This window comes from Sminthopsis crassicaudata, chromosome 1 (assembly GCF_048593235.1).
Source record: "Sminthopsis crassicaudata isolate SCR6 chromosome 1, ASM4859323v1, whole genome shotgun sequence".
In the NCBI taxonomy this organism is placed as follows: Eukaryota; Metazoa; Chordata; class Mammalia; order Dasyuromorphia; family Dasyuridae; genus Sminthopsis; species Sminthopsis crassicaudata.
Window position 1 is genome coordinate 410,270,023 of NC_133617.1, and position 288,358 is coordinate 410,558,380.

Sequence of the window (288,358 nt, forward strand, 5' to 3'; positions counted from 1 at the left end):
ATTATAAAAATCACTACTGATCAGATTCACTGAGCCCCAGTTTCTTCATCTATATAATGGGGATAATAATACTTGCATTATCTAGCCCCACAGAGTTGTTATAAGGAAAAAAATCATATAAACATGAAGCATAATTATTTAAATTTAATCTATAACTTTAACTCTGTGCCAAGGACATTTCCAAGGACAGAAAAGACTTGCTCCTCTGGAGCAATCCAAATCCCCTCTGGGGATTTATCATATTCCCAAATGGTTAGAGAGGTTATGTCATGCAAATGTTATATGTTGTATATAAAGCTTATTGCTTAATTCATCCATATATATGGAAGGGCTTTTTTTTTTTTTTTTGATTTGTTTGAAACAATTCTTTTCAGTGAACCTCCTTCTACTCATTTGAACCTCTTTTTGTAATTAATTATTTCTTTAAGTGTATATTTTCAGGAGTAAATTTCATTATCAAATTATACATTTACAAAAACATATAAAATAATAACACTGAATATTCCCCTAAGAGGCAATGTTATTATGTTCTATCTCTCCTGAAAGTTATAGACAAATGTCGATGCCAGGGAAACTCTAAAATATATAGATAAACCTAAGACATTATGTCAAGAAGAAAACTAGCCTGATTCTTTTGGGGAAATCATCCTTCAGAAATAAGTAACTAAATATAACATAAAGGAGCAAAGGGTCCCAAGCTTTAGAGCTAAAATAGATGCTAGAGATCATCTAGTTTCTCTAATCTAATACCAACCCAGATAAAAGATTTCAATAAAAGATACGAAAGGTTTTGAAAGCTAAGTTCAAAATAAAATAAATAAAATTTTAAAAAAATTTTACATGTTCTTAGAGGGAAAACAAAATGAGGTTTACTCAAAATGAAGTTTAACATCAATATTTTTGACATTTTGGATCAGAGGCTTTGTATAAGAATATTTCAATCTGTAAAAATTATACATACCTTTCAAACATAAACAACAAAATGACACAAAGATAGTTTAGAAGGTATTTTAATATTGATAGTGCATTAATATATAACATAACATTATTCAATGATGATACCTTAACATATAAAATAGTTTGAATATAAAATATGGTACGTTCCATTTAAAATCTATCCAATTTAATTTACTGTCTCTTGAAATGGAATGTGTTTAAAAATAGACTGACTTCTGTGCATGTGTTTATAAACAATATTTTTGTGTATATGCTACTGTATATCTTTTCCATTGCATTTTCATAATACATATGTACAATATAACATAAACTGTTTTTTCTTTTTTTTAAGAGCAAGGCTTCAGTAGTTTTTCTTGAATTTTATTCTGTCATTTGACTACATTATTTTTCTGATGTTCAATTTTCACAGAACACATTACGGACTTCTCTAGGGAGCAGAAAATATGTGCTTTTTTAAAGTAAATATAAAATGCTTTGATAAATCAAAACATTTGAATGAGTTTTCCATTTTAAAAATGTTCCATTCTGTTTTGAGTCTTGAAGTAAAGCTCAGTCTTTAACATGACAATAATAAAAACTGGTTTCCCAAAAGGAAAAAGATAAATGCTCATTTGTTGAAGTAGTTGGTGCATATGTTTTGTTAAAAAATGTAAGTCATTAAAGAAAATGTTAATAATGCTTTTCCATAAGCTAAAGAAAAAAAAACTTGAAAAGCTAGTAGGGCAAATTATTGCTTCCCCCCACCTTTGACATATCAATATGCCTATTAAGAAGTGTGGGCTGCTTGGATCTCTAAAAATAAGTTCCTGAACCAAAGATAAAATAATAATGTATCCTCCACAGAAAACTCTTTTGAATCTGTAATAGTCCAAGATTATCCTGATTAAAGACAACCCAATATAAAATAATCCAAATGTACAAAAATAAAAAAAAATAGGGAATAATTAATTTGCAATGAAAAACAAACAAACAAACAAAAAAACCCATTAATCTATCTAGTTTTCCTGAGGACATTTATATTACTTTACTGACCTAAGAATCTTGGCTGCAGAAGCCAGAAATCAGTTGTAAAGCTAAAATAATACTATACATGACAGAAGTTATGGAACTTAGATGTAGGAGGGAATTTAGAAATTATTTATTTATAATTGAAATGGAACACACATGGGAATAGGCCTGTAGGGGACATATTAAAGAGGAGGCAACAAGAAACCTCCTGGAAAATTCTAGGACCATACATTTCAATACTGAAGGCCTCATGCTTTGAGATGGATTTATTTTGTCAAAAGTATGGTCTTCAGCACTGAGCCTGGTGGCAATCTCCAAGGGCTTGGGAGGGTACTTATTACTGGAAATACTTGATGACATAGAGTGGAAGGCCCTGCCAGCTACTTCAGAGCATGCACAGGTAGTCTGTGACTATTTTCCAGTTGACTAAGTATATGATGGCATTTTAATTGGCTATTGAGGTGAAATGAAGTATACATACTAGAGTAATCAACAAGCCAACTCTCTTTATTTCCTACCTGTTGACTACAAGGTATAAGGATAATTCTCAGAGGGGTAGTGGAGGGTACCCTTTCTTCTCCTTCTCCTACCAAGTTAATTCCTGAGCAAATGGCCTCCATGGCCCCTAGGAGAGAGCTGCCTTTTATTTCTCTCTTCTTTCTTTTGATATAGAAGCTTGGGAGATATCAAAAGATCAAAGGAACCACAACATGCTGAATCCCATCATTACATCTTTTTTAGTTTTATAGTTACTATTAATAATAGTGTTATTATTAATAGCTGGCATTTAATAGTGATTTAAGATATATAAAACAATTTCCATACATTATCTCATTTGAGTCTTACAACAATCCTTTGAAGTATAATATAGGCATTATTATTCCTGTTTTGCAGAGGAGCAAATTAAGTCTTAGATTGTTTCCCATGTTTGTTGATTTGTTATCCACGGCCATATGTTAAGTAAGTATCATATTTGAATTTCGGTCTTCCTGACTCTAAGTCCAATAATTTGTTACTATTTCTGGAATTTGTCCTTGGATCTAACCATTCTAAAGCAAAGAATGTTTTAGTCTCCATTAAGAATAATATGTTTTAGTTATATTTCAGTTATAGAATTTTTTTAAATTTGTATTATGGTTTGGGGGGGAAAAAGTAAGCTTTTAGATTTTGCATATCAAAGTGTTCAAGATCTTTTTTCCCTTCTAGAAATATATAAAAAGGTGGTATAGGATTTTTAAATGTATTTTTTTCTTTTGTGATATTTAAAAGCCACAATCTTTGAAGAATCAAATCAGTTACCCAAGGACAATAGGTAAAAATTGGTTATAGCATATTTCCAATGATGACTTATTTGCAAGAAGTGCCAGATGACTCCATCATTGAACAAGATCAAGTAAGATGATCAGATAAGATCTGAAAACAGGTAGACCAATCATATGATAAAAGCCAGGAAGATGAACAGTTTGAATACTGTACTATTACACATTGCAAAAAAATTTAATAAACATCTTTAGGACCTTGGGCAGTCTTCTGGAGTAGATATACAACAGAACATGGATAAAGAGGGAAAAGTATGTATGTTCTCTGATTTGCAACCCTGAAAAGAACACATCAATGAAATCATAGCTCCACTAGTTCTAGGATGTATTCTTGGATTAATTAGGTAGAAGATTCTGTGGGATGGTCCAATTTCTCTGGACTCTCTATACGTCACCTATAACATTCTTCTGTTTCTTCATGACAGAAGAATACTTCCCAGACATAATATAGAATCTATATTGATAAACTTTTGATAAGTGACACTTTTCTTCTGAGCTACTTGTAAAATCTCCTTTATCAAAGAAAATTCTAAAGTTTGACAATAATATGTCTGAGTGAGCTGAATCTCACATTTCTCTCTCAAGATGCCTGATGAATTCAATCAATATATAGTCTTTGATGTTACTTGTTATAAAAAAATTCTTTTGATCAGTTTCAAGAGAAACTAACTCCAATAATTATTTTAGAGTTTATCTTTAACATCTGACTTTAAGCATATTTCACCACATCTTCTGCTACTTCTACCAACTTGTTTTCCAGCCTGAGAATTTTATTGCTTATTGATTCTATATTTTTCTTTTTCTATTACTTCTTTCCTCTTACTGACTCTTGCCAATTTGTCTTATTTCATTTTTCCTGATGATAGATTTCTCATTGTTGTGGCCAGATATTTATTGATTAAAACCAGATTTTTTTTTTTAAACCAATTCCAGATTCTCTGTTTCTTTGGAACTGAATTTGTATCTTATGCTGAATTCAACTTCATACCTTGGACCATTATGAAAGTTTATGTTATTTTTTTCCCTTATGGTGAATTTTCTTTTGCATATTTTTAATTCATAATATTTTCTTACCATATTGGAATACTTTTTAATGTTTGCTACTTCATTCTTTCAATTTCCCTACCAGAGAGATTGTTCTATTTTCAAACTCTTCAACTAGAGCTATTCTGTTCTCTCCTTTTTCTTGTTTATTTCTTTATATTTTTATTTATCTGTTAATTTGGGTTTGAGAATTGGGGAGATGTGGGGGTTTTTTTGTTTTTGTTTTTTTTTGGTGATCTCTCCTCTATCTTGCATTAATAGTCTCCTGAATTCATTTTGCTGAATTTCATTTCTACATCTTCAGAAAGTATATCAGATATTATGGCAGGTGTACTGTCATTGACTGTAATATTTTCTGTAAAATGTAAAGTTCTCTTGTTGGGGTTTTCTTGGAGTCTCTGGAGTCAGCCTTCCTTTCAGTTCAGTAATCACCACACAAATAGCCAAGAGTTAAAGTGCAAATTCTTTATTGTCTCTTTCCAAGTCTTGACTCCTTTCCTGGGCCCAGTTAGTTTTCTTATAGTCAATATCCTTTATTATCTTCTTCCTGGGGCTGGGCAGCTTTCTGGAGAGCCTTTCAGTCTGACCTTGGTTCCAAGAGCTTGAGCTCCCACCTGCCTTCTCTGGTTTCTGAATCTCCCCGACTGAATCCTGGCTGAGGCTCCTAGCTTATTTATGCTCTCTTATCAAAGGTATAAATTTTGTATAACAAGAGTAAATACTAAGTACATGTACTGAACTAGAGAACTGTTAAGCACCATGCTAAATAACCAGTGTCTGTATCAATTCCACTGACTTACCACCTTGTTTCAAGTTCTGGCCCATAACATCACCTGCTTTCTTTTGTTTTTTAGAACATAGATGGTCATGATCTCCCTGACTTCTCAAGGAAGTGAGAACCCCAAAAAAGAAGGTGATCATGCCTTCCCTGACTGTTCAAAAAAAAAAGGGTGAAAGCACCATAAAAAGGAGGTGGTTACTCCCTCCCTGACATCTCAGTTAGGGAAATGAAAACAGCAAAGGAAATGGGAAATCAAATCAGATTAGCGGGTTTCTGAAGGGTCTCACTCTTAAAACAGGTATACATAAATCTATCAATATGGGAGGTATAACACATAATTACCTAAATTGCATAAGCATATAGTAGCATAACACAGATTAGTAGTGATGTAACAAATAACATGAATCAACATGAGCAATTATACATGAACATAAGTCTTAGAAATAGTCCAAAAGGAATCTATTGTCCATTACTTCATGTGCCAGGATTCCAATAATTCCTGCAAGTTTTCAAGTCCTGCAACAGTCTTTATCAACAATTTTTCATCTCAGGGAATCCAATGATGCCTGCAAGTTTTGAAGTTCTTCAACAGTCTAATTATTAGCCATGCTCTTTCAGTGTCAGATGTTTTTTAGGTCTTCTCCTTTGTGTTGAGGTTTTTCTCTTTTTTTCTGTCTTTCTCTGATGGACAAGGTGAATATGGCTCATTGGCACCCATTTGATTCCTTCTCCATCTGTAGAAATACAAGCAAACCTTCTCCCCCAAGCAGTTAACCTATCTGGTCCCTTCCATTCACCACTTCCTGGATCTCTCCACATCACCTGGCAATTATCTAAAGATCATGGAACTGCTCACACTGGACACTGCCCTTCTGTTGGGTTATAAAACCTATCTGCTGGAGCCAGTACATCTTTATCAAAAATTTTAAAATGTAATATCCACTGTAAAATGTAATGTTCTCTTGTTGGAGTTTTCTTGGGGTCTCTGGAGGTCTTTCAGTTCAGTAATCACCACACGAGTAGCCAGGGGTTAAAGTCCAAATCCTTTATTGTCTCTTTCCAAGTCTTGTCTCCTTTCCTGCAGTCTGGTTAGCTTTCTTATAGTCCAGATCCTTTATTATCTCCTTCCTGGGGCTGGGCAGCTTTCTGAAGGGTTTTCAGTCTGGCCTTGGTTCCAAGAGCTTGAGCTCTGGCCTGCCTTCTCTGGTTTCTCTCCCAACTGAATCCTGGCCAAGGCTCCTAGCTTATATGGTCTCTTATCAAAGGTGTGAATCTTGTAGAACTATAGTAAGTACTAAGTATATGGACTGAACTAGAGAACTGTTAAGCACCATGCTAAATAACCATTATCTCTATCAATTCCACTGACTTACCACCTTGTTTCAAGTTCTGGCCCATAACATCTCCTGCTTTCTTTTGTTTTTAGAACATAGGTGGTCATGACCTCCCTGACTTCTCAAGAAAGTGAGAATACCAAAAAAGGTGATCATGCCTTCCCTGACTGCTCAAAATAAAGAGTGAAAATACCATAAAGAGGAGGTGGTCATGCCCTCCCTGATATCTCAGGAAGGGAGATAAAAACATCAAAGGAAATGGGAAATCAAATCAGATTAGCGGGTTTCTGAAGGGTCTCACTCTTAAAACAGGTATACATAAATCCATCAATATGGGAAGTATAACACATAATTAGCTAAATTGCATAAGCATATAGTAACATAACACAGACTAGTAGTGATGTAACAAATACCATGAATCAACATGAGCAATTATACATGAACATAAGTCCTAGAAATAATCCAAAAGGAATCTATTGTCCATTACTTCATGTGCTAGGAATCCAGTAATTCCTGCAAGTTTTCAAGTCCTGCAACAATCTTTATCAACCTGGTGATTATCTAAAGATAGTGGAGTTGCTTGCACTGGATACTGCCCTTCTGTTGGGTTGTAAACCTGCCTGCTGGAGGCAGTGCATCTTTATCAAAAATTTTAAAATGTAATATTCTCTGTAAAATGTAATGTTCTCTTGTTGGGGTTTTCTTGGGGTCTCTGGAGATCTTTCAGTTCAGTAATCACCACACAAGTAGCCAGGGGTTAAAGTCCAAATCCTTTATTGCCTCTTTCCAAGTTTTGTCCCCTTTCCTGCAGTCTGGTTAGGTTTCTTATAGTCCAGATCCAGATTCCTGGGGCTGGGCAGCTTTCTGGAGAGGTTTTCAGACTGGCCTTGGTTTCAAGAGCTTGAGCTCTCACCTGCCTTCTCTGGTTTCTCTCCCAAATGTAAGCTCCTAGCTTATATGTGGTCTCTTATCAAAGGTGTGAATCTTGTAAAACTATAGTAAGGACTAAGTACATGTACTGAACTACAGAACTGTTAAGCACCATGCTAAATAACCATTGTCTCTATCAATTCCACTGATTTAGCAACTTGTTTCAAGTTCTGGCCCATAACAATTGACAATCAAATAGATCACTATTTTTAAAATGGCAAATATTTTACATTTCACATCTATTTTTTGCCCTTTAATTTTAATCTAAAAGTTTAACAGTCATCTGGATGAGTTAGCTCCATGACGACCTTTCTGTGGCCTTTCTTCTCCTCCATTACTTTTTTCTCTTTTATAAGACAATACAACTCTACTTTTCCATCATTTTCTTTCACAGCCATATATCTGTGTGGCAAGAATATCAGTTGTTTATTAAATAAGGCAGTTGCTGGACTCTCTTGTTTCATGGTGCCAACTGTTTTACTGATGTAAAACTTTTCTAAGTAAAACCCTTCTGATGTAAAACCCTTCTAAGAAAGGGAACTAAGCAGCTCAATGTGTTTACTTTTGTCCATTTTCCATTTTTCAGCATCAAAATATTTAAATATTTTAGGTAAAAGCTCTCATAATTATTTTCTTCATCTTCTAATTTTCATTCTTTCTTGCAGTTTAATGTTAATTTTTGTCATTGCTCTTACGAGTCAATAATCTAGCTGCACATAGACAGCTGATTGTGAAAATGATTTCCAGATTAATAATCAATTGTTTCCTCTCTGACAATATATAATAGGAGGTAGAGCTAAGATGGTGGAGTAATGGAAGGAACTCACCAAGTTCTCCCACAAATCCTTCCAAATTCCTTTAAATAATGATTCTAAACAAATTTTAAAGAACACAAAAAGATTAAGTGAACTATTTTCCAGCCAAAGACAACTTAGAAGGTCAGCAGGAAGGTGGCACCAGGGTGGGAGTAAGTGTGCAGTCCTTGGCCCTGGCTCCCAGCTGATGTAGGCCCCAGAAAAGCAGGAATTGGCCCTGGGACATTTTTTAGACCTCTCAGCCCAGAGACACCAAAGACAACTTGTAAGGTCAGCAGGAAATATTTGTCAGTAGGGAGAGAGGGCCTTTGGAAACCAGAAAAACAGGAGGGGATGTGGGTGGTGGTGGCTGTGGCTGTGGCAGCTTCCAGAGTCCTCACTCCACAGATCTCTTTATTAAAGCTGAGGAAAGATTCTTTTGCTTTAATATAGTAGAACATATAGCTATAGTGGAGCCAGGACACTCCTCACAGTTCCAAGGTAGGAAAGAAGGCTTGTGGTTAAGTCCCTAGAAAAATTTCTGAAAACTGTTGTACCATCCAAATCATTATTGATCAGAGAAATGCAAATTAAGACAATTCTGAAATACCACTACACTCCTGTCAGATTGGCAAGAATACAGGAAAAGATAATGATGAATGTTGGAGGGAATGTGGGAAAACTGGGACACTGATGCATTGTTGGTGGAGTTGTGAAAGGATCCAGCCATTCTGGAGAGCAATCTGGAATTATGTCCAAAAAGTTATCAAACTGTGCATACCCTTTGATCCAGCAGTGTTTCTACTGGGCTTATATCCCAAAGAGATCTTAAAGGAGGGAAAGGGACCTGTATGTGCCAAAATGTTTGTGGCAGCCCTTTTTGTAGTGGCCAGAAATTGGAAACTGAATTGGATGCCCATCAATTGGAGAATGGCTGAATAAATTGTGGTATATGAATGTTATGGAATATTATTGTTCTGTAAGAAATGACCAGCAGGAAGATTTCAGAAAGGCCTGGAGAGACTTACATCAATTGATGCTGAGTGAAATGAGCAGGACCAGGAGATCGTTTGTATATTTCAACAACAATACTATATGATGATCAACTCTGATGGACGTGACTTTCTTCAACAATGAGATGACTCAAACCAGTTCCAATTGTATAGTAATGAAGAGAGTCAGCTACACCCAGAGGGAGAACATGGGAAATGAGTGTGGACCACAACATAGCATTCTCACACTCTCTGTTATTGTTTGCTTGCATTGTTTTCCTTCTCAGGTTTTTTTCTTTCTTTCTAGATCCTAATTTTTTTTTTTTTGCAGCAATTTAACTGTATAAATATGTATATGTATATATATTTATATATATTGGATTTAACATATACTTTAATATATTTAACGTGTATTGGACTACTTCTGCCATGGGGGGGGGAAGGGGGGAGGAATGAGGGGAAAAATTGGAAAAGGTTTTACAAGGATCAGTGTTGAAAAAGTACCCACACATATGTTTTGTAAATAAAAGGCTATAATAATAAATAAATAAATAAACAAATGAAGGAACAAAGGAACGAATAAATAAATAAATAAATAATGAAAAAAAAACCAGTTGCATCAAATCCTAGAAGCTTGGAATAAGGTACCCTTCACCCTGGGAATGGAACCCTACTTTTACAAAGAATTAACAGTCAAGTAATAGGTTGGAAAATAATAAGTTAAGAGATCAAGAAACAATAAAACAGATCCAAAAGAATGAAAAAATAGAAAATAATGTGAAATATCTCATTGGAAAAACAACTGACCTGAATCCAAAAAAGGTCATTCAAAAATAATTGGTCTACCTCAAAACAATAATCAAAATAAGAGCCTAGATATCATCTTTCAAGAAACTATCACAAAAACTGTCCTGATATTCTTTTACCAGAGGGTAAAATAGAAATTGAAAGAACTCACTAATCACCTCCTTCAAGAGCCTAAAATAAAAACCCCCAGGAATATTATAGCCAAATTCTGGCACTCCCAGAAAAAGGAGTCAAGGAGAAAATATATCAAGCATTCTGAAAGAAACAATTCAAGTATAGTGGAGCTCTAGATAGGATAACACAAGATTTAGCAACTTCTACATTAAAGGAACAGAATATTCTGGAGAGTAATAGAACTAGAATTATAATCAAGAATCCATGTAAAATATTCTGTATTTAGGGGAGGGAGTGGGGAGAAGAGGAAAATCAGAAACACAAGGCTATACTAGGGTCATATGTTTTGAAAATAAAAAAACTTAAAAAAAACCACTAGTCTATGTTCACCTTGAGGCACAAATTTATTCTGTTTGTGAGGGAAATCTGGAGAGCTTGACATTTATTGACCTACTTCACCATCTTCCCAGAATCCTCTCTAATTATTTCCCAATTATTATTGCTAACTCCCTCAAATATTTTGCTACTGACCACCTCCTCTCCCAATGCACCCTGTCTTCTATCACCCTTTCCCCTTCTTATTGCTTTCCTTCTTACTTTTTTGCAGGGTAAGATAGATTTCTATATCTATAATGAGTGTGTGTTATTTTCCTCTTTAAGCCAAAGCAAAAATTAATATAATCCTTCAGGGAAAAAGGTGGATATTTAATGAAACAGAGGACTTTCAAGCATTCGTGATTAAAAGCCCAGAATTGAATAGAAAAAATTGATTTTCAAATACAGGACTCAGGAGAAGCAATAAGGAGTAATCAGGAAAGGGATATCATAAGGGATTTAATAAGGTTTATCTGTTTATATTCCTACATGGGAAAATGATATTTGTAATTTATAAGAACTTTCTCATTATTATGGCAATTAGAAAGAGTATATATAGACAGAGGGCACAAGTGTGAATTGAATATGAAGGGATATTATTTTAAAAAATAAAATTAAAAGGTGAGAGAAATGTACTGGGATAATGGGAAAGGGAGAGGTGAAATGGCATAAATTAGCTGCCATTTTAAAAGAGGCAATTAGGAAGGCATGGAAGAGGGAAAAGTAGGAGAGTGAATGAACTTTCTCCTCATCAGAATTGTCTCAAAGAGAAAATAACATGCACACTCAATATAAATATATAAATCTATCTCATCCTGCAGAAAGTAGGAAGGGAAGGGAATATGAGAAAGGAAGAGGATGATAGAAGAGAAGACACACTGGGAAAGAAGGTGGCCAGTAGCAAAACACTTTTGAGGATTGAGTGAAAAAGAAAGAGAATAGAATAAAAGGGGTGAGGAGTATGTGGGGGGGGGGGAGGATACAGTTAGTAATAGTAATTGGGTAAAGAATTAGGGAGGATTCTGGTGAAGTAGATCAATAAATTTCAAACTCTCCAGTTTTCCTTCATAAGCAGAACAAATTTGTGCCTCAGGGTGAACATAAGAGTAGTGAAAAATCTGGAAGACATGGAGCAGATCAGGGGTCCTCCCGGCACAATCCAAGAAGATCTGAAGAAAGCCTCCAAGCTGGAAATTAACTCAAATGAGGTGCAAACATCTTTAGGTTAGCTCTGCAGAAACAAAAAGTAGGGACCCCTGGGGCTAGCTGGATGAGGCTGGAGCCTCTGTCCAAACCACAGAAACTTTCACCTCCCAGACTTCTTGAGGAATCAGGGGTCTGAGTCTAGGAAGACTGGGGGAACCTCAGCTATTAGGAATGCCAGGCCCAGCTGTGCTGCTGAGACACAGCCCTGGATGAGAAGGAACCAGTACACCCAATGAGTGTAGAAGCAGTGGCTTAGGGACACTGCTGGCTTTGGGCACTTGCAGAAGGTGGGGAGCTTTTGGTTTGGGGTTGCAGGTCAGAGAATTCCAGTACCACATGGGTTATCTGTAATTTTGATTTTTTTTTGTGGGGGTGATAATCATGGCTTTCTATGATTTTCAATTATGTAGAATCACTAGGAAAATATTGATTTCTGCAGAAGGAAGCAGTTTGTGATCACTGAAAACACTAAAATTTTTTAAATGCAATCCAACTTGTTCATCATCAATTCAATTTTTAAGGGCCTATCCAAGATATAAATACTGATGGATTAACTTAATGGGTTGTGCATCAAATGACATGTCATAATCTGAAAATATGAATGCATTCTCCATCCTTTTAGTTTTTCCTGTGTAGATTTTAAGACAACTTCCTTTGAGAGGGTATCATTGAATAGGCCTTGTAGAATTCTAAGACGATACAATCAGCTTGACACCTGGGGATTGGATCATCTGGTAAACTTTATCATTTATATGAAATCTTTCATTTTGACTGTGCCTAGAAAATTCTCATCACACTGCTGAACACCAGTGGTGAGCACATATCACTGTTTTATGTCTTGCTTGATAATGATAATCAGAGGAGCACCAAGCAAAATTATCTTTGGTTGCATGCATCCAGGAATTTTATATGATCTTAACATATGCATAGAGGCTGCTTTGTTGGAGGATTGCCTTTAAGGATGCATTTTGTTCTACTGAGGCAAATGGATTTTTTATAGTCAATGAAAAATAAACACAGCAGGGATCTTTTTTTGAAAAATATATCTCAATCAGTTACGAGACAGTGATGTGTTCTACCTGTGAACTTTTACCTGTGAAATTACCTATCAAAGCCTGCCTGTTCTCTTCTCATATTTGTATCAAAAATATCTTCAATACATGCATAGACCATCTCCATAAATATTTTATAGAGATGAGATAGTAGACATGTGGTTTGGTACTTGCTAATGTCCTATATGGCATCTTGTTTATATAATACCATCTGTGATCTTTCCCACTCTCTTGGAATCTTCACTACTTTGAAAAATCTTGAAAATATATAAATTGCTGTTCTTAAAATTGCATCACCTGCAACACGGATTTCTTCAATGTTTATTCATTCAGATCCAGAAGTTCTTCCTGACTTCATCTTCTTAAATGCCATTTCCAAGTTCAAAGAGCATCAAAAAAAAAAAATTTGGATTAAAGTCATAGAAATGCAGGGAACATCGGAGGTATCTAACTACTTACTTCCCTCACTTTATAGATAAGGAAATTGGGACCCAGAAAGATTAAATAATTTGTCCCAGATAACACAGGTAATAAATTGCAAAACATGTCAAGTGTTATGATCAAAAGTTTGCTTCTTTAACATAATGGGTAAAAGAACAATGAAGTACAAATAACCCAATTAAATGGTCATAATGGATGAGAATGGATCACTGAAGGAATGCATGCAAATCAACTCTATTTCCATATCTATTTGTTGCTCTAATTTTAACCAAGTGCTCTCCAAATGTCCTATTAGCTGCATTTTATGCTAAGCTTTCTTCAGGTTTGTTCTATCCTCTTATGCTTTCTGTTGTCTGGGAGGCAAAATGCATCTCATAATCTTTTACCAGCTATATGCTTGCAAGTGAGCTTATATTAGGAAACCACTGTTGACCTTGGCTGCCATTATCTCTCTAGTTGGAATATAGATCAAACGTTTGCTGCCTCCAGTGGTTTCTAGACATTTGGAGCTTCCTTCTTGTGGTGACCATTTGACATAGATTAAATTTCCTAAGAAACTATATAGAGTCAATGTCTTTCATTAAGTCTCATTTTTAAAAGTCTCTTTCAAAGGCACTTAGCACAATGTCTGACAAATAGTAGGCACTTAATATATGCTTACTGATTTTTTCAAAAAGGTTGAGATACAATTTAATTTCACACAATCTTTTTTTTCTAAATTTTTTTTCTTCTAATTTGATTAACTTTGGCCTTGCTTTGAACCAATCTGTAATATGATTCTACACTGAGAATTTATTATAAAATAGCTATACTGTCAGTAATCAGATTCCTTTCTGATCAGCTATAGTCAGGGGATATAGTATAGTATAGTGAATAGAGAAATGGCAGAAAAGACAGGAAGACCTGAGTTCAAGTCTTGCCTCAGTCATATCTTAATTATAATCTGAGCAAGTCACTTGATTTTTAGGTATACCAGGCAAATCATTCGCAAAAAGGTGATAACCTGGGCTGATATAGGGGGTTTCCTAAACCAATGAAATCAGTTATATACTTATGTCTACACATATGTATATAACACATGAGAACAGCTAGATGGCTCATTGGATAGAATGTTAAAATCTGAGTTCAAATTTGAGCTCAAACATTAACTAGCTGTGACCTCGAGCAGTTTACATCGGTTTCCTTATCTGTAAAATAAGTTGGAGAAGGAAACGGCAAACTACTCGTATATTTTTTTCAAGAAAACCCCATGGATAATATGGTCCAGGGGTAACAAAAAGTCAAACATCACTGAATAACAAATATGACACATATATACATACATATGCATATACATCACATATATACATATATAAACTATATATATATATACATATATATATATATATTTTTTTAATGCTATGTCTAGCACATTCTGACTCTCTTCTTATAGAAACCAATGAGATACAGGGACTCTCAAAAATCAGTTCAAGTTTAAGCTTTTAAGGGACTTTTGGATGCTGTACAATGACTCAGGCTTCTGAGTAATTCACAAGTTTTGGATGATTTTAGTTCTTCATTCATATTTTTCAACATATCTTCTGCATTTTATCAACCTAAATAACATTTGCACTGAAATCATTGAGTACCAAGATATATGGTGACTTGGTTTGGGTATCTTTTTCAAGTCCTAGGCAGAATTTCTCTTCTTTCTCCTCCTGTGTAATTGATATTGAAACATGAGCTGCCAATGCTCGATCTTCATAATTGTCTTTTTTGCATATCCTTATCACAAATGCTGCAAGATAAAATGATAATGTGTACCATAGGGTGGTGATTCTTTTAACCTTTGAATGAATAATGAAATGAATTCTGTCAACTTCCTCATTTGCCTATCTGAGGAGATCCAATGAGCCATCCTCCATATTTAGCTGCAACTTACTTATTACTTTTGATCTTCTTTGTTGTGTAAATTTTAATATTATTCTAATAGTATATCAACCCTTTGGCTATTTGGAATAAAATTTCACATTTAGAGTAACAAAATTAACTGATGGTCTAAAAATACAATTCTCAGTGCTTTCTGCCCCCTTTACAATCATTTTGCACCATGCAAGCATATAGTAGCCACAAAGAACTGAATTTAATTTGCAATTTTAAAAAGCTACATTGCCATGGTCAAATAATTCATGACCAGTTGATCAATCTTTTGGTAAGCCTCTCTATATTTGACCGAGTAGTCTCAGAGAGAAGAAACAATTTATTGTCAGGACACTATATATGTATATATATAAAATCTTTCTACCTTTGTAGAACTTGTTTGAGTTTATATTCCACTAGTATATACTTCTAAAACTCATGATTTAACAAAGCATTATAGTATGACTTTTGAAGAAGATACCTTGATGTCCTCATATCCATCTCTTTATTTTCTTAGACTACATGTATCATGTTCATAGACCATGTCCAGGAATTTTCAGAAAACTAAATAAAATTTGCCTTGGTTGATATTTTTGCTTTTAAGCATTATGGTCTGTATAAGAATTGTTATCAATAAAGTATTGTTGTATATCTCAAAAACTGTTTCTTACTTTATGATACTAAACATTTCATTTCAGAAAAGCAAATTTTATTTCAACTTTCATTGACAAATCCAGATATGAAAACATACTAACTGGAACAACTAAAAAGGAAAAATGAACAAAATGAAATTTGAGGGAAGCTAAAGGGAGTGTGGGGGAGAGAGAGAGAGAGAGAGAGAGAGAGAGAGAGAGAGAGAGAGAGAGAGAGAGAGAGAGAGAGAGAGAGAGAGAGAGAAGGAAGGGAGAGAAAGAGGAGAGAAGAGAGATTATATCTATAAATTGGTAAAATTCCTGATTTTTTTTTTAATGTGCATATTGATTTTAACATGGTAATGACCAAATCATTCTACTTGTTTCTGTTAGTCAGGGTATGACCCTGAGTTTTAGGAGTTTCTACTAGCCTTTACATATTTCATATGAATTCATTGTGGCCTGCTATGGTCTTTTATTACAGGATTGCAATCAATATTAGTATTTTTCTTTTGATTCTGCTTTCTTTATTCTGTATCAATTTAATATGTATAACCCTATTTCTTTAATTCTCTATATTTCTCATTTCCTTTTTGTTGCTCTTGTTGCTGTTGTTTGTTATTGTCTGTCATACAGGCTTTGTGATATCATCAGCATAGGAAACAGTGAGGAAATTATCTTATTAATATAGATTTGTACCCTCTGGGCTATTTAAAGCATAAGAGACTAGAAGTCTTCCTTATTCCTAATGCAGCTCTCTATCCATTATGTCACACTGTTTCTTCATCTTTTCTTTAAATGTTCCAACAACATTCTATGACACTGTGATTTATTTAGGCTTTCCTTCATAGTTTGTTAGTTAATGCTGTATGTAAATGATCATATGCCAATGACCCCTAATGAAGATAGTTAGTCATTGGTTAAATAAATATATCAAATTCTCCAGTAATTTGAGATGTTTCAATACAAATATAATCTGTTTATAAGTCTCTCAAATATAATCAACTTATAGGTAATTAATGGCCAATAGCTGCTTGATGAACTTAAGACTACTTATTACTTGAGTATTATTACTTAAGATACTTATATATAGTGCTTATAGTTTGTACATACAATATGTTCCTACTCTACTTTTAAGGGAAGTAACTCTGTCTTACGCTACTTAAAAAGATTTCCTCTACCTCTAGTCCAACATCATACCTTAAAGATAGAATTCATTTCAATGGCAACTTACATCTCTGCCATTACGATATTGATGCTATCTCTCCTGCTAAAAATAATCTTGGAACAAGCACCTATCTCTTTATTTCACTTTTAATATCTCATGGGAAAAGTAGAGGCTGTCCAAGAGCAGACAGGCTTTATAATCTCATTTATCTTTGATTCTTTCTTCTCACTCATCTCCATATGCAATCAGAATCCAAATCTTATTGATCCAGACTCATCAATATCTCTTAAATCTTTCCCATCCCTTTTATTTTCACTGCAACCATTCTAGTTTAGATTCTCATCTCTTCTTGCCTGGACAATTGTGGCAGCCTTTTAATTGATATTTCTGTTTTTGGTCTATCTTTATTTCAATCCATTCCTTATATCATGATTGAGTAATCTTATTGATTACTACTTCAATCATGGCACTGCTCTCATAAAAAATTTTTAGTGATTTCTTCAATCTCTACCAGAAAAAAAAAAAAAAAAAGTTTAAGTTGCTGATATTGGCACTAAAGTTCCTCCCCTCAACAATTTATTGACTACCTCCCTTTTTACCTTTATTTTATATTATCTCCCTATGCTCTAGGTTCTCATTTCCTCTTATCTAGACTATTGCAAGAGTCTCCTATTTGAACTTCTACTATAGTTTCTGCTTTTTCTATATAACTTCTTGCATAGCTGCCAAAATAATTTCCTTTAAGTATGAATCTGACTAAATTACTCTCATGCGCAAGAATCTTCAGGGGTTCTCTATTACCTGTTAAGATAAGAGTATAAATTCTTCAGTTTGACAGTCTTCCATCTGGTTCTAACTTGCTTTTCTAGGCTTACTGTACTTTGCTCATCCTTACATGCTCTATTTTAGTAAATTTGGCCAATTCATTGTTCATCAAATTTAGCATATCATACACCACCCCATGTAAATTTACACATGCATATCCTTGTCATCTCTATTTTTTAGTTCATGTGTTACCTCCTGTAGAAAGTTTTTCCTGACTTATTTAGTTATTCTAGCATGCTTCCTCTTCCCCTCAAATTATGATATTCTTCTCCATTCATATGTTGTATAAAGAAGAGGGAAAAGGACATTTTTTGTTTTTTTTGTTGTCTTCATAAAGTCTAATAAAGTATAGAAGATAATATATTTTTAAAATCCAATAGTATTTTATTTTTCCAATTACATGTAAAGATGGTGTTCAACATTCATTTTTATAAGATTTTTAGTTCCAAGTATTTTTCTCTCTCCTCCCTCCCCAAGCTGGCAAGAAATCTATGATTTATACATGTACAATCATTTTAAACATATTTTCCTACTAATCATTTTGTGAAAGAAAAATCAGAACAAAAGGGAAAAACTGTGAGAAAAGAAAAATCAAACAAGAAAAAAGATGAAAATTGTATACTTTGATCAATATCGAATCTTCATAGTTCTCTTTCTGTATGCAGATGGCATTTTCCATCTGAAGTCTATTGGAATTGTCTTGGATCTATTGTTGAGAAGAGCGGTCTATCATAGTTGATTAGCACATAATCTTGCTGTTTGTGTAGAATGTTCTCTTAGTTTTGCTCACTTTACTCAGCATCAGTTCATGTATGTCTTTCCAGGCTTTTCTGAAATGATCCTGCTTATTATTATTTTTTTTGGTATAACAATAATATTCCATAACATTCATAGACAAAAATTTATTCAGCCATTCTCCAATTAATGGTCATCTACTCAGTTTCAAGTTCCTTGCCAAAAAGGGCTGCTACATTTTTGCACATGTGGGTCTTTCCCTTCTTTTATGATTTTTTTTGGGGATGTAGCACCAGTAGTGTTACACTGCTAGATCAAAATTAAGACAATTCTGAGATTCCACTACACACCTCTCAGATTGGCTAGAATGACAGGAAAAGATAATGATGAATGTTGGAGAGGATGTGGGAAAACTGGAACACTGATACATTGTTAGTGGAATTGTGAAAACATCCAACCATTCTGGAGAGCAATTTGGAACTATGCTCAAAAAGTTATCAAGCTGTGCATACCCTTTGATCCAGCACTGTTTCTACTGGGCTTATATGCCAGAGAGATTTTAAAGGAGGGAAAAGGACCCACATGTGCAAAAAATGTTTGTGGCAGCCCTTTCTGTAGTGGCAAGAAACTGGAAACTGAGTGAATGCCCATCAAATGGAAAATGGCTGAATAAGTTATGGGATAGGAGTGTAATGTAGTATTATGATTTTATAAGAAATGACCAGCAGGAAGAATACAGAGAGGCCTGGAGAGACTTACATGAACTGATGCTGAGTGAAATGAGCAGAACCAGGAAAAAATTATTCATAGAAACAACAAGATTATTTGATGATCAGTTCTGACGGATGTGGCTCTTTTAAACAGCAAGGTGATTCAGGTTCTAATGGTGTTGTGATGAAGAGAGCCATCTGCACCCAGAGAGAGGACTGTGGGAACTAAATGTTGATCATAACATATTATTTTTACTTTTTTATTGTTGTTGCATTTTGATTTCTCTCTCATTTTCTTTCCTTTTTGATTTGATTTTTCTTATGTAGCATGATAATTGTGGAAGTACATATAGAAGAATTAATTGTACATATTTAATATATATTGGATTACTTGCCATATAGGGGAGGGGAGGGGAAAAAACTTGTAATAGAAGGTAATGTTGAAAATTATCTATGCATATGTTTTGAAAAATAAAAAGCTTTAATTAAAAAAAAGGTGGGGGGGAAACAGTATGTTTAGTTTTATGGCTCTTTGGGCATAGCTCCAAATTGTTTTCCAAAATGGCTAGATCAGTTCAGAACTCCACCAACAATGCTTAGTAAGGCAATTTAAAAAAAAATTGAACTTGTGGTTTCAGAGTTATAGGGAACAGTCAGTGAGCTTTAACAGTGCTTAGCTGATACCTCTGCAATTTATAATTTGAGAAAGTAGCCTGGGGTTTTTGGGAAGTTAAATGATCTCTCCAAGATCACCCAGCCAGTATATGAGAGGCAACATTTGAACCCAGGTCTTCATGTGTTGGAGGCCAGGATTCTATCCATGTCTTTCCTGACATATAAATGCAAGCAAAAAGAAAATCCCTGTCCTCTAAGAGATTACATTCTAATGGGAAGATAACACACTAAAAAGTCATTAAACATCTGGATAGCACAAGGGGTAGGGGAGCAACAAAGATATCCTATAAGGGGGAATGGTGGATAAAGTTTGAAAATTGGTTGTTCAACCTAGAGAAAAATGAGATCTAGATGGCTTGAGTATCTTCCTTAAATTGAAGTTCATCTAGTCAGGGGGAGAAGCCATGGGACAGAGGGTATGGTAGTGTAGTCACTTACATTCTCTTCCAGCTTCCACTTGAAGATCGCTCCATCACTACCAAGAGTTAGGATGTCTCATTCTGGGACACCACTAATTGCTAGAATTTTTTTTCATTTCCTTGCAGCAATATGAAAATAGAGTTGCTATATTTTAATATGTAATTTTTATCATGTCCTAGGGACAAATCATTTCCCTTCCATGATTCTTGTTCAACTGTGTCTGACTCTTTGTGACCCTATTTGGGGTTTTCTTGGCAAAGATGCTGGAGTGGTTTCCCATTTCCTTCCCCAGCTAATTTTACAGATGAGGAAACCAGGGTTAAGTGACTTGCCCAGAGTCACACAACACAGCTAGTAAATGACAGAGGCTAGACTTGAACTCAGGAAGATGATTTTTCCAGATTACAGGATCCAAACTCTATCTATTGTATCACCTAGCTGGCAACAATATCTTATTTGCTACATGCAATACTCTTCTCTTGTTTCTTTCTTTTCATCCTCTTGGCAGTGGTCTGCCTATCCCTTACTTCTAGATACTCTCTTTGCTCAGTAAACTTTTCCCATTTTCCCACTAGTCTGACCACCCCTTCTCAGTCCTAGTTCCTGCATTATTATTCATAAACCCTAAGCATGGGTGTAATTCCAGGCAAGTCTAGGAGTTTCTTCTCCAAGCTCTCCCACAAAGATCTTATCAGTTCCACAGTTTAATCATCATTAAATCATCAAAGCAGAAGACACCCAAATCTATATATGTGGCTGTTCTCTCAAGAGCTTTAGGCTCTCTTCGCCAAATTTTCTTGGCATTTGCCATTTCTTTCTCCAGTTCATTTTATAAATGAGGAAACTGAGTTAAATAGGACTAAATAACTTGCCCAATGTTACATACCTAGTAAGTGTCTGAAACAGGATTCGAATGCAGGATGAATCTTTCTGACTTCATACCCAGAACTGTGCACTGCTCTACCTGGATATCTATATATTTGGATTTCCCATTCCCATTTCAAACTCAACCTGTCCAAAACAGAATTAATTACCCACCTCTGCTTTGAGGGCACTCAGTCTTGGGAGTCATCTTCAATTCTTCATCTTCTCTCTCTCCTCAAGTCAATAGCTTTTCAAGTCTTTTTGATTCTGCCTCTATTATATCACTTGCACCAGTCCCCCTTTCTCTGAAATGGTTCAAATGCTCTCACCTCTTAACTAGACTACAGCTATAGCTTCATTATTATCTCCTTTTCTTTAGTCTCCCCAACTTCAGTCTATCCTTCGCACAGCTAACAATGCAAAATTACTCAAGTACAAAATGGACCAAGTTGCTTCTTTGCTCAATAAACTCGCTAGTGAATTCCCATTACTTCTAGGATCAAATACATATTATTCTTTTAGGTATATAAATCCCTTTATATGCCCAACTTTAGCTTTAAAGTATCTTTCCAGCCTTATTATACATTATATCCCTCCATGCCTTTTATTGTCCAGTTAAACTGGCCTTCTTATTACTCCTCCCACATTTTCTCATTTCCATGCCTTTGCACAGGTAGTGTCTCACACCTGGAATGTATTTTCTCTTCATCCTATTGCTGGTTGTTCTCTCTCTCTCTCTTTTTTTTTTTTTTTTTAATTTTATTAAAGGTTTTTATTTGGGGCAGCTAGGTGGTGCAATGGATAGATCACCCACCCTGAAGTCAGGAGGACCTGAGTTCAAATCTGCTCTCATACACTTAAGAATTCCTGACTGTGTGACCCTGGGCAAGTCACTTAACCCCAATTGTCTCAGCAAAAAAAAAAAAAAAAAAAAAAAGCCCGCAAATAAAACTTTTTTACAAATCATATGCAAGGGTAATTTTTCAACACTGATTTTCTGTTTCAAATTTTTCCCTCCTTCCCCCACCCCCTCCCCTACATGGCAGGTAGTCCAATACATGTTACATATGTTAAATTTAATATATGTATACACATTTTTACAGTTATTTTGCTGCACAAAGAAAATCAGATCAAGAAGGAAAAAAATCTGAGAAAATTATATTCATATTTGAAGAGAACCAAAAACATCAGGAAGGTGATGTCTTGACTTGCAAATGAAATAGATTTAAGTGAAGCAGGACTGTGCAGTTACCAGCTTCACTCTGTCCTTCGGAGCCATCCAGGTCCAGTGGCAAGACATAGATCAAGATGACTGGAAATGGTTATGGATATAGTGGGAGACCTTGGCCATTTTAACCTAAAATCTTCCCCAAGTCTCAGTTTGTCTGGGGCAACAACCATACAATGGTTAAGGCTGGGCAAGAAAAGAAGCAAAAAAATGGCCTCTTTTACCAGTTCAGGAACAAACTAACAAAAACCCCCAAACATATGCTTCTTAGAATCCTGAGTTTGTTTCAAAGTTCTGCTCAACTGTCATCTTCTACCTGAGGCTTTTCCTTTTCCCCCTTAACTTCTAGAGCTCTCCTTCCTCTAAATCTTGCATCCATTTTGTATATATTTTGTTTCCTATTAAATGTACATATGGTCTCCGCTGACAAAATATAACCATAAGAATTTTATATATTATTTTCAGGTCTGCAAAATGCTTCATAAGTATTATTTTACTTTATCTTTACAACCATTCTGATAAAGTGGCATCATCATTATTATCCCCTTTTTGCAGATGAGGAAACTGAGGCAGATGGAGGCAAGGTGACTTTTCCAGTGTCTCTAAACTAGTAAACATCTGAGGTTAGATTTGAACTCAAATCATCTTGACTCCAGGTCTAACACACCATCCATTGCTCTATTCAGCTGTATACAAAGCAAATTCCTTGAGGTCAGAAATAATTTATTTTTGTCTTTATATCCCTAGTATCTAGCCTAGGGCTTGGGACATGGTAGGAGAGTCTTTTCAAAATTCAACTCATGGGTGATCTACTAAACAAGGTTTTCATAATCTATTCCCACTGCCCCCAGGCCAAAGTTATATTTGATTTATTTTGTACATATTTTCTATTTATTTATCTAGCATATGATGTTTGTTCATCAATGGAATGGAACCTCTTTGAGGGTAGAAATATTTCAAAGTTTTGTTTTTTAGTCCCAGTTTCTGGCACATCTAGCAGGTACTTAATAGATACTTACTGAGTTGAATAGAATTCTCCTGAAGAATATTATCTTATTCTTTTTTTCTTTTGCACACTTTATAAAATGTATTAATATTCATTTTAAAAATTGAGTTCCAAATTTTCTTCTTCCTGTCCCTCCTGCATGCACTGAAAATGCAAGCAATATGAAAATAATTATACCTGTGAAGTCATATTACCTTATTCTTAATGAAAATAAAGGAGAGGTAAATAGGATTCAATACAAGGAAATTCATTTAAACAACATACATTTTCAGAAACTCATCTCTCAGTATTGAAGGGAGGTTATGCTCCTATTACCAGTATTATCAGAGTAAATTATATTCTGCTGTTTAAAATCCAGAATTTAATGAGAAGTTGTGATATTGAAGAGATCTTTTTGGTAATGGTTAGTGCTAATGTCCTGAGATTTTTTTCTGGCTTAATTTAGAATAACTTATGTGCCTCCATTACCTAAAGAGACTTTCTCACAGTTCAGTTTAATCAGATGCAGCATCCAAAAAAGGGCCAGTGAATCTGTTTGTTACACTCTACTTAGAGGAGCTGTGGCTACAATACTTCAATGCTGAAGTCAGTGAAAAGGCACCATCCAAATACAATCCAAGGAAAATGCAAGCTGATACAGCACAAAGATGCTTTGTTTAAGAAGGGCAGAAATTTCCAGCAACTATCTGGAAAAAAAAATGCAGGATGGGAGGGAATGTAATCAAATAACAAAACAAACCTCCATCTAAAAGAGAATCATTATAAACCAGTACAAGGACACTTTGTTTTTAAGTACACACAATGAATTTTAAAGATCTTTGTTCAGAAGGGAAATAAAGCATTATGAAGGACTGACACTTTTGATGGATGGGTGGTTTCTGAAAAACCACATTATCAATTACTTTTTCCTTGTTTGGCTCCAGTCCAGTAATTTTTATTTGAACAAGCCGCATGCAGGCATGGTTTTGATTGCAGGAAGTGACTGGTTGTTAAAGGATACTATTTCACTGATGGGCTTATCTCTTCCTCTACCCCTCCTCTTTCTGATGGGAGGCTGATAGGAAAAGACCCAGTTTCAAGTTGTTACAAATAGAATAAGAGGTTGTTTGGTAAACTGCCCCGTGTTTTGCTTTGGCACAATCCATACCCTATGTTCCCAGTTGTTTCAGACAACAAACCCTTATATTTGGCTTTTTCTAGCCTTACTCTGTTAATTACATTTTAATCAGTTTCCTCTTCTATAAAGTGACGGGACCCAACTTGATTCCCCCCCAATTTTTTTTATCACATGCAAGTGTACAAAAATATCTGTAGATAGGCCATTACAAACAGCATACATGATGTCTTTCCCTTAAAATAGTAACTCAAAAAGAGTTGTGGAGAAAAGTAACTGAATAGGAATTATCATGAAATACCCAAACTGAAATGTGGCAAGAAAAATTGCAGTTTCTTTTTCTGGCTTCACTTACATGTCTCTCAGGAAAGGTAAAGTTGGAACAAAGTTTAAAAAATATAGCAAATTAATTGCTAGCTAAGAGATGTTTTGTCTGTAATTGGGGATAGCTGTCACCACGGATGTTATGTGATCAAAAGCCTGATACTCAGAAGAGATCTGTAACAGCCATGTTGTTTTTCTCACTACAGCTGAATTCAGATATTCATTCTTGTTTAGGTTTTTGAATGTAGAAATATAACAGCTCTGAAATGTTACATGTTCCTAGGGTAGTAGGTTAACATTCTGCTTTTAGATATCAAACTAGAAAAGCTTTTTCATTTCTACCTTTTTAAAAGAAAAAGTCAAAATTCCAATTTTGGTGATTTTATTCTATTAAAGATAAAAAAAAGTGCTTTGAGGGAATAGGCCATTTATTGTTCATTTAAAAAAATGAAAATTTGCGTGAATTAGAATTACATCTTGTTCAATGAAGGAAAAATAAATTCAGTCTCCTGCCATGTAGGGGAGGGGGTGGGGGAAGGAGGGAAAATTTTGAAACAGAAAATCAGTGTTGAAAAATTACCCTTGCATATGATTGAATCATTTTTTTCATATTTAAAGTCTTTTAAAGAAAATCTTGCTAATATGTTAAATCTATGTTAAATATGTTATCTCTGCAATTTATTCCTTGAACATGAGATTTTTTAAAAAGGTACTCCTTTTTAAAAATTATATACAATGATATGTCTAGATTTGCTCTTCCTTTCCAACCGACAGGCTTGTTATCTTGTAACAGATTAAATGTAATGTAAACTATCCTCTTAATGACTGTGAGATATGATTTCTATTTGATTGGAAATCCTAAATCTTTATTGTTAAAACAACAAATGTTGAAATTTTCATTATATAAGTGGCTAACTTAATGGAATATTGTATTTTATGGTAAATGCTTTACTAATTTGTAATGTTTGTACATACTTAGCTTTAATAATTAGTAAAATTCTATTTATTCATAGTCTCACAGATACTCAAAGTTTAACTAAAAATAGGATATGTTGTTTGATTATGCATTCTCTTAGGCATAATATAAATAATTGTTTAAAATGTGATTAAAATAACTCATTCACTAAAATTTAAAATCCAATGCCACAAACAACTAAGAACAGACAAAATGATTCTGCCTTCAAGGAGTTTACAGATATAAACAATATATTTGTCTGGTCTAGAAAACGGCTGTAAGAATAACAGGAACAGTGCAATTGGCAGAAATCCTGTCTTAACCACTGGTGAGATTATTTTATTTGTGTGTACCATCATTCCCCCTGGGAACCTAAGGCAGCTTTTGAATTTGACTAATTTTTACAACATCTTTGTTAAAGAGGAAAATTCATTCATTCTCCATTCTCTTTCTCCTATGTTCCCAAAGTGGGACATCTTTTGTAATGCATCTAGACAGAATTTAAAGAGAAATTATAGTCTGGAGGAGGGAAATTGTGTTAAAAATAATATTATAATCATGAATACTGACATCTATCAAATATATAAACAAAGCAGACTTTTTTCCCTTTTGCAGGCACTAGAGAATTATTTGTTTGTATGCTTTTTTTTTTTTTTTTTTTTTAAAGGGAAATGTTTTATCTTTAAACTGCTGGTGGACTTTAATCATTCCTTAGAACTGTCAGAGAACATAATAATTTAGAAGGTAAGAACAAGGCCATTTGTAAATGGTGGGAAATGGTCTTTTACTGAAGAAATACTTAACTTGAAAAGTTAAAATAAAGAACTTCTGAATATTTGTGCCATATTTTGAAACAGATTAATAACATCTAAATTACAATTTAGGGGTATTTGTTCACATGTTCACAACAGTATCAAAATTAATTTTTCCACCTTAGCACTAAATGCCAAACTTTTTCATGATTATAGTAACTTGATTTATAAATTACTACTTCAATTTTTTTTTTTTTTTGGTGCTGTTTCCCCCCCCCCCTTTTTTTTTTAATAGAAAGTCTAACTTCAGGAATAGGAGACATCTCATAAAAGCCACCAAAAGATGAATCAAGGTATAAGTCCAACAGTGTCAGATTGCCAAATTCTTTCACTAAGAAAATCACTAAGTTTCAATACTGATACAGTAAACTCTCAATTATGTTTGTTAAACTGAATAGCTATCAATTCAGGAAGTTTAGCCTACCTAAGTTTATTATAGGTTGGTTTTAAATCTGGAAGAATGGTGTGAAATTTAAGGCCTTCTTCACTGATGAAAAATTGCTACTTTTATGTTTTATGTCACTAGACTAAGAAATAGGCGGCTTTCTTTAAAAAAAAAATGCTTTAATTCCCATATAATATTATAGTGAAGGACCTAATTAAAAATTCTTATTCACCTGGCTAAGTTACACCTTTCACATAAAATACATTTAATGATGAATAAGTCCTGATTTTAAAAGTCTATTAAAATAAAAGCGATCAAAATAACTTTTGTCTACTTTAAGCTAATCTTGAAAAAAATTATTCCTAATAAGTGAAAATCTTTCAGAATTTTCTATTTATTTTGGTGGAAATTTGGCAAATACTATAATTGTTGAATAATAAGTTTGAATCCCTTTTAGTTTTTCTAAAATTAGTGTACTAGATAAGATGTTACATGATGGCTCATTCACAATGTCTTAAAAGAAATTGTAAGAAGAAAATTATGTTATAGAACCAGTTTTTTCTATAAGAAACTATATAATATTGTAGACAAGTACTGATATGAAATATAGTTATGAAAACTGTACATATGTATTAAGATTATAGGTCTTTGAAATAGAGTCATACTTAATGACACTAGAAGAAACAGACATGCCAACTGAAACAAAAATTTGCTTGGTTCTTTGAGATATTCTTAAACTTAACATATTTTTATAAATGGTATAAGATTTTGCTCCCTCTCACCCCAATGTATAGTATTAAGTACTTAAGTATTTAAATGACAGTGAAAAAGGAAAAGAACCTATATGTGCGGAAATATTTGTAGCAGCTCTCTTTGTAGTGACAAATAGGAAACTAAGGGGATTTCCATCAATGGGGGGAATGGAGGAATAAGCTATGGTATACAGTTGTGATGGAATACTACTAAACTATAAAACGTAATGAGGTTGATTTTAAAAAAAAACAAAACAAAACTAGGACTTGAATATCTATATTCAAGGTAGGTAGGGAGACTACCCAGAATTCAAAATATAACAAAAATACTTAGGTATTTAACCCATTAAAATCACTGGAACATATTTCAGAATTGGAAGGGATCTTAGGGAGCATCTAATTCAGCTTCTTCATTGTTATAGAAGAACACAGAACTGGAACTGGTCTCCTGATTGAAAATCCAGTCCTTCCTCTCTACACCTCACAGCTCTCACTCTTTAATTTTCAAAAATAAATACAAATTTCTTCTGCTTAATTTCTGTCTGGGTAAGGTTGTTAAATAAGGAGAACCTATTTGTGGGCTTGGCAAGGGCAGCTGAAGAAACAACTCTTTTAGTAAAAGATATAGTTGTTTAAGCACTATGTATACTTCTTCAGCTGCCCTTATCAAGTCTTAAGAGTCTCCATAGAGTTAAATACAAGAGAGTGGAGAAGATGGGGAAAGTACAAGGGATTCTAGAAATCACTCTTTTTTGCATTTAGCCACAATATACTACTATAATTCCCTCTATCTTTCCAGTCCTCAAGAATAATTGCTAAATAAGGAATGAATTTTTAAGTAAATATGCTTGGAAACATTTTGATTGGCTGATACCAATTTTAGGAGAATAGAAAACATGACCTCTGTAGAAGGGGCCAGGAAACACAGATTTTCCTTTCTACTTTTCCTACCTCACTACTTAAAGAGTTGTGAGATTGGACAAATCACTTAATCATTTTGAGTGCTGGTGGCTTTTCTGCCATCCCATAATGAGAATAGCAGCAAGTGAGATTTGTAAAGCACTTTATATGCTCATTAGAGCTTCCTAATTAACTTGTGACATACTATCTTAGGTATTATTATCCCCATTTTACTGAAGAGGAAACTAAATCTCAGAAAGGTTAAAAGGGATGTTGTCCAAGGTCAAAGGATTAACAAGTGAAATAGTCTTTGAACCCAGATTTCTTCTCATGGCAGATTTTCATTCTGTTTATTGCACCCCAGGTGCAGGGACCAGAAACAAATTCGAGGCTCCTTCTGATTCTAGCCTCTATAATTCTTTGAAAATCAAATAATCGGGGATAACTAAGGAAAATGATTTGGGGATAGATGTTGCCATTTTGGAAATAAATAATAACTTATTATCCATTGTAATCATTATAATTCTGTTAGTTATAAGCCAAATATATATATATATATATATGTATATATATATTGCAATGAGGATCAGTTACAACAATTACAGGAATAAATAACAATAGCTAGCATTTATAGGCTTTGCAAAGCATTTTATAAATATCTCATTTTATTCTTACATCAAACTTGTTCATAGATTATCTGGGGAACACTAAAGTCTTCCCTGACTGAAGAGTTCTGTTGATTTTATACAGTAGTTTATTAAATTTTAATAATGATCAATGTAGTGTATATATCCCTTTTACTGAAATTTGACAAATTGTAATGATTATATAACTGTAGATCAATGACTGTGCCATAATTACACCCTCAAATCAACTTGATTCTTTAATGATAATTTTTCTAGACTAAAAACCTTTTCTCTCATTTGAAGCACTTATATGGTTACCATCAAGATGTGACATACATTCTTGCTGGAGGACAGTATTCAGGTCAGGTGATGGTTCACAGTACCTTGATTATATTTGAATACTCTTTCTTTCTCTTACAGTTTCTTGCTGTAATGCTGTTTCATAACTTGAGAGATGAAACATTCCTAAGTACCTGGGCTTTCCACATTTTGATCCCTCCCCTAATCTCCTGTTGACACACAACTGTCAGGAGATATGAAAAAGTTTCCTATTACAAGCTATTTGATATTTCCTAATAGAGCAAAGGACACTCTTTGCTCATTGACCCTTCTCAATATCTCTTCAGGTTCTGATATTGTAAGTCTCATCAAGTTTCCTGTGCTGGGGAAAGTGAGACTGCTGCACAGAATTTCAATAAATATGGCCCATCCCATTTAGAGGTTTTCCATGATAATGTAGGAAACATTGACAGATTGAATGAATATGAGCAAATAATTATATTTCACTAAACTTTTATACTTCTTGGTAAAACGGGGATAATAATACATGACATGCCTGGAACTGGCTTGTGCCAAACACAAGAGATAATGTGTATAAAGTGCTTTTAGAATCATGAATGATTCTGAAAACATAGCATACATATACACATCAGTCTTTCTCACTGGTGAGAAGACATTAATAGTGAAAAGTCACTTGACTTTTAGTTCTGGGAGAGGTTGAAGATATGGCTAGGAAAGCAGACCTCTCATCTTTTTGGGGTGACTGTGGTAGTATACAGAACAGTATAAGAGCTAGGCGGTCTCCGAGGCATCTACCACCACTTGCTTTTGCTCTCCATCATCATCATCATAGTGAGCTATTTCAGAACAGGGAAGTGATGGTTCTACACACTTGCATCTCTGCCCTCCCTCTTCATAGCAGGCGCTCCATGTACAATGTAAAACTGGGAAGCTGGCTGCATCAAACCCAGGCAGATTTTTCAAGACTCCTCAATCAATATCACCACCAACAAATATTGTTATCTTCAAGTAATATTTATTAAATACTAACACGCTCAAATTAAGCTCAGCAGTGTCCTAGGACGCTTCAGCTCTAAAATCTGGGCAGGCCCGAGGTCAGAATTTGCAAGCCCATCTTTGCATTAAGGAGCTCCGCACCTCCCTCCGTTTGGATCGGGGCCACGGCTTAGCAGGGTAGCCCTTTGGAGCCCCGGGCTCTCCAAGAAGCCCAGGGCCACGCTGTATCCGCCAGCTAGCTTTCACATATCCTTTTTTCCTCTTCCAGAGGCTGGCGCTAACGGGGGTCGGACTGAAGAGAGAGCAGGCTCCCTGATGCTCGGCACACTTCATCGCAGACACGGCGAGCCCTACTGCTACGCGGTGACACGAACGACATTAGAACCGGGCGTCTGGGATGCCCTCTCACCCCGGTGGGCACGCAGCTGCTCACAGGTTTCCCTTCGGGAAGCCCCGAGGGCCCACCGTCTCCTGAGCTAAAATGGGGCGAGACATACCTCCCCCTGGAGAACTTTCTCCACTTCTCAAACCCCACTTTTTGGCCCATATTTCTTGCTCAACAAAGGGATGCGAGAAGGAAAAGAGGGTGCTTTTTTTTAAGTGAGAGAGCGTGGGCATGGAAGCTAGAAGAAAAGTTTCTTTGGGATCCTGAGCCCTTTTCCTAGCCCTGGAAGCACACGGGCAGCTCACTGTTCTTGTTTCCCGGGCTCAGGCCTGGAAAGACGTAGGCTAAATGGTTGTGGGGGAGGAAGGAGGGAGCCTTCCTCCGGTACTCTCCATTCACACCTCACCCCACGCCCCCCATTCCCCAGGAGAAGGGTTAAACAGCAATCAAGGATCATACCCTTTAAGAGCAGGCGCCTTCCCTCAATTTCCCTCCCTCTTCCCCTAACTCTCCTCTCGGCATTCAGTTCCTACGCTTTACAACACCTCCTTCCACCCCCCAAGTAAGTGGGCGGCGCTTTGTGTCTCCAAACAAGGGCAGGGGGACTCAGTCCCCGTTCACACGGAAAATTATGCCGGCTCCAGCGGCGCGTAAAATTGATGTGAACTGAAAGAAGTGGGATCAGCGTGATCCTCCCTCTCTTGTCTCAACAGGGGTTTCGGCACGTTACACAAGGCCGAGCTTGTCTCTTTAAGGAGACATCGGACCCTAATTAGTCCGCATTCCTGGCGCGCTAATTCAGCCGTGTTGAGGGCAGTGTCGTGTGCACGTTGGGTTTGGAGTAGGGTTTTATAGGGGAGAGAACGAGGAAGAGAAGTTGAAACCATTTGACCACCAGCAACCCTCCCTCCTTTAAATCCCCTCTTACCTAGCCTCCCTATTCCCCCACCCCTTTCCACCCTTCATAGTTTGCCACTATCACCCAATTCTGAAGGTGCAGCCCCGGAGGCGGCGGCAGCGGTAGCGAAGGCGGTGGCAGCAGCGGTGGCAGCAGCGGCGGCGGCGGCGGCAGCGGCAGCGGCAGCGGCAGCAGCAGCAGCAACAGCAACAACAGCAACAGAGGCAGCAGCTCCAGCAAGCCCCACGTTACTTTGATTGACAGCTGAACAAATGTTTCCCCTGTTCGAACGCTCGCGCTAAGGAACGTCAGCAACCGCGAAGCTCCACCTCGGGCGGGCCGCCTCTGCCCCGCCCCCGCTCACCTCATCCCATACTGTTCATTGGCTCAAGCCTCGGGCGACGCCCGGCCCCCACGTGGGAACTAGACTGTCCGGCTCCTCCCCACTGGCTTCCCATTTGTCAAAAATGAAATGATGGGCAGTAACACAGAACGGCGATTAATGTTCAGTAGTTTCTGATTGGTTGCCTGTGTCGCCCGCTGCGCCGGGAGTGGGCGGGGCGTTGAAGGGGGACCTAGGAGTCGCCGTTTGGCTTGGCGGTGATTGTAGTTTGTCTGGTTCAATTCTGCAACTTGGACTAGGAAAGCGTCACCAGCTCGAACTACATCTCCCGGGATGCTCCGCTTCGCCTTCTTCTCTGATTGTGAATATGTATCAGAATGTTAATGATTTGCTGCTGCTAAATTTGGTCAAAGAAGTCACCTAGACAGAGCGTGTTGTTAGAGCTGCTCCGAGCGGTTGTTTAGGCTGCTTGCTGCTTTCTTTCCCCTCTCTTACACACTTGTATGTTGTTTTGTGGCGGTGTTCGAGGAGTTTGAAAAGAGAGAGAAATAAAGCCGCAAAGCATTTTTTTTTAAACACCCCTACTCTTAAAAAAAAAAATTTTTTTTGAGAGGTGAAATTCAAGAAAAAGCAGGAAGGAAGAAAAATAAGGAAATGAGATGAGCTAAAAAGAAGCTAAAAGGTGTATGTTAAAAGATCGTTGCCGTGAACCGAATAATCTCCAGAGAATCACAGAAAGCACCGGGCAAGAACCACTTCCGAATCCAAGGAGTTTGCTTTTTTTTTTTTTTTTTTTTTTAATGCAAGAGGAGAGGCATTGCATACGGAGAATAATAACCAATTAAAAGACAAATAAAAGTTTGGAGCGGGGTGGCGAGAAAGAGAGAGAGATAAGAGACTGTGTACGGGGGTACACGGGGTGTTTCGTGGTCACCACCACCACCATCACCACATTTGGAAGGCAGTGACTGGTGCGATCCGAGGAATATTACCCGCCAAAGGAACGTTCCAGGGGCTCCCGGGCAGCCGCTCCCTCGAAAGGAACGGACTCTCCTGAACGTGGGGACAGCAGCTTTCGAACGTTGCTCGGGAAGACGTTCCATCCTCCACAATGACCGCCTGCCAGTGACAAGCCCCCCGTGGAATGTTGGAGCGGTTCCGTTCTGCCGGGGACAGAGACGCCGCCGCCGCCGAGGGTTCCTCCTCTTGTGTCACGCGAGACCCGGGGGCGGGAGGGGGGCGCTGGGACCGCCGCCGCCGCCGCCGCTGCCTCTGCCGCCGCCGGAGAGACGCTCCTCGGAGAGCCAGCCTACCCCGCCGCCCGCCCGCCCGCCGGGTGCCTTCTCTTCCTCCTTGTTGCCATTAAAACAAATGATCCGAGCTGCTCTGCCCAGCGCCGCCAACTAAATCTGTTTGGATGATTCGTGATCTGAGCAAGATGTACCCACAAACCAGACACCCGGTGAGTGCAAGCAAAGCCCGGCCCGCCGGGAGGGGGCACGGGGATACTACTGTGCCGGGATTCCCCGCCCCCCCCCCGGCTACGCTCCCCACCTTTTCAGTTTTATGAGGGCTTCTCGAAAAAAGCCCAAACAAATAAATACGCACCCCTACTCCCAGTCAGCCCCTTTGCTACTGCTAGATATTGGCAAGGAGGGAAGGGATTGGGGGGGGGGGGGGTCGCTTCGGGAAGGCAATTGAGTTGTAGCCATTTTCTTATTGTTGTCTTCGGGAAACCTTGAAAACCCGAAGATAACGATGTGCGATCTCGGCTCCTTCAGTTTTTCTAAAGATGGAAAGGTTGGGGGGGGGGGGGGGACGGACGACTCGAAGAGAGACCGGGAGACTTGGGAATAGGAGGGCTTTCTCTGAGCTCCTTCCATCCCTGCATTGATGGGGTTCAAAGTGAGCGAGTGAGTGAGAGATAGAAAGAGGTGTGCGCGCTGGGAGGGGGCGATGACCCCCCTTCTTCTCCCACTCGTCCCCGGAGAATGAAACGTGTCGTTTCCAGCTCCTTCTCCTCCCCCTCATCCCCTCATCCCGGTTTCACAATATGGCCAAAGTGTCCCTGACACAGACCGTGGCAGTTTGGCGGTTTCGATTCCGGGCTGGGGGAGTGCGTGTGTTCGAGACGCTGCCCCTTCTCAGCCTTAATGAGAAAAGAGCTTCGAACCTTGATGTTCGAGAGAAAGGCTTGGATGGGGAAAAAAAACTGGTGTATATATGCGTGTCTGCGTCTGGGGGGTGGAGGGGAGGGAGGCAGGGTACCGGGAAAGCAGGCAATGCTTATCTAGAGGGGATAGACTTTTCTCTGTATTTGACTATAAAAGTGGGGAGCGGAGGGTGCGAAGGGAGGAAGAAGGGAGAGAGTTTTAGTAGCTCTGTGCCTTAATGTGCTGTGCCCCTCCACCCCCCGTTTAGCCCTGCGTGGTATGTTTTCTCAATCTCTTCTCTCGCCTGTGATGTAGGATAATTAAATATTTTATTGTTGTTCTTTAGGCACCGCATCAGCCTGCTCAACCCTTTAAATTTACAATTTCCGAGTCCTGCGATAGGATTAAGGAAGAGTTTCAGTTTTTACAGGCTCAGTACCACAGGTAATGATGTTTACTTTCCTTGATCCTCCTGTTTGCTTAGCTCTTGTCAGTTTCCCCCCCCCCCCCATTACCCAGCCCCCCCCTTTTCATTTTTGACAAGGTGAATGTAAAGGTTTGGGGTGGCTTTTTTTTTCCGTTTCATAGACGCAAAGGCTAATAGCACCATTCTGGGCAGGTGCAAAGAAAGTGTAGCCTTTCTCCCCCCAAAATAAAAGAAGGCGGAATATTTTGAGACTGTAGGAAATTTGAGAGATGGTTGCAAACTCTCAATAATTATTTATTGGGAGAGAAGGAAAGAGAGATAAGAAGATTTAGGGGACTTAGTTTTCTTGCTTATTTGTTGCTTCGGATTTTCTTCCCCTTTCTTCTATTTGACCATTTCACATTTCTGCTCAGCATTTCAAGGGGAGAATCTTGGCTTGTAAGTGAGCATTTTTGCTTAAAGATGTTTTATTCTCAGGGTGATAATTGACTCAATGTTGACATTTTAAAATAGTCTTACCATAATTCTCATTAATGTGACTTTCTTTGTATATGACTTTTTTTTTTTTTTTTTTTAAACAAACCCCAATTTAAATAAAAAAAACAATTTGCCTCCTGGGTAGTGGTATTACACTCATCTCTGCTTTTGGGGGGAAAGAGAGATGCCATTCATTAAAATATGTTTGATTCATATTTTCATTCATATCTTAGTGGAACATTAAGAAAAACTCAAATGTAATATTTTGTGGGATTGGGCTTTATCTTTTGTGACCATATATTTATCTCATTGATTTTTTTTTTTTTTTTTTTTTTTTTTTGGTGAATACTTATTTCTGTGAAATTCAAGGAGAGATTCTCCATCTTCCCATCTTAAACTTTAAATATCACATTCTGTTAAAAAAGAAGAAATGAGACAATCTCCTTCATTTTGTGTATATAGGTATTTTAATTGTTAATTTGAAATTTAGGATATTGGATCTTGAGAGAGGCAATGAGTATACTTAAATTAGAAGAGAATGTAAATCAAACGTTATGGAATACTTATGCTTCATTATGTCTTGAACAGTTTGAAACTGGAATGTGAAAAACTGGCCAGTGAGAAGACAGAGATGCAGCGGCATTATGTCATGGTAAGAAAACAGAATAACACATTCAAAATGTCTATTAGTTTGATCTGCCAAAAAAAGCAGGAATTCATTCAGGTAGCTTTAGGCTACAAAAGAGATCACTACTGTGTTGCCATTGTAATTGAGATTGTGGCATAATTTCTAGGATGTTAGAACTTGCCTCTGAAAACCAGTTTTGATTTGAAATTTTCCTCAAAGTTTAACTGCTAGGTCATTTTCTCTGTTTTGTTTTTTAAGAATTTTGAAAATCAACAGCCACAAAAAAAACAAAACAAATTTCTGCTTTGTTTGCTTATAGTCATGATCAAAATAATAGTGGGGTTTTTTCTTGTTTGCTTTGTTGTATTTTACTATATTTCCAAATGATATTAACAAACGATTTTTATGATTTAGTTTTTAATGCTTTAATTCTTTTTTTTTAAAGAGCAAGAAATTAAGATAAAGATCATCTCTCTTAAAAAAAAATCCATCTCATTTAAAGGTCTATTCCATCAAGATTCACAAAGTACCAGTTATCAAGATATATAATCATACATGTTTGTATGATGGCTTCAAAAGTGTCTGAAGAATTATATCCTAGGCTTGCATTTGCATCTAAGGCAATTTTCCTTTGAACTTGTGTTTATAAACACACTGTGCTTAAAAAATGAGAAAGTTAATGCCAGAGATTATTTCTAAATAACATTGCCTTTATGACCAATTCTGTCAAAGCACAAAAGATTAATTTGAGATGTGTTTTTCTTTTTTATATGTTGGTCTTCCTTTGGAATTGATGTACTTTATTACTGAGTTCACTCACCAGGATTTTTCTTTCCTTATGATAAATACAGAGAGAATAGAACATGTTAAGATGCTATATTGCTGAACTTTGAATTTTCTTACTTTTGTAGTGAGCATCTTTCTCTTCCTTTTTGACCCTTCCTCCCACCCTTGTAATTCAAAATGATTTTTTTTTTTTTTTTTTGCATTTTATTAAGTTAAATTAGTGGATAGATACCCGAGTTTAACATAGAATTTATGGGAATAGGTATTATGGAGTTGTGGGTATTTTGAAATTCTTGTTGAGACCATTTGGAATTTTAAACAGAAAATAGAAATATTGTCTGATAGTAGACATGAATTTAATTGATTTTCCTTCTTTGACAGTACTATGAAATGTCCTACGGGTTGAATATAGAAATGCATAAGCAGGTAAGGCCTGAATTGATTTCCTTTAATTATAAAATCATTCACTAATATATAATGCTTTTTAAAAACATAATTCTGTAGTTTCTTAATTTATTCTTTTGTAAATTGTGTGGCTGGATTTTAGAAATGATTTATGATGGATAAAGTGCTGTGGCTTTTCTTTATGTTTTCTCTCTCTCTCTTTTTTTTTTTTTTTTTGTTGTGTATTGTTTTAAATTGTAGTTACAAAAACGATTTAAAAACTTGCATAAACCTACCAGATATATACATATATATGTGTATATATATATATATATATAGATAGATAGATAGATATAGATATAGATAGATAGCTTTGAATAACATAGTTAAAAATCAAGCTCTTAAGTTCAACATACTACTGTCTTGTTTTTTGGAAAGATGTATATATTTTGGAAAAATGGATATAAGCAGGAATTTACACAATGAGAAATAACAGATTTTCAAAGGAAATATTAAAAAGTAAAACTTTAAATTGCTTGGGTTCTTGGCTATATGGAGAGGTAAGGGTTAGCTACAAAGGATCAAAATGGACTCTGTAGCCCTACCAAATAAATTGCTATAAAATCCTCAAACTGGTCCCTTGAGGCTATTTAGTTGGACCTTACCAGGAAACTGTCAGTTGCTTTCAAAATTTGTGAAAAGTAAATGAGCCTGATAGCAGGATGTGATGGGATTCATCACTGTCTAGCAATTAGTAAAGCCAAAGAAAAGTAGTGATTAGTAGGAAAGGTGAGTGGTGTGACTCACTGAGCAATGTGTGGTTTTTTTTAACCTTTTTTGCTGGAGGATAAATTAAGTGGTTGGATTTGGGTTTCCTAGAGAGAAAAACAGCACTTTAAAAAAAAATTGAATTGTTTGCCAATTCATTTTATTGGAATAGTTTTGGGGTTTTTTAAAATGCCCTTCTAGTAGTGTTGCTTGATATCTCACCAAGCAATAATGGAATGGGTGTCTTCTTGTCCCTCTGTGCAGAGTTTAGGGAGTGGCTTAATATGCTCTTTCTTTCTTATTCATATTAAAAGTCTGTATCATTACTTTCTGGGTTTGGAGAAGATAATTTGCCCACAAATTGTTAATTTTTTGCCATCTCAGAACCTCTTATTTGGTATAGTTTTTATCCCCACTAGGTACATTTGATTACATTACACTTGTGAATTAGACAGTAAAAGACAGCAAATACATGGTATCTGAAAGCATGAAAATTGGGCAAAAACTTGCAAAGCTCTAAAGTCATCATTTATTTTGAGGGCTGAGAAAAGTGGAATTTGTAATTCCAAATACTTTATTTCATTAGTTCCATAGTTTGTTGAATGTAGCATTGAGAGTATATTGTGGATACTGTGCATTTAGATTAGTTAGAATATCATTTTGGCATTACTGCCATTTCTGTTTAAATTAGGAACATAAATACTGCCTGCTTACAGAGCACTCATTCAAGCTTATGGTCTTCCATTCATTCCGCTTTACTTGAACAAATTACAGTAGAGATGTTGTTTGGTAATTATCATCGCTGTTAAATTTCATCTTAGGTCTGTGTCTTGTAAATGTCTTTTTGCTTTATGAAGATTAATTGGTATCTTTTAAACATTGAACTTAGTGACTAATGTCCTGTGTTTTTCTCTCTCTTTCCCTCCCTATGTCTCCATAACCTTCTAGGCTTAGATTTCTTTATATTGTGTAAGTGCTGGATAGATAGACACTCCATGTTCTGCCAGAAGTATAGTATTTTATGGTGTTTCTTAATTATATTTTATACTTACACCTTTAATTGTACAGTCTTCTTGTTCATAAGCCCTCAAAAACTGCCCATTTTAAATTGAGAGCAGAGTGTATTTTTTCCCCTTTTTTTTCTCCCTTGCTTTCTAAATTCAATCACATCAAGAATCCTGAGGGCAGTTTATCACATTATGAAATACAGACAGCCCTGCAAACCACCTACTTATTATATTTTCTTTCTTTTTCCCCTTAAGCACAGAGGCATATCTGTCTTTATTTGTTTTCCTAGGCAGACAGCCTTGGTTCCTCTTAGCTTCTTTTCCAGATGTACTCGCTGGATGCCCTTGTAATGGAAAGCAGGCAATAATGCAGTGAAGTTGCCCTGCGGCATAATTGGGCCTAGTTCTCGAGATCAGGTTAGGCTTATTCACTTATTAGATTTGCTTCTCTGAGGGTTCAAGAGTAGGAGTCCCCGGAGTCCTTGGAAGTACCCTAGTAATTGGTGGCCCTGATATTTGAAACCTTTGTGTATTTTTCGGTTAAAGCTCCTGTTCTTCTTGGCTGCTTCCAACTACACAGTATTTATTTTTAGAGAAATTTTTCATTGGAACAGAAAATGATGGCTGTGATGGAGGCATGACTCTGTGACTTAGCAAATTGATAAAAGGATAAAAGCATAGAGCAGAAACAATGTGGGGGTCGATATAGTCTTCTCCCACCCTCCTCCCCCCTCACTTGGTGCTCATCATCAGTCATCCTGTGTTGATTTTGATAGAAGACTATTAAAGTAAAACCTATGGGGAATTTGTCATTCTGAAATGAAAGCTAATGTAATTAGTACCAATTAAAGTACATTTAGTAAATTGGATTTAATCTTAATTAAGCCTGCATAATGTTGCCAATTTTTAACAATTATGTTTGAGAACATAATTAATTTAAATTTTGGTAACTGAGTAAATAGCATTAGATTGGTAGAATGAGTTTTTTTGTTTTTTGTTTTTTGTTTTGTTTTGTTTTAAGGGGAACTGAGGGTAACAGTAACATGACATAGAATTAAAACAAAATATGAACCTAGTTTTGGGGGATCTCTACTCAGATCAATGAAACTGAGCATGGAAAGCTAGAAGAAACAAAAGTTAGAGAGTATTATTATGGGCTAATAAGAGTCTGCAGTTCCTTATATCTCATTTTAGTATGAAAGTGAGGATGACAAAAGGAATATATTTAAAAAATGTTTTATTGAGATGTGTCCACATCATGAATTTTGGAAAATTGAAAGACTATCAGAGAATAATTCTCTCACTCTATCAAGTTGTTCTGTAAAGGAAGTTGGCATAATGTTTAGTAGATGTTACTTGTGTTGCTAATTAATATCTTAATAAATGCAGTGCCATTTTTTATCTTAAAATGGGTCAGTCATTGTTGCAGAATTGGACTGTGTTTGGGTTTGAGATCATCTTAAATGCCCTGCTTTTTAATGTGTAATGCCCTTTGGACTTAAATGTACATCTTTACTTAATATTGAAGTTTGAATATGGGAATTTGACTAGTCAGTTGGCATTTTTTTGAATAAGAGCTATAGGAATTGAAATATGGTGGAGATGGAAATAATTACATTTTGATTGAAAGAGAATAAGAAAATAGTTTTTTTGCTAGTTAATGTTCCGTACTCAAAAGTGCCCTTTGTTTCCAAAAAGTAGTCTTTTTACTTGATTGAGAGATATCTTGATTTTGTAAAAGCAACAGTGTGTGAATCAAAATGAACATACACATGTAAATATTTTTTAAAAATCAAAGCAAGAAATATTTTCACTCCAAGCCATGTAAATTTTATTACAAGACTTGGGCAACAATCATTTGAGTGCTGTTAAAATATTAATTGAATAGAAATGAAAGGGCTCTGCCAGCTGATAGGATCTCATAATCATAGCTGCAGCAGTCGATGGTAAATGATGATAAATGGCATTAGGAACCTTTTAGCAAACTGTAATAACTACAAGGAGGGAAGCAGTATGGATTTGCATTATATCTGATACCCTCTAGTACCAAGTGGATTGCCAATACTGCTTGTTTAGCATTTTCTAAGGGCAATAGGATATTGATTTCTGACTTACAAGGAACAGCTCTATTTTCACCATTGAAAAGTATTGCAGGTTGTTAAGAAGAAATTGACTTGAAGAGGCCTGACTGCTGCCCATCATGGAGCAAATAAAGCAGAACTGCCGAAGCATGGTGGAGCAGCAAGATGGGCCCTCAGCAATTTGTTGCTATTAATTTACCGTGCTCGACAGCAAATCAATCGGCATCTACTGCATCTGCTGGAGAAAATGCTGTCCGGGGCAGATAAAAGGCCCTGTACAGCCCAGAGAATGGAGTGGATTGGCCAAAAGAAGGCTACAGCTAATGTGTAAATAAGTGAAATCAAGGCCACTGTTGCAGAGGAAGCTGTTTTTAATTAGGTTGGGGCTTTTTAGTGAGCTATTTTAGAAGCAGCTCAGGATTTTGAGAGTAAGAAGAGATTTATTGAGGCTGAAGAAATACACAACTGGCGTGACATGTCATTCAGCCTTGAGTGTGCTTGATTCTTGTGTCATCAGCTTATTTGTGGGAAAATGGTGAAGGTAGAAATCAGTTCGTTCAGTTTAAGGCTCAGTTTTGACCCTTTTACCTTTTAAAAAACAATTTCTCAACAGTACCTGACTTCTTGAATGTTAATTATCCATTACATTGAATGCCTTATAGTTAGGAGACATACTAGGGACATACAGAGAGAAAATAAATATAAATGAATGTTTGCTTTTGCATATGTTTAACATGATTAAGTTTTTTTTTAGTAGAAGTAAGCATAATTGAACTTATATATAATGATGAAAATATGTTGTATTTGAAGGCATTATATTCTGCTTGCACATAACTACGATTCTAATCCAAGTGATACTGACAGAATTTGCTATCCTTTATTTAATCAACAGGAAATTTTAATGGAAAGATGAATGGAGGGTAGTCATTGAACTGGAAAACCTCAGAATGAGGGATTGCAAGGGAAGTTTTGAAGGCTATGGACTCTGAATAGAATCGGAAAGTGTAAGAGTTTTCTTGCACATGCATGCATTTTGTGTTTTCCATCAGTTTCAAAGTAAAAAAAAAAAAAAAAAAAAAAAAAGATAAACTGCCTACTTTTTAACTAGACAAAAGAACCCAAAAAACCAAATACCTGCTTAGTATAACAGCCATTTGTTTATATATAATACTTATCAATAATTTATGACATTCCACAACTTAGTATCCCTAGTAGTAGTAAAACTCCCTCCACATTTCCTTGCCTTTTTCACAATTTGCATACTTTGGGAGAGGAGATCCATTTTATTTATTCTTGTTTAAAAGTCCATACTAAGTTATATCTTGATTTCAAAACACATTCTTTCAGCAACTGCAAGGAAGAAGGATTGGTAGGCCTAATAAGGAAGTGGAAATGGAATTTTTCACCAGGACAAGAGTCCACCAACCTTTTCTTCCCTCATATGATACAGGAGACTTGCAGGAGAAGAAACGCCAAAACATTTTTCCTTTCTTAGGATGGCTGTAACTACCAGGCAGCTTTGAAGTGAGAAAGAGATTTGTCTTTAGAGGACTCCTTAAGGTGTGTCTAGTTGAGTGATTCCCATTCTGTCCTATTCCTCATTCTTCCTGTGGCTGAGCAGATAAAGAACTAAAGATTGTGTCCACCTACCTTAGTGACATTGCACATTCAGTACCTTTCATCTGAGAGAATTACTCTGTGAATGATTCTAAATAGATGTTTCCCCTTGCCTCTTGCAAGAGATTGGTCTTCTTTGGGACTGAGATCTTGGTTCCAGATCATTTCTTGATCAGAGAATGAATTTTTGGGAGGCTTGAGGCAATTCTTTGTCTTGGTCCACAAATAGCTAGACTGCCCTTTTTAGTATCTGTGGTTATCCTAAACTACTGAAGTTTAATTCATGTCCAAGTACCTTTGGAGTTGTAGATTGGAATCAGAGTAGCTTTGAATCAGAGTGAGAAGGGTAACTTTGCCCAGTTTTTTAGGGTTGAATGTGACTCACTGTCAGGATGCCATTCTCACTATTCCTGCCGAGCATTTGCCTGCTTATCGTGATATAGTTTGCTTCGTCTGAGGTAACCTATTTCTCATTTTTTGTATGAGCTTGCTATCTTTATTAGCTTTTATCTTTTCCTTGTGGCTTCTAAAAGTATGTATAAAGAGATAATCTTGTTTGTTAATCACCATCATGTGGGTTTTTGAAGTGGGGGGCAGATAGGAGGGGGGAAATGTGATCTTTGATTATGTCTTTGTAGTTCAGAAAGATCCTTGAGATGCAGGAAATCATACAAAACTTAAACTTCTAAATGGAGGTGGATGTTTTTCTTTTATTGTTAAGACTATCTGTAGCATTTAATCAGAGAAATAGTTCTCATTGCCTCAAACCTTACTATGAAGCTGGCACAGTTAATCTCTGTCCAAAGTCTTTTGGGCTGGGTTGAAAGAGAAAGCAGAGAAAGTTTTCTTTTAAAATACGCTGTTGAAACTTAATAGAGAGAGATTTGCAGACATTAGTTTGTTCATTTGTAGAAAATAAATCTTTGTACTGTTATTAATTAGAATTGTTATAAGGAGTCAATTCATTAATAAGTTGGTAAAAAAATATACCAGATGAGGAATTGTATTGGTTGCAAATACAATTTGGCAGTTAATTTGGCTTAAAAAAAAAAAAAGAAAAAAGAAAAAGAAAGATTTCCTTGACCTCCTTTGAACTGATCAGACATTATTTATTTTACACAATGTGTCGAATGTCAGATAGAAACATTATGAAAGGGCCAGAATTATTAGAAAGCTCTTCTCTTATCTCTCAGTCTGTCTCCCTTTTCAGAATCACTCAGTAGTCAAACTTAAGTTGATTTAATTATTGCTATCTTTTGAATCTAGGCTTTACAAGAAGCTGTGTATGTACTGGATGTTGAATATTTTAGCTGTCAAAAATAGTGAGGTTTTTTGCCTTTTAAGCAAAAGTTGTTTTAGACACATTCAGATATTTTTCATTAGGTTATACTTTTGAACATGTTCTAATTCAGAGTTAAATGTTCATTTGATAATAGAATATTTTTAATTTTAAAAAGTATACATTGATATTCTTTTGATTTTGTTATAAAGGCAGTTGTTTCCTGATATACCCTCTGTAAAAGGACTTGGCCATGTACCAACTTAATATAAAAACTAAACTCTGTCATAATAATTGTTTATACTTATGCAACTTTAAGATATGGGTAGGCAGCATGAATATTGCTACTTTACAAATGATTAAACTCAGGATCATAAAATTATTGACTTGACCTGGTACTTTAATAGAGCTATCTATTCACATCCTAGTTCTTCATCTCTGAGATCAGGTTTCTTTCCACTTACGTTATCTTGTCACACACACACACACACACACACACACACACATATCAGGGTTCTTTCCACTTACACTATTTTGTCACACACACACACACATACAGAGATCAGGGTTCTTTCCACTTAACATTCTCTTGTCACACACACACACACACACACACACACATCTGGGCATATTTGGGTATAATATCTTTTTTCACTGGAACTAGACCAGTGTTTGTGTTAAGGAAGACTTGGGTCTCTTTTCTGTTGGGACAACACATTACCTTTTGAAGTGTCAAGCAAAGAGACTGCTGCTAAGTCGTGTACAATAAGATATCAAAGCTTTGTATGTGAGCTTGCTTAACTGGAGTCACTGAGGTCACAGAATGCTGTTTATACTTTCAAGCTCATTGGTCACTAATGTAGACACTCATTTATAAGTTACTTACCCTCTTGATCCATAGTGGTCCAGTGGAAAAGAGCTTTGTCTCTAGAGACAGAAGCTTATGTGCCTTACTATTAAGGTTAACTCTCAAGTCTGTGATCTTTTTAGGATGTCTTTTTTTTTTTTTCTTTGAAACTCTACAATTTGTTTTGATTCAGGGGAGCATAGATTTAGAGTGTCAAAGGTCCTACATAGTCGTGTTTATAGTCTAACTTCCTCATTTTACAGATGAGAAAACTGAGAAATAGAGTGTGAGTGACTTAAGGTCATAGGCAGTAAGTGGTAAAATTAGGATTCACACCAGGTCTTGACTCCAAATTAACCTTTTTTCTCACATGGTTCTCTTGCATTGATCTTTTTGACTCTGCCCCCCCTTCTGTATTTGGAGCTCTTTGCTTTGGACCTGGAAGAATGTTTTTTACTTAATGATAACAAAGGAATTTATCAAATTTTTTCAGACTCTGTTTTTCTCTCTAAATGGCCATACAAAATTGGGTATGTGAGAGAAAAGGGAAAGGATAATTTTTTTCTAATTTAAAGAACTTTTAAAACATAAAGTAATGTGAATATTATTGTCATAATTATGAAAACGAGTGGCGGTACCATGGGAGAACTTATGTTTACCAAGAGTTTAAGATATTTTTTTATGTGTCATTCATTATTTCAGTGTTCTTACAAAGCAAGTAGCAAGACTTTCATTCATGTATTAAAAGAGCTTCTGTCAGTAGAGGACCCAGACAGTTTGCCAAATATGCCATTGTATCCACTATTCTTTCTTAACAGATGACACTGAGACAAAAGGGGCTTTAAATGTCTTGTTTGGTGTCACAATAAGAAGATAAGAATGTAGACAGGGATGACAAGATGGTGAGGTTAACTAATATGCTGAAGGTCATCTAGACAGTCATGGCAGAGTATGGGATGGGCATTTTCTAGAATTTATTGCTTCCAAATAACAAATAATGATTTCGTTTCTGTGATGGTCCTTATATAAAAATATATGAAGAGCAGCACATTTGACATTGTAGGTGCTTAAATTCCACCTCAAGCTAAAGGTAATCAACTGTTTTTTATAGCACCTTTTAATCAAAGAAATTCCCCTTCCCCTTTTTTTCAACTATCTACTTACTACCCTTCTACCCCACCTCTACCTTCCCTCCATCCTATGGACTCCCGAATCAACAAATCAGATCTGCTTTTAACAAAGGAATTAATAAAACACTTTGAGTTGCATTCAGTTTAGTGTCAACCAAGAATGTGGGTAATTTAATATTGAGGAGGAGACAAAATCTGAGTCTGAAAGGCAATTATGGGCTAGTACTGCTAGGTAGATAGAGATAGTTTATGGAAAAATAATGTGGGAGAGTTCTGGAGTGCTAGGAACAGAACTTAAGATCATGAAGTATTCACTCTCTTGCACCCTTTTGGAAATATGTTGACATTAGAGAATAGTGTAAATTATAATATTTTAATTTGACTATTCTGAATATTTGAGTCTGCCTTTGTATCTTCATTGTTACAAGCACTATTCCCTCCATTACTTTTCTTGATAAAATATTCTTTTAAATGAATCTTTAATCAGTATGTATCTGAGGAATTACTTGTCTAGGAATACTGTCTATATGCTATTTTGGTAGAATATGGGAAATGATGAATTTTAATCATTTTGGGGCAATTGTGAAGTTATATTTCTATTTCTCCTAAATCAGTCCACATATCAACTAGTTTCTCAATTGAATTTGAAAGTCTTCCCATTTGATTAATTCCTGCCAATTGGCTGATGTTCATGGTTAATGGTGATTCAGTGGCTAAGAATTCAGACTTAGTGTTGCTTTTTTAGAAGTCTTCAGAAATTTTCTTTGATTCTTTGAATTGTAAGGGACAGAGAATTACTCAATAATAATGATAAATCATAATCCTAGCAGAACCACAGCAGTCATTATTTGGTGCTTTCTAAGTCTTCTAGGCCATATAAATTTTGTTAATGTTAGAGTAAATTGCTACATTTTAATTAGATTATTTTTAAAAGATAAGAAATTGTCTAGTTCGTGAAGAGCATATCTTATAATCCAACCATCTTCCCTAGAGATGTAGTTTTGGGCAGGTTGTTTAATAAATAATCTACAATTCTTCTCTTTTAAAGAGAAGATTTATAACATGTTATTTTCTTTATCAAAAGTTATGACCTCAGGGGTGAAGTGAATCAATAAGATATCACCATAAATTTCATATTAAAAGTATTAAATAGTTCCTTATATCTGTTGATCAGTTTTTATTTAGGAAAGGACCTAGTTTCAATAGGTTATTGGCTGAATATGAATGAAATGGGAAAAGGGCAGGAAGAAAGACCTTAATCTTGATTTACTGATCTGAAGAAAGGAAAAGAACAAGGAACAATTGGAGGAAATGACTTAGTTTTCATTGCATGTTTCATTATCTCCTTCAGTATTGCTCATTTCATATGACAACTTCCTGACCTAAAAAAAACATACTCAGAAATGGCTCTTTATTAGAGCGTTCAGGTTAAAGGCAACCTTCAATTAAAAAACAAAAACAAAAACAAACCCAACAACAAAAACCTCCCAAAATCTCAGCTCTCTTCCAGTCATACACTCATTTATTCCTTTGCTCTTTTGTTATGAGGGCTAAAACAATGCAAGTGACTATTGCCTAGGTATCTTTAGTATATGGGCCTACATTGTTATGGCAAGGGATTATGTATATTGCTTCTTTTTCTGTATTTTCCATTATCAAAATGTTTTAAGTATGTGGATGGAATGAAGCTATATTATAGTAATATGTTAAATATTACCCACAAGACAATATTAAATGTTGAGCAGATTCTTCTCCTTGAAGGCCTTACCTTGATTGGTGTATTGCTGGGGTTAGAGCTTCTTAACCTAGTGTTTGTGAATTTATTTATTTAAAAAAATTATTTCAGTAGTGGCTTTCTTTTAAATTCCATATTTTGTAATATCTATTTAAAAGAAATCCCTGAGAAGAGACCAGACTTGCAAAAGGATCTATCACATAAAAAGGGTTAAGAACAGCTGGTCTAGGTTTTCAATCTGTTAGGTATCTCTTTGTATTGGAATGTGTGGTATCTCCTTACCAGGAGCTTAGCACATTGCATTATTGGTTTTATAAGTGGAACTGTTAGCATTCCTCTTTATAATCAATTTAATTTCTTATTTGGTTTTTAGCAGGGTTTTGTCCCATTGCTTTTCATGGAAACAACTACTGATATAGAGTATGCATTAATAGACTTAAGAGATTGAGACCTGGATTCTGTTCTTAGCTTTTTATCACTGATTCTGAAATTTTGGCCTCTATAATAATGTGGTTCATTAACTACTTAAACTGCCATGAGAGAATCTATTGTTGATCCGGTAATCAAGATTCTGTAGATACAAAAACAAAAATGAAAAATAGTCCCTGCTGTTAAGGGGCCTATAGTCTTTTGGGAAGATAACATATATATGTTATCAGGGGGGAGACACATGCAGCTGGAAAAAACTGTCAGTAAAATGCTTCATCTAGTGTTGGTGATTAGAAGCAGTTCAGGCATGAGGAATTCTGTTCCTTTTTACAGAAATGGGAGATATAGATGTAATGTCATGTATAGAGGAAAAAAGGCTAACTTGCCTAGGTCAGAGAGTATATTAGGGTGGATAATATCTACTAAGATTGGAAAGGTATATTGGAGCCAAGTTGTAAAGGTCCTTAAATGACAAACAGATCAGATATTGATCTTAAATGTTTTAAAAGTTTATTGAACAAGCAGAATGAGATAGATTTGTACTTTAGTAATTAAGCTCTATTTTACTTATTCTATGGGATCATTGAAATGGGAAGATATGCTGGGCATAAAAAGACATTCTTATCCTATCAACCAGGATATAGAAGACAATATTGTGGGTATATGATTGGGAAAGGATCTGGGCTCATATATCTTGGACAGCCTAAGTGTTAAAATAATTGGTGATAACATTGAGTAGATTTTTTTATAGATGATTTGTATAAGTCAGTTCAATCCTGTCCTTTTTTCATTCATGTCTAACTCTTCATGATCCCATTTGGTGTTTTCTTGACAAAGATACTGGAGTCATTTGCCATTTCCTTCTCTAGCTCATTTTATAGATGAAGAAACTGAGGCATTCAGGGTTAAGTGAGACTTAGAGTTACACAGCTAATAAGTATTTAAAGCCAGATTTGAACTCAGGAAGATGACCACTTTGCCGTCTAGTTAATCTTACTTGTGGAAAATGATGAACAGAAATTGAATTCAATAATATATGGAGGAAGAACACATGCCTTAGAACTGGTCCAGTTGGATGACACCACTAAACTTGTCTGGGGAGATATGCTTCCCAGAAGGGCCTAAGACTTGAACCTTCCTTTTTTACAGATCAAAGGGTACAGTGAAATTTTGGTGTTAATTTTACAGATTAAAGGGAACACATTCTCTTCCCTGCCCCTCCACCCCCCCCCCCTCAATTGTATCAGCCAATCAATCTGAAAGGCTTAGATCAGGGGTCTTAAAAATATTTTGATGACTATTTTAATATCCTTGATTTCCTTCATAATTGTATGCATTTTATTTTGTACATTTAAAAACATCGTTCATAGACTTCATCAAATTGCCAAAGAGGTCTGTGAGTCAATCAGTCAGCATATAGAATTGACCCTTGAATTGACTTTGGAAGGAAGCTTATGATGATTATAGGAAGAGGAGATGAGTGGTGAGAGTGCACTTCAGGCTTGAGAATATAGTTCTTACCAGCCCCAGGCTCAGTGGCAAGTGCTGGGAATATAAAAAGAGAAAAAAGGACAGTCCCTGGAGGACCCCCAGTTGGAAAAATTTAAGAACTCTTGGTTTTTGGTTTGGGGCCTGGTTTAGGTTAGGAGCCGTATTTCTCTTGAGACCTTGATTCTCCAGCAAGTCCAAAATGCAAATTTGTTCTTGAACTTCAGATTGTGTAGGTGTCAGAGAACTCAACCTTCTTGGTGTTTGGCTCCTTCTGTTCCAGTTCCAAACTGCCCCTCTGTAAAAAAGGGACTTGTTTGAGCAGCGGGTTTTTTTTTTTTTTTCTCTGAGAGGAATTGACCTCAAGAAGGTAGATGTTGTGGACTGTGGTTTATTGTGCCTACTACGGGCCTTGCTTTACCTCAGAATAAATATAAATGTTAACTTTGGGCCAGTAACATGTGGTAGAAACCCCACAAGAGTCTGGGTGTTTGGAGTGAATTGAGGAGGGAGCAGTGAAGAGCTCCTTGAACAGTGTGCTGGGGTTAGCTATAGCTCACCTGACCTACTGAACAGTGTGCTGGGGTTAGCTATAGCTCACCTGACCTACCGATGGGTCAGCCACCTTCCCCTCTGGTTGAGGACTTGTTGAAGAGAAGCATCTAGAGACAAAGGGCACTTAGTTACCAAAAGATAGAAGTTCAGCTCTCCCATGGCTGCTCATGTCTCTCAACTTGACAAGGCTGTCCTTGCAAGGCAGTTTAACTAGGCATAAACAGAGTGGAAAGAAAAGCCTTTAAAGTGATGTAAGGAAAGTTAGCTTGAATCCTTCAAGAAGGGCTAAAAAAATCTAGAAGAAACCATTGTTGGAGTAGCAGGGCACTATAGGAAATGATTTATGTAGATTCATATCAAAGCATTGTAGACTTAATGCTAGAAGGGCCCTCAGAGGCCCAGTTGAAGAATCTGACTGTTGGGGAGGTTAGATGACTTGCCTAGGGTCACACAACTGATAAGTATGTAAAGCAAATATGAAGCTAGGCTTTCCTGACCCTCAAGTTTAGGGCTTTATTTATCCTTGTTCCATGATTCCTTTCAAAGCTAGTTAGAGAGGTCTTGAAGTTTGTGTTTTATTTTGACTAGAATTCATGGTTTTCCTTTCATTTTGGGGCAGAGGGGTAAAAGCCCACCATGTGTGATTTGAATGCTATGTTCTAATCAGATTTTTCCTTTTATATTCCAGAGAACTTGGTAGGAGGGAAGGAGACTGGTAAAGATGGAGTTGAGGAAAGATTTTAAATGATTTTTCCAAAAGAAATTTAAATCTTATTTCCTATCTTTTAAAGGTTAACTTGTTTAAGTGACAAAAGGCACAAGACTTGACTTCTGGAAGCAAAAAGGCAGCCAAGTCTTCATTCATCAGATATTTATTTAGTGTTTATTAAGTGCAGGGCAATGGACTAGTTCCTGAGGCAGAAAAGGAAGTGTAAGGTATGGTTCCTGAGCCTTCTCTGGTGGTTCAAAGTCAAAAAAGATTTTTAGAGATCATCTTACTATGTCATTCTACATCAGAAATAAAGTAATTATATGCTAAAATACAAGCCACTTTCTGTTGAAAGATGTCTAAGTGGTATGGATTGTGTAGTTGAGCTTTCTTAGGAAGGAAGGAAAATACCACTACTTATTAGGATAATCAGGGAAGAGATGTCATTTAAGCTCTACATTCAAGGAAAGGTAGTCTTTAAACAGATTTTCATAGCAATAAGAGAGTGTGGAGGACATTCTAAGTAGATGGAGACAAGATATGAAAGAAATAGTGTATTTAAAGAATGACATTCAGATTGACAAGATTGTAGAATTTGTGTAGAGGAAGATTGGAGGGAGGTGAAGCTAGAAAGGTAGATTAGAAACAAAGTATGGAGGACTTTAAATGGGGGCTGAGCAATTAATTTGGTTCTTTTGTGTGTTTAATAGGGATTCATTGCATATGTTTAAATAAGAGAATTGATGTACTCAAAGTAGCATTTTTTTAAAAGGAAGATTAAACGTGTGGTGGTATGCAAAATTAATTTGAAGATAGTCTGTATCCTGAGATGGTAGTTAAGAGGCTATTGGAATAATCTAGCCATTATATGATGAAGACCTAAACTACTTAAATAGTAGTAATAATGGAAGGAAAAAGATAAATTCTAGAAATGTGAGGAAAGAATTAATAGAACTTTGCTATCAAAGGATTGTGAGGAACAAAGGTGAGGAGAAGAGTCCGAGATCTTTTCAGCCTGGATGACTGGGTTGTACTATTTATTAATTGAAAAAGGGAATATAGAAGGAAGAGTTTTTTTGGGGGGATGATGATAACAAATGTGATTCTACATTGTTTTCTGAAGTTCCAAAAAAGCATTTATTCTCCATTCATTCAAAAATATTTGTAATTCACCATGCATTTATTAATAGCCTTCTAACTGGTCTTCATATATTTAGTCCAACCCAGGTCTAATCTGTCTTTCATTTAGCTGTCTGAATTATCTTCTGATCATGTCACTGGCCTGTTCAAAAACCTTAATTTGACTCAAGACCAAAGATGAACTCCTTTAAGGCCATTTACAAACTAGTTCCAAACTTCCTTTTTTAACTTTTACTGGGCTTTACTCCCATTCACATGTGGTACCTTCTAGCCAAATTGGAGCACTCCTAGCTGACTGCCATCATTCCATCTCATCTCTTCTGTGTCTGTCTCTTTACAGGTTTTGCTTTGGTGTCATCTGCTCATTGAGACATTTCTGGTTTTCTTTTCCCCCCAATCCACTTCCACTCCCTGAATGTTCTTATGTTCCATATATGTGTGTATGTATGTGTGTGTGTGTGTGTGTATACACATACATGTTATATCTCTCCAGAAGAATATAAGATTTTTGAGGACAAGATCCATTCTGTCATTTTCTACTTTGTGGTGCCTAGACTGAATTACACTGCTTATGCAACACTTAAGAACTAAGTTTCTAAATAAAGTTTTTTTATTCAGTTGCCTATTGTGCACAAAGTAGGAAGCTGGAAATACAGGACTAGAACATGACCTAGAGATCGTGCTCTGTACACCATTTTGCATTTTAGGAACTGATCTTATTTTCAAAAACATTTTTGTTTTGGTGCAACCAAGTTAGTATAGTTAGTGTAACCAAGTATAGAGCTCTTTGGTTTGTTTGGCTGTGATAGGTCTGTTCAGGAGTACTCAAGCACAGAGAACTCCTACGGTCTTATGAGACCAGTCATTCTATTCCTACTTGGAAATGGACTCACATTTTCTTCATTAAGAAGGAAATACATTTTAGTCTTTTCTGGCTGCAAACAGGCTTGAATTAATGAGGCAGCTCCTTTTAAATGAGTTTATCAGTTTTAAGTCCAGTGCAATGAAACCTGTCTGTTAGTAGTGGCTATTGGCCATGAATAATTTGACTTTTCATATCTGTCTTTGTTCCCAAACCCATGGTTAGTGCATATGATTATATTTTGGGAAACAGCCAAGCTAGTTTGAGTGGGCAGTTTGGATCTAATCTTATCAACTAGATTATGTCTGGGTGGTGTGAATTTTTGTCTTGAAATTTAATTTTATGTTGACCTAGATGATATTCTTATCTACTGGCTCCCTCCACAATGCTTTCTGAAATCAGGGACAGAGAAAACTCTTCTTCCTTTTATTTTACTTTTGTTCTAAAGAAAGCTATTGTATAATCAGTCAGTCATATATCCTATGCAACATTTATGAATGTTATCACCTGAGATTTTTGGCAGGTGGCAGCTGGGAGGGGGAGGGGGGCTCAAAAGGAAGACAGAAGTCAATCTTTGATTGGTCAGCCTCTTTGGCTACTTGTACTAGATATTTTTTTTAAGAATTTGTGATTGTGCTGATAATGTGGATGAGTTATGTTTTTCTTCACAAAATGAGAGCAAAATAGTTTTTGAAAAAGCAGTAATAAATAACAAAACCCTTACAAAGTTATAATTAGTTACCAACTTGCTTTTATAAAAAAAAATTTTAAAATTGTTGCAGAAATCCAACATGTGACTTAAAAAAAATTCAAAATCAAAACTTGTCTGAAGGATTTATTTGTTTGTAAATACTACCTACTCTTCCACATACTTGTTTTAAATCTTTGCCACAATCTTTGAAACTTCCTAGTAAGAGCAGTAGTGATAGGTTTTTTTTTTTTTTTTTTTTTTTTTTTTTTTTTTGTTTTAAAGAAGTTAAATAAACATGAAATTAAAAAGGCCATAGAGTATATTTTGGTAAACCAAAATATTACTTGGTGGCATAAAGCCACAGATCCATTAAAAAAAAAAAAAGCATGCGGAAATGTGGTTTTGCTGTCTGTCATGCAGTCTGCTCAACTGTCAGAAACATACGTTGTTTTATGGTGTATTTTCGCAAGTCTGACCATGGCTTTCTCTCCCTTGAATTTTTTTTCCCCTTGTATGCCTAGATTAATTTATGGAAGACTGTCATCAACAACCAGAAAGAGTAGAGCTCTTGGGTAGAGCAGTTTGCATGGTAAAATTATGTTTTAGGTACAGTAATCTTCAGTTGTACACACATGAGTGCTCTGAGTTATATCAAGAATATGCTAAATGCTCATATTGTGGAACTGACCAATATAAGTGAAATAAATACTTTGGTTCTAGCTTGAACAGGGAGAAACTAGAGATCCAGACATTCTGATTCTTGATTGCATTATTTTGAGTATTCAACATAGTTGTCCTGTTTTGAAATAATTTTATATTTTCAGAATGAGAAGAAGCCATATAATTTGCCTTTGTGATTTTCCCCTTTCTCTTCTTTTTAAGCCCTGGAAAGTAAAAATAAAAATAGAATATTTATTCTTCTATTCTTTCAGACATTTGGATATGATGAGCCTAAATATTTCAAGTTATAGTTTTAGCTGTGCACCATTATCTGTGACTTCATACAAGCCATCTAGCTTTTTCTGGCCCTAGTTTGCTTATTTCTAAAATGATGAGTGAGTTGAAAGAGTTCAAAGAAATAGGCAAGAATTTTATATACAAATGTAGGCTCATTCATACTCATATTTATTTACATTAGGTCTTTTTGCAGGGGCAAAAACCAGGAAACTAAGGATACCTTCTGGTTGCCTGAGAAAATTATGAAATACTATTGTGCTATCCTAAGAAGTCATGAAGGAGAAGGTGTCAAGAGAAACCTGGGAAAGCTTACATGAACTAAGGCAGAGAAGTAAGCAGAATTAGGAGGACAAATCAATAACTGAGCAAATGGTGGTATATAAATGTAGTAGAAGACTGCCTGCTAAAGTCAGAAATCATAAAGGAGAGTTTTAGAAAAATCTGGTCAACTTTATGTGAGCTGATGTAGAACAAAGTGGAGGAGGACAGGAAAACAATTTATATACTAACAACAGCATTATAAAGACAATTTAAACTTAATAACACTGATCAAATATAGTGACCATCTATGATTTCAGGGGACCAGTGATGATATGTGTTACCCGTTTTCTGATAGCAGATGAAATAAGACATCTTTTTGCACATTGTCAGGGAGAGAATTTATTTTGCTTGACCATGAATATTTCTCTTGAGGGTTTTGTTTTTATCTTTTTCTTTTCCAGTGGGGGAATGGGAGAGTAAGGGATGGGTGTATTAAGGGGGGGAGAAAACAATAAATGCTTGTTAATTAAAAAAAAAATTTAAAATAGGAATTGAATTAGATGAACTTTTAATGATCTTTTCATTTCTTCTATGTTTAATGAGATTTGTATTTCTTCTATGTTTCTTCCCATATTCATGTTTCTTGGATTTTCTTTGTGATTACAAGGTTAACATATAAAAATGCTTCACAAAACCTTAAAGTGCCAAATAAATCTAACTCTTAATATTGCTAATTATGTCTTCTCTTTATATCTCTCACTTCTCCTTTCTCCAGAACAGTAGAGTTCTTATTATTTTTAGAAAGGCAATTGGGGTTAAGTGACTTGCCTAGGCTTGCACAGCTAGGAAATGTTAAGTGTCTGAAGCCACATTTGAACCTGGGTCCTCCTGATTCTAGGGCCGGTGCTCTATCTACTTCACCACCTAGCTGCTCCAAAAGTTCTTAATAAAAGTTTATATATCTTCCATGATTGTGTTCTGAATACCCCTTCCGCATTTTCTTTCTTTAAAATGCTTCATCTGTATAAAGTAATTTTTATCAGCTGGCCTGACTGGCTACTAGCTTCTGGTTCTTGGGAGGCATATTGTTTGAAAGAAGGAAGAGGATATTTATTCTTCCCAATTTCCAACCCTCATTATTCAGAAGTCAGCCCACTTTTTTCACTTATACTTTTATATCTGTTCTTTTTACTTCTTCAGTATACCTCCAGAAAACTTTTAAATCTCATGAGTAGTGTGCCATGTTGGGAAGAAAAATAATCACAAGTTCATATTCACAGAAAGTTAGAGCTGGAAAGAGCCCTTTCTAGCCCAATCAGTCCACAAGCATTTTTAAAGGCTTACAATGAGCTAGGCTGTGTTCAGTACTGGGTTTATTAAAGCAAAAATCAATTAGTCCCTGTACTCAAGAGTCTTAGATTTTTTCAGGGGAGGTAGCATGTAAATGCATAAATACAAAATAAGTTAGAGACAGGGAAGGTAGAACACAAGCAGTGGGAGGAATTTGGTGGGTCAGAAAAGTCTTAATGTAGAATGTGGTGCTTGGAGTGAAGTTCCAAGCTTAGGATGGATGCCAGGGCAAAAGGAGAGAGATAAGCAGTGGAAGGCAGGGTAGAGAAAAGGCCAGTTTGACATTAATTCCAGTGGGATCTGGATGAGGCTAAGGCTGAGAGGGCTAACAAAACTTCCCTCTTGCCTCCACAGCCAATAAGTGTTGCAGTTGCAGTTTAAAACTGGGTTTTCCCAGTCTGAAGTCTGTTGTTTTTTTCTTATAACATCATGCCTCCTCCTTAGGGGGAAAAATGACATAACTGTGTCTAATGTGAATACTCTGCACAAACCTTTATATGGAAGACATAAAAATGCAAGCAAAAAAATTTCAGTATAGAAAATGTTTGATTTTTGCAGAAGTTCCTAACGTTCTTTGTTATATTTTTGCAAAGTTTTTTTTTTATTGTACCACCATTTTAAAGAAGTTTTTCCTTGAGAAAATCTTGTCTGAAATGGATTTTTGTTTTTCGTTTCATATCCTTCACAATTAGTTTAGAAAGCAGTGCTTTCTACAGGAAACAGCATTATACTGACTTAGAAAATGTGGGTTCTGGATCTGTCCCTTTCACTTCATATAGTTGTAGGATTTTGAATAAAGTATTTCATTTTATTGCTTCACAGTTGCTTCTTTTATAAAAATGAAGATAATCTATTTAAAAATTGGGATAAATGTAAAATAAAGTTTAAATATGTTAACTTCTAATTTATAATAAACTCAGCAAGGAGTTCAGGTGTACCTTCTATGCTCCATTAAGTTTGCAGATGTCAAGAAGTTCATCATGGTTTCTAAATACCTCAACTCAGGAATAGAATTCAAAGTGACCTTGCAAGTCATGTTGGATGAAGTGCAAAGTAAAACATTTAGGAAAAATAGTAGTAAATGTTAGAGAAACTTCAAATTTAGTGCTTTATTTAATATAAAATTGGTTTTAGTTTTTTTTCCCCTTCCTCTGAGAAATATAAAAGCTTTTTCTTTAAAAAACTCAAAACTTCCTACACCTCACTTCCCCCCTCTCTCAATAGAAAAAAAGTAGGGTGATAGGGACATGTAGATAATTTATACACTGTGATCAGTATTTTGGCTAATTTTGCTTTGTTACAAAGATTGGAGGAAATGGCACATTTTTATTTTTATTTAAAAATGTTTTTTAAATTTTAATTTTATGATTATAACTTTTTTTAAACAGTATATATGCATGGGTAATTTTTTACAACATTATCCCTTGCACTCACTTCTGTTCTGATTTTTCCCTTCCTTCCCTCTACCCCCTCCCCTAGATGGCAGGCAGTCTTATACATGTTAAATATGTTATAGTATATCCTAGATACAATATATGTGTGCAGAACACTTCTCTTGTTGCGCAGGAAGAATTGGATTCAGAAGGTAAAAATAACCTGGGAAGAAAAACAAAAATGCTCACAGTTTACACTCATTTCCCAGTGTTCCTTATCTGGGTGTAGCTGATTCTGTCCATCATTGATCAATTGGAACTGAATTAGATCTTCTCTTTGTTGAAGATATCCACTTCCATTAGAATACATCCTCATACAGTATCATTGTTGAAGTGTATAGTGATCTCCTGGTTCTGCTCATTTCACTCAGCATCAGTTCATGTAAGTCTCTCCAGACCTCTCTGAAGTCATCCCGGCTGGTCATTTCTTATTCCATAACATTCATATACCACAATTTACCCAACCATTCTCCAATTGATGCGCATCCATTCATTTTCCAGTTTCTAGCTACTACAAAAAGGGCTGCCACAAACATTTTGGCACATACAGGTCCCTTTCCCTTTAATATCTCTTTGGGATATAAGCCCAGTAGTAGCACTGCTGCATCAAAGGGTATGCACAGTTTGATAACTTTTGGGGCATAATTCCAGATTGCTCTCCAGAATGGCTGGATTCTTTCGCAACTCCACCAACAATGTATCAGTGTCCCAGTTTTTCCACATCCCCTCCAACATTCATCTTTATTTTTTCCTGTCATCTTAGCCAATCTGACAGGTGTGTAGTGGTATCTCAGAGTTGTCTTAATTTGCATTTCTCTGATCAATAGTGATTTAGAACATTCTTTTATATGAGTAGAAATAGTTTCCAAAAATTGTCCACTCATATCCTTTGACCATTTATCAATTGGAGAATTGTTTGATTTCTTATAAATTAGAGTCAGTTCTCTATATTTTGGAAATGAGACCTTTATCAGAACCTTTAACTGTAAAAATATTTTCCCAGTTTGTTGCTTCTCTTCTAATCTTGTTTGCATTAGTTTTGTTTGTACAAAGACTTTTTAATTTGATGTAATCAAAATTTTCTATTTTGTGATCAATAATGATGTCTAGAATGGTAAATTTTTTAAAAAAAGATTTTATATAAAACTTTTTAAAGACACATCTGATAGAACTTATCATAACTAAAGGATTTTGGACAGTTATTTTATTGCACTGTCCTCTTGCCCCTGCAGTTAGTGGGAATGTGGTTTTGAGAGATTAAGTACGATTATGGAAATTATACTACTTAAAGTCCGTATTCTATGCTTGTTTCTTTGCATACACACACATAGTTTTGCAACCTCTCCTTCTTTCCCTTCTGTCCCCCAATTGCTACCATGTCCTCTTGCTGGGGAACCACCGGAAGTAAAGAGAAAGTATTTTTTATTTTTCATCTGATGTAAAATAGATGTTTCCTATTGGCCAAAAAAAAAAATCCCCAAAACAAAAACTACTGAATGTCTTTTCTGGGTTATAGTACATGAAAGTGGAGAAATAGCACATTTTTGGGGGTAGAACCTATGACCTTATACTTTCTTTCAATCAATCAAGAAGGTCTGGACTCCTTTACTGTGCCATCCAGGCTGGCAAGCACCACCATCTGTCTTGGCTGTCTTCCCATTCTGAATAACTGGTCTTATGTCCTGTGGTCCCTGTGTAGTATAAATTAGTGAGGTATGCCTTCCTAATTGAGATAGATCCCTAAACTTGAATCAATACCTAACTGTAAATCTACTCAATTTATAGCATTATCTAATTTTTTTCATGTCTTAAAGAAAGCAATGATACTGACCTTAGGAAATTATCTCATAAATCCTGGATCATCAGTCCTTGGAATCAAGTAGGGAACAGGTAATGTTATTCCCACTTTATAGATGTAAAAGTGGAGTCTGTTCTAGAAGAGTAAGCTGGCTTTCCTGACATCTAAGGTCAATTTGATAGGTGTGGAGTTATGGTTGAGACTTTGCCTCCTGTACCCTTTGGAATGTTTGATCATCATAGAGCTGTAACTAGGATGGGCCTTCTGGGGTTTGGCTTTTGGTATTGGCATCAGCAATCTGATAGCCACCTTGGAAATCCACTACAAGAGGGTTGGGAGTGGGGGGAGCAAGCACTGTGCAAGAGCATGAGGGAGTACAATTGGAATCTGGGGGGTCCAGATCTGCCTTTGGACTATCATCTTGGGCCCTGCTTCTGATTTTCTTAGTTAAGACTGTAAGAAAAATGAGATACTGATTTTGCAATCTCTGCTTTCCCACCCCTTTCTTTAAACCAAATCTTACCCTGATTTGTTTTGTTAATGGTATTACTGTTTTTCTAGACCTGACACTTGTGTCATATTAGCTTTCTTTTTTTCTTTTTTCTTTTGATTTTCATAATCAGTTTCATAGATATTTTTATAACTATCTTTTTTTTCCCCTTTTATGTTGTTTATCATTATATTGGTGGCAATTCAGATGGCCATCACTTGTGTTTAGGCCATTCATACCTGTCAATATTCCTCATCCCTGGACTTTATTTTTATTATAATTTTCATGTTTGACTTGTGTTTTATAGAGCCTCTCCCCAACTCCCATTGATCTTAGAACTTCACTGGATAAATTATTTTAAAGCACCACTTGAAAAATATGATTCTCCTGCTCCAAGAACTTTGGTTCCTGGTAAAGTCTCACACTTCTTACACAAGGGCCTTTGTAATCTGCCTATAACCTGTTTGTCTTGCTGTATATTTTACTATATGAATCCTGTGTTTTAATAGAACCACACCAGGGATTTTTCACCTTTTTGTGTGTTCTGGATCCCTTGGGCAGTTTGTTGAAGCTCTTGGACTATGGATCTCAGGCTAAGAAGTGACCAGAGATGCTTAACAGACACTCTGGATCTTTACTTCTCTTTGTTCTCTTTGCCTAGAAAACCATCTATTCCAGCTCGACTTTTCAGAATACTAGTGACTATAAGACCTACTTTATATGACTTAATTTTAAATGTGTTTTCTCTCTGCGGCCTTTTCTGATTACTCTACAGAAACAATCTCTTTGGCCTCTGAACTTTTCCAGCTCTTTGGACCTCACTCCCTTGGCACTTATCACATACTTATGTGATTTGTGGACATATCTTATCTCCTTTAGTCATGTGTAAACTCTTTGAGATAAAGAGTTATATCTCTTCCTCTCTCTTACCTACCTCCTGGAGTAATAATAATGATATTTATATAGTACCTATTCTGTGCCAAGCACTTTATAAATATCTCATTTTATAATCACAACAACTCAGTGTTGTAGGTTTTGTAATTATCCTCAATTTACAGTTGAGGAAATTGAAGCATACAGAGTGTAATACAGCTACCAAGTGTTCTGAAGCTGGGTTTGAACCCAGGTCTTTATTCACTCTGCCTCAGCTGCTTCCATTATAATAGATAAATAAGTAAGAATTAGTTATGGAAAGAATTCCTGAAATCCTCCAACTTATCCTGATGAATACTCTGAAGTTGTTTTTTGCCCCTGGGATGATTTCATTACCTTACTTATTCTTTATTGCCTGGCTGTTCTTCTTTCCCCCTTTCCCCAAATTCTGTTGTCAAAGGAGGGGAAGTCCTCCTGAGGTACCTGAGGTACATTATCTCAGGTTTCCCAGATTACTGATTGTGTTATTACATGTTCTAAGACTTGTACCAAAATTCTCATTCTGCTCCACATTTTTATTTTCTTGATGACAAACAGTATTGGATTGTAGAATCATGAAGATAGTAATGGCATGCAGTGGTAAGAAAGAGCACTTTATTTGGAATCAAAGGACCTGGGTTCAAATCCAGTTTTTGCTCTTTACTGCTAAGGTTAACTTCTGTATGTAAGTTGCTTCTGATATCATTCTTCCCATTCTCCCCAGAGAATAACAACCTCAGCCACACTGAACTTCCCATTTTGTATCGAAAATATTGTTTGTAGTTTTCTCCTCCCTTTTTACTCCACAACTTTTTGCAGCCTGGTGTCTGGTACTTACCTAAGCTGCTTTCTCCAGAGCATCAAAGACTGCTTTTGTGCCACATCTGAACTGTGATGCTTTTTTTTCTTTTTTTTCTTCAGCACCTGTTTCTCTATCTCTGCCTCATTTGATGTTTTCAGCCATCATCTCTCCTGGAGATGCATTGCTCTTTTTTCATTTTCCTCCCAAGTCTCCTTTTCTAGTTCATCAATCAGATTCTGCTCCCCAAGTTTTGTGGATGTTTGCCAAGACTCTTGTCTCAGGCCCCCATTAACCTTCTCTATAGTCTCTTTCTTGGTCACCTTGTTATTATCTCCCATAAGTCCAACTATTTTTTGTGCCATTTTTTCATAGGCCTGTATCCAGCCCTAGTCTTTTGCTTGACATTGCATCTGATTTCTACTTTGTCTTAAACTATTGCCAAACCTTCTCTTTGATCCCCCTTCCTCCAGGCCATCCACCACCCTGTTGCCCAAGGGATTTTCCTCAGATGCCAACCCTCAAGGTCTTCCCCTCCCAGATTCATTCATTCCTTATTTAGTTTTTTTTGAACTTTGGCTAAAGAAGATTCTTTGCCTGTTGAAGATCTAGAAAGGACCATAGTGGTCATCCGTTTCAACTCTTCAATTTATAAATAGGGAAACTGAACCCCAGAGAGGCAACTGACTTTCCCAAAGTCACCCAGATACAAAGTGGCAGTCAGGATTTACATACAAGCCCTTAATATTCAAATCCAGCACTCCTTCCACAGTACCATGCTGTCTCCATCTTCTAATATTTTTATGTAAACTGTTTCTTCATAGTTTTCCATTCATTGTGTTCCTTATGTTATTATTATTTTTATGTATCTTCTTTATAGCCTATAACTATTATTAAGATTTTTAAAGCTTTTTTTTTTTTAAAGCTACTGAACATGTGAAAAAGTGAATTTCTATAGTAAAATGATAATTTCCCATCTCATTCCATTCTTCAAATTCATCTTTGGTGTCTGGAAAACTGGTTATTTAAATCCATTCCTTCAGTCCACATTTTTGCTTGATTTAGAAAGTGATAGACATTTTATCAAAATTAATTCAAAAGTTTGGACTACAATTAAAGACAGAAAAGCCTTTCCTCTCCTAGGTGTTAAGCTTTTCTTGACTATTAGAGAAGTAGCTGACTGTTGAAAATGTATACCAGTCCCATCCCTGTCTTGTGCTATGGAGTGATAAAATAATTCTTTAAGGTAAGAGCTATTAACTTCTTTCTAACTAGCACTCTCCTTTGATGATAGGGTTTTTCTCATATCCTCTGTCTGGTGTGGTTCTTCACTGTGACTTTGTCCAATTTCAGGTTTTTCCTGAATTCAATCAAAGAAACAATAATAGTTGTGGTGCTTTAATGTTTGCAAATGGTCGCGGTCTCTGTCTCCGTCTCTCATAAAGGTATAAATGGCTCAAAAATTAGACTTTATAGATAGTAACAGAAGAAAGAGACATGTTCAGAGAGGGATTATAAACTCCTAGTCCTGGGTAATGTCTTTCTCTCAAAGCAGCCTAAGATGACAATAGTTTGTTGTTGATTCCCATTGAGCTTGCAGTCCACTTATCCTCACTTCATTATTTATAAGTGACCTGTTTTCTAACTTCTTTCTCCCTCCCCTCCCCCCATATTCTAATTTGGAAACTGACAATTTGAACACAAGGATATCCTTATTAAATTTAATCCTACTAAATTTGACCCAATGACCTAATCTATTGAGATTTTTATATATATATATATATATATATATATATATATATATATATATATATATATATATATATATATATGTTATATTCCAATATGTTCTCCAACTAATCCATCCAACTTTGTATTAGCTGTAAATTTGAAAACCATCTCCTCCATGTCTTTGTCCACATCATTGATAAAAATATTAAACACAGTAAAGCACAGATACTTGGGAAACTCTACTAGCATTTTGCTTCTAAATAAACTCTTATGGGCATTTCTATAAGTCTGATCACTTGAATGCTACTTCTTTTTGAGGCATTAAAAACTGTTAGTAATTGAAGTGATAATGGAGGAAATTCTGCTAGATGTATGTAGGATTATGTAGGATATGGCATATTATCAGTCAGTAGATTCAAGATAGAAAACTATCTTTGAAGTCATCTACTCCAGCTTAATTTTATCGATAATGAAATTGAAGTGATTTGCCTGAGGTTGCACTGGCCCTACATTAAGTGATTGAGCTGAGATTTGAACACAAGTCCTCTGATCCTAAAAGTCAGTGCTTTTTTAACATTATACTTTGTTGCTTTGAAAGGGGGAAGATGGTTTTTACTAGAAATCAGATAACTATGAAAAAGAAGCATTAATAGTTGTTAGGCAAAGCACAGAGCTGGAAGGATTATGGTATAAAGATGAGAATTTGCTTAAATGTAGAATGAACTTTGGAGAGAAAAAATGAATAAACCTTAGAACGGGTATCTTGTTGAGAATTTGAAATAATAGGTAAATGGAATTTTAAGTGATGAGGAATATAGGAAATGGGAGATTTTAGAAGAAAGGAAATTCAGAGGGTAGTTATTAGAACACATTTTTTGGAAGTCCTTATTATATCAAGTCTCCCTTGATAATTTATAGACTTTCAGATGTTTTAAAAATATTATACTTCCTGCAAAAAATCTTTAGCATATAGAATAAATCATTTCTGTGCTTTGTACCCCTCAAATTACACCACTTATCATTCCTTCCCTCTGGCCTTGTCATAAGGGCAGTTTGTTTAGTTTGCCAAATGGGGTGGAGGGAAGTGGAAAAAATATTTGCTAAGTGCTTGCTCAGACATTATGCTAATCAATTTACAGATATTCTCTCCTTTAATTTCAACTCAGCCTTCTTCAAATGTTAAACAGATAATAGCACCCATATAATAGACTGAAGATCAAATAAGTGAGTTGCTCGGGATCATATGACTATTAAGAACTTGAGGCCAAATTTGAATTCAGTTTTCTTTTCACATGTGCAGTAGTGTACTGCTTGGTGCTTCTCAGGTAATCTCAGATTAGCATTGCAGAATTTTGAAGCAAGCAGTTAGGAAAAAATCTCATTCATTTTCTCCACTTCTTCAAGAGAAGCTAGACACAAGTATTTATTTATTAAATATCTACTAAATGAGAAGCATTTTGGAAGTATATGTACCTGACAGATAATCATTGAATTCTAAACTAATTTAACAACAGTTTAATAAACATCCACTATATATGAAGCCCTATTTTAAAAATTGGGAATATGAAGAAAAAAAACAAATCCAGCCCCTAATCATTAGAAGCTTACATTGTTTTGAGAGAATGTGCCATGTAAATTATAGAATGAAAGAGTTTGGTGGAATCTAATAGATCCCTTCATCCCATCCCTTCATTTTATCTGTTCAGGAATCTAAGATTTACTCAAGATCCCTTGGGAGTCATCTATTGAAGAGGACATAGAATTTGGACATCTTATTCCCAGTTCTTCTTCAACTAATATCATTTCTTGTGCTCTTTTCACACAGTTAACTGTTTTAAAAACAGTATAGGCCCCAAAGCTGTGAATATCTATGGTCTGAATGCATTAACATTGTATGGATAATTTGAATAAAAACAAGTCTTAGACTCTGGCCTTTGTTTATTTTGTTTTATCTGTTGGCCAGAAGTTAGATCCCAATAAGAGAACCTGCCAAAATATAATCTTATATAAGTACAGAAATTTTGTGTGTATGTGTGTGTGTGTTTTATGATTAGTCTTGCATGGTTTTTACACAGTGTTTCATGTGGTGTGAATAGTAGTGTATTTGTGCCCTATCAATATTGAATCTACTTCTACCAAGATTGGGGAAGTTTTTATTTATCTTTTTATTATGATATTATTATCATTACTGTAAAAACTGACAGTTTTATCACAGGCTAAACTTTATGAACAGTATTTAAAATCTAACTTAGGCAGGCAACTTGTTCTTCTGTGGGACTTTGATGATTATTAAGATCTAACATTTAATTTCATTTTGACTATTGGTTACAGAATTTTGAAGAATGATTTTACTTCACATAAAAAAGCCAGATGGCTTAAAAAAAATCAAGAATTCAACTTTATATAACAAAAATAGCCACATTCTAAGTGATGTTTCAATAGAGGAAAAATGACTTAAGTTTAGGGTACAAGACTTGGAAGACATGGATTCAAATGTACCTTCTACTTAGCTTTACTAGCTGAATGACTTGAAGCAAGTCATGTAATCTCTCTGAACTAAAGTTTCCTCATCCATAAAAGGAAGATAATAACATCTGTGGTATGTCCTTTATAAAGCTATTATAACTTTCAAAGGAGATAATGGATGTAAAGTCTTTGCATAATTTAAAATGCTCTACAAGTGCTACCCAGTACTATTACTTTGCTGCTGCAGCTGTTGCTACTACTCTATTTATTACTGTGATTAAGTTAAAAAGTAAAAGATAGTTTTACTTGTATGGAAGATCTTAATTGTTTCATTTTATGGAAAGGAAAAGTTGAGTTGAGATGGTGTTTTTAAGGAAAGAAGACCCTTTGCTTGTTCTTGCTCCTAATTATTTTCTACCCATCCCATAACTGTGATCACTTTGAAGAATCAAAACAAGTTATAGAGTTAGACTTCTAGTCAAATCAGGTTGTATTGTAAGGAGATTTTTTTTGGGTCTTGAAAACTCAGCTTTTAACGCTTAATTTTAAAATGACACTAAAAGATAAAACCTGAATGCCAGCATTCAGTAGTAAAACCTGACTCTTTTTAAGAGCTTAATCATTATTTGAATTGAAAAAATTAGCCAACATGAAGTTGATGGTATTGCTTTTGAAAAGTTAGCTGATTAAAAAAAAAGTTAGCTGATGAACTACGAAGAAAAAGAATATATTTGTAAGATTTCTTCCAGGCTTTTAGCAAATAAGGTTCACAGTCCAACCACACCTCGATGGAGGAAGTCAGGAGTTAAGCCTACCAAAATAATTTTCTTTCTTTCCACTCACTGATGTCCCTTTTTCATTCCTCCACCTTCTTTCCCAACTTCTACAACTCTATCCTGCAAATGAAACAGAGAACAGTTTGATAACATGGATTACAATGTTTATCAGACTTGAGGACTGAAATGATTTGACCTTGCGCAAGTAATTGGAAATCTGTCACAAGGCTCATCAATCTCAGTCATTCTTAACATTTGGAGCAGTATTTAAACACAAGAACCATAGTACAGAAGATTTATTTAAGATACCAAGTATTTATCTAAGCAAAAATTTCTTTCAAAGAGGTTTTTTAAAAAAGCTTCAGAGATGGGAGGGAGATACTCTTTATTTAAATTAAAAAAAAACCAAAACCTATTGCAGAGAATTTTAGTAAAACAAAACACCATCTTTGAAAAATCTGAACTAGTTTTATAAAGTATAGTGGTGTCATAGATATCTTCAGGTGAGAGAAATCATTCTGATTTTTATCACTTTATGTGATGTTCCCCTTAGCAAACCCCTTACCAACTAGTCTTCACCAAAAGTAGAATATATATAAAGTGTTAGGATCAAAGAATGGAGTTCTTTAATGTATCCAATTAACTGAGCACTGTGTACTTTATGGCACACTTACTGTGCAGTAAAAATACCATAAATACATATTTTAAAAAGAAAGTTGAGTGACATTGCTTAAGAAGTTCCCATTAGAGGTGAGTGCCATAGTCACAGTTAAATTCTTGTCTTGAGAGGAGGCAATCATCATGGAGACTGACCCTTTCAGACTTGGTAAATTTTTCTAGGTTTAGATATTTATCTAAAGATTAAAATAGGGTACATGACAATATATGCTGTATTTTAATCAGAAAGTTTAATAATCAAGTTAAATGGCAGTAGAAATTAGCTAAATATACATGTGACCTGTCTAAATGCTATATGTAGCTCCTTTTCCATATTCACTATTTCTAATTAAAGAGAGGAGCATTATTTTGGAGCATACTAAAATGAACAAGTATTCTCTTTTTGTTGCCTTATTTTTAAACAATTGTATATGTAAATACATTATTTTAATTTGAATTGACCAACCTGGAGGTGTTATTTTCTTAAGGAGAATTTTTTTATTAAAGGCTCAATAGTTGACTCTTGCAGTCTAGAAAGCTAATGACTACATGAATAAATTGATTTTGAAAATGTTATTACTTCATATTATTTTATATTAAGTTCTGTACAGCATATTGTGCAAAATGAGCATTTAAATGAAATAAATTGGCAAATTGGAAGCATCAGAATTACTATTACCAATTCACTAGAGACACTTGTATTGTCTATTCAAAAATTGAGCCATCCTCACTCTTTTACTGTATGGAATAATCATGCTTAACGAAAACATTCAAAACGTTTGTGACTCTTCTTCTTCTTCTTTTTTTTTTTTTTTTTTTTTTTTTTTTTTTTTTTTTGTTTTGTACCTAAGTACTTTATTTATTTTTAAAAATCTGGGTCATTTTAAAAATTAATTTTATAATTATGATTTTTTTTGACAGTACATATGCATGGGTAATTTTTTTTTTTTTTTTTTACATTATCCCTTGTACTAGTTTCTATTCCGAATTTTCCCCTCCTCTCCACCCCCTCCCCTAGATTGCAGGCAGTGTTTATGACTCTTCTGAAAGTTGAGTTTACTGAACATAAAGATAGAACTAACTCATTAGCCCATTGAGAGAATAATTCTTAATCTTTAGACTGTCTTATGAATAAACCACTCAAAAGTTTAATTATTTCCCCAAAATGCTTTAAATATTCATGTATGCAATTAATATATTAAGTTATTGTATTTTTAAAATTCCATAATGAGCTGCTTCAGATAATTATTTTGTGATTTAAAATAAGACATATATTGCAATTTTTATATTAATTAGTTCACTGTGAAGTAATATGATCCATCTATTTCACATTATGTTCTCACATAAACTTTTCCCATATCTTCAAATATTTGAAATGCTTGTTTTGATATTGTGCATGTTTATATATATAATAAATACCTAATAAATCAGATTCACCTTTTTCTTTTTGCAAAGATTTTACTGTATCAGAAAAATTAATCCTAAAATAAATGTTCTTTTAGAACATTTTTTTCCCTGAAACTATATAGACGTGTATACAAACACATACATACACACACATGTAAATAAGATTTCCTTTTGGCTGGTGAAAATGGATTTCCCAAAAATGTTTTGCTTTATATCTAGTATACATGTGTAATAGTGTTATTTCCATTTATGTGACAGATCAAAGCCCCCAGTAGCAACAACAAATTCATTAACAACAAATGTTTTATAATCCGAATAACTGTTATTTATAAAGAAATGAGAATGTTGTAAGCAAACTGAGTTACAACTTTTATACATTTTAGAATCATTTGTTGTGGGAGGGACATTTTAAAAATGAAGCTTTTGCTCAGCAATATTTCTATTTAAATAGCTACTTTTGTTCATTTTGGTGATGAGAAAAGAATTAATTTAGATGGTACTAAATTCTACATAGGTATTATTTTTTTGACATTTGATTGTTGTTCAGATGTGTAATAGCCATCTCCCCAGGACTGTAAATGCAATAGATAGACCCTTCCTTCCTTCCTTGGCAAAAAAATAAAAAGAAACTAAATTGTATTCTTTGTCATTCCCTTTTAAAATTTATGACAGGTTATACTGTTCCATTTATTCTTCTATCACTTCTTTGAGATAGCACATAGCACCTTTGGTGTTCCTATGTACACAGTGTTTAGTGTACAGTTAAAACATTGTTTCTCTGAAATTCTTTTCTATTTTAAAAATTTCTTATCTAAATTTTGTTTTTGGTTTTTCTTTTTAAATGGAAATTATACAAGGAAGAGAGGAATGGAAAGGAAGAGAGGCAAAAAGTATGCTAAGTGGAAGGTGAAGAAACATTTTGAGTGTATTTTATTCTTACACAAGTGTCTTTGGTGTATTGGGAGAGAAATAATAGAAGTGTCAGAATTTGTTAACATATTTGACAAACTATGGCAGCAAAAACTCCTTTTTCTATTTTGGCATGAGCAATCACCCTTTTATTGGACCATTAATGCTATTTTGGAACATCATGCTGTATCCAAAGGCAATAATTTAGCAGCTGTTTATCAGGAGCTTTCATAAAACATTGAATACTATTATAACATCCAGTAACCCTAACAACAGCATTTCAGAATCTGGGCCTGTTTAAATGGGATATCCGTGAATGTACTTGTTCAGGGATGCATGACCCACATCACCTATAAATTTGATTGGAAGTTACAGTGCTGGCATAAGCTGATGGATAGCAGATTAGAACCCTGATTAACCATGTGATTTGAAGGCTGGGAATATATTGTCTAAGCAAGATTCATCAGACGCAATCAGAATTTCAAGTGGTCAGATGAAATTCAAATGTATATTGTGGATCTCCCCCTAACCCCCTTCTGCGCTTTTCCTCTTAGGTTGCCTTTTTATTTTTATTTCCAAAGCTGAAAAATACTTCTTTGATGAATCTGCTCCTCACCCTAAAGCTGTCTGTCTGTTATTCATCAGAAAGCAGGTCGCAGTTCAGTGAGCAGAAGAAAAGATTTTAATAGAAGCTGTGCCAAGGGCTGTAATGCATCATTTTAGGGCCCTAATTACATTACAATGACAAATATCAATGGTGACAACAGCAATAACCTACATCCTTTAATGGCTATGCTGGAAAAGGAGTTTGGGCCCTGCGCCATTAGATTAGACTCAGTTTCAAAACATAAGCCATTAGAAGTGTGTGTCCACAGTATTATTGGCCGATAACTGAAGCCCAGTGGAAAGGCCTGTAAATAAATGATGCCTCCCTAAAGCTTGGTCCTGTGGGACAAAAGAGTCAAAATTAGATGACTATGGAAGCTGTGCTGTTTCCGAGGCAACTTTAGCTTTCAAAGTGAAGAATTGCCTGCTTAATTTTATGAAATCACACTTCCCCCCTCCTGCTGCCAATTAGACTCACCATAAAAATCCATTGGTGTGGCAACTAAAATAAATTATGAAATTCTTTAAACAAAGGAAGACATTTTAAAAGGTGGAAAGGTTTTCCTTATTTTCTATTATGTCTAGTGTATATGAACTTGCATATAATAATAAAAAACTCTTTTTCCTTTTGGAGAATGTGGGTGGAAGTCCTTGGGGCTAACATTTGGATAGATTTGAAATAGAATTTATTTCCCTAAATGGGAATTTACCTTTCTCATCAATTTATATTCCAGCAGTAGCTATCTCTATAATGTTATCCTCCTTAGAATAGAGCTCATTCTCTGGATTGTGTAGGCAAATGAAAGAACTCAGTTTTCTTATGTGCCCACATATTTTTCAGCTCTCCTAGCAAGGGACTATTTTATTTATGTAAACAACATAATGAGGAAAATATGCCTGGCAGATGGTTCTGAGTATCAGAATCATCAGTTTGGTCTGCCCCAAAGTGTCTCATTATTTTTCCTCTTTCCCCTTCCACCTCTCCCTACAAAAACTTAACAACTGAATGCCTTTGAGATGTATTTTCCTTAGCTTGGTAAATGTCCCTCCATTTTCTTAGCCTGCTGCTGGAATTTCACCCCATAGTCATCATGGCGTGTTTCATCTATGTGGGGAGTGGTTTGGTGATTCCCTTGTAACTTTGGGTGATGTTTTTAAAATCCTGGTTGATTGAGATGTGTTCTATAAGAGCCAATGCACTAAATTACCCCTAGTGATACTATTAAGTCTGTACTCATCGGTGCCTTTCCTATATCTTTTCATGAAAACAAGGTTAGAATGATATTAGAGCTTCATGGTGAGTTTGTGTTCTTGTTTGGCAGACTTAAGTTTTTAAGGTTCTGGCATTTAAAAGATTGCATAGCTACAAGGTCAAAAAGGTTTGTGATGAAACAAGGAAAAAGTAAATTGCACAAATATGAGTATCTCTGTCATTTGGATAATGACTTTGCTAGAAAAAGCACTGTGTTCTCCCATGTAATGAAGAACTGACCCTGGGCAAAATTTATTTTGAAGAATGCCTTAGGAGTTATAACTTCTATAAAAGTTATAACTTTTTCTACCTCTCAACACCTTCCTTCAGCCTGGCTCTTTCTAATTGTATAAGACCACATGCTATTCCATATCTGTGCATATATTGTGTACTGAAGCATGTTGTAGCATACTGTGTTAAAATACAAATTAAGTCCTATATGGCTTTTCAGAAATAAAATATGTTGTTTGTTTATTTTGTTGTTGTTTGTTTTTTAGTCTCATTGTAATACTGGGTTGGTTTAAGGTATCCTAAACTCTAGTTTATTACATTAAACTCTTGAGTTGTCTCATAATCAGTCCACTGTTAACCAGAATTCATAAACAGTACCTTAATGATTGATTTTTATAACAATAATTTCAGTGCATTCAAAGTTCTTTAAATACTTGCTGAATGCTCAAGGATAGATGAATCTGAATTAAGATAGTATGGAAAAACAATGGCAGGATGGTTAATCTGTCCTGATGGAAGTGTTCTGTGTGCTGATAGAATCAGGAATCCATTTAAGTATTAATATAGACTTTTAGTATTACATAGATATAAAATTTTTGCTGAAAATTGGTTCTTTCTTTATGTTATTGGTGATGGTTTTTAGTTCAACTGTAAATAAATCGATCTTATTTTCTTCCAGCGCCCAATAACAGTGTTTATTATTAAGAGTTACTGATTCAAGATGGCATAGTACTGCCTTTCTTGTAGCTTGCAGGATGGATAGCTCACCTAGAAAGTCTTTATTTTAGCTTTATGATATTCAAAGGCTTTTGAAAGCAATGGCCATAAATAGAAACATAATAACAAATCCAGAGGAAGTTCTATATCTTTACTTTCTAAAAACTCCAATGTCCTCTTAAAAATCCAAATTAGGATGGACTTGGGCTGAGTTTCCTTTGGAAACTTTGAATTCCAGGAATGAAAATTAATCCTCTGTTGCACTGTATGGATCCTTGAAGGATGGCTTTTCAAGATTAATACTTGCTAATAAATTGCTATATTCTTATTGTGGCACTATTGCTACTGCATGCTGTTAATAGGGTTCCTCTGTTTGAGATTTTCTTTTCCCTGCCTTACAAAGCACCCCAGTTACAGTCCCATCCTACAGTAAATTGTACCTTAATATTATCATGTTAATATTTAAGAAATATGCAACTAACTGCTTTGTTTTTCTCTTCCCTCTTCTCTTCTGCAGGCAGAAATTGTCAAGAGGCTGAATGCTATCTGTGCCCAAGTCATTCCCTTCCTGTCCCAAGAGGTAAGGCAGTTCATTGCAGTCCCTGGCTCTAAAGTTGCCATTTCTGTAGTATTGTATTATAGAAAGGGGGCTGGGAGCTGATTTTTCGGGCTTCATGAATCTCTTGGTGCCTATATTTCATTTTTCTAAGGTTCTGTTCTCATTCCAACTCTATCACCTTATTAAAATTCAGGGGAATATAATTTAAATGCATTTATATAATGGAAAATGTTCTAATGCGCTAAGCGAAATTCAATTGTTAAAATGTTTTGCTGTCATGTACAATGTAGTGTTGCTAAGAATCATGGTTGTTTGTCAAAATGGCACCTAATAGGGTGGATTGAAAAATTACCAAAAAGACAGTTTTTTCTACACTTCTGATAATGGACATTAATAGTTAGAAAAAGGAATATCAAATGGAGATGTTTTACCTAGAATAGAAAGCAAAGTAATGCCACTTTTGGCTCACTGCTTTTAAAAAATTAGTATTTTATTAAATTTAAAAAAAGTTTCTGTTTATTTGGGAAAATCCATAAAAGATTGCTTCATTATGGACTTATTTTTCCATGTTTCAATTTCCTAAAATTTTTGCATTTTTGGCAGGTACTTTAGTGCATTGCAGAAGCCCTAAGGTCAGAGGGCCCTGAGGATATTTTTTTTACTGGAATTTACTTTTAGGCCACACTAATGAAAGAGTCTGGTGTGTTAAATAAAACTCTCTTTCTAGTATATGCCATCTTTCCTGCTTTCCCTCTCAGTAGGTTTGAGACTAAGAGTTAAAGTGAAGATAGCAGTTAGCATTATTTGTGCTTCCTCATTTTGTAGTTCTTAATTTGATAAAATTAGGCTTTCTTGGTACTAACAATGCTTTCTGTCATGGGTTGAGAATGTTCCAAGATGTTGATTCCCTCCTTTCTCCTTCCCTTTGGTTGTTCTGTAGAGTACCATTTCTTTTCAAGCAAGTTGTCCATCCCACTGACTGTTACAAGTCATGTGCTTTGCTATGAGCACCCCAGCCAATGCATGAATGCTAACATTTGCATATCTCTTCTGAGTATGTGGGAGAGGGCATGCATGCACAGGTAGCTCGCTAAGTAATGTGTAGGACTGAAAACTATGGCAAGATTGTCTATAAAGAGTTACCCATTGATAAGGACTATAAAATTGAACTTTGGACAAGTAAAATGCCTTATCATAAAGAAGCATAACAAAGAATGACTCTGTATCCAAACTTTTAAACCTATTTGTGATCCTAAGTTCAGATACTAGCCTGAATCACACATGGAAAAAGGTATCCAGGCTCCCTTCTTTTTTTACATATGGTTACAAAACTGCCAGAAAACTATCCTAATTAGCCTTTTCTGTTCAATATTTGCTTGTGACTATCTTAGCTACTGCACTACTATATGGAAGTGTGGAGGGGTGCCTTTGCATATCTGTGAGGAAGCCTGTGCTGCTTGCACCTTGCCTGACCTAGGCCACACCACTGTTGTCTCTCATTTAAAAGGCTCTACTATCTTAAGGCAGGGTTAGAGGAGGGCCCTGAACCAGCAGATATGTGGCCCAGATAGAGCCTTGCCCAGGGCCAGAGGGAAAACCAGACTCATCCCTAGTGAATCAGGTTGGTGCTTTTGCAGGTAGAAGTCATGCAGCTTGAAGGTGGGCAGGATTCCCTTGTGTGGACGAATGGTTAGCTTCAGGCCCAGAGATCATTTTTAGTTTCTTTTCTTGTTGACTTTATGGCCTCACATGCACTGATCATTTGTACAATTTACTCCCCCATCCCCACTCCCAATCGTGGTACTTTACAGTCTAAGATCATTTTGTCACTATAAGAGAATGGCGGTGATGAAGCTATCAGTTGTTTAAAGCCTGTCCTCAAACTTTTTAACTAGGGGCCAGTTCACTGTCCCTCAGACTGTGGGAGGGCTGGACTGTAGTAAAAACAAAAACTCATACTCTGTCTCTGCCCCTCAACCCATTTGCCATAACCCGGTGGGCTGCATAAACGTCCTCAGCTGCTGCATCCGGTCTGCGGGCTGTAGTTTCAGAACCCCTGATCTAGACTGTGTAAGGAGTCCTTGAACGTCAGACATAGATCTGGTGACACTAAAGAGCAGGCTTGATGCTAATTGGCTGATGAAGTTGCCCTCAGGATGAAATGAGGCTTTGCAGGTGTTGAGACCTCCTTTTTCACTGCTGCTGTGGATAAAGAGAAATGATACATTTTTAAAATAGTTGTCTCTCATTGTGTGCTTGAAAACCTTATAGACAAAGTTCCTATTTTGATTCATGTCTGTCTTATCAGTTTAATAACTTGGTTTTTTCTTCTTCTTCTTTTTTAAACCTATGTTATTATGTATACTTTTGTTCCTCTCAAATCAGGGTGTTTCTTTGGTTGGTGAACATTTTCTACCTTATGTTTCTCTTTTTCTGCTTTGTGTGTGCATCTTACTCCCACTTCTTCCCTGAGGCCAGATGGACCATAATCTGGAAGGAGGGGAGGAGGCAGGTTATTAGAGAAAGATGAATTCTATTTCCTGTCTCTTCAGAGGCATGGAAAATCACTCTTGCATGGCTGCTATCCTCACTCAATGCCAGGACTGAAGTCCTTAATCTGATATTTTAACACAGTCTCTGTGTGATATTCTTAACTGCCAAATGGCAGGAGCACCATTATAAATTATTTAAAATGTTTTCATTGAGAAATTAAACCAATAACAACAATATTGAAAAAAAAAAGACAGATTTTGTCATCCTGTAAATATGTGCATTAGTCTTCTGAGGTTTCATAATGTTTTAATACATGGATTCTTTATTGTTAGGGCTATTCTTTAAGTCATTATATGCTATTCAGAGTTCAATGACAGGGAAGAAGGAACTAAGTGACCAAAGATGCATTTTGGGGGGCAATGTCTATTTTTTAAAACTTTATACATTCTCATGTACATATATGACATGTGTATATGAAGAAATAACATAGTCCCGTTTGGGACTAATTAGCTGGATTTTCTCTTTCAACTTTAAAAAAAAAAAAAAAAAAAACTTTGGATAATCTATAATTGTCTTTTCAACCGCTTAACTATATGTTAAAAAAAAATAGATTTTTAACTGGAATAAAAGCCTTTCATTTTATACGTGTACATGTGCCTATGAATATATATTAGTGACAAGAGTAATTCTTTATATGTTACATTTTACTAAACAATCACAAACATAGTTGATGTTTATATTACATTTTAAGGTTTGTGGTATGTGTTTCTTACAGTAATTATGGCAGAGTTCATGTTTTCTAAAAGCAATAACTATACAAATGGGGTGTGTGTGTGTGTGGGGGGGTGTTTATATTTTAAAGTAAGTGACTTAGAATACCAAAAAGCCATTGTTTTCTCATGAGTTCATGAGAGTTTTGATTCTCAGGATTCATAAAGCTCTACTCCCTTTAACTTCCCTAGCATATATATGGACTTTTTAGTTTAAAACAGTCTTATTAAGATATTATTAAGGAAAGTTTTGACCATCCTAACCCAGGAAATTTCTGCTATTTTCCAAACGAAGATATGAAAGAGAATTATCTAAAAGTAACCCCAGCCCACCCCACCCCTTCTATATTCTCTTTTTTGCTGGTTTGCTTCAGAGGGAAAGAGTGAGTCTATGATGTCACAAGAAGCCCAGCTTGCTAACTTATTTCTGCCTGGGTTTCTGCTCAGTCTCCTCAGGGACTCCTTTAAGTGCTACTCTCCACTGGTCCAGTCTAGAATTTCAGAGGACAGAGAAAGATACAGTCCCATACTGTTTGTCTATTATAATTTTTTGATAGTAAACAGACTAGCTTGTGGTAAATACAAAAAGATACAAGGAGACATATGTCCATTCATATCACTACCACTTGGGGGTCTCAGCTTTATTCTGAATCTGAAAGATGGAACTATATGCATTTCTTTCCCCGTAGTAGAGGCCATCCCTACCCAGAACTGCAGGCTTAGTCCAAATAACCTGAAAAGGTCAGAGTTAACATTTTTAATACTGAGAGGTGGACAAAGAAAAGTTGGCAGACATCCAAAAGTATCCTAAATCTGAGGCCAAAGGATTTGTTATGCATGTATTAATATTTCAATTACATGGAAGGAAGAAATATCTTTGGGTTGATAGAAGATATTGAGTGCTATGTGACTGCATTATGTGAATTTAATAGCTGTCTTCTGTTATTGCTTCTGAATCCTGTCTCTGGTATGTTGCTGCTGTCCTGCCCTGCCCTCCAAGGAGGAGAGGATTGAACTCAACCAGCCTATATTAAAGCTCCTCCTACTTAATGCATACCGGGATTCCTGAACCAGTATCTTTTGCCAAGAGAAGAAAGTTTTACCTAATCCCTTACTCTCTTAACTGATAGTAACACATTCAAATCTTAGTATTAAAATAGGATTTTTGCTGCAAAGCCCTGTGTCACAGAGGAAACACATTTTGATCCATTGCCACCCAGAAAACATTGACCCCTTCTCTAAGTTCCTTCTTCCAAAAATTTTTCTGGATTTGTTCTGAGATGTTGTTTGAGGACTAGTTTCATGGCTATGTAATTGCTTGTCCAGAGAAACCCTATTATCATAGAGATTCTGCTTCCCTGGACTTTAATGTCACTTCTAGTGTTTTGGGCCCAGACAGGGAATTCATATTTCCAGTTACTCCCAGCTCACTTATTTCATTTCAGTTTCTTTTTTTTTCTTTTTTCTTTTCTTTTTTTTTTTTTTTTTTTTTTTTTTTTTGTTCACAAACAAAAATAACCCTCCCAGTGATTGTTCTTTATTTTTTCTGGACCTTGATGCAAACCTCTTTTTTTTTTTTTTTTTTTCAGGCCTTTAAAGGTCTGTGTTCTATTGACATCATTGGAAATTACTCAGCTTCTGGCCTAATCCATATTATTGCCCTTCTTCCTTTTCTGTTGTTTGGCTTATAGATGATGGGTATGATATTACTTTGTGGATGCTTTCTCTAGACCAGGGATTCTTAACCTTTTTTTTTTTGTATCATGAAACCCTTTGGCAGGTTAGTGAAACCTATTAATGCCTTCTCAGAATAATGTTTTAAGTATGTAAGATAAAGTACAGAGCATCACAAAAGAAACACATTAATTTACACTTGTCAAAATATTAGCTCCCCTCCAAAAAAAACCCCAAAACAAAACACAAAAACCAAGGTCATGGATTTCATATTGAGAGGCCCTGCTCTAGACTAATTTGCCGTTTAATACTTTGGTGAATCTATCATTGTGCGATGATCCCAGGTAACTAACATGATACTCAAAGTCTGATAGAATGTGGGCACCTTTATCATATCCATAGCTAGAGATTGATTTGATTACTTCACTTGTGGAGTACAAATATTTGATTACTTGTGCTTCTTGTCCTTGGGAGTGATTTACTAGAACTATAGCTTTTCACTATAATCGCTAATAAGAATTCACAAGGTTATTAAAATCTTAACATAAAGACCATTTCACAGTATAATTTAAAACCATAGGAAGTAAGTTGGTAGACCTCAGTAAGAGAAGCCTCAGTACTAATAAAAAACTCTTTGCCAATAGATTCCTTTTGGGTCATGGACACCTTTGGTATTCTTGAGAAGCTAATGGATAACTTTTTAGAATAAAGTTTTTAAGTACAGAAAATATAAGATTGTATTGATTATTAAAAAAAAAAAAAACAATTATATCAAAGTCTACATATCTTCAGCTTAAGCAATTTCCCAATTCTGTGCTCTCCTTTGGGAAACCTAAAACTGATCCTTCTTTTATCTCTCTTTGGGAGAACATTTCTTATTTGTGTTGTATATTCTCTTCCCAATGCTATTAAACTCAAATAGAAAACTATACAGAATTCCTGTGGGCCATATAATTGACTCAATTTTAAAATATATTAGCTTTGCTTTATTACATTTTTATTTATTTTGTTAAGTATTTCCCAATTACATATTAATTTGGCTTGGACTGCACCCTTAAGTATTGTGGGCCGTGTGTTTGACACCTGTTCTTCTTCACTATTCCAAATAGAAGCAAAAACATATATCTTGAAAGTCGACCTATTTATGGCCTAGGAAAAAATTGTCAGATTGCTTCCTGCTCTCAACCACTGCTAATTCACTCTTGTAATAACCAGGAATCCAGTCTTACGAGACATGGAGGAATTCAAGATTTTTGATTGATAAAACCTGCTTCACAAAGAACAGTAAACTTGAGAACAATTTCTTTTATTATTTTTTTTAAATTCATAAACTGCGTTACAAAAATAATTGATTTGCAACGAGTAGCCTATTATTAGTTTGTTCTTATCTAAGTTAAGTGGTTGCTTAATGGAATTTAGCTATATTATTTATAGTATTTATACATGCAGGTATAGGTTTTTTTGTTTGTTAATGAAATCAGGATACTTGTCTAGAAACCTTCTGATACAGGCTGTTTGGCAATACTTGCTGGAATGACCTTTAAACACTTCCAATTTGTATTTTCTTAGCACAAGCCAACTATGCTGTCAATGAAAGATCATGCCTTTGTTCACACTATGATTCTCTTGAGAACATTAGCCAACCTTCTAGATATTTAGAAAACACTGTAACAGATCTAATATGGCTTTGAAAACTAACAGATATTTGAACATGCAGGGGGTTCAAAAACTCTTGGGTCGCGCAGTAGATAGAAGACATTTTTCTAAGTATAAATATGGCCTCAAACACTTAACTAGCTGTGTGACCATGAGCACATGAGGACCCTGTTTGCCTCAGTTTCCTCATTTGTAAAATGAGGTGAAAAAGGAAATCGCAAACGTGATCACATATCTTTGTCCAAATAGAGTCGTGAAGAGTCAGGCACAACTGATTTGAGTGAACAAAAGCTTTAAAGTGTAAAACTGTACTAAGACTTATAGGTACTCTTACATAATACCATTGTTCCTTCTAGGAAATAGATTTTCCTCTGAGTAATTTCTAGCTCATAGAAATCTGGAAAGCTAAAACTAATAGGCAAACAGTCATCAAGTATTTATTTGACATTTAAAATTTTTTCAAGCATTTTATTTAAACTCATTAAAACTTCTTAACAATTGTGTAATGTTTACTTATGAGGAAACTGAGTTTCATGGAGGTGAATGTGATTTGTCTGTAGTTGCATTGTGAATGATTGTTGGCAGATACAACATGAATCCAGGTCTTCCTGACCAAGTATACTGCTCATTCTGTCTCTATAGAATTGAATAATATAGGTCAGAATTGACAAAGGACAGAAAGTGGTTTTGAAATTCTGTAATGTCTCTGCATTTCAGGCCAATGCTGTACAAATTTATTCTAGATCTACGTTAGCCATGATATAGAGGCTTAGGAAGTAATCATATAATGTTGCATATTATAATTTTTTTGCATTGGTGTCTGAGATTTTTTATTTTGTTTTGTTTTTTAATGAGCAAAGATCAATTTTTTTTCTTCCTTTCACTTCCTCTCACCACTGAGAAACAAAACACACACACACACACACACACACACGCGCGCACACAAAAATATGATCAAGCAAAGTAATTTCACATGTTGGCTATGTTTAAGAAAGCAGTGCTTTATTATTCATCCTTCAGAATAGTGGCTAGACATTTTGTTGATCAGAGTTTCTAAGTCATTTAGAATTATCTTTGTTGTGTTGTTCTTGTATACATTGTTCTCCTGGTTCTGCTTACTTCATTCTGCATTAGATTGTCTTATGGCATGATAGTATTCCATCAGAATGAGGTGAGTATGGAAAGTATTCCAGGTATCGGGGTCAGTCAATGAAAAGGCATGGAGTTAGGGAGATGTAGTGTTTAGTGAGAGGAACATCTATAGCTACATGGAAGGGGAGGGAGGGACTAAGATAGAGCCCTGGAAAGAGAACTAGGAGCCTATTTGTTAAGGGATTTCAAAGCCAAACAAAGGATTTTATATTTGATTCTGAGGTAATAGGGAGCTACAGGAGTTAATTGAGTGTAAGTGGAATTTGAGTTGGAATGCAAAGTGACTTTTGAACCAAGGGACTGACCAGAAGGCTATTTCACTAGTCTACATGTAAGGTAATGGGAGCCTGCCTCAGAGTGGCAGTTTTGAGTATAGAGAAGAGAACCTATATAAGAGATGTTTTGGAGGTAGAAATGACAAAAGTGAGAAAGGGGGAAAAAGTTCCTAAGCCAGCCATATCAAATAGGCAGATTTAGTCTTGGCTAGAGATAGGGCTTTTAGTGTGCCATCATTTTTTTCCTTTTTTTCCCTAATAACTAATCATGTCTTTCTTTAAAATTCTTTCAGTTGGCAATGTGGACATTCCTGTGTTGAAATTGGGCGGGGTGGGGGGAGAGAAATAGTTTGCTGTGTATTAGCTAACTGATTGTATGTATTTAATTGCATGGTAGTATGTTGAAAGAAAGTATTAGTGGATGGAATCTTGGACTTGAATCATCTTTATCTAGGTTCATTCTCTGCTTCTAGCTGTGTGATCATGAGCAAATTATTTAACTTTAATAAACCTCAGTTTTTTCACTTGTAAAATGGGGTTAATATCTACTTCAAAAGATTGTTTTGAGACAAGCTTTATGTAATTCTCAGCTATTTTTCTTAGTGTAAATGCTTGGAAGTATTTCCATTTATGAGGCCTTTTGGATATCACAAATTTGTTTCCTCCTTAATATAACAGATTTTTTTTTTTTTGTGTGTGTGTGTGTGTGTGGGTTGGTGAAATACTATTGCCTCCTAAGACTATTAATTTGAGTATCTAGGTTAATATGATATCAAATTGTTCTGTACTATATTTTGCTTGTATAGTATAATTTTAAGATGGAAGCTAAAAAATGTGATCAGTTAACTTTCACATTGTGCCTTAGGGGAAAAATGTACAAAACACAACAGTTCCACACACTGGTAGCAACACAGTGGCCTTTAAATAACACTATGCTAACTCTTACTGCTTGTTAATTTTGTAAGGAATCAGTGGCTTGGAACACATTTTGATAAAGGAGATCTTGGTTGAAATCATAGATTCCTGTTGGTGGGTGCATTGTGTGACCCACACCAGTGATCTTCATGTAACATGAGGACTAGTGTCCTTTATTGAACATCACATGGCACACAGATGTTTAACATTTTATAGGCAGCACAGTGTGTCTCATGTTATGACCATGTACTTAAGAGCAGTCTTAAAATGTATAATGCAGAAATACACATACATTTTCTGTGGGTTTTCTTTCCATCTCCAACATTTTTTGAAGAAACTTTTGAAATCTAATTTGTACTGACAACTTTTGAATGAACAGCTAAGTCTTAAAAAGTGTCTTCCCCTCTTTTACTCCCCTCTCCTCTCCCCCATCATTGGTGATATCTTTTTACTATCATTGAATTGATACATTAGTGGAACATTTTAGTTTAACTAGGATGTTTGGTCCTGAGCTATGTGGTAACATATCCTTGAGTGTAGCAGTTGAAGGATTTCTGAGTGGTCAAATAAACCAATCAAGAAACATTTATTAAGTTCTTACTATGTGTGGATTCCAGTCTTCTGGTTGTCTCAGAATAGAGGTAATAATGCTTTTTGGGGTGTTGTGCTGACTTTTCTTGTGAAAGGCAGATAGCCTTGTGTCTTTGTCTTAACAGGTGTATGACACCGGTTGATAAGAGATACTCCTTATTAGGAAATTGGTTGATCTCATCTCCTATTTGATTTGGAAAATGGCAATTAGATTATTATTGATAAAGATAAGTATTTACAATTCTTTCACTTTTGAAGAAATCATGAGGAAAGAACGCAGAGATTTGTGGCCTCCTTTGGCAAATTAATTCTGAGTAGGTAGAAATTAGTCAACAAAGCTCCTTTTGAACAGCTTGTGTGCTTGTACACTTAATGTGCATGCTTGGCCATGTGCATAGGAGGCTTATAAAGAAAATGAAGGCACAAATGAATTGAACCACATTTACATTTATGGAGTTTCCTCATTGTTTGAATAAACCAAATCTTCAAAAAGTACCCTACCTTTCAGTATACATAATTTATGAAAATTAATTTCTCATGGGATAACTTCGAGAAGTCTTCTTTTCATTCTGGATTATTTTTCTTAAAAAATTCAGTGGAATGACCTATTGCCTTAACTGCTGGATTACTTATTATCTTAAAAACAGTAGAAAGCTTTAAATACAGCATTTCAGATATTCTCTGCACATGAAATTTGTTTATTAGTATTAAATCCAATACCACAGCTAAATTTCCTTTTCTTGATACCTTGAAACAAGGCAAGGTTTCTTGTTTGTTGGTCCCTAGAGAAAACCTATTCTGACTTGCCTTATCTTGGTAGAAACTGTATAGGCCAAATTTATCTGTGAGCGAGCAATTTGCACCTCTCATATTGGCCTCTGTGACATTTTCTTCAGCGGAATTCTTTGTTATCTTTTCTTTGCCTATAATACTTTACTAGTTTTCGTTTTCCTTTTTGTAGTAAGCTGAGTATCACAGTTTATTTCTATCTATTGGTATATATATATATATTTATATATATAACCTATAAAAATATATATGATTTTAGAGAATGTGTATATATTAGATTTTTGAGGAAAAATAAGTTCAAAGTTTTTCCTTGCAAGGTTAAGATATCTTACATTATAAATTAACATAATAGACTTAATTTATTTGCTTTTGAATTGAATAAATGGAACTACCATTTTGCAAAGTAATTGATGAGCCCTTCTAATTAGAAACTTTTTATGTTTTCTTGGCCAGTGGGTATCGGCTTTTTAGGAATGGAAGTATTTTATTCATTTTACTTTTGGGTTGTTGTTGTTTTTTTTTTTTTTGGAAGTTTTCATATTGCAATTTCAACTAATAACAGGTTTGTCCTATTTTTATTTGCTCAAACAGCAACAGTTCAATCAACAATTAATCAGCAGGTGTTTGTTAAGTGCCTACTATGTGCCAAGCACTAAATGGAGTATAGATGTGTTTATGGAGGGAACCAATATTGGAAAATAAATCTTCTTTGCCAGAAAGGTAATTATTGGATCAGGATCACTAATAAATATTTATTGAGTGCCTGCTCTGCAGAATATTTCTGACTGGGTAAGGTTTGCAACTTTTAAGAGGAATAGCCTGTCTGTAGTGGGCTTGCTTCCATTCAGAGAGAAAATCAGTTGAATAACTTTTCTGGATTACTATACACATTTTATAATGAAGGTCCCCTTCTCTCATATTTACTACATCTATTCAGTTGTAAGAGTCTGTTGATTCTATTCTAGTAATATTTCCTCCTCCCCTAGATGTACAATCATCTCCTTATTTTAAATCATTACTCCTCACCTAGATGATTATATATAACTGATGAGTGTTTCTGCCTCAAAAATCTTACCTCTGGCATAAAGTCTCTTCTTTACACCACAATTTGACCATATCACTCTCCTGCTCAAAAATCTTCAACAGCTATCTTTGTTATAGAATAGACCATGCAACTTCAGGCCCTATGGTCTGACTCCAACCTACCTTTTCTATATTTTTTATTCAGCTCTTTCATGAATTTCACATTGTAACTAAGCTATATGACTAGCTGTTCACCAACTTCTTTGTTCTTTTTCTATATTTGCATGACTATATACCAAACTTGGGTTGTAATCTGTCTACATTGTTTATTGAATTATCCTCCAAGTCTAGCTCCAACACTACTTCCTCCCCTGAATCTTCTCTCAGTTTCTTAGCTCAAAGCTTCTCTTCTCCTCTCATCTGTTTCTTAGAATACTGTATTTAGATTCTTTTCTGTATTATACTTATTCTTATACATGTCTTATGCCCCTTTTATATTGTAAATTCCTTGAAGACAAGGACGTGAAGCATCTAGGTCATTAGTGCTTACCACTTTTGCACCTAATAGATGCTTAAGAATTCCTGAATTTTACAGTTGTGTTTCATGCATGATTCTCTTGCATGAAGAGTCCAGCACTCTTTCTGCCATGCTAAATGTAAACCTCATTTGTCTTGTAGTAATAATGGATAAATAAATGGATAAATAAACTTTGTTTCTCTCTTTGCTATTTGCTTTGTTATTACATTGTTGAGAAGAGCCAAGTCCATCTAAGTTGATCAAGTTAATGGCTGTTGTAAATAGTCAATGAGAAAGCAAATTTTCCACTAGAGGAACAGTTTAGGTTATATTACATTATTAACTTATAGGTCATTGCCTTCAGCAGGAAGTTGAACTTAAGAATTCCATTTTTAATTTAAATCTCTTGCAAACCTATGTTAGCAACATCTGACTGCCATGTTTGTTTGACCCTTTATTCTTCCTATGTCACCATACAGTTGCCATCCCAGAATAAAGCCCAAGGAGGCTGGGGCATTGTTCTTTGCTTTGGTTTTGGGCAGTAGTACGAGTTCTCTCTGTATGCTTATTAATGGAGCACATGTTGATGTGCTTTCATGCCATCTAGTTTCAAAGTACCTTTCATGAATATTTGATGTAAAATGGAAGTGGTGTGGTAAAATGTTACTTTTTTTTTTAATAAGTAGGTTGGACTTTTTTTAGTTTTTAGTTCCCCGTGTTTTCAGTGGGCCATTGTTTCAAGGCAGACAGTTGAGTCTTCAGCACTACTGACCTCTATGTTTATGATTTTCTATTTCTTAGCTGTTTTAATTATGTGGTGTTTTTGTGGTTGTTGTTGGCACAGGTTTCGTTAAGAAATGTGGGAATTGTGGAAAGTATTTGCTTTAGCCTTCAGAATTGCTTTCTTAAATCCTTAATTCCTACATTAAGATACACATGTGTCAAAAAAAGATTCAAGATTAAGATTTTAGAGTTTACTCTGATGCCTGGTCATTGACTTGAACAACTTGATAGTGATGGCTTGGCCTCTGACTATGGAGCTAGTTAGTAATGGCTTAGGGTTAACGAACAAAATTTGGAAAGCTTTTATCGCCAGATACTTAGCTACCAGGTGATAACAGTTTTTGACCATAACAATTCTTGAAGCTGTCTAATTATGTGTGGGGTGTGTAACTTTCATAAATTGAGAGAATGCTGGTGAAAACAGATAATTAAAGCTGAAGAATGAGAATTGGAACCTCATGTTAACATCCAGTAGTTGTGGATGTGCATTTACCATTCTTTTGTAAAGGAGGAGTGGGGATGGTAGTTTCTGTGCTTGAGTAGTCAAATTATGGGTAGGAATCTAGAAGGGAGAATTTTATACACTAGGGTAATTGGTGAACTATGTGTGTCGTCCAATTTAAGTTTATATGCTACTTATTCAACTTGAAATTAATAATTGAAGTTAGCTACTCATGTAATTGAGTTCTATGAAGAGTTCAGCCCAGAATTCTTTATAATTTGGCTATTAGCAAGAAAATGCCCACTTTCTCATGATGATGTTAGTATAGTAAACTATAATTGGGGCCTCAGAAAATAAACCAGAACTTTGTTAATTCTGTTCTGAGGATAAAAATGAGATTACCATATAGGTAAAACTAAATGTAACAAAATGTAATTGTTAAACTTCCTTGAATGGGCTCCATATATCTTATTTCAAGTAACACTCTATATATACTTAAAGAGCAATATTTCATTGTACATATTAATTTGAAAATGTTTTATAATTTAGAGCAATTGTTGGCTCAGATATAGCTATATATACATATGTAACCATCTCCCTCACTATTATAGACTTTCATACCACTAGATTTGACCACCTCTATCCCACCATCTACAAAATTTTTGTATTGAGTTATTTTTTTATTTTTGTTGTTGTTGTTACTGGACAAAGGAATTTTCCTATGCTACCTAGAACTAATTTGCTCTTTGGGCAAATTAAAAAAAGTTGTTTTTTTTTTTTTTTTTTTAATAAAATTACTCTAGTATTTGTAGATTTTAAAACTTTTAAAATCATAGTTAAATAAAATACAACACTACTCTAAAATATATAAGCCACACTGCCACAAATCATATATATGTCTTAAATATGAAAGACTATATAATAATAAAATGGACATTTTTCAAAAGCAATGTGACTTTTCATTTCTGTGCATCTTTGCAATATTTGCTCATACAGACATTGAGAAGGATATCTCTGAGTTTTGGGTGAGAGTATGTAACAGATCAATTTGTTTGGGGGAAGGAAGAATATATAACAGTTCTTGTAAGAAAAATATTCAAAATATTTTCTTAATTTTGTGGACATCTCGACACTTGCATTAAACATAAACATACTTCTTCATGTGTGCATATTTTAGAAACCAGGGGTCTTCTGATTTTGAGCCCTGTATGTAATTGAAGTTAGAAAACATGATAGGAAGAAAAGCTGTACTTGATTGACTAGAAAACAAATAATTTTATTCTGTTTCTGATCTTCATTTATAGCACCAGCAACAAGTGGTGCAGGCTGTGGAACGTGCCAAGCAAGTGACCATGGCAGAACTGAACGCAATCATTGGGGTATGTGGTCTTTCTGTTTTAGCTCTAATAGTGTTTGTAATTAGCTCTTATTTTCAATTTGATTCCTTTAGATGGGCAAAAGTGGTGAAAAGTAAAATGAAATTAAGTAGTTTGACTTAAACTTTATAAATTTGATTGCTATATCAGAAAATTTTTGATCACATTCTCACCAATGAAGTGAAGAAATGTATATTTTTATACTTTTCCTCCCCAAGAATAGACCCTTACTCTTAGGAACTTTAACTTCATGTGTAAAATAAGCTTCTGTAACCAACATATAGGAAGAGTATGCAGTATTATCTTGTTAAATTAACATGCAGATATGTATGTGTATATATTCATATGTACATGTATTTATACATTTTAAAGACATTGTTTCACTTAGAGAATTTTTCAAATAAATATTTAGTCTTTAACACTCTTTTCCTCCTCCCAAGACACCAAAAAAATGTCTCCACCTGTTTGATAAATTATTCACTGAATTATTCAAATGCTTACTTTCAACATTGGATTTAGTGTTGCATAAAAGTCCTGTAAGATGCTATGGACTTGGATAGTGCCTGCAGGAAAAGTGAAAATAATCATTCAATCTGTAAAAATTTATTAAGAGTCTCCTCAGTACCAGGCACTGTGCTAAGCACTGGGGATGCAAAAAGAGGCAAAAGACAACTCAAAGTGTTCAGACTCCCTAAGAAATGAGTTATAGCTTAATAACACTTTATTCACATTTGTAATTATGCAGCTGATGTTAGCAGTTTTTTTAGTTATTCTAATGAAGACACAACAAGTGTACTTTCCTTATTATGCCCCCTCCCTATTACTTTTTCTTTTGTGTATAGATTATACACAAAAGTCTTTTCCTTTTTTTATTCAGTGTATCAAACACACTTTGAAATGCTAATTATTCCATTTACTTTCATTAAAATTCAAATTGCTGAGTGAAGATGTGGATAAGGGTTGCAGAATAATCAATCTGAAGTGAAGATACTGCTTCAATTATGCCTCTGTCTTTTAACAAGGAAATCAGAACTCTCTGATCATTGCTGACAGCAGTGGAGCAGTAGGATGATTGTAGCTCGTTTTTAATAGGCTATTTCTAACTCTATTTTCTTTCCCTCTGACCACAAGGAAATACTAGTAGTCAATTAGAAGATATAAATGGAAAAGAATAACCTTTATTTCCTCTGAAGTGCCCCTTAGAAAACGAAGGGGATGAATTCGAGCGAATCATGTAGAGCCATGAATCACATTTGTTGTATGTCTTTTCTGCTCTAGTGAGGAAAAGTGGGGGATGAATACATTTCTCAATTAGTTTTCATTACCTAACTCCAAACTACAGTCTTCTATTAGCATTATTTCAATAAAATAAGTTGTTACAAGTTGAATTTAAAAAATATATGTGTGTGTGTGTGTGTGTGTGTGTATAAAATCTATAGATAAGTAGTATGTTTGACCCTTTGTTGGCCTTGTTTAGATATTCCTTACCAAAAGTCACATGGATCAGAAAGGATATATAGTGATCCTATTATAATGCTAGCAATTGATTTGTGATTGCACATGTGGGAGATTACTGGATTACTTTGAACTTTGGGTTCACTCTTTGTTGAAATGATAACATGCAGAACCTATATAGGTTAGGCGCAATAGTGGTTGCCTTTTATGGGGGGGGCTGATTTTGTCTCTTTTTCTCTTCTTTTTTTTGGGGGAGGGGGAAAGGGAAGGGTAGAGGTATAATTTATGCAGTATTTTTCTGGATAATTGATTGCTTGTTTACTAAAATGTATGTGGTTTATTTTCCTGTTGTCTCTTGCTTTAAAAAAATAAAAGTAGGAATAAAAAATGAGATATAATTCCCTTTATCACTTAATACACATTCTCTCTTTTTTTCTCTCTCCATATACGTGTGTGTGTTTTGCATAAAGTAGTAGTTAATCTTGTTTAGGTAAGGAATTCTTGGATGTGTGTCATTTATAACTGCATTTCTGGAGAACATATTGTCTATGGATTATCTTTTAAAATGGAGCTAATTTAATTCCCCCCTTCCCCAATTTTATATGTAAAATGACCCAGTTGAGTAACAGGTTATCAGAGCAGCATGTGTTGTAGTTATGGACCTGGTGGGAAATTTGAGGTGCTTGTACACAAACAGAAAATGGAATGCAAATCATGGAGTCAGACCATTTTGGAGGAAAAAGAATGAAAACAAATAAATCTAGATTAGTGTACAACAAATGGAGGCTTAATTAAAATGAACTTGTAAGTTTATTGAGGTGGTTATTAATTGTGCCGTTTGTGTCTTAAAGCTTGATTATTTCTAGTGAGCCTATACTTTCTTTTCTAACACTGAAATTTTAAATGTACCTCCTACTCTAGTTGTGGGTTTACTTGTCTTTTTGATTATTAAATTTCTTTGGGGAGTGGTAGTATTTGATCTGCTAGAAAGTATGTAGGAATAACTTGGCATGATTTTCACTTCCCTAACAAGAATATAATATGTATCATTTAGTAAATAAAAGATATGGCAAAGGGTTAATCTAAGATGGGAGGACATATGTACTTGGAGGTAAAGCACATATCTTTTCAGCTATGTCTGCACACCATCCCATATAAGTATAAATGTACTCAGATTTAATGAAATCTGATGAAGCACTGTTTTTTTGCTCTGCAATATTATTCTACCTTCATTGGTAAATGAACCCAGTCAGTGATCCATGCAGTTTAAATGCCGAATACTGGAGTGAGCCTGGAACCTGGAGAGACTGCTTGTCCTCTTGACAATACGCTAGTTGTGTTTAATGGAACGAGACACTAGTTATAATGATTTCTTTCACAGGTCATGTTCAGTTTAAAACTGTTGATAGATTGAAACAAGCCAAATATCTTCCAGCTTTTATTTATAAAGGGAAAAAACCCACAGGAAATATCTATTTAGATTGTTTCCAATGACAAATATTTTTGCTTTATTTTGATTTGGCCTTATTCCACTTTTATGGTGATGTTTCCTCTACCCCTGCCTCTTAAATTTTTCGTATTAGGGCAGAAGATATATATGTGTATGGATTGGTCTGTCCTGTGTCCTACTAGCTACTGTGTTTTAAAATTAGAATCTCTGCAAGATCACTCTGTTGGAACACACAAATTGTAGTTTTAAATCAGTAATATGATCTAATTAGGAATGATGTTTTCATTTCCTGTATTATTAAATTGAGTCATCTAACTATCTTAAAATTTTTTTTAATCCATTACACTATATAATCAGCACGTGCTACTGTGAATACAATTTTGCTTAATATGAGAGACAGCTTAAAACCTCATAAGAATTTCACCAGAGGACCTACCATTTTAAAAACCATGTTACTTTAGCTGAACATTGACAAAGAAGATGTTTGACTTATGGCAGAGAAAAATATGTGTTCCTTTTTTTTTTTTTTTTTTTTTCTCATTTATCTCTGAGTTGAGGGAGAAATATGCCCTTCCCCCCCAAAAAGAGAAAGAAACCCAACTCTTAAAAACAGGTATGTGATGGTGTTCAGGGGAAATGCAGTTTAGCACAAGAAATGCTGAACCTCAATTTTTAGCAGTGACATTTTAATGATAGGAAGTCTGCAAAATTATTTGCCATCAATTGTGAAGGCAATAACAAGCCTTGGTGGTTTTTCACACTCTCTGTGTTAAGTGCTTTCAGAATGACAGCGTAAACTGTGTTAGAGAACTCCAAGGAAGTAAAACTGATTAAAATGTTCATGCTTGAATGGTGCTGATGGAATAGTTCATTTGGACTTTCTCTACCTCCTGCAGCTCAAGCTGAAATATTAAAATTCAGTGGATTTAAATCTCTCTCCCCTCAGCTCAGGAAAAAAACATTACATTTTAATAGGTTTTAAACTCATAATTCATTGGTTTGGAGCAGCACTATTAAATCTATTTAAATATTACTTGTATTACTAAGGAAATGATTTAAATGACTTTGCCTTTACTATCCTAGAGGTTTGAGTTAGAAAGGAAAAAAGAAACAATATCCTCAGTTATTTTTTAACATTTTATTTTATTGTGTTTGTTGTCTTCTTAGTCTTTTAAAAAGAAATAAATAAAAATAATCTGCTCTGTTAAAAGGCAGCGACATTCAGAACAAGCGGTTCTTTTCGCATTGTGCCAAGGAATTTGTAAGTTAAAGTCCTCTACTTTATGCTACCTTTTAAAATTATCATTTGGAGTTTCTTGTTTATTTATTCATTTTTTATGCTGAACAGTCATCCAGAAGACTAATTTTCATGATAAGGGTAGGGGAAAAAAATAGTATGATATACCTCCTCTTTTCCCCCTCCAAATTTACCTGAGATACTTCACCATCCTGTCCCCTCCCCCCCCCATCATCTCGCACATATTCCAGGGTGTAGTCATATTTATGCTTTCGTAAATTCCCAGAAAAACATTATGGATAGATTTATAGAAGTTCTAACTGAATCTTTGCTTTGTTATAGACTTTAATTTTATCCCTATGGTACTACTGGTCCCAAGTTCCTGCCCATGAGTACTAGGGTAAATTTTCACTGCTTGCGTGACATCTTGGAACTCAAGGTCATCTAGGAGGGACCATTAACATAGATTTATTCAGTTGGGCAATTTGTCTTGGGAAAAAAAATGCTTTTTTTTTTTTTTAATGATTTTTTTTTCTTCAGAATCTTCATCACTTAAATACACCACAAGTGATTATCCTTAACTCTGCTTGATTAAAAAAAAAATACAACCACAACAAAAATTAAACTGTTTTTACCAAAGAGTGTGTGGGGAGCTTAAAGGCTATAAAACAGATTGACCACCTGCTGTATATTGTACACAGATTGCTTTGGTGGGAGGGAGAGAGGTTGGTTTAAAGGTATATGCTAATTGTTTCATGTAGCATTGATTTGCATATACTACCAACTTTAAAAGTATTATAAAGCTCTGATTGTGTTAAGTACAAGCCAATTTTACAGCCAGTTTTGTGCAGATCTCTAGGTCTTTTCTTCTCTGGGATGTTATATTGATATTTGTCTGTTATCATCTGTTAGGTTCTTACTAAGTGCTAATGAGATAATGAGATATTAGGTTCTTACTAAGTGCTAAGTCGGTACTTGACAGTTTTCTAGTTCCGGCCTTTCCTGGGAGAGCTTGCGTGCTTGGGAGGAGCAAGCTCATTGGTTGAAGTAATTCTTCCCAGAAGCCCTTGCATTATCCCACACCCATTCTCTGGGAGGATAAAGAGGTTAGCACTCCAGAGATAGTCTCTGCTCTACACCAGGCTTGACTTGGCTCTCTGCAGGAAGGGAAGTCACTTCTCTGGATGAGAGTTAATAGCAACTGTCTGGAGATAGTGGTTCTCTACAGGAAGAAGTATCTGTCCTAGAGATTTGAGTTGACACATCAGATCTCCTCCCAGAGAGCGATCGGCAGCTTCTGGAGACAACAGCACGTTACAATCATCTATTTCTTTAAATTAAAAAAAAAAAAAAAAGTTTACTTTTCCTAGAGTTAGAATCATTCAGCTGAAATTTGATGAGGTCATAAGAAGCCATGATTTTAATCTCATTTCTCTTATGCAGCAATAACATTTTTGTCAATGACAAGTAACTTTTCCCTGCCCCGATCTCCTTGCAGGTCCTTTTATAACCCTGAAGAGGAAAAAGATTATGTAAAGGGAATTGTGGTCAGCGATATTTAGTTTAAAAATGTAAGACTTATTTTAAGACTCTAAGAGATATTTCTAACATTTTTTTTTATAATCAAATTTGCTGTTTATGGTGGCATGGAATGTTACTATTTTTTTGATGGCCAAATGTTAACTCATTTGGACTGAAGAATAGTCACATATGCATTATGATAGTGCTGTACAGAGTTCAAGGCACTGGGCATGCATGGCCCTTCCCTAATTGTTGTAGGATAATAATTGTTTTTTAATGTATTCAGGTAAGTGCATTTAACATCACCAGTGTGGTTATGGAACTTATTAAGGCATGCAAGAAACTGGTTTCTAGGTTTTACTATATTTATTAAGAGGAAGAGAGAAAGTTACTTAGGTCTGTATTATGTTAATGCCATACCACATTAAAATGAGCAAATGTGAGTGAGTACTTTGTAGGAAGCCTTAGATAGGACTGATCCTGATGAGTTAAAAGCAATTTTATTAGATATAATTTGGAAATCTTTAATATTATTTTGTCTTTTGTAACTTGATGTTTTGCTTTTAATGTCATATTTCATTTTTTTCTTTATATTAATATTTTCTTGTCAAAAAATTGAACTTTAGTAGTTGGCAGCAAGATTATTTCTCTTAAATGACTTTCTGTACTGCTTGTTTTAGTCTTTTAGTATTTATTTAGAAGTGCCTACATACAAATTCTGCTTTGATGTCTCATCATGTTGTAGGAGTAATGTAAGGCTATAGCAGTACAACATCTGGCAGAATCTACCAAGGTTTCAGGTAGGATTTCAGGGACAAATTATGTCTGCTAAGAACCACCCTACAAAGTACAAAGTAGCTCCTTACCATAAGGTCACCTCTAGGTTATTAATTCTTTGGTCATGGCAACTCACTAAACAAAATGATGAAAACACAAAATGGACCTCAGAGTGGTGCAGTTCACTTCTGTTTCCACAGTGACAATAGGAGGAAGAGAACTGTAAGGGGCTGAGTTTATTAGGTAATCGGTCCCTCTGAACCATATAATTTGGAATGTTTTGCCCAGAAAAAAGAACAGCAGACAAAAAAAAAAAAAAAAGAATAACATATAGGCTCATCTTAAGAGAGACCAGTTAAGGAGTTGTTTTCATCATGTGTCAAAAGGTCAGGAAGAGAATATCTTGGAACATTTGGTTTTGGTTATTTGGCATCTAACTCTCCTGGATATAAGCCTTAAGATGAATATGAAGATGATTGAGAATTATGTGCCACTTTATAAAGAAGTAGAGACATGGTACACATCAGTCAGTCAATCTCTATAAGCATTTATCAGATATCTAGACTGAATGGGCCAGATACTGTTTGAGGTTTTAGGGATATAAATACAAAAGTGAGACAGTCCCTCCAAAAAGCTTATATGCTACATTGAAGATATACAATGTTCAACAGGTAAGTAAATATAGGAGACATAGATAACATACACACTAAAATAAACAGTGATTGAGGCAATTAGCAAGTAGGAGAATCAAGAAGTAGAAATAGATACCTTTCTGGCCTGAGAAATTTCTTCAAAAAAGGCAAGAAAGCAGGGGATGGAATATTATGTAAGGTCCTTTGGCTGGAGAACAAGAGAATGCAGTGGGACTTGGAGAGAGACCAGAGCGAGGTTGTTAAGACTTTTAAGTTCTAAACATTTTCTCTTAGACGAAATGAGACTTCTTGTGTGTGACATAACCACAGCTATACTTTAGAACTATGAGGTTATTAGCAGCTGGGGAGAGGATGAACTGGACAAGGGAGACTGGAAGCTGAGGTGATTAAATTAGTTCAGGTAAGAGGTGCTGTGGGCCTTAGCTGGAATGGTGGGCTATGCACTCTCAGGCCAGTCTGTTTCCTACATTGGGTTTCGACTTCTTAATTGTTAGATGAGGATGCCGCACTTGAGTGAAAGTGAAGCATTAAATATTATTTTGCAATGGGAACTTGAGTGACTTTGTGCTGTTGATGCTTTGAATCCTTTGCACTGCTGTTATTTATAACCTTTTTATAGATAAAACTAAGCAAACATTTTATAAACTTAAAAGTACTGTATAAAGTACTATGCACTTCACAGGGGCTGTTGTGAATACCAAATGAAATAATATTAAATCTTTTGTAAACCATAAAATTGTACAGTTCTAAGTTGTTATTACTTGAAGATTTGTTTTTGTTAATCATGGATTGATCCATCCAGTGTTTGAAAAACTGATAACAGCATGGTAGTAAATAGCTTGGAAAAATGGATTTAAATCTAAAGTTCATAAATAAACTTACACTACTTTAATTTGGAACAAACTGTCATTAATTCAGAAATGCACTCTCCTCACCCCCAGTTCTTTGGTATTTTCTACTAGTGGGCTAGTAGCTCACATTTCTGAGTCTTTGGCTTGAGGGAGTTCTTCAGATTATAGATGTTAACCTTATCAGTCAGTTACTCCAATCCCCTCACTTCACAGGTAGAGATGCCAAGGCACAGAGATAGGAAGTGATTTGCCCAGAATAGTATAGATAGGTGGCAAAGTTCTTTCACTACACATCCAGGGCTGTTCACTGTATCCATGAGCTAAAATTCTGGAAGGGAAGTTAATTCAGGAATGTAGTAAACTATCAAGAATGAAAGTCTAAAAAGACAAATGATTTTTAATACGTATGAAAAAGGTATGCTGTCTAAAAAAGACCAGTGTGGCTATAGAGGGGAACTCATTGACAAACTGAATATATGTACATATAAATGCGTGTGTGTGTCTGTGTGTAAATCCCAGAATACACTGGGACTAGAATATACTTAGAGTAAAAAAAAAAAAAAAAAAGTTATGTTGGGTGAGACAAGAAGAATTTTAAAGAAAGAATAGGACTCCAGGATGGGAAGATAGACATTGGAGAGAAAGTATAACCATTTGTTTTATCTCTTATTTTCTCTCAAGGAGAATAATCTATTTAGCTTTAAAGATAGAATAAAATGGTTAATGGGAAATTGATATTTGAAAAATTATAGATAAATGCAATTCCTTAAAAACAATGGATATATTTTAACTTTTTTTTTAAAAGGAATAAAGTGAAATCTATAGGCAGTGACCTTAATGTTAATTCCTCCCCATATTCTAGAATGTGTTATTTTAAAAATGGTTTGTAAGTATTTAGAGATAATCATTTGAAATTACCTGATTTTGATTAGTTAATATTTCCTATTTTGACAGTGTTTTTGGACTAGTAGATAAAATAAAAATAGACTTAGTACATCTGGATTTCTGCAAACCATTTGTCAGAGTTTCTCATGCTATTATTGTTAGCAACATGGATATAAGGCTCAATGTTAGACTATTTAGGTGGATTAGAAACTTGTTGAATAATTGAGTGTCAAGAGATCATTGTTAACCTGGAGGGAGAGTCTCTAGTGAGTTGCTGTAGGGATCTATCTATGGCCCGTGCTAATTTTTTTTTTGTCAGCCACTTGGATAAAGGCATAAATGGCATGTTTAACAAATTTTTTTGAAGACAGTTGTAAGAACATTTTGGATAACATGATCCGAAGAGATGTTCTTCTTCTTTTTTTTTTTTTTTTTTTTTTTCTAATGTACAAGTATGGGAGGAAGAATGACTAAGCACCAGCTTTGCTGGGAAAAGATCTAGTATGAATTAACTATAACTTAGAGACTGAAAAAACTAATGCTTTCTTTCCTAAGCTTCATTAATAGAAACACAGTACCCTTAATGAGAAAAATGAGAGTCATTCTTTGCTCTGCTCTGATAAGATCAAATCTAGACTTTACATTTTCTAGACATTATATTTTAAGAAGGACGTTGGAACATTGTAGGGAGATGACAGGAAGGCAACCAAGATGATGAGAAGCCAGGATATGAAAGAATAAATTGGAGAAACTAAGAATGTTTGACTTTGTAGAAGAGAATATTTTGAGAAGACAAAATGGCTATTTTCATTGACATGATGGCTATCTTGTGGACTTAGGCAAGCTACTCAGTTTTAAGTCTGAATTTGGGACAAGTGTAAATTGAGGGTTCTGATTTAAAACAATAGTTTTATTAAGTCAAGATAGTGTAGAGGCATTTAGTAAGCATGTTAGTAAGTACTAGGTACTTGAAATACAAAAACGAAAAAGGAAACATGTTTTAGTCATGAGGAGCTCACATTCATTTGAAGGAGACAGTTTCTTCACCTGCATACATAGAAGCAATTGTGAACAAACCATTTCTAGTAAATCCGTGTACTGAGCAGTGTAGATAAAACATCATTGCTCACTTAACTTATAATGTTCCAATACAGACTTCAGTATGAGGGTGATAAAGTACACAAATTACAACTCAGTCTCTCAGTGAGCATGCATTGGAGAAGAGGACATGTATGTAAATGACTCGATGGGGACAAGTTATGGGCTGATTTAATCTCAGAGAAGGCACCAAGCATTGTGGAAAATCAAGGAAGGCCTTTTGAGCTTATTACATGCTTACTCACTTGAATATGTTTCAGTTGAATGTGATGGGGCATGAGTTAAGGTAAGGAGTTTGGCTTGAATGCATGGTTTATGGAATAAATCAAAAAGAGTGTGAAAGGTAATTTGGAATCTATATTGACATCCTTCAATGAGTGCTAGGTTAAGGAATTTACAATATATTTAAAAGACAAAAGGAGCCACTTAAAGTTTGTTTTAATTTAACAAAGAATTTATTAAATGGTTATTATGTGCTAAACACTGTGCTAAGCCCTGGTAGTCAAATAGAAAAGCAACGGCCACTGTATTTGAGACTACATTCTAATGTGGGGGGGGACCTCACCCCTAGCAGAGTGGTGGCTTGGGAAGAACACCTCTGATCCAAAAAGTTATGGAAATAGTATTGGGGTCATAATGAAATAGATCATATGTCCCTTCTGGAAACGACAGATTTAATATTATCATTATTCCATAATTGGAGAGGGATAGGGCTGGTATAATTTAGGTGTGACTCTTATCTTCACCTATTTTTCAGATGGCTTGAATTGGGATATCCAGTAGACATCTTAAGTTCAATATGCCAAAACAAAACTCCTTTATGGCTTCCCCCTAAATCCCACTTCCCTTTCTCCTTTTCATTTTATTTTAAAGGGCAACAAGTTCTTCAGGCTCACAGTCTAGAAGTCAGCCTGGGCTCCTTACTGTTCCTATCTCTTGTCTTCAGTCTGTCTCCAAGGCTTGTCAATTTCTTCTTTAAAGCATCTCTTCTCAGGTGCGTTATCACTGGTGCAGGCTCTCATTACACACTGAATCATTATATAGAATCTGCCTCTCAAGTCCCTCCCCATGTCAATCCATTATCCATTCAGCCATTAAAGTGAGCTTCCTAAAGGGCAGGTCCCATTGGTCTTGTTTCACTCCCTACCTTCTCCCCAATCTGTAAACCTCAGTAGCTTCCTATTGTCTCCAAAATTAAATACAAAAAGCTCTGTCATTCAAGCCCTTCATAATTTAGCTTCCTCCTACCTCTCCATTCTTGTTCTTAGTTCTTAACATATATTTTTCATTACATTGACATTGACCTGGCACTTCCATGAACAAGACACTTCATTTCCTGACTCCTGGCATTTTCTCTGTCTCCCATATCTGGAATGTTCTTCCTCTTCTACTTGGCCTAGTCACTTTTTTGTTGCTTTCTTTGATTCTCAATTAAAACCCTATATTTTACAAGAAAAGCTTCTCCAACCCCTTTCCAGTGCCTTCCTTCTGTTATTTCTTATTAATCACATACAGCTTGCTTTGTATTTATTTGTTTACATGTTCTCTCTTCCATTAGATTTAAATTTCTTAGGACAGGGACTAGCTTATGCTTTTTTTTTTTTTTTTTTTTCCTTTTCTTTTCTTTTAAATCTGCAACTCTTAGTATAGTGCCTGGCACATAGTATGTTTAATAAAGATGATTGTAGAGAACTTGGCCAAGATATGCCTGAAATTAATCATATTGTTCAAAATTAAACATGTTGCATTTCTTTATAATGAATTTATATAGCTTATTACTGAAAGGGAAAATAAAATAATTGAATGTATCTTTCCCTTCCTAAATCTGCATAGGATTAAAAAAAAATCTGTTTTCTGGTCATTAAAGTGATTGTTTATAAATAGATAGAATTTTTTTTTGTAATTAACAGTATTCTATTCTCACAACAAAATTAAGGTGTCAGAATCCTTTAAAATATATTAAGTAGCATAAATAAACTCTTCAGTTTTAATTTATACTTTTACTTGGAAAACTCTTTATATGTGAGTGCGTGCATGTTTGTATTATATGTAGCAAACATTAAATTTTTAATTATCCAGATGTTATTACTACAGATTCTGAATTGGTAGAATTTAAATTTTTTAATTGTATTTTCTGAACCTCTTAAAAACTATAATCTTACTTGGATGTTTGTTTTCTTTTCCGCTTGTTGCCACTGTGAAAGGTTAACTGGGTGACATTTGGTTGGCCAATTCAATTCCATTTCACTTCTGTAGGCTTCAGTTTCCTCCATTTCTTCATAGGCTTCTAGATTTAGAACTCTAAAGGTCGTGGAGTCCAATCCCCCAAATTAATTTGTTAGAGTTAAAGAAAGACTTCATAGAGAGGTTAAGCAACTGCCCTGAGGTCACATAAGTAATAAATATCAGAGTCATCATTCGTACTTGGGTCCTTTGGATCCAAATTGTTTTCTCTACTGCACCACTCGATGACATTTCTTGGTGATGGAAATCCAGCATCTCACAAGACATCATTTATAATATCTTTTTGCCCTTTCTCTCAAACTTGAAACAACTTCAAGGAAGTAATTCTTAGTTAAAAGAGAAGATTTTAAACTAGGTTTTTGCTCCCAACCATCTGTCTGCCACCTTTAACTTCACTGTACTGGACTTTTGAAAAATAATTATGGACTTCTTATCAATATTAGATTAATCATTTTAATTGAGCACCTGTTGTACATTTTACATGAATTAGCTGACTAAATAGTACATAGAGATAATAAGGCAAAAAAAAAAAAAGAAGAAGAAAAAAAGGAATGTTTATGGTGTGGTTTGAGATATAAGAGTTTAATGAACTTCTTTTTTTTTTTATATTTTTTTTATAATATTATCCCTTGTATTCATTTTTCCAAATTATCCCCTCCTCCCTCTACTCCCTCCCCCCCCCATGACAGGCAATCCCATACATTTTACATGTGTTACAATATAACCTAGATACAATACATGTGTGTAAATACCATTTTCTTGTTGCACAATAAGCATTAGATTCCGAAGGTACATGTAACCTGGGCAGACAGATATTAGTGCTAACAATTTACATTCACTTCCCAGTGTTCCTTCTCTGGGTGTAGTTATTTCTGTACATCATTGATCAACTGGAAGTGAGTTGGCTCTTCTTTATGTTGAAGATTTCCACTACCATCAGAATACATCCTCATTCAGTATTGTTGTTGAAATGTACAGTGATCTTCTGGTTCTGCTCATTTCACTCAGCATCAGTTGATGTAAGTCTCTCCAAGCCTCTCTGTATTCCTCCTGTTGGTCATTTCTTACAGAGCAATAGTATTCCATAACCTTCATATACCATAATTTACCCAACCATTCTCCAATTGATGGACATCCATTCATCTTCCAGTTTCTAGCCACTACGAAAAGAGCTGCCACAAACATTTTGGCACATACAGGTCTCTTTCCGCTCTTTAGTATTTCTTTGGGATATAAGCCCAGTAGTAGCACTGCTAAATCAAAGGGTATGCACAGTTTGATAACTTTTTGGGCATAGTTCCAAATTGCTCTCCAGAATGGCTGGATTCTTTTACAATTCCACCAGCAATGTATTAGTGTCCCAGTTTTCCCACATCCCCTCCAACATTAATCATTATTTGTTCCTGTCATCTTGAGTTTAATGAACTTCTAAAGAAGAAACGAATAGGCTGGTAATTGTGCCAGTCAGGCAGTCCTGTGACACTGAAAGTAGAAGATCTCATTCATGATAAGTATTTTCCTAGACAAAAACCTTCATTCCTGATGATTGTTTAAGAGTTTGTTTGTCTTAACATTAAATTTGTTTTTCTTTTTGGTAATTGAAGTTGACTGTGTCCATGTGCCCTTTATTGTACTTTTTTATGATTCCTTTTTGCTTTTATTTCTTCCTTTCACTGTCTTTCTATTCCTTCTGTTCTCTCTTTCCTCAGTGTTATTGTTTACAATTATCTTGTGTGCTGTTTTATCTTAAATTATTATATTAGCCTTTTGAATTACTATATTCTATTTCTATGTGTTTCTTTTCTTCTCAATAAAATGTTTTACATTTCTTTCCTGTAGATAAAGGATAAAGATTTGATAAAGTAGTAGACCTCTGAAGGTTAATTGGTGTATAATTAACATTTGAAATGACAATAGATTAGAGAAGGAAGGGTGTTAAGGCTATTTAGATAATGGCCTTGGGCTTTCACTTTAGTGCAGTGAAAAGCTATGAGTTGCTTTGATTCAAAGCTGATTGTAAAACATCTTGGAGAAATCTTGGAGAAATTTTATTCCTCTCTAATAAAATAGATCTTAAAGTGGAATACTTTTGACTAGGAAATAGTTAAAGTGTTTTCGTTCAAGTCATTTTTATTTTTAAATTAATTTCTTTTCATTGTCAAGCACTTTAATTATTCCTTTTTGGAAAAGCAAAACAAATATGCCCTCATTATCCTTATACCAAAATGCATATACCATTTTGCATATCACCTCTCTGTCTTGGGGTGAATTGCCTGCTTCTTGAGGGTCTTTGGATTTGTGGTTTATCATTCTGTTGCTCATTGTTCTGTGTTTTTTTTTTTTTTTTTTTTTTTTTTTTTTTTGTATTTTGTTTGTATTTTACTGAATTTGTTTTTGAATGTTTTAAAATTGATTACTGTAAATGCTTTTAAAAAGTAGGTCTTGGGCATGGTTAGCTACTTTGATATGCCAATTAGCAATATGTTGTCTCTGCAAAAGTTATCTTTTAAACAACTGTTAGAACTTATCAGGAATCATTCATTTGTTGTAAATATTATATGTGCCACTATATATCGCTAGGTAAAAACATCTAATGATGACATTCATAACTTTTAACATGTCTACAAAATATATAGCATTTTCTCTTTTATTATGTTAAAATTTTAAATGTATCTTAAAAGCTGGCATTATAATTTTATTTTCTAGTTTTGGATTCCTAAATTATCTCTTTATTATAGAAAATTCTTTATGAAACTTAAATTCCATATAGTAATTATCTACTTTATTTTTGAAGGTAGATTTTCTTTTGTGGGGAAGAATACTCAAAATAGATTTTAGGGAGAGTGGCTTGTTTTTCACATATGCATACAGCTCATATTACATGTCATGATTAATATTTTAAAAGCAAATACCTATTTGAAATGACATTTGTCATGCTCTTTTTCCAAGATGTTCTTGAGAGGTAAGGATATATACGAATGTACAAATGTATAGTGTAGCTAGTGGTTCATTAGATAAAACACCTGGAAGACCTGAGTTCAAATGTAATTGGAGATACTAGAAGTGTGACCTTGGACAAGTCACTTAACCTTATTATCTCAGTTTTCTCATGTGTAAAATGAGCTGGAGAAGGAAATGGTAAACCCCTCCATATCTTTGTCAAGCAAACCCCAAATGGGCCCATGAAGAATAGAACACAACTAATATGACTGAACAGCAATAATATGTATGTAAAGAAATGGACGCATTGTGTATGTATGACCACATATGGACTTGTTTAAATCCATCTAATATATGTGTGTATACATACATATATATACATATATATGTATACACACTCATATATATACATACATATACGTACACACATATATACATACATATATGTACACACACATATATATATGTTGATAGTCACATATGAGTATATAACCATATGTATAATTGCTCTCTGGTATTTTGAAGCACATTGTCTTAGTCAATCAACTTAGATAGTGATATGTGAAAAATTCATGTTTAATGAAATTTTAAGTCAATAAAATTGAATCCCATAATGTCAGTTTTTGTAAGGACTCTTAAAGACTTATCTGTCTAGTTTAACATGCCTATATAGGAATCCCCTCAACAGTATCATTCAAATGAAATGATCCAGCCTGAAAATCTCTAGGGAAGGTTGGAAATCTCCCTGGATAATGCATTCTACTTTTGGGTATTTCTAAGCATTAGGAAGTTTTTCTTCTTTCATAAGCCTGCATTTTTCTGTCTGCTCCAAGTACACTAACATTCGTGTACACTCATAGAAGTCAGGAAGAAAGATGCATAAACAAGGATACCTGGGGTTTCAAATTTGAATGACTGAAAGAATAATAGACTCATTGATTATAATGGAAGCAGTATAGGAATTCTTAGAGGGAGAACTTCTAAGCCAATCTTTTCATTTTATGTGAAGAGGGGCAGCTAGGTGGCGAAGTGGATAGAGCACCAGCCCTGAAGTCAGGAGAACTTCATTCAAATCTGGCCTGAGACACTTAACACTTCCTAGCTGTGTGACCTTGGGCAAGTCACTTAACCCCAATTGCCTTTGTAAAAACTCAAACAACTCCCCCCAAAACCAAAAAACATTTTATATGAAGGATCAGATTAGCCAGCTAATTAGAAGCAGAGTTGGGAGTAAAGCACTAAGTTATGGGGTTCTCATTATAGGTTTCTTTTCACTCTATCATGTGCCTTCCTTAGATTTAAAAAACAAACAAACAAAAAAACAAAAAAAAACTAGTTTCCTAAGGTAGTGAGAGTGATTGTCAATTTTGAAAACCAGCAAGCCTGAAAGAGTGTAGGACCTGGAGTCAAGAAGATAGAGCTGGAATCTCATTACACTGCAGCATTTGATTATGGGCAAAGTATTTAATATCTCTGAGCTTCAGTTTCCTCATGTGTTCTGAGCATAACAATAACTCTTACAAAATCACATTATAAAAATTCTTGGGGGGGGGGGACCTGGATTAAATGGACTCTTTATTCCAATCCCTTCTTTTTTACTGACCAGAAAACCAAGGCTCAGAAAAGTTAAGTAAAAAGCCTACAGTCACACAGTACTAGACAGAACCAGAATTGAGGTCCTATGATTTCTAGTTAAGGAATCTTTGAAGGTCAAATGAGCTAATGTATGTAACCTGTTTGCAGACTTGAAAAGATTTTATAAATGTCTGTTACCCATTTAGCTTTTTTTTTTTTTTTTTTTTCCTGTGCTTGATACGCGTTACTAGATTGTGATGAAAAGGGCATTTCAGGGCAAATATTTGTCAGGCATTTAAGAATATAAGATTAGAGATGGGACCTAGAGTTGTCTTCAGAGTGGTAAGGAAGGGAACGACCATTGCTGGCTGAGGAAAGACCTGAGAATGGTTGCTTTTGGAAGCTGGAGAAGAGATCTCTTTAGTTAAGGAAGGTCTTAATATTTAAGTTCAGAGAAGTCATAGAGAATTAGGACTGAGAAAGGGTCATCATATTTGGAAATTAGGAAGTTCTTTGTGATAACAGGATTGTTATAAATTGCTTAGTGTGGAAGTTTGCAAGGGATTAGGAATAAATTGTATGGTAGGCTGTGAATATAAAATAGATTGCTTCCCCTCCCTCTCCCCTCCATCCCCCACTTAGAAGGAGGGAAATAGGATGCTTGAAACTTGAAGAGGTACATATAGGCTCAATTGGACTTTTATTTCAGGATACAGAAATGCTGCTTTAAGTCTTTTCTACATGGGTCAATTATAAATTTTGAATAAAATAAATGCTTGGGAAACTGGAGAGGGGGGAGGAAGAGGAGAAGATGAATGAAGCAATAATATTTAAGAGAAAGAGCAAGGGATAGGAAACAAATGCACAGGTCAAAGTATTTTATAACCTTTAGTAGAGACAGCTATTTTGAAGAGCAGAAATGGGAAGAGTGAATTCCAGGAGATATTCCTTAGCATTGGAAAGATTAGGCATATCTTTTTTAGTCTTTTCAGAAGGCACCAGCTGAATGGAAAGATGAGATTATTTTGTTCCCTTGACACAGTGGGAAAAAGGTCAAGCAGTCTGAGGATATGATGAATTTTTGCTATATTTTCACTTTTCAAGGCAACCATATGGATATTCAACTGTAGATTGGTTTTGACAGACATATTCCATAGTAGGCTTAATTTTAGGACTCATTTTTTTTTTTTTTTTTTTTTTTTTTTTTTAGAAAACATCTATATTAGTGCATTTTTAAACATGTGGCAAGCAATCCTATTTTCACAATATATATAAGACTTTTAGGTTTATTCTATATGAAATATAAATAATTAACAATTATATAGATAATTGGGACCAAAATTCAGTTAGTTGAAATACCTTTTTAATTAACATAAAGAGAGTTGAAGAGAGTAATGAGGGATTTAAGTATTTGGATAATTGTCTTATTTTTCAAATAATTGTCCTTTAAAATAATTGTCCTTACTTAATTTTTTTGGTAGTGCCCAATACTCAAATACTCAATAAACATATAAGAAGACCTAAGAGGAAATAATGTTATCTTTTGACTTTTATGATCAAAATTAGTATATAATAGAGAATGGGAAGAAACAAAGAAATATTCATGTGAGAAGTGAATTGCATTTTGGGATTTTTATGAAAGATAGGGAAAAGAGGAAACATTTTTCTCAAAATTCTTAAGTTTTTTTTTGCCTCAATCTAAAAGAGGATTTAGAGACATTTCTTACTAGAACCAGTTTTTGCCAAAATTAATTCTTTACAGCCAATTTTATAAAATCATATTTGGAAAGAGAAAATAATAGTAGAGTCTTTTTGACCATTACAAGTCAGACTTAAAAAGTGTTTTATTTAAAAAGGAATGGCTGATTTTTTTACCTGCTTAAAAAGTTAATATGACAACTATTGAACACTTGCTCACAGAATATTGTTCCATAAGTTTTAAAATTGAATGAATCTATGTTGAGAGATTTAACATAACAGTCTCCTACCTCTTCCTTCTCCCCACCTCCTTTCCCATTCAATAGCAACAACAAACCATCCACCTCACAATGGTTAGTATTGCAGAGCTTGATGTGGCCTCGGTTGAGGTCAAGCACTCCAATTCGAACCTCTCAAGGGCTTTCTCTATGTGTTGCCAGTGTACTGGTAAAAATGACTTTAGACTCTTGTCAGCGCAGTTACTGGTGCATGCATCACAGTCCCACTCAAATAAACCTGTCACAACACAGAGTCAGCAGCTAGAGACGAATACAAGGGCAGGCCTCTCGCTTTTCATTCGAGCATCACTAAACGTGCATAGAGTGCCCAATTATTTCAGCATTATTGAGCAAGCCTACAGGAGGACCCAAGCCTTGCTACATTAGATTTTCTTTAGTAATTTGCTCAAGTACCGCTGAGGACACTTAAAGGGCTTAAAACGGTTTCTGCAACCAGTTTCCTTTTCTGGGTTGTTAATTCAGGTTTTCTCTTTCAAATTAACTCTCTCTGCATGCTGTGCAGTGGTTCTGGGAGAACTGTTTAACACTAATTTTCTCAATTTTCAGCTTTTTTTGTTCAACATAACTGCTATAATAGTTAGTCACGTATATGTTTTGATTAGAAATGTATGATACCAAGGTTTTGTTTTTAAGTATAAAATGTAAACACTTTGTGAAAGAAATTTTTCTGAACTTAGGTTGCTAGAAGCTGTTTAGTTAATTCCTGTTTTTAAAAAAATCTAATTATGCCCTGCAAGACCATGTGTATGACACCCTAAATCTATGTTCTGACTAGTTCTGTTTCCATTTTTGTGCAAATGGGTATAAGTGATTTTATTAGTAAGCTTCTCCTTTTCCATTCTGGGTGTTGGGTTTGGGCCTGTTCCTTTTCCCCTCCTCTGGATGCCAACTTTTAGAACAAGTTCAATATCTATGTTTAATTTTTCACAGCAGCAACAACTCCAGGCCCAGCATTTATCACATGGACATGGTCTACCAGTGCCTCTCACTCCACACCCATCAGGTCTTCAGCCACCTGCCATCCCACCAATTGGTAGCAGTGCTGGGCTCCTGGCCCTCTCCAGTGCCCTGGGAGGGCAATCTCACCTTCCAATTAAAGATGAAAAGAAGCACCATGACAACGATCACCAAAGAGGTGAGAAATTTTGTAGGAATGTCAAGCTTGTTATCATGATATGGGTATAGATTTTGGATGCCAGTATTTACTCTGTTCTGGAGTTAGAATATATTTCAAAGAAACAGTAGCACATTGTTGGGAGGTACATTCATAAGATGATAACTTTGTGCTGTGAAAGAGTTAATATGCCAATCCCTCAGTGTCAAGGAATTCGTTTTTTTTTTTTTTATTAGTGATAGTCTGATATTCACAATTTATTAGTTTTACTGGTTGTATGATCCTGGGGCAACTCATTTAACCCACTACTATCTTAAGGTACTCTTAAAACAACAAAGTGAGAAGCTTACCAAATGATTAAGAACAGATCAGCAGTTTACTTCCTACAGATGAGTTGCTGATAGGCCTTGGAGGAGAGACAGAGACAGAGAGAGATCTGAGTGAGTGATTGAGAGAGAGAGAGAGAGAGAAAGAAAGAGAGAGAGAGAGAGAGAGAGAGAGAGAGAGAGAGAGAGAGAGAGAGAGAGAGAGAGAGAGAGAGAGAGAGAGAGAGAGAGAAGAGAGAGAGAGAGAGAGAGAGAGAGAGAGAGAGTGAGAGAGTGTGTGTGTGTGTGTGCGCGTGCATAGTTCTCCTCATTGGTGAAAACTCAGACACAGGATCCCCCTCACATTGCCCCCTGGGGAAAAGTCTCCAAAGCACTAATTGTACTGGGCTAAGTTTCTTTAAACTTTCAATGAAAGTAGGCTATAATTAGTAGGCATTTTTATAGTAATTTGTATTTTCAGCATGCTTTAAAATCATTTTTATTAGTTAATGGCAGGGAGATAGATGGAAGTCTCTTTGGTAACATCCCATAGATGTTTAATTGTGGGAATTTACTTCATCAGCAATGTGATTTTTAATTTTTTTTAAAGAAGTATATTTTGTAATTAAAAAGCTCATAATATCTTGACCTGTATCTAAGAGCAGCTTGGCTTAGTTAATAGAGTGCTGGACTTGAAGTTAGGTGAACCCAGGTTCAAAATTCAGCTTCAGACATTTACTACCCTTGTGATTTGTGGGCCAGATAACATTACTTCTCTGGGAGCCTCAGTTTCCTCATGTGTAAAAATGGAGATAAAAATACTTTTGCCACCTACTTTACAAGGTTGTTGTGAATAAGGTTTTTGGAAAAAATTAGAGTGCTATAAAAATGTGAATTGTTGCTTTTATGTCTATCTTTTGTGTGAGTGATAACCTTGGGTAAAAGATTTTCTTCACTCTGACCTTATTTCCTAATTCTAAAGTTGAAAATTTTTCATCAGTCTACCTTAATGATGTAGTCACAGCAGAAAGGATTATGAACCATTTTATAAGTAGAAAGTTCTGTGGGGATATCAAGTAATACTAATCTCCAATTTTAGTCATTCTGAAAAGTAAGGAAGGTTGACTTAGGCTTTATAAATGGTTGAGCAATGTTAATTATTAACTTCACAGCAAAGTTAACATCTCTGCAATTTATTATTTAGCACAGATCAAGTATGATAAATGTATGATTTTGTGTAAACCAACGAGTACATTTCTTCTTTTTCTTCTTCCTACCACTTACTTACTGTTCTCGGATGATTGCTGTTTTGCCCATAGACAGAGACTCCATAAAGGTAAGACTTTGTTTCATAGAAGGAATAAATTTCTTTAACAATACTCTGAATGCTTTTTGTTGTAGTTGAAATCAATCATTATAGGAAGAGCCATATTAAATCAATTTGAGGAAAAATCTCATTTTAGTAATTTTGATAGTTTCATTAATTTTTAAAATTTTAATGCAAGAATGAATCTTAAGTTTGGAGAATATTTTGAAAGTTGATAATACTTTTAAAAATTGAATCATTGGAGTAATTTTAGGGATTGATAGTTGAGATTTGTGAGTTTTTGTTCATTTCTCTTTCAGGACAAATTTATCAAATAGAAGGAGGTATACTGCATCAGGACAGCTGTATTGTGTCCCTTATGGTGTTAACTTGTAATGTAAAAGTTGGTTAGCAGAATTCTTAATTCAGAAAGCATCTATAAATGAATAAAAATAATTTGAAGTAATTAGTATGTATGGAAATGAATATTATTTTCATAATGTGGGAATTAGTTTGATTTCAATTTTTTTTTCTCTTTGTTATAGATGTTTTCTATACAAAAATTTTATGACTGCTTCTCAGAGAGTTAATATGGGCAGAGTTTAAGGCATTTAATTTAAGGATCTTTGTAGACAAAGCATAGAAGAAAAAAAGATATATGTTGGACTTTTCTTATGTGGGGGAATGTTTCCCTGTGATACTTTAAAAAAGTATTTTGAAAATTGTTTAAATCTGAAACTTACACACACACACACACACACACACACACACACACACACACGCACATACACACACGTACCCAGCACAGGATATCAGTAAAATGTGAAAGCTCTTTAGGTCTTGTTGAAAGTCAACACTAACCAACACCAAGAGGAAAGAATTTTTTTGAATTTTCAGCATGATGCAAGTACTATGACTTGATTTGTTCAGACCTTTTCTTTGCCTCCTATCCCTCCATCTTGCAAAACAATTTAAGGTTTCAGAGCCCTCTTCATGAAAAATGCCATCTTCTACTCAGACCACCCATATTATGTACACCAATTTGAACACCAATTTAATTTTTGCTCTTTCTCTTGAAAAGAAATTCAGTTTTTTCCTAAGTCCTCAACAATATATAAAAAAGTCAATTCTAAACCATTTCAATTCTGTAAAAACTTTTGTAATTTTAATTTACATTTGTATACCTATCTCAATGTGATTGTTTATCATTAGACATGTAACATTAACCTAACAAATTCTTCAAGTATTGATTTTTATGGATTTTACAAACCAATATTCTAAACTATTTTTGATCAAAATATATGAAACATAACATATCCATGTTATCAAATAATGAATATTTGCCTCTACAGAACCAGAATAAATCAGAAAAAGACCCTGAAAAAAATTCCCATCCTATTATTCTGAAGTTATGATGAAAACCTACCCTGCTTTCATATGATAAATATATACCTTTAGGCAAATGAGTGAACTAAACACCAGATTCTTATCCTACTCTACTCCCAGAAGGCCATAGAAATGGCTTTACTCCAGTACACATATTATATGTCAATTACATTTTATATTTCCTCACAGAGGAGTAGTGGCTATTTTGAAATCATCTATAATCATTTGGGGGTGAGTCTAGGAGTATCTCTATAGCTCGAGGCAAGGAAAAAAAAAGAAAGGTGTGAAGATTTTGTACTTATTTATTATAGAAAGATAGTTATGAATAGATTTTTTTTTATCTTATTATCAAATCCTCAGTTGGATTGTGTCAGCATTTAGGGCTAGCTGCCAGCTTTGCAAGGTGAAATAGTTTGCTAATTTCCTTAAATGTTTTCAGTGATGCCCAGGGTAGCAGTTAGTCACTTGTTCTATCGATCTGTCCTCCCTTAAGTGGCTCCTGGTTAAGAGGGGCTTTTTATGATTGTCTGCAGTATGACTTGAGATGGTTTTTATCAGCCAGAATGTGCCAGTTGCCAGCAGCTGGAGTCTGTGTGCTTGTATGAAATAATTTATTCATGCAGGATAATGCTCCTTAACATTTAACAGGTAATGAACGTGACATAAATTTCCTTCTTGCTTTTAATTTTTCCCTTTCCTCTTCTAATGTGCAAACAGGCAGCTCTGGTACTCTAAATAATAAGTAATTTTTGGCCATCTGTCAAAAGGAAATTTCAATACAAATTTAAATTAATGGTGCCTGAAATTTTTTATAGCTCCTCTAAAAGCCTCTAATGTGCAGAAAATTCTGAATCTGCTGGTAGTAATTAGTGTAGCATGTAATGAGGATGTGGGCAATGTTATACAGCCCCCATGTAACATTTTGATATGGTAGCAAAATTTTGATTTATATAAGGTTATGGATGGGTTTAATTGTGAGAGACACTTTAAAGTGTTTTCTTGACGACACAGATTATTAAACAGGGCAGATTTCAGAATAGCTCATAAAATGTAAATGTAGACATACTGTAAAATTCAGGTAATTAAAGTGCTTTTTCCTATTGGTATAAGGTAAAGAAAAAAAAGAAAAGAAATTTACTTGCATCCTAGTTATGTTGTTTTTCCTCTTTCTTTCTTCATAGAAATTGGGTAGTTACTAAACCAGATATAATTAGTCATGTGTATTGCTCAGTTGCTTTTTATCAGTGTCCCTTTTACATAGCTTTTCTAGCTCATTTCTTACTTTTAACTCCTCTGATCACTTTAAAGCCCCCTTAACTCAAAGAACGTGTTTTAACTTAAGTGTGAAAAGAATCAGGAGAGAGCATAATCAACAAGAACCCAATTCCAGAATGCTATACTGTGGGGGCATGAGAATAATTATACATGGCTATAAGAAACAAGAACAATGTGTGATCAAGATGGTGAGGGTTTGAGGTGGAGAGAGTTAGAACAAGAGTTCATGGCATCAGTCTTTGTCACTGTGTCAGGGGCCCCCTTAGAACCTCTTGCTCTGAGACAGAAGCTGTCCATCAATCTAGGCCCTGCCCCCCATTTCTTAGCCTTAAAGGAGCTACTTTATAGTTGCCATTTTGTGGTAAACTGTATCAGAAAATCTTTGTTCCTACTCTTTGAATGTATGAAATCTCATTGATCCTCAGCAGGCTGTAAGGATTGGACACATCCAGGAAGTGATGAGGGAAGTCTTTGCTCTCTCTCCCTTCTATCCAGTTTTTGGAACTGTATTTGCCAAGGCATTAGAGAAATGACTGAGAAAGACCAAGAGTCCCCCAATTTTTAGAAGGCAATAATCAGGAAATTCTCACCAGTATCATGCATTCCCTTGGTGGAAAAAAAGGCTGCTGATCTTGAAAGTCAGTGAGGGTCACTTGTTTTTTGTTATTTTGGTAACAGTTTTGGAATATGAGACAAAACTTTTTCTCATAGCTGACACAGCTAAGAAACAAAAACAAAGATAAAAAGGCACAAAAATCAACAGTGTCTTATCAAAGACAGTAACACAAACTAGTGTCAGGGACACAGACTGTTATTGTCAGGGGCACATTGCCCCTCAGCATGGATTGTGTACTGCATAAAAATTAAAATGCTCAGACCTTTACTCCTTTTGGATAGTGTGGTTTCTCAAATGATTCTGAACTTATAGAAGGTGGAGAAATTTCCAGGAATTTTCCTTCTAGGCAATTACTGAGTAATATCAGAAAAAAATATTTCTTTGGGGAAGCATATATCCCTCATAATAACTTGAGAACTTTCAAGAGACAACCTTACCTGAAAAGTGGAAGTTTTTCAGTCATGTCCAACTCTCCATGACCCCATTTGGGATTTTCTTGGCAAATCTGCTGGAATGGTTTGCCTTTTCCTCCTCAGCAACATTTTACAGATGAACAAACTAAGGCAAATAGTGCTAAGTGACTTACCAGGGTTACATAGTTAGTAGGAGTCTGAGAACTGATTTGGACTCAGGAAGATGAATCTTGCTGGCTTCAGTCCTTGTACTCTGCCCACTGCACCTCCTACTTGCCCTACATGGATATAGCTGAATGTATAAAAGACCAGATCATAAATTATATATGTAGAAGTCTGTGTAATTTCATCAAAGATAAATGAGGGATAACTGTAGAAATTAAACTATCGCAGTGTCACAGAAATTCTGAAATAAGATTTTAGGGTTGCAAAGTTATTAAGAGATCATGTTGGGTCACTGTCCTCATTTCCTAAAGAAACTGAGATCAGACAGGTATGCAAAGGTGATTTGGAAATATATGATATGTGATGAGTTTGGTAACTAAGCAGTATTAATATCATTTATATAAAAAAACCCCATAATACTCTTTTAATTGATGTGCTTTCTTTTTTTTTTAAAGTGGGGAGATCTCTATAAATGTGTAAACATTAATATTTAGAGTAGTAAAATTGGGATTCTTTCATAATGATTAAATTTAGTTAGACCATTAAAAACTGTTTACTGTTCACTCAAAGTAAAGCTTGAGTCAAGTTTTGAATACTGATTCTAAAGTTGGGTCTGAAAAATTTTTGCATTTACTGTTTATAAACAAGTAAAGTCAAAAAAAAAAAAAAAAAAAGAGGGAGAGAGTTTTCTTTCTTCCTTTTCCTTAAAAGGATTTAGCTCTCTTAAAGTTCCAGATTTAACTTTATTAAAAAGTATAGATTTATCCTAAAGGATAGGACTAAAGCTCTGTTTAGGTACATGTGCTTGATTGTGTGGCTACTTCAAGGGATATTAGAGTTTTAATTTGAATGAACAAGACAGATAGTCATTTCCCCCTGATCCTTTGCTAAATTTTCTTTGTTTCTTTTGCTGTTGTGATTTTTTTTGGCGGGGGGGATGGTGGAGTTCTAGGAATTTTCTTCCTAGAAGATCATTGAAAAATAAGAGAAAAATAATGGTTTGGGGAAGCATCTATCCATAATTTCAAGTTAGCCTATTGTGCAGATTCTGTTCTTGGATTTTTAAAATAAGGTTCTAGGAATATTTAGTTATTACATTTAGGGTTGTGGCAGTAGAATGAGGGATGACTAATTAAATTTGGATTATTGTAGATTGAGAAAAGAATGGCATAAAAGTGGAACCTGCATGGTATTAGAGAGGAAAGCAGTGGTTTTGAGAAGAGTGGAAACAAAGGATTAGGACAAGAGAATCAGTTAGATGAGTGTGTACGAGACATAGAGATTCTTCAAACAAATATACCCAAATTGTAATAGCTGTAAATTGTGGGTCACAACCCGTATGGGATCCCATATGGGGACCTTGAATGTGGAGGGGTTTCAAAAATTTGACAATAGTAAATAATTAGAAAAATTCTGCCAAGATTTAATTCTTTATGTAATATGTTGTATTTAACATATACTTTAACATATTTAACATGTATGGGATTAACTGCCATTTAGGGGAAGAGGGGAAGGAGGGGAAAAATTGGAACAGATGGTTTTGGAAGGGTCAATGTTGAAAAATTACCCATGCATATAAAAAGCTATAATAAAAAATAAAATTAAAAATAATTCTTTATGTAAAAATAAATAAGCACATCCATCTCATTAGTATGCAAATTCACTTTTGTCTTTAATAAATTACAAAATGTATATGTATATCAAAGAATTGGTTTGAAATAAATTTCTTAATGATTTATTATCTGTAAATGTTTGATTTCTATTTTATATACCTATATGCCTGAGGTCATATAAAAATTTCTCAGGCAAAAAGGGATCACAAAGTGGAAAAAATTTAAAATGACAGAGTTGTTTTGGGGAAATTAACTCCATCTACTGAGATCCATTTGCAATTTTGGAGTCTTGAGAGTTAGCTGAAGGTATTGAGAGGGATGTATAACTGCTGGGCAGGAATTGACCTTAGTTCTTCCTGATTTCAAGGCCTGCCTTTCATTATACAGTTAGTTATTAATTACTGCTTTTAAGCCCATTATTCCATAATGGGGGTAAAAGGGCTTGTTCTATTAGATGTTGTTTTTTATGGTGGTGATATTTTATTGACCCATACTTAGCTCTTAAGGTATTTATAAATAATTACTTAAAATGAATTACTTTAGATGTCTCCCTCTTCCCCTCTCTCCCCCATCCCATTTAAAGTCAGCATATCCTTTCTTTTTTTTTTCTTTTTTTTTTTTTTTTCTTTCTGTTTTTAAAAAGCTTGGCACTAATTTCTACTTTTCAAGCTATTAGGCATACTTCTCAGTGCTTTAAACATTCTCCAAAATAAATAACAATGACTTTGGCCTAGTTTTTAATTATTTTTGGTTTGGATAAATAGGCTTTGTATACACATACACATACATGCATATATATATATATATAAAATCTATGTATATACTATTATACATATATAGGCTCCTTATATAAATATACAAAATCATAGGTTCCTTTTTTCTTTGCCTTCTTGCCTCTCCCCTTCCCTTTTTCTTTCCATATGTTTATATAATATAATCAATTTATTAAAATATTTTCTTTTATTATTTTTATTTAATATACATTTTTATAATATTTCATTATTCTTTTCTTTTTACCCTTTTATCTTTCATATCAGGAATTGTATTATTTAACTCCCATGTTGGCCAAGTAATTTCAGATACCTTTTCACACTTAATTGGTTTTAGTTTATGTCTTTCATTGTTTTCCTGTAGGCAGCAGATACATTTTCCAAACTTCTCTTCCTCTTATATTAAGTATTCTCATTAAACATTTTCATGTCACTTAATCTAAATTCTTGAAATTGATTGCATTTATATTTCTGGATTTCTTCTTTCCTTACTTAAAATCTGATATTTCAGCATTACATAGTCATTTTCACTGAAGTCATTTTTGTTGTCTTGCAGTTTAAAATCTTTCATCATCCTTTTCTCTATACAAGGATTAAATGAGGAATAACAGAATTCTAATTGGAGGCAGGACAGCAATCTCCTTTGTTGATAGTGTTACCAATAGGATTAAAGCAGTGTCTTTGGGTACCATGGAAAGGAAGTGGGCAAGAAAGAAGGAATTATTGGATGGAGGGTGAAGTGGAAGATAAAATGTTGTGTTGATGACATAGGGAAGAACTCTATGTATGACATACTTTTAATACATAATTTTTCATCTTGATGATATTGTTATGTAAACAAAATGTGTTAAATATTACATGTCATGTGCTTTTATCATACATTGGAAAGTAATAATTATGCCATCAGTAGTTGCCTTGGGATCCCAAAGTTAGAATCGAATGGGAATTATAAAGGTATTAAATTCTTTCTCTAATAATTTCTTCTATGTTACATGAGGAGAAAGAATACAATACTTCACAATGACAAGCTTTAGGAACTTATTTGGTAGAGCATACATATTTCTGTTTAGATTTAGAGGCATTGGATAGGATGTTAGATTTATTTGCTTTGTTTGCCTTCTTGAATACTTGTTTGCCAGCAGCATGAGCATGATCAAACCAGTTAACCTCCATTAGTTTTGAATTGTGAAGATAAAATTGAAAAATATATGTAAAGTGTTTTGAAAACCTTAAATGTATTATATAAATTCCAGTTATATAAAGGACCTGAGTTCAAATTTCAGTTCTGATAGTTAACTGCCCTTTTGATCTTTGGCAAGTTCCTTTTTCTTTAAGGGGAGAGGGTTTGCTTAACTCTTTTCTGAATTTCTTCCCATCTATATCTATGATCCTAAAGTTACTTTAATTTTTGTATATATTTATAATTTTATATATTTTTATTACCATTATTGTTATTGTAGCTACTCATTGTTAACATCCATTTTTGCTGTTCAGTTCTGTCTTTTATGTTTTTATTAAGCTACTGAATGATTGTATGTCTTGTGTAGATTTGGGTGAGCTATAACATAAGAGCTCCAAATCTCTATTCACTTAAATCATTTAGGCTTAACCTATGGAGGACAGATTCATTGATTATTTTTAGAACTCATGGCTTGTAATTAGACCATATTAAAGTAAACATTATAGCATATGAAAGACTTTGTATAAGCTGATTATTTTACACATATATACAAACAGATCCTGTATCTCTGATGTGGAAACTCACTTATTTGTAAACTCAAGAATCTGAGAGAATTCCTTGGAGGGAGTTCACTAGTTTTCCTATGGTCTCAGAGGCAGGACTCTATAATGTAATACTACTTCTTAGAAATAGTCATAAATTAAATAAAATTAAAATACATTTTTATTGAGTTTTCCTAAAGGACCAGCATTTTCCTTGACATATTCCCCATCCAGAATCTGGTTGACTTCAGCTTCCTTAATTCAGATTATGCCCTGCAACCATAGGTATCCTTCCCTCAGATTCTGTCCAGGGCCTTCTACTCTCCTCTCTCTGTATATACTATTTTACTTGGTGGTTTTATCAGCTCTATGAACTTAAAGACCATCTCTAGGTTTGTGATTCTCAAATTTACGTCTCCTGTCTGGTTTCTTTTCTGATCTCTGATCTTGCATTATTACCAGCTGCCTTCAGTCTCAAACTGGATCATCTGGGAGACATCTAAAACTCAGTATGTCCCAAACAGAATCATTCTGTTTACCCCTACATCTTTCCTCCACCCAACATCCCTCCCAGCCACCTTGTCTTTTTACAGTAGAGGGCAACCCTCTTGCTGGTCTTTCAGATTCATGACCTAGGGGTCTCTCTGGCTCTCACCCCTCTGTGTCCAGCCTCTTGCCACGGTCTATTGCTTTCTCTCTTGCAGTATCCTTCTGTTTGCCCACTCATCTACCCTGTCCCTGCTGCCACTGGTGCAGAGCCCTCGTCGCCTGGTGCCCAGACTAGGACAGTCAGTAACCTGCTGGTGGGTCTGCTTGTCCAAAGTCTCTTCTCACTGGAGTCCATTCTTCATTCAGCCATGAAAATGAACATGTCATATGCAGCACCAGCACCACCCTTACTTAAGAAATTCTGGCATCTCCCTATCCCTCGTCCTCCTCCCTTCCCTCCCCAGAACAAATACAAAGTGCTTTGTTATTGAGTCCTTCATAATCAGCACCTTCCTACCATTCTGGTCTTTTTATACTTAACTCCCTGACAAATACTCTTTGATCCAGTGACATCCACCTTCCTGGATGTTCCATAAACAAGACTTTCTATTCCTCAGCTCTAGGCATTTTCTCTGGTTGCCCTCCTCCTCTCTGCCTACTGACCTCCCTGGCTTCCTTTAAACCCCAAATCTTCCCATCTCCCCCACAGCCTTTAAAAGTTTTTTAATAGAAGTCTTGTATAATCTCTTTTTAATTTTTGTGGCTTCCCTTTATTTTTTATTTATTGTGTATGTGGCTCGCTTTTTATATACCTATAGGCGGCATCTTCCCCCTTTCATCCTCCCCTCCCCCACTCCCTTTCACAATTGGACTGTATCCTCCTTGAGGATGACTTTCCCCTCATTATTATTATTATTATTATTATTTTTATTTTTGCAGTGCTTTGGACAGGGCCTTGTACATAGCAAGAGCTTAATAAATATTTATTGATTGTGTGATCGAACTTCCTGGCCACAGGACATAAAAGGTCCCCTGCTTTGTGTATTTGGAACCTCTTAGATTTGGTGAGTGCTTGAGACCAAGAGCCATGGTATCCTGATGATGTATTTAGCACATGTAAAAACAAGTTGGGGCTCCAAGGCCAAAGAAGCTAAGTACCATTATATTCTGGTTATGTATCTTTTTGTTTTCTAAATTTTTTGATAATATTCTATTTTTTTAAATACATGTAAAGACAGTTTACAGTATTCATTTTTGTAAGATTTTTGTTACAGATTTTTCTCCCTCCTTCCCTTACTTTCCCCCTCCCCAAGACAACAAGCAATATGAAAAAGGTTAAATATGTACAATTCTTTTAAACAAATTACCATATGTGTCATGTTGAAAAATCAGAACAAAAGGGAAAAAATCATGAAAAAGAAAGAAAAAACAAACAAAGGTGAAAATGCTATGCTTTGATCCACATTCATTCTTCCATAATTCTCTTTCTGGATGTGGATGGCATTTTTCCATCCCAAATTGATTAGAATTGCTTTGAGTCTCTGCATTGTTGAAAAGAGCCAAGTCCTCTATAGTTGATCATCACATGATCTTGTTATTACTATATACAATGTTCTCTTGTTTCTACTTGTTTCATTCAGCATCAGTTTATATAGGTCTCTCCAGTCTTTTCTGAAATCAACCTGCTCATCATTTCTTATAGAACAATAATATTAACTAATTTGCTATTAACTAATATCCAACTCTACTTTTTCTGGTGACTACTTTTGTAATTAGTTCCTTCCCTGCTGCTTAGCTGACAATCAAAGAAGTTTGTACTAGATGACCTTTTATAGACATAAAAATTTCAATGAATTCTATAAATCTTTATAATTTGGGCCTTGTTAAATCTGGAGACTAGCTTTCTAGTACCTCAAAGATTTGCAATATCTTAGCCTGGAAATTCAAGGGCTGAAAGTGTCTGTTGGCAAGAGAGTGAGAGAGAAAGGGAGAAGGAGAAAAGGAGAGGAAGAGTGCTAAATACCTCTAGATGATTGATATCTGTTAGGTTTTTACTAAGTGCTAATGAGATGAGATGATAGGTTCTTACTAAGTGCTAAGTCATTACTTAACAATTCTCTAGTTCCAGCCTTTAGGGGAGTTTTACCCCTGTGAACTCCTGGGGAGGAGCTTGCCGCAAGTTCATTGGTTGAAGTATTTTTTCCCAGAAGCCCCTGAGTTATTCCATGCCCATTCTCTGGGAGGATAAAAGAAGACACCATTGAGCAAGGGAAAGGGGCCTCTACATGAGGTCAGAGTTGGTGGCAGTTGAGACAGCATATCTCCTCCCAGAGAGCAATCGGCAGTTTCTGGAGACAACAGAACATTACAGATATCTGCTCTAGAAACATGGGCTTTTAACAACTATGGCAGAGATCTTAGACACCATGGCCTAACTTCTGTTTTGTAGAGGGGCAAACTGAAGTCCAGTGAATTGACTTATTTAAGGTCTTACACCTTCTGATTGACAAAAAAAAAAAATGGAGACAAAAGAGGTTATAGAACCAAGGGCAAAGAAATAGAGTGGAAGATGGCAGAGACATTGTTGCCAAACAGTGCAATAAAGGCAAGAGATTTGAAGACCATGTTGTAAGAGATTAGAGAAGATGGAACATTAGAGGCTGGAATAGAGGAGAAACAGTGATAAAGAGAGATGCTTTGTAGAATGTAGTAGATGCTTTGAGAATGGAGAAATGAAATGCATTAATAACCCCCTAAATCACCTGCCCCTTGATTCTGTAAAACTTGAATAGAAGTAAACTCTACTGTGTGCATTTTTAAAATTTTCAGTTTTTTCTTTTTCCAAATACATGTATAGACAGTTTTCAACATTCACTTTTGTAAGACTTTGAGTTCCAAATTTTTCTCTTCCCTTCTCACCAAAGACAACATATAATTTGATATAGATTAAATGTTTGTAATTTTAAATATATTTCCATATTTGTCATGTTGTACAAGAAATATCAAGATCAAAGAGGGAAAAAACTATAAGAAGGGGAAAAACAACAACAACAACAACAAAAAGATGAAAATGCTATACTTTGATCCATATTCATATTTGTAATTCTCTCTGGATGTGAATGGCACTCTTTCCACCAGAAGTCAAGAATTGCCTTGAATCACTGCATTGTTGAAAAGAGCCAAATCCATCATAGTTGATCATTGCATGGTCTTGCTGTTATTGTGTTCAATGTTCTCTTGGTTCTGCTCACTTCACTCAGCATCAGTTCATCTAAGTCTTTTCAAGCCTTTCTAAAATCAGCCTGCTCATCATTTCTTATAGAATAATAATATTCCATAATTTTCATGTACCACAATGTATTAAGCCATTCTCCAATTGGTGGGCATTCTCTGTCTTTGATTTCCTGGGTTTAGTGAAAAGATTGCTGTCCTGAGAATAAACTGAAATGGACTTCTTCTGACTGAGCTGTAGTCTTTATAACTTGGGACAATTCAGTTAATCTCTCCAGGAATGAATTTAGGGTGGTGCAAGTAATATAATGGGGAAGGGAAAGGAATAATGTTTATAAATGCTATCTCATTTAATCCTTATCCCAATCTTGTGAGATATGTAAAAGTTATTATTCCCTTTTTATATAAGCTGAGGAAGATAAAGGTTGTTACTTGCCAAAGATCACATATCTAGATTTAAGCTCAGATTTCACTGACTCTAATAATTACTTTTTACCATTCTGAGACCTGAACCACACTTATACCTTTTCTCTTTCTTGTTAAAAAAAAAAGAAAGAAAGAAAGAGAGTAGACAAAAGAGATGTATATGTCAAACCAGAGTGTATTCCCCTAAATGGTACAGGAAAATCTGGCTAACGGGGAAGGACGTCATAATATGTGCATAGTACCAAATGAGACACCCCACACATTGTGTCACTGCCACTGCCACTGCCACCTTTGTTTCAGTAACTTAATACTGGAAGACATGATAGAATATTAAATCATATAGCAAAGGCTTTCAGAGTATCTGATACTGAAATCTGGGTCAGTCAAAACATTTCCAGGATAGTGCTAGTTATTTTATTTTATTTTAAAGTTTGTTTTTTATTAATTTTTATAATTATAACATTTTCTTTGACAGTACATATGCATAGGTAAATTTTTTTTTTTTTTTTTACAACATTATCCCTTGTACTCCCTTCTGTTCGGAGTTTTTCCCCTCCTTCCCTCTACCCCCTCCCCTAGATGGCAGGCATTCCCATACATATTAAATATCTTATAGTATATCCTAGGTACAATATATATGTGCAGAACCGAATTTTGTTGTTGTTGTTGTTGTTGCAAAGGAAGGATTGTATTCGGAAGGTAAAAATAATCTGGGAAGAAAAACAAAACAAAAAAAATGCTCACAGTTTACACTCATTTCCAGTGTTCCTTTTCTGGATGTAGCTGATTCTGTCCATCATTGATCAATTGGAATTGGATTAGCTCTTCTCTATGTTGAAGATATCCACTTCCATCAGAATACATCCTCGTACAGTATCATTGTTGAAGTGTATAATGATCTCCTAGTTGTGCTTGTTTCACTCAACATCAGTTGATGTAAGTCTCTCCAAGCCTCTCTGTATTCATCCTGTTGGTCATTTCTTACAGAACAATAATATTCCATAACATTCATATACCATAATTTACCCAACCATTCTCCAATTGATGGACGTCCATTCATTTTCTAGTTTCTAGCCACTATGAAAAGGGCTGCCACAAACATTTTGGCACATACAGGTCCCTTTCCCTTCTTTAGTATTTCCTTGGGATATAAGCCCAGTAGTATAGTGCTAGTTATTTTAGATCCTAAGTAGCCATGATTATTGATGTTGTTCCCTTTGAGAATCTGCCAGAAATGAATTTTTTTTCTTTTTAAATAATCTCAAAACCAAGTGTTAACTCAGTATCTGATACACAAGAGTTCTAAGATATATTGCAATTTTGTGGTAGTTGGGACTTTGGGAAATTAGGATCTTCTACTAAAAAGACTAAAACTAAGACCACACTATTGCCAATTCATGAGGTAATTCATGATGTAGAGTCAAGAAGACCTGTGCTCATATTGGAGTCTCAGACACGGGCTGTGATTATGGGTAAGTTACTTCATCTTTGCCTCAATTTCTTCATCTGTAAACACATATATAGAGATAGATAGATAAAACATCCCCTACTTCCCAGGGTTATGAGGGGGAAAATGAGCTATTTATCAAATGTTTTACACTCATTAAACTGTTATATGAATGCTTATATATAATGATAATGGTATAATAACTTATAGGACCAGCATGAGGTTTTTTGGTTTGTTGTTTTCAGGCATGCCTTACAGCCCCTTTTGGGGGTTTTCTTGGCAAAGATATTAGAGAGATATGCACTTCTTTTCTCCAGCTCATTTTACAGATGAGGAAATTGAGGCAAATAAGTAACTTGTCCAGAGTCACACAGCTAATGAGTGTCTGAGGTTGCAGGCTCAGTCCACTCGGCCACCTCGGGTCTGCCTGACTGCCATGAGGCAATGTGACAATTGAATGACTTTTCTAACTCCTTTCTTCCCATGGCTGTGATTCACAGAGCCTTTTTTTTCTAAGGGGCATCTAGAAGTAGGCAAGCAGCAGCCATGAGGTGATCTGGGAAGCAAGGAATGGGGATGTTGTGCAAACAATTGGTGTTTGGCCTGGGCAGCAGCTGCAGTTGCCTGGTCCAGAATGGATTATCCTCTCCTGAAGCCACAACAGGAAGGCCAGCTGCCAGAGATAGAGTATTGAGCTATAATGGCTATAGGGATGTAGCAGGGTTAGACTGGTTTACAATTGGCTGTCCTGGGGAGGATTTTGTGACCCATCTTTTTCTCTTTACCTTGTTTATCACACACGTACTCCTTATGGGGGTGGACAGCCTGTGGCCCACACTTGGGAGACTTGTGATTGTCTTACTATCACAAATATCCGTGGGTCCCTGAAGCCCAAGTTCTCCAAGGTTCTCTGTATGGACTTTTGGACGTTAAAGTTCTATGAGGGCAGGAATCATGCCTTGTGGATTTAGACAGGTCTTGAAGAACAGGCAGTCATTAATGGTTAAGTAAAAACAGTAACAAAAGGCAGTTGGAAATAGTTAACTTGTATGAAATTTTGCTTATATCTGTTTATAACCCAGTGCGTTATTCTGTGTGTGTTTGTGTACACACATTTTTTACTACTAAAGAAGGAATTATAAAGCAATAAAAACTAGTTTGAAAAGTACATATCTCAAATGAAGACGCTTTAATGAGTAAATAAATTAGTATTGTATGCCTGGCTGTCAGATGTAATTAAATAATGTAAAGAAGTCTATAGGCAGTAATAGATGCAGAGTAGGTACGCTTATCCTATATAAACCTTTCTTATGGTGACCTCACAGGTTCAAATTTATATGTAAAAAATCATTCACACACATATTCTTTAAAATTAATTTATTAAAATTTAAAAAATTATTGTGGGTGTTTATATGTATGTATGTATATATGTATAATATAAATGTATTAAAATTTTTCACCTTGAAGGGAGCATTAGACCTAAAAAAAAAAAAAGTTACAGGATTCAAGAGAGATACTGACAATACTAAGCAGAGTTGGATATTAAAATAATATATGTAGTACTCCACCACCACTATAACAAATTTGTTTTACTTAAAATCCAAATACAGCAAATTATATGTATTGCGTACATTAAAAAAAAAAAAAAAAAAAAAAAAGTTTGGTACTTCTGGTTCCTTACAATAAGAATACATTAGAATCTTCTTTTAAAAAAATTATGTAAAAGTAATCACTTGAGAAACAGAGGGATGCCAGAGAAACAGGCCAGGCTCAGCCTTGCCATTAATCTGTGGGATCTTTGGAAAGCATAACAAGTTGTGTGAATTAAAACAAGTGATAAGCACTCTATCTAATTTTTTTCATTTCTTAAATGAAGGGATTGGATTTGATGACTTTTATAGGATTCCTTGTAATTCTTAAGAATTCAATGTTAGTTGCTTGAGTTTATTATATAAATATTTTATCATTATTATTATTATTATTATTTTGTTCTGAGGCTGGGGTTAAGTGACTTGCCCAGGGTCACACAGCTAGGAAGTGTTAAGTGTCAGACCATATTTGAACTGGGTCCTCCTGAATTCAAGGCTGGTGCTCTATCCACTGAGCCACCTAGCTGTCCCCTAAATATTTGATCTAATCCACGTAGTACTGGAAAGGACATTTAAGGTGGGTTGCAGTAGGAGGGGTGTATATTTTAAGTTAAAAACTTTTCTAGTTAGGATATTGTAAAGATTTATATTTTCAGCAATTAAGCTGTCCAGTCATTGACTTAATAAATACAGGTGGCTGGATGAATTTAATTTTGGGGGCAATACTTCCACATCTGAATTACATTTCTTATGCATTTAATTATTATCTCTGCCTCCTTTCAGAGTGGTGACATACTTAAAACAATGCATATAACACTATATTTTGCTTTAAAGAGATTTGTTTACATTCCATGACTTGATATTTTGGGGAGCCTTATCAAAGTATAATTAGGAACTTTTTTTCTGTGGGTTTATGATACAGTAATTTGTTTAGTATTAATTGATATCTGCCTCTGGGCATGTAAACTGTGTGGGATGTAACAGGTGCCCTAATTCTAGAAAATGTGTTGTAATTGTTTGTTTATGGAACAGATGAATAAATATCTTTGGGGCATAGCTGGTCCTCAGGTGGTAAACGTGAATGGATTAATGATGTGATTGGGGGAGACATTCTTGCTTGTTGGAGTCTCGTCCAGTGGCTGGCTGCTGAAGCAGAACAAATATTAATTAGCAGGGCCTTGCTTGTTGGTCTGCCTGGCTAAGCTGACTTGGGCAAGATTCCCTGCTCTTTAAGATAATCTGTTGAATTGTTGGATAAATGTTCAATTCAGGTGATGGAGCTTTCTAATTTTTTAGTTTGATGCATTTAATTTTTGTGAAAACATGAAATTTACATGTCAGTGTCTTTATGTTCTCAACATTCCTCCCCTATTCTATGAGATGGTCATTTTAAGTGCACAAAACATTTATATAAATATGATTATCAAGATCTGCATTTTAAAAAGCTTTAACCTCTCATAATTCAGAAAGTTTCCTTCCCTATTTTTTTTTTTTTTTGTCTAAGAATTGTTTACAAATTTTACAAATTCTGTTTTCTCAGCCAAAGTCTTCCATAACACAGTTTAATCCCATCCCTCAGAGCACAACTTTCCTAGAGTATAGTTCATCATTCTGTCCTGCTTTCCTGGCAAATTTCTGCCAGACTTAGTACTGTCCAACTCCTATTTGGCTACATGGAGTTTTTGAGTAACTCAAAAAAAAATTTATTTTTTTTTTCAGATGCCTTCCCTCAACGGGCAGCCACTTACATAGGTTGTAATTTCTAACCTGAGCAGTCATATCTAATTATTACCGTAGCAACGAGCTGTGATGTTAGTTGTACAGAGTTATGACTTAACACTACAGAATAGAGGAAGTTCAGTAAGGGTTACGGACAGCTTGCCCAAACAAAGTTCAAAGGGGAAAGAGGCTAGATTGGAATGATGGTCCACTTACATGAGGTTGAGGTCATTTCTATGAGCTATAGGAGAACATTTTGTAAAAGCATGCGAATGCAGTTTTTTTTTTTTTTTTAAACACATTGCTTCTTATGCTAATGACTTTATACAGTGCATTCATTCATTGAATCAAGAAAGAATTAAAAACCTGTTGTTGAGTTACATAACAGTACCTTTGCTTTTAGTCTAACTATTGAACAAAACATGTTATTGCTATAGCTTTGGCAAAGCATTTTCACAAATTAAACCAATTCTTATCTTGCACAGAACATATTGTAATTTTTATGTTTTATGCTGATCTACCCATATGTCACGTTAGAATTTTCTGCTGACCTGTGACAATTATAATTTGAGGTGAAGTAATGTACCATTGTAATGTGGTACAATGGATGGAATGCTAATCCTGGCGTTAGGAAGACCTGATTTCAAATTCTGCTTCAGACATTTATTAACTGGGTGATCCTAGATAGGCTTCACGTTTGTTCACTCATTTCCTTCTTTTGTGAAATAAAGGTAATAATAGCAATTAATTCTTAAGGTTGTTGTGATGATCAAATGAAATAATATTTGTAAAGTGTTGAGCATTATAGTATAGCATTATATATATACAATGTTGAGCATTATAGTAAGTACTATCTAAATGTTATTATAATTAATAATAGCAATAATGGTAATAGACCTTTATTTTTGGCTCACTAAAAATGGAAAAAAAAGAATAATATTCAAATAAATGCAAACCAGTTGTAGATCATTTTAAGTTTTACATTACTCTAAATTGTTATTATTATTTTAAATAACATTTTCTAGCCAAATTTTAGTCATTGAGTGCTTTATGGTTGGGTAACACTTCCTTTTATATCTGCCAACTAAATGAAAGTTAAAATGCCTAAAATATTCTACAAAGTAAACTTTCTAAGACTGGGTTTCAGGTAAATAGAGCTCTCTTTTCCCCCCTTCTTACTGGTTCATTTTTTAAATCAGATTCTCCTCTTAATGTGTAACGAGGAAGACTGATAAAAGCCTTTGCAAATTGGTGATTGTTCAAATTTTAGAGGAAAACAAGATATTACAAGTCTTTAGATTGCTACATAATGAGAAACCCCCAATCATGGGGAAGGGAAGCACAGTAATAATCCACTAATTTTTCCTTGTGATCATCTTAATTATTCTAAAAGATTTTGAGAATGCCATTTCTATAACACTTTTTAAAACTTCTGTGTTTTCTTGAACGACATTTGGCCTTTTGAACAACAAAATAAAATGGGAAATGCTAATGTTTTGAACTAGCTAAAGGAGGAAAATAAAAATGTCACCATGGCGACAAAGCTTCTTTCTAGATGGTTTCCTAAGATATGCCTGAACTAGAAGCAGATGTCTGATTTGAGAATCTTGCCTCCTTCAATGTAAACAAATAACTTCTGGGCAGGTGTTGGAAATAATATGGAAATCCTATTAAGGGGCCCTGGGTTCCTGTCAGTCAGGAAGCCCCTACCACAAAAGAGCTGGTTTTCTGAATAAAAGAGACAGAGTAAATTCTCATTAGGCTTTTGCTTTTCCCAGGAAATGATTGTGTCTGTGTGTTCTTTCTCCTGTGAATCTGAATGTAAGCTGTTTCTTCTATTGGTCTATTCACTGGCTCTCTCTTTTTCATTTGTTTCTCTCTGTACCTTTTCTGCTACCCCCCCAACCCCTTTAGATTAACACTTGATCTGTGCTACTGCCCTAAGATTTGTGACATTTGTGATTTTAACCTTCCAACCCACCACCCTGGGGGAAAAAGAAGGGTGAAAATTGATGTTTATCAGCACAGGCTCCATTTGAAAAAGAACAAGGCCAAATTAAATAGAGAACTGAAGAGTAAGCTGGGGGTCTGTAGAGTGACAGCCATAGACCTTATCTGGAAGGTTTGGATCAGTTAATTGGCATGTGCAATCTTAGCACAAAGCATTTTATGAAATATTTTAAAAAATTATATAAATAAACAAAACTCGAATTTGGAATGTTCCTCTAGTCCCTATATTTGTTTCAGTTCATTAGCTTGCTTACTGCTAGTACATGATGAATGTTGTGTTAATGTAGTGATTTTTAAATGGTTGTGTGCTCGCTCTCTGTCTCTCTCTCTCTCTCTCTCTCTCTCTCTCTCTCTCTCTCTCTCTCTCTCTCTCTCTCTCTCTCTCTCTCTCTCTCTCTCTCTCTCTCTCTCCTCTTTTTCTTCCTTTCCCCTGCCCTTAGACGTACATTTGAGTGCCTTAATATAGGCCTACTCCAAATGTACCCCAAGGATTTCCTCCTTAATGTTCTTAGATTGAAAGTTGAGACAATTCTTTTAGAAAAGGGGGTGCAAAAGATGTGCATAGCAGTGCTCTTCATTATACTCAAAGGGTTAAATGTGGATAAACACAAAACAAGGCTTCGGGAAAGCCTTGCTATTATCATGCAGCATTTCTCGGACTATAGTCCCTGAGCCGCACTTCATAAAGCCAATAAAGCGCGCGCTGGTGGTCTCCCGTTGCCCTAGCAACGGACCATAGGGCACAGTGTATGTGAAATGCATGAACATCTGTGAATTAATCTTTTTTAGTTTGTTCTTTTCTTGGCACTGATTGGGCCACTCTGGCTTGTGCCTGTGACATTGCGTGAGGAGGGTTGATGTGGAGAGCTCCCCTGGGCCCTGCCCTAAGTGGATGGTGGAATGGAGAGTGAAGTGAGATTTATCCAGGCACTGCTTTCAGTGGTTGAGGGATTTAGCCTGACAGCACTCTCGTTGGGACGTTATTAGCTTACTTTCTGATGCGTGGGGAAATGAATAAAAATTTTTTCTAGTAATTCTGGCCATTGTTGAGTTTTTTTTTTTGTTTTTTTTTTTTTTTTTGGGGGGGGGAAGAGGGCTTGTCCTGAAAAGAAAAATAATAATTTAGAGAGAAAATTGAAATAATCACTTGTGTTTATACCACAATTTTCTGGATTTTAGTGATATATGCTATTTTGGCCCTTCACCTCAACTTGAATTAGATCCCTAACAGAAGCTTCTTAATTGTTCCTGAAAAAGTATAGAGTGTCTTTAGTTTATTTTGGGAGAGTTAAAAAGTAGACTGCTGACTTTTTTTTTTTAAGGTATAGCAAAAACTGATAAATATTCTAACATATTAGATTGACATAATTACCATCATATGGATGCGAGGGTTGTATGTATGTGTGTGTGTTCCTTCCCTATTTCTTCAAACCACTGCCTCCATCTTCATGCTGTACCACTGACTCTTATATTAGTTCCTTATGTCAATACCAGATGGTCACTTGTAAACTGCTCTGCTTACCGTTGTCATTTTTGTCTTCTTATCTCTTTTTTCTCCTCTACTCTCTTTATTTTCTCCTTTTGCCCCCTTTCATCTTTTATCTTCAAAGAACTATAGGGGAACACTGTGTACGTTATATATATAATCTGTTGATGCTGAGGGTAGTCAATGAGTTACTTGACGGCATTTAAGACACAGTTTACTCTGTAAGACACCATTTGAGTTATTTGTAAATAATACTTAGATGTGTGAGGGAAGTAAAACTTAAAATTTTCTATGTAGAAGGGCTATTTAAGACAGATGCACAAGGTTCTCAATTTCTGCAGAAACACTAATGGTATATAGTAAAAGTGACTTTTACTTGTATAAATACAGGGAAAATAAAATTTTAAAAGAAGCTAAAACATAATTGTTGTCTATTGGTGTTAAATAAATTTAAATGGTAAATGCTGAAAAACGCTTTTTGAAAAATAACTTTTTTAATTTTCAAAATATATGGAAAAAGAGTTTTCAACAACATGGGTGAACTCTTGTAAAACCTTGTGTTCCATGTTTTTCTTTCTCCTTTTCCCAACCCCCTTTCCTAGATAAGTAATCTTATATATATATATATATATATATATATATATATATATATATATATATATATATAAAATATGCATAATTCTTCTATACATATTTCCTGCTGAAGAGTTCAAAATTGCTGGATCCTTGTTACTGAGGAATCTCAAGTTTATATACACTGTAGATTGTTGAAATTTGGGCTGTAGTTCTTTAAATAATTTTTCTACATCAAGATTCAAAAAATTGAGATGTTGTTTTTCAAATAAAATAATAAAAGTATGTGCATGAGTCTTTGCAGTTTCGTGAGAAATTTTCCTGTAGTTCAAGAGATTTGTGAAAAATTCACATGTGAGTTTATGAAAACATTTTGAAGCACCTATGAGGAAAGGACTGAGAGGTCCAAAGGTAGTTCTCCTAGGAAGTGGCCTTCATGGACTTGCAAATATATGCAAACACATGGTCATCAAATACAACATGCAATTTCAGAATTGGTAATAGTAGCCACATCCTGTACATTCTGAGTTGAGGGTGGATTCTGATCACTTTCATGGCCATCTTTTCTAAGGATTCAACCAAAAAGAAATTGTTGTGGAGAGATTTAAAATGAGCAGATTTTAAAATGTCTCTCTTTTATGTCATTTCTTTTGCTTTCAAATTAGTTTCCTATTCTCTTGCTGCAGGTAATACCACTTTAACTCAGCTATTTTTATTCTGTTAAGGAAATCTCTCTTTATTGATATTTTCCAACAACAACAAAAAAGGCAAAGTTTGTAACATGCAAAATCATCCAACTTTTAAATTAAGAAATAAGAACAAGGTAGCAGTAAGCTTTAGAAAGAAGTAGAATTTTTTTTTTAACATGAGTTCATCTTACTAGATTAAAGGGAGGAAAAAGGTCTTTTTAAAAATAAGATTTCTTTGTACGAGAATCTGAATCTTTTTAAGGGAGACATATTACCTAGTATTAAAATAAGGAAGAGGAGGAGTATTGGAGGTAGAAAGGTCAGGCTTCTTCAAGAGAATTAAGGTCCTCTGTCTTTGATTTATTTGTGTTTGATAAAATGGATAGAATACCAGACATGAAATTATGAAGATGTTCAAATAAGGCCTCAGATATTTGTCTAACTATGTGATCCTTGAAAAGTCAGTGAACTTCTGTACATCAATTTCCTCATGTGTAAAATGGGGATAATATTAGTACCTACTTCACAAGGTTTTTGTGAGGATCAATTTTTTTTTTCTTTCCCTGAAGCAATTGGGGTTAAGTGACTTGGCCAGGGTCACACAGCCAGGAAGTGTTAAGTGTCTGAGATAAAATTTGAATTCAGGTCCTCCTGACTTCCAGGCTGGTGCTCTATCCACTCTGTGCCACCTAGCTGCCCCAAATGAAATATTTTTTAAATGGTTACCACAGTGCCTCATAGTACTAGCCATTATATAAATGTTTATTTCCTCCTTGATCTGATCCCTATTCATAGCAGTTATTTTGCAGTCTAGAAAATTGAACTATGAAAGAAGAAAGCACATGGAAATACACAGTAGTTAAATATGCCTTCCATTTTCCATATAAAGACAAATTTTGTATACCGTGTTACATTTACTGGGCCTAAGTGGATAAATAAAAAAGCATTTGTGAAGTGTTTTGTTGTGTGCTAGGTACTTCACTAATACAAGCAAGATTCAAGGTTTGTGGTTTTTGTTTGTTTTTACTTTTTAAATCTCTAATGTTCTTTATAATTTTGAAAAAAATTAAAATGATGGGACCTTTTATAATGTTAGTGAATCAACAAGTATTTATTTAAACATCTAGGTGTCAGGCACTATGCTAGGTACAAGGTTATATAAAGACCCTGCCTTCAGAAAGCCACTAATCTGGGTGTGAATTCCAAAACTATAAACATGCATAAGGGAAAGGGACTTAAGTTTGTTTTTTTTGTTTTTTGTTTTTTTTTTATGCACGAGGTTTGACACTGTGATAAGTGTCATGTCAAAGGAAATGGCTTCTGTGAAATTACATTTGTGTCTTTTGAATTACTATATAGCTTTTGAGGCCAGACATTCCAAAGGAAGCCAAGGAAAGGTAGAGTGTTAGGGTTTTGCATCTTAAAGTATTCTTGGAATTCTTTTATGAAGAAAAAATGAGAGTAAAATCTGAGGGCATCTGAAGAGTTCAACATTTTTTGGAACAAAAAAATTGAAAATGCAAGAAGCATATGTATCTGAATTGGTAAGAGTTTCTTAATAAGGCTTTCACTAATACCATATAACCAAATATTTCAAGTTTTAAAAATCTCAGCTGCTGAAAATGTTGAAAAATATTGTATGAATATGTAAAAAGTTGTCAAGTAAAGTACCCTTGAAATATTTAAAAGAACATATTAATCATTTACCAAAAAGATGCCCTTTCTGGCTACCTAGGCCAGCCCTGAAGTGTTATGCCTGCATTCAAAATGTCAGCAACTTTGATGTATCAAGGATTAGCCCAGTATCCCAAGCTTTCTAGACTAGAGATTATCATTGGGAACTACTTGGTTCAGAATTTCTGCTTTAATCTGCCTTTGTTCTTTCTTGCTCTTCTGCAGTTGGACAGCTGGAAGTGCCTCAGAAATATTTGAAGAGCCCTCATTTAGTAGTTTATGTGGAAAGCCGTTGAATAATTCACATAACAAATGATTAGACAAGCACTTGTCCATCTGACTGAATTATTCTGCATGTTTACTGAAGCAGTAAAGCAGGAGACCAGCATTTCCTTCTCTAGAGGGTTTACAGTGGCAGTATTGACCCACCTAGTTATTGGGTTTCAGCCTTTTGTTGACATTGTTGTAAATGAAAGCAGCCTGGACAGGCGCTGAGCAGCTGGGTTGGATAATTGTGAAGGATTCGTGCTTGTTGCTGTTACCCCCAGTGTTTGTAGTGCGTTGTTTGCTTTGACTTTTGTTGAACTGTTGACAAAAGCATTAGATACAAATGGGAACAAATAAAGTGGTGAGATGCCAGGAGGGCTTGGCAGTAGTGGTGGTTTCTGTCTTAAAAGGGGGATGTCTGCACTTATCTAGATTGGAGAGATGGAAGATGCATTTAATGTGTGCATGTGTATTAACCTATCTTCTTTAAGCTATCAAGATTTTTTTTTTAATGATAATACTCACACCCATTATTGACATATTTTATCAATTGTACATGAAGGAAACAGCAGGCCCCATTTCTTTGGCGTTATCTTGCCTCTCTCCACAAATACCTAGGATAACTTCATATAGAGGCGCTATACTTGTAGAACATTTGCTGCTGACCATTAATGCTGCCTCCATACTCTACAAAATCAGTTCTGCTCTGAAAAAAATGACAGCTTTGTGATGGAGATGGAGTTGAGGTAAGGAGGATTAAGGAGCACAGTATATGCTGAAATAGTATAGCTGGCAAAATTGAAGTCATTTACTGGAACGCTTTTAATTTGGTTTAAACAAAATACTCTTTTGTATATTCAAATGGGGAGTAGCTCAGCTGTTGTGAAGCCAGAAAATTAATGGTATTTTTAGTGAAATAGCAAGAGCATGTCAACAACCTAGCTGCAGATGATAATGTTGGCATTTTATTCATGAGGAATTATCAATGCAGGTTACTGGACAACTTAGTGTGACTGAAAGTGATTGAACATTTGGGAAGTTACTATCCTTTTGCGCGATGGGTTCATTTTGCATTTGGTCTTCCTTAGGCTATATTGGTTCATTTATTTTCCTTCTCACGAACCCAAATATGAAATATTCTTGGCTGGAAATTGTGTATTTCTCCTTGTTTTAAAATTGGGGAGTAATTTAGGGAGTTAATAAAAAACCTTCTGGTACATAAATGGTCTTTTTGCTAAGTGGGAGTTTTTTGAAGTATACAAAAGGTATTTCTGAGCAACATAAAAGTGTTAACTAACTCATATTAATATTCAGGTAACAGGAAAGGAAGAATGTGTATTCTCTTAACTTTTCTAAAATTTGTCTTTAGCTAGTAAGTACAGGGTTAAGGGAAGGGATCAAGATTACTAATGCTCAATTGGGGCAGAAAATGCCTTAGGATGTTTCCTGTGCTTTCTTAAAAAACAAACCACTAAATATTTTTAGAACATGTCTTTCAGCATTATGTGGCTGATATTGATTTCTCCATTCACTAAAACTTCCTTGGATGAGCAGGAAAATTGAATAATATCTTTGCTATTAGCCTTCATGGAAGTTCAAGAGCACTCAGAAGAGTTTGTGATAACTAAGGTCTCTGCTTATATCATTATTAACTTTTATCTCAGATGATCATAAGAGGCAAAATTTTGCTTCTTTCTCTTTATATCTTCAATCTTATTGATTGAATGAAGTCATGGCATTAAGCTTTTTCTCCAAAGATGGATTATTATTTTTTTGGGAGGGGGGGGAATAAGATTTGGATTCTGAATCATGCCCAATTTGGCCATTTTGACTTAAATTAGGCTTAGGATATTTGAACCTGAATAGAAAAAAGGAATAGGTGAATGAGGCCTTAAAGATAATCTAGTTTAACTGTTCCATTTTATAGCAGGGAAAAACTGAGACAAGAAAGATTGTCTTGTCCAACCACAAAGGTAGTGGTGAGAGAGAGAAGATTAAGATCCAGTAAAATAGCAGTAGCAGTGATTTTTAAAGACTGAAATTCTTTAGAGATGGAGGATAATTGGAGAGATCTCTTTAGGTATTTCCAGAATATGATTTATTTAATACTTCCACCAACAACTGGTTCTTAATTTTTTCTTGTTCTGTGGACCTCCCTGGTAGTCTGGTGAAGCTTATAAGACATGTACTTGGAATTATCTTTAAACCATTGTTGGAAATTCTAGCTGTGAGAGAGTAGTCTATCCAAGAATCTTTATACTGCCGGATCATAGTTGCTTCGTGCCTTAGTAGTTACTTTTTATGGGGGTGATATAGCTGAAGCGATTCATTATTAGGGGCTGTTAAGACACTGTACTTCAGCATGCTAGCCCTTCAGTTACAGTCCATCTCTAAGCTTGTTCTGGCTTTGTATAGGACCTTTCAGAACATTTACCATTTGTTGACATAGCTTTAAAGAACGACTGCTATGGACCTCATTGGAAGAGGGGGGCCTTTTGAATAAGTAAATGGACTTGATGAAATACAAGCAAGATTGTGCATTTGGTTCATTCCATTTACTCAACTAAAAATGAAAAATTAGTGAAATTTGAGTTGAAATTGTGAGTAAGATTATGTTTGGAGTACTTTTTCCAGAGATCAAGTTTAGGAAAGGTTTAAATAAAGAAGAGTATTGAATTGTAGTCCATAAAGATGTGATATATTAAGTGTAATGGTAGGAAGGAGTCAGTAAAAGCCTAAGTTTTGAACTAAAAGGAATCAAATCATTATGGTAATTGAAGGACCACTGAGACCTCATCTATAGCTTTGTGTACTCATTTAGAGAAGTATTTTATGTACCCATCTTTTGCAGGGGGTCTGCATATTACAAACATTGAAAAGAAGTTAAAATAACAAGTGTATCATTTTTGGTAAATTGGGGGAAAAACAAAGAGTCATCTGACTGGACAGAATGTGACCAGGATCATTTCATGGAGTAAGCACCTTGAAATAAAAGAATACAAACTGAAACAAAATTTCGCAAGCCTAAGAATGAATTCAAAAGACATTTGCTAAAGCTAAAACTGATAAATCTACATATAGACTTCTCTCCTTCAGGCAATAATGCAGGATACAGTGGGATCATATTCTTCAGAATATTCATTTTACAGGGAAAAGAGTGTTAGGTAAACTTTAGGTACACTTCATTCAGTCTTATAGACCATGAAAAAATTTCATAGTCATCTCTTCCTCCTCCTCCTCCTTTCCCACTACTAATAGGCTCAATAATGTTTGCTTTGCTCCTAAATTGAAGTAATATACTTATAAATGGTGATTTAAGAAAGCTCTTAATAAACACTCTTTGTCCTAAGTTTCTTAATGTTGGGAGTCCCATGTTGGGAAATTATACATGCATTAAAACAGGCCAAATTAAAATGTTACATGAATGTACGAGACATGATGAAGTCATCAACTCTCAATTAACTGAGTTGGTCATGAGATATGTTTATAATTCAAAGTCAAGGATAATTAAAGATCACTCATAGTTAAAATCTTAGTATTTAGGGTTTTGGTTTCAGTTTGGGGCCAGAATTCTGATTTCATTGGTATAGAAAGATCCCAGTGAAGAAAAAAACAAACAAACAAAACCTGTCTAGAATGCAGATTGACAGCTTTTCTATCACAGATTCTGAGAGCATTGTCTGGGGCATTAAGAACTTAAGTGATTTGCCCAGGATCATAAAGCCAGCAAGTTTTTTAGGCTAGTGTTAAAATATATATTGCCTGCTCTGCATTTATAATCATCCCTTGACATTCACAGACCTCACATTCTCAGTTCTTCTTCAAGAGTTGGCCATCAATAATTAAATGAGAATTTTTGGAGATTTGTAACATTTTGCAGAAAATTGCAGATGAAGTGCTTATATGAAGAAAAAAAAAGTCACACTGTATAAAAATCATCCATTTTATCATTTATTACCATAAATATTCATGAATTAAATTTGTTTAAAATCTCAGTCTAAAAACTGTAAACTACTACAGTCTTTTAAGCAATGCTTCCTCTTTGTTTCTGCCATCCAGGCATACTCATACTCATGAAATTTTCTCCAGTAGTGATAGTTGCATCTTGTACTTTTTGTTGAAGAAGGAAATCTAGGAAGCAGTTGCTGTAGATACCACTGTGATTACAAAGACTCTGCAGGGTATGCAAGATAACTAATCTCTCAAACTTTCAAAAGGCAATCTTTTTATGGGATGTTTGTGTGTGTGTGTGTTTTATTTGTTTTTTGTGTTAGATAAATATGATCGGAATTATTAATAATAAAGATCTATGGTAAGATCTAGAGTTACTCCACTGTTTTTCACATTAATGGGGGTCCTATTCCCTTAACCACTCTGAATGTCGAGTGACAAATGTACACCACTTGACATTGGAAAAGGAGCAAAATGTGCTGATTCACACTATAGGAGTAGACCAAAATTTGCTATATATAAAATCCAGGAAATAGATAGTATTTATACAAATCAAGATTTGCTTGTACCTGATTATGTGAATTCATTTAATTCAGCTGATTTCTTCAAATCATTTTAAATGGCCACTAAGGTGACTTCATTTATTTTACAGCCAAAACCAAATGCCACTTGTATTGCACTGGGGCCATTTAAGAACAAGCAATGATGACCTTAGGCTTATAATCATTACACTAACTGTTGAACTTATACAATGGTCAGCTTTTGTCAAATGCTGATAATTAAGCATAGAAGTGTAACATGAAAGTTTAGATAAAGTGGATGCATGATTTGCCTTGTAATATACAGAAAAGCTCTTTTTTATTTTTGTGTCAGATTATCTATAAAATGGACTTCTCCTCCTAGTGCTTTAAACCATAACGATCCTGTCATTCCTCTAATTGTATAGGGAAAAGAGAGTATACCCACAAGATGTTAGTTGTACAAGATAAGCTCTTGCTTGCTTTTCATTATTTTACTGCTCATACACCTAATCCGTGTCAATAAGATTGACTGTTTGGGAAAAGTATAAACATTTCTGAACTAGATTTATTTACACTTACCTGCCTGTGATGGCATCTGATCTCACTAGGAAAAGCAAGTTAGACTTAATATGCTCTTTGATGGAAGACAGGGAGGGTGTGTGTGGGGGGGGGGCAGAGGAGGTCATATTTCATGTAAATATATTCCTCACTTTCCATCTCTACGCTTTTGGAAGTGTCATTGTAAGGATGAACACTGGGAAATGATGTTTCTGGTTTTTTTAATTTTCAAAGATCAAATATCTTTGTTTTATAAAACCAACCTAGTTCAAGGTACACTTGAGTGTATCAAGTGCTACCCACAGAATTGTTAATTTTGGGATCACAGGTGAGTCAATATAACTATCTTAGCTTCAGTTTCCTCATCTGTGAAATGGGAATACAGTGGCCAATGTCACAGAATCCTCATAGGCCACACAACCTAATACAACTTTAGTGCTATAGAAATAAGACTAGGTTTCAGTATGAAAAGAGATGGCATTCTTTGTTTCAAATGCAAACATTACTTAGAAGGAATTTTGCACTTGTTAAAAAATAACACTATGTTGAGGGTGAGAAGAAATGATAATAATTTATCTCACTTTAAAAATGTGAATTCTTACTGTATTTCACCAGAAACCTTCTTGTTACTTTGCCAAAATATCCCCAGTGAAACTGGCTATGTATGGCTGTTATGGTATCTTTAAGATGAACAAATCTATATTATTTTGTTCAGAGTTATTTCACTTTTCTTTTTAAGTGAGAGAAAAATGTTGATTCTTTTTGTCATGTGCTTCCAGTTAAGTCCTAGGAGGAACTGCTGGGTTAAGAGAAATATTAAATTTGGTTGTAGAAAGTTGTCAGGCAACAAGTTCATATGACAGCAGGTGGGAGCAGAGCACCAGTTAGGCTTGGTGACTCAATTAATCGTACTTTTAAAATTTAGTACTGATCAATTTTGTTAGTGTTAGAACTTTGTAAGATGTGTGCAAGATATTTTTTAAATGCCAGACCAACCAAAAGGGCATGGATTCAAAAACCCTTATGATAAATTACAGAAGGTGGGCCTTTTGAATTATTCAGAATAAAAAGAGCAGGAATTAAATTATAAGGAATGCTCCTGCTCCATCCCTCCATAAGAAACTGATGTCTGGAGAATTTTTCTTAAGTAGCTTTTTTCGCCCCAAGATTTTCTGGCGGTTTTACATATATTTGTCACATTTTAGGGGTGAAGGAGATCTATGTACAAGTCAAATGCCATTATAGGTGAAACAATGCACCAGAAAGTATGGATGATTCATTCAATAAACAAAAATGCCAATTTGGGTAAGATCTTAGTATTCAGTTCTTGGGAGGCAAATGGGGAGATATGATAGCAACATAGTTTTGGATGATTACAAGGTAGAATGTGGCACTGAAGAAAGCATAATCTCTAAGGACATTTGAAATGAGATAGCCCATTTTCACCTGGTGGGATCTGGGTGGGAGGCACAGAGAGAAGATAGCAGTAGAACAGGACCTTAAAATAAAAGCATTTTAGCAGGCAAAAGATGTGAAAAGGATCCATGGATATGTGGACTTGGGTGAAGTTATGATGAAAAGTTAGTCAAAGAAAACAGAATCCCCTTTAATGGTCATACCATACATTTTTTTTTTTTTTTTTAACTTTCCCAAATCTTTATTTCTCTCCATCCTACTTGGGTAGTATTGGTTGCAAATGTACAGATTTTCTTACAGTTCAACTGTCAAGGCTGCTTACTGAGATCTCTTATTGGAGATATATCTGACTGAAATGGAAGATTTATGAAGAGAGTAGTGTCAAGTAAGGCTATAAAACTAGGCTGAATTCAGATTGAGAGTGAGGGAGCCCTCAATTAAATGCCAGACCAAGGAGTTTATAATATAAGTAGGGAGATTATTTTTGATATTTGTGAGGGACAAATTAAAGAGAAGACACACTGGAACCAGCCAGTTAGGAGGCTGGTTTACAGTCTTTGAAGACTGAAGAAATGAGTATAGGGACATTGTGAATGAAGAAAGAGATTAAGCTCCACCTAATTTTTTAAACAGCATTTGTTATAACATCAACAAATCACTGATTGAGTTGAAATAGTTCCTCATTGACAGTCAAGGGCTCTCAACCTGAGATTTGTGAACTTTGTTTCTTAAATTTTTTTAACTGTATTTCACTCTGATTGGTTTCCTTTGTGATCTGATATGTTTTATACACTTAAACATTATTGTGAGGAGGTCCATGACAAAAAAAGTTCTCAAGAATTTTTGATCTAGTCTGATCTATCCCCACTTAAATATATCTAAGAAGTTTTCATCTAGCCTCTGCTTGTGGACTCAAGCCAACTCATCCGATTTTTAGATGATAATAATTGAGAAATTTTCCTGACATCAACCTAAATTGGTTTCTTTACAATTTTTTTCTCATTGTTTTTGGTTCTTCTTCTGGAAGCTAATAGAAGAAACCTAGTAATCTATCTTCCAGAAATGTTGTAATTACAGACAGCTGTCATGTGCCTCCCCAAATCTTCCTTTTTCTACATTATTTCCATTCCCTTCAACCAGTTTCCTGACATATATTCATGGCCGGCTGTTTTCCTCCTCTGTATGCCTTCCAGTTTTACTCACTATGGCAGCCAGAACCAAACACTGTACTCTAGATATGCTATGACTAGGGCAGAGTGGAGTAAGACTTGGTACTCCTTATTCCTAGAAGCTGTTTGTTTTGGACTGCCTCAGTAATTTGCAAAGTCAGTTAGTGTGCAATCAACTGGAATTTTTTCCAAGTCCTGTCTAAGTACACCTTTATTATCTTGTACCTCTGAATGGATTTTTAAGAAACTCATATTTAAGATTTTACATTTATCCCTATAGACTTTCTGTAACATAGATTGTGACAAAGGTGAACAAAAATGTGTTTTACTTATAGGTAACACAATTGCACATAAATGTTGCAGTTGAGAAACTTGGAGGCTGGAGACCAGAATCTAATGCCTCTAGTGATAGGCAATCACAGGCTTTTGAACCTCAGTTTTCTTGTCTGTAAAGTAGGAATAATATTTGTATCACAGGGCAATTGTGAGAAAAGTGATTTCTAAATTGTAAAGTACAACATAAATATGAGTAATTATCATAAAGAATTCTAAATGTGAGCTATATATACTCCTGCTACTTAAGTTGACACCTTATACACAAAGCAATTATTTATTGAGTGTTGAATTGAATTCAAATTTTTCTAGGGGATCATGAATAATCTGAAACTCATTTTAGAATATATTCATATCCATAATTGTAGCATTCTAAACATGTTTTTCAAAGGTTAATGCTAAAAATTGGTTTGCATTTCTGATGTACCAGAGGGAAGCAGTCCTAGATAAAGTATAGTATCAGATTCTTTTTTTGTATGTGAACACAGAAAGTTGTTTAAGTAATTTATTTCATATATATCCACACATTTGTCTTCCTACATGTATATGTACACATGCATATATAAATAAATGAATACATTTGTATTCCTATATATATGATTTTCATATGTATATAATAATAATCTCATAGAATTAAGTAATATTGTCACTCACTTAAACCTAAACCTCAAGTTGTTCCTTGCTCAATCTAATAATGCAGGCCATAATTCAGAGGTGATATGCCTGGTCTGAATCCCACTAGAGACTAAATTACATTAAACCATTGAGACCTTCCACAATCTGGCTCTGACCTACTTTTCCAGCCTTATTTCACTTTATTGCTCTTCTTTTCCCCTTGCCCTGTATCTAGAATACCCTCTTCATCTTTTGCTGTTAATATTTCATTTTTTTTCCTTCTAGGTTCTGCTCAGGTCATTATTCCTTTATGAATAGAACACTTAAACTGTAACAATTATACTGTTATAAAATATATATATATATATATATATATATATATATATATATATATATATATATATATATATATATATGCTGGGGGGGGAACAGAAAAGAACAGAATCCCTTCTTTAGTTTATAAAGCTATTTTTCCTAAAATTTGATTTTTGTTCACCTTACTTAGTACTATTGGTTACTTGTTAAAAGCTGCCATCTTTCCCCTCTCATTTGAAATAGAAATAATTAGATCCTATCACCTATAGAAAGTTTTTCTAGATTAGCAAGGATGGCAAATAACATTTATAAAGTACTTTGAGGTTGTGAAGGATTTTGTGTAGATTATCTGGTTTTATTCTTAATGATATTGACCTTTTTGAGAGATAGGCATTCTTTCTCCATTTTTTACATGAATCAATTGAAGCTAAGTGACATGTCCAAAATTGCATAACTAGCTTTTGAGGAAGGATTTGTGTATCAGGTTGTTCTAGAATGTAAGGTCAGAAGAAAGCAAGAGCCATATCATATGTTCTGTAGGACACTTCCTATTCAGAATCCTTCCAACAGTGTTGGTAAGATTTCCATTTTACTGTCCTATTAACATCTTAGAGTAAACATTTAGACTTTTTAGGGACCACATTATCCAGAGTAGTCTGTATGTTCAATTACACATATCTAACAGATGCCTTTTTCTTGCATTACAGTTTAAAAGTCTGTTATCTAATTAACTCAGATGTATGCAGAATGAAAAATTGACAAAAGAGCTTAACTTGTAGTCTTGTCATTTGTCTAGAGGTTAATGGAAGTATTCTTATAGTAATTGTATTACCCTAATTTGGGTTTTATAACTTGATGGTAATTTGTGGACAACCTGGGTGGATTTGGGGTTTGGTGGTTTGTTTTTTTTTTTGCCCACTTATTATATTTAGTGGTAATGTTTCATAGTTCAAGTGCCTATTAGTAATTGATAGATTGATAATCTGTTCATAGCCTTTGTCCTTCCTTGAGAAACAAACAGCTTCTCACTTAGTGTTAAAGATAAATTACTTATTTGAATGTTTTTTTGCAGCTGAAATTCACAACTTTAGGATTGGTACAATGGAGAGCAGATGACATTGGAGTCAAAATTCAGCAAACATTTATTAGGCACCTGTAGTGTATCCAGGCATAGTGAATAGAACACAAGGATAGACTAGCAGGAAGACAGATCTTCCTGAGTTCAAATCTGGCCTTAGATACTTATTAGCTGGGTGATCTTGGGCAAATCACTTAGTCCTGTTTGCCTCAGTTTCCTCATCTGTAAAATGAGCTGGAGATGGAAATGGCAAATGACTCTAGTATCTTTGCCAAAAAAATCCCAAAGAGGGTCATGAAGAATCCAGTGTGTCTAAAACAACTGAAGGACAGCAAAGGTGTCAGAGGTACTGTGGTAAGCATGGAGAGAAGGGATGAGGTTATCCTGGAAGAGGTCTCTTGTTGGATGGAGTTAAAAGCAGACAGAGTAAAAGCCCAAAAGGCTGGGTTCAAACTGGACTTGTGGATGACTGTTTGTACCACTCACTCACCTCCTGTTTCCTTGAGGTGTTCCTCTATAAAGTAAGATAGTTGGACTGGATAGCTCCCTTAGAGCTCAGTCTGTGATGTTCTGACTGTCTGAGGACATGGCTGGGTAAGAGCTAAAGTAAGGGTACTTGGCCTTTTTTGAATCTTGATATAACAAAGACACTATGACTATGACACTATTAATCGGTGAGGTTAATGACATCAGCAGTGTTAAGACTAGATTAATAAAAAATACTCTTATTATATTATTATCATTTAAAGAAACAAATATAGGTCTTTTCTTAAAGTCTTGGTCTAGTGGCAAAAGCCCTGGATCTGAAGTCAAGAGGCTTGGTTCTGAATTCAGGCTTTGCCACTTTGCCTCCCAGAGGGCTTTCTAAGCTCCAGTCCTACAATTCTCTGCATCTGTGTGACATATTCAGATCTACAAGCCCCAGCAACATCATCTTTGCTCTCTGGGCTTCTATTTTCTCATCTGTTAATTGAATGGGTTTTGAAGGCTTTTGTACATGAACAGTAGAGCATTTGGGTGAGAATCATTGAGTACCATCAGCCTGCCAGAAATTTGACTGATTACTAGTTTGTCTGCAGTACTTGGTAAAAGAATAGTTTTTTTTTTTTTTTTTTTTTTTTTTTTTTTTTTTTTGTCTTCTTGAAATGCTAGAATTCCTGGTCACTGTACTTGGCTGAGTTCACCAATGTGTTGTAACCTATAGTTCCTTGTCACTTTTTTTTTTTTTTTTTTTTTTTTTAAATTTATTTTTATTTTATTTTATAATTATAACATTTTTTGACAGTACATATGCATGGGTAATTTTTTACAACATTATCCCTTGCACTTACTTCTATTCAGATTTTTTCCCTTCCTCCCCCAAACCCCTCCCCCAGATGGCAAGCAGTCTTATATATGTTAAATATATTACAGTATAATTTAGATACAATATATGTGTGTAGAACCGAATTTTTTGTTGCACAGGAAGAATTGGATTCAGAAGGTAAAAATAACAGTTTACATTCATTTCCCATTGTTCCTTTTCTGGATGTAGCTGGTTCTTTCCATCATTAATCAATTGGAATTGGATTAGCTCTTCTCTATGTTGAAGAAATCCACTTCCATCAGCATACATCCTCGTACAGTATCATTGTTGAAGTGTATAATGATCTTCTGGTTCTGCTCGTTTCACTCAGCATCAGTTGATGTAAGTCTCTCCAAGCCTCTCTATATTTCTCCTGTTGGTCATTTCTTATAGAACAATAATATTCCATAACATTCATATACCATAGTTTACCCAACCATTCTCCAATTGATGGACATCCATTCATCTTCCAGCTTCTAGCCACTATGAAAAGGGCTGCCACAAACATTTTGGCACATACAGGACCCTTTCCCTTCTCTAGTAGTTCCTTGGGGTATAAGCCCAGTAGTAGTATGGCTGGGTCAAAGGGTATGCACATTTTGATAACTTTTTGGGCATAATTCCAGATTGCTCTCCAGAATGGTTGGATTCTTTCACAACTCCACCAACAATGCATCAGTGTCCCAGCTTTCCCACAGCCCCTCCAACATTCATCGTTATTTGTTCCTGTCATCTTAGCCAATCTGACAGGTGTGTAATGATACCTCAGAGTTGTCTTAATTTGCATTTCTCTGATCAATAGTGATTTGGAACACTCTTTCATATGAGTGGAAATAGTTTTAATTTCATCATCTGAAAATTGTCTGTTCATATCCTTTGACCATTTATCAATTGGAGAATGGCTTGATTTCTTATAGATTAAAGTCAATTCTCTGTATATTTTGGAGATGAGGCCTTTATCAGAACCTTTAACTGTAAAAATTTTTTCCCAATTTGTTACTTCCCTTCTAATCTTGTTTGCATTAGTTTTGTTTGTGCAGAAACTTTTTAATTTGGTGTAATCAAAATGTTCTATTTTGTGATCAATAATGGTCTCTAGTTCTCCCTTGGACACAAACTCCTTCCTCCTCCACAAGTCTGAGAGGTAAACCATCCCATGTTCCTCCAATTTATTTATGATTTCGTTCTTTATGCCTAAATCTTGGACCCATTTTGATCTAATCTTAGTATGTGGTGTTAAATGTGGGTCCATGCCTAGTTTCTGCCATACTAATTTCCAGTTTTCCCAGCAGTTTTTGTCAAATAATGAATTCTTATCCCAAAATTTGGGATCTTTGGGTTTGTCAAAGATTAGATTGCTATTTTTATTCACTATCTTGTCCTGTGAACCTAACCTATGCCACTGATCAACTAGTCTATTTCTTAGCCAATACCAAATGGTTTTGGTGACTGTTGCTTTATAATATAGCTTTAAATCAGGTACACTTAGACCACCTTCCTCTGACTTTTTTTTCATTAGTTCCCTTGCAATTCTTGACCTTTTATTCTTCCATATGAATTTTGTTGTTATTTTTTCTAGGTCATTAAAATAGTTTCTTGGGAGTCTGATTGGTATAGCACTAAATAAATAGATTAGTTTGGGGAGTATTGTCATCTTTATTATATTCGCTCGGCCTATCCAAGAACATTGAATGTCTTTCCAATTATTTAAATCTGACTTTATTTTTGTGGCAAGTGTTTTGTAATTTTGCTCATATAATTCCTGACTCTCCTTTGGTAGATATATTCCCAAATATTTGATACTATCGACTGTTATTTTGAATGGAATTTCTCTTTGTATCTCTTGCTGTTGGATTGTGTTGGTAATGTATAAAAATCCTGAGGATTTATGTGGATTTATTTTGTATCCTGCGACTTTGCTAAAATTCTGAATTATTTCTAATAGCTTTTTAGCAGAGTCTTTGGGGTTCTCTAAGTATACCATCATGTCATCTGCGAAAAGTGACAATTTGATTTCTTCATTTCCTACTCTAATTCCTTGAATCTCTTTCTCGACTCTTATTGCCAAGGCTAGAGTTTCTAGTACTATATTGAATAGTAATGGTGATAGTGGGCAACCTTGTTTCACTCCTGATCTAACAGGGAAAGGTTCTAGTTTATCACCATTACATATGATGTTTACTGAAGGTTTTAAATATATGCTCCTTATTATTTTAAGGAATAGTCCATTTATTCCTATACTCTCAAGCGTTTTTAGTAGGAATGGATGTTGGATTTTATCAAATGCCTTTTCTGCATCTATTGAGATGATCATATGGTTTTTATTAATTTGATTATTAATATGGTCAATTATACTAATAGTTTTCCTAATATTAAACCAGCCCTGCATTCCTGGTATAAATCCCACTTGGTCATAGTGTATTATTCTGGGGATGATTTTCTGAAGTCTATTTGCTAATATCTTATTTAAGATTTTAGCATCAATATTCATTAAGGAAATTGGTCTATAGTTTTCTTTCTCAGTTTTCGATCTACCTGGTTTAAGTATCAGTACCATGTCTGTGTCATAGAAGGAATTTGGTAGGACTCCTTCAATCCCTATTTTTTCAAATAGTTTACATAGCATTGGAGTTAGTTGTTCTTTAAATGTTTGGTAGAATTCACCTGTAAATCCATCTGGTCCTGGGGACTTTTTCTTAGGAAGTTGGTTAATAGCTTGGTCTATTTCTTTTTCTGAGATGGGACTATTTAGACTACTTACTTCTTCCTCTGTTAATCTGGGCAAGCTATATTTTTGAAGGTATTCTTCCATTTCATTTAAGTTATCAAATTTATCGGCATAAAGTTGAGCAAAGTAGCTCCTAACTATTGTTCTAATTTCCTCTTCATTAGTGGTGAGTTCACCCTTTTCATTTTCAAGACTATCAATTTGCTTTTTCTCTTTCCTTTTTTTAATCAGGTTTACTAAGGGTTTGTCTATTTTGTTGGTTTTTTCATAAAACCAACTCTTAGTTTTATTAATTCAATAGTTTTTTTACTTTCAATTTTATTAATCTCACCTTTTATTTTTTGAATTTCAAGTTTTGTGTTTGTCTGGGGGTTTTTAATTTGTTCCTTTTCTAGCAATTTTAGTTGTAAACCCAATTCGTTGGCCCTCTCTTTCTCTATTTTATGCAAGTAGGCCTGTAGAGATATAAAACTTCCCCTAATTACTGCTTTGGCTGTATCCCACACATTTTGGTATGATGTCTCATTATTGTCATTTTCTTGGGTGAAGTTATTAATTATGTCTATGATTTGCTGTTTTACCCAATCATTCTTTAGTATAAGATTATTTAGTTTCCAATTATTTTTTGGTCTATTTTCCCCTGGCTTTTTATTAAATGTTATTTTGATTGCATTATGGTCTGAAAAGGATGCATTTACTATTTCTGCCTTACTGCATTTGATTTTGAGGTTTTTATGCCCTAGTATATGATCAATTTTTGTATAGGTTCCATGAACTGCTGAGAAGAAAGTATATTCCTTTCTGTCTCCATTTAGCTTTCGCCAAAGATCTATCATATCAAACTTTTCTAGTATTCTATTTACCTCTTTGACTTCTTTCTTATTTATTTTGTGGTTTGATTTATCTAATTCTGATAGTGCAAGGTTGAGATCTCCCACTATTATAGTTTTGCTATCTATTTCCTCTTGCAGCTCTCTTAATTTCTCTTTTAAGAATTTAGATGCTGCACCACTTGGTGCATACATGTTTAATATTGATACGGCTTCACTATTGATGCTTCCCTTTAGCAGGATATAATGCCCTTCCTTATCTCTTTTAATTAGATCAATTTTTGTTTTTGCTTGATCTGAGATGAGGATGGCTACTCCTGCTTTTTTGGTTTTGCCTGAAGCATAATAGATTCTGCTCCACCCTTTTACTTTTAGTTTGAATGTCTCATCCTGTTTCAGGTGTGTTTCCTGTAAACAACATATAGTAGGATTCTGACTTTTAATCCAGTCTGCTAACTGCTTCCTCTTTATGAGGCAGTTTGCCCCATTCACATTTATGGTTAGAAGGACTAATTCTATATTGCTTGCCATCCTATTAACCCCTGCTTATGCTTTTCCCCTTTCCTTCCCTTTTACCCTCCTATCCAGTATTAAACTGGTAAACACCACTTGCTTTTCACAGCCCTCCCTTTTTAGGATCCCTCCCCCACCTTAAAGATCCTCCCCTTATTTTATCCCTTTTCCTCGAAATTACTGTATTCCCTTCCCCTTAGCTTACTCCTTCCCTTTCACTTTTCAATGAAGTGGAAGAAGTTTCACCATAAATCGAATATGTCTATTGATACACGCTATGTTCATCTCCCTCCTTTCTTTCTCTCAGATATAATAGGTTACTTTTGCCTCTTCATGAGATGTAGTACCACCACTTTATACTTTTTTATGATATAATCTCCTTTCCATCTCTAGTTTCTAAGACAAATTGTACATATGTTCTTTACATATTTTTTTGACAGAAGTATAGTTCTCAAGATTTCTTTTTACCTTTTTTAGAAGTCTCTTGAGTTCTGTATTTGAAGATCAAACCTTTTATGTAGGTCTGGTTTTTTCATCAAAAATAGATGGAATTCATTTATTTCGTTAAATGTCCATCTTCTTCCCTGGAAAATGATGCTCATTCTTGCTGGGTAAGTCACTCTTGGCTGCATACCAAGTTCCTTAGCCTTTCGGAATATCATGTTCCAGGCCCTGCGTTCTTTTAATGTGGACGCTGCTAGATCCTGTGTTATCCTTATTGTGGATCCTCCATATCTGAATTGTTTTTTTCTAGCAGCTTCCAATATCTTTTCCTTTGTCTGATGGTTCTTGAACTTGGCCACTATATTTCTTGGCGTTTTGATTTTAGGGTCCCTTTCAGTAGGTGATCGATGAATTTTCTCAATGTCTATTTTACCCTTTGTTTCCAAAACGTCTGGGCAGTTCTCTTTGATAATTTCCTCGAAAATGGTGTCCAAGCTCTTTTTTTCCTCCCATTTTTCAGGGAGTCCGATTATTCTCAAATTGTCTCTCCTGGATCTGTTTTCCAGGTCTGTTGTCTTTCTGGTAAGGTACTTGACAGTCTTTTCAATTGTCTCATTTCTCTGGTTTTGCTTGACTCCCTCTTGGTTTCTCTTTGAGTCATTCATTTCTACTTGTTCCAGTCTAATTTTCAATGATGTATTTTCTTCACTCACTTTTTTTATATCTCTTTGTAATTGTCCAATTGAGTTTTTATCTTCTATGGAATTTTTTTCCATTGTATTTTTTAGAGAGCTGATTTCTTTTTCCAGCTCTCTAATCCTGTTTTCCTTGGAAAAAGAATAGTTTTTTATTAAAGTGGTATATATTTTGGCCATCAAAGTTATCTTTGAGAACCTCTAAGAAACCAGAGCTTCTTAAAATTTTCCATTTGTGGCCCCTTTTTGGTCAAGAAATTTTTGTGCAACTCTAGGTATTTTGGTTATAAAATAGGCATACAAATCAAATTCACTGATAATAAATCATAGAGATATTCATTTTAAAACAATTTTTTGTTAGACAAATAATTTTACCAGTATTTGGATAGTTTGTTATTGTTCACTACTGTTTGTTTCAAATATTGTAATTAATAGCATACTCATTTATTTAGTAAACTTTACTCTTTAAAGGTCTCCTGACAAAAAGCACAGTAAATGAGTTGATATTTAAAGAATATTTTTTCTTCCATTGGCTTACTTATGGAGTATACTTTTTAAAGTAAAAATTCACTGAGTTTAAAAATATCTATTACACTGATATAGTAAATAGAGCCACTGAACTTGGAATTAGGAGATCTGGTTCTAGTGTGCCGTTTTAGACACGTTATTTTTATTTTCTTCTGAGGATAAACATTTGCTTCATCTCTTTGCAGATGATACCACAAAATTATAATGTTAGGAGCTGAGATTAAGTTGTTTTGGGAGAGGAAGGGGAAGTTCAGGTTTGAACATGTTGAATTTGAAGTAATAATAAAACATCCAAGTGGTGTTGCCCAGGCAATTAGAATGTGGAACTTAACTCTGGTATTTTATATATTGTATTCTCTTCTGTAAATTAGGTAGGAATATATGCCATTTTCATGTTAGTATATAACTGCATTTGATGTTTCTCAACTTATAAAACATATATTAGTCCAAGGATGATTACACATTTTTTAAATATTTGTGTTATGTTCATACCTAAGTGCAGTCTACAATGAGTATTTATGTATTAAGCTCTTTTTAAAAACAACTTTGGGGAAAGTTTTGTATTATATTTGTATTATATTACTCCAAAAAAATACCTTACTGACTAGTAATTCAATCTGAACATTTAAGTTTTGCTGTTTTAAAAAATGTATCCATATCAACTTAAGTTTTTCTAAGCCAATAAAAGGCATCAGAGTATTTAAAAAAAAAACACTTTCCTATAGAAAATCTTTAAACCCTGTCTTAAAAGGTTGTTTGGCTGATCACCTTTTTATAACTTTTTTTTTTTTTCTCCTACAACACTGACCCTCCTGCCCTGATAGCAATCATGTAATATGTTTTCATGATATATAGATCAAAGGATGCTTCCTCTTTCCTTTTAAAGTATTCCTTTTAGCCAGTCCCAAGTTGAATATAGTTTTTTGACCTAAACTAGTATTAACAGCAAGACAAAATGCTACAAGACAAGAATGTTGGGTGAGAATAATAATTATGAGGACTCTGGTAATGTATATAAAATGTTTTCACTATGGAAGAAAATTTTGTATCTACTTCCCCTATTTTGAGCTTTTTTGTTATTGTAGCTCCCTTCTAAGATTCAGATATCGTAAACTTATAAACATAGTGAATATTAGGATGGAATAAGAAACTAGATTTTTTGACTTTTAACTCGGTGTTCTCCCCATCAGACCAGAAATTTTCAAGCAATAGAGCTTTATTCCCCTGTTGGATTAGAGTGAGATAATGGAAATTTGTTTAATTTGTTTCTGTTATACTGTATTAATGATTTATATGGGACCATACCAATGATTAACAATAAATACTTGAAAATGATCCATTGGTTTCCAAAAAGTTTAGTATACACCATTACTCATGGACTTGGGGCTTAGCTATTAATTTGATAAGTTTCATCTTTGTTTGGTGCAGGTTACCATTTCCTTTGTAGAACTTGATGTTTTTATAATATGCTATTTGAACTTCTAAAATTTACAGGGACATAGCGTATTTTGTCATCTGTGCTTATTGTTCTTGCTTTTCTCTTTCTGAGGTTCCAGTAGAAGTGTGTGTGTGTGTGTGTGTGTGTGTGTGTGTGTGTGTGTGTGTGTGTGTGTGTGTGTGTTTTGCAAAGATGTGGGTGAATGATTGTGATCAGTGAGATGTTAGCAGGAAATTCACAATTAATAAGCACAGCACACAGATAAGTGCTGCTAGATGAAAGTTGCATTTGATTTGGTTTGATTTTTATTTTTTTTTTTTGCATGTAGAACCAGAACAACCAGAGACTTTGGCCAGTTGTGAATGGTTATACTTTTCATACTAAAGCTAGAAGATTCTGCCAGATCACCCTATAGTTATATAGACCATGAGTGTAGCTCATAAAACTCAGGCATCCCACTATTTGATGTTTTACTCCTGTTCATTTTTAAAATGTTAGTTGGAAACATATCTATTCTCATGGCACTTTGGGGGTACTTTTTTTCTCCAGTCAAATGGTAGTCCTCAAAGATTCTTTTCTTTCCTCTTCTGTTCTCATCAAAGAGAAACATAAATGAAGTTGAGATATATAATTAAGCCAAGCATGAAAACATAGTTGAGAGTTATCATTTTAATAGTCAAATGCAAAAAGAACCCACTTCAGGGCTTTCATTATTCTTTTCCTGAGTAAATTCTGGAAGGTGGCATTTAGGCTAATTCTTTGCCTTGGCCAGTTTATCCCTGTAATTCCTTTGATTCGCCAAAATGTTGTATATAATCTGAAATGCCTTCAAAAGATTTCAAGGGTGAGGTAATTTGAATAAAAGATGTGGCATTTTAAAATGGTTTCCAAGTATTTAAATTTTGTAATTTAAAAATATTAGCTTAATTCTGGGGTCACCCTGTAAACTATTATGCTTTTAGTTTCCATTTATAGTTTATTTCCAACAATCTTGATAAAAGCATGAACTTAATGGAAGCAGAAAATACTATATTACAAATCAGGATTTCTTCAGTTTCCATTTTGATGGTTTAATTTGATGGCTTATGGCACCATTCTTCAACTAAAGTGATAGTGTTGTAAATATTAGGAGATGAGGAATTAATTTCTTTTTCAGAACAGTGTTTGCATAATATGCATCTTCAAATTCATCAAAAGCCATAGTTTCAAAAGAAGTATCAAAACCCAGAAAAGGTTCAAGGTTGCTTACCATTTTACATCTCCATCTATTGCTAATATGGATCCTTTGAAGAAAGGCACTGGTTCCTGTGCTATATTTTCTCATTTATGTGGTCCTGTACATAAGAAAAAAAGAAATTCTTCTGGCCCAAGTGGGAATCAGGCTGTGCCTTGGAGCATGAAATATGGTTGTCCCATGTTCATGCATAAGATTGCATAATTTTAAAGCTTCTACACCTACCATGCCTGTTATTATCCTAGCATTTTGGCACTATGATGCAACAACCCCATTATCTTCTGCCTTCTCAGGAAGCATCCCAAATTCAAATGACTACCTCTCATTTAAAAAAAAAAAATTAATATTGTTTCCAAGACAACCTTGATGAAATGTCATTGCCTTTGCTAGGTTCCAAACCCAAATGAGAAGCATTGTTATCTTCACCCCGCTGGGTAATTTGTACAGTGCAATAGTTTGTTTGGAAACATGCCTGTTGTTCTTTAAAATGTGTTTAATGCTAGATTAAAGAACAGAAGTTTTGGAGGATTTCCTCTCCCCTCTTCCCCCCATTTCTGTTTATACAAGCTCATTTCTACACCATTTAAAATAAAGAGCTTGGGCATGTATAGTATTTAAAAACCTTTCACATGATGTTTTTAAAACAGATCAATTTTAGCATTAAAATGTTAGGAATTCAGCCAAGGAAAATTCAACTTCGATTGTATAGCTATAATGATAATGTATTATAACTGTCTTCTTTGAAAGTGATTGTACCAGCAGAGCTGAACCTGGTGAATTACATAATTTAGGAGTGTTTGCCAGAACACACTGTTTTAGGGGAATTATTCAAAAGTCTTTCCTTTACAAAAGCAAAATGTAAGATAGGTTATATTATGAGGTACTTAAACCATAAGAATAGTAGTCACAAAGTATCTAAAGATAACTCATTTAAATAGAACAAACAGAAGGTCATATGCCTGAATGCCAGTTATCACACTTAACTACTTGGCAAAATGTAAAGGATGTAGGAGACTGTGATTTCTGATTTTCAGCTGCTTTGGCATGAATTTAAAAAAAAATGTCTTGGGTCTGCTTGTTACTTGCATAGAATATTTCTAAAATAGTCTGAAGTGATTTCCTAAACTCAGCTTCCTTTTTTTTTTTTTTTTGTCAGTTGTTGAAATTAACTAAAAAGCTCCTTACACAATACAAGTTAATGTGGAGAATACTTTACATTAATGATTACTGTTACAGACTATAAAATAATTACTTGACTGTGTGTCTACAAGCTATTTAAAAAGAATAGTTGTTAGCCTATTGCTTTATCTTCCAGTCCCTGTCTAGTATGTTCTGAGTAATGTATTAACTTTGACCTTGTGTTTTAAAGGTCACTGATCATATCAGTTGCAATTGTACCCAATTTAGACTTCTTGGTAAGAGGTTAGCCAGGATAAAATTGAAATGCAATGGGGTGCTTTGAAAGATCCCATTGAGATGATATATAGAGAGGGGATTTTTGTTTTAGATTAGGTTGTTGGGTTAGATGGTCGCCAGTTGGCCTTTTTGCTCTCTAAGATTCTACAAGGTAAACTGGAGAAATCACAGGATTTGGAACCTGAAGTCCTAGCTTTGAATTTTGTTGGAACTCTAATGATCTGCTTTAAGCAATCACTTTGCCTTTCTGGTTCTTAACCATTTATCTGAAAATGAGGAAGACCCAGACCCTTTCTAACTTAAAAACTTAGTGATACATGTAAAAGTATGGGATTACCTGTCATGAGGGGGGGGGGAGGGAGTGGAGGGAGGGAGGGGATAATTTGGAAAAATGAATACAAAGGATAATATTATTAAAAATAAATAAATAAATATTAAAAAAAAAACTTAGTGATATTATGATTAAGTTCCTCTTGGGAAAAAAACATACTTTTTGAGATAAGTCATATTCCTTTGAAGAAGAAATAGCAAACTGAAATTTTTGTTTTTGTTTTTGTTTTTTTTAAACAATATAACACCTCCACTCCGACATTGAATCTTAGGGTGTGGGTGAGTATGATGACAAAAGTTATTTAAATTGGGTAATCTTGAAGGCTTGTTAAAATACTGCAGTTGTCACTGAGACTCATTTTTTGGAGTATGTTATAAAGTAAATATAAGAAAACACTCCCCCCTTTCCTTCTTTCTCTTCCTCTCCCTCTCCTCCTCTCTTTCTCCCTTCCTTCCCTCTTTGTTATTATCCTCTTTACTTCTACCGATATTATAGGACTACCCCTAGTAAGTTTTATAGTCTCCCTCTCTTTCTCTGATAACCCCTGAAAAATTTGGAGATGGCAATCATTACTTGCTCCCTAATAATCCTTGCCTTCCAAGTCTACTCTTCTTAATAATTTTAGATTATCAGGCTACATTAATCCACTTTCAAACACTGTTAAAATATTATATCAAGCTTGTAATCCATCTGCAGGAAAATAAGAATCTACTAATCCCTAAGGAGCCTAGTTTTAAATTTGATCCATCTGTTGTACTTTTTAAGCTATATGACAGTCTCCTTACAAAGGCAAATTTTAAATTCTTTTTCTTATGAACCACAAATCTAGAAATACTAGCTAGGGTTATTTTTTCAGGGGGAAAAGGTATTAAATGATTGACTAATTCTTTACAAATAGTAGGGATTATTCTTCTGTTCTGTGAATGTGGAAACAGCTGATACATGGCTGAGTTGGCCAAAATATCATTTTTGGAGTATTTTTTTTAAAGTGTTCTAGTTCCTGCTTTTTAAAATAAATTGAAGGGGGGTTTAATTTAGCATTAATGCCTTTTGAATCACACATGACCCATTTTGTTTCCTTTTGTCTTAGTTCAGCAATGCTGGAGACTAAAAATAAAGTGCTTATGCATCCTGCCCTGTTTTGTTGTCTCAATTCCATTGATATCAACTGATAACTAACACTGGGCCACTCTCTTAAATTGAATTCCCCTTCTAAGGTACCAGGACCACAGCTGTGATGTTTTCTGTTCTACATGCCAATCATTTTAGTGATGAACTTCTTTTGTAATATTGTACTGCCTTTGATTTCACTTCTACTCTCTAATTCCATTCTTCCTACTTGTTGAATTCCTAATGAATTCCCAGTTGGAGGGCCCAGCTTTACAAAGTGTGACTTAACATCTTGGAATCCTGTATTTTACAAAAAGTCATATTTCTTTCTATTAATTTAGTTTTGTATAGCTGTGATAGTTCACCCTCCCTTTATGTTTGACTTTGTGTTTGAGTGCTCCAACACAGTTGGTGCAAAATAAAAAAGACAGTAGTGAGGCTTTTGAATCACTTTTTGCTCTGTTAGCTTTGACATTTGAATATATTTTTCTCCTTTCTGTCATCTCAAAATGTGTTACTGATGCTCCATAAATTTTGGTATATTTTCTCTCTGCTTCCTCAAATCTATACCCATCACCATAGAATACTAGTCATTACTAATACCATTAAGGGACCCTATATTCAATTTTTCCTGCATTCCTTCATCTGTGTCCTTCAGATCATTTTTAGATGAAAGTCTAATTCCTTCCCAAGTTACCTGATAGTTCAGACTTATAAGGGTGAGGCAAGCACTCATTATCTCCTTTGGATTGGAATCAACAGGTTTTTACAGAGTATATCAGGTAGACAAGAAGGGCCAAGAATCACAATATTGATTTGATTTCTCACTGATTTAATTTTATCTGTTTATAACTTTTTAAATTTTCCTTTGTGTATTTGGAATTTCCTATTTGCATATATTTAGCATTCCCAAAGTCATGGATAAATCATTGCCTTATTTCCCTTTATTTGCAATATAGGATTATAGAATAGTAGAGCTTTAAAAGACTAGTTTCCCCGTATAGGAATCTCTTCTTCAGGTTTGTGCTGGTGAATATTTAACAACCATCTCTCTAGTGGACAGGACTCTTCATATGACATCCTTTTTAAGTTTAATCTCTATTATTTTCTATATTACTTTCTTAAGTCTCTAAACACTCAATAAACAGTAAACTGAGCTTTGATTTGTAGCATTTGCTGATTTTTCTGACGTGTAAATGCACACATTGAAAATTTTCTAACCTTTTGAGCTGCCCCCAACACATTCCTGCTCTTTCCCATCACTCTTGACAGATGTTGACAGAATTTTTCTCAGCATTCAGCATCTTTTGAATATTTCCTGACCTTTATGGCTCCATTATGTAACAATCAATTTCATTGTTAGCCTTACTTTAAGAAACCTTTTCCTTTTTCTACATGTTGTTCTTAATTCTTCTTCCCTTGAACTATCCAAAAGAAAATAGAAAGTCTTTGAGAAATTTGAAAGCAATTTTCATTTCTTTAGCATTTTCCCCAATTTAGCATATCTTCTCTTCCTCAGAATAAGTTCTTTATTCTCTAAAGTCATTTCTTACTGTTCTTACTATTAAAAAGTACATTTAATATGTACTAGCACATATTAAATAATTATTTTGTTTAGTATAATTGCTAAAGTTTGGGGAATAAGCTAGATGTTATAATTAAATTAATTTCACCATTAATATTTCAAGACATGTTTTCATTCTTTAAGGAATGTTTGATGATTCTTTTCTGTTTTGTACCTAAGAGGAATTTAGTGGTTTTAATCTTAGAAAGTAACTACTTAGGAGAGTTTTCTTGATATAGATTACTCAACAGTTATTTCTTCCTTAAATGTGTAGTTGAAGAAGAGCCACAGCCATCGTATTCATTGCTGACAAAGCAATGCTTTTAAATTAGCTGCTGTGCCTTAGTTCATTAAAGCCAGAACTATAGAACTTTGAAAAGATCTTGGAGATTATCTCATCCTTTCTAATGTGGTCAGTTTTCTCCTTCTGGTTTCCTTCAGATCTCAGCTAAAGTCTCACCTTCTGCACAAAGCCTTTCTCACCTCTCCTTTATCTTCATACTTTCTGTCTTTATTCTGTACTTTTTAATATAGTTGTTTGCATAGCATCTCCCTCATGTTACAGTGAGCTCTTTGAGAGCAGGACCGTTTTTTGCTTTTCTTTGTGTCTTTAAATTAGTAGAGTGACTAGCATATATATATATATATATATATATATATATATATATATATATATATATATATGTGTGTGTGTGTGTGTGTGTGTGTGTGTGTGTGTGTGTATATACACACACACATATATATATATACACACACACACATATATATACACACACACATATATACACACACACACACACATATATATACACACACATATATATATATACACACACACACACATATATACACACACACACACACACATTATATATATATATATATATATATATATATATATATATACACTGAGAAACCAAGGCCTAGAGAGTGGAAGGGATTTAACCAGGGCAGATTTTAGGATAGAACTCTTGACACTGAAAATCAGATAATGAGGAAATTTTATTAAAGAAGAATCTTAAGGAATTTAACGTTTCTGCTCTTTGGGAAGAGGGAGCCATGAGCACAGAAGTGGAAGAAACTTTATACTTGCTACTTTGGTGCAATCCCTTCCTTCAGAGACTGAATTGGTTTGTTCTTTCCAGGTTAGAATCTTTCTGATTTGCCCATTACATGTTTCCCCATAAATACCTATAAACATGTTCCCCCTCCCTCATAATATATTCCATGATCTAAAATGATGGAAAATTCTTCTTAGGGGCATGTTGTTTAATATTTAATTAGCCTATTAAGCAGGTGCAATAGTGATTTGATCAAGGCAGGTCATTGATCCCAACCACTTTGGGCTGAATCATCTCAAGTTTGTGGTTTTCTCAAAGCCACAAGACTTTCAGATTGGCTGAACCTGTGCCTTTCTAGCTCCCCAATTCCTTGTTTGCTCAAGGCTTCTATTGATTACTTAATTGTTCTGTGGAATCTTAATCTTCCTTAACTTCTCGTATTCTGAAAACCTCTTGGTCAGTGGAACCTACTATCCCACAATACCAGGAAGTTTGCAATACTTTGGAAATCCAACTTTTCAGTATCCTGGGTCTTCTTGACTTCAAGTCCTTTATTATTTCTACAATGTAAAAATGTGCTTTTGTATACCTCTGAAATCGTCTCTAGTTTGTAGATTCTCCTTATGGTCCTGTGGCCTTTTCATTTCCCTTTTCCATCATCTCACACATTAATGGCAAATTTATAATCATTCTCATAACTATGATTAAATGTCTCAACTCTTTCCTTTATACAGCATCCCTGACCACTTAATTGCTGCACATCAAGTAAATGGTTTGCTTTTGCTGTCGTTGTACTTAGTTCATGTTGTGTAGAGAGAATCTTTGCATATTTTGAAAAATTCTCCTATCTTTTGCATTTGTTCTTGTAAATAAATGTAAATGCTGAGCATGCAGAAAATATACTTTTAAGATATTTTTATGACTACTTAGTTGAACTGATGGTGAAACTGAACATCAAGACTTTGATGTTTTTATATGGCATTCTTTCCCACTAATTAACTGTACTAATGAAGTTAATTAGTGGAGGAGAATGCCTTATAAAACATCAAAGTCTTGATGTTTAATCACAGCTTAAAAGAAATTTTATATCCTTCGATTGGCAAATACAGTCCAATTAGTTTTGAAGCAGGGTCAACAATTCCAATTTTACTCCCTTTGTGATCTTTTTCAGAATTTTCTAAACTTAGTCCATTGGTTGGAAGGATGCCAGATGAGTAGCTTTGGTATTTATTCTAGAAGTATTGCATTTCAGTGGAATTGAAAGAGTTATATATTTAAGGCAAAATCCTCTTGAAAAAAACTATATATGCGAGCATAGCAGAGAAACTTAATTTCTCTAGACTGATTTAAATCCCATGCCCTTCTAGAGTTAAGGCCTTCAAGGGGCTTTAGAGATCTAGATCACTCCTTACCCTTCATTTTGCAGATGAGAAAACTGAGACCTAGAAAGGTAAAGTGATTTGCTCATGGATCACAAATAGTAGGTATTACATCTGGGTAATTACTTTTAAAATAAATTCACTTAAGAAATTCAAGAGTATTTTTTGAATAAAAATTAGTGTTTTTAATTGTTTAATTAGTAACCACTATTCAACTAACAACAACAAAAGCAATACCCCACTCCCCCTTAGATAGATAAAGCCTTGGAGGTCACTCTGCTGTGATGTATTATGTATCAATTTTTACTGGTTCTTTTATACTTCAAATAGAGTTTATAATAGCAATAATATAATTCAGATAAGCAATTATTGTAATTGACCTTGGCAGTGAGCATTCTTGGCTTTTACTACAGTTTGCTTAATACTTGAAGAAGGCCAATTATCTCATAATGCCCACTTTGTTAGGAATTATTGTTTTAATTATGGCACTCAAAATACATCACTTTGTCAGCATTATAATGCCACACAAGGGAATAAGCATATCTACACATTTGGAGATATATCTGGAGTAACTAGCTTTATCTCATAGTGGTGGTGGTGGTGTTAATTTCCTTCTCCTTTTCCCCATTTCTAAAATGAAATTAATGGGTTTGGAATTATTTTATTCATTCCTGCACAGATGGGTCGCAGTAAAAAAAAAAAACAAAAAAACTAGAGAATATGCTGTAATTATTGTTGAATGTACTACTCTAATTCAATGAGAGTAATAAATGTCAGTAATCTGGGTGACTTTTAAGGTATCCAAAATATATCCTAGATCTTGAATTATATATACACTTTACCGTTCATACTAGTGTTGCAATACAACTTGCCTCTTCAGGTTCAGAAAGGTGGGTTTTCTTGTACTTTTCCTTTCTCTGCCCTTTCTCTTCACATTCTCCTACTTTGGTTCTGTGAAAAGGTCTGAATTGCCTTACTTGCTTCCAGTTCTTCATGTTGCAAGCCAAATCTAACTCTTTCAGGTTGAATTTCTTCCATTCTTTAACCCTTCAACATGATTCCTATCTAATCCTCTCTGCTATAAGTGATCTAGCTTCTTATATCTTTTGAATTAGCCAATTAATCAACAAACATTTTAAAATCATCTATTGTAAGGCAAATGCAGAGGAAACAGCCAAAAATAAACTCTTCCTTATCTTCAAGGATCTTACATTCTATTCTGGAAGAAAATGTGGGCATATCTAAGGATTTTATTTGTAGTCTTTCTCTTACATATTTAGTATAAATTATATTGGAATCGTTAAATTGAAACTATTTCCACTCATATGAAAGAGTGTTCCAAATCACTATTGATCAGAGAAATGAAAATTAAGACAACTCTGAGATACCACTACACACCTGTTAGATTGGCTAAAATGACAGGAAAATATAATGATGAATGTTGGAGGGGATGTGGGAAAACTGGGACACTGATGCATTGTTGGTGGAGTTGTGAACAAATCCAACCATTCTGGAGAACAATCTGGAATTATGCTCAAAAAGTTATCAAACTGTGCATACCCTTTGATCCAGCAGTGCTACTACTGAGCTTATATCCTAAAGAAATACTAAAGAAGGGAAAGGGACCTGTATGTGCAAGAATGTTTGTGGCAGCTCTTTTTGTAGTGGCTAGAAACTGGAAAATAATTGAATGCCCATCAATTGGAGAATGGATTTGATAAATTGTGGTATATGAAGGTTATGGAATATTATTGTTCTGTAAGAAATGAACAGCCGGATGATTTCAGAGAGGCCTGGAGAGACTTACATGAACTGATGCTGAGTGAAATGAGCAGAACCAGATCATTGTACACACTTCAACAACAATACTGTATGAGGATGTATTCTGATGGATGTGGATATCTTTAACAAAGAGAAGATCTAACTCAAATCCAAATGATCAATGATGGACAGAATCAGCTACACCCAGAGAAGGAATACTGGGAAATGAGTGTAAACTTTGCATTTTTGTTTTTCTTCCCAGGTTATTTTTACCTTCTGAATCTAATTCTTCCAGTGCAACAAGAAATTCGGTTCTGAACACATATATTGTATCTAGGATATTATTGTAACACATTTAACATGTATGGGAATGCCTGCCATCTAGGGGAAGGGGGTGGAGGGAAGGAGGGGAAAATTTGGAACTGAAGTGAGTGCAAGGAATAATGTTGTAAAAAGTTACCCATGCATACGTACTGTCAAAAAAAATTATAATTATAAAATAAAAAAATATTTTAAAAAATTTTAATCCCTTTTGCACTTTGCTTTTTTTGACATTATTTTATGTTTTGTATTTTCTTTCATGTGAAAATTTTATATTAAAATGTATGAAATGCTATTTATTTAAAATTGGCAAAAGTTATTTTTGAGGTTGTATTTCTGTTGCGCTTTCATATTTCTAGCCATACAGCATCAAGGGATGAATGTTGGCATTTTAGAAGATTAGATTTTTGTGATGGGGCGTAGCCACGAGTCATTGTGCTATGTGGCTTCCCAAAGATAAAACCATCAGTTCTTTTCTTTTCCTATCTGGGCCCAGCTCATTGTTTAGATGTTCTAATAGACTGACTCAATAAGTTGTCCGTCTAACTGTATGTCAAACCTTGGATCACATTCATCTTTCATTCATTTTATTTTTCCTTGTGTATATTGTGTTAGACTGATCTCGTGTGTGATTACCAGTCTCATTTAAGTCTCAGCAGTTTTCTCGGGTTTGATATTTAATTTGTGTGTGTGTGCAAATGTATACATATATATGAAATATAGTTTTTTAAAGTATTAGATAGATTTGGGGTCCTAAATTCATCCCTTATGCTAATGAAGAAATTTGACATGAAGTTGGCTAAGTAACCTGTTCAGGATCATACTGCAAATCTGTGGTTAATATGAAGTTTGCAACTAAGAGTTTCTGACCGACAATCCTGAAACTGTTACATTTTCTCTATAAATTAATATACTGTATTTCCTTTATGTGTCCTGGCTAAATTACACTCAAATTTCTATGGAGTATATTTGCATACATAATATATAAGGAAATATATATATACACACACACACATAGTTCTATGGAATTAACATTCAGTGGCAGAAAAATGTTCAGCCTTTCAAGTAGATTAAAACAGTTTATATTGTTAAAAAAAAAAAAAGCCAGCAGTGTGAAAAGACTTTCCAATAAATTATATTGGTTTTATAAATGAAGATCCTGGTCCCTTAAGTTATAGCTTGCTAAGTGTTAACAATGAATCACTTAAATTCTATAAACATTTACCTTAAGCTTTTTAAAGGCATTTTTTGAAAATATGCTAACATTTTGATCTAAGAACAGAATGTAGGTTACACGTGTGGTATGTGTAATTTTATTTGTGTATATCCATTAAGTGGTAAGCTCCCTAAGGACAGACTTGTTTTTGAAAAGGAGAGAGGGTAACTTGAGTGCCTAGCCATGGGAGGCATTTAACATATTCTTATTTACTGGCTTTATAGCCAATTAGATATCATAGGAAGCTTTAGGGGATGATATTCTATCTTTTTTCTTTTTTAAGACTTGTGCTTGTGTATGCACAGCATTGTTTTTGTGAGCAAGATACGACATCAAATGAAAAATGATGGTAATTGAATGTATGTAGAAAATTTATTTAAAAGAAAATTGATCTAAGTTAAAATTTTCCAAAGGGCTATGTTATATAGTGTGTGAGAGAGGTATATTTGTCTATACTTTACATATTATTTGTTTTTGTGTTTCATAGACTGTGCAGTATAGTCTCAGATTATTTTGAGGTTAAATGTCATCATTGTTGCCCTTTAGACTATCATTTCATGGTGTCCTTTCTACCAGTTTCTGACTCTCTTTTTGACATATGATTCTTAAAATCAAATATATAAGAGAAGAGAGGAGAACCAGGGGTGGTATCACTAACAGCAGCTTTGCCAATTTTAGGAGCAATGATGTGAAAAGGAAGTATTTTACTGAATTGAGAATATGGGTGCTACACCTTTCCTAATACTGCTGCAGCTATGCATACCTATTCTCAGTAAAGCCGTGTGACTTGTTGATAGACCATTTAGATACTTATTAAACAGCTGAGAGGCAAATCAGTTTTTCCACTTATACCTTGACATCCCTCAAATGTTGATTCTTTCTTTCATAACCTCAGTATTTTACATTGTAAGGAAAAAGAGTGTTTAAATAAGTAGAGTTCACCTCGTTATTTTCAGAGCACATTTGGGATTATTTTATATCAAAGCCCTGGTATAATGAAATAATGGAAATGTAATTATGTAGGTTTCTGATGGTTATCATGTGGTGGAGAACCAAGTGGTTACAATGTGTGTTATTTTATAAGAAAGTCCTGATTTAGTAATTTTAAAAAATCTTTTAAATTTAGTAGCATAATTGGTATTGAGGATCTTTGTCTGAGTTAACTAAAAGTTGTAAGTGAATTGGATGAAACCTGAAATTATACACTTATATCTGTTGATTTTGATGTCTCTGAAAGAAGTGGGGGGAGGGGGAATAAAGGGAAAATAGCATTTATAAAGTACCTGATAAGTGCAGGGCTCTTACTATGCTATGCTTTTTACTTATATCCTCTCCTTTGATCATTTGAAAGATATGATAATATCCTGCTCTCAGAGGTTGTTCTACCCAAAATCCATCAGTAAAATTGCTTGTCCTGTAGTAGAGATAGAAAGATGAATTTGTGTTTTTCTATTCCCATTGTTTCATCTAGTTCTTTTTGTGACCAACAACATATGTTACTATATAGCCTAGTGGTCTTGGAAAATAACAGAATTAACTAGCCCACTTGGGTTAAGGTTATGATCTTTGCTTCATCAGCACATTAACAATTAAACTTAACCACTGTTACTGTATTTAATGATTACCCTTGGGATGATACCAATGGTTTTATTTCAGAAAGGGAAAATACAAGTAAGAAATCTCAAAAGGACATTAAAATAACATTAATTTTGGGGCAGCCAGGTGGCGCAGTGGAGAGAGAGCCAGCTTTGAATTCAGGAGGACCGTAGTTCAAATCTGGTCTTAGACACTTAACACTTCCTAGCTGTGTGACCCTGGGCAAGTCACTTAACCCCAGCCTCCAAAAAAAAAAATAACATTAATTTGAAAAACTTTATTAATATTTTGTAAATTATTGCTAAATATTTTCAAACAAATAATAAGATAGAAGACAAAACCAAAAAATATTTCATTGAATATATATATATATATATATATATATATGTATATGTATATGTATATGTATATGTATATGTATATGTATATGTATATGTATATGTATATATTTGGAAACAGAGAAATTTATCTAGGATTTTATGTGTTCTCTCTATTGTGACTCATGGAATTATGCTAACTTTATGCTATGCCCATATTAGAAAATATTAATTCTTTTTAATTCTTAGATTTCATGGTTTGGCTTATATGCAATCAAACTTTCCTTAATCTGAATAAGGCAAAAAACAGTATTGCTGAAGTTTGGAATTTAAAGTATATGTAATACATATCATATTATATAGAATAGTATATTTAATAGAACAAGCCCCTCATCTTTGCAAAGGGAATATTTTGAAAGGCTATTCCAGTAGTTATTAATTAACACATGAAAAAGTTGGTGTTTTTTAGAGACCCAAACTTACTTGTGAAGGTGAAATCTGATTTATGTTAATTTGAGAATTCTATGACGTTGTTTATACCTTTCATGTGTTCATTATTTCCTTAATCAGGTAGACTTAAAAAAAAATCCCTTTTCCTGTGATGAACTGACTAGCACAAGAAGTAGTTTGTTTGGAACTTCTGCCTTTTTTTAGCTTTCTCTTCACCCTTCTAATCCCAGACTGTTAATTTACATGCTAATTTACATCAAGCTACACATTTTCTTTGTCAATTTGCCCTTCAATTAAATTTTTTTTTGTTTTAGTTATATTAATCTGTCCCTTACCCACTGCTTTTTCATTTTTTCCCCTGCATTCTTATTAATTTGAAATTTTTATCTCCTGGATTATACTTTAATGAGAAAGGGGACACAGACATCCCTATATATTTCAACAAAATTTTAATTGGAAATAACTTTATCAATGAATTACTCTGGATAAATAAGAATTGCTGAGCAAACCCTTTATTTGCGCACTTACTGAAAATGTTGGTGCAGCTAGATGCTGCAGTGGATAGAGCACCAGCCCTAGAGTCAAGAGGACCTGAGTTCAACAGTGACCTCAGACACTTAAGACTTATTGGCTTTGTGACTCTGGGCAAGTAACTTAATTCCAGTTGCCTACCCCTTCTCTCCCTCCTCCACCCCCCCAAAAAAAATATTATTTTTTTTTCTTCTCTACAAGTCCTGGTATGGCTTCAATTCTGGTGCAATGGATCTCTCAGCATGATAATTAAATAAACAATTCAAATATTCTCAAGTAAAAGCAATCCAAGAGACAATAAAAGTAATTCAGAGTCCTAAGAACAAAAGCAAACAGTAAAGCTGTGAGAGCAAGTGACCTGGAAGTTCTTTGCAATTACACATGCTCCCTGATAAAGTTATAAAACAATTTTTATGTCCTTCATGCTCAAAGGGCCCACAGCTGAAGACCAAATCAATCCACCTGTAGTCAAAGTTAAATTAAACTATTGTATATTGACTTTGTCACTGCCTTCCAAGTATTATTTGGTAGTATGGAAATGTGGGGGTTATCCCAGCCTTCTCCTCCCCAACAGTACCACCAACATCCTGGTCCACAGCAGGTTTTTTCCTTCTGTGTTTCACTTGTTCTTATCAAAAATCCTACTCCTGTCTTTTGTGGGCTTCATTTTTAAAGAAAGAATTTCTAATGTTGGACTGTGATAGTTCCCTTGACACCACACACAGGTCCAGAAAAGTTCCAGGGTGGGGTTTCAGACTCCCTGACATCCTTTTCTTGGGCCAGTATTTTCTTCACTTTTTAGCACCACATTTTAAGAAGGATGTTAACAAATTGAAATGTGCTCAGAAGAGGGAAACCAAGATGGTTAGAGGATTTGGGATCAAGACACACTAGGATAGGATCAATTGGGAATAAATATGAAAACAGCCTAGAAAAGAGTAGATTTGAGGTAAGGAGACTTGATAGATCTTCAGGGCTAACAAATGCAAAAGAGAATAGATTTGATATGCTTGGCCCCAAAGAGCAAAACTAGGAGAAAGAATAAATAGATGATGTAAAAGCAGTTTGGGACTTGGTTTGATTTAAGAGGAGAGGATGGTCCCTTTTTTAAACCCATTTAGAGATATGCTGAAGTTGAATGGGTAGTTGGATAGCCACTTCTTGTACCTGGAGGATTGTCCACATATATTATCAAGTTAAGTAGTCTTTAATTTCCTTCTGGCTCTGATGATTTAATTTGGAAGATGCTTATGTAATTAAAATTTTAATAATAATTTTGATCATTTGCCTTTTTTTCTTTAAAGCTGATTTTTAGTTAAACAAAGTTTTAGTTTTTAATAAACCAATATTATTACCTGGTCTTTAGTACTCTTCTTACCTCCCTGGCCCTCTGAAATGACTAAACTTTATTTTATTGGCTAATATTAATTGAAATAACAGTTTGACAGTGCTAGATCTATGTGAGTTATAGGTGCCTATTCGCACAGAGTATGGTTGAAGAATCCTCTTCCTTGTCATTCTTTGCCTGCTTTACCTTTTGAGACTTAAGTAGAAGACAGTTTTGAAAGGACTAGTTTCTTCTGATGATGGTATATAACTGCAAATGATGAAGTACTGTAGCCTTTGAAGAATTAAAATTGAGGAAACAGATGGAGGTTCATTACAAATGAGGAATTGTTCAGGAAAAAAAGTAATGTTAAGTATGTAATCAGAGAAATATTTGATCAGAAAAAAGACAAGACCGTTCATATGGCCAAAGTGATGGACAATTGATGGATAGTCTGTGTGTACACTGATTTCCAAAAAAAAAGGTCAAGAAGACATGAGGAAAGCCTTCAGGTCACCCCTACATTGTTAATGGATAGAGACTGTAGACAAGAGTCAAGTTCTGATAGGTTGTAGAAAGGAGTTCTCATATCAGTGATGATATGAGCTCCATTAGGATGTTTATAGACTGCTTCCATCAAAAGCACCATGTTGTGCCTCTGTCATGACTTGCTATCTGAATATTTAAGTGGAGGGGAAATGTAAAGGGCTAGAACTGAGCAATGCACTTGGATAATGAAGCACGTGAGACTAATTGCCAATTGGACAGTTCCCTATTAACTTGTTTGAAGGTTGACCCTCCCCAGCTGTTCTGTGCTGACTTGATTGGTGGGACAAAGAGGGGGAAGTGACTTGTGTGGGAGGAGTAGGAGAAAACTTGGGTGGTGGAACTCACTCGTGACCTGGCCTTGGAGGGTGATGGTAAAAGATCTAGAATAAAGACGTTTAGTGATCCTGACTCTGGCTGATTTCTGGGAAGATAGATTCCAGCATTTGGCGCCCCACCTTGGGCGCCATTTGTAACCTGTTCTCCTGACAGTTACAATCACTAGTCTGCCCTAGGCCCAACAGAGTAACCTTTGACCACTGACCTTTGCAGTGTGAACTCTACCCGGCTTGCCTCCTCTGAGGCCTTCAAAGGTCTCTGGCCACGATCTCTTGAATCCATAGCTCAACAACTGGTAGCGCACTCAAGAACAGCCACGTGCAATCTCAAAAGCCTTCATTATACCCACTCACATAATGCCCTGACTGATGCCCTGACTTGTTGGTTCCCGAGTGAACACCTGGTCAGGAGACCCACGTGTTCACAACCAAACTCCTTACCTCTTTCAGCTATCCATCTTGGCTTGGCCACCCAGGCTAGGGAGCCAGGGTAAAGAGCGCCAGGTTAAAGAGACCGACTGCTGCCTGCAGTGGGCTTATAAAGGGCCTGTGAGGTCACACACACAGCCAATCACCCATTACAAAGCTATCTCAACGTGGCCAAGATCCCACCTACAAGGCAATCCTAATATCCACAGAAATTACTTCTGGGCCTCAATCTCCCGATGCGCTGTGGTGCCGCCCATTTAAAGGGCTCTTACAGGGAAAAGTTATCTTTATAAATTCTTAATCTTTTTTAGATTTGACTTAAGATAGAAGATTCTATTTCTCTAGATTTCATTTACGGCTACTATAGTAAGATAAAATGCTTAAAAAGAGAATTTCATCTTTAAGGGCCATATGATTATTTAAAAATCATTCATTTCTGGTGTTGTTTACTATAGTTAGTCAAAATAAGTCCTCCATTTTAGTGTATGAGTATTTTCCATCATTTGTTCAATGTAGTCAAAAGCTTCAGAAAAATCTTGGTCAGGTCAATTGCATTTCAGTTTTCTACCTAAGATCTTAGCTTTATTCATCTAGAGAATCTAGTGTTTCACGAATAGAAAAACCTCTCTAGGGGAGCTCTGTGTAGGAGGTGATATGTGCCAGACAGGTCTAACCACCACTACCACCTTGAACACAACCTCTCCTTGGACTTGAATGGATAATAGCCCAGAACTACAGCTGCTGAAGGATTTCAGAAAGAAAATTCTTACCACCAAAGTCTTTGGCACCATCAAGTGGTTCAGCATTACAAAGGGATATACTTTTAGCACTAAAATAATGTTACAGAAAATGTACTACCATCTGCTTTTCCATTTCACCCTAAGGAGTCCATGGCATCTCTTATCTTATAACTAAAACCTCTTTTTATGCATTTGCTCCTTGACAGAAAAAATCCTCTTGTGTCTGTTATATCCTCAGTGCTTATTATATTGAGCTGTACATAGTAAGCAATTAATGCTTTTCCACTAATTCATTCATTGAATTACCAAAGCAATTGAGTTTCATAATATAACTAAACACCCTAAATTCTTAGGGATTTCCCTCCCAATTTTTTAGTTTTATTTTTTGTTAAAAATATATTTGGTACTTGTCTTTCTACTTCTGTGGTACAGATACTCTATATTTTTTTTTTTCTAAACACAGCGTAATAATAAATCTTTTTCACTGGCCATTTCTATACTCTGAGTTTGTTCATACTGGCTATGTAGGTTACTGCTTATTATAAGTCTGCCTTATTTAAAAAAAAAAACAAACTTCATTTCTCGATAAAACTTGAATGGGAAAGGGTGCCCATTTATTATTCTTAAGTTCTTGTAGAGTAATAGTCCAACTACAATAAGATCCTTATTTGCTATGTAAGAGGGGGAAAAAAAAATCTTGAGTAGTAGGACCTGGGGGAAAGGGAGAGAAAATATTTAATTTTTTTAAAAATTAAAAACCTAACGTTGTTTTAATCGGTGAGGTTTTTTTTTTTTTTTAATATTACTATTAATACACTTCAGAAAAGATTGCAGTGTCCTTTCACTTGCAGAATGTAGGATTTGTAAGATTTGTGATGTGAGTCTATGCCAAGTCTAATCTGACTCAAAAGCAATTATGTTATTAAGCATTGCACACTGCCCTGGTACCCATTGTGGAGATCATTCTTTAAATTCTATTGATAATTAACTACTTTATCATTCTACTGGGGACCTCTAACATGTCACGTTATTAAGCCATGAAATCCAAGAATAAAATATCTCTACTATCAAAACTAACTAGATAGAGAAAAATGAAACTCCAGAGTATCACATGCATTAAAAATGGAAATAAATGCTGAAGTTTCAATAAATACTACCATTTAGTCTTTTTATTTTAGGTGCTATTTCATCATTACTTAGAAATATTTTTACTTCCTTTAACTTCTTACGTAATATATCAAAGGCATCCATTCCAATTCTGTGCTAATAATGATTAGCATTGATGTTTGCATTCACTTCTTCCTATTTCTTTGAAAACTATATAGTTGAAGTTGAATACTAAGACAAGAATAGAGAGGTTGTGGGGGTAGAATGTGAAATTGTTCTTGATTTGGCATAAGAAATGAATGCTAATGAGTATATCAAACTTTTTTTTTTTTTGATTGATAGATAGGGGTTGAGGGAAGGAAGTGGGGAGGGAGAGGGAAGGAGAGAGGAAGTGGGGACAGAGAGAGAGAATCTACTCTAAAAAATCAGTTAGGCCTTGCCCTAGAGGCAGAAGTAGTCTTAATCTTCTCTGCCTTTTTAAAACTCCCTCCTCACTGAAGTATCTCATATTTCTTTGCTGCCTTTTAGTCTTCTAATATAAACTACAAAGTGCTTAGAGGATGTGCTTTCTTTACAAAGGAGGGGAATCTCTTCTTTAAATTTTTTTTCCAATTATCAGTCTTTATTTTTCATAACCATCCCCCAATCAAAAACAACAACAACAACAAAACTCTTGTAACAAATATGTACAGTCAAGTAAAACAAATTCTTATATTGACCATATCCAGAAATGTGTTTTTCTTGTCTCATTTTGGAACTTGAGTTTGTCAGTTCTCTGTTAGGAGATTGGGAACATTCTTTATCTTAGACATTATCTGGTTTCTAACCAACCATATAGTTGGTTATTGCATTGATCGAAATTCTTAAGTTTTTCACATTTATTTATCTTTACAAAATGTTGTTGTAAATTTAAAAACAAGCAAAAGGAGGGTACAGAATTTAACTCAAAAGATTGAATCTTGAAAAGAATTTCAGTCACTGTTGTGCCCACAACATGAAGATGTTATTTAGAAAAATAGGATGAGGAGGGCAAGCTAATTCTTAGTGCCCTTCAAATAATTTCTTATAGGCAATTCCTTAGTCCACTTATGTGTAATACAGATTCTGCAGAAAATAGTAAGGCTGAGAATGCTGAGGTTTTGAAAGTAGTCACAGTTGGTTTGTTTCATTTTTTCTCCTTGTGGGTAGTTGTTCTGATATATTAAGCCTATTCTCCATGGCAGGAATGTCTTTATTTCACATGTAAATCCAATGTAGTGTAGTGGAAAACACTCTGAACTGGGAATCCTGAAGTCTATGTCTGAGTCTGACTGCCACTAAGTCAATTTGACCTTGAGCCAGGCTACTGCTCTCCCTCTCTTAGTCTCAGTTTCCATATCTGTAAAATGAGGGGGTTGTATTAGATGATCTCTCCAAGGTCTTGTCCTGCTCCAGTCACCTGGCTCTCATTGTAGTCACCTGGCTTTTGTGCCTCAAACCACAATATGGAAATCAGACATTTGTTTTTAATAATTTGAGGGCGGAAATCAGGCTTTGTTCATTTTCTCAGTGTTAGCAACTTAGATTTGCATGGATTGGTATTTATTTTCAAGTTTCCATTTTTAGCCAGGTTTAACTATATAAGTAGTTAACCCTTGGAATGTTTTGTAATGAATTTACTGAAATATAGAAAACAAACATTCCCACTAAAATCTCTGAAGTCCACTTCTTAGCAATAATGTTGCTAAGAATATGCTGTTTGGAATATATTTTATACTTAAATATATGTTCATATAGAATACTCCATACGTAAAATTTCAGTTAATTCCAATAAAAGGTAAACTCTTAACTTTTAACTCAAATTAAAATAATCTCCTTAGAAGGTATTACAGAACATTGGCTACCACCCTTCCATGACTACCAAATTGTACCTACCATGTTCAAGTAACAATGTCAGGATTAGTAAAACATATATACTAGCTCTGACAGGGCATATTACCTGTAACCTTTTGAGGCCTCAGGAGGAAGAGTTTAGTTATTTCTAAGAAGAATATGACCTTTTCTTCCTGGTCACTTAGTAGTAGAGTTCCCTTCCTCTTTCCCACTTGAAAGTTGGTTTCTTTGTTGCCCTCACCACCATCCACTTGTTCAGAAAGAAATCTAGCTGTATTAATGTGTTTCTTCCTAGGACAAACACCTTAAAGGTTTTATTATTATTATTATTATTAATTTTTATACTTATAACATTTTTTGACAGTACATATGCAGAGGCAATTTTTTTTTTTACAACATTATCCCTTGTACTCCCTTCTGTTCCGAATTTTTCCCCTCCTTCCCTCCATCCTCTCCCCTAGATAGCAGGCATTCCCATACATATTAAATATCTTATAGTATATCCTAGGTACAATATATATGGGCAGAACCAAATTTTGTTGTTGTTGTTGTTGCAAAGGAAGAATTGTATTCGAAAGGTAAAAATAATCTGGGAAGAAAAAAAAAAAAAGCTCACAGTTTACACTCATTTCCCAGTGTTCCTTTTCTGGATGTAGTTGATTCTGTCCTTCATTGATCAATTGGAATTGGATTAGCTCTTCTCTATGTTGAAGATATCCACTTCCATCAGAATACATCCTCATACAGTATCATTGTTGAAGTGTATAATGATCTCCTAGTTCTGCTCATTTCACTCAGCAACAGTTGATGTAAGTCTCTCCAGGCCTCTCTGTATTCCTCCTGCTGGTCATTTCTTACAGAACAATAATATTCTATAACCTTCATATACCATAATTTACCCAACCATTCTCCAACTGATGGGCATCCATTCATTTTCCAGTTTCTGGCCACTACAAAAAGAGCTGCCACAAACATTTTGGCACATACAGAGATCCCTTTCCCTTCTTTAGTATTTCTTTGGGATATAAGCCCAGTAGTAGCACTGCTGGGTCAAAGGGTATGCACATTTTGATAACTTTTTAGGCATAATTCCAGATTGCTCTCCAGAATGGTTGGATTCTTTCACAACTCCACCAACAATCCATCAGTGTCCCAGTTTTCCCACATCCCCTCCAACATTCATCATTTTTTGTTCCTGTCATCTTAGCCAATCTGACAGGTGTGTATAATATCTCTGAGTTGTTTTAATTTGCATTTCTCTGATAAATAGTGATTTGGAACACTCTTTCATATAAGTGGAAATAGTTTCAATTTCATCATCTGAAAATTGTTCATATCCTTTGACCATTTATCAATTGGAGAATGGCTTGATTTCTCATAAATTAAAGTCAATTCTCTGTATATTTTGGAGATGAGGCCTTTATCAGAATCTTTAACTGTAAAAATGTTTTCCCAATTTGTTACTTCCATTCTAATCTTGTTTGCATTAGTTTTGTTTGTGCAGAAACTTTTTAATTTGATGTAATCAAAATTTTCTATTTTGTGATCAATAATGGTCTCTAGTTCTCCTTTGGCCACAAATTCCTTCCTCCTCCACAAGTCTGAGAAGTAAACCATCCCATGTTCCTCCAATTTATTTATGATTTCGTTCTTTATGCCTAAATCTTGGACCCATTTTGATCTTATCTTAGTATGTGGTGTTAAATGTGGGTCCATGCCTAGTTTCTGCCATAACCTTAAAGGTTTAAAGAGAAAAAATATATATTTTAAAAAACAGGTATAGGGATGGAGAGTATACCTTTGATTTCATTGGTAATTCCCACTAGCAGTGCAGGTTTTATGGCAGGTAATGGCCCTTGAGTCAGAAAGACCTGAGTTGCAACAATGAAGCTATATGACACCAGTAATGTCACTTCACCTGTAATGTTCTGATAGTCTCTTCAATTATTAATCCTTCTCTGGGAGGAGGTTTCTTTTCTGTATAATTTTTTCCTCTGTGAGCAGGTTTCTTGGGAGGCTTCTGGAGCCTCCAGCCAGAACGAAGGTAGAATCTCAAATCCTCTTCTTCCTGAATCCTGGCTTTGAATCTACTCGAGCTCTTGTCCTTCCCCAATCCAGATTGACTCCTTCCAGACTGCCGTCTAAACTCAGTCCCAGTCAGATTAACTCCTTGCTAATTGCCCTCCTCTTTTATCCTAGCAGAGAATGGGCTAGTGAGAATTCAGGGGCCTGTGGGAAACACTTCAACCAATGAACTTGCTCCCTCTAAAGGTACAAATTCCTTTAAACGTGTAAACTCTACCTCAGAACTCCAAAGGTGTAAACTCCCTTTAAAGGACCGAACCAAAGGTGTGAATTCTGAGCCAGAGAATTGTCCAGACAACCTGAGTTATCACCTTGCAATCCTAACATCATCTGTTTGCCTCAGTTTCCTCAGCTTTAAAATAAGGAGTATAATAGTACCCAGAACTGTTATTAGGGCAAAATGAGATAATATGTATAAAAAGTACCTAGCACAGTGCCTGACACATAGAAGGAACCACAGAAATGCTTAGTCCCTTCCTCCTCTAGAGTTGCCCAAAATACTGAGGTTAAGTGATTTGTTCAGAATCAATAAGGGATAGTACAGATAGTACATGAGGGTCTTAACTGATGTGTGATCTCTTTTGGGAGGGCAGTGAGGAGGAGAGGAATCTTTTCAATCTACTGGGTCCTAATAACTTACCCTAATTGCCTTCTTAAAGATAGTTCCAGCGAATTCTCAGAAATACTCATCCTATATTGACTCATGAGATGAATATTTTAGAAATAAAATTTTATTAAACATTGTTCTTTTTCTAGAGACACTTGAAGTATTTACATTTTAATAGTAGTACTAAAGCTATTAATCAGGTTTTTTTTCCTTCCCCCCCCTGAGGCTGGGGTTAAGTGACTTGCCCAGGGTCACACAGCTAGGAAGTGTTAAGTGTCTGAGATCCGAATTGAACTCAGGTCCTCCTGAAGTCAGGGCTGGTGCTCTATCCACTGTGCCACCTAGCTGCCCTTTTCTTCATTTTTGTAATTGTGGTTAAAGAATCTATATCATTAAAAGATTTTTTAAAAAAACATTCTTTGATTAGATTAGATTTTTTTGTGGTGATTTATTCTATTATTTTCTTCCTCCCCTTATATCTCCCCATACCCTTATTTTGCTTCCTTTCTCCCTTCCCACTCTTTTCTTTGCTTTCCCTTCTCTTTCTCTACTGTGCAGATTTCCTCTTCTCTTCTTCTCCCCTTTCCTCTACCTCTTCTCCTAATAGTTTATTCTAAAATTTTAAAAAAAGGAAATTAAACTCTCCATTGAATAGAAAAATAGTGGCATTAAATACATAGTAACTATAACCCCTCTTCACCTTTCTAATTTCAGAGTTCTTCAGTGTCCCCATCTGCCAGTTTCAGAACTGCAGAGAAGCACAGAAACTCAACAGACTATTCATCAGACAGCAAAAAACAGAAAACTGAAGAAAAGGAAATAACAACTCGTTATGTAAGCTCATAGCATCATAGTTGATGCTAGTCTTATTTTTCCGTGCTATATAATAATAGCCATTTTTCCTTTAACCATTTCTGCCTAAAACTAGAATTTAAGGAACAAAAAGCCTTTTTTTCAAAAAATGAAATGCTAAGTACTTGCTATAGTTTTTAGTACCATATCTAAATCCCTACTTTTTGAAGTGTCAAGTGCTTTTTTGTTTTTTTATTTGTTTCTCTTGTTTTTGTTATTGCTGCTACCGATTTAGGTAAAGAGTGCAAGTCTTTTCAGATGATCTAAATAAGCCAGGTTTTTTTCTTTCCATGCTAGAAATATTAGAGATTTATGAGTTGTTGTGCCCAGCTACAAATGGCAAGAGAAGCTAGCAGTATTGCAGTAAGTGATGGCTATAGGAAGCCAGGCTGCATTTTAGATATTCAGTAAAATGTAAATGAGACTATCCTTGAAAATAATTCAGATTTTCCAAGAATTATTCAATGACTGAGTAAGCTTTACCTCAACTCTATGGGATTACAGTGCTTGGAAGGGGTTTGTTTAGCTTAACTGTTTAAAAATATATTTCTCTTCTGAAAACAACAACTATAACAAATCTTCCCCATTGTCAATGCAGGACAGTGATGGCGAGAAGAGTGATGACAACTTGGTGGTTGATGTTTCCAATGAGGTATGTGTGTCTTTCTGATGGCAAGAATGGAGCCTCTCTTGTTTTCTGTTGTATGCCTGATGTGCTCATAAAATATTGGGACAAATGTTTCCTTCATTTCTGCTGGAACCCAATTGTTTTTACCTTCGGGCCCTTTTTAATGTAATTCTTATCTTTCAAGGGGCTGTGTGAGAGCTCCCTCAAACAATGTAGATCACAATCCCTTCCTGCCTCGGGAGATAGCAGAATGAGTGAGCCTGCCCCCTCCCGGCCCCCAAGTCATCGCCTGATAACCCGCCTCTTAGTGATGAGCTTCTCCAGACTCAGCCAGGCAGGCCCTCTGTTGACAGACATAGCACTCTGTTGCCAGTACATTTTGAGAAGTTTCCAGCCTGGGAAGGACTTGTCAGAACTTGTACTGTAAAGCTACAGTGCCAAGAACCAAACACCAAGCTTCACCTCTGGGCTGTGGTGTCAAAGAGTAGGAGACTTCAATAGAGGATTTATGGTTGTTATTGTCAAAAGCACTTAAGCTTATTTTTTCTCTTTGATGTGAATTGTGTTGAGTAAAACATGTAGCTTATGGTCATCTTACCAGAACTATTAGTAGGATCATAGAATTTGGGGGTGATTTTTGTTTTTAAAGAACTCTCATACATTCCTTTTGGTACAAGTCTAGAATCTTTTATTTGAGCATTTAAATGGATTGGGAATGTTTTGTACATAACCTATTAAACTCTCACAGATAAACACTTTTATCTCTTCCCTTCTTTCCCCTCCATCTCCCTGGACTTGTAGCTTTGTAGCTTTGTGACTTCAGGTGCTGCATTAATGTCCATGTTGTTTATTTGTAGGATCCCTCTTCCCCTCGAGGGAGCCCAGCACATTCTCCAAGAGAGAATGGCCTGGACAAGACCCGTCTGCTCAAGAAAGATGCCCCAATTAGTCCAGCCTCTATTGCATCTTCCAGCAGTACTCCTTCCTCAAAATCCAAAGAACTTAGCCTTGTAAGCAGCACTTTTTTGTTAAACTATCTTTTTCCTAGGATGACTTATTTCAAGATGGTTGGGTTCATTCTTCCTTCCCCCTTTTCCCCAGCATGGTATTCAGGAAAGGAGTATGGCTACTGAAAACTCCTTTTGTTCCCATCCAATAGATGGTTGATAAGACTTTAAGACTAGGGTCTTTTTAGAAGGGGGAGGATTTGTTTACCTGCAGATAAAGTATATATTTCTGTCATGTGTCTTTTTTTGCAAGGATAGGGATAGAGAGATGGAGAAATGAAGTGAAATGTGCTGTTCTGAAGATGAATAAGTATACCCTGGTGTTCCAGAGAGATTTTTGTGCTTGTGGTTTATGGTAAATTCACTTTTCAGCTTGGATGTGATTTTGTTGCTAGCTTTGTTTGAATTACAAAGCCATATTCAACTGCAATAATTTTCACTTCCTATCTAAAAAGTAATCTGTCACTTACAAGAGTCTACTTTGACTCCTACTACAAATCACAATGCAAAAAAAGCTGCTAGAAGTCAGAATCATTCCCCTTTTTGCCTTCTTTTTTTTTGTGGTTGCAGCTAATAAAGTATAACATGACCAATTAAGTCTCTGGAACCTACTCTTGAAGAAGATTTAAGATACATTTTCTTAGAAGATAACTGTTAGAGAGAAATGAAAATCCCTGTATTTGTGTACAAATTGGAGAATATATCTGGTACTGGAATATTAGGAGCCCCCCCCCCCCCCGCCCCTTTAATCCTTCATTGCTCTGCCCTTGTGTTGTAACCCTGTTTTAATGGAAGCTCCTCTGGTCTGAATCTTTATGACTATATAGGCTTGGTCCTTTTCTAATGAAATCTGCTAACCAGGAAGCCTATTATGACTTGGGTATATCCACCAGGAGCCAGGCTTAAGCCACTTACTCTTTAAACATAAGCCACCAGCAAGGAGTCAGTCACAGTCAGGTAGCAATGATTTTTGAGTCACAGTCAGCCACTACCCAATTCAGACCTGTTGCCTAGACAGGAATGATTCTGTCCTGCTGCTAATTCTAGCCTTTCAATCATCCCCTTCCATCCTTTCCTACATGCCGACTCCTTTGCCTTGAGATACTTTTTTTTTAATGAGCAAGGCACGTTTTTTGTTTTTAATCCAGTACAATTTTGGTTGTTCTATACTATTTATTCATTAACATAGTAATTCTAAATCTTCATAGGTAGTTTTAGAAGGAATATAAATGCCCTTGATTTTTGTCTCTGCTAGAATGAAAAATCTACTACTCCTGTTTCAAAATCCAACACTCCTACTCCACGAACTGATGCTCCAACCCCAGGCAGTAATTCCACTCCAGGATTAAGGCCTGTGCCTGGAAAACCACCGGGTGTTGACCCATTAGGTTTGTATACAAAATCAAGAAAAAACTCTGAGTTACCCAGTGTCTACTTTCTGAATATATTTGTCTTTTGTCTCTTATAACTTTCTTCAAGAGTATTGATGAATTTGCATGTGATATTTTGCTAGACAAAAGGGATTGTTACAAAACAATTTGAATGGAACCTATTGAAGCAATGAGTGGCTTTTCAAAGCATTAAAACAAATGGGTTTCTAGCATGGATGTTGTTGTTATTATTAGTGTCTTTGTGATTCTGTTTGAGAAGACAGTCTTATGTGTTTTGGTTTCCTTTTTTTCCTTCTTTTCTTCCAGCTTCAGGCCTGAGGACTCCCATGGCAGTCCCATGTCCATATCCAGCACCATTTGGGATTGTTCCACATGCTGGGATGAATGGGGAGCTGACCAGTCCAGGAGCTGCTTATGCTGGTCTACATAACATCTCTCCTCAGATGAGTGCAGCAGCAGCTGCTGCAGCTGCTGCTGCCGCCTATGGGAGATCTCCTGTGGTATGTTCCTGGGGCTTTTAATCTCTAGAAAAGTTATGGTAGAATATAGAGAATCCTCACATTATCTCTTCTGGATGAGGTGGTATGAAAATTTTATGCAACATTAGGAGTATTGATAAAGGGACTTGTGTATCTTCACAAAATGCAATTACAAATAAAGGAAGCTTTTTTTTTTTTTTTTTTTTTTTTTGCTAAACATATATATATGAAGTGGTATACTTCCTTTTCAGTTTGAAAATCAAATCCAGAATAAGCTTCACCGTATTGAGCTCAGTAAGCAGTGTCCAACATGCCTTATGTTTGTTTTTGTTGTTCTGCTTCGGGAAAACTGTAGGTTGGTTTTGATCCACACCATCACATGCGTGTGCCGGCAATCCCACCAAACCTGACCGGCATCCCTGGAGGAAAACCGTGAGTGTTGCTCTGCCATTGCATTAAACTAATTACTTGCTGAAGTTGTTTCTCTTTGTTGCTTAGTTCTACTTTTAGCCACTGAGTGATACTACATCATAGAAGCTCTTTCTGAGTTAGGGGATAATTGGTAGGACTTACAGGACTTGAATTTCATTCCTATGGCATTTCTCACTTTCTCCAAGTACAGGAAGGAGGGAATAGAGCAAGGTTTTGTATTTTCAGTTTGAAATCTTGAATTTCCAGTATCAAAATGCAAATTGCAAAGGGATTTCTAGCAATCATGTCTTCTCCACTCCAGTTGCTGGCTTAAAGTCAGTACCTTTGTTCACAAAAGTCCAGCTCTATCTTGCCAACACACTTAGTTATAGCTTAAACATGTTGAAAAAAAGCACACTGAAACGTTTGGTCAGCTTTGAAACTCAAACATTCTATTTCCATCTCTTCCCAATATAATTGACCAAATATAGTAATGAGCTCTCAGGACCTCTATGACTATCGACTTGACACTTTGGAGTCATTTTTTCCTGACCCTCCTGAGTTACAAAAGGCTAAACATAGTTCAGGTCATGGTGCTAGCCCTCATTTTCCACTACCCTACTTGCAATCCACATCTTTCATTTCTGTGTAGTGTGCTTTATTGCTTCTTCCTGTTATCAGTATTCTTTGCCTACTCTTTGATTAGACTACTTCAATAAGTAGGTATGAACCTCTTCTTAAACAATTAATGATAAAAATAATAACAGCTCACATAGAGTCCTTGAGAGGTCCACAAAGCACTTTATATAAGTAGATATTGCTATTATTTTTCACATTTTTAAATTTGCTTTTTACGTGCAAAGCATTATGTTTGACACTAAAGGAAATGTGAAGATAAATATGAAATATATCTGAGGACTCAAAGATTCTGCAATTTAAGTAAAAAAATTACTAATGGTCTTTCTACTCTATTCCACATCTCTGACCTTCCTTAGATATTTAAAAAACATGATTCCAATATCTTCCCTATTTATTTTCCTCATGTTATCCATTGCTATAAGATGTTATGGTTCATAGTTGGATGGGGTTGGGTAATTTTGGTTCCGAGCTTTTTGGTGGATCCATTTTAGCTGTTGTATATCAAGTTTGGGCCCTACATGTTCTGTTCTCATTCTTTTTTTTTTTTTTTTTTTTAATGATCTCTTTACACTCTCCATGATTTTACCACCATCATCTATCTCTGTTTAGATGATTCCTAAAGTCTGCCTCTAGCCCTTTTCTGATTCTGGACCTCTTATTGGCTTTTAGGACAAGTCTATTTTTCCTATTAGCATTTCAAACTCTGTTCAAATAAAACTAATCTTATTCTCTCTGGCCTTCCCATCCCCTACCCCAAATCCATGCTTCCTTCTGATTTTGCTGTTTTTATCATGGCTAACATTGACCTGGACCATCAAGTTCAAAACTTCGGTGTTTTTACTTGGAATCATCCTTGCATATCTTCTCTTCTCTAGTCACTTACCATATTCCAGAAATATACCTCTTAAAAATCTTTTATGTCTGGTTCTTTCATTGTCATCCTGTTGTCATCACTGTATAAGATGTTATTATTTCTAAGTTATATGTGGCCATGTCATTTCTGTGCTCTACAGACCTTTAGCAGCTTCCTATTTCCTAATTTCAGATTCCTTTGAATGACTTTGAAAGCTTTCCATAGTCTGGTGCCACCTTACATTTCCAGTGTCTTCTCATATCACTGTTGTTCATGTGCTCTGTATTTTGGACAGATTTCTTTCTTTTTCACATTCTTTCCTCTGACGTTTCTTCCAATAAAAGGAAAGTTTAAAAATTGCTGTGGACATTCCTTTTTCCATGCTTTGGTCACACTATTATTTATGTCTAGTGCTCCCATCTTTACCTCTTGAATATCTACCGATTCTTTGAAACCTAGTTCAAATATCACTTCCTTGATAGAGTCCTCAATTATCCTTGTTGTTAATGACTTTTCTCTTTAGATCTTTCATTGCATTTCATAGTTTTGTTTTTTAATCTCTTAAAATTTCAACATAAATTGTGTGTGTGTGTGTGTGTGTGTGTGTGTGTGTTTATATGTCTTTTTAACAATTTTTGAGCTCCATGAAAGCTGAGCCTTTTTCTTTTTCTTTTTCTTTTTGTTTTTTTGCTGAGGCAGTGGGGTTAAGTGACTTGCCCAGAGTCACACAGCTAGTAAGTGTCTGAGATCAGATTTGAACTCAGGTCCTCCTGACTTCAGAGCTGGTGCTTTATCTGCTGCACCACCTAGCTGCCCCCTGAGCCTTTCTCTTAACTGAACTTAATCTTCTCCAGAATCTAGTAGTACATTATACTCTGCATACAGTACATGCTTAACAAATGTTTATTGAATTGAGCATTTTCATGTTATTCTTACACTATCATATACAAAGTATATCTTAAGTATATTTGACTTTTTAGAGTACTAATTTTATTCCTTTGATTATAAGACAGTAGTAAATGTTGAAACTCTAAAATCTTTTTCTCTTATTGTTATCATATGACCTGAATTACATTAAATATGTTACAATATATGTAAAACTTACCAAGTCATAAACCTTACATATCTTGCCAAAGCTCCTCCCTCTGCCAAGTACTGTCTTTCTCAATAAAGTTGTATAATTGTTGTACATCTCTGATCTAACTACTTTTATAAAATGAATTGCCAGATATTATCTGGAATTATAATTAAATACATGTACCAAACTAATGAACAAAGTAGCATTTAGTTGATAATCCACATTGGGGCACCTTGTCTATTTGGTAGAATTAGCAAAGTTCTACTCATTTTATAACTGGCATGACAATATAGTTTAATTTCTTTATAAAGAAAAATGAACTTTCCCTGTATTTTACTGGCAACATTTCAGAGTAGTGCTACCATGTTTGATTTAAAAAATTATGAAGACAATACATGACCAAGTTCTGATCCAAAAGAGAAAAAAATTACTATTTTAATATAGAAAGTGACTAAAGAGGAATGAATATATAACAAATAAATTAAAGATCTTGGAGTCATTATTGAGAGCTAATCAATTATAGTACAGTTAAAAAAGTTGTTTTTTTTTTTCTTTTTTTTAAAGCAAGATTTTAGGACAAATAGGGATATATAAGAATCCTCCCATAACACTTTCTTAGAGAAAGAATATCATATCTAAATTGGGGATCCACAATTTAAAATGGGGCACAGAGAGCTAATATAAGTATGTACAGGGTCAGAATACAGGAGGTGGTGAGAATATTAAAATAATATATTCATAGTACTTTAGCCATTTTGGCACATAGAATTTCTTTCTATCCTTACTTTAAATCCTAGGAAAGAGATTAGTGGGCAAAAGAAAATTGAGGCATAGAGAAGTTAGTTGACTTTACCACAGCAATATATATCACAGCTTACAAGTCTCCATCCATATATAGCCAAGTTTTTTGTCTCTGGGCTACTGCTTTCTGCTGTTTCTTAATCGTTTTTGTTAAGGCAAAAAGTAGAACTAAACTTAAGATAGAGTAAAAACAGTTGATAGTTAATGATTATCAAATCTACTTAACAATTATAGTTTGGTTTTAGGGTGTTTTTGTTTTTGTTTTGCTCTGTCTGTCTTTGAATACAGTCTTGGCAGTGAACTCTGCTTATCTGCCCCTTGAGATTGAACCAGCATTCGGAAATACTCATTACCATCAGCATTTGGGTAATATGTTAGTATTGCCTAAGCCAGTTGTGAAGATGTTGCTCAAAAACCTTGAGGGTTTTCATTCTTAATGAATAGAGGAAAGAGCCTCAAAGGTAAAATTGGAGATTTTTAAGTTTTTCAAAGTGGTTGTTACACACACCGGAGGAGCTATTTTAAAAGGTTATAGAATCTCCTTTTGGGGAATACTGGAAAACAAAATAGATTCGTAATGGATAGGGTACTATTATTTTATTAAAATTAATGACATTTTGTTTTGACACAGTATTCACTCCCAGATAAAAAGTCTTTATCACACGAGTATTCTAAGAACATAGAGCATCTGACCATTTAAAAAAAGTTAAGCAAAACCATCTAACACAGTAACTGTAATTAACAAGTGAGTATGTCTTTCCACTCATACAATTCACTATACTTCTAACAGCAGGGGAAAAAGTGTGTATTAACCTTCATCAGAACAAAAACTAGTCATTGTATGTATGAAGTCAGGCAGACACATTAGGTGATTTTAAGGTCTCCAAGTTTCCATATGTTTTGATACTAATATTCATGAACTAATCCTCTATTGTCTGTACATACAGAGTACAGCACACATTTGCTTCTTATCATCTACAGTTCTTGTCCTTCCCTTTTTTCAAGTTGTCCCTACAGCTCATCCCAATATAGTTCTGGTTTTAAATATATATATATGGGAGATATCCGTGCAGGCTCCATTCACTGCCAGTCACTGACTATCATTTCTTACATCCATCAGTTTCTCTGTTTTCTCAGAAAGGTTGGCTTACCTCAAAGTACATTAGAGATTTAGTGCATGTAGTCTGGGAATCAGGAAAACCTGTATTCAACTTCCACCTGAGACATTGTTTCTCCGTATGTCAGATGTGTATAAGAATAGCACCTACCTTACAGCATTGTTATAACAAGTGAAATAATTATATAAAATATTTTGTATTCTTTAGAGGGCTTCATAAATGTTAAATAGTCCTACCACCACCACCACCACTACTACATGCTACATAAAGTTCATTGAAATCTGAAAATTCATTTTATTGATGTTTAAAATATAAGTAGTCTTGAGTAATCCTTAAGTAGGTTTGAAGCTATCAGGAAGGGATTTTATGGTATTAAGCCTAGCAAGTAGAAAATGGGATACGATTTGGTTATAAGATGAACCCTGAAATTAATTGCTAGATTTGTTGGATCATATACATAGTATGTTTAACAGATATTTTGTCCACAATTATTTAACTGCTCAAATATCAAGGTGATGTTTATCAAGGTGATGTTTAGTGGATAGGAGATCTGTAAATCTGTTCAAATAAATTCTTATTAAAAATTAAATAAACACATCCTAAACTTTTCCTCCCCTGTTTTTTAAAACAGCCTAAAGTTTATCTTTTTGAAGAAAGACTTTTCTGCATGTAACCTCTATCTAGTAAATAACACAGAAACTAGTTAATTTCTGCTTGTTGTTGGACATTTCAGAATCTAGAGACCTGGATTTTAATCCTTCCTCTGTTTATCTTTATACTCTTGCACCCAGTTCTCTTATCTGTGATATGAAATGATTAAATAGTCTAACCTAAATAATATGAAATTTAAATATGGATATATCAATCAAAAGGCACTTGTTCAGAGTCTGCTGTATTCTGGGTTAGGTTCTTGGAATATTCACAAAAATGTTATTCCTTGCTACTGTAAGATATAACATGTACCCAAGGTAAACTTATGGAGGGACACTAGCTGTTAGGAGGGAAAGGGTCAAGAAACATTTCATACTCCCTGTGGGGGTTAAGGGGCACGAGGGCGTTCTTTGTTTTTTGAAAGAAACAAAGGATTCTTGGAGGTTGAGAGGAAGAACAGGTGCCTTCCCTGTATAGGTGACAGTGACAAGCCCAGAGAGCAGAGTTGAGAGTATGTGAAGAACAAGAAAAAGGCAGGTTTGGATAGACTACAGAGTGTGGGAAGGGAATGATATATACACACATATAATAAGATTGGAAAGGTAAATTGGAGCCAAGTGATAAATGACTTTAAAGGGCAAACCAGCAGGTTTCTGTTTGAACCTAGAGTCAGTAGGTAACCATTGTAGTTTGAGTGCGGATGTCACATACAATATGAAAATGACTTGGGCAGCAATTTGGAATAGGGTTTGAAGAAAAGAAACAGTGGATACCAGTAGGAGGTATTAGGGAGTGATGGAGGCTTAATCCAGAATGATAACCATGTGAGTACCGAGAGAAGTGGTCAGCTGTGAGAGACATTGTATAGACTCTTTGGGCAGTCTGGCGAAGCCAAAGGACCCCTTCTTAAGATGTTTTAAATGCATAAAATACATTGGAGTATAACTAAGCTAAATATTTTGAAGCAGTTATTAAAATACATATTTTTAAAATTTACAGACCTCAGCTTAAAGACTTTTGTGATAGGTGTAGAAGTTACAAGGAATGGCATCTCTTGGAATATTGATGATGTTCCCGCAAGAGGAGACTGAGCAAAAGCTCATACAAGGAAGAGGACACCTAAAGGGAAAAGTGACATAAAAACCTAAAGAAAGAGTTATGAGTATCCAGGAATATACTCTGGATATTCTTCAACTTTGTCAAATATTGGAAAGAGGTCAATAACAATGGCCATTGAAAAAAGTCCATTCAATTTTGATTTTAAGAGATCCATTGGTAGCATTGGAGAAGGAAGTTTCAGTTGAATGAAGCCAGGTTGTAGAGATTTGAGAATTGAATGAGAGGAGAGTGGTAGGGATTTTTAAGTTTTTTTTGGGGGGGAATTTGGGACATTTTTGCAGGCCTCAGAGGAAAATCTGTAGATGGAAAACTAAAGGGAAAAGGTATAACTTGATTTCCCTTTAGTTTTCAATTTGCTGAGGAAGTTAGAAAGAGAGGGGATAAAGAAATACTTATAGGAGAATATTGTCATTTGTTCAGAAAAGGATCATTTCTTTATCAGAGACTGAGGAAAAGAGGACAGAATGAGGGATGATATTATGGATTTTGAGATATTGAAAAGGGGAGAAGGGAGAGCTCACAGCAAATGATCCCAGTTTTTTCAGTAAAGTAATAAGGTGAAGTGAATTTCCACACTGTACCTCATCGAGGGAAAATCATTCAACAGTTCTTCCTGGATCTTTTGCTTTTGAAAGATTGAGTCTTAACTACCAGAGCTAATTCTCTCTTGATTTCATAATTCAGCTCTTTTCTCTGCTCCCAGAGTCTTTGCTCTTTGAAGCTACTTCCTGCTTTGAATCTTAACTGCCTTTTTGTGTCTGTCCATTTGGAAAGTGTGTACATTTTTGTTCCTCTTTAAACTATTTGACCTTCCAAAATGCTTCTTTCTGGATATAGTGTCTCCCCCTGGGTATGTTATTAGATGCCTTGACTAATGGGGAGAGTAGAGAAAATTCCCTCTCCCACTGACTGCCCCAGGCCCAAGGGTAACAGTCCACAGAGTACTTCTTGCCTCAAATCCTCACTCTAATAAGAACAGAGAATGTCCCTTCAAGACAAGACACAATAAGGAAAAGAGAAGTAAGAGATCCATTCTGAGATCACACAGAGTGACGTCCTGGAAGAATTAAGAGCTGCCTTTTTAGACACAAATTAAGAGCCTATGATCTGTGAATAGGATAAACTACAATTAATATTAAAGAACAGTCTAAATCTTAACCTTAACCAATAGGGCTCATACCTTAAATAAGCTAAACTTACCAATGGACTTGAGCCCATAGGGGAGGCAAGGAGGATACTTTCCTCATGAACTAGTTGATTATAGATGGACTCATTCTCTGATATTCTGTATCATTGAGCCTTTTATCCAGCAAGGGTTTAACAGCTTTATAAACAAAGTGCACTCCATTGATTGATCTACCCAGGGTGGCTTCACTCCCATGCTCTTTTCAACTATCTTGCTTCAACCTTCCTCCTTCTTCCCCCAATCATTTGCTTACTTGCCCTTTGAATTTTCCTTCTGCCCTCCAGGAATGTGAAATTAGTCACAGTCATTTTTCCTACTACCTTTGCTTTGCTGGTGCTTGTCTCTGCCTTTAGCAATCTAAAAATAGATACCGATTATTGCAGGAGATGCTCTATGTTAAGTCACATATTAGAGCCAAACACTTTCCCAACCTGAGGGTTTTCCCTGGAAATGAATTTGAGATGAAGCTGTTGATAGGTTATTCACAGGTGGGCCTTCCTGGCAGTCATGCAGTGCATTTTTTTCTGAGAGCTCAGATTCCATTTGATATTACTGGGATTTGTGATTGTCATGTCAGGTCAGGGGGGACTCATTTTTTACTCATTTTACCAGGGGCTCTAAAGAATCTTAAGTCTTTAGTTTCTAGTCATTTTGTGCCTATAATTCTTTAATTACCAGTTACTTGGAAATACATACGATTGGTATGATGAGATATTAACAGAAAAATCTGAGCATTTGGGCTCTGAATCATACACAGCTCTTTGGTTTGTAGATGATGCTGAACATCTCATTTCTCGTTTAAATTCAGCACAGGGAACAAACAGTTCAGTAAATTTTTTCCTTTCATTTCCACTCTTCTCTTCTTTAGTGCATACTCCTTTCACGTTAGTGCAGATGGTCAGATGCAGCCTGTACCTTTTCCTCCTGATGCTCTCATCGGACCCGGAATCCCTCGACATGCTCGTCAGATCAACACTCTTAATCATGGAGAAGTAGTGTGTGCAGTTACTATCAGCAACCCCACAAGACACGTGTACACTGGGGGGAAGGGATGCGTCAAAGTCTGGGACATCAGCCACCCAGGAAATAAGAGTCCAGTCTCTCAGCTGGATTGTCTGGTAAGCAATTAATGATGTGTAAAACTAATACCTTTAAAATTAAATGGCTTTGCTCCCTCCCCCCCAAAAAAAAATTAGTGAATGTTAAAAAATTGAGCTTAAAGAAGTGATTTGAGTTGAATAAATTATATGTATAAGTGAAGCAACATGATGGTACAGTGAGTTTGGAGTCATTATTGCTCCTTAATTTTTACTTTTCCAGAACTGGAAAAATTAAATATTGGCTTTATTTTTACCTTTTTTTTTTCCGGCAAAAAGTTTCTTCACTTTGTTTATGTTCTATGCATTTCCATAGTTCCACCAGTTCTGTGTGTGTGTATGCATGCGTGTGCATATACATAAGCAAATATATCCACAACTATATGCAAATATAAACATGAGCTCAGAAATACCCTTTCATTTTAGAGACAAGGTTAGATAGAGGAAGGTTAAACAAACTGAAGTAATGCTTCAAATATCCAGATTGGGGGGTGGGGGGGTGGAGAGAGAAGGAGTGCTTTGAAACACTCATGACCTGAGTACAAATAGCTGAATAGGAAACAGCAGCCCTCTATTCTAGTCTTTCCATTTGACAATAACTTTTAACTCATAATTGAAACCCCATTAGTTTTTCTGTCATTGACATTTGATTAAAACTTGCCCTAAAGTTATTTGAGAGTAAGTTTTTTTCCCTTTCAACAAGCATACATCATTCTAGGGAAACTTTTCCCTCCTGCCTTAGCAGTTCTTGTTAAGGTCTTACTTCCATTGATATAAATATTGCTTAATCAAAACCAGTACAGCATATTTAGGCAGGTATCAGTTCTTTGGAAATAAAAATTTCCAAATATCTCAAACCCCTGATATCTTTGATTACTTTTCTGAAAGAAATCAGAAAAAACATTTTAAATAAAGGTGTGATAGAATATAATTTTCTCTTTTCACTTTTTTATAAACATATGTATATGGGTGTACATGTACATGTTAGTATGCATGAATAACTTACATGAGTTTATTAGTTGTTGAATATGTAAAGCTTTTAATTGTTCAGGATTTAGTCTAGATCTTGGCTTTTTGATGCTAATTAAGATTAAATATCTCTCAGTACTAAATTCTGTAGATCAAGTTTAAGTACTTCCCTAATGTCATGTAATTTTCTGGCATTAATCCACTTTATCATTGTCATAAGTATAAATGGCTCATTAAAACCAGGAGGGAATACAATACTTTTATGGATCTCTGCTCTCATGTTAATGCTGTTTTCCTTTCCTCATGAGTAATCTCTTGATGGTTTCTGTCTCTACAGAACAGAGATAACTACATCCGTTCCTGCAGATTGCTCCCTGACGGCCGCACCCTGATTGTTGGAGGGGAAGCTAGTACATTATCCATTTGGGACCTGGCAGCTCCGACCCCACGCATCAAAGCTGAGCTGACATCCTCCGCTCCTGCCTGCTATGCCCTGGCGATCAGCCCCGATTCCAAGGTCTGCTTCTCCTGCTGCAGCGATGGGAACATCGCAGTGTGGGATCTGCACAACCAGACACTAGTCAGGTAGGTCAGCGGGATCGGATTACCAACAAGGGGAGAGCTCATTTAGCCACTTTGGCCCACCATTCTTTTTTAATTGTGTGTGTGTGTGTGTGTGTACACACACACACACACACACACACACACATATATATATATGTATGTATGTAAAATGGATGGATAATGGCTATAATAGCAGTAATACCAATGTCCTATTTACAGGGTATTTTTAGTTTATAAAACCCTTTCCTCATAATGACCCTGTGAGGGTAAGAAGTTATAAGTATTGTTTTCTGCATTTTACATATGCAAAAACTGAGAGTGGATGACTTGTCCAAGATCACTGGGCTAGGAAATGGCAAGACAGAGACTTGATTGCAGATCTCCAAATCAAGTGTATTTCCTTTTTCTACCATGCTATTCCTCCCCTTCATCTAAAACTGGACTCAGATGTTACCATTAACAAGCCAGAAGAAAAGAAGCATCTGATTCTATCAACTCTTTGTGCTTTATAAACTCTATAATGAAAAGTGAAATCACATTGATACTAATACTTTAATAAGTTTCTCATGACTTGTGATCTCTCTGGAATTGGCCAAGTGGTTAGTGGACTTCAGCTCAGAAGTACCTAGCTTCAGATAATGTTGTAGATTATTTCTGGGGCATGATCCTCTATTAACTGATGGGAACTAATATCACCATGACTATCATCACCATCTATTTAATGGGAACCCACAGGATATATGGCACTATGTTGGGTGCTGTTGTGTTTCATTTTGACTTATTTTGATCGTGTCATGAAATACCTTCTGATCTAGTGGAGCTAGCAGTGGAGGGGAAGGAACATCACTCATCTCCAGGTACAACTTTAAAATAAATGAAGAATAAGTTCCTAAATTTAGAGGCAGGGGACATCTTGGAGATCATTTAATTTAGCTTCCTAGTTTTTCTAAATGAGAAAACTGAGGCCCAAAAATGTATGCTGAATGACCCAATGTTGTGTTAACCAAGTCAAGAGCTGAAAGGTTCAAGCAGAAGTTCAGCAGCTAAGTAGAGAAAGGAGGGTAAGAGTGATGGTAAAAGGAAAGATGGGTGACAAGGGGAACAATTATTGCCATGAACTCAGATAAAAGGTCTTAATGGAAGCCTTTGGAGGTGGCCTTGAGGAGCTTATTTGGAACCAGTATGATATGTAATGTTGTGAACTATAGCAAAATAATTACAAGTGCATGATATTATTTTTCATTTTCCCTTGGAACATTGCACTCAGGGTAGCTGTTCAGTTGAACTGTTCTTCTGGTTCTACTGGTATTCTCTGTACTTCTTTGCCCTTTGGAAGGAAGGCAAAGAGAATAATTGGTTAGGCTTTAGCATTCATTGTGCTGGCTGTTGCCAGAAATGATGGCCTGTGCTCACTTTAAATGGGCATGACTTTTCTGGATAAATCAGAATTTCTCTGCCTAATTCTTATGCCACCAACTTTTGTGTTTTTTCAGAGTTTCACAATTAGACAACAGAGAGCACAGTATCTTTCCTTGGCAGACTGTCCATTTCTGGAAGGGAAAATTACCCTTGCATCCCCTCTCACACCCAATTGTGCCAAGTTAGGAGGAGAGAATAGGGTTTATTGTGTTTTAATATTTGTACAGATCATTTGAATGTAGATGCGAGTTTTCTTTTGTTTTTTGTTCCATCTAAAGATAATTTTCTCTTTGTTAGTTGATTTCAAAAGCCACCTAGGTCTTGGAAAATAACCAAGTGAAATAGGAAATTCAATACCTATTCTTTGCCATTTATTGAAGTTTAGAGAAACTCATTATGTTTTAAAAATACATAATTATTATTAAGTATTAATACTTAACTGTGTCTAAGGAAGGAAAGCTAGTTTTTGACAGGGCTTACACAAAAATAAAACACTACATTGAGTTCATCTTAAAACTGCCTCATTGTCAAAAACTCTTTCCTCCTTCCCCCTCTTTTTGACATTTTCAGGCAATTCCAGGGCCACACAGATGGAGCCAGCTGTATTGACATTTCAAATGATGGCACCAAGCTCTGGACAGGAGGTTTGGACAATACAGTCAGGTCCTGGGACCTGAGAGAAGGGCGGCAGCTACAGCAGCATGACTTCACATCACAGGTGCTGTCTGAAGGCCTTTGACATTTTAGAATTTTTCTTTTCTCTTATTTACTTAATTTTGATTTTTCTCATAATTGGAATGGTTTACTTAGAAGAGATCGGATTCTTTTTAGGTTAAAATTTTAATTTCAGTCCCCTTATTTTTTTTTATTCTATATAATATTTTAATATTAGATCTTCTCTCTGGGATATTGTCCCACTGGAGAGTGGCTTGCAGTTGGCATGGAGAACAGTAATGTCGAGGTGCTACATGTTACCAAACCAGACAAATACCAGTTACATCTTCACGAGAGCTGTGTGTTGTCACTTAAGTTTGCTCACTGTGGTAAGCAGACTTGTATACTTTGTCATTTCTTTTCTGGCCTTATGGGGAAGTGGGGGTGGGGTATTTCTTTGTTCATTTTTTTGAAGCTTAACCTTTGAATGAGATGGGTTCACTTATTTGAATTTGAATTTGACTATATTCACATCTCTCTGGTTTTAATTTTATGAGTTTTCTTTTTGAGGTTAAAAAAATTTATTTAGTTACTAGTTTTAAATTGATGACTTTTCTTTGAAAGATCCTTATTGCTGTGTGACTGAATTTTTCTGATCTTTTTTGGTGAACTTGAATTTTGATTCTGAAGCATTAATTCTGATGTTTTAAAATGATCTGATTGTAGGAAAATGGTTTGTAAGCACTGGAAAGGATAATCTGCTCAATGCATGGAGAACCCCTTATGGGGCCAGTATATTTCAGGTATTTCATGATGTTTCACACCTACATTTTTTTTAAAGCACATTAGGGTTTTTCAATTAATAATTAAGTTCATTAATTTTTCAGATTGTCTTTAAAAGTCATCTAGTCCAACTACTATCTGAAGTTAGCACCATATTGTTTTATTTAAAATATTTGTAATTAGTGTAAAGAGTTACAATGGTACAATTATATTTGTTTTATGCTGTGCGTATTATAGGAAGTGCTTATTATATATTTACTGTTTAATTGCTGAAATATCTATGTCCTCTTTGATCATGATGTTGGGCAAATCATTTAATCTCACAGTACTCTAGCCAACTGTTTAAAACAATAAAGGGAGGTGATAATCTATCTTTGTGTTGATGAATTATCATCATCATAATTAATCTAGAGATAGGAACTAGACTATGAGTCACCAATGTAGAGAATTCTCCAAAGGAAAAACTCTCTTTACCAGTACAGATCACTGTCTTCTCTGCAGTTTATAATTTTAGACCCTCGCCTTATAGCATTGACCAAGGCCAAGCCACTTTTCCAGGGCCATGCAAACAAACATGGGTTGAAGGCAAGATTTAAACTTGGGTCATCCTGACTTTGAGGCTGGCTCTTAATCACTCTGCAAAACTTAGTAGAATATGTAGAGAAGGCTCAAGTAGTCAGGTATACATACACATTTGTGTGTGTGTGTGTGTGTGTGTGTGTGTGTGTGTGGAGAGAGGGAGAGAGAGAGAGAGAGAGAGAGAGAGAGAGAGAGAGAGAGAGAGAGAGAGAGAGAGAGAGAGAGAGAGAGAGAGAGAGAGAGAGAGAGAGAGAATTTTGAGGTTTAAAACAAAAACAAATTGCATTTGTTCATTATAATTTTTGGTTGTCCTTTAAAATGAAAGGTTATAATGTATTACTTTTATTCATTTTAAAGCTTATGACTTTGGTTTTTCCTGAGTACTTAAGTTTCTTTTTATGTTTCTTTCCTAGTCCAAAGAATCCTCATCGGTGCTTAGTTGTGACATCTCTGTGGATGATAAGTATATTGTCACTGGCTCTGGGGACAAGAAGGCAACAGTCTATGAAGTTATTTATTGAGGACAAATCTTAATGCAAAAAGGACTCCTCCTTGTAGCACTTTGCAGTATAATCCTTTTTTTTTTTTCTTCCCAAGCCAAGGATTTAAAATGTTCCTCACAGTTGTGGAGTTGATTCCCTCCCCTCCTCCCACTTCCTCCTTGCTATTGAATTGTGAATGCTCATTAAGAACCTGTGATACCAAATCTTGAAATATCTACTTGGAAGAACTCGGAATAAGCATACTTAACAGTGAACTGAATCTTTAATTATGTATTATATCTGTAATATATTTATTTTGTTTAAAGAAGGCTTTCTAACAATGAACTGACTAAATAAAGCTGTCTGCTCCCGCCTTGGTAATAAAGGTGCGTTGTACTTTGAATATCCCCTTTTTTGTTTTGGCAAGGGAGGGAAAAAGAACGTTTAAAAATGACCATTTAGAAATTATTGTAAGCATAGACTGGTAGCTATACAAAGACATTGAATGTTTATTATCAACAGGAGGCATTATGCTTCTTCTTGTTCTTTTTTCTTTTTTTTTTTTTTTTTTAAACACATTTTGGAAATCTGACTAAATAAAGAGAATTTTCTGACCATGTCCATTTTGGTTAATTTGGAAAATTTAGCTTCTAGCTATCTCAGTTAAATATATTCAAAGAATGCTACCCTCTTAAATATCTAAAATTTTAGGAACCACTTCAGAACTGGTTGCTATTTTTAGAATTTTACTTTAGTTTTATTGACCCGCAAGTGGTCACTATATAACTTTTTTATTTTTATTTTTTATTTTTTATTTTTTTGTATTATAGAAAGATGAACAGTAAATTGGCCTCAAAGAGACAACTTAATCCCTCCTGGATATTTTTGCCACATTTCTTTGAAAAGGGGAGATGTACATCTTTGGTCAATTTTGTGGTTACAAGAGATTATGGAAAACATTTCGCATGTTGTTTGGGAACTGCACAGGTGCACAGCCGTAGGAAAGGAATTCCTACCACTGTGTAAGCCAAGCCTTTGACAAAGAGAGGACAGCAGAGGAGGAAGGATTTGCAAGCAGCCCTCCTCCCGAAGAACAGGAAGAATGGGCTCTCACTTGAGATGAGGACTTGCTCTTTTGGCCATCGGTTCTTTCCATGTCTTAGTTGGATGTCCCTGGAGTAGACACAAGGCTGTGTTGTGCCATCATACCAGAGACGTGTTATCTTTTTATGTTGTTGTTGTTGTTGCTGTTAAACCATGATCTGTGACTCCTTTTTTTTTTATTATTATTAATTATTATTATTATTATTATTATTATTTGTTTGAATGCTTTATAAATCTTTTAAGTCTGTGGATCTGCTGATGTACAGTGCCTTTGCTGCTATGGATCAAAATCAAAAGAACCGTGTAGATAAACTTTATCGTATAGGTAGAAAATTACTTAATTTCATACTAGAAATGGGTTGATGCTGCAAATTGAAATGGACTATTGACATTGACGTTCCAAATGTGGTAGCAGAAAAAAAAATGGTGTCTTAAGTGCATTGTGTTTGATGTCATTGACAGTTTCGTAATACTCTACAGTGTAGAAAGATTTTGATACTAAACTGTGCATTGTACATAGTTCTAATGCATTGTATTGACCACCAGTACTTCTATAATGGTAGAATATTGTTTGTGCATTCAGACTTTTAAGCATTAAACATAAATAACTTCTAGGATGTTTATTTTTCTAAATTCCTTTCTTGGGTTGCGAGGGGGGTATGAGGGAAGGTACTTGTGTTTTAACAATTTTACTTTTGGAAGTTGTACAGCTAGTATCTAAAGTCAAGGCTTCTGTTGGGCACTAGGTGATTGGCTACAATCAAGCAAAAGCACCACGGTTTTAAATTTCTTAATTATCAAGAAGAACTGTTTTCAACTATCCTTCCTCATCACAAAACATTTATTGAACATCTTGAGATTCATTAAAAGCTTCACTACAAAGTATCTAATAGTGTTTTGGCTATGCAACTCCAGGCAAGTCCTGAAATAGCTGAGTCATGTCTCTTCATCTGGAAAATAGGAACACTAGCACCTCTGGAAAGAGGCGCTGGTGGATGGAGAGCCAGCCTCACGGGAACGCCCAGTTTCAGACACCAGGCATTTCCTTTAAGCTCTCATACGTCCCACCCAACTCTTAAGTGCAGGGAAAGGGTGCTGATGTGTGTTAAAAGGTTTTCCTCATTAGGAGTTCCCTATACTCATAAAGTCACAGGTCTTTTCAAAAGAACAAAAACAAACCTCCAGTTAGCTATTTCACCAGGTTGTTCTGAGAATTTATGTAAAAAACATTGAAAACTAATTTAAAACACCATGTAAATGTCAGTTTTAAAAAATATCCTAATCATCGTAGCTCTCAGAAACACAATAATGCGATGCATTTTCTTGTCAACAGGTTTCTGCTTCTTGGAGAATAATACCCTTGTCATAAGGCTTGGATTTTCTAGAAACACCGAGCCGTTTCCTCATAAGGAACGTCAATCAGCAAACAGATCATTGAATGCTTAGTCTGTGCCAGTACTGAGGGAGGTGCTGGTATTCATAAAGCAGAACCGTCCCTGTCCCCAAGCTTAAGTTCTTTGAGTAGCATGGGAAATGTGCACTTGGAGACATAATCAGAATACACAGGGTTCCAAAAGTTAGTGGCAAGGCTCCTTTAGGATGCCCAGACGAAAAGAAAATGTCTAATGGATCTCCAGAAGGGGGACGGGGAGGGTGAGAAAGAAGCGAGAGCGGGGAAAATTGGAAATGATCTCTTGTGAAAAATGCGGTTCCGGGGAGCTGGGGTTCTGGAAAGCAAGAGGCGAAGAAGCCCCTTCCTGGAATGGGGAATGGGCCAGGACTCAATGGCGAGATGCGTATGAGGAGCTGCAGGCCTGTCACCAGCCCAAAGGCCACGCAGGGGAGGCATGTGCTGGGACTCTCCAAAGGGAAGCTACAGGTAATCCTGAGGAGCCTCTGTGTGCCAATCAAAGGAACTTGTACTTGGTCCTGCGGCCAATCAGGAGCCATTAGAGAGGATGTCGTCAGATTTCCACTTTAGCAATGTTTAGAGAGTCAGGTGTAGGAAGACCAGAAAGGTAGGAGGGGTCTAGGTTACAAAGGGCCTTTGGCTGCCGAAGAGCATTGTGCGTTTGATCCCACAGCCATGAGGGGCCACTGGAAAGTCTGAGTATTAAGGGATAGGTTTGGGCCGGGTGGTTTAGGAAAAATGGATAAATGAGGATGGAGTGGAGAGAGGCCTGACTCGCCATCAAGCCCCCGCCAAAGCTCGGCCCGGGAGCGTGCGGCCCGGCACTAGAACGGTGTTGGTGCTGGAGGAGGAGGGACATCCCGACAGGTGGTCGCAGCACATCGGCCATGGGCGCCCCGGAAGTGTGAGAGTCTCTGCGGCCCGGAGGAGGCCTGGCTACCGGGAAGTGGGGGCTTTTTGCACAGAGCCGGCTCACTTAGGATGCCCACAGGGCAGCTCATTGGCGACAGTTCTGTGGGATGGGAGGTCAGCAAGGAGTCTGGGGTAGGAGAAAGACTTATTACAGAGATGGCAGTTAGATAAAGTCCATGAGAACGGATGGGACCAGCACGCCAGAGGAACTGAGCAAGCACCATCCAGGAAACTCAGAATTCTCCAAAAGGGACTAATGCCGTGCTTAAAGAAGGACGAAGTCTATTTGCCTCAACCAATAAGAGAATTATAATAATATGTATCATGAATATTAAACATAGTTATAAAAATATAATAAGAACAATATAGTGAATAGAGTACTGTTTTATCAAGGTTGGAGCCATGGTGCAGAGGACTGATGCTCGAGGAAGGGGGGAAAGAAGTGGAGGCAGGGAGGGCTGACTGCCATTTTACTTTCAAAAGGGAGAGAAATATGAAGATGGGAAGGAGCCAAGCGATAGGAAAAAATGAGAGGGGGGTGCTCGGGGGCGGGGCTGAGAATAGCACTACACATCGCTAGTGGTCATAGTTTCAGGTCCTATGCAGTGGCAGAGGCTGGGGGAAAGTTTGATAAAGTTCCAGGCTTTGAGGATGAAGAGATGGCTGTGCTGTAGTGGAAACACACTTAAATGTCACATAATGTCCAGCTGAAATGTTACAAAATACTTGAAGTCCTTTTTAATAAGTTTTATTAGAGATAAAAGAGCAATCAGTGAAAAATGCAATAGAAAAGGTACCTGGAGATCACTGTCACATCTCATGGCGTTGAACTTACTTCAACTCGTCTTCTACGTCAACTCTAAATTCAAAGATAAAAATCACATCAAAGACTCTCTAAGTCACACAGTTGAAGATGGGTCTGTTTAAATAAATGATGGGTTACAGCTTTCACTATGACAAAAATTGACCAGGTTGTGTTTCTAAGGGTTTTTGTTTTTAGATTCTAGTACCCCCCCCATCAGATTAGAAAAGATCGCTTTAAGAACTCCTTTCCCAGGGACCCACATGTGCAAGAATGTTTGTGGTGGCCAGAAACTGGAAACTGAACGAATGCCCATCAATTGGAGATTGGCTGAATAAATTGTGGTATATGAAGGTTATGGAATATTATTATTCTGTAAGAAATGACCAGCAGGATGATTTCAGAAAGGTCTGGAGAAACTTAAATCAACTGATGCTGAGTGAAATGAGCAGGACCAGGAGATCATTATACATGGCAACAACAATACTATAAAATGATCAATTCTGATGGACGTGGCCCTTTCCAACAATGAGATGAACCAAATCAGCTCCAATAGAGCAGTAATGAACTGAACCAGCTACACCCAGCGAAAGCACTCTGGGAGATGACTATGAACTACTACCTAGAATTCCCAATCCCTCTAATTTTGTCCACGTGCATTTTGGATTTCCCTCACAGGCTAATTATACACTATTTCAAATCCGATTCTTTTTGTACAGCAAAACAACTGTTTGGACATGTATACATATATTGTATTTAACTTATACTCTAACATATTTAACATGTATTGGTCAACCTGCCATCTTGGGGGGGGGGTTTGAGAAGGAGGGGAAAAATTAGAACAAAAGGTTTGGCAATTGTCAATGTTGTAAAATTACCCATGCATATAATCTGGTAAATAAAAACTATTAAAATTTTTTAAAAATTGAGAAATTCTGAAATAAATTCCTTTCCCAAAGTTTTTAAAAATAAATTTTAATTGATATTTCTGTTTCTTGCATCATCATAATTTGCCATGTATCCCTCCCTTTCTTTTTCTGAGAGTCATCCCATATAACAAATACTATTTTCTGGAAAGAAAAAAAAAAAAAAGCAAGACAAGTGATACATTGAAAAAAAACTTCAAAAACATGTGTAATGTGGAATACCTGTGGACCTCTCATTTCACGAAGGGTTAGATTGGGAGTGTTTTCTTATATAATTCAAGTCCAGCAGGACTTGATTTTTATAAGTTTGTTACATTTACTTGTGACATTTTGTTGTTTTTTCCATTTACATTGTTTCTACATCAGTTCACATAACTCCATGCTTCTCTCTATTTATTACATGCATTCTTATGGTACAATAGTGCTCCATAATATTGATGTACCTTAATTTGTTTAGTGATTCCTCAGTTTGTTTCCAATTCTTAACTCTCATAAAAAAGTGCAGATATAAATATATTGGAATATATATAGTAACTTTTATTTCTTATTAGTGGCATCCTTGGGATATAGGACTATTAATGGAGTCTCTGATTCAATTGGGATGGATATTTTAGTCACTCTATTTGCATAATTCCAAAGTGCTTTCCAAAAGGGCTGTACCATCTCAAATTCCATCAACAATGTCTTAGTGTGCCTATCTTATCACAATCTCTTCAACATTGAATGTTGCCAATTTGTCTTTTTTTTTTTTTTTTTTTTTTTTTTTTTTACAATTTTCTGCATGTGAAGTGAAAGTTAGAGTTTGTTTTCATTTGCATTTCTCTTATTACAGAAGAAAGCATTATTCATGAGGTTGTAAATATTTTGCAGTTCTTTTGAGGACTGTTTATTCATATCCTTTGTCCATTTGTTGATTGAGGAAAGGCTTTTAGTCTTATGTGTATTTATTAATCATTTATCTTATATACTAAGCTCCATATCAGTAAAATTTGACCCCAAAGTTTTTTTCTCATTTGATTGCTTCCCTTCTTATCATTTCTTTTTTTAATTTAGTTTTTTATTTTAGCTTTTTATTTATGACATATGCATGGGTAATTTTTCAGCATTGACCCTTGCAAAACCTTCTGTTCCAAATTTTCCCTCCTCCCCATCCCCTCCCCTAGGTAGACCAATGCATGTTAAATATGTTAAATCCAATATATGTCTGTATATATATATATATATATATATATATATATATATATATATATATATATATATATATATATATATATATATATATATATGTATACAGTTATCTTGGTACAAAAGAAAAATCAGATTTAGAAATAAGGTAAAAATAACCTGAGAAGGAAAACAAAAATGCAAGCGGACAAAAACAGAGGGAGTGGAAATGCTATGTTGTGGTCCACACTCATTTCCCATATTTCTTTCACTGGGTGTAGGCAGTTCTCTCCATTATTGAACAATTGGAACTGATTTAGTTCATCTCATTGTTGAAGAGAGCCGCATCCATCAGAATTGATCATCATACAGTATTGTTGTTGAAGTATATAATGATCTCCTGGCCCTACTCATTTCACTCAGCATCAGTTCATGTAAGTCTCTCCAGGCCTTTCTGAAATCATCCTGCTGGTCATTTCTTACAGAACAATAATATTCCATAATATTCATATACCACGACTTATTCAGCCATTCTCCAATTGAGGTGCATCCACTCTGTTTCCAGTTTCTGGTCACTACAAAGAGGGCTGCCACAAGCATTCTAGCACATACAGGTCCCTTTCCCTTCTTTAAAATCTCTTTGGGATATAAGCCTAGTAGTAACATTGCTGGATTTAAAGGGTATGCCAGTTTGGTAACGTTTTGAGCATAGTTCCAAATTGTTCTTCAGAATGGCTGGATGCATTCACAACTCCACCAAAAATGTATCAGTGTCCCAGTTTTCCCACATCGCCTCCAACATTCAGCATTATCTTTCGCTGTCATTCTAGCCAATCTGACAGGTGTGTACTATCTCAGAGTTGCCTTAATTTGCATTTCTCTGATTAATAATGATTTGGAACATCTTTTCATATGGCTAGAAATAGTTTCAATTTCTTCATCTGAAAATTGTTCATATCCTTTGACCATTTATCAATTGGAGAAAGACTTGATTTCTTACAAATTAGAGTCAATTCTCTCTATATTTTGGAAATGAGGCCTTTATTTGAACCTTTGTAAAAGGTTTTCCCAGTTTATTGCTTCCCTTCTAATCTTGTCTGTATTAGTTTTGTTTGTACAAAGGCTTTTTAACTTGATATAATCAGAATTTTCTGTTTTGTAATCAATAATGATCTCTAGTTCTTCTTTGGTCACAAATTCCTTCCTCCTCCACAGGTCTGAGAGGTAAACTATGCTATGTTCTTCTAATTTATTTATAATCTTATTCTTTATGCCTAGATCATGAACCCATTTTGACCTTATCTTGATATATGGTGTTATCTATGGGTCAATGCCTAGTTTCTGCCATACTAATTTCCTATTTTTCCAGCAGTTTTTGTAAATAGTGAATTCTTATCCCAAAAGTTGGAGTCTTTCGGTTTGTCAAACACTAGATTATTATAGTTATTGATTATTTTGTCCTGTGAACCTAACCTATTATACTGATCGATTACTCTATTTCTTAGCCAGTATCAAATGGTTTTGAAGACCACTGCTTTATATTATAGTTTTATATCTGGTACAGCTAGGCCACCTTCATTTGATTTTTTTTTCTATTAGTTCCCTTCAGAAACTCTTTCTTTTTTAAAAAAAATATTTTATGTTTCAAGATACATGTAAAGGTAGTTTTCAGCATTCATTTTTGTAAAACTGTTGCACATTTTTCTCCTTCCTTCTCTTATCTCCTCCCTCTCTAAAACAGCAAACAATCTGATGAGGATTAAAGATGTGCAATTCTTTTAAACTTATTTCCATATTTGTCATGTTGTGCAAGAAAAATCAGATCAAAAAGGGAAAAATACACAAGACAGAAAAAAAAAAGCAATTAAGCAACAGCAACAAAAAATGTGAAAATACTATACTTTGATCCACATTTGGTCTCCATAGTTCTCTCTCTGGATGCTAATGGCTTTTTCTATCCCAAGTCTATTGAAATTACATTGAATCACCATACTTGATCATCACATAATCTTGTTACTGTGTACAATGTTCTCTTGCTTCTGCTTACTTCACTTAGTATCAGTTCATATAAATCTCTCTAGGCCTCTCTGAAATCATTCTTCTGATGGTTTCTTATAGAACAATAATGTTCCGTAACATTCATATACCATAACTTATTCAGCCATTCTCCAACTAATGAGCATCCATTCAGTTTCCAGCTTCTTGACTTCCAAAAGGAGCTGCTACAAGCATTTTTGCACATGTGGATCCTTTCTCTTTCTTTATGATTTCCTTGAGATACAGACCCAATAGAGACAGTGCTGGATTAGAACGTATGCATGGTTTGATAGCCCTTTGGGCATAGAGAAGCTCTTTTCAAGTAATCAAAGTTACTTATTCTATATTTTGTAATTGCCTCTATCTCTTATTTGTCTAAGAATATATATTTTACCCATAGCTATGGAGGGTAAATGATCTATTCCTCTTCCAAGTATTTATAGGATGATCTTTGACATAAAGATCTTATATCCATTTGGAATGTAGTATGTGGTGTAAGATGTTCTAAAGCCTAATTTCTGCTATATTTTTTTATCTCATAAGGAGTTTTTTTCTAGGTAACAAGCTTTTCACTTTATTTAGCACTGAATTATTAAATTTTATTGTTCCTAAAACTCCCTTGTTTAGTTTGCCCTATTGGTCCAGCTATTCTTTGACCAGTGCTAGATCATTTTGACGAATGCTGCTTTATTATATAGTTTGAAATCTAAAAGTGCTATCCCCTCTTTGTCCTTCTTTCCATCATTTCTTTGAATATTCCAGATACAGAATCTTTCTGTGCTTCTCCACCCCATCTCTCATAGGCTCTTTCTCTTTCAGAGATCTTAGTTTGGTCCTGGTGAATCACTCAGTTCTCTTTTTTCTATTTCCCCTCTTCCTTTTTCATGTACCTTTACATGTTGTAATGTAATCCCACAAAAGAAGTAATCACCTATTGGCAAGGTATCACCAGGTTCTCTCCATAATACCTCAGTTTTCCTCTTTACAGTGACTAGACTTCTGCCTTAATCCCTGTGTCCTTGTGCATATTTAGAAAGAAGTCTCTTGTCTTTCTATTGTCACCCTGTTGCTGTTGTCTGCTATATGTATTGACTTCTGCAACTTTGTTGTTGGAGCTATTTGAGAAGCAAATAATCTATTCAGTCCTGGTTTTCTTTCTTAAAATCTTTCAGACTATTCTTTATTACTGATGTCCATCTTTTGCTCTGTGGTTAAACTCAGATTTGCATGATAGGTCTCTCTGGACTGCATTCTGTGCTCAAATGCTCTTTAGAACACAATATTCCATTCTCAACTCATTTTTATGGTGGCTACAAAAGAGTTTTGTGGTTTTAATGTTCTTTCCTTGGCATTTGATGTTTTTTTTTCTCCCCCTCCTGGTAATTTGCTAAAAATTGTTTTTGAATTGAATTGTTAAAAATGTTTCTCAGAGTTTGTAATCCTATTTTTTTTAATGGACATGATCTGTGGATTCTTTCAACTGAGATTTTATTTCCTATGTTCAGAAGGTTTGGGCAGTTATTTTCTATTATTTTCTCTATGGTGGAGTTAAAGTATTTTTACATTTTACATTTTACATATTCTTTTGAGAGACTTCTGATCCTTAGATTATCTATGCATCCTGTTTTCAAGATCCATATGTATATTTGCTTATACATGGAGAAAATTTTTTTAATTTTTTTTTTGCTTATTGCTTCTCTTCTTCTAGATTGCCTTTCATTTCAATGCATTTGCATTCCCAATTTATTGTTCTCTCTTTTGTTTCTTTGATGAAGTTTGCCATTGCAAATTCAATATTTTCTACTTTACTCATTATTTTTGCTGTATAGGCCATAAATTTTGCTCTCATAATTCCTATTTCTCTTTAAAACCACTCAGCTGGGGCAGCTAGGTGGCGCAGTGGATAGAGCACCAGCCCTGAAATCAGGAAGACCTGAGTTCAAATGTGGTGTCAGACACTTACTAGCTGTGTGACTCTGGGCAAGTCACTTAACCCCAATTGCCTCAGCAAAAAATAAAATAAAACCACTCAGGAACAGCATGTTATGATCCTATATTCTTTTCAAATTCCATAAGGTCTTCTATCTTATCAAGTGTTGGATCATCCTTTTTTTTTCTTTTTCATTTTGCAGTATTTATAGTTAATTGAATTTGTTTACTGGATTTAGAGGTAAGATTTCCTTTTGTTATTTCTTGTGTTCTTTATGTTCAAGATTTTTGAGATTTCTTCCTGAAATCTTTGGTGCTTTCAATCCTCCACTCCCCCACTCTCTACCCTAATATCAATTTTTCATACCAATCACTTTTTAACTCTCTCCCCTCTGATTGGTTTTCTTGGAGATTGGATCTCAAAGTACTCCAACACCTTTTACCCTGGAAAATTCATGCTTCAGCAGCCTAAATCTCTGCCCCATTTGAATTTTGGGTAGTCAGAACTGGCCTCAGCAGGATGCTGTACCCTTTTCTTCAGGCTTGATTGAGGGCTGTCCAGTCCCCTACATGAAGTCTCCTGTATTGAGCTAGTATTATCACCAGCAGTTCAATACTTTGCAGTGCTGGCATTCCAGGTTTCAGTCCCCAGCAAACTTTGGCTCTTAATGTGCCTGGGAGCAAGTTGACTGTCAGAAACCCAAGCAAACTTCCACAACCTGATGTAAGGATCCATATGACACTGGGAAGAGGGAAGAAAGAATGGGCTAAAAGAGTATGTTTTGCGATATATAAAGTTGCTTTATCTTTAATGTGTAATTTATGTTTTAGAGAAATTTGAGAAATTTGTGGGGATTAAGAGAAAATATCTGGACAACCATCTTGTTGCTCATGTGATCTGGAAGTATCCCTTTACCAAAGATTTTTTAAAAATAATTTTCAGTAATGAAAAATGTATTTCTGTACTTTATTTCATGCTTCGAATTATGGTCCCTTAGTTACCATAGCATTGTGGATCAACTGGTACTTCTGAAGGTCATGTATTAGTCTGAATACTAGAAGACATACATTTATTTAATCAAAGATGGTATCAATAAAAGGCTAAGCTGAAAGCTGTGACAGATTTGTGTTAAGTTTGTAGTACAGTTTAGAATAATGCACCAATAGAAAATGAGAGGGATTTAAAAAATAAAATATACTATTTAGGATTTTAGGAAATTTAGCAGACCAAGTATAAACATCAAACTCCAAACCAAGGTAAATGAAGAATGAAAAGCATATCCAAAACTTTCTTTTCTTAGGAGGATCTCATATCTGACTTTTGGAACAGGGTCATCAAAGTTGGTATTTGTTTGTTTCTTTTCGTTTTTGTTTTTAATTCTAGGTACCCATAATGACAGGTACCAGACAACCAACTCAATACTGAAATAATGATGTTACTTATAGTGAATTGAAAGGCAAGCTATATAATCAGGGCAATTAAAGAGGCAAAATAGGACATTTAGAAAAAGAAATTTAGAGTAGCCATCAAGTTCTGATAAATACAATAACTGGCTAACCAAGTAGGTTGTGTGTATCTGCTAAAACTACAATGACCCTAAGCAAAGGTGTTATGCAGGATAAAGGTAAAAAAGGTAGAAGCACTTACAAAAGAAAAATAAAATCCTAGGTTCAACAAATAGGAATTAGTCTCTTTCTCCTGGCAAAGGAAATTCTTACACATCAGTCTTTCAAAGATTTTTTGGAATAGGTGAAAGAGGAGATTCTTTGCCTTAATTATTACCCAACCTTAATCATTGAATGGGTACAGCCTCAGTCAATTTGAGACCTATTGAACAGCTTTGCTTAAAAAGGTCGAAGTCTCTCATTACATCCAGGGCCATCTCCAGTCATCCTGATCTATATCTGGCTACTGGACCCAAATGGCTCTGGAGGAGAAAGTGAGCCAGGTGACTTTTCACAGCTCTCCCTCACTTAAATCCAACTCCTTTGCAAGTCATGGAGTCACTTCCCTGATGTCATGATGTTGAGAACTAAGGGCAAAGAACAATCACCATCTCTGGTATATACAATCTGCAAAGCCACGAGTAATGCCATTTTATCTGTCTTCCCTGCATTTTTCTTCTCTTAATTGTGCTACAGATGGAAAGTTGCAACAGGATGAAATTATTCTAATTATGATAATTGAATGGATTTTTTTTTTTTTTTTGTAACTACTCATCAGTTTATTCTGAGATTCCCTGCCCAGTGCTAAGGCAAATGCTGATAAAGAAGTCTGTATCCTAAAGCAGTTAATTACTTGCCTTGTATTCTTGGATGCACACATATTTCTTCAGCTCTGTGGCTCTTGACATTTGTGCACAGTGGCACCTTGGCAACAATGAGCTTTGTCTTCTGCTTTCCCCTTATGCTCCCAGTTATGACATCAGTGACTGAAGCTGCTGCTTCCCTGATTTCTTTAAACAGTTACTGCTCCTGTGTTCTGTGTCCTCTGCTTATTTCCCACTCTGTTCAAGCTTCCATAGAGAACTAACAATGACACAATAGCTTATTTTGGCAATCCTGAGAACATTAGAAAGCCTCTTATCATTTATTACAGCATTTTAGGAGCAATGCTATAGTTGTGGCAGAAAAGGCTTTTTTCCATTATAAGTTTCTGTTTTCAAGTGGCTGCCTGAAAACAATTTCCTGTGCTTCTTTTCAGTCTCAAGGTGAATCTGGGCAATGTTCCCTTTGGCCCATTTTGAGAAAAAAAAAAAGTTCTGTTTTTTTTTAAGGTGGAAAAAAGGACAGATTTTTCCTTCTTTACTGAATCTCCCTTATTCACTCAACCCTCAAATGCACTTTAAAAAGCGCAAGTTTTAACTTTAAGTTTTCTTAGTAATAGTCTCATAATGTTTTTAAGGGAAACCATGAACTTTGTGGGGTAGTGATATTTAGGGGGGAAAATGGCATTTTGAGTTTTGTTACCAGAAATATGGATACTAAAGAGAAAATATCAAATGATTAGAATCTAGGGTGGTTTATTTTCCATAATGGAATGAAATGAAATGCTCTTTCATGAACTACAGGTGTCAGGAAACTAAGTTGTGTGCCCTTATCGATTTGTATTCAAGGTTATGCTAATCAGGCAGAAGATTCTAGAGTTCCTTGATAAACAAAAACACAAGAGCAAAAAATAATTTTTTAAAAAGTGTGTGACTGTTGATTGTCACCTCTCATAACCACATTTAAATTACTCTCAATAGATTTGAAAAGTTTGATCAGAAGAATTTATTCCAATACTATTTTTAAAGATATTTGGCAATTTCCAGGGCTAACATCAAAGGCAGATCAGATTTTATCCTTTATCTATGTAGATTTATTTTATCATTGGTATTATTTGCAAGAATACTAAGTTTCTCTTTTTAGAGGTCTGGATGATTGAAAATTATCTACCTTCACATAAAAAGAAATTCAGTCATCATCAGAATTGGGGAAATGGGATTTGATTCCTGCTTCCATCTTTTGCCTTTGGTTCTAGGATCCACTTCTACTTTGGAACCAAGTAGGAGCTTTAGAATTATGGATACCTCTATAGCTATTGTATATCATAGTCAAACCAATCTATAGCATTTCCCAAACTAACTATCCAAATACCTTTCTTTGTAAAGACTGTAGCATAGAGAGGGAAGTTATGGTTGTCTGATATATAGCTTCTGTCTCCCAACATAAAACCCTGGTGCCAATAGACAGTATCTTAAAAGACTTCTCATCTAAGTCACTGATTTGGCCCTTTATCCTTCTATCTATCTATGTGCAACTGTCCATCTGCAGGGAACATTCTTAATTGTACATAGGTTTGTGGAAAGAGAGAATACTAATGCAAATGTCAAGCCTCTTTTCTCATATGAGCTTAAAAGAATTTATTAAAGGACAAATATAGCAGGAAATTCTTATGAGATATTCAAGCTTTAAGAAATGTTATGACTTTGAAAGAATAAGCCAAGGTCCCACTCAAAATAAAAGTTTTTCTAAGTAAACTGAATCAGAACTAACAAATATTATATGGTGCCAATTAACTCCTCAAATTTAGTTAGTTTTATATGGCCCTTGATACATAGGTAAGTGGAATTATTAAATAATTAGGTTTCTATATATTGGTTATTTCTTAGACATAAGGTAAACTAGTACAACATTATCTTAACTGATGAAGCTTGTCTTTATTTTATTTAAATTCTGCTTGTATACTTCCCTGGTAGTACTTTAAGAAATGAATTAAACAATCTTTCAGTCTATAATTAGTTCAATATTTTGTCTCATCACCTACTGGAAGATTATGCTGGTAATTAATTCTTCATCAGATTGTTTTTCCTGCAAAATTGGCCTGAAGTTTTACATCACAATAGCCAAGAATCCAAAATTATGGTTTCTAGTTGACTTTATTCAATCTGATTGTACAGAAATATTTAGAGGTTAAAGTTCATGGGGGGAAGAATACCACACAATATTGAATGTATATATAGCAATATTTAAGTTTATTGTAAAAAACAAAACAAACACCCAATGGCTTCAATTCTCTGACATTTGACTGTGTAAAACGAGAACCAGCACCTTAATTGACAATGTAATGCTCCATTAGTAGGAATTTGAATCATTCTTGTTGGGTACTATATCAAGAAACAGGAGTTAACTCTAATAGTGAATGGACCAAATTTCACATTTTCAAGAGAATCTACCTTGCTGCCTTCACATCAAGAGATGAAGCCTGAAGTCATGTGCTGTAGAAGATCATCTTTGACAAGCTCTTAAATAATGCACCTGCAGCATCTGCTTTTCAACTAGGAGTTACTGAACATAACCCTGGAGATTTCACGTTTCTTCCGGTATTTGGAGTACAGCGTTTCTACCTCACAGCAAGAAATTTTTATGTCAGAACCAATAACTGTTCTTACTCTTGTCAAATGATTTTTCTTTCTTTCACTGGTTACATGAACACAATATTGTAGTGCCTTTATTGTTATTAGTGTTATTTTTTAAAGGTATAACTCTGGCACTTATAAACATCCATTAATTCAAAGGTTTAGAAAAAGATGAGGCTTGTGTGCAAAATGCACTGAAATTCACTTGGATCATCTTAAATTATTTAAGTACTTCTTTTCCTTGTAATCCTACATTATCTTAAATTATTACTAATTCCATTTAATTCAACAAAATATCCATTGAGCTCCTATACGCAAAATTTTGTTCTGAAAAATTCACGTCAACACTAATTTAACTCAGCACATTCAATGTATCAGGCATTGAGGCACTTTGGGTAGTGGACAGAGAAAACCAACTTCCAGTTAAGATGTATTAGGGTTCAAGATCCATTTCTGACATATTTTAGCTGTGTGACCCTTGATGATACATTCTCCAGATAGTCTGTAAACTGTGAAATACTTGTTTACTTTTATTGGTGGAGTTTTCTCACTAGAACTTTTTAATGATATAAAAAAAATCTATACAATTTTTAAAAATGTAAAACATAATAACTGGGATTTAAAAATTTCAAATAGTTCCTGATCTCAAGGAGTTTACATTCAGCTGAGTGTATTTGGATAACATTTCAACAGGAAACTAGCAACTTGTAGGGCTTAAGGATAGGTGATAACTGAGCTTTACTTTAAAGGGAATTAGAGATTCAGAGAAGTGGAGTTAAGGAGAGAGGATTCTGGACATTGGAGGACAATTTGTGCAAAAAGTATAGAGATGGCAGATTGTATGGGGGATGGGGTGGGAGGGAAAGCAGTAACTGGAGTATAATTTGTACTAGGGGGTTAAATGACAAACTGAACCCTGACTGGACATTATACATTGTCATGGATCCATTACCTCACACACACACACACACAGAAACCTAAGAGATCAAGTTATCCAACCCTCTTATTTAACACACAAGGAAAATAATGTCTAGAGAAGCAAAAGATTTGCTTTGGGTTGCATCAGTGAATGAACTTTTGTTTTTCCAGATTATTAAAGCCTTTCTATCCTTTTAAAAAATTTCATCTATTTTTGATGGAAAATTTCCAATACATATTACACACTTCTCTACCTTCTTTTAACATTGCCTTAATGACTAAAAATCAGCATAAACATTATTGTATTGTATATGTGTATGTATCACACACATATACATAGTTTAGCTAGCTAGATCTGTCTAATTATCTCTCTATTTATATATAGATAGATATAGATATATACAATTATCACTTCACATCATGTGGGTTAGGGGGACAGAGTCCTTGTGATCTAGAAAATCTGCATGAAACATATTAACTCTTCCTTTGTATCAGAGGAGGAGTCTAAATATTTTCTTTTCCTTTTATGGTTTATAGTACCTTACTGTCAAATTTGGTTTAATTATTTCATCATAGGCTCTGTGTAGTTTGCTAATCTTTATGTGCTATCTATGGGTTCTGCAAATCTTCCGAAAATTAATTCCTATCTAATTTCTTATGTCTACTAGACATATATTTTAATCACAATGGGGAAAATTGCAATGTGGAAGGGTGTGTGTGTGTGTGTACACACATACACGTATAAACATATGTATACATATATGTACATGTATGTGCCTCAGAATTGAGTTGTGTAGAATTCTGTACTACAGGGCAGCTAGGTGGTGCAGTGGATAGAGCACCAGTCTTGAATTCAGGAGGACACGAGTTCAAATCTGGTCTCAGACACTTAACACTTCCTAGCTGTGTGACCCTGGGCAAGTCACTTAACCACAGCCTAAAAAAAAATTCTTCACTAGGAGGTAAAATTGACCTATACTTTCGTAGCTTTTCCAATGTATATTATGTTTCTGCTCCTCTCTGTTGGTTTTCACTTCCTCTATTTTATGAGGGCCTTCCCTTGTTCTAATGTGTTATTATCTTAGCTTCTATGAAATTTCAAGTCCATGAGCCCAGGATCTATAGCCCTCTTCTGTAAAAGGAAACTTTTTTTTTTTCTTTCTTGTGACTGACTTCTAGTTGTGGAGGCAGCTAGGCTGTATGATGGATAGAGAGCTGGGCCGAAAATCAATATGTCCTGAGTTGCGAGCCATTCTCAGACACTAAATAGTTATATAAAACTGGACAAGTCACTTACCCTCTTTTTGCCTCAATTATCTTCAACTATAAAGTGGGGATAATCTTACCTGCATTCCAGGGTTATTATAAGTCTCAAGTTATAATTTGTAAAGCAACTGGCCCCAAGCTTAATATTTATTAAGTCTTTTAGAGAGTTGAGATTGTTGGGAACCTAAATTTGGATTATTAAATGTTTTAATCTTTCAAGGGTTGAAAGTAGGTCTTAGGGAGGTTGAGATCATACAACTAATTATTGGTTGAATTAGAAAGACTGGAACCTGAATCTCTCTACTTCTTATCTCTTCTTTTTCCTATTATATTACTCAACTATTACAGATAAATGAAATGTTGGTTCCATTAACAAAACACCCTGAGAGTATTTTTAAAGAGATGTTGTTGTCTTAACACATTTTATACAAATTGAGCAAACTAAATCATAGATGAAAGAATATAAATCATTGACTATCAGACCCAAAAGATCTCTGAAGTCATCGAGTTCAGATATTCTTAATCTGTCTTGAGTCACTCGATTGATTCCATTGGCTGTCTGATAAAACCCACAGACTCTTTCACAGAAGAATGTTTTTAAATGTAAAAAATATGCAGGATTGTCAATTAGAAAATTCTATTGAAATATAGTTATCAGAATATTAAACAAAAATGAGTTTATGGACCCTAGATTTAAAATTCCTATTCTAATCCAAAATAAAGAAACCAGGACTCAAACAGAGGGCATAATTGTGTATTAGGGTTTAGAGTAAATCAGTAATAGAGATTCCAATTTTCTGCTGAATTATTCTAATAAATAGTCACTTTTATTCCAGATTTCAAAATTTATTGGCATTTTTAGCCTTTCAACAATTACCTTTTTTTTTTTTTTAAGAATATTACATATAGATTGTTCTCCAAACCTGGAATGTATTCCACGCCCAATTTCATCTACTGAAATTCTCCTCCATTTCAACTTAAGCATCATCTTTTCTTTGTCAGTCCTCCTAGTCAAAAACAGTTTCTCCCCTCTCACAATGTCAATGACTGCTTTGTCTGGCTCTATCCTTTGCTTCTCTTTGAGATTTTACTTTGTGGGGAGCAGAGCCAACGTGGTAGAGAGTAAATCTCTTCTTTATCTGAGCTCCTCCTAGTATCCCTCAGTTCAACACCAGATCAACCCTCTGAACTGTTTTTGGAGTGACAGTATCCACAAATATTTGGAGTGTAACAAATTTCCAGCAGAAGATACTTTGGAAGCACTTCAGAAAAGGTCTCTTTCAATCGGGCAGAAGTGGGGAGGATGCTAGAAGCAGATGAAGTGCAGTGAGCTAGAGCAGGCTAGAGCAAAGAGCCTGGACTTAGAGGCATTCTGCACCAGGGAATCTACTGGGAGGCTCTGAGGCTATTCTCTCCTGGTTAGAAGCCAGTGGATCAGCAGATTAGCTGTCAGACACCCAAAACAAATACAAAAGACAAATAGTGAGCCACTGAACTCCAGAAAAATGCAGGATCTGGCCATGCCTATCCAGCATCGGCCCCAGAGCAACCTAAAGAGGCTGTCAGCCCTTTTTTCCTTAAGAGAAGACCTCAACCTGTAGAAAAATAAGCAAAAAAGCCAAAAGAACTCTGACCATATGGAGAAAAAGAAAAACAGATCTCAAACTCTGAGGATTTTAAAGACAGACTATCTCCTGATAAAGCCCCAAAGGATGATGTGAGTTGGTCCCCATTTTACAAGGCTTTCTTGGAAGAATTCAAAAAGGATCTTACAAAAGAGTTAGAAGAAAATGGGGAAAGGAAATGAGAACCTGGCAAGAGAGTTTGGAAAAGGAAAAACAGAAATTATCTAAAGAAAACTCCTAAAATAGATTTGATAAAATGGAAAATGCATATAATTCCTTAAAAATTAGGATATGAAAAAGAAAACAATTTGTTGAAAAACAGAATTTGTGAAATGGAAAAATAATGCAATGAACAAAACACCTCATTTAAAGTTTGGCCAAATGCAAAAGGAGATTAAAAAACTAAATTAAGAAAATAATTCACTAAAAATTAGAATTGAACAAATGGAAGTGAATGATTTAATGAGATTTCAAGAATCGAACAAAACCCCAAAAAATGAAAAAAATAGAAAAAAATTATACAATACCTCATTGGAAAAACAACTGACTTGGAAAATAGATCTAGGAGAATTATTATCTAAGATTATAATCTAAGAATTATTGGGATTCCTGAAAACCATGATGAAAAAAAGAGCTTAGATATTATTTTTTAGGAAATCATCAAGGAAAACTGTCCTAATGTCCTAGAATCAGAGAGATTTTACTTTGTATTTTACTATTTGGGCACTTCTTCCAGTTTCCCTATTAGAAGGCAAATTCACTCTTCATGGCCATACTACATCACTTCAGCATTTTAATCTGCAGTGTCAAAAACAATGACTTGTATAGTAGACATTTAATGAACATTTATTTGTTGGATAGTCCTACTTGATAGATGAGCCACACAAATTTTTTTTTGTTGTAATCCAGATTCATTCTGCTTCATGGACTCCATCATTTACTATAATATTTTAAACATAAGCATTTGTAGCTATTCCCAGCCTACATAGAGATGAACTGGTGATTTGTGTCACATATACTGATGTGTGTATGTGTCTCAATTAACACAAGTCAGATGATGCAAGATTATTTCAATGAATGAAAACCTCAGTGGCTGCTATTTGGATGCCCTGAAGTACTTGGATCGATTGCTTTAGATTGGGAACAGTTTGATTTTTCCTTATGAGGTCTTAATGTAACAGACTGGCATTGAAGAAGTCTAATCCTATCCTCTTGCCAAGAAGGGGGCTGTTAAGGGAGCCAGGGAGGTTAGAGTTGGTGATTTTAATTAAAATCTCAATCTCAGAAATGTTTGGACCAATTACACAAGTTTCCTATGAGAAACTTGTACTGCCAGAAAAGAAGTGGGTATATAGAGTTATTTAAGAGTAGCATTATCATTTGTTCCCTAGAGTAATAAGTAGCTGTGAGTGCTTTAACTTTTGTCATCTCCTTTCCATCTGTGGTCTCTGGAAGATCTAATTGCATCTCAGTATGGTACCATAGAAAGTGGGCTCTGGAGTCAGAACGGGCAGGTTCAATGGCACTTTTGCTGCTTCCTACCTTTGTGACCTTTGGCAAGCCTTTAAACTTTCTGAGCTTTGGTTTCTTTATCTGTAAAAAGGAGTTGTAATAGAAGCCTCTTCCAAATCTTTCCCTGTGAACTTACTATAGTGCTAAGTGTCTCAAAAGACTGGAGAAGTGGTTATGTATGAATGGGTCTTTGTTTTGCCATTCAGTTTCCCTGGCCCTTTCTTAAAGAGTTATGTTAAAGAACATGACTTTTCTTTGCTGCAGACCAGGGCTACTTAAACTTTTTCCACTTATGACTCCTTTTCACCTGAGAAATTTTACTACCCCAGGTATATAGGTACATAAAATAGGTATATAAACATTTACTAATAATAAATAATAATTTCATGATCCCCACCTTCAGTTATGTGACCCCATATGGTGTCGCAGTTTAAGAAGCTTTGTTCAAACACACAGTCACATTTTAAATATTTCTGTTTTGACACAGGGGAACTCTCTCATCAGAATTGAATCCAGTACACATATTAGATGTTTTGCAAGGGAAAGTAACAAGGAAAATTTTCTTGGCAACAAGTCAAAAATTACCCCAGGATTTGAGTCTACTTTTGTAAATTTCCAATTGTTAGGAATTTTCTCCTGATATATATATAGTCTCAGTTTGCCTCTGTGACTTTTATTCATTATTTTTGATACTGCCCATTGGGGCCAAATGGAACAAGTCTAATCCTTCTCTGTGTCACATCTTTTTAAATAATTAAGGTCAACTATCATAGTCTCCAGTTGTGCCTTTTCCCTTGAATCTTTAGTTTTTCTTCAGTGAATCCTTCAATGAATCCTCAAATGACTCAAAGACCTTCATTATTTTGATCCCTCTCTTTTGAATACTTACTTCTTAAGCATGGCATCCAGAAAAAAACAGAATACTATAGATGAGGACTGATGAGGGTGTAACTATTCTGTTCTTTGAAGCCATGTGTTCCTTTTAATACAGCACAAGATTGCATTAAAATTTTTGATTGCTTTAAGCCAGCAGTGTGATAAGTAACATCTTTGTGTGTTATCTTTTTTCAAAAAAACCTATCCATTTGTTTACCCATTCTTCCCCTTATATTATATTTATGAATTTTTAAAATTCAAGTTCAAGACTTTATGCTCATCAGTTTTCATTTTATTAGATTCTACCTGTTTCTTTAGCTTTCCAAGATCCTTTTGGATCCTTACTCTGTCATCCAGTATCCCTCCCTTGCTTTGTGACATTTGTAAATTTGATGAGCATGAATTCAATGTCTTTAAATCATTGATAAAAATTTAAAACAGAAGAAGACTAAGCATTTCCTGGAGAGCATTTCTCTTGGAGATCTCCTGCCACACTTACATTGAATCATAAACAATTATTCTTTGAGTCCAGCCATTCAACTACTTCTGAATCCATTTGATTGTAATATCTAATTCATACCCAAATATTTTCTCCACAAGAATAGAATGAGGCCGGTTTTTGTTGTTGTTGTTATGTTATGAGAGAAAATGAGAAAAAAACCCAAATATCTTTTTGGGGAAATACAGTTCAATTCTTGAGCCTTTAGGCTTCAGTGGTAAAAACCATTGGGAAATAACTCAATACCTTCTGATCTGGTATATGTAAAAAAAGAAAGGTGCTGCTAATAAGAAAAGTTTATCTTTTGATTTGGAGCAAAAATATGTTTTCAACATGAAAAACTGCTATTTTTAATTTAATTTTTTTTAGGATTGAATATTTTGGGGAGAGAAAGGAAAAGCATAGAATGTGGGCTTAAGCCAATAATCACATTTCTGTGGAGAATTCTCATTGTGAAAACTACCTCCACTTATGCAGATAATCTGTAATTTATAGTCTTGGAAAATAGCTGAGGGACTGAAAAGTTAAGTAAGTACTTGCTGGTCAACAATTTAGAAAATATCAAAAGCTGGATTTGAAACCAGATCCCTATTCCATGTAGCTTCTTTAGAGTTGGATATAAAATACAAATTAAATGCTTGCCTTAAACATGCATAGAATGAAACTTGAAAAGCAATGTGCAGATAGCATTACTGGTATAATGTTTCTTGTAGTTTTCAGTTGTAGAGAAATGTTGGAAAGTTCAGACCTATTGGACAGTGATATAAAGATTCATGAAATATTGAAAGATCAAATTCATATCCCACACCTGGATCTTTTTTTTTTTTTTTTTGGTTTTGTTAATTTTATATTAACAAGGATTCTGGCTGAGTTATATTATAGTTTATTTCTAAATGACTGTAAAACAAATAATTACCTAGAGGCTAATATATAATCATTGCTAACCTTACTTTTTAATAATTCATTCTCCCCGTGTCTGATTAGTACCTACGGATATTTTTTTAAAAATAGTTTTCTTTTAAAAAATCAGACAAACACCAAATAAAATGAGTATTTTCATATCAAACACAGAACAGAAAAGAGAAGGGTAGATGAAAATGTGAATTTCTGTTATATACAGCTGGTTTTACTTTTACATATATAGTCTAATATATGTCTATTCATATAATAAATACAATCCTATACTTATAATTAATGGTATAGTATCATATAATGCTTTAGTTATATAACAACCTTAATAAAGTGAATATGTAACATTCAAAACTATCTTGCTTGTCTATTTTTTGGGTCTTCTTCTCTGTTCATTTTTAAAATAGCCTCAATGATCCTCTTTCTTTCCTCTTTTTTTTTTAGATTTTTTTTTTAGATTTCCCTGATACTATCCTCTTCATTATTTATTACAGTGCAAATTTCGATAAGCCATTCTCCTTTGAAGGGCACTATTGTTAGTAGTGTCAAATGTTCAAAGTCACATTCGAACTCAGGTCCTTCTGACTAGGTTCAGTACTTTATTCAGTGTGCCACCTAGCTGCTCCAGTCAATAACAGAAATCTCTAATTCAAAGCTTCTTCAACTGTGGATTGTGACCTCATATGGGGTCATGTAACTGAATATGGGGAGTCATGAAATTATGATTTAATATCAGTATTTGATTTTATAATTATTTTATATACTTTTATACCCAAATTTCTTGAGTAAAAAGGAAAGTGGAAAAAGTTGAAGAAGCCTTGCTCTACTTCAATATCACACTGCATTACTGAATTCACTGAAATAAAAAAAGTATGTGTATATATAGAGAGGGAGAGAGAGTAAGAGTGACAGAGAGAGACAAATCTTATATATAAACATATATCACATATAATACACATGTATAATATAATATATACTATATTTATAGATATATAATATTTGCTCCTACTTGCATCATCATATTATAGGAGGAAGATCTGATTTCCATTATAATATTCATCTTTTGTGATCCCAAAACATGTCAATGACAAATATGGACCAAAATATGTCAGTGATACATATGACAAATATGAATGGGAATTCCTCAGTGAGGAAATACCCTTTATCAGTGTTTGTCTTGCAATTTAGTCTTGAAGGGAACAATCACTTATTAAGTACCTACTGCTATGTCTGAACTAGTTCTCTGGAGGATCTCAGTACCAGCATGAATCTTTGGTCTTAGAAGAGGAGTGAAGAGGCAGAACTCACATGGATGGTTAAACATGGAATCCCTTTATTCCAAATTCTCTCAGCCTTATATACCCTAAAACCCTTATATAACAATAGCAACACTGAATATGTACTAACTATGTTTGTGGGACCACAAAAACAACTTGCTATTGTATGTAGGTGACTCTTTGCCACCTGGTATCCTATTTAAACAGGGATGGAGGTTCAGTAATTAGCTCAGTGTGATGTAACTAATAAGCATCTAAGGCTGGATTTGAACTTAGATTTTCCTGATTCCAATTATGCTACCCTATTTACTACACCACACTGCCTTACTCTATGAAAACATTGATATGTTAACTATACTTCCTGGTATATTCTAATAGCTGCTTCTTTAGCACTGGAAAATTTCCATGGCTTGTGTGATGCATCAGTATTCCAATTCTCCTTAACTCCTCTTTCTCTGTTCTGGCTTCATCTTCCATTCTTTTAATGTATCTCTCCTTCTTCATCCCTCGCCCCCTTAGGTCATTCTATTAACTCATTCTGTATGTATATATATATATATATATATATATATATATATATATATATATATATATATATATATAGCTTTTTATTTTTCAAAATACATGCAAATATAGTTTTCAGTATCTGTAAAACCTGTGTTCTAATTTTTTCTCCCTTTCTCCCCTCCCCTAAATAGCAAGTAATCCAAAATAGGTTAAACATATGCAGTTCTTCTAAACATATTTCCACATTTATCATCCTGTACAAGAAAAATCAGATCAAAAGAGAAAAAAATGAAAAAGAAAAAAATAAGTAAGCAAATATCAATAAAAAAGGAATGTGGATGCTGTGATCCACATTCAGTCCCCATAATCCTCTCTCTGGATTCAGATAGCTTTCTCCATCACAAGTAAAAATCACCTCACTGTTGAAAAGAGCCAAATTCATCAGAATTGGTCTTACATAATCTTATTGCTGTGTACAATATCCTTTTGGTTTTACTCACCTCACTTAGCATCAGTTCATATAAATCTCTCCAGGCCTTTCTGAAATCAGCCTGCTGATTATTTCTTATGAAACAATAATATTCCATTACATTAATATTCCGTAACTTATTCAGCCATTTCCCACCTAATGGGCATTCATAACTCACTACATCTTTTCCCTCAGGGATCTCATCTATTCCCATGATTTCATGTCATTTGTAAGTTGGAAAACTAAATCTCCAGCTCTCTGAATTTCTCTCAAGATTCAGTCTGTATTTCCAACTACTTTCTAGATATTTTCAGAATACCCTCCTAGAACCTTTATGTATTGTGACTAAAACATAATTTGTCCTCTTCCCTCTCAAACCAATTTTTCTTCTGATTTTTATATTCCTGCTAATAGTGTTAACATTCTCCCAAGTCATTCAGGCTGGAAATCTGTGTTGTCATTGTTATAATTTGCAAATAAATATAATGAAGAATTTATAAGCCTAATTAAATGATAATAGCTATATGGTGTTTTAAGATTTGCAAAACACTTCACATATATTTGCTCACTTGATCTCACAACAACTTGATGAGTTAAAACCACAGGTTTTATAATTCATGTTTAATAGATGAGGAAACTGACAATCAGAGAGGTTAAAAGATTTACAGTAGGTTTTGGAAGCATAACTTGAATCCCTATCTCTCAAATCCATATTTCTCCACTCTAAGCTCAGAGATTTTCTCCCATGATTTTCTAGCCCCTTTATTTTACTTAAAAATTGGAAAAGGCTACCAGGAAAAGCTGAAAAATCTACACCGTTGGAAAGAAAGTGAAAAACTACCCATCTGTCTTGGATGTTTTAAGTGTAGACTGCCTGAGGCAGGAACTGGACCAGATAAATTCTTGAATTCTCTTCCAGAAATATGATTTGAAGTGACAGCTTCAGTGACTAATCCTGACATCTCACTTCTATTATTTTTCATTTTTTATCCCCAAATAAAGAGATTGGATAAGAGGGCCATCATTTCTATTGAATTCTACTTTTGTTAAAGCTGAACATAGAATTTTTGAGATATTTACCTGAGAGTATTTAATGCCAGCAGAAAACCTAAAGAAAATTCTTTAGGTTTTAGTAAAGCATGCTAGCTGCTGTTTATATTTTCATTTGCTGTCCTTAAATTCTTTTTTTTTCTACAAGTTAAATGAAATTTGTTTTTCTTTTTTCATTGATGGAAATGAAGAATTGATTGGGGACTGTGTTCTGTTCATAGATTTAGACACATTAAGCTCCATACTAAGTATTAAGGAAAACGAATATAAAATATCTCTGCCCTCAAGGAGTTCACATAATGTGGAGGAATACAACTTATATACAAGTAAGTAGATAGTGATTTCAAGAGGGACAGTGTTAATAATTGGAGTTACTGGGGATTAAGAAAGGTTCACATAAGCAGCAGTAACTTTCTTTTCTATAGGCTAGCTAATCTCAGAATTTGTTTTGTCTTGTTCTGCTTCTTTTTTCACCAGAAATTCTAGTATATATTTAATAATTTTAATTTCTCTATTCAATTCAATAAATATCCATTTACCTTATTTTATTCAAGGCACTGTATGAAACATGAAGGATAGGATACCATCTCTGTTTCCTGCTTTACCTAAACTCTCTAGGAGAACAATGGTGGCTGAGCCATACATACAAATAACTAAAACAAAAGCAACTGGATGAGAAGATATGAGTCTAGACTTTGCTATTTATTATCTCTATGACCTCTCTGAGCCTCAGTTGCCTTATTTATCAAATGAACAAATTGGATTGACTATCTTAAGCCTGCTCAAATTTTACTATTTTTGTAATCTGTGAAAAGGCAGAAAAAAAGGTACAAAGTGTTGTGTCAGTTCACAAAAGGGGAAGGCTGCGTGTCTCTATTGCTGAAGTTGAGAATCCCAATTTGGATGTTACCAGGGATGTAACAGATGTTACAAGGGAAGGGAACTTTTTCTCAATGGCTTTGCATTGTGCTTTATGGATTCAGATATCTGACTTGCTGTTTTTAAAAAATATTCATACCTTACTGATGCACATTTTTCATCATTTTGATCCCATGACTTTTCCCCCTATATTTTCATATAGCCAACTATCCCCAACTGCATCTTTAGTAATTTGATTTCATCTTTGAGGACTTTCTCCTTCATTGTACAGATTAAATTTTACTGTTATTATTTTCATGATCATTTAGGTTTTAATAGATGTTTATTGAATGTTACCTTTATATTAACTTTTTCATTACAAAAATCCTTATCACCTTCTTGTGTTAAAATACTAACTCAGTTTCCTTGACATGATAAAATTTGATCTCAGGGTCCTAAAAAGTCTTTATGGTTAGGAATCTAGAATATTTCAATTGAGAAGTAGCATAAGTTAGTGCAGATCTATGCTTGACCCTGTGCTATCAGACCAAATCTAGTAAGATGAAATTTCATGTTCATCTTCGGTTGTTTTCTGTTATGTCCAGCTCTTTGTGACCCTATTTGGGATTTTCTTGGCAAAGATATTGCCATTTTTTTATTCAGCTCATTTTTTACAGTTATGGAAACTGAGGCAGACAGTAAAGTGACTTGCTCAGGATTACACAGCTAATAAGTGCCTGAAGCCATATTTGACCTTAAGAAGTTGAGTTTTCCTGACTTTAGGCCTGGTATCAACTAGCTTCCTTGATGAAATTTACTAAATATTCTAAAAAAAATTAAAGTTTTAAACTTGAGTTTAATTCCAAGTTCAAAACTAGGGTGGGGAGATGTGTGGCTACATAGCATTTTATATGGAAAAAAGGTGCTTTAGTGGACTCAAGATCAGTGTGAGTCGACAATGTGAAAGAGAAGGTTATAGTGTACGTCATTAGAGATATGATAGCCCTTCTGAGTTATGCAGCGATTAGTTCGTATTTAAGGTATTGTGCTTAGTTCTTGCCCCACATTTTAGGAGAAACAGCAAAAAGCAAGGTGACAAATGAAATATAGATCAGGCTTCTTATTCATGACCTGCCTCTGACATATAATAGCTATGTGATCATGGAGAAGTCATTTAACTTCTCAAGTGCCCAGTCATGTCTCCAAGATTACAAATTATAGAAGAATTTCTGATCTGCTTCAGTGAAGTCATTTTTACATGCTCAAAGTTCTCTATAGTGATGAATCACAGATCTAAACAGAAAAGGAAAGAGGAAAGGAAAAGAAAAATGAGAAGAAAGGAGGGGAGAGGAAAGAAATGAAAAGGGAAAGTGAAAGGAAGGTAAAGGGAGGAATAGAAAAGAAATCGCATAGCTTATTATTTCTGTTCACTTTTACAACTCATTAAACTAATATCTGAGTCATTAAAGCATGAACCAAACCAATGCAAACTCTAAATTCCTTGGTCCCAAAGCATGCTCTTTGTAGAGTTCAAATATCTGTAGACTATGATAATGATCATACTAAATGCCAATCACTCCATCCATCCATCCATCCATCCATCCATCCATCCATCCATCCATCCATCCATTTCAGTGTCCTGATAACTTAATGAGCAGAATCCGGTTTGTCCTCTTGACAGTTGATGAATATATTGACTCATGCTGAACTCCAGAGTCACTCCCTGTGAAACAGAACTCAATGGTGCCCCTGGGGTTTGCCTGGAAATGGCGATAACTACTTTTGAGTATAACCTTACAACAAATTGCTCCTAGTCTGAAGATATCTGTTGATGAGTGTATCATGAAAAGCAGCATCAGCAGCTTTGTAAAATCCCAGCTATATTACATCTATTTCATCCTCTCCGATCTACCAGGCCTGTCACTCTGTTTTAGAAGGAAATTAGATGGTTCTGACAACATTTGTTCTTCACAAAGCAATGCTGATTATTACCCAGGACTCTATGATCTTCTGGGTGTTTGCAAATTGATTTTTTTGATGATTTGTTCTAGTATTTTCCAGGTATAGAAAATAAGCTGCTTGGCTATCATTTTCAGGGCCGTCCTTTTTCTCTTTCATGTGGAGACACTGCCTTGCCTCATCCCGGTTTTTAGAATTATGAAATCATGTTTGAGAGGTGGTGGGGTACAATGAATACAGGGACAGTCTTAGACTTAGGAAGACCTAATTTCGGGTCTTTCCTAATGATGCATGCTAACAGAATGATTTTAATCAAGTCATTTAACTTCCCACTGGCCTTCATACTACTTTTAAGGACCTCTCCTCCACCCCCAAATCATATATAGCTTCTTTAATTGAAAAGAGCTAAACATGTTTTCTATTCTATCTTCAACCTAAAGACAATATCATTCCACCCCATCCTCAACAGAGCATCATGCAGGCTTTCTGGCTCACCTAGGTACCTGAATTGAATTTTTTGAAAAAAATTTTCATGTTTATAACTTCTTTGTGGAAAAGTATTATTGGAAGTGACAATGAATCTGTAGTCTGGCAGAACTTTTTTTTTTAAGTAGAACACACTAACAATGGACTTTTAAAACAAAGAAGGCAGTTTGACATAATGGATAGAGGACAGACTTAGAGTCAGGACATACAGGTTTAAGCTCTGTGATATATATTGCCTTTGTGACTTTATCAAGTCATTCAATTTCTTGGTTCCCTAGACAATTCTAAAAATGCTCAGCAAAGTGCCTGGCACATAGTTGGCTTGTTGACTGTATGTCAAAAGCCATAGAGGAAATGTTCACGCCTTACATGTCTAGATAAAAAAGAGGAAAAAAAAAGAATCATTTATTGATATCTGAATAGAAAGAAAGTATAGATATCCCATAGTCCAATTTCCTTTCTGAAGTAAAAATCCCTTTTGTAATAACTCCCAACATGTGATTATCCAAACTCTATTTGTTCCCAGATGAATTTTTAAAAATTGTTTCAAAGAAATGTTTTCTGGTTTATAAATTACCTTTGGAAAAACATTATTGAAAACAATGATGAATATGAACTCTGACATCATAAAAACAGAAAACTTTCCTTATACTGACAAATTCACTGAAGGGATTTACTTGTCCAGTAGGAGTGAACTAGAGCTGAGCATGCATTCTGGTTTTTATTGGTGGATCAAGTGCATAACTCAACAACTTCCAATTGGATTCTTGGTCCCTATAAGTGGAGTGACATAGGAGATCATTGACTACACAGTAAGTATTCTCATTCCCTATCTAATTGGAAGCCTAAAGGAGAGTTGGTACAATTTCAGAGGCTGCCTAAAAAAGAAAGGGGGTTAGAGTTTTTCTACAACTCTAATGAACTGCTCAGAGAAAAATTTCCTTCTGATTCTGGGCCAATCATCTTCAAAGCAGCTCCAGTCATGGGTACCAAGAAACCAATCAAGAATTGCTGAGTTGCACATGTTTTGGTAAGGGCCAGGACACATATCCCCCTAAAATGGACTTAAACACATGCTTAGCTCAGTGGGGAATGCTACCACCCACTTGCACTTTACTAGAATTTCCAGATATCCTTCAAGCAGAAAACTATTTGTTATAGGGTTATGTTCAAGAATTAGTTGGCATATCTAGGATCACTGATCCAGGCATGACCATACAAAGAAATAACAAGGAACAGTTAGGCAAACTGATTTCAAACATTCTTTTCCCTTGGTGAATATGATTTTTTAAAAAAGCATACCCTTAATTACAAGATATGTTTCAGTCTCAATTTATAAAGTAGTTTGTTTAGACTTCTTGAAATTATAGAAACTGGTAGAGGAGATTTATGCAAGTTAACTGATTGTACTGTTGTTAAGTGAATAAGTTCAATATTTATTTTTAGACATCAAATGCAAATGAAATCTCATTGTAATAAAAGAATGAAAATCTTGTGCTAATAATATAAGAAACATTATGGGGAGGGGTTAGAGTGCTGAATTTGGAGTAAAAAAAGATCTGATTTCAAATCCTACTTCAAGTGACACTTCAAGCGTCACTATAGAAAAGACACTTAATCTCACTAAGTCTCAGTTTTCTTCATCTATAAAATGGGAATAATAGTACCTGTCTCTACAGGTAAAATCAAATGATTTAGTCATTTACATCATTGATGTAAAAATCAAATGATACAGTCTAAATAAATTCCTTCCAAACTTTAGGGCCTTATATACCTGTAAGCTATTGTATTTACTATTATTATCCACATTAAACTATGTGATATGGAAAGAATGGTGTTGACTTTTAAAAATTATTTTTTTTTAAATATTTTGTGAATGTTTTTCTAAGAAAAGCTCTTTTTAATTACTGTTCCCTTTTCTATCCCCAATGGAATACTCCATTGTTGTTCAATAATGCCTGAACTCATTTTGTGGGTTTTCTTGATAAAGACACTGAAGTGACTTCCAATTCTTTCTCCAGTTCATTTTACAGATGAGGAAACTGAGGCAAACAGGGTTAAGTGACTTGCCCAGTGTCACCCAGATAGTAAATGTCTGAGGCCAAATTTGAACTCAGGTCTTCCTGACTCCACGCCTGAAGTTCTATTCACTGAACTGTCTAGTTGCCCTTAACAAAGAAGTATTTTTAGAGAAAAAGAAACAAAAAAAAATTGGCTGATAAAATATATCTCATACTATATTGATAATTTATCTTCTCTGAGCTGAGATCAAGGAAGTACGTTTCATCATCAATCCTCTCAAGTCATTGGAAGTTCTTTTTAAAAATTAAATTTTTTTCCAGTGGGCAAAAATCTGACTCTTTTCCCTCTCATCTCTCCTAACTTCCAATTGAGAAAAAAAGAAAAACAAAAACTTGCTATAAATATGTATGGTCAAGTAAAACAAATTCCTGTATTGGCCATGTTAAAAAAACAAAACTCAGGAGCAGCTAGGTGTTGCAGTGGATAGAACACTAGCCCTGAAGTCAGGAGTATCTGAGTTTAAATCTGGCCTGAGACTCTTAACACTTCCTAGCTGTGTAACCCTGGGCAAGTCACTAAACTCCAATTGCCTAAGAAAAAAAGAAGACTCTGAAAAAACCCAAAACACACTCTCTCTCTCTCTCTCTCTCTCTCTCTCTCTCTCTCTCTCTCTCTCTCTCTCTCTCTCTCTCTCTCTCTCTCTGTCTCTGTCTCTCTCTCTCTCTCTCTCTGTCTCTGTCTCTCTCTCTCTGTCTCTCTCTCTCTCTCTCTCTGTCTCTCTCTCTCTCTCTCTGTCTCTCTCTCTCTGTCTCTCTCTCTCTCTCTCTGTCTCTCTCTCTCTGTCTCTCTCTCTCTCTCTCTCTTTCTCTCTCTCTCTCTCTATATATATATATGTATGTGTGTGTACATGTATATATCTCTATCTTATCTATTTCTGTCTGTGTGTCTGTTTGTCTATCTCATTCTGTAGTCCTTCATTTGAAAATCAGGAGTTAGCATGTTTCATCAAGTATCTTTTGAAATCAAGATTGATTTCAATCAATTATGGTGGTCAGAGTTCTTAAATTTTTTGGTTTTTCAAAGCTTATCTTTGCAAAGTTGGGATTGTGTAAATTATTCTATTGGATCTGTGCCTTTAAATCTGTGTCAGTTCACACTACTGTTCCCAGGTTTCTGAAACCACCCACTTCATTATTTTTTATTATACACATATATTATATATATATATATACAATATATATATATTATATTTTATTATATTCTATCATGTTTATATACCATAACTTCTTTAAACATTCTTCAAATGATGGGCAATACCTCCTTTCCTCCCTTTCCTCTCCCCCCCAGTTTCTAATTGCTACTACAAAAAAAAGTTGATATAATTATTTGTGTAATCATTAGTTTATTTCCTGAAAACTAATCCCTTTCTTAATCTCCTTGCTATTTTATTCCCTTATCCCCCCTTCCTTTCTTCCCTTTCTCTTACTTTCCTGTTTAGTCAAATATATTTTTATAAACAACTCTTTTGTGCAAGTATATTCTTCACTTCTTTAATCAGGTCATTAATGAGACCACCTCTTTCTAGACATTTATTTGTAGACCCAGATTATGTGAAATAATTTCCCCCAATATTCTTCTCCCTTCCTCTCTCCTGGGTAGTAGATCCTTTTCCTCTTTCCTTTCTTTTTTTATCATATCTAGAAAAATTATTTTTAATTTTAAAAATTAATTTTATAATTATAACATTTTGACAGTACATATGCATAGGTAATTTTTTACAACATTATCCCTTGTACTCCCTCTGTTCTGAATTTTCCCCCTCCTTCTCTCCACCCTCCCCCCAGATGGCAGGCATATTAAATATGTTTTAGTATATCCTAGGTACAATATATATGTGCAGAACCAAATTTTGTTGTTGTTGTTGCAAAGAAAGAATTGGATTCGTAAGGTAAAAATAACCTGGGAAGAAAAACAAAAAATACTAACAGTTCACACTCATTTCCCAATGTTCCTTCTCTGGGTGTAGCTGATTCTGGCCATCATTGATCAATTGGAACTGAATTAGCTCTTCTCTATGTTGAAGATATCCACTTCCATCAGAATACATCCTCATACAGTATTGTTATTGAAGTGTACAGTGATCTTCTGGTTCTGCTCATTTCACTCAGCATCAGTTGATGTCTCTCCAGGCCTCTCTGAAGTCATCCAGCTGGTCATTTCTTATAGAACAATAATATTCCATAACATTCATATACCATAATTTACCCAACCATTCTCCAATTAATGGACATCCATTCATTTTCCAGTTTCTAGCCACTACAAAAAGAGCTGCCACAAACATTTTGGCACATACGGGTCCCTTTCCCTTCTTTAGTAGTTCCTTGGGATATAAACCCAGTAGTAACACTGCTGGGTCAAAGGATATGCACAGTTTGATAACTTTTGGGGCATAATTCCAGATTGCTCTCCAGAATGGTTGGATTCTTTCACAACTCCACCAACAATGTATTAGTGTCCCAGTTTTTCCACAGCCCCTCCAACATTCATCATTATTTGTTCCTGACATCTTAGCCAATATGACAGGTGTGTAATGATATCTCAGAGTTGTCTTAATTTGCATTTCTCTGATCAATAGTGATTTGGAACACTCTTTCATATGAGTGGAAATAGTTTTAATTTCATCATCTGAGAATTGTCTGTTCATATCCTTTGACCATTTATCAATTGGAGAATGGCTTGATTTCTTATAAATTAGAGTTAATTCTCTGTATATTTTGGAGATGAGGCCTTTATCAGAAGCTTTAACTGTAAAAATATTTTCCCAATTTGTTACTTCCCTTCTAATCTTGTTTGTATTAGATTTGTTTGTACAAAAGTTTTTTAATTTGATGTAATCAAAATTTTCTATTTTGTGATCAATAATGATCTCTAGTTCTCCTCTGGTTATAAATTCCTTCCTCCTCCACAGGTCTGAGAGGTAAACTATCCTGTGTTCCTCTAATTTATTTATGATTTCGTTCTTTATGTCTAAATCATGGACCCATTTTGATCTTATCTTAGTATGTGGTGTTAAATGTGGGTCCATGCCTAGTTTCTGCCATACTAATTTCCAATTTTCCCAGCAGTTTTTGTCAAATAATGAATTCTTATCCCAAAAGTTGGGATCTTTGCGTTTGTCAAACACTAGATTGTTATTTTTCTTCACTATTCCTCTTTCCTTTCCATTCTTCTTTTAAGATGATCAGAATATATGGAAAGTTTAGACTCTGTCTAAACAGACTCAGTTTAAATCAGAACTCTTTGGAAGCATTGAAAACTTGCAAGTAGCCAACCAATTTAAACTATCCCTGAGATACTAAAATAATACTCAGTACCACAAAAAAAAAAGCAGTAACAAGGATAGCCCAAATCTTCCTTACAGAAGTTATAATAGGACTACTCTTAAATCCTCTATATTCCCTCTATAATACCTGGTTAAAATAAGATTGTAAAGAACTCATGTATCACATACGCACAACTTATGAATGTTTACTTTTAAAAAAATGTTTCTTTTGACTCCAATTGTTTCCCTGCTGGGCTGAATTCTGACAATTCCTGATGTTAATTTGGGTCTGACAACATAGGTATGGCCTTTGTCTGTTTACAGTTAAAATAGACTGCAATTGGTCTTAGCCACTAAATAGTCACTTAGGTTCTACTGGTTCAGAGTGACAGAACTGCAAGCTTCCTTTTATTTTAGGATTTCTGCCTGAGTTATTCTCCTTCAGGTTTCAAGACTGAAAGCTGGAATTGAGACCCTGTTTCACTCCTCAAGTCTGAGCCACACAGATGATGCTTGATTCCGAACTGATTCTTTGCTTGGTACAAAGCAAAAGACCTGCAACCATGCTTTCTTGACAGCAAGATAGCACAGTAGATAAAGTACTGGGTCTGGAGTCAGTAAGATCCAAATTAAAATTTGGCCTTGAACATTTACTAGATGTCTGTTCCCCTTAGTTTACTCAATTGTAAAACAAAAATAACAGTATCTCACAAGATTGTTGTGAGGACTAAATGAGATGATATCTGTAAAACACTCAGCACAAAGCCTGACACATAGCAGGCCTTATATAAACAATTATTCCCTTCTTTTTCTCTCACTCATTCTAGTACAACATCTAGAGGTAAATGTGCTTTTCTAGGGAAGATCTCCTGAATCTTATATAAGTTTGGGTTTTTTTTTTTTTCTGAATTTTGGTCCTCTTCTTGCCCTAGTACATATTCTTTCCCTGAACTGAAATGTTCTGCACTTCATTTTCTGGTCAGATTTTATACCCAGTGATCCCTCAGTGGTCCTCAAACTTTTTAAATAGGGGCCAGTTCACTGTCCCTCAGACTGTTGGAAGGCCAGACTATAGTAAAAACAAAACCTCACACTCGTCTCCGCCCCCTCAGCCCATTTGCCATAACCCTGCAGGCGCATAAACATCCTCAGTAGCTGCATCTGGCCCACAGGCCGTAGTTTGAGAACCCCTGCATCTCCTCATGCAGATCTATGGTGGAGGACACAGACAAATAAACAAAAACTCATTGTGATTTTTCTCTCACTGGGATTTCTTGTTCAAGATTTGGTCTGATGCATTTTCTAGATATGTTTGGATTGGGGAGAAGTGCTTACTGTTCTTTGTGTTTCTCCTCCCCTTGGAGGATAGTTTTTGGTTTAGGATTGAAGTCCTAATAAAAGCTCAGCTCCTAAGATTTCCTGGCCAAAAAGACACCAGAGTGCAAAAAAAGCATATGTGGGGGAATAAAAAAAACCCAATATGAACCATAGAGCAAAAAAAAATGTGATTTTCTTTATTCTCTGATTTCCTTATAAGCACTCACAGGCTAACTAGATTCCTTTGATATTTAAAAGCAGTAATTCAGTGCAGAGGCCATTGTTGTTCTAAGGCAGTCAGAACCATTTTCCAATTACAGACACACTTAATTCTTTCTCACTCTAAGTGTGAAAGCCATTTGGGCATGAGTGAAAAATTCTTGGCCTATGAACAGTGATGGCAGAAGAAACTCAGTTACCCTTTATCAAGAGATGAAAAAAGGGAAAAATATGTGGGGGGAAATTGCTTTGGGGAGGTCTTCCTTAAGACTTTTAAATTTAGAAATGAAACATGGGGAGATGTTAAAAGTAGTTTATACTGTATTTGTCTATCACTTTCTAGTCTTAAAGTGGCAATCTGGGTGACTGGAAAATTTGAATAAATCTCAATTCTAGTTCTCATCACATTCTGGATACTGCCTGTCATGATTTTTATACACAGATGGAATCTAATATGGATATCCATATAGTTGAGAGCTGGAAGGGATCTTAGACATCTTTCAATACAATCTCCTCAGTTTGCAGATGAGTAAACTGAGGCACAAGAATAGAGATTTTTGTTTAATACTGTACAAATATGCAGAAGTCAGACAAAGAATGCAGTGATGATTTGAACCCATGCCTATTCAGTACTCTTTCTGACATACCAGGATGAATAAGGAAGGGTAAGCTTAATTTTCTCTTTCTTGCATGTGGAGGCAGTTAATTTGTATTTAACATGACAGCTCAGCTGTCTGAGCAGGTAAATGATGACAGAATGCAGAGATGCGACATAAAGGTGGCTGACAGTTTTGTGCAAATGATTCTCAGTTGTTCTCAAGTTTTTTCTCAGTCAAACTTCAGGAGGTAGTGGGTCTGAGAGATGGGTCAAGTTAGATCTCTGAAAAGCTATTTCGAGGCAATGGGAACTACAGTTGAAATAATATGTGTTCTTTTTGTGTGTTTCATGTTGTTGGCAGTGACAAGCTTGGGATTACATTCAAGTATTTGAGGGGCAATTGAAGGATTGAGAATCATATGGAGTTATATATAATGTACATAGTCCTGGTTATCATATGACCATTTGTGGGAGGGGAGCAGGCAGTTCAGCCCTGTGATTTCCATTGATTTGGGGAAGTCCCAGGTTCAGAAACTCCCTCTGCAGCTGCAAATCAGCAACTCATCTGTAACTTAAAGAGCATTAGATGGTTGCCTGGGGCACTGGGAGGTTAAGTGTTTTGCCCATGGTCCCATAGCTATTATGCATCAGAGAGAAGATTTGAGCTGAGGTTTTCATGACTTTATTGTCAATCCTCTCTGCACCATTCAATTCTGCCTCTCTCATACATTTTTAAAAAAGGATTTTAAAGAGGAGAATAGAAAGCAACATTGGCCTGCCATCCTTAAAAACTCGGCTTGAAAACTCTTTGCATTTTGGTCAATTGCCAGGTCTATTTTGTAGGGCTTGAATATATATATATATATATATATATATATATATATATATATATATATATGTATATGTATATGTATATGTATATGTATATGTATATGTATATACACACATATATACTTTTTTAAAATAAGGAATAACTTGTTTTCTGGATTTTTTTCTAAGTGTTTGAGAGGCATTTTTTTATATTTTTAAATTCATAAGTCTAGAAAAAATATTCTTAATTATGTTTCTGGAGATTTTCTATCTAGCAATAACTGGAGCCAATGGTCTAGGAGAGTGGATGTACATTTTTTTGGGGGTAAAGTTTTTACAGTTTCTCTTTCTTGCTGTAAATATAGTGCCAGAGGTTCTGTCAAGTTTTAAATCAATGAGATTATAAGCTTATGACCTGCAGTTATACTCAGATCTCCCTCATTCTTAAAATCCTTCACTTGATAGTAGGTAGGTGGCATAGTGGATAAAGCACTGATTCTTGGAAGCAGGAAGACCTGAGTTTTAAAATCCAGTCCCCAGACACTTACTAGCTATGTGACCTTGGGCAAGTCACTTAACATCAGTTGTTTCCCTCCTTCCCTCCACTCTCTGGGGAAAAACAAAACAAAACAAAACAAAACTTCATCCCCTCATGCTGTCATCTTATATGTCTCCATTTTTCTATTGTCAGTCTTTTTAGTTTGTCTACATAAGACTTTCTTTACCACTCCACAAAAACCTTCCAATCTTGTGTCTAACAATATTTACTACTTAAACTGTTTTTTTTTTCAAAGATTCCTAATGATTTTTATGAAAATTTGGTGACTTTTTTCTCAGTTCTCAAGATTCTTTATCTATCTGAAAAACTGATATTTTTGGTCTATCTTCTCCTCCTCCTGAACACAATCTCTTTCACTGACTTCTATAAATATATATTTATTTTGGTTTTTCCTTATCACCTATGTGACTATTCCTTCTCAATTTTTTACCGGATCAATATCTGTCTCCTACTCTCTATGCACAGGTGTTTCACAGGATGCAACCTCTTTGCTTTTTCTCATTTACTGATATTAATGATTTTCTATAGGTTCAGTTATCATTTATTTCTATTCAAATTTATATGCTCAACTGAATTCAAATTCAGTATCATCAAACTATCTGCTGAATGTATTTACTTTAACTCTTTACCAGTATCTCAAATTCAACATGTGCAAAATAGAATTCATTATCTTCCCTGTTAAACTTCCCTTCTTTTAGTTACCTATTTATATTGGTTCTTCCCTTATGACTGGGATGATCCCAAATACTCCCAACTCACCTTACATTTTTAATCAATTGCTTATATATTATATCTTCACAATATCTCATGTCTTTCCTCTTCTAATTAAGATCAATGCCTGTAACGTACTATCATTTCAAATGTAGAAGATTACAATAGTTTCCTAATTGATTTCTTTGTTTCTAATATCTCCTCTCTTCAAGCCATCCTTCACCTAATGAAATATGTAAGAAGTGAGAAAACTTTTGGGGTTGATTTATACAACTCTGAATTATATTTTTCATAATAAACATTCTTTAATACACTTGAATTTTATGTTGTATACAATCCATTCCTTCATCTCTTTTGGAAAGGTGTCCCACACATGATCTTGGTACAAAACTGAGAAAGAGAAAAGTAGGTTAGATTGCCTTTTGGAAGTTGTATAATGCTTTTAATTAACCTTTAATGAACTCAACCTTCTCCTTGACAGAAAAATTCATCTGAAAAAAAAATAGTCTTCTAGTGATACTATATGGCCATGAGTCAGAGAATACCATCATCTTCCAAGAACTAAAATTGAGATTCACTCAACGGGCAATAGAAAAGGACATATTGGTTATAAGTAGATTTCAATTTAATATATGAACTTTCTTGTGGAAGTCTTGGTTGGTAAAAGATGTATCAGAAAGATGTGTTATCAGAAAATAAGATAATCTGGTCCTATGATGAGAGTGAGAGATAATTGATCCACAGATCAAGTGATCCCCTAATAATTATACAACTTCAAGATGTCAGAGAAAGACTTATGGTTGGACATGAATACAAGTTTCACAAGGTAGAGAGCACAGATGCATTATGATTTACATTGTTGAAGAAAGTATGCATATTAATGTAACATCAAATCCCTCAAATTATAACTTTTGTGTCCTTATATTTTACTAGGAGGATGACCAACAATCTCTGTTGAATTTATCCAACCTTGAGAGAAGAATATTAAAGCCTTCTACTATTATTGTGTAACTGTCAAAATCTTCTTGCAATTTGCCTACCTTTCTTATTCACTATGACATTTTGGGAATATGTGTGTATGTGTGTAACACATATGATTAATATTATTTTTTCTTTTTCTATAGTGTTTTTAAAATAACAATGTAGCTTATTTATTTTCTCTTTTGACTTCATAAATTTTTTTTGCTGCCTTATCTGATTCCAGCTCCTACTTTTTAGAGTCACCTGGAACATAGTAAATTTTGTTGTATCACCTCACTTTTTTCTGTGCATGTCTCTATAAATACCTTTCTTGTATGTAACATTTTAATGAATCCTATTTATTCATTCATTTCTCTATTCTTTTAAATTCTACCAGGGAGTTTAAATCCTTCATATTTTGAGTAATGATAAGTATATTTGTACATTTTTCTATCAGGATGTATATGTCTCTCTATTTGCATATATGTGTATACATGTATATTGAACCAGTCCCATGATGCATTACTTTTCTCATTTTAGATCAGAACTTGTCCTGCAAATTTGTAATTTTAGAGACTTTCCTGGGCAAGTTAGAGTTTGTATTTTACCCAGGGTCATAATGTCAGTACCTTTAAGAAGTATCACCTGGATCCAGAACTTCCTGATCCTGACTGTGGCTCTTTATCCATTATTCCATCCAGTATGAATGTACATATGCTTAAAGGACAATTTAACTTTTTTTTTTCAACCAGAACTTTGTTTTGTGCACAAATCTCTCAATTCATTCTATTTCCCCTTATTTTCCCTCTCTCCTATTATCCTGTACATTCCTAGACTTCTTGGTTTACTATTGTTATTTTATTTCTTTTATATTTGCTAGTTTAACTTTTTATAGTCACAGATTAGAGGGCAATACTTAAATCTGTGTCCCAACCTCTTTCTTTCTTATATTTTAATGATATTGAATGGAATGAAACATTAAGTACTTATGTGCTAGAGATACAAAGAGAAAGAATCCTTATTCTCAATGAGATCACATTAAATGGAGGAGACAAAACACATAGAAAACTTCAGTGATGAGTCACATGCCAAAGTCTCATGACCTTTAGGGAATATAGATGGAAGTGACTTTTCTATATAATTTTAAAACATAAAATCCAATGATAAAATGATAAAATCTGTTTCTGATGTTGAAGTACTTTGACAATGACAAGGATCTGGGGAACAAGAACTTTCTTTTCTGAGCCTTTATCCCTTTCAGGATGAATTCCTAAGCTGCATCTCTGCAAGGGCTTTTCCCAGTATGATGCCTCTGAGCACTGGAATGCAAGAATTATTATTTCCAAGACCTAGGGAAAAAGTCCTGGGCTCTTTCCCTCATAATCTAAGAAAATGAATTTGTCATGTCATATTTAAAGAACTACTATTTTCTTTCCATTGCTTTTTTAATTCCCTTTTTATACCATCTAGTATTGGAAATTAATTTTGTAGCAGAATATAATGGGAAGCACTTTCAAACTTGGTTTTGAAGGTAAGGGAGGTGTCCAATCTAGATAGGAGAGTCATAGATTTAGAGATGAAAGAGACCTCAGGAGTCTTCTTATTCTTTTTCCACTGATGACCTCTTTCTGTCTGAGAAATTTTTATATCATCCCAAATATATAGGTATGTAAAAGAGGTATTGAAATTAAACATCTACTGATAATAAATCATAATTTTGTGCGCCCCTACACAACATGGGGGTCACAACACATTTTAAGAAGCTTTGTTCTAAAATATCCCCATTTTATAGGTAAAAATTAATTGAGGCCTTAGGCAATTAAGGGACTTGACTGCCACTTGCTCCATCACTTCCTCCTTGGACTGGGATTTCAGTTGATATCAGGAAGTCAAACTTTATTTTATATAATTGCCCTCCTGATGTGTTCACTTCACCCCACTGCTCAAAAGGGTTTTCCCCCAAGACTGATCTCACCTCCTCAACATTTTTGAGAGCTTAATTTTATTTTGTTTTCCAAATGTGCTTTTTTCTACTCCTTTTTTTGTGTTCTGTACATAAAAAGTGGGTCATGATACTTGCTACTCCTAAATCATGGAGTCATGGTGAAGAAAGTGTTTCTAAAACACTAAAGTACTATATAAATTGGAGTTGCTATTATTAATACTGACAAGCTTAACATATAGCCAGTGGATTTTTAATTTTAGGTATACTTACAGTGAAGAGAAATACCACAAGTCAAATTGTTCTTTTCTAGCATATGTACTCAGGAAGGAAATGATGGGTAAGGGGAAGTACCTCATCCATCTAGATTTGTTAGGTTGTTCTAGAAAATATTTTCAAGGTAAAAATGACCATTTTTAGCTGAAATAGATCAAAGGAAATTTTAGTCATGGATGGATTGCCTTTTGTGTTATTGCATTAAAATGGTGAATTACAAAGATTTGCTCCTGATATATTACTGCTTTGGTTCATGAAATTCACACTTGCCATGAATACATAGATAATGGGAGTGAAGCCAATTTATAATCATGTCTCTCCTCCAAACAGGCCTGTGTTCATCATTTTACACTAATAGGCTTGGTTAGTTCCAGAATTTGGCTGGGCATGTGATATTTGGAGCCCATTAACATTCTAATTCAATGAATTAACATAAGAAGAACATTTCTGTTGGAACACTGTTAAAAGACATTGTTGCCTTGACATGTGAGATGGAGAAGTTATAAAAAAAATCTTACTTTAATCTAATCCACGGGTACCCTGGTTACATTCTTGTTAAAAATCACATCTTTGTAAATCCAGTTAAAATACATTAGGATTTATTATACATCTTGTAAAGGATTCAGTCAGAGATGGTGTCAATTATGTAAATATTATCTAAAGTTAAGGCTTCAAAGATAAAAACAGCACCTAATGGAGTACCTTTGCTATTAGAAAATGGGCTCTGATATTATCCAGGACTCATTTTTACTCCAAGATGCTCTCCCACTTACAAAGAGTGTCAAACAGCCTTTTAGCAACCATCAAGAAATCTCTGGTTGTTTACATGAAAGTATTTCAAACCCTTCATCTGCAATAAATTGTATGTGGCAAGTCGGCACTGGGAGTATTTATACTCAATCTCTTTATCTGGCAAGATAAAAGGAATGTTTATAATTCCCTTGAAATATATTTGTTTTCATTGGGTTTAAGATTATGTTTTTTTCTCTCCAAAAAGAGCCCCCCCCACTTAAAAAAATACAAATCCACAGCTCAACATGTAACAAAGGTAGTTAATAGCACTGAGACCTTGGGTGTGGTTTAGTTCCTAAGGATGGCACCTGACAACTAGAAGGAAGGGAAGAGGAAGATGCAAAATGAATGGTGGGGGGTTTATTGTTATTCAATCATTTTCCAGTCATGTACAACTCTGCTTGATCCTATTTGGGGTTTTCTTGACAAAGATATTGGACTAGTTTGGCATTTTGTGATCTAGTTCATTTTACAGATGGGGAAACAGACAAAAAAAGTTAAATGAGTTGTCCATGATCACACAGCTGATCTGAAATTATGCCATTTGAAATTCTTTCTCCCTTTACCTTTGATGTCTTTGGAGTAGATGTCTAGTAATAATAACATTAGGTCAAAATGTTTATAGAGTTTTGTGACATTTGGGCATAATTTCAGGTTAGCTGTATGATCACGGGCAACTCGTTTAACCTTTTTTGTCTCAGTTTTCTTATCTGTAAAATGAACTGGAGCAGGAAATGGCACGTGAAATCTGAGGCCAGATTTGAACTTAGGAAGATATCTTCCTGATCACAGGGCCAATGCTCTTTCCTCTCTGCTACCTAGCTGCCTCTGTCATATGTTTATCAATTATGCAATATCTCCATCTACTATGTTTTGTTTTGTTTTGCTTTTTTCATGTTTTTCTTATGAACTTAATAATCATTAACAAACACAAGCATTCAAATATACCAGGTAGGGAAAAAATAATTCTATATGACTTTTGCCTATATATATATATATATATATATATATATATATATATATATATATATATATATATATAAAATAATATATATACACACACACACACAAACACAAACACATACTTTTTTGATTTTGTTGATATATTTCTTCCCTTCCCCACCTCCATCAACATCAATTTTCACTAATTCAACCTTTGTCTTCAGTTCAGACTTACCGTGTGAAAAATAGATATGATCAATAATAACAATGTACCAACACACTGGTCAGGTTTGAAACTGTATAGATTACCCTGTATTTCCAGCCTATCACCTCTTTACCAAGAGGAAGGAGGAAGATTTATCATCAGTTCAAAGTTTTAATTGGTTAATGCATTGATGAAAGTTAAATGTTTTAAAATTGCTTTTCTTAATCATAATTATGGCTATCCTGAAAACTGTTCTCTTTTTGTTCATAGTTCTTTATGCATCAATTCATGCAAGAATTTCTAAGTTTCAACGAATTTTTCATAGTCATCATTTCTTATAATAATATACCGATGATATCATATATATTTCATTTGATCACTTCCTAATTGATGATTTTGATCTTTTTCCAAATTTAAAAGTTATTTTATTGTTATACATTGTTGCTGTAAATATTTTTTGTATATACGGATTCTTTCTCTTTTTATCTTTGATGTCTTTGGAGTAGATAGCTATTATTATTAGTAGTAATGCTAGGTCAAAGTATTTATAGAGTTTTTTGACATTTGGGCACAATTTCAAATTGTTTTTCACAATGGTTGAACCAATTTGTGTCCCTCACAACAATGCCCTAGTGTGTTTGTCCTCCTGCAGACCCATCCTTCAATATTTGTCATTTTCATGTTTTGTCATCTATGCTACAAATTATTTTTATATGTATTTTTCTTATTTTTAGGAGAAGGAACAAGCATTTACATAGTGCCTATTTTGTAGTTAAGTGCTTTTACAAAATTATTTCATTTGATTCTTACAACAGCATTATAAGGTAGATTCTTTTATCTTTATTTTAAAGTTGAAGAAAGTGAGACAAATAGGTTAAGTGATTTGCCTAATGTCACATAGCTACTAAGTGTCTGAGGTCTTCCTGACTCTAGGCCTAACACTTTATTCACTTAATAATCTGAAACACCTTTTGTGTGATTGTTCTTGATAAACTGTCTGTTCATATCTTTTAACCATTTGTCCACAGAATAATGGTTCTCATATATTTGTAAGATTTTCTTATATATTTTGTGTAGCAGACTTTTATTAGAGATATTTGCTGCAAAAAATTTTTTTTTCCAAATTAACGGCTTTTTTTTCCTAATTTTAGCTATGTTAATTATGTAAAAGCTCTTCAATTTTATATAATTGCTCTAATTAAAAGTATCCATTTTAGTCTTTTCTAGTCATCTCTATCTTTTGTTTATATATTAATTTGTCTCTTGGTTGTAATTGTGGAAACAATTTCCTTCCTCCCCTCCTCTTTAAAAAAAAATTACATAACACTTTATTTTAATGCATGCATCTATTTTCAGATTATTTGTGGTTTGTGATACAATTCTGGTCTATTCCTAGCTTCTGCTAGACTGATTACCAAAATGATTTTTGTCAAAAGACAATATCTTTATGCTAGTAATTTTTTTTTCCTTAACACTATGTTCTTGGGGTCTATCACTTCTGGCTTCTTCTACTTTTTTTCTTTCTTTTCTACTGATCTACTTTTCTGTTTTTAACCAATATCAAATGATTTTGGTGATTAATAATTTATACTGTAACTGGGTATCTGGTAATAGTAAGTGCTCTTAATTATCACTTTCTCCTCATCATTTCCTGAAAATCCTTTATATATTTCATCTCCACATGCATTTTGTGATCATTTTCCCCTAACTCTAAGTCTAAACAGTAATCTTTTGGCATTTTTATTAGCATATCTTTACATTTATAAGTTAATTAAATTTTAATTATATTGTCAGTCCCCAATCATGAAAAATTAATATCTTCCAATTATTTGTCTTCATTTATATAAAAATATATCATATTTATGTAAAACTGAAATGCATTTAGGTAGGTTGACTTGCCAGATATTGTGTGTATTTCATAGTAATTTTAAAGGGATTTTTCTTCTATGTCCTCCTCCTGGATTTTGTTGTTAATAAAGTATAGAGAAAAGTTGATGATGTTTGTGGCGTTATTTTATGCCCTGCTATTTACTGAAGTTAAGGTTTCAATTAATTGTTAAAAACAATCTCTTCTAGAACTTTGTATGTGAATCATCAAACAGAGACAATTTTGTCTCATTTTTGCTTGTGCTTATTTGGTCACTTTAAAAAAATTTCCCATTGTCACAGTTTTAAAATTTGTAGATTATATAAAATAATTATGGTGATAATGAACTTGTTTCTTTTACCCAAGCTATTAATGGAGAAGCTTTATATTTCTCCTTTACAAAAAATGCTAACTTTTGGTTTTAGATAGATGTTGTTTATTAAATTACAAAAAAGTCAATTTATTTCTTTCAAGGTGTGTGTTAATATATACATATATATATGTATATATACATATATATATATCCACATGCCAGTAAAACAGAAATCTTAAAATGCATACATAAATGTTTATGTATATCTATGTACATATATGTATGTATGTATCTCTGTGCATCTCCCAATGCTAATTATAGTAGTAGGAAAAAAAACCTAGGAATATTTTATATTTTATGTATATATGTTTTGAATATTCATTCATTTAATTTAAATTTTCAGTTTTATTGACATGTAATTGGACAAAGCTTTCTTTCCATTTGTATTTTTGCCTACTATTCATTGTGAATTCCCTTTTTTTGTCACTTGTTTTTCTTATCTTTTTAAATTAATAAATTAGCTTCCCCCCCTATTTTCTAGTCTTTAGAAATGACACCTAATTTTCTTAATTAACTCAATAGGTATTTATTTTGTATTTATTTGTATTTTATATTTCTTATTTATTTTGTCTGATTTTAAGAATTGATGTTTTTGTGGATTTTTTGGTTACATTTCTCCTTTTTTCAGCAACCTGCTCAATTTATTTCTCTTCATTCTGTCTTACTGTGAAAGTGTTTAGAAATAAATTTCCATTAAAAAACTGTGTCATTTCAAATCTTTTGAAATATTGTCCTATTATAATTTTATTTGATAAAACTATTGTTTCTGTAATTTTGACCCAATAATTATTTAAATTTTTATATATATCCATCCATCTATATGTGTGTGTGTGTGTGTGTGTGTGTGTGTGTGTGTGTATGTGTGTGTGTACACATATGGAGAGACACACATTAGGGGTAAAGATTCATTTTTGTTGATCCTCTAGTTCACATATCTGAAAACGACAGCTCATGGTTAAATCTAGCTTGCTACCCATTTTTGCACAGCCCATGAGCTAACTTCTGGTGAGAAGTCAAAGAGTAAGAGCAAGAGTGGGTAGCTATGACTGATAAAAAGAGCAAAGATTAACCACCATCTTTTGTTTTCTTTCCTTTTTCTGATCAAATTAACTCAAGGCTTATTTATTTTCTTAGTTTTTTTCATAATGGCAACTCTTAGTTTTGTTTATTAGTTAATCTTTAGTTTTCTTATTAGTAGTTTTATTATTAATCTTTCCTTTGACTTTCAAAATTTTCTAATTTGGCATTTAATTGGGGTTTTAAAATTTGTTCTTTTTCTAGCTTTTTTTTAGTTGCATACCCAATTCATTGCTCTCCTCTTTTTCTATTTTATTTATGTAGCTATCTAGAGATATAAAATTTCTCCTAATAACTACTTTGGCTGCATCTCATAAGTTTTGATATGTTGTCTCATTATTGTCATTTTCTTGTATGAAATTTCTGTGATTTGTTGTTTGGTGTACTCATTCTTTAGAATTAGATTATTTAATTTCCAATTGTTTTTAGTCTAACTTTCCTTGGCCGTTCATTGAATATAATTTTTATTGTATTTTAGTCTGAAAAGGAAGCATTTGTGATTTCTGCCTTTTTGCATTGGATTGTGAGGTTTTTATGCCCTAATATGTGATCAATTTTTGTGTAGGTCTGTATACTGCTGAAAAAAAAGGTGTATTCCTTACTATTCCTATTCAATGTTCTCCAGAGGTCTATCTTATTTAGTTTTTCTAGGATCCTATTAATCTCCATAGTTTCTCTTTTGTTTGTTTTTTGGTTAGATTTGTCTGATTCTGAGAGGGGAATGTTGAGGTGCCCTCACTAGAATAGTTTTGCTTTCTGTTTTTTCCTGTAACTGGCTTAAAATCTTCTCTAGGAATTTGCCTGCTTTACTATTTGATACATACACATTTAGTATATTTCATTATTTACAGTATCCTTTATCAAGATGTACTTTTCCTCCATATCTCTTTTTTTAAAAAGATCTATTTTTACTTTTGCTTTATCTGAGATCAGACTTGCTACCCCTGCTTTTTTTTTTTTAACTTCAGCTAAAGCATAATAAATTCTGTCCCAGCCTTTTACCTTTACTCCATATGTGTCTCTTTATGTCAAATGTGGTTTTTATAAACAACATACTGTAGGATTCTGTTTTTTTTAATCCACTCTGATACTCACATCCATTTTATGGGAAAGTTCATCCCATTCACATTAAAAATGATGAGATCAAACTTCAGACAATATTCAGTCCCTTCCTTTCCTCTCCCTGGATTGTAATAGGTCTTTTGAGCCTCTTGGTGTGAACTAATTTTCCCATTATACCTCCTCTTTCCTCTTTTTCAATTGCAGACCTTCCTCCCCCACCAATGTCTTTTTTTCTTTGTTGTCATCACATCAGAGTCCATTCATACCCTCTGTCCTCATGATGCCCTTCTCTGCCCCAGTGACGATAAAGTTCTCAAATTACAGATAATTTTCCCATCTGGAGATGTAAACAGTTTAACCTTTAAATATATATTTTACCCTATTTACCTTTTTATGCTTCTCTTGAGTCCTGTGTTTATACCTTTTCTGCTTAGTTCTGATTTTTTCAATGGAAATGATTGAAAGGTTCTTACTTCATTGAAGCTCCATCTCCTTCCCTGAAAAACGATGCTTAGTCTTGCTGGGTAGTTAATTCTTGGTTGTAACCCCAGGTCCTTTACCTTCTGGAATATGGTATTCCAGGTCCTCTTTTCCTTTATGGTAGAAGCTGCCAGATCCTGGGTAATACTGACTATGCTTTTTGATATTTGAATTGTTCTTGTTTAACAGCTTGCAATATTTTTTCTTTGAGTTTGTAGTTCTGGAATTTTGCAACAATCTTCCTTGGGATTTTCCTTGTTGGGTCTCTTTCCAAGATAATTGATGGATTCTTTCAATGAGCATTTCCCTCTCTTTTTCTAGAATATGTGGGCAGTTTTCCTTAATGATTTTTTTGTAGAATCCTATGCAAGTTTTTTTGGATCATGGCCTTCATGTAGGCTAATTATTTTTAAATTGTCTTTTCTGGTTCAATTTTCCAGATCAGATGTATTGCCAGTGAGGTATTTCACATTTTCTTCCATTATTTTCTTCTTTTTAATTTGTTTGACTGATTTTTGCTGTCTCACAAATTCATTAGCTTCCATTTGCCCTGTTCAATTTTTTTATTAAAGCTTTTTATTTTCAGAACATATGCATGGATAATTTTCAACATTTACCCTTGCAAAACCTTGTGCTCCAAATTTTTTCCTCCCTTCCCTTCATCCTCTCGCCTAGATGGCAAATAATCCAATATATGTTAAACAAGTATAATTATTCTATACCTATTTCCACAATTATCATGCTGCATAAGAAAAATCAGATAAAAAAGGAAAAAAATGAGAAAGAAAACACAATGCAAGCAAACAACAACAAAAAGAGTGAAAATACTATGTTGTGATTCATACTCAGTTTCCACAGTCCTCTCTCTGGGTGCAGATGGTTCTCTCCATCATAAGATCATTGGAACTGGCCTGAATCATCTCATTATTGAAAAGAGCCACATTCATCAGAATTGATCATTGTATAATCTTGTTGTTGCCATGTACAGTGATCTCCTGGTCCTGCTCATTTCACTTAGCATTGGTTCATGTAAGTCTCTCCAGGCCGCTCTGAAATCATCTTGCTGATTGTTTATTACAGAACAATACTATTCTTTAACATTCATATACCATAACTTATTCAGCCATTCTCCAATTGATGGGCATCCACTCAGTTTCCAGTTTCTAGCCACTACAAAAAGGGCTGTTACAAACATTTTTACACATGTGGGTCTTTTTCCTTCTATTATAAATTTTTTGGGATACAATCCCAGTAGAAACATGCTGGATCAAAGGGTATGCAGTTTGATAGCCCTTTGGGCATAGTTCCAAATTGTTTTCCAGATTGGTTGAATCAATTCACAATTCCACCAACAATTTATCAGTGTCCCAATTTTCCCACTTCCCCTCCAACATTTGTCATTATCTTTTTCTGTCATTTTAGCCAATCTTGGAGATGTGTAGTGATACCTCACAGTTGTTTTAATTTGCATTTGTCTGATCAATAGTGATTTAGAGCACCTTTTAATATTACTAGAAATGGTTTCAATTTCTTCATCTGAAAATTGTTTGTTCAGATCGTTTGACTATTGTTATGGGAACCACCTGCTAGTAACTGTTGGGGATGTAATTCTGACTAGCAGAATAGATCCCTTCATGAGAGAGGATGATAATGATACAAGGAGACTGAGAGGCAGTTGCATTCTTTGACCTCTCTCTTCTTCTTGCCTCCAAATTAGTTATTCCCAATTCACAAGCAATGTCTGAGTTAGTAAAGGTTTATTTGAAATTCCTTCAAATGTGTTATGACTCACAACTGTGGGGGCCCTCCAAGAATCAACCTGCTTCTTCACACTTAGGTGTGGTCCTTAACAATTTATCGATTAGAAAATGGCTTGAATTCTTTTAAGTTTGAATCAATTCTCTATATATTTTAGAAATGAAGCTTTTATCAGAACCCTTGAATATAAATTTTTTCCCAATTTATTGCATTCTTTCTAATACTGTTTGCATTAGTTTTATTTCTACAAAAACTTTTTAACTTGATATAATCAAAATGATCTATTTTGTGTTCAATAATGTACTCCAATTCTTCTTTGGCCACAAATTCATTCCTTCTCCACAGATCTGAGAGGTAAACTATTCTTTGTTCTTCTAATTTGCTCATAATATCACTCTTTATGTCTTAATCATGAACCTATTTTGACCTTATTTTGGTATATGGTGTTAGGTGTGGGTCAACCACATTTCTGCCATACTAGTTTCTAATTTTCCCAGCAATTTTTGTCAAATAGTGAGTTCTTATCCCAAATGTCGGGGTCTTTGGGTTTATCAAACACTACATTAATATAGTCATTGACTATTTTGTCCTGTGAACCTAGCCTATTTCACTCATCAGCTCCTCTATTTCTTAGCTAGTATCAAATGGGTTTGATGACCACTGCTTTAAAATAGGGTTTTAGGTCTGGTACATACAGCTAGGCCATTTTCATTTGTATTTTTTCATTAATTCCCTTGAAATCCTTGACCTTTTGTTCTTCCAGATGAACTTTGTCATTATTTTTTCTAGCTGTGTCCTGTTCTAGTTTATAATGTTCTAATTTTCTTCAGTTATCTTTTGTATTTCTTTTTTTCCATTTGGCTTATTTTACTGTTTAAGTGTTGTTCTCTCTAAACAATTGTTTTCCTACCTTTTCCAAATTGTTGATTTTCTTATGCATACTTTTGCATTTTTCTCATACCTCTCTTATTTGCCTTTTGAAGCCTTTTATGAGAACTTCCAGGAAGCTTTTTTAGGCTTGGACCAATTCATCTCACTCTTTGAGATTTCTTCCATGGACATTCTGTCCTTGTCTGAGTTTATGTTTTGGCCTGCCCTCTTACCATAGTAGCTTTTATTATCAAAGTTCTTTTTTGTTTCTTACTCATGTTCTTTCCTTTTCTTTTGGTATTTCCTCTTTTTTTACTTTTAAGGTGGAGCTCTCCTCCTGGGGTAAAGATGGCACTATTCCCTGCTTCCTGTGCAGCTCTGAGCCTTGGTTTTGAGTACAGGGGTCCCTTGTGTTTGCAGGGGTAGCTTTGCCTGCTCTTTTCAGGAACCAGCCTGGTTTCCCAGAGGTTGCCTTCTGAGCTGGGACTGAAAGCTGCCCCACTGATTTGCTCATCTACTGAGCCAGGACAGAGGGTCTCAGTTACCGATCTGCTGTGATTAAGACCCTCTCATTGCTTTCCTGGATACCAACTGAGCTGGGCTGAATATCCCTTTCCTTCCAGTGAGACTGACCTATCTTGAAGACCTAATATATCTTGAGCTAGAGAGGGGTTTCATTCATTCAGACTCTGTTCAGAGGCTTGGTTTTATGTGGTTTTCGAGGGAAACTGGGAAAGCTCAAGCAACTTCTTGTCTTTACCTCTCCATCTTGGCTCCACCCCTGGAACTTCTCCTCAATTACTTTGTGTTGAAGGGTCCATGATAGTTTTCTAAAGAATTATCTCCTGACATGATCTGAATAAGAGACTGAACAATCCTTTTACATATTGATCTCTCCTTGGATATTTAAAATAGCAATTTGATTAAACAAAATTCCATTTACTTAAAAAAATTTTTAGTCATTTAATAAATATTTGTTAAATTCCTGACTATGTGCCAGACACTGCTAAAATCTGGGATATAAGGAAAAACAAAAGTTCCTGCCTTTAAGGACCTTGCAGTCTAATAGGGGAGACAACATGCAAACTACTATGTATCCTGTGTACAGGACAAGTTAGAAATAACCAATAGAGACAAGACACTTGTTAAACAATTATGTGTTCTAGATATTGGAATATACTCAAATGGAGCTATGATCTCAATGATTTGGGAATTCCCTCCTAGGATGCAGATCACAACCCATCCATGCTTCCCATCCTGTGCTAGTCTCACCTAGGTTAATGCAACAGGGGCTTCATCCAACATATTGTAGGCCTCCTTCACTTTCTCCTGAAATATTCAGAGTACTACTGAGGCACTGTATCCACTTGTCATCCCTTTCTTTCACTTCATGACCAACCTATCTTCTTATTCTCTCATACATTTTTGGGTAACACCTTTGACTCCTCTTCTTTTTCAGAAATCCTTCAGGATTGGCTATGTATTTCAGACTGCTTATACTCATCCTGCATCATTACATCATCCTGAGTATGGTGCTCATCTTTAGTTATTTACAGGCAATAGTAGTCCATGCTTTTCTGCCATACAGAAATACCTATGTGGGAATAAATGGAAACACTCCCTCAAGGACTATATATTTTAGTGTCAGAAGAAAGCACCTGCATGTATAATTAAATACAAAATATAAAAAATTAATTGAAGAAGAAAAGTGTTTTGTTGACTGCAAATTTATACATACATACATACATACATACATATATATATATATATATATACACATGTGTGTTGTTACTTAGGGCTATTTTTTTGAACCACGATTTTTAAAAAATCTGAATTTTAAATGTTTTCCCTTTTACTCTGGAGCTACCTCATAGATAAAAGAAGAACGAAACTGGAATAATTATGATTCCTTAAGGTGAGACCTCCAACTTTTGAAGCAGTCTAGGCTTCAGGACTAACAGCTTTAACCTCTAATAACACTAAAGGAAAAGAAAAAATATGAGTACAATAAGAAGCCAACCTTTCATCCCAGCTGCCTCTTAGCTCATAGTTGTTGAAAAGAGTTGCTCTAATTATCTATTCTCTGGCTTCCTCTTAGCAGGAAGATTTTCCGGATTTTAATGTGGCTTCTTTCTTTACTCACTATTCTGTAGAAAAATCCACTTCTTTTAAACAGACAATTAGCTAGCTAATCAACTGTTGCAGCCCCTGCTGCATTTGCAGATGACTCTGCTATTTTATTCAAGGGAAATGAGTAGCAGAATGAGGTGAAAAACCCAGGCTCTGAGCCAAAATTGCCCTGGCTCTTTCTTTCCATTTTACTACACCTTTCCACTTCCTAAGATAACTTCAAGACTCCTTCTCCAGATTTGGGAAGGGGTCAGGATCAGAATTGTAGTATTCAAGATTTAAAGCTGGAAGGGACTATATAGGTATTCAGCTCAAACCTTTCTTTCTACAGATATGGAATCGGGGCCCATGTTGCTTACATAAGTTATATAGGCCAAAGTTAAGACCAAGGTCATAGAGGTGTTGTCAGAAGACTTTGCATTTGAATTACTAAAAACTTTGAACTTTGAAGTAAATGGAATTTTGTTTAATCAAATTGCTATTTTCAAAATTTAAGGAGTGCCTGCTCAATATGTAAAAAGACTTCAATAGGATCATATCAGGAAATAATCCTTTAGAAAACTATCATCAATCCCTGGACCACTTCATCCCTTCTCCCCTCTCCAATTCAGAATGTTTTCCTTTTGACCCCCATATCTCCCCATTCTCAAATGAGGGGACTGTAGGTAGAATTTAAACCTCATAGATATGGGGAAGAAAAGAAAACAGTGGAGAATAATATCAGGGCTACTTTTGGAACTTCTAAGAGGGTGGAGAAAAACATAAGGATGAGATATACTAAGCAAGGCACTTCTCTCCACACCTCCCCTATCTGACAGCAGGCTTAGCAGATGTGTATTCTCTTAAGGCAGAAAGGGTGAAGATAAATGCCATTTATCTGATTCAGCTCTCTGGGAACAACCACTAAAGGTTTGTTAAGTGGGTTGGTTTGAGGCTTCTCCAACCTTTCTGGGTCTGCTTATTGATCAAGATAGGGTGTGTGGCAGCCAGCCACACTGAGGATCACCATCGGAAATGTCTGTGGGGACAAATACCCTGGCCGCAAAGGACAGTTCTTTATAGAAATGGCGCCAAGGCCTCTGAAAAGCCACTGAAACCACCCTTGGGGGGAGGCCACAGTGGCACAGAGGAGCCAGTTTGGAGAGGAGGATGGAGCTGTGGCTGGTACTTCAGAGGAATTCTTTATTTAAAGCTAGAATGTTGCCCTTCTACTTTATGGCATGTGGTTTGGAGGAGAGCTAGGGGAAAGAGGTTTTATTTGGCCTTGATTACGTTGATGGTGTTTGTGCATCAAGGCATATTTTGAATTTAGAGGAAGAGGTAGGAAGAGGGGAGAAAACCTGTGATTTCATCTGTATGGAGATCATCCTCATAAGGGAACTTCCTCTGACACTGCAACTTAGAGACTGCAGTTATCCTTTCCACATTGTTCCTCTCCCCATTGAGGTTTCAGTATATTGCGGATTGGCATAGAACATTAAATGGGGATTTGGGGGAAGTTTTGTGGAAGCCACAGATGAAACTTGAAGGCCAGCAGATAATACAGAAGAAAGTCTAGAATTTCAGAAATGCACAATATATGTCTATATACTATATATGATATAATATTGTACAATATTAAGATATTTTCTCTCCTAAAATCATAATAATTCAGATTTCTCCTCGGGTACAAAGGGAAGGCCAAAATTTTATTTGAACTTTCCAGGCTGGAGAATTCTCAATGTAGAAGGAATAACTATATTCAGTAACCTGGAGTCTTAGAGCCATTTCCTGGAGACAAGCAGAGGTTACATGACTTCTCCAGGATCACTCAGCCAATATTTATCAGAGCAGGGACTTGAAAACTCAGGATTCTCTCGCTCCAAGGCCAGATCTTTTATCTACTATTCTAGGCCATACCTAATATTGAATATCAAATTGAGAAGTGACTAGTGCCCCTATATTTTTTCCTATAAAGACTATTGGTACAATCTTGTAAAAAAATTACCCATGCATATGTACTCTCAAAAAATTATAATTATAAAATTAATAAAAAAATAAATAAATTATTGGTACAAGAATTATTGAAGCAATTGATGGAAGAAAACTTTCTTTTTCTTCCTTTCCATTTCCATTCCAAAGCTAATGTTTGGAAACACCTCCTGCCTCACCAAGCCTTAGGTTTCCCAGTATCTGTGTTTGAAGTGAAGCAAGTCATCTCCATTGCATTCCAGACTGAGCAGCTTGTCTGGTCCTTTTCCCCAACATTCCACCAAATGTCAAATATGAATCAGTAGGGAGAAGCAAGAGTCAAATAAGCTAGTGTGACCTTAAGCTGAATTAAGAGAGCCATAGTTTCCAGGAATGAGATGACAGTTTCTTTTTACTCTGCTCTGTCCTTGAAGAAGAGACTCAATCCAACAAGTATCTGCTTGTGCCAGGGACTTTTGTGCAAGGCAAAGAATATAAATATAAAGTCTGAAACAATTTCTACGCTCAAGGAGCTCATATTCCAATGGAGAAGGAACAAGCACAATATAAATATGTGTAGAATAATTATAAGATGGAGGTGAGATTAGCAATTAGGATCAGGAAAGGATCAGTTCAAACTTGAAGGAAAGAAGGTAGTCTAAGAGGCAGGAAAGAAGCAGGGAGAGCGAATTTTTTTCATGAAATATTTCTATTGCAAAGGCACCAAGAAGGGAAATGCAGTGCCATTTGTGAGAAGACAGAAGGCCAATCTATTTTTTAAAAATTTAATTATAATTTTTGATAGTATATATGCATGAGTATTTTTTTATAATATTATACCTTGTATTCATTTTTCCAAATTATCCCCCCCCTCCCTCTACTCCCTCCCCCCAATGACAGGTAATCCCATATATTTTACATGTGTTACAATATAACCCAGATACAATATATGTGTGTAAATACCATTTTCTTGTTGCACATTAAGTATTAGCTTCCGAAGGTATAAGTAACCCGGGTAGATAGACAGTAGTGCTAACAGCTTACATTCACTTCCCAGCGTTCCTTCTCTGGGTGTAGTTGTTTCTGTCCATTCATTGATCAACTGGAAGTGAGTTGGATCCAGAAGGCCAATCTAACTGGATTTCAAAAGAGTACTATAAGTAGCTAACATTTATATAACCCTTTAAAGTTTGCAAAGTAAATATTATTTATTTTATTTTCACAATAACCTTGGAAGGGAAGTGGACAATTATTCTCTACACATTACAGATGAGGAAACTGAGGCAAACAGACATTAAATGATTTGCCCAGTGTCACCTTGAGTTAAGAAATGTCTGAGGCAAAATTTCATCTTATGTCTTCCTGATTTCTCTCCACTGTTCTGACCACTGTACCATCCAGCTGTCTAGTATAAAAGGGAGAGTAATGTCCAATAAGGCTGGAAATAGGTTGTAAAGGGCTTTTACTGTTAAACACAAGTGCTTATTTTATCCTGGGGCAATTGGAAACTGCTGGCGTTTTTTGAGTAGGAGAGTGAAAAAGATCTGAGTTTAAGGGAAATCACTTTGGCAGCTATGTAGAGGATACACAGGTATAGGGAAAAAATTAATGCAGAGAGACCAATTAGAAGACTTTTGCAATAATCTAAGTGAGAGGGATAGAGAATAACTAAAGAAGTAGCTGTGCAAATAAAGAGAAAAAAAAATTATGTCCCAGAGGAAGGATATAATCAATGGTGTGCTGGAGCCAGCTTAAACTGGCTGATCCAATTGATAAATTTTCAATGTGACCATTTACAAATCAGTAATCAGCAAAGGCTACAAATCAAGGCTTGATTTGTTTTGTTGATTATCTAGACTTGAAATGATGGAGGAAATGTTAATAATAAACTTAAAAGTAAGCTCTGAATACATCACCTGCCCCCCTTACCCCCAGCAGAAAATCAATTATTAAATATTCACCAACACATTTTTAGATGTCCCAGAGGAAAAATGGCACATTTTGACAACTAATAGGATTTATGGTGTGAAAGAGAGTGAGAAGTTGATGACATTGAAGTTACTAGCCTGAGAAACTGGAAGAATGGTATACCTTAAACAGAGACAGGGAATTTTGGGAGTAGGTTTTGGGAGACAGATGTTAAGTTTTATTTTCAACATATTGAGTTTGCAATTTCCCTGAGATATCCAGATTGAAATGTCCAAGTGGTAGTTAGTGACATGAGGCTGAAGCTCAGAGGGAAAACTGAGCCTGGTCTTCAGATCTGAAAATTATCAATATGATAATTAAATTCATGGGAAATGATGTAATGAGAGAGAGGGACAGAAAAAGGAAGAGAGGGAGAGAGGAGAAGAGGGGGAGAGGGGAAGAAGAGAGAGAGGGAAGAGAGGGGCAGAGAGAGAAATAGAAGATAGAAGAAAAAAATAGAGGAGAAAGAGATAGACAAAGACAGAGGCAGAAACACGTTGAGAGAAATAGAAGAGAGAAAAGAGAGAAAGAGAGAGGAGAAAGAGAAAGGAGAGGAGAGAGACAGATATAGAGTCAGAGAGACAGAGACAGATAAAGAAAAAGAGAAACAGAAAGAGGGACACAGAAAAAGAGGGAGGGGGAGAAAGAGAGGAGGGGAGAAGGAGAGGGGGAGACAGAGAGACAAAGAGAGAGAGGAGGGAGAAGGAAAGGGCAGAGAAAGAGGGAGAGGGAAAGGGAAAAGGAGAGGAAGAAAGAAAGAAAGAGACACAGAGACAAAGAGACAGCGAGAGATAGATTCACAAAGAGACAGAGAGAGACATAGAAGTGGATCCAGAGAGAGCCATGGGGAAAATCCACAATTAGGGGGAGTCTTATGGATGACGAATGGGCAAAGAAGTCTTAGGAAGGGTGGTTAGTCAGCTCAGAAGAACCAGGAGAAAGCAGTATAGTTCAGAAATTTAGGCTCGTTTCTCAGTTTTAATCGTGTAACTATAGACAAGCTACTTCTTGAAATAGCAGATAGCATAGTAAATAGAGTGCTAGTCTAGAGTCAGAAAGACCTGAGTTCAAATTTGGCTTCAAATTTATCATCTGTAGTGTAACCCTAAGTCACTTAACCTTAACTTTCTCAACTTTAAAATGGGATAACATCACCTATCTTGAAGGGCTGTTATGAGACTCAAATGAGGTAATATTTGTAAAGAATTTAGCACAGCTTCTGGCATATAGCAAATGCTATATTACTGCTTATTCTTCCCCCTGTCCCCATCTGTATAATATAATACTTGTACTTACCAATCTACCTCAGAGCATTTTTTTGGTAAGAAACAAGGGCTTCATAAATCTTAAAACACTATATAAATATGAGCCCTACTACATGTAGAAGGCTATATAGATATCACAGAACTGGAGAATTGGAGGAGACTTCAGTGGACATCTAATGTAACCTATATGTGAAATATGTAATCTTCTCGCCAAGAATGTAATGTACTGAGTTTAAATCCTAATTATTTTACTTGTTACACAAGCTATTTAAACAAATAGACAAAGGGGTATTGTGGATAGCATGCCAGACTTGGAGTGAGGAAAACCAGAGTTCAAATCCTAACTCATAACTCAAAAACGTATTAGTGTAAATCAGTTTATTTATTTATAAAATGAAGATAAATGATTATCTATCTTACTACATTATTGTCAGGATTAAATGACATAAGATGTAAAAAGTGCTTTGCAAATCTTAAAGCAATACATAAATATTAGTAATGGTTATTATTGCTAATAACCTTTCTGAGCCTCAGTTTCACCAGCTGAAAATTGAGCAAATCCAGTTACTTAAAAACTGATTATCACAATCTTGTCGCACAGTCTTGTTGTCACAATAAAACAAATAGGAGGATTATTACCTCTTTTATTTTTTCCCCAATTGAATTTCATTAATTGCATTAACAAAATTTCCAAGTGTTAGATATAATGAGTTAAAACAAAAATGACATTGCTTATCTAATAATGCTGCCCTTGAATTGAAAAGCCCAGACTATTCATCATTTCATATAAAAATACATGAATGTGTTTTCACTCAGACTGAAAACCACCTATTTCTCAATTTTTTCTGTTATTTGAGTATTTGCTTCTTAATAATAGTATTTGAGGACTAGAAGAAGAGGATGCAATTGTTAGCATGCTTTAATTTTTGCTGCTTTTGAAGTAGCAAATATTTATTGACTTGAGGGTGAATTTTTTTTATTCCTTTGAAGAAAACACAGTGTATGAGCGGGTGCTGATGATTTCTCTTCTTGACAAGTGCTTTTAAGAAGGATATTTCAAAATGTAAAATACAAAGCAAAATTCTAAGAAAAGCAATCTACAGTATGGCTTCAGCTGGTTGGTGGTGATCTACATTTTGCTTGAAAGTCTTCCCTATCATATAATTTTTATTTTCGTGACTTTTTGTGCTTTTGACTATTTACACTGACAAGCTAGCTATGACAAAATGATGCTATGTATCATTTTAAAGTTCTTGTGTTTTATAAAGGTATGATTATCTTAAGAACTCTTAAGTACATAGTTTTAAAGTTACATGGTATATGGCCTGGCTACTAAAGAAAAATTCACTGTACACTTTCTGAATAGTATGATCTTTGGTTGTGAGAGGCAGAACAATGGGGAGATGGAAACAAGTCTTTTGATGGTTGGAACCTTAGATGCCAATTAGACTGGTCTCCTCATTTGAAGAGTGAGAACATTGGGACTCAGAAAGACAAAATCACTTAGGTAAATACATATGGCAAGATGATAGATGACTTAGATAGCTATATGGTACCATAGATAGAGCTCTGCATTTGAAGTCAGGAAAACTTGAATTTGAATCATGTCTCTAATATCATAGTTATCTGTTTGACTCAAGGCAAGTCAGGAATTCTTTAGGTCATCATTTCCTCATCAGTGAAATGGGATGTTTAGAAACTAGAGTTCATTCTATGCATTTCTGTGATTTGGTGAGAATCTAGACACAATGAGCACAATTGAGTGAATTAGTGTCTTCCTCTGAATTATCTAGGGCAGGGTGGCAGATATTGTGGAAAATTTATTTCACTCAGCATCAGTTCATGTAAGTCTCTCCAGGCCTTTCTGAAATCACCCTCATGGTCATTTCTTATAGAACAATAATAGTTCATAACATTCACATACCATAACTTACCCAACCATTCTTCCAATTGATGGGCATCCACTCAGTTTCCTTCCAGTTTCTAGCCATTACAAAAAAGGTTGCCACAAATATTTTTGCACATACAGGTCCCTTTCCCTCTTTTAAGAATAGGGTCAACTCTTTTGAATGACTACAAATGTTATTTAGAAGGGTTTGCAATATTTAGGACCCTGATACAATAAGCACAGAGTTATCTACAAACAAGTATATCCCTGGTATCTCCTATGTCCATAACAAATCTTTGAAACATAAGATCAAAAATGAACTTATAATGTGATAGCAAATGCCAAACTATCAAGGAGGAAAAGGTTGGTATTCAGAACAATTTCTCAAAAAGTATCAATGAGAGATGATATTGAATTAGATAAAATTTTTTTTCTGATTATCAGTCAAATGAGGTATAAGAGGGAGATGCATGCTCTCCGAAGATATTTTACACTATCATAGCCTTTACTTTAGTAAAAACTCCTAGAAGCGACAGAATTTTTGTTTATTTTTATTTCTAATCCTTTGCACTATTCCTTCTTACATACTAGAAACTTAACAAATGCTTATTAGATTTTATTTCTTTTTCTTTTCTTTTTCCTGAAGCAATTGGAGTTAAGTGACTTGCTCAGGGTCACACAGCTAGGAAGTGTTAAGTGCCTGAGACCAGATTTAAACTCAGGTCCTCCTGACTTCAGGGCTGGTACTCTATCCACTGCTCCACCTAGCTGACCCAATTATATTGCTTATTGGATGGAAAATTTTCAATATATAATCCAAATGGGGGCATGATTCCCTATAGATAAATAGATCCTCCAAGATGCACATTTACAGAAAGACGTATAACCCAGAGAGGCTTTTCACTCTGGGCCATCAGTTAGCTACCCAGTTTCTAAATAGTTTAAAAATTATAATGATTTCAAGAACTTACCAATGTATCTTGCTTTTTCTAGTCAAGTTTACAATAAAGGTATTTTAAATAGCACTGCAAATAATGTAACAATACTATACTTTCTTCCATAAATCTTGACTTATTTTCCCCAAAATGTATTTATACTCAGGGGAAAGAGCAGACCTTTATAGCGATCAAGTGTAGGGCATCCACCATGGGAAACACATGTATCTCAGGCACCTGTGTTAAGATTTTTTATATATCTATATCTATATCTATATCTATATCTATATCTATATCTATATCTATATCTATATCTATATCTATATCTATATCTATATCTATATCTATATCTATATCTATATCTATATCTATATCTATATATCTATATATCAAACATGTAGGGCAACTGATCCTTGAAAGCTGCTGATATCTTTTCCTGCTATCATTATGCTATTCTCTGCAAGATCTAATCCTCACAGCTGTTGCTCTCTGCTGTTTCCTGCTACTTTTCCAAGTGTTCCTAAAGATTTTCCACTGTCCATGTCTCTCTGATGTAGTTGACCTACTCTCATTATTCTCAGGGTCACCTACAACCCTGAGATAATGTATTCTAGACATAGTATAATTGACGTTTTCATATGTCTCATACTCACCTCCACCTTCCCCTGAGAGTGTTGTCATAGTTAATAAACCTCTTTTGTTCCTTCTGTATCCCAGATATATTGTTATAATCAGTCACTTGCACTGGAACATCTGTGTCAGCAAAGATTGCTTTGCAACTCCTTCAAGTGTTATGCTTCACAACTGTGGAGGCTCTTGGAGAATCGACCTGCCTTCACTTAGGCATGGTCCTTAGCATATATACATACACACATACACATACAACATATATGTATGTATGTGTTTATGTATAGTATCTACTCTGCTGAGTATAAAATTATGAAATGTTTTGATATTTGTCCTATACCTTCTTAGTAACATTTTACACCCTCCTTCATCATGATAAACAGTGATGACTAAAAGGAGGAGTCACCTTTCTTGCTTTGGGTTATTTAACTCATACCTTTTTAAGCAGAAGCTTTGCAAATCAAGTTTCTGTGGTGGAGACTATCTTGCTTGATATCTTTATTTCTGACTAGAGACATACAGTCGTTTTGCCAGAAATTTTCAAAAGACAACTTACTAGAAAAAAAATCATAAAACTCTTCATACAATTGAAAACAGAAGTCTGGAGTAATCTGCATTAGGCGAGGAGCATATCTAATTCTTGATTTTCAGCAAATGTTAACAATAATGTTATTTGTTAGATAGTTTGGTTTGGAAAGATGAAGAAAAGTACATCTTAAAATATTTTTTCATAGAACTCTTTTATTTTCAAGCCAATGAATGGTTTTTAAGATAACATATAACCACACCCAGCTACCATTGCAGTTGTGTTAACCATGTCATTTCCCTTCTTGAAATCAATAATAATAATAATGCCTTATATTTCTGCACTGATTCACAATTTACCTAGCACTTTTCTAGCCTAACCATCATTTCTTTATTCCTTAGTGTATGAATGATATCTGGTGATGTGGGTAATATTAATTCTAACCAAATAACGAATAACTCTTAGGATACTTCTATTTGGACTTTGTTTCCCCTGCTTATCCTCCACCAATTTCAAAGTTTCACATATTAGGTTTTCCTATCTCTTTTTGAATCTACAGCATTTCTTCTGAAACTCATCTGTGTAGCTAAATATTCTATTGTCTTTCTTCATACGAATGAGCCCTAAGCTTTGACTCAAGGCTTAACTTTCTTTTCCTAGATCTTTTTTTTCTAGTAATAGTCCTAATTATTCACAGCTGCGTTACCATGTGCTTTATAAAAGATCCTCTTACTACCTGCCAATATTTAAAAATTGACCTGTATCCAACAGTGCCTCTAAGCTAGACAGCAGCTGGTTTGATTTTCTTTTGGTTTTGCTATACCAAGAAGTAAATGAGAGGGACAAAAAACAAATGAAAACAAAAACAAAAATCACTACTGATGGAGTAGGGCAGAAAAAGGAAAGAAGTTAGGAATTATTTGAGATAAAACAGTGGCTTCATGTTCACAGAGATAAGGAAAGTATGCCATGATATCCTGAAGTTTCCTAGTATTAAGCCATAAACCTAGGGGACATTTCCTTAATCCTGATAATAATTAAAATAATAAAAATATTTGCCAAGAACAGAAAGAATGTTTGCCTCTTCAGAAATAGTCAACTGGAATTTCCTTACTTCCCTACCTTTCTTTGTGGTAGGAAGGGAGATGGTAGATAGGGAATAATAGTATTTAGCTGCAGAACAAATAGAGATTGAAGGTCAATTGAGTCAGAATTTTCATGTTACTCACAGTGGAATTGTGAGTCAGTAGAGAGAGTGAAGCAAGGTAGTAAGTACCTTGTGGACCTGAGAAATCAGTAGAGGTGCTTTATTGATATGGCCATCCAAACTAGGATTCACATAGGCAGGTAAACTAGATACCTGGTCATGTCTGGAATCAGATTGTTTTGAGTATGGCCATATCCAAAGAAAAAAGGAGTAGAAATAAAAAGTTGTGGTCTAAGGAGAAACTTTCAAATACTTGGTATTTCCTGAAGCCAGGAAGTTGTTTTGACCAAGCCATTACCAAAGTGATGTTCATCTGAAGTAATTCTTCCCTTGGGCTTTTCTTGTGGTCACACCCTTTTATTAAGGTACCTTGTGTTCTTTCCCTTCTTCCATCCCAAACCCTTTGTTTTTTGTATTGTTTTTTGTTCATGAGTAGTGCCTCACGGATACTTCAGTACTCTCCTCACCTAGGTATTCCAGTGAACCTATGAGCTCAGACAAAAGTCATTAGAAAGTAACTTGGCAGCAAGGAGCTACCTACCAGAAGCAGTCAGAATACAGAGGAGCCAGGTAAAGTGTACGCATGTGCATGGGGGAGGGATAAAGTGGAATAAAGGACACAGAATAATGTATCTCATAGTTAGAAGGGACCTAAAGTAATTTATCCAAACTGTTCTTATGTGGAAATCCTTTAATAAGTGGTCACTCAGTTTGTCTGAATATCTTTAGTGAGGGGGAGTAGGAATAATTAGAAGTACAGCATGGCTTTATGTTCAGTTGAATTATGAAAACAAAATTAGGAATGCTGTTCTTCATGGAATTCAGTATTTTCAAAATAACCTGTAGTGAGAGATGAGGAAGAAAGACATGGTCACACTGAGCTGGGATCTTGTTTAGCACTGTATAAAGTAAGGAGGTTATTCCAGAGGTATCTTTCTAGGATTTATAGAGATGTCTGAGCTTAGTGATGGTTGGGCTGTGTTGACCAAAGTCTTGTGGCCGGAGGAAGCCTCAGATCCTGTGGGATTTTGGGGTTTTGGGGGGAAGACTAGAAACCTTCTCAGTCTACATATCTTTTGAATTGGGAGAAAGGATTTGGCTTTATTAAAGTATGTTCCTTTTCTCCATTTTGACTTGTAACTGTTAGATTTGTTTTTATTTCAGCTTTTGAAGACAGTGGAGAAATCATGACCAACTGTGTATATAATTTATACATATATATATATATATTATACACACACATATATATTCAGGTCATGGTGTACACGCATACAAGCATCGTATATATATCTTGTCAACCTCAGACTTTGGTCTAAGAAAGAAACAGAATTAGGTTGTATGCATGCTTTTATTTCTCTTAAGTGGGTGGTATGCATGCAGAGCTGCAGATTGAATTGAGCTCATGAAAGGGTTAGGTGAGAGTGATTATAATGCTATAAAGCAAGGAAGTGCCCCTAACTCAGGATGTCAGTGCAAGCTTAATCTGGTCTTATGGTTGCTGATACAGCAGGAGGATTTTGTGTTCACTCAGAAAGCATCACATGGGATTATTGGTATGTCAGGCTCAAAGGATGCCCAGTCTGCCTCTGGATTGGCTGATTTTGATTCCCAGGTCAATCTGATCTCCTCTGGATAATAAGGGAACTCAAGTTAATCAAGGTGGTTAATAAAGTCATTAGCTGCTTTATTTCCACATCCCCTCCTTCTGACCAAGGATTTGGAGATCCCTGAAGGCTAAGGAATGACCATATGGATCATTAGCCAGTTTTTTGGTCAATTTTTGAGTTATCACCAGGCTATACTGTGTCCCTAGGAGGATAATTATAAGGACATAAAATACCCAGCAACCAAGAGGAAGGGGGATCAAATAAGACCCCCCACTTTTGGGGAAAGGGAGTTAAAGATTGCAGCAGCTTGCTCTGTCAGCTGGATGGCATGGGTACAGAAGCATCTATGCTATCTTGGATTTGCTAGACTTGTTAACATAAAAGCAATACTCCTCATTAATAAATGAACCTTGAAGTCCTTGGAGGGTTCTGCCATCCATTCAAGAGGAGGGGCTTTCTTCAGAAGATCCAGGAGTCCACACTCACAAGTTGGCAGCTATGGAAGTTGTGAGAAGGATCTGAAAGAGGCCCTTAAAGAAAACTCCTTGCACTAGTCTTTGAATCTGCTACTTTTGGTCAGTATAGCAAAGAACCTTAATTAAGAGTTTCTAAATGATACATACAGTTGATCCAGCCAAACAGAGCTAGGTTTAAACAATGCAATGAGGTTTTTATTGATACTTGTATTAATAATAATAATTGTTTCCCCCACAATTTCTATAATTGCATAATTATTTTAAGTCAAGTACAGATCAAACTATTTAGAGGGTTCACAAAGGACTAATTCTGATAAGGGGAATATATCATCAAGGTAACCAAGAAAACTTAAACATTAACATTTTGAAACAAAAAAAAAAAACTAAAGCAAAAAAAAATTATTTATATTACACACAATTCATACAATATTGCTTAAAATTAATTCTCCTTATATCCTAGTAACTCTCCCAATAGCCATTTAATCAGCATATTTTGAGTCCCAGATGTCTTATGTAGTTATTTTTTTGGACGATATGTTTATTCTCCAGACAGCTCTACTAGGGGTTCTTCTCTAGTTCCAAATAGTTTAATACAATTACTTAAATTTGGTTCTCCAATTTTGAAACTTCAGAGAATTTGTGTTTATATAAAATATATATACCAGAGCTGATATTTGCTAAATCTCATTCCTTTACAATTTTTATTAGTTCCTTAGCAACTCTTGACTTTTTATTCTTCATGTTTATTATATTGGCCTGCCTACCTATAAATAATTTATATTTTTTTCAATTATTTAAATCTTCTATAGTTTCTGGGTTTGTTTTGGCAGATGTACTTACAGGTATTTTATATTGTCAATTTTTCTTCTTTTATTGTTATATACTGTTGTGTCCTACTTCAGAGCCCCCACACCAGGGTGATTAAAATATACTCTCCTAGTGGAGAAGTGATAAGGCGGGACTCCTGAGGATGGTGGAAAAGTGGAGTCCATTTATTACAAGGTCTTTCCCCCTTTTATACCCTCACACCCTTATATAACAAGACACCGGGCATGCGTTAAATATATACTACTTATGTGGGACCACAAAAACACTTTGCTATTGTATGTAGTTTGCCACCTGATATCACTCTTCCACCTGGTATCACTCTGCTTCAATCACAACACAGATTGTCACCGCCCCCTGACTTCTCAGGAAATCTAAGAGCCCTTAGGGGAGATGGGGAGCCGAACCAGACATTGTTAGCAGGTTTCCTCCAGGCTGAAGGGTCTTATACCTCACCCAGAGTTCCCCCACTGTTTGTGAGCCTCTACAATATACAATGTTGAACAATACTGGGGTAGTGGGTATATGTTTCTTATCTGATCTTACTCGGAAGGTTTTTAGCTTACCCCACTAGAAATAATGCTATGCTTGCTGATGGTAAGAAAAAAAATCATTGATACTAAATCATCCTCCCATTTCTGGTTTAAATTCTACTTGATCAAAATGTTTAATTTTGAAATATATTGTTATAATCTTTTAGCTAGTATTTTATTTAGGATTTTGCATCTTTATGCATTAGTGGAATTGGTCTATAGTTTTCTTTTCTTTGTTTTATACAAGGAGTAGTTTGGAACAGAAAATTCAGGTATCCAGGAATGAAGCCCCCAAAGCTTGAAGTTATCTTTTAGAAGTTGGGAGGAGAAAGTTTTAAATGGCTGCTACCAGAGTAGTATGAAGGGGGAAAATGCCATGTGACATAAAGTTCCCAAGGAACTTAAGCGGAGGAGTGGGGTTGACAGAGTTGAGTTCCTGGTGGAGTCACCATTAGCAGCACCAGAGCTAATAGAGGGAAAGGATGAATAAGGTAAAGGACCAACACTGGAGATGCTGATGAGAGGGGGAAAGGGACATAACAGGGCAAGTAGGAAGGGTTGGATAGAAAGGGGCAGATGGCATAGGAAAGGCTGGGATTGTTGAGGGGGATGGTGGTACTGAGGAGGTTTTACAAGTCATAAGAGAGGAAACTTCCACATTATACTTTTTCCACCATATTGGCAAACCAGGGGTGTCTTATTGGTCTTTTTACTTAAATTTGTTTTTAAGATAAACCAATTTGAAACAATCAAAAGAGCCTTAACATAATTCAGGGCTGCCTGTTTGCTGTGTCTGTGGAGCTAGCCTGGAGATGTTTATACTTCATATGATCAGATTCTGATTGGGTTATCCCAAGAGGACTCTTGTATTACCTCATTTATTTCTCACTGGTCTATGTTTGCCCAATTTTGATCTATTTGTGGGAGAAATCTGGAGAGCATGGAATTTTCTGACCTACTCTGCCATGTTTTCAGAATCTTCCCGGACTACTCCACTTTTGGACAATCGCAGTTTTTTCTTATGATATAACTAAAAATGACTCTTCTAGTCTTTCCTCTGACATTCACAGGACCTCTCTTCTATATGTTATCTCTTCAGCTGCCTGAAGATAGCTATCATGTCCCCCTAATCACTTTTCTTCCAATTAAGTGATTTTACAAATGAGGAAACTAAAGTAAAACAACTTTAACCCAAGGACACAGAGTTAAAGCTAGTTTTGAACTTGGATCTTCTTTACTCCATTTGTTCCATCTACCAACCATACTATCTAGATAATGAATATAATGTTTAAATATCCTCATGTCTTTCAACTATTGTCACATTGCATGAAAAAAAGACCTTTCAACATCCTGGATATCCTCCTGTGCTTCAGCTTACCTGTACAAAGGCAGAGATACAGGGATTTAATAATAGATTGTAAAGAACTCTGAAGGTCACATAAGGGTGTTGTCATTTTATTCTAGATGTAATAGAAAATCATTGGAGCTTTTGATCAAGGAGATATTCCTTTTTGACTAGATGTGTAGCTCATGAATTGGAGAAAGGAAAGACCTGAGGTATGGAGACTATGACTTGCAACAATTCAGGTAGGAGGTGATGAAGGTATGAACTTGGGTGATGTCCATGTGTGCAGACAGAAGGGGAAAAATGAGAGGTTTCTTGGCGATTAAATCAATAACACTTGACAAATAATAGAAGTAGAGGAGTGGAGATTATTTGAAGCTGAGGACTTAGATAGCTGGATGGATGATGGTTCCCTCAATAGGAAAACCAGAGTTAGAAAAAGCAGTGGGCGTGGGGCATAATGCCTATGAAAGTCTGGTCCCCTGTCTTTCTTTCTTTGAGCTAATTCACTAAACCACAGCAGCTCCAGGTCTATGAGATCCAGAGAAGAGCTATTACCATGTAAGTATGATCCAAAATCTCTCTTATATTGGGATAACACTTTTGTGGGGAAAATACTTTCCTATTTGCCTCTTTAGATCCCAAGTCCTCGCTAGTATGCTTCTCATCATGAAACCATCTAAACCAAATCTAAAACACTTATTTACTGCTTAGATAAAAGCAAGAATAATAATCACATCACATTCACTTAATATAAGGCAAATGCATTAATAATCAAAACAGTACAATCCATCCATAAACCTGGGTCATATTATCAAACCGATGGAAATAGTATCCATGGGAAAGATTAAACACACATTTATAAGAGAAGTAACTGGAAGACACATGAGGAGTATATGGATGTATTTAGGGCAACTTACAACTCTCATTTGGAGGCCTTAGTATCCTAGTCTTTTCAGGAACAATCTGTCCAACACAAATCTGCTTCTTATCTACTCATAAACTAATGAAGCAGTGACAAGCTCTTTTAATTCACAAATATAAAAGTTCTTTTACTGCTCCTTTCAACAACCAACTATTGAGATAACTTCACAGTTTCCCTCTCCCTCTCCTTCCCCCCTCTCTTCCCTTCCCTCTGTTCTCTTCTATTCTCTGATTCTCTCTTCCCTCTCTTTATTATATATCTATAAACATATATAAGCTCTATCTTATATCTCTATAAAATCTATTTGTGTATATATATATATATATGTATATATACCCATCCCTGATATTTACCCTTTAGTTTCCTTTTAAATCAAGAGTACCCTTCCAATAGTAAAATTAATTCCATGAAGTTTCAGTGATATCTCTGAAATAAAAAATTTCCTCCTTGTGTCAAAATCTCTTTCACTTTAGCTATCCATTTTTTTGTGTTTATGATATATCTATAGCCATGGATTTTATTGTGGGTGTCTTTCTTGGATTTTTGCCTCCTGGGAATGTGGTGGTGATGGTATTGCTATTCTTGTAGTTTCTGTCTGTGTTTATATAGCTTGGTGGATATATGCAGGCAGTTTTCTTCCTTCCCTTTCCTTTCAGTTTAAAGCCTTTTTGATTAGATTTGCAAGACCTCAGGCAAATACATTTTTACCATCCCTTGTTAGGTGTGCTCCATACTATTCCACAGCCCGTCATTCTTACATTTTAATATCCCAACTATTCCTTTTTTTGTCCATGGAGCTGAATCTTAGCTGAAGCATTTTGCTCCCTGTGGAATCCTTACTATTCATGGCAGTTTTTCTCCTCCAGTGAGACCTCTCCAACCTTCAACCCCTGCCCTAGGGCACACCCATATTTTTTTCACTTTTATAGACCATCATAATAGGTTTTGCTAAGGTGATTTGGGGGTCTGTTTTAGCTTTAATGCTAAGAGAAGAGTCAAGATGTTTTGCTTATTAGTTTTCTTGGACTGACTGGCTTGGTTGACCCCAGTTTGAATTCTTTTATCACATTTAACTTCAACCATTAGGATGGCCTTGTACTTTCTCCAGGATTTTTTTTCAACTTAAGCTGCAGTGTGAGATTTGTCTGTCACCCCCAAAACATTCCGGAGGAGCAATGCCTTAAAACTTAACAACATTATTAGTGAGGAACATGGAACTGAATGGCACATTTTTTATTCTCAAATTCTTTAACCTGAACAATTTAATCCCAAGAGCATATACATAATTTCCTGCTTTAAGTCAGAAGAAATTATTTGTCACTCAATCAAAATAAAGATGTTATTTCAGGCTGAATTTATAGGATTGCCAGAACTTAATTTTTCTGTGTGAAGCAGGAGCATCCTCCTTCTTAGCTTTGTAGTATTTCTAACTCAGGCTAGCTCTTTATGGTTCATCTTGTAGATGAAATATGGGCAAAAACAAGTATTCTGGCTACAGACTACAGTAGAGGTCTGGGAGAAAATTGTCAAACCTATATGTAAAACACCCAGTGACTTACTATCCCCTCTACATTAAAGCACACACAAACACACACACACACACACACACACACACACACACACTTTTTAGAGGAAGTATAGATATCCTGATTTTAATTCAGTCTGTTTTTACCCCAAACTTTCTCCTAGTCTTCAGGAACTCATTAAAGTCAGCTGGAACACTTGATCTGGGTTCTTAGAATGCATACCCTTCTGGGCTTGACCTAAGCATATACCTACCCAAGAACAGCAGCAGGAAAAAGGAAATGTTAGCATGCCATTAATTGGGTGCTTGATTTCTATCGAGAAGACAGTACTATTCTCACATGCAGAACCTAAGGGGTTCTTTAATCCAGATCTACCTGACTTAATCCCAGATTCCTATCACTATGCCCCCGACAAATCATTGTCCAATTTCCAATGCAAAAAAATCCATTAGTTTTGGAAAGTTCTAATAATTCAGAATTTACTTATTTAAACTAAATCTAACGTTTTCTCTAATTTCCATTTAGTCTTCCTAGCTCTGTTCTTTAGGGCTAAGCAGAACGAATCTATATTTTTTTACTTATATGATTGCCCTTTGAACACTTGTGATAAAGGAGCTGGAACCTGAAAAATTTTACTGTTTATATAGCCAGTTCTTCTCTAACTCTTGTCTTGAAAACATGAATTTGTTCAATTGATATATCATGGAATGATCTTAGCATAATTTAAATTTTATGTTTGCCTATGTGAGATTTCATCTGAGAGAAACATTGAGAAAACACAGAAAACTACCACTTTATAGTGACTCACAAGCTTCAAGTTTTCTGACAGCAACTTCCACAAGCAAACTTCATTTCATTTTCAATGTAAAGCACCATATTTTATATGTGTGTGTGTGTGTGTGTGTGTGTGTGTGTGTGTGTGTGTGTGTGTGTGTTTTCTTGTGCAGCAGGAACTGTGGGCTGAGAAGGGCTGTTTCACTCTTATCTATTTCCGCATCTTCCACCAAGGTCAAGGCCCAGGGCTCTGAAGTTGCTACCTATCTCGGCTGCTCCATTGCTGCTATATTGGATTTTGCAGGCTGGGTGGGCCTTTTGAGAATTGGGGCACAGTTCAAGCAGTAGCCTGAGGTAACAGACACAGCTTCTATTTATTGCAATATGCATGCATTTCTTAATCATTTAAGCGTGTAAAACTATGCCATTATTTTTATTAGGTTCCTTTTTTAAAAAAAATGAGACTGATGAAATATTTTGGGTGTTATGATCTTAAACCTATTTCCTTATAAGCCTTGAGGGTTGGATTGTGCTATTTTGTATGATGAAATGATTTTTAGGAACACATATGCTGCATTATAAAAGAGTTGAGTGTATATAAGAAAGGCAGGAATGTGGTATGACAGAGAAAGATAATGAACTTGTTCCATAGGCTTAGCTATGTTTTTCTCAATCCCTGTTCTCCTCTCACCTCTATATAATTTTACTAGAAAAGTAGAAGGTTAAAGGGATCTCAGTTTGAGAAACTGACTTTACAGGGAACCAAAGACTCCCATGTTAAGAGAGCTGTCTTTAAAATAAATGCTGTATGTATGTAAAATAACTGTATGGACATGTATACATATGTTGTATTTAACATATATTTTAATATGTATTGGCCTATCTGCCATCTGGGGGAGGGGGTGAGAAGGAGGGGAAAATTGGAACAAAAAGTTTCGCAAGGGTCAGTGCTAAAAAATTACCCATGCATATATCGTATATATAAAAATCTATAATAAAAAATAAAATAAATGCTGATTTAGCATTGTGTAACCATCATAGACTGAAAAGGCAAAAAGAATTCTCAACCTAAGTTAGAGTGGGGTGTTAGAGAGCTAGGAGAGGCAAACCCCAAACCAGGGAATAATGGTTTAAAAAGCAGACTTGAGTTTGAGGGTGCTACCTAGCTAAGAGTGGCTCTGCTCTGTGTTTCAGAAGAGCTTGTTGTGTAGGGCAAAGAACCTCTTGGCTTTGAAAGCCTATTCTTACTGAGTCTCTGAGACGAATAGGCAGATTATTCTTGATAAAAATAAATCTGGATGATTTTCTCCCTATCATCTCTTCCAGGAATGATTTTTGGATGTCTTATGAATAAGAGTTAAATGTTGTTATGCTATTACTTTAAAACATAGTTGCATAAAGCTTTGGAGTTCTAAACTTAAAAAGCGTGGGAGAACCTACTCTTTCATTGAAATACTAAGATATTTCAGAAACTAAGATATAAAGATAAAGCCAGAAACTAGAATCAGAGAGAAGCTCCTATATTAATACTTACAGTGAAGGGGCAGTTGGCAAATAGTTAGCAGAGCCCATGGGTCAGAGGAACATCATTCAGTGGTAATGAAAAGGAGGGAAAAGGCCTATTAGGAGCATATTGATTACCTCAGTGGCCATATAAAGTCAAGGGAATGAGATATCTTCCCATGTATATATGTATCCTGGCCATAGAGTTTATTAAGACACATTTCTCTTTATGTGTGCTCTGGCCACATAAATTTGAGAGGTATATGTGTATGGATGTATGCATGTATGTAAGTGTGTTTGTCCATGTTCATACATTAACTTAATGGTTAACTTCTGTTAATTATTTTTGAAGACTAAGCAGAAACTATTCTGGTGATGAGAAAGAAGGAAGATGCCCAAAGAGACTTATATGGATGCACAGGGAACTCATTTAAAATTAAGATTTAAAAAGACCGAAAAGATAGAAGCATGGCAAATAAATCAGAATGAATATAGAAGAGTAGTCCAGTCCTGTGAGAATTGTGTCAGGAGCACTAAGACCAGAATGTGCTCAGGCTGGTAAGAATAACTAGGGAAATTGTGACGATGAGTGCATGCATGCACTTCCATGTTTTTATATGTCTATATTGGGAAAAACAGACTAAACAGAGAAGAGATAAGGTCAAAATGGAATGGGATGAAAATAACCAACAAAAAGGTGAACTATTCAACTCATTTCACTTCTGTTTAATTATTTATTCAGGATGAGTAAAAAAATAATATAAAATAAATAATAATAATGATAATAATAACTAGCATTTATATAGAACTCACTAGGTACCTGGTACTATGCTAAGTACTTAAGCAATATTATCTCCTTTGGAAGTTCCTCTTGGTCATATCTTTCCAAAATATTAATCTATTTGAATCGATTTATCCTGTCTCTGAGCCCTTAGACATGTATCATCCTTCTAGTGGACATGTCAGAATATGCATGACTTGTCTTTTTGTCATTTTTCTAAGTGCACTCCATTCCTTATTATAATTCAAAAATTCAAATTCCTTTCTTTGACACTTTTTTCCTTAGGCATATTTTTACTTCTTAAATCTATCTTCTCTTCCAAATAACTTTTAACTTTACAATAGATTATATTTGCTTAGTGCTTTTTTAAATTTAGTAAAGCACTTTGCAAAGATTATCTCATATGATCCTCACAAAAATCTGGGAAAGTGCTATTCCCCATTTTACAGATGAGTAAGCTAAGGTAGACAGAAATTTAGTGACTTGCCTAGGTTCACATATAGTTAGTGGGTATCTAAGAATGCCTTTGAATTCAGATCTTCAGTCAATCAGTCAATAAGATTTTCTTAAGCTCCTACTATATACCAGGCACTGTGCTAGGCAAAGGAGATTAAGAAAGAGTGGTCAGATAGAAAGGAAGAAATCCTCATTCAGATCTTCATCTTTTGCTAGATTATTAGTCAAACCATTGATGTCCCTCAGGGTTGGATCCTTTTCTCTTATCCTTTTATATTACACTTGTTGATCTCATCAGCTCCTACAGACTTAATTGATATCTCAACACTTATGATTCTCAAATCTTCCTATCATCTGTCAATGTCTCTGCTGACATCCAATCTCTCATCTCCAACTGCCTTTCAGAAAACTCAAATTGCATGTCCAAAAGATCTCATTATCTCTATTCTTCTAAGCACTCCCTGACTTCCTCTTACTATGGAGGCACTAATGTACTATGAGAATTATCTTGCTTTTGATTCTTTATATTCCAATAAAATTAAAGATCTGGACAAAAACTTCCTTAATACCTGTAGGTTCTGGGGAGAAAACATAATTAAATATAGTGATTCTCAACCTTTGCAAATATGAAGACATTTTAACATATAAAAAAATTAATTCCCCTTTATCTGCAAGATAGAAATTGTACTGATACTATCTACTGATTGAGAAAATACATAATGATAATTCAGTAGCACTTTAAAATGAATTTGCTTTATTAAACATAGTAACAATATCGTATAGTAGATAGAGGGCTAGGTTTAAAATCAGAACAATTTAGGTTCATATCTTAACTCTGACACCAACTGAGTGATTCTAGGCAAATAGCTTAGAATTCTGAATTTCAAGAAACTTCCTAGTACTTTTAAAATAATGACATGGACAGGTTGGGTTTGGGTTAGTGAAGAGACTTCTTAAATTAGGAATTACATTAACAAAAGTACAACTTCTTTGTATAAATGAGATGTATTTTTCAAAGCCTCAAGTACATCTAAACACATTTGAAAACATATGTACTAGATGTATTATTATTCAATCCAAATAAGGTGTGTTTGCTTTTTTATGGATTCACAAATCCCTTATAAAACATTTTGCATACACTATAATCTTTTCTCCTTAATTGCCTATTTCATTGCCTTAACCTTTCCCCATACTCTTTAATAGATTAATTTCAGGTTTTTGATTACCATCAATTTGCATAGACTCAAACTCCTGGATAATCAGTTTGACCCAATGTTAGTTGCTGGAGCACAATCAGATTTAAAAGGAATTTTCTGATTCCATCTTAAACAGTAGTCATGTCTGAAAGAGTGGTCTCAAAAGAGAAATTTGACCTGTAGGCAAGGTACATTTGTGGATCTGACTCACAAAAGATATATATCTCTATCTATCTATCTATCTATCTATCTATCTATCTATCTATCTATCTATCTATCCCTCTAGCATACTGTATGAAGTAAAAGAATTATCATTGCACCCCTGTAGCTAAAACAAAAACAAAATCAAAACTGCAAAGGAGCTACAGTCAATAAAGAATTAGCACATAGCAATAGAGAACATAAACTAAATGATTATATCAATAATTTGTAGCTTGATGGAGAAAGTGAGAGAGCAAATAACTTCAACAGCAGTATGGGGAAAGAAGATAAAATACATTTTCACCTGGGGTTAGAAAGAGAAGTTTCGTCAAGGGAGTCTTCATGGCCATAAAGAGGAGCAACTTCAATCTCCGTGTCATCCAATAGTTGAGTTATTATTGTTTAGATAGAGCCAGCCTTCTAGGAGTTCTGTGTACTACTTTATTTCATTAAGACTGGGCAAAGATGGAAACTTAATGAGTGTTTAGGAGGTATACAAAAGTGTTCAAATATCATTTCTTAAAAGCTTTTTACAAGGAAATATTTGCTTTGAAGACATAGCCAAAACAAAAGCACATTTTTCTCCAAACATGTTAGGGACAAATTCTCTCCTATATCACCTGTGGGTAGTAGATTGAGACTTAATATAGTTTCTTTGTCGTACTGATCCTATCAAATTCACATTCAAATATAGCATTACTGTATGATGAAGACTTTTTTTTTTGGCTTCTACCAGCTTGGATCCTAGAGATCTTTCCTTGCTTCTTGAGGTATCAAAGTTTGAACTTCTGGATTCAGTGTTCCACTATAAACCCTCTCGTCACTCACTTTTTAGACTTCTCAAAGCTCATAATGTTATGGTCATTTCTTTACCCAAAATGAAAGAACAAAATGAAATAACGACACCAAGGACTGAAGCCTGCTATATTCACATGTAAAGACCCAAGGCCTTTGTTTACTGATAGTTTTGTTTCTCATCTTTCAGCTGAACATTGTCAATCTGGAAGAAGTCACCCAAACAAGAAACTTTTGGGGTTTTTCATATATTTTAATTTGCCTATGTGATTTTTATATTATTCAATAAACCCTGTAGTTAGATTATCTATGAGTGAGGTTTGATTTCTGTTCTTCATATACTGAGCCTGAGAAGCACAAACACTTAATGGACCCTTTATTTTCTTTTTACTTTGTTAAACAGCTTTTTATTTTCCCAAATTCATGCAAAAATAGTTTCCAACATTCACTGTTGCAAAATCTTGAGTTTGAAAAAATTTTCCTTCCTTCCTTCCTTTTCCCTTCCCCATACAGCTAGCAATTGAGTATAGGTTAAACATGGGGAACTCTTCAAACATATTTCCATATTTGTCATGTTGCTCAAGAAAAATCAGAACAAAAGGAAACCCCACAAGACAGAGGGAAAAAAAAAGCAAGCAAATAAAAGCCACCATCAAAAAAGGTGAAAATACTGTGCTTAGATCAGTCCCCATGGTTCTCTCTCTGGATGTGGATGGCTCTTTCCATTACAAGTCTATTGGAATTGCCTTGAATCACTTCATTGTCGAAAAGAACAAGGTCCATCACAGTTGATCATCACACAATTTTTTGTTGTTGTTGTGTACAATGTTCTCTTGGTTTTAACTCATTTCACTTAGCATCTGCTCCTGTAAGTCTCTCCAGGCCTTTCTGAAATCAGTCTGCTCATCATTTATTATAAAACAATATTATTCTATTACATTCCTATACCATAACTTATTCAGCTATTCCCCAACTTATGGACATCTACTCAGTTTCTAGTTCCTTGTTATTACAAAAAGAATTGTCACAAACATTTTTGTACATGTAGATCCTTTTCCATTTTTTTATGATCTCTTTGGGATATAATACCAGAAGAAACACTGCTGGATCAAAAGATATGCACAGTTTGATAACCTTTTGGGCATAGTTGCAAATTGTTCTCCAGAATGGTTGGATCAGTTCACAATGTATTAGTGTCCTAGTTTTCCCACATATCCTCCAAAGTTTATCATTATCTTTTTCTGTCTGTTATCTTAGCCAGTCTGAGAGGGGTGTTGTGGTGCCTCAGAGTTACCTTAATTTGCATTTCTCTAATCGATAGTGATTTAGAACATTTTTTCCCATGATTAGAAATAGTTTTAATTTCTTCACCTGAAAATTGCTCATATCATTTGACAATTTCTCAACTGGAGAATGATTTGTATTCTTATCAATTTGAGTCAATTCTCTATATATTTTAGAAATGAAGTTTTTATTAGAACCCTTGGATATAAATTTTCCCCAGTTTTCTACTTCCCTTCTAATCTTGTCTGCTTTAGTTTTGTTTGTACAAAATATTTTTAATTTAATATAATCAAAACTATCCATTTTACATTTCATAATGTTTTCTACTTCTTCTTTGGCCATAAATTCCTTTCTTCTCCATAGATCTGAGAGGTAGACTCTCTTTTGTTCTCCTAATTTACTTATAGTATCACCCTTTATGTCTAAATCATGAACTCATTTTGATGTTCTCTTGAGATAGGGTGTTAGGTGTTGGTCAATGCCTAGTTTCTGCCATACTATTTTCAATTTTCCCAGGAATTTTTGTCAAGTAGTGAGTTCTTATCTCTGAAGATAGAGTCTTGGGCTTATCAAACAGAAGATTACTGTAGACATTGACTACTGGGTCTTGTGTATCTAACTTATTCCACTGATCTGCTATTTTATTTCTTAGCTAGTTTCAAATGGTTTTGATGATTGCTGGTTTATAATATAGTTTTAAGTTCTGGTACACAGCTAGGCCACTTTCATTTGCATTTTTCATTAATTCCCTTGAAATTCTTGACCTTATATTCTTCCAGGTGAATTATTATTATAATTTTTTAGTTATATAAAGTAATTCCTTGGCATTTGATTGGTATAGCACTGAATAAGATTAATTTAGGTAATTGTCATTTTTATTATATTATTTCGGTCTATCCTTGAATACTTTATATTCTTTTAATTGATTATATCTAACTTTATTTGTATGGAAGGTTTTTCTTTTTCTTCAGTTGTGTTCATATAGTTCCCAGCTTTATCTTGGAAGGTAGACTCCCAAACATTTTATATTACTTACAGTTATTTTAAATGGGGTTTCTTTTTCTATCTCTTGCTGCTGGACTTTGTTGGTAACATATAGAAATGTTGATGATTTGTGTGGGTTTAATTTTATATCCTGCAACTTTACTAAAGTTGTTAATTGTTTCTCTAGGATTCTCTAAGTATGCCATGATATGATGGCAAAGAGTGATAATTTTGTTTATTCATTACCTACTCTAATTCCTTCATTTTTTTATTCTTCTCTTATTGTTAAAGCTAATGTTTCTAGTACAATACTGAACAGTAGTGGTGATAATGATCAAGCTTGTTTCACCTCTAATCTTATTGGAAATACAGGATATCCCAATTACATATAATGCTTGCTCATGGTTTTAGATAGATGCTACTTATCATTTTAAGGAAAATTCTATTCATTCCTATGCTCTTGAGTGTTTTTAATAGGATGGGTGTTGTATTTTGTCAAATGATTTTCCTGCAACTATTGAGATAATCATGTGATTACTGTTAGTGTGGTTATTGATATGGTCAATTATGTTGATAGTTTTTCTGATATTGGTTATAAATTGCTGTAATCACTTTGGTAAGATTTTGGTTAAGATTTTTGCATCAATATTCATTATAGAAACAGGTATATAATTTTCTTTCTCTGTTTTGGTTCTTCTTAGTTAAGATATCAGCACCTTATCTATGTCATAAAAGGAATTTTGTAGTACTCTTTCCCCTATTTTTTTCCAAATAGTTTATATAGTATTAGAATTAATTGTTCTTTAAAAGTTTGGTAGAATTCACTCGTAAATTCATCTGACCCTGGAGATTTTTTCTTAGGGAGTTCATTAATGGCTTGTTCAATTTATTTTTCCAAAATGGGACTATTTATGCAATTTATTTTCTCATCAGTAAATCTGTGCAATCTATATTTTTGCAATTATGCATCCATTTCCCTTATATTATCAGATTTATTGGCATTCAATTGGCAAAATAGCTCCTAATTATTGCTTTAATTTCCTTTTTATTGATGGAAAGTACACCCTTTTCATTTTTGATAATGGTAATTTGTTTTTTCTCCTTTTCCAAATCAAATTGACCAAAGGTTTATCTATTTTGTTGGTTTTTCCATAAAATCAACTTTTAGTTTTGTTTATTAGTTCAATAGTTTTCTTACTTTCAATTTTATTAATCTCTCCTTTGATTTTCAGAATTTCAAATTTGGTATTTAATTGGGTATTTTTAATTCATTAATCTTCTCTTTATCTACTTTATTCATGTGAGCATCTAGAGATATAAAATTTCCCCTACTAACTGCTTTGGTTGCATCTTATAAGATTTGGTGTGTTGTCTCATTATTGTCATTTTCTTAGATGTAATGTTCAAATTTTTCTATGATTTATTTCTCCTACCACTCACTCTTATGAATTAGATTAATTAATTTCTAATTTTTACTCTCTCTTTTCCTGGCCCTTTATTGAATGTAATTTTTATTGCATCATGATCTGAAAAGAATGCATTTACTATTTCTGTCTTTCTACATTTGATTGTGAGATTTTTATGCCCTAATACATGGTTGGTCAATTTTTGTGTAGGTGTCATGGACCACTTGGAACAAGATATATTCATTTTTATCCTTATTCAGTTTTCTCCAAAAGTTGATCATACCTAGTTTTTAAAAAATTCTATTCACCTCCTTAACTTATTTATTTTGTGGTTAGATTTATCTAATTCTGATAGAGAGAGCTTGAGATCCCCCATTAGTATAGTTTTGTTATCTATTTCTTCTTAAAACTCATCTTATTTCTCTAAGAATTTGGATGCTATACCATTTTGTGCATATATGTTTAGTATCGATATTACATCATTATCCATGGTGCCCTTTAGCAAGCTTGTTGCTTCCTTCCTTATCTCTTTTAATTAGATCTATTTTTTCTTTTGCTTGATCTGAGATCTGGATTGCTACCTTTGCTTTTTAAAAATTTCATCTGAAGCATTAAAAATTCTGCTCTAGCCTTTTATGTTTGCTCTATTTGTATTTCTCTGCTTCAAATGTGCTTCTTTGTAAAGAACATATTGATCTAGTGTTGATTCTGAGGGAAGCTGGGGGGGGGGGAGCTCAGGCAAAGTCCTGTCTATTCTCTGCCATCTTGGATTTGCCCTTTTGGACCATTTATTTCAATCTTCTTATTTTACAGATGTTGAAACCAAGTTCCAGAGAATTTACATGACTTGCTCAAGATTATACAGTAAATTAATTAGTGGCAGAACTAGGACCAGAACATAGGATTTCTGCTGTCCAATCAAGTGTTTTTTCATCATGTGCTTATATATAATTCATGGTTGTTTCTGCATATTTTCTATGAAGATCCAACTTTAATTTGTGGGGAGATCATCTATTATGCTGATTGCATATTTTAGTGCAAAAGAGTAAGAATTAAAATTATTTTTAAAATAATTATTTTCAACTCAGAAGTGAAAATAATCAAACAGCCAAAAAACACTTATTAAGCAATTATTATGTGCCATTGTATGAAGGTATACAAAAGATGCAAAAGATAGTCCCTACCCTAAAAAAGCTTATGGTATAATTCTGGAGATTACATAAATATATATACAAAGCAAGATATATACAGGGCAAATAGGAAGTAATTAAAACAATAACTTTTTCTATCATTTATCTAACATTTTTAGAATAAGAAGTAGTTATGATGACTTTCTCCTTAAGAACTGCAAGGGTGTCTGACATAGAGATTTAATAGAGTAATTGAAAAACAAACTTTTATGTATTATATTAATGGGGTTTCCAGAAGTAGTTGTAAGGATCATAAAAAAGCAAGTGCACGATGGAATTTACTGTTGGCAGTGGTGAAATGCCCTCCTTCTTAATACACCAATGTAACTGGCTAGCAGAGCTGTCAATCAACATTAATGACTTTAATTGAGTGTTACACTATTGCTGTCCAATCTGATATTCATTGACAACTCAATCAACCAGGCAATAGAGGATACTAGACAATGATTTTGTCTTTCTGATTCAACTCTTTCCTATAGCACCCTAAGGATACAAATTATACCCTACTGATATCTCTGGAAATACTAGAAACTGGCATTTCACATACCAACTAAGTATTTCTCTCCTTGGTCTTCTGAGTAAAATGAAAGGAAGTAGAGTGGGAGTTCTAGTTGGACTTTGGGCAGTAGTGTGTTCATAAGTGTTTTAACATTTGGCTCCCTGGAGAAAATGCATGACATAGTTTTAAGTTTAATTTTTGCCATTGACAAAATACTCCTCACTGCCTGTCTGTGAGGTATGGTGAGATATGTTTTTGCCTTTGTTTTTGTTTTTTGACAATCAACAAAGTAATAAATCAAGTCTTGATTTGTGAAATCTGCTGATTTCTGAGGTATAAATGTTCATGCTGAAAATGTGTTATTGCAAGCACATTCTAATGCAATCAGCTCTTGTGAGCCCATTCAACCTTGTTCCAGCATATCCCTAACTCTGGATATCTCACATCAGGGCAGTTTTTTAAACAGTCCAGTATAGATTAATAGTCCTGTTTAAAACCTTTTCTTACATTTTGTTTCCATGTGTTTCCATATTTTCAATATTTATTTGTTCATAACTTCTATAGCTACCTTACCCCCTTAGAGCAAAAATATTTTGAACATCAAAATGAAAGTATTCCAGTATTGTAATAATTCTTCCAAAATACTTTTTTGCTGAGGCAATTGGGGTTAAGTGACTTGCCCAGGGTCACACAGCTAGGAAGTGTTACCAAAATATTCTTAATGAATTTTTGACTTTTCTGATCAAGGAAATTTTTTTTTCTCATCTACGTAAGTGAACAGGACCAGATTATCTTAAAAGACAACTTCTACCTTTTAAATGGGTTCAGTATGATTTTATAGCCTGTACCTAAAGAAAAACAAATCCATACTTAGTTTTGAAGAGATGAGAAAGAATGAAACAAGAATAAGCCACCTCAGTTAAGGTTGGCAGGGACAAGACAACAGACAAAAAGCAAATTGGGTTTGTTTTACAGGAGATAATGAAAATGGCATGTTAATCCATATGTCATGGAAGAAAGATAAAAATGGAAAGAAAAACATAAATTCCCTAATCACTGAAGACAGGCATAACATAAAATGGCTGAGCTTCTGCAGTCCTTTTTAAATTTTTTTTTAAACTTCACATTTACTATAAGAAATGCAGATTAGAAGTTTGAATTTACTAATGAATAATGGGAAAAATTAGAAACTTGGCTACTAAAAAAAGCAGGCAAATGAATGCTAATACTTAGTTAACTTGAACTATATATGAATATATATCAGCAAATCTAGTTGATGTTTCTCCTCTTGGGTATTATGGGAATTAGCTAATGTGCTTGCTGAACTACTTATAATGCATAGTTTTTATAAGACAATTTTGCTGATTTAACATGTATTCAATATCCAAATGCACTGTATATAGGCACTGCCAATTTTCAAAGAACAGAAGCAGGAAAATTTGAAATTAATAATTTTTTTAAAGCATGCTAGAAATATATTCTAAAATGTCTCATTTCAGATAGGTCCTTCAAACCCAGACTGTTAATATACTCCGTGATATTAAGATTAGTCCTTGCTCTCTGAATTTAAACTAAGGAATGGAAGACTAAAACCACCATACTGTTCTATTTCACATATTCTCATGGATAAAAAAAATTGAGGAATATCCTTCATTTAAGTGATGATATGGTAGATTTTCTAATGCATTAGGGGGGAAAAAGTTCCTTAGTTCTCAAGGACACTTTTACAATGAAGCATCTTTTGTTGTACTCAACCTTTCCCCAGTACCCTTGTAGGCTCTGGGGTTTTGTTCTCATACCTCAGAGAATCCCAGTCATCATAGGCACAAAAATTATTAGGATAAAAATGAAATCTTCAGAATAAAACAAAATAATTATGAATGACTTGCACAGCAAAGCAAATGTTACCTTAATGGAATATATTTGATGATAAGTGAGAAAAATGTCTTAAACCTAAATTAAGCCAATGAATCTTGGGGATTATGTGGTAAAAATGTGGCTGGAGATTTTAAGGTGGGATGTGGAGGGGAGAAGGGCAGTCCTGTGAAAAAGCTTTGCAAAGGGATATAGCATAGCAGCTGATTTGGAGCTGAGAAATGTGGTTGCTGAATTCATCCCAACTTCATCAATGCTTGATTTTAAACCACCCCTCTCTCCATTGGCCACTTGTGCCACATATCAGAGTTGGAGGAGAGGGAGAGGAGCTCCTTATGCTATCCCGAGACTCTAGGAGAAATTAACAGTGGATTTGTCCCCTTTAAGGGGAATGTTCAGGTGAAGTGCCAGGACAAGAGGACTGAGATCTAGTTTTCCCAGAATTTTACAGAAGTGACATTTTGTGAGATTTATAGTATTCTTTGTGAAAAAAAATGGCCTGTTGAAAATTGAGCAGATGCCTATAAATTGGGGAATGGCTGAATAAGTCATGGTATTTGAATGTAATGGAATACAATTGTTCTATAAGAAATGATGAACAGGCTGATTTCAGAAAAAGCCTGGAAATACTTCCATGAATTGAAGCTGAGTGAAGTGAGCAGGGCTGTGAGAACATTGTACACAGCAACAAGAAGATTGTGTGATGATCAAGTGTCATAGACTTAGTTCTTCTCAGAAATATGATAATCCAAGACAATTCCAATAATCTTGGAGTGAAAAATGCTGTCCATATCCAGAGAAAGAACTATGGAAACTGAATGTGGATTGAAGTATACTACTTTCACTTTTTTTCATGGTTTTCCCCTTTTGTTTTGATCTTTCTTTCACAGCATGACTAAGGTGGAAATATGTTTAAAATGATTGTACATATAATCTATATCAGATTGCTTGAAGCCTTGGGGAGAGAGGGGGAAAGGAAGAAAAGGGAGAGAGAAAAAATTTGGAACTCAAAATCTTACAAAAGTGAAAATTGAAGACTATCTTTACATGTAATTAAAAAAAACACATTAAGTGAAAAAAGAAAAGAAAAATTGATCTGGATTAAAGGCATTTAGGGGATCTTTTGTCCAACAGCAAAACAAGGTAGGTGGATCCAGAAGTCATTTGTCAGCATCCTTTTTTACCTTCCATCTCCAAATGTATATAGGGGTTTTATTGTTCAGTTTTTTTTAGATATGTCTAATTCTTTGTGACCTCTTTCTTGGCAAAAATATTAGAATGATTTCCTATTTCTTTCTTCAAGTAATTTTTACAGCTGAAGAAACTGAGGCAAACAGGTTAAGTGACTTGTTGAGGTTGATACAACTAGTAAATGTCCTAGGCCAGATTTGAACTCCAGGTTAAATGCTCTATTCATTGTTCCAATGTAGTATACATTGGAAATGATGATATTTGAAACAACAATATTAGCAACAACAAAAGCTAGCATTTGCCTGGCACTTTATTTTAAAAATTTATTTATAACATTAATTTAAAAATTATTTTTATTTATTTCATCAAATATATATCAACTACATGTAAATTATTTTTAACAATCAATTTTTAAACTTTTGAGTTACAAAATTTCCTCCTCCCTATTGCTTCTTCCCCCTCCTTGAGAATATGAATACTTTAATTTCAATTACACATGTGAGGTCATGCAAAGCATATTTCCCCATGAACTATGGTGGAAAAGAAAAACACACACACACACACACAATGATAAAAATAAAGTAAAAAAATATACTTCAATTTGCACTTTTAGTTCATCAGTTTTCTCTGGCAGTAGATAACATTTTGCATCATAGGTCCTTTGGAATTGTCTTGGATTATTGTACTGATCAGAGTAGTCAAATCTTTCACAGTTGATGATTTTTATAATATTGCTGTTACTATGTACATAGCATAGTCATAGCAGAATCATATACTCTAATTGGTTCAACTATTTTTCAATTCATGAATATCCCTTCAATTTCCAGTTCTTTTCCATTACAAAAAAGAATTGATATAAATATTTTTGCACATAGGGATGCTTTTTTGTTTGATCTCTTTGGGATGCAGGTCCAGTAGTAGTATTGCTGACTAAAAGAGAATGCCAAGTTTTATAGTTCTTTGGACATAATTCAAAGTATTCTTCAGAAATGATTTACCCATTTCTCAACTGTACCAACAGTGCATCAATGTAACTATTTCTGCATCCTCTCCAGTATTTGTCATTATCCTTTTCCACCATGTTAGACATTCTGGTAGTGGTACCTTAGGGTTGTTTTAATTTGAATTTCTTTAATCAATACTGATTTAGAGTTTTTTTCCTTGCAATTATTGATAGCTTTGATTTCTTCTTCCAAAACTTTCTATTCATATTCTTTGACCAGTTATCAATGGAATAGCTATTTTTAAAAATAAATTTGACTCAATTCCCTACATATTTGAGAAATGAGACCTTTATCAGAGAAATTTGCTGCAAAGTGTTTTGATAGTACGTTATCATATTATTTGATAAATGTAATTTCCCTGATTATCCAAAAGAGATAAATTAGATTTATTTTTACTTTGTCTGAGATCATGATTGCTATCCCTGCCTTTTCCTCAGTTGAAGCAAAATCAATTTTGCTCGGCACCTTATTTTATCTCTGCATGTATATTTCTGCTTCAAATGTGTCTTTTATAAACAACATATTTTTGAATTCTGGTTTCTAATGCTATTCACTTTTTTTTTTGTGGGTGAGTTCATCCCATTCATAGTTATGATTACTGTGTATTTCCTTTCATCACATTTTCTTCTGTTTATCCCTCTCTCTTTAATCTGTCCTTTTCAAAAGTTTGTTTTGCTTCTGACTACTGCCTCTCTTAATCTGCCCTTTGATTATTTTCTTCCATAATCTTATTTCTCTACTGAGTAAGATAGATTTCTATACCCAATTGAATGTTTACTTTTTCTTTTCCCCTTATTTCAAGTGAATCTCTCTCTTTTATCTTTTCATTTTTAAAATCTGAAATCATAATTGACTCATCCCTTCTCTCTATCTGTGTAAACTCTTCTAACTGCCCTAATATGATAACAGGGGTTACATATATCATCCTTCTATATAGAAATGTAAAAGTTTAACCATATTGAGTTTGTTATGATTTCTCTTTCATGTTTACTTCGTTATACTTCTTTTGAGTCTCACATTTGAATGCCATTTTCTATTCATCGTTTGCCTTTTTATTTTTTAAAAATAGGGTATGTTGGAAAGTCCTTTATTTCATCAGATATCCATTTTTTCCCCTGAAATATTATGCTCAGTTTTTCTGGGTAACTTATTTTCTATTGTAATTCTAGCTTCTTTGTCTTCCAGAATAGCATATACCAGAAACTTTGGTTCTTTAATGTTGTATGTTCCTTTCTGTCCTGGAATTGGGATCTGTTTATATATATATATATATATATATATATATATAAATGTGTATGTATATATATAGATATATAAATGTGTATGTATATATAGATAGATATATAAATGTGTATGTATATATATAGATAGATATATAAATGTGTATGTATATATGTATATGTACACTATATATATTATTATCTTAACCATATCCTTTGTTGGCTATGCTGCTCCAGAATTTAGTTTGAAGTGTCATTTTAAAGTTCTGTGCAGAGAAATATTGAGAGATCTTGGCTGTTTCCTCTACTCCATCATCTTGGCTCTGCCCCAGAAGTCTCCTTATATAGCACTTTAGAGTTTACAAAGCATTTGGATTCATAAAATATTGAAAGGCAATGAGGACAGCCTCCAAAATTCTCTAGGACCCACTTATGAACACAGGAAGAAACATGGAAGTGTCACAATTTGCACCAGTGGCAAGAATACAATGTTTTTCAAATATTATTTCATTTAATCCTCACAAGAAAAGTGGGAGGTAGGTGCTATTATTATTATTATTTTATAGGTGAGAAACTGAAGAGGAAAGGGATTAAATAATTCACTAAGGGTCACAGAATCTGTACTTGTTAGAGGCAAGAGCTGAAACTCAGTTTTTTCTGGCTTCAACACCAGCTCTCCATAGTTTATGCCATTTTGCCTTTCATAATTTTTACTTCTTTATATTTATATTTTAGGGCATTGTTGTTCATAAAATATAAAAAACAAAATACAATATATTTATCTTTAAAATTATCTTATGAAATGAATTGAATTTATTTGAAATTGTGTATTATTTTTCTTGCTCTTTTTTTACACAAATATTTTTATATAACTATATTCCAGCCAGCCAGCTCTAGGATCTATTCTCCAAGTTCTATATATTATCTGCTTCTGTGTAGTCTGTATTAATGTAGGCTGTTCTTCAAATCTCAAATTCACTCGCTCTTCATCCCCAGCTTGTCCAAAGCTGTTTCCCCTCAAGATGCAGCTGAGATATCACATTTTCCTGGATTCTCTTGGCTTTTCATTCTTTCTCATCTACATTTTTCTGAGCTTTTTGTATCTCATCCCAATACTAGTCATACCCCACCTTGCATTTTAATTATTTGTGTTCATCCCATAACTTAGAAACTCATGGAGTCAGAAATTGTATATTTAACATTGTAGTGTCAGAGCCTAATCAGTAACCATGTATTGCTTGCCTGCTACATGTTAGGTATAGTGCTAGGTTCCTGGCATGGTAATACTAATACAAAAATGAGAGTCCTTTTGGAGTTTACATTTTATCAGGACTAGGCAATGTGTTTACACATCAGTAAATAAAGAATACATAAAAAGTAAATACACAGTGATTTGGAGCAGGGTTAACAACAGAGCAATCAAGAAAGATCTCATGAAAGAGGAGAACGAGAGCTTAGACTTGGAGGTTTCTAAGGATTTAGAAGGTAGAAGTGAGAAAGGAAGGGAATTCTTGGCATGGAGAACAGAGAATAAAGATGAGATGTTTGAGAAGATTAATCTTTAAATGTTAATATTAGTAACATACTCTATTCTGAGCAGTTAATTACTTTTGATATCTTATATTTGCTTCTTAAATTTTCTAATATGTTCTATATTTATTTCTTAAAATTCTAGATGATTTCCCTAATTTCTTATTAATTCACAACAGAAGTCACTATTTTTATTTTAAAATATTATAATCATTAGTATTAGGGTTATAATGAATTGTAATAAATTTAAATTAAAAAAATTATCCCATCTACTGAAGTATCACATTAATGCTTCCATCAAAATAAATGTGCAAGCTAACACATCACATTGTATTGAATAATATTTTCTATTGTGTAATGTTATGTTAGAAGCTGGATAGTTTGTATATAAACCAGAATATTTTAATTTTGTACTTTTGATGTTTTTTGTATGAACAATTGAAATGTGTCTCCCTTGATTTTATTCTGTTCAAATATAATATTTATGTATTTTGTATTTCAATTATTTCAGTTTTGAGAGTTATAATATTTGAATTTTCAAAAAATACTATGAAATATAAAAATAGTATCAGTATTCTGTTCTTTTGTTGTTTATATTGCCAACAAAACCAATTATTCTAAAAGTATTAAAAAACAATATTTGTCTTATTTAAATTTAAGTTAACTTAAAATAAAAAAATTAAATATAAAAAACAAAATACAATATATTTATCTTTAAAATTATCTTATGAAATGAATATTATCAAGAGCCTTCTATTGAAGAATTTTTCATATGAATTGTGCCAAAAGAAAATTCTTGTCTACAATAAAGTCTTATCATTTCTGTCTTATTTTTGGATGCACACTGTTATGAAAATGGTAACATTTTAATTTTTTTCTTGGGATTTTAATTATTGGAGAGGGATATTAGGCTGTTTGATGAATTCTAACTTTTAGATAATAGTTCTTGAATAGTGTTAAGAATAATTTTGAAAAATGAACATGTTGATATTTACATCATGGTGAGAAACTGTAAGAGCAAGTGATCCTGTGGATTACAATAGCAATTCAAATTTTGATAGTTATTTCAGTTCTATCCAGTTTAACATTTTAAATTATAGTACTTCTTATAAAAAGGCAAGTAGTATTCATGAAATGGAGACTATAAATTTTAAAAATGCAAACTGTGGACAAATGTATATTTGATTTTTAAAAATCCTACAAATGTCCATGTGTTTGTAAAAAAAATTTTTTTTAAGGATTATTAAGGGTTAATTCCTTTATCTTATATGGAATCATGAGGAATCTAAATGTAGATTTTAAAAAAGACTTTACAAGTTCTGTACTATTTTTTTCATTTTGTTAGACAATGTTTATACAAATTTACATAATTTACATAATATACTTCTTCCTTTTACCTTCATTTTAGTTCCAAAAAATAATGGGCACTTATTCCCACTGACTTCATGTTTGCTATAATATTTGACTTGAGAAATATGTAACTTAACTCCCATATTATTCAATCTACATTGCAGGCTTTTAATTGAAAATTAGTCATGTAGTTAATAAAACAATTTTCTAGTAAAGCACTGTAGCTTGAGGAAATAAACAACATATATGATTTTTCCCTTGTTTCTATTTGTTGAACTGTTTTCAAGCCAATAGATTATCTAATGAAACTTTCCCCCTAAGATCATATCTCTATGTAATTTTAAAATAAAAAACAAATTGGGAATAAACCACAAAATATACTTGGATTCTATTTGCATCTTCAGATGTATAAAAATGAAAGTGAGAGACTGTTACCACTCCAAAAAAATCTGAATTTTCAAGAACACTCTTTTAATAGGAAGAGTTTGCTTATTCTCAGCACATTGATGCATAATAGCTTAATTTTTCATAAGCTGATAGAATATAGTAATTCATGGGTAATATAGAAACATGGTTATTCATCAATGAACTAGATTTTGTTTGAATATTTACAGTGAGGAGGATCTGACTCCTCTCAAAGCAGCCATTCAACCTGAGGGCAGCTCTAATTTTAGGAATTTTTAAAAAATTTTTAAATTAAATGAAACTTTAAGCAAATTCATTCATTTAACCACTCATTAAGTGCCTATTATATGGTAATACCAACAGGATTCCTGTCCTTAAGGAGTTTCTGTACAGTAATGGTGATTAGACATCTGCTTAGAAGGATACCGTACACATTGAAATAGACTAACTATACATTTTTAAAAAGTACATACAGCACAAGTTTAAATTTAATCTATATTAACATTTTCGGTCACTTTCTTAAGTCTAGACAATTAAAAAATAGTAAATCAGACCCTAATGTTTAGTATTTGCTGAATTCCAAGGTGTAAATGCTCACAATGAAAATATAACTTTCAGCTATAGTGCATTATTTGTCCATAAGGTACTTGTTATAAGACATTATGGTTATTGAAATGGGTAGGAGAAGTTATATGTGGAACACTGACACAATCAGTGTGAGAAGAATCACAGGTCATCATTTAAAAATATTTGAAGAGAGACCTCAATATTCTGAGGAGTTGTTCTGAGGAGTTAAGTAAAAACAGCCCTTCAGATAAATATGAGGACCTGTTTGAAAGCAGATTACTGATTGAAATATGGAGGATTTTAGGGCATTGTTGTTCATAAAAATATTGTTCATTTCAGAATTTTGAAGGATATAACTGAGAAAATCATAAATTTAATAAATGTGTGTGGACTTTAGGAAGATTCTATAAAGATTATAGGGATCATCCCTGATAGAAACATGATTTTTTTAAACTTTGCATCACTAAATACAAAAAGCCCTGATTTGAATATTAACTAATAGCTGTAGAAAAAAGAGGACTGGCTGAAAGAAGATAGGGATCAGAAGTTGAAAATAGGAGTCAGAAGAAGCCAGGAATAGATGATATGCAAGGTGAGGAAAAAACCACTTTAACAGAAGCCAGAATAAAGAAGCTGAAAAGTTGATAATTGTTGATTAATTTAGCAGTAACTTAAATATCATGCTTTCCTTACTATACAACCAAATAATTACTATGTAAACACAAAAAAATAAAATTTAAAATATAGGCAAGTTTACATTAAGTTTTTTTTTTTAAAGGACATATATGTGAAGGCTATTATTTCTACACTCATAATTGAAGATGATGCCAAATTTCAGTTAAAGGGTAGTGCAAATAAAGATGTTATTTTTTTTCCCTCATTTTAATTCGTTGTCTCACTGAAATCTATCCATACCCCAGGTTAAGAACCTTGAACTACAGAGATGTGTGTTTGGCCACTGCCTGGAGTGGAGCATCATTGATTATGATAGTTTTTCATTTCTAGCGGCGTTTTAAATTGCTACTCACAGTTTATAATCCATTTAGCCCAGTGTTTGCCTTAACAAATCCCAGAAAAGAGCTTGTCCTCTCTGTGGAGGTCATCCCACCCCATCTATGGAAAGTTATTTCCTTGTCAAAGCCAATGATTCTCTTTCTGATACAGCTCTTCATACACATGCTGATTCTCCATTAGAAACTGGATGAGCTGTAGGAGTAGGTGGTTGTAAATCATAGCTTAGATTTTTGCAGGTGTGTTAGCTGGGTTTGTTTGTCACTCCTTGATTAACTATATCAGAGACAGATAGAACAGCAATGCTCACTATCATTCCTCACTAAAATCCAGTGTTTATTTTTTGCATATTACTTAATATTTGGTCAGTTTTCAGTGAGTTATTTGATTTTAGATTATTATTGTATTATTTTGATGTGTAGAAAAAGATTTTTAAAATTCAAGCTTTATAGGGATTTTGGAAATAATCTTTATCAGGATATACATAATATGCATATGCACATATGTACAATATAACTCAAATGCATATATACCAACATATGTACACATGCAAACACACATATTTTATAAATGTATAAAATTATATAAAATATATGTATGTGTATATACCTATAATCAACACAAGATTCCGATGTTTAAATGAAATATTATATCATTTTTTCTTTTTTTTTTCTTTTTGGCAAGGCAATTGGGATTGAGTGGCTATGGGTCATATAGCTAATAAGTGTTAAATGTCTGAGGCTGCATTTAAACTCCTGTCTCCAGAACCGGTGTTCTAAACACTGCACTATCTCGCTGTCCCTATGATATCATTCTTATTAATTAAAATGAAAAGACATAATTGCAGAAGAAAGAATTCTGTATTCAAAGCAAAAGACCTGGGTTCAGATCCCCAGGCCTCAGTTCCATGATCTACAAAATGAGGGAACTTCTAAGGAAGCTGAATGTTATTAATCTGATTTTTATCACTAGACTTAGACACTCAGTTCTAATAAGCAAACTATGCCTACATTTTACATCATTGTATATGTGTGCATGCATTTTATATATTATTCACATATATTATTTTATATATTAAAACACATAATATATAAATAAAATCAGGACCTATCAAAGTTTATTTCTATTTTCCAGTGCTAGTCATAAGTACAATAGTCAGCTAGGGAAGGATATTTCAAAGCCGCCAGAGTAGTTATTATAATAACAAAAATAATAGTAACTTACTGGTGCCAGAAAGATGAAATCAATTATAAGCCAGAAGATAATAAGGTGCTTAGAAAATCTGCTTCAGTTGCATTTTCTAAACTATGATTTTTAGATAATAGACTTATATTTAACTACTTTATTTGCATCTATTCTTTTTATATTTATTTCAAATATAGCTATACATGTGTTAATCTCCTATTTAGAATAGAAGTTCCTTGTGGTAGACATTACTTTATTTTCTAGCACCTAGTACAGTGAATGTCTAGTGTCTAGTAGCTGTCTAATAAATTTTGTTGATTGATTGTGAGATAATAAATATTTTCTTTATATATAAAATAGCTTATTTACCTCTAAAAGGCTTTTATGGAACTGTTGTATATTGTCCAAAATAACTGAACAGAATTGTATATCTCTATTCAATAAATATTTATCTATGTTGTACAGCCATTTTTCAACATGTCTGAGTCTTTGTGACCCTATCTGAGGTTTTCTTGGCAAAGATACAGGAATGCTTTGCCATTTCCTTCTCCAGTTCATTTTACAGATGGGGAATAGAGGCAGAGTTAAGTGACTTATCCAGGTTCACACAGCTACTAAGTATCTAAGATAAGATTTGAACTCAGGAAGATGAGTCTGGCATTCTATCCATAGAACCACTTAGCTGCCACCTTTATTTATGTTCATATTTTTATCTATTTAATCTATATTTCATTCATAGTATACTTGCCTATATGCATATATATACACATAACAACACTACAGTTATTTTAGACAAAATATAATAATTCTATAGGGGATTTTGGAAAGGAAACAAGTTCCTTTATAAATTGAGAAAATATTTGTTGTCTAGGAGAGATTGATATAAAAAAGAAGAAGAGAAGCTATGTTTTTATTTATGAAAGATACTATGTCATGGTGGATAGAAAGCTAGCCTTAAAATCAGTAGGACCTGCATTCAAGTTCTGCTCAGATATATTGACTGTTTTTCCCTGGACAAATTACTTAACTCCAAACAACTCTCTAAGACTAAATTAAAGATCAGTTGCAAAACTGTACAGTTAGAGGGAATGTCTTTACCAAAAGGTTCCTATACCAATGAAAGCATATGTCTGAACCAAGAAAAAAGTGTTTTTTTAAATAGAATTTAGATTAAATAAGATGGTTTTGGTTATATGATAATAGCAATATTACTTATAACTTACCATTAAAATATTTACTATTAGCCTGCCAAAATTAACATTTTTCTTAATAGTATTTTATTTTTTCTAAATAGATGTAAAGATAATTTTTATTCTTCATTTCTGTAAGATTTTGTGTTCCAAATTTTTTCTTCCTCCCTATTTTATCTCCCTCCTCCCTAAGATAGCATGCAATCTAATATAGGTTATACATGTATAATGTTTTCAAACATATTTCTATATTTGTCATGTTGTACAAGAAAAATTAAACCAAAAAGAAAAAAAATTTGAAAGAAAAAGTAAACAACCCAAAAAAGGTGAAAATACCATAATATGTTTTTTCTTCTTTTTAAATTTTTTTATTATAGTTTTTTATTTACAAGATATATGCATGGGTATAATTTTACGGCATTGACAATTGTCAAGCCTTTTGTTACAATTTTTCCCCTCCTTCCTCCTACCACTTCCTCCAGATGGCAGGTTGACCAATATATGTTACATATGTTAAAGTATAAATTAAATACAATATATGTATACATGTCCAAACAGTTATTTTGCTGTTCAAAAAGTATCGGACTTTGAAATAGTGTACAATTAGCCTGAGAAGGAAATCAAAAATTCAGGCGAACAAAAATAGAGGGATTGGGAATTCTATGTAGTGGTTCATAGTCATCTCCCAGAGTTCTTTTGCTGGGTTCAGTTCTTTCGCTGGTTCAATTCATTACTGCTGTATTGGAACTGATTTGGTTCGTCTCATTGTTGAAGTGGGCCGTGTCCATCTGAATTGGTCATCATATAATATTGTATAGCATGTTTTAACAAAATATTGAGCAGTCATTCTACAGATATTT

At 34.8% G+C, this 288,358-nt stretch overlaps 1 protein-coding gene across 8 annotated transcripts; it reads left to right on the plus strand.

The window, feature by feature from the left end:
* Positions 1–33,428: 33,428 nt before the first annotated feature.
* Positions 33,429–192,994, plus strand: LOC141550004 (transducin-like enhancer protein 4). Of its 8 annotated transcripts, none has more exons than XM_074280113.1 (20): positions 33,429–33,568; positions 34,606–34,703; positions 35,752–35,815; positions 36,959–37,003; positions 72,569–72,631; positions 86,995–87,069; positions 106,680–106,884; positions 108,488–108,504; positions 174,564–174,683; positions 175,300–175,353; positions 176,187–176,339; positions 177,592–177,724; positions 178,034–178,227; positions 178,562–178,638; positions 186,931–187,180; positions 188,466–188,713; positions 190,682–190,829; positions 191,004–191,154; positions 191,492–191,568; positions 192,541–192,994. In XM_074280113.1, exons 1-20 carry the CDS (start codon positions 33,524–33,526, stop codon positions 192,646–192,648), a joined length of 2,325 nt encoding a protein of 774 aa, XP_074136214.1. In that variant the 5' UTR covers positions 33,429–33,523; the 3' UTR covers positions 192,649–192,994. The 8 variants fall into 8 exon arrangements, with proteins under 8 accessions (XP_074136214.1, XP_074136215.1, XP_074136221.1 ...); XM_074280114.1 differs by having other exon boundaries at positions 106,683–106,884; XM_074280120.1 differs by lacking the exon at positions 108,488–108,504 and having other exon boundaries at positions 106,680–106,896.
* Positions 192,995–288,358: the final 95,364 nt, after the last annotated feature.

Excerpts from the sequence above, each read along its gene's own strand:
- LOC141550004 (XM_074280113.1), top strand. The coding sequence starts at position 33,524 with ATGATTCGTGATCTGAGCAAGATGTACCCACAAACCAGACACCCG. Across the intron at positions 34,704-35,751 it reads TTACAGGCTCAGTACCACAG|TTTGAAACTGGAATGTGAAA; the intron begins GTAATGATGTTT and ends TGTCTTGAACAG. Across the intron at positions 72,632-86,994 it reads TTCCCTTCCTGTCCCAAGAG|CACCAGCAACAAGTGGTGCA; the intron begins GTAAGGCAGTTC and ends CTTCATTTATAG.